The sequence below is a fragment of the Bombus vosnesenskii genome, unplaced genomic scaffold, assembly GCF_011952255.1.
Source record: "Bombus vosnesenskii isolate JDL3184/JDL3185 unplaced genomic scaffold, Bvos_JDL3184-5_v1.1 scf7180000013295, whole genome shotgun sequence".
Taxonomy (NCBI): Eukaryota; Metazoa; Arthropoda; class Insecta; order Hymenoptera; family Apidae; genus Bombus; species Bombus vosnesenskii.
Window position 1 is genome coordinate 948,542 of NW_022882946.1, and position 287,599 is coordinate 1,236,140.

The window sequence follows — 287,599 nt, forward strand, 5'->3', positions numbered from 1 at the left end:
GTAGTGATGTAACGTAGTAATAGATAGCGAGACAGTTAAACATTTACCGATGTGCAAAGTAACATCGCTCGTAAGTACCAAACACGAATATGTTTCTACGTATTTTTAATCTTGTTAACGTTGCGCGCACATTGCTTCGTAATGAAACCTGATCATTTATCGTTTGCAAATGTACGGAATGTTTAACGTGGTAAACATCGTAACGCAATAGTAATTTGTAAAAGGAGCGTTGGAATTAAAAACGTTTCTGAACTACGAAGAAAGAAATACGAACTTGCAACTTTTCGTTGCGCGAACGTATATTCTGCGGATGTAGGTAGGTCAGAAAGAGGTTTTAGACGTTCCTGCGGGATCGTGTAACAAGACCGGCTCCATAAAACGATCGATGTAATCGGTCCCAGGGGATGGGAAAGCCGAGCTAAGGCGGCTAAGGGCGCGATGCACCCTGCCAAAGACCGAGCTAAGCCAAAAGATTCGCTGCAATGGAGAATAGGCACCATAGCTTTTCATGACTGCACCCACCACTCCCCGGATGCCACTTTCCTTGAAATATCGCCGTGACTAGACGCAAATTCGTCTACCATAAATAACAAGCCTGAAATCTCTACGACGCGACGTCATACTCCGTTGCGCTAGTTGTCCCCCTCCCGCCCTCCCCTATCTTTTAACCAAGAGATACGTTCGACGACAGCTTTTGTTGGTAAACGTTTATAACAAATTTTTAATATCGCGAAATACCTTTAAACGCTATTTACTATGTTCGATAGAAAAAGACCTCGTGCTTGTTGGAAATACGCGATACGCGATATAGGATAATCGCACAACTGTGTTCCATTAACATCTCCTATTATTTACCGATAGCAATATAAGTACTTTTATAAATACAACTCGAGTTCTATGACTTGACTTATACGTTAACGACGAGTCATTCTGCGGGGCTATACATTTCTGTTCGCAATGTTGCCCCTTCTTTCGGTTCTAGACGAGGAAACAAGCGTTGACGAGCCTCGGAAAATTACCTGAAATCGATTAGCAACGTGAGATGGTACATCAATCATAGAGGCAAGGCAGTTCCCGTGGAATACGCATCACGAAAATGAGAGAATACAGCCAGACTGATGAAAGTAGCATAGCGATACTTGGTACTGCCTGGTTCGAACAACGTCCTTTTAGCGTTTATTAACGATTATTAACGAGATCTTCCCACACAGCCGTAAATCGGTTTATTCGTTCGTTTACGTAAAATCGCCGTTCTAGTTCTATCGCGAAGGTGCACGACATTCATCGGAGATAACGTTTTGCCAAATGTACTATTTTTGATGGTTGATCGATCCATTTTGTATCTGCAATAAATTCGAAAAAGTAAGAAACGCGTTTAAATTTTCGTAATTTCAATCAAGAATAAATACAGGAAAAATGTTAATACACGTATCCCGTTATATTTCCGCGAAGGAAGTTCTAGCCGATTAATCCTGCGACTTCCACGTACAATCTCCTCCTATCCTGCGTCATTTCTTACTTGCTGGAAGGAAATTCATAAATTCAACTCGTTCGTTTCGCTACTATAAATCCACTAACTACGGATCCCTCACGGTCGGCTGGCCATTGATCGGACGTAGAACAAAAATTTCGGAAATTTACTACAATTCGGTTATCTTTCACAGGCGAAACTTGAAAATTACATTATAAACGTTATCGATGAAAAGTAATCGGAAAAATTCAAAGATCGAAAAGTGGGACATCGTGGGACATTGTAGCGTTCATAAATACTAACATAATTAGAAATATGTACGCAAAATAAAAGATAAGAGGTACATATGTATATCCGTTAGGTTTTTTAACGAATGTCAATCTTCTCATATATACATATATTTATCGTTACACGATGAACACACGTTCGATAGTATGAAAACGTAGATTCGGCTATCGAATCCATCATCTCAAAATTTCAATCTGTCAACCTTTCAGCCGTCTGCCGTTCGTCAAATTTTTGCCCGTGCTCTACCGTTTTTGTTTCACTATATTTCCTGTCCAAATGGGCTGCCACCGGTGTTTATCTTTATCTATTTGTTTAACAATCGAAGGGTATACGACAGAAATGAAACACATTCTCTATTCCTATTTTTTCCAACAAGTTAACAGGGAAAATTCGAAAACCACTCGAAACTTCACCAAAACGAGATATTTCCCTTGTTCCTAATTATATACATATAACCGATTAATGCAAACCAATGCTCTTTCGTCAATAACGTAACCGTACATATGGGGAAATACATCGAACCTATACACATATATATATTTATAAAGTGTGCACAATTATCGTGGATATTCCATTTTTTAAATAATTTATTAAGAAGTTTGCGACCGATCGATTTCAATTAAATAAATCGTTTAACGATCATTTTTTCCATCATTTTTTAGCCATCGGATAATCTTCGAAGAAAAATGAATACACGTTCTTGTCTCATCTGGCATCTTCCCTTTTTTCTTACGGCACGATAGGACGAGTATTATTGTTTTGGCATTTTCGTGCCTTCGTTCCACCGTTGCTGACGGACGTACTATTCATTTACATTATTCCCGATCGTAAATCTACTGTTATGTACGAAGCGCTGTCATTAATTTGCGAGAGTGGATTAATTTTTTCTATCGAAATTCCGGGGTTTGCCATTTTTTTCCCCAATCGATCAAGTCTATGTACGCTACGAGATGTAGAACGAAAGTTGGATTTAAAAATACGTTTCTAAATACGAAGTTTGAAAATCTTATATATTTTATAAATACCCACGGCAATAAGCAAAAGTTACAATAATTACGTTATTCGTAATTAATCATTACTTGGAGGGGCTTTATGAAAGTAAAATAGCCGCGCTGTCGAAGGAATTTTAAATTTTATAACTTTCAAAGAGCTTCCAAGATTTATTAATACAATTATGCCACTCAAGATTTATCAATCCTTCGGAAACTCTTTGTAACTTGGATCGTCCTTTTAAAAATCCCGTCATAGGTCGTCGTGCATCCAGGAATACGCACACAATTGCTTTAATCGATAAAATTAAATACGCGAAAAGATTTTTCATGCCTATCTTATATCAAATATGTGACTAATAACGTAATTATCTTGAACCGGTACGTTTCTAAGTGCGAACAAATACCAAAGTGTTACTTTCCTTGATTTTACGATAATCTTTACGATACGTAGGATCGATAGTTTACGCAGTCTACATTTTGAACTTCCTTGTCTCGGAGAACGCTCAAAAACTCGCTCGTGAAAGATTCATAAATGTTCTTCCGTCTCGCACTGTCTTTCCCCATCCGCCAACCTGGGACGATACATTCTTCGAAAGCCAAAGCAGTAGCCTTCGAAACGATAAATGAAGCGTACGTGGTAACATATTATAAGTCATATGGGAGACGATATTTCTACAAAATCGAGTTTATGGGGCAACTGGTAAGATCGATGAACGTAAAAAGCAAAAGCAAAAGCAAAAACGAATAAAGTACAAAAATGAAAAGGTAAGACATACGTACCGAGGGTTTGGCAATTGGCCTGCGTAGAGAGAACAGAGTTATACAGAGTTATAGTATATGGGAAACTCGTCTTTTGTCGATTACGTGAAAAGCTGACACGTTGGTTGCAAAACGTAGGAACCGTTCTAGCGAACGATCATGCTTGGATAACCCTTTTCTCGCAATCGTGTACGATCCTTCGACATTTTGATAATCCTATTTAATGAAACGGTTCCTAAAATTGCTCGGCGTTCCGTTCAGAAAGTACAACGTAATAATTTATAGCAAGCGATTTGCTTCGATTGAAAATGAAAATCTTATCGCTGACTTTTCACAAAATTCTCTTGGAATATTGGATTTTTTCGGAACATAATATCCCGATCGGTCGTTCGCTCCTCTGCGTTTTCAGCTTCGAGTAAGATGAATGGGAAGTCTCCTGGTACCATCTTATTGTTAGAAAAAAGAGCATTATGCCGGTGATTACTTAAGAAAAACATTATCTCGAATGACGCGAAAAGATGCTGAAACCTTGAATACTAATAGCGATCTATATTCCCCTTTCATTTTACTTTCCTCCATCTCATCCGACTCATCTGCGTTTCTCATCTTTGGTGAAACGTTTCCTCTTATGAGAAAAATCTGATGTTTCACCGAGATCCTGCAATTTCTTCGTCCGCGCTTTCCCGTTCGCCTAATCGGATAATTCGTGTGTAGAGTAATTGCTTCTATCGGTTAAGGGATCCGAAGGGATTCGTTTTACCAAAACCATTGCACAGTTAACAAAAAAGAATAGAAAATAATATTCTCGACAGGCTACGGCTTTTATTTTACATTTTGGGTTACGCATAAATTGGAAAGCCACTTTTTTCCCTGGCCTTATCAAAAACCCTTAAAGCACACGCATGCTCGAAAACATACAGAGCTCGAAATGTCATTAAAATTCAACCGGAGATAGAAAGAGCGTTCTATTATGTACGTATGTACCTCGTTGATTTACAGGAAAACAAATATTTCAAATAAAAATTGTATTTCGCGCAGCAGCTCGGTACAATTGAAAAATATTCGTACAAAAGGTAAAAAGTCTATATACAGTTGAGAAAAAATCTTAAACATAAAACATTTTGGAGAAAATAAGATTGTAAAAAAAAGATAGCATAGATAACTTTCTATTCGTCCTCTTTTAACAAACCGTTCAAACGAACACGTACATATAAAACAAACGAATGCAATTTGGGATTTAGCTACATACATTGCCGTCGTTGCGTTAATGCTCGCGCTGGAAATGTGCACAAAAAAGTTTTTTTTTTACGAACAAACGAACGCTAAAAAACATTCGTTGATTTTCAAATGTTTGTTCAGTTCTACGTCAAACTATTTTGACGAACAAGTTGATTTCACTGAATGAATTTTCATCAGATATTATGGATACATAGGTCGACAACGGGTTAACAAAGTATGGTTGCGACGGTTAAAAAAATGCTATGAAATTAACTTGCAATTTACGGCTACGTCTCTCTTGTCGCTGTAATCGGTTATTTGACAAGCGTGTTTAATTATTCCGTGGAAATACGGTTGCCACAAAGCGACGATTTCTTAGTACAAATTAGACGAGTCACTGCTTCGCTTGGAACCACTATCAACCGTACTATATCGATCGTCGATATCGATTTTCCATTTGGTTACGTATCAAAGGTTTTTGCACAAACCGAGCGTCGCAAACGTAAAATGAACGGAAAGAAAAGTCCTCTGTTTGCAGTTAATTAAACGCTCGAGCTTCCCAAAAATGAGAAACCCGAAGGGTCCGACCGTGACAACGAAACGCGAGAAATCCCGAGGGCGATAAAGCAACGAATGCGACGAGAAATTTCGGGAGACGCGACGTGACACGCATAAAGTGTGGGCGAACGGTTTAGACTTTAGACCGGTGACGGGACAACGGTGTTGACGACTCGACGATGCGCGGCATCCTCTCGTACGGTCCGTTGTATGTATTTATTTGGAGGGAACGCAGCGAAGCAGCCAGCTAAATTACAAAGTCAACGGGCCACAAGCGAAAATCCGTAGCCCGTGGTCGTAGGTAGCCCATGGAAGATGGTTTTTCCCTCTTTTTTCGGGCCAGTTCACATTCACCGGAATAGCAGCGGCTAGGCGACTACCGAAAGCACATCGAGCAGCCACTGCGTGCTGACGTGGTTGCAAATAAAACCTACCTGTCCACGTACGTAAATACATTGGACCGTAATAGCACCTCTTATCGCGGTTTTACCGCTCTTTCCGACGGCCACCGAGATTTCCCTGTAAAAATAAAATTACGGGGAAACTGTAAAATCGACCGTAGCCGAGCTTTCGCTGGTCGAACGTATCTCTGACACTTTATTAACGTCGCTATCTTGAGAAAATGCCTTTAATTTATGCTTTACGAACCACGCTCGTATATTCAACGAGCAATCAAACATCCGACTCGAGTATCTGCGCAACTGGATATTGTTTTTACTTTTGCCCACTCTGACGATAGTTTGACGAACAGAACGTTTAAATTGAAATATATGTATAGTTGTTAGCGCGCTTCGATAATGCAAAGTGCAAGCCGTAAGCGAATTTGTCGTACAGTTCGGAGGCCTGACGCGACGCACCTAAACGTGTATGTATATCTATTTTGTTTTTGTCTCGACTCGTCAAAGCTGTTTGACGATGGACGTCGCACCACGATGTAAATTTTCATCGGAACACGCGCGTGTGTACCGATGGAAGATAGCGGAGCAATAATTGCTTTTTTTGACACGATTCGATGTTAAATCGAAATTCAGCGTGTAGTGGTGCTCGCGTGAGTCGACGAGTCGGGATGAAAGGACCACACTTTTTGATTTTACATAGCCTCTCGCAATTACTGATGAGTTGGCGGGAATCCAGTTGGTCGAATGCTTTCTAGAACATCTTCTGTCTATTGTGCGAACCTGGAAGTCATCTCAACAGTTTTAAATCATTTCTTACGCGATCTCGGGGTTCGCTAGTCTTTGATCCTTCTCCTCGGAAAATTTTCAAGACCCGTTTAAACCACGCTTTCGCGATACTCGCGATTAAAAAAGGATGGACGCCATAGGCGAAATATAGTCTAGTTTCGTTTATAAAGTAAAAGCAGAACGATATATCGATAATTAGAAAATAGATTCGGAGCAAATGTTTAATTTGCTTTGTCTCGTCCGTTCGTCGATGCCAAGTTACGTGTTTTTATGTTTAAAACTCTAATCATAACTCGTATGGTAAAACTCTGTTCGATATGTCGCTTTGGCGCATTGTTTTAATTCCTCAAACTGTCGTCCGTGTAATTAAAAAAGGTTCCCAAGTGACACCCTCGTTGCAGCGTGAAAAGGTTTTAAAGGAACGAACGCGATTTACTTTTCATTCGATGTTTTAACTCTCATTCGATGAAAATTCGGTGCGAGTTTAGCGCGTGTGCAACATGATCGGTTTTAAAAATCTTTGAACATGTACATAAAAACAAATAGCTACATATAACCGCGATGAATTCGATCGACCTACGTAGTAATATCTTTTCCGTGCAGTTTGTAATTTCGACTGCGCAAACAATTTTTATACGAACCGTGATGATTTAACCGTTGTACAACTTTGATCGAATTAGAAGTTTACAGATACGGTTTCTTCGAGAAGCAAAATTAAAAATCGAAGCACCGAACAAAGGACAAAATTTCCTATTTGTAATCAAGTTATAACTTACGAACGATCGTAAAAACTCTTCAAACTCGAGATTGTACGTATTATTTGGTATAAAATAATTATTTGCTGGGATTCGATTTAACGGAACGTGTCAGCACGATTAATGTCTGTCACCGATTTATTAATGCGACGAGGAACGCTTGACGGTATATAACCACACATGTAGATCATCCTAAACATCGAAATTAAGCTAGTCTCAACCACTTGCCTTATTCGGTCGTATTGAAAATGGAATTTCAAAGATTGGAATTCCTGGCCCAGTTTCAACGCGATTCTCGCTGTGTCTTGCGTCCTTCATCACGCTTGCATTATACAAACATCGTCAATGCGGTAGCAATTGGAACAAAGCGCGAGTATAGACAAATACGAATAGACAGAAACCAAGAAGCTTCCTATACTTTTAGAACCGAGAGGAACCGAATCGAATATGAATAATGTTTTGCCTACTTTATAGAAACACATTAGGGTAGAAAGCATTTTTCACGTTGCTTCCGTTGCTTCCAGCGATTATTTATACGACACGGGCGCACGTAAAAGACTGCAACTTTGACCTCAAAGAATGTATTTGATCGCATAAATGCGTACAGGAATAGTTTTCGTTTTCAGAAACTATCTTGGGGAGGGAGAGGGCTGACGATGATAAACGACGTCCTAATGTTCCACACATGCCACTTAGCATATCTTTCAGACAACTCTACCGGCTCATCTAATTCACTTTAACCTCGCCTCGATCTTTAAATTCTTTTTTGATCTATACCTTTCGCGAAAATTAGCTGTTCACGCTTGCGTAATGTTTAATTCGACGTGAGGTAGAGGGGAAGAGAAAAGAAAACGCGAACATATTGCCAAGTTTTCGACAATGATCTTTCATAGGAAAGTTATTCTGAGCGAATTCTGTCTTTGCGATAGTATCATCGAAAACTCCATGGATGCAAGAAACCTTCTATCCGATATAATAAACACACGCAAGCTATATTCGTGTAATCAACGATACAATCCCAGTTCTAAGGTCTATTATAGCCAGGTTATTACGGAACGATAGCGTTCGCAGTGGAATTCAATTTTAGCCAGTAGTATAATAGATGGATAGTGATCTAGTACGGACTGCAATTTATAGACAAGATTTCGTGCTGTAATTAAAACTGTACTGTTTCGCGGCGATCTCCGTTTCGAATCACGTACGTCGTAGGAATTTGGGAATTCGTCTGTTTTAAACTCCGAGGAAATCAAAAGCAAACGAATGTCTCACGAGACACGACAAATTTTCACGAAGACTATAACGTTGTGCCCGTTCAATATCGTGTCGCAAATTTAAGAATAACCAACACCACCGAATGAAAAATTCGTTATACGATAAAGGTATAACGTCTATTTTCGAATTGAAGGTAAAACGAGATGCAAATGTAGCGAGTTGCGTTAATTCCAAAATATTACCGGCAAATTGACGAGCTATGCTTTACCACGTGCCACAGACGATCGGCAATCGTATAAAATGTTGTCAAAATTGGGAATCTCGAGATTAGATCTATCGGTAACTTATTTGTATTGGCGTTCGATCGAATACCGAATGTTGAGGGAATTCGATGCGAAAAGTAAAATTACGAAGGGAAACTGAGAAGAACTGGCGAGAAGTAACACACTGGCCCGACTAGAACGTAACGAGCATGAATATTCGCGATTATTCTGTAAATCGGAATTGGACAATTTGTAAATTGTAATTCGAAAGGAAGAAAGGCGCCGCCGCGATTCGAGAGGTCATTCGGATAGCGATGTCTCTCGTTAACGTCGCATCGATATCTCTCACAGGGTCCTTATCCGATCCCGACGTCGAAATCCGATAACAAAGGACAAGTCAATTCGTGGAGCATCGTCGCTTATAATACGTTCCTCGCGCCATTGTCTCGATGAAATAAAGAGCGGAGGAGACTTTTTCTATCAGGCCAGCGACAAACGTATCTCAGCAGCGTCTCATCAACGAGCATGCTCGGTCTCTCTCTCGTTGCTTCTCCGTTGGTCAGTCGATTTCTCTTCGTCTCGATGGAATGTTTGCAGAAGCCTGTGGGCTTGTGCTGGTCCCGCCCGCGCCACAGCGTGCGACATACCACGGAGACGAGACGAGTCGAGCCGGGCCGAGAGTCCTCGTCTAGCGGAGTCGCCTTCTCCACTCCTGGCGTAGTCTACCTCTCTCTATTTCACGGCTACCTTGGAGATAAGAGCGCCACGGAATAACGGCTCTTTATTATATACGGTAATAGGCGAACTTCAAGCCTGGAACTTAACCGTGCCGCCCATTTTCCGCTGGATAAGATGCTTCCTTTTCCTCGACGTTGCGAGCTTCATACTGTCTCCTCCTGTATACCGACTTTCGGCCCCTCTATACTTTGCTTTCAGACGGTCTCCTCCTCGCCATCGTGCCAGCTATGTAAGCACCTATGTACATACATACTTTGAAAATTCAAACCGCATCACCGTTATTTATTATACGCGTCGCGTGTGTTAACACGTACGTCCGATGGAAATTTTTTCTAATTTCCAACGGATATTTCCGATATTCCAGAAGCCGTCTCGTAATTAGCGCTCATTCGTAAAACGTTCAGAGGGGAGCGACGTCCGAACATTTGTCTAATATGATTCCGTGTATGATTTTTACAACACCATATACATAACAGAGTAACGGAAATGAATAAAATATGTAGATACTTCATGTATATACATAAGCGTGTACGAAAGATAACGTATTCGAAGGATCTACGGCTTTCGTACTAGCCAAGCATCGACTCGGCCCGAAGTCGGTTTTCATGTAGATTGGAATCGCCTGACCCTTACGATGCCTTGGCGTAAAATGGTCCGCTCGAATCGAACCGCAGGAAATAAATAATAATTCGCTCGTTCTTTTCTGCTATCTTTACGCCGCGCCGTTAAAATACGCAACGAGCAATTAAGATTGCACGCTCTTCTATTATTCTACGTAACTTTTCTAATCCATTTTTCTGTGACTTACCATCGTTTACCTGATATCTCTGTTTGCTGGAGAAAGAAACGTACATCCGCGTATCGAGCTTATTAAAATACATAGCAAAGTGAAATCGCTTTTCCGAAATTGATGCAACGAGAAGCATATTCCGTGTAAATGCTACTTTGATGGCGACTAGGCTGCTACGTGCGTATGCTCCTGTGTGATTACGTTTGTTTCTACATACAGTTCTGCGTTTCAGTGGCAAGACAAAGGTAAGACCGAGTCGTCTGTCGTGACTCGTGCTAGCAAAGCAAATTGAAGCGTAAAATCGGTAGATGCACTGAATCAAACTGCTTTAGGAAACTATTACCAAAATGCAATCACGGATGACCAAACCCGTGCGTTATCGTATACGAAATCGAAGCTGCGCGTATACCGGTAGATTAGATTTCCATTTGAAAATCGATCTCTTCATTCGCTGTCTCATCGATAGTTATCTTTCCATGAAATGATAGCGAGAAAATTTTTAACTTAGTAGTTTGCGTTTTACTTTCTTTATCAACTTTTGTCGAATCGTTGTCTTTTTCCGAAATTTTATCTCGAACGAGATACGATCAAATTGTTTCATCGCGAATGTTTTCTTTCTTGAATTACGCCTGCAACTAAACTTTTCTATCTAAACAGTCGTATCGTTTGTCGCTTATTCGTAAAAAAATATCTGCCAACGAAATATACGACAAAGTTTTAATCGCTTGAACTATAAGTTTGCCAACTTTAATGTGATTATCGGTAAGTACAATACGACATACAGTCCGACTTCGCTATAGTTTTACATAGTACTTCTTGCTTCTTTATCCTCGCACTACTCTCAACCACGTATTCTCCGAATACATATGTCGATATGAAAAGAATTATTTGCACGAAGATAACGTTATTATACGGTGAGCCGTACGTGGCACGCTTCCCTACAAAACGAACGAAAAGAAACGAATTTTCTCTTTATTTGCGTATTCTCACATTTCATTCGATCGCTATGAAAGTAGGAAAGTAGGAAAGAAAGAAAGAACTGAAAAATCTTTGCACTTTGACTAAAAGTGATATTACTACGATACCGTACCGTTCGAACGGAGCAGCTGATTTTTCAAACTGATATTCCGATCGTATCGTACGATGTCAACCACGAACCTCGGATCGACCATTAGGTCAAACGCAGTTACAGTTAAATACGACGCGATGTTGGCGATCCTAAAATCACGCCGCACGCATTTCGAAACACGTACCACTCTGCTGTCGTAACGAAAATGCGCGAAGCAGATAATTCCTTCTTTGAAAACATTGCACAGAGATCGAAAACGAAAACAAGGGCAACAGACAGAGGCGGAAGCGTTTGGTGACACGCTTGCTGAACCCCCGGAGAGACTCCTTCAACTTCTCTTTCGTCAGGTAAATTAGGCTTACTGTCTAGAATGGGACAAGACTCGTGCAATGAATTAATTAACTGATACGAACTTAAGCACACCCGCGAGCTATACAGACAGATATTGTTAACCGACCGGAGAGTGCGAGGAGAAGGATAAGATTAGATGGGGAAGATTAAAACGGGAGGTACACCAATTTCGTCCTGCGCGCTACGACCCTCGTAATTAAAGCGTAGAAAATCCCGTGCATGTTATCGTTAATAATTCAATTTGTTAATATCTCGAGTGTCGCATACGTCCGTGATAACTCGAGGAATTTTAAAATATATCGTTTGACTATAGCGGAGCGTGAAACTGTACAGATTCGACTCTACGTTTTACGATGTTCGTTACAAGTAACGTAAGTTATCTTTTGCGAAAACTTCGAAGCGAAGTTGAAAATAAGAAAGATTCTTCCGCTCGACGTTAATGGATGCCGTTCTGACGGACATTCGAGCAATCCATCTTTAAGTAAGAATAAGGAACCGGCTACTTTAGCAGACGGAACGAATGAATTCAATTAACTTTGAGAAAAGCCGGAAGAAAATAACGACGTCCGTCGTATGACCGTGGAAGAGTAACGCAACGACGAGAAATGAAAATTGTCCAAATGGAAGAGAAAACGTAAGGCCGGACGAAGATAAAACGAAGAAAGGAAGGGAAAAGGATTTTTACACGTTTAGGGGAAAAAATCCATCGCGTGTACAATTGTTTTTAAAGCGCGGAGGAAATCTGGCCCATATTTCCTTCCTAAAGCGGTTCAGTGTGCCAGCTTGGCATAACCCCTGCCCTGATATCGAAAATATCGGGTCGATCCTAACCTCGGTGCGTATATACATCGCATACATACTTCGCGCAACGTTCTCGCTGCTTCGATGCTACTTGGAACGCGTTACAAGTTTCTCCTTTAGGAATTAACGTTCAACCATCCCGAGATTGTTCTCGCTTTCATCTCTCCGGATTTATTTTAGTTAAAAAATAGCCTGTCGTCGAAACACTGGCACTTGTGGTATCGTTTAGCTGAAAAATTGTAGATTTATTTTCGTTGGTTGGTTATCCGATTATTCTAACAGCGGACACGCGTCTTGCTTTCACGAAAACCATCGGATGACATTACGTAACGAATGAACGTTATATAGCTGCTGGAAATTAGATCGAATTAATTTGAATTTCATTCGGCCAAAGTGATTTATCAGAGGTTATTTAGCGTCGCACCGTTGCGTATCAGAATTTCGTACGAAGGGACCGACGGAGATAAAACAAAGCATCGGCCGCGAGTGAACGCGCCGTTTGTCAGGTCTATACGAGACTGAAACATTGGTGCAAGTAAAATAACGTCTTCGACTCGTTCTGGACTCGAATTTTGACGATTTCTGACGAAGCAGCACTCTCGATCTGTTAAACTTTCCCACCATTCTCTCTCGTGTAATTCGGCGAACGCTGCAAATACTTGGTCGGAATCTAGAACGCGAGAATTGTATCTATTGATCTCTTTCTTTCCCTCTTTAGGTCTCTCCGCTCTTCTTTCCTCTCTTTTTTTTTTTATTCATTCTCCCACGATGCGACGACAAATTATAAAATAGCAAAGTTCCTCGTCATCGCTATATCCTATTATCATCGAAATCTTTTCAATTTCAGAATTAACGATTCGTTTGCGAATTCGCGGGCTTCCCAAGAGGGTATATAATAGAAGAGCGTGCAAACGTAAGTGTGCAGCGCAAAATACGAGTCTCGGATGGTTCTATCTTTCGGCGAGCACGTTTTTCGTGGACTCGACGTTCTACGAGTAACGCGCGAAGTTCTCGAGACTGTTCTCGTAACTTGACGCAAACTCGACGAAAGTGTATCTTTTTTCAATAAGGAATCACCGATCGTTACACGAAGTAGTAGTTACGTATGTCGAGAAAATTGGATTCGCAAGCGACGTGTAAATGTTTTCTTTTACAAATGGACCGCGCTGTACCGGGCGAAGCTGACAAGCACCGATAGTCCTCTTAAATCTAGTCGAACGTACAGATTTCATGAAAATCGATGCGTTTGTTCGTACAATTGCATAGAATTGTAAATGCGCGATGAAAACACGATCTTATTTTAAGTTGCACGAGCGACATCGTCACGTAAATTAAGGCCAGTTTCACACGGAGATATTCGTATCGCGATACACGTATCGCAAGCCGCGTACCGTGTGAATATCGCCATTTGTTTTAATGTTTCGTCTGTCGTCTTTATACGAAAAATACCGCGATGCTGCGTCTTGCGAGGATCATCGTGTGAACACTTCCATTCACATGTACATGTACGTTTTATACATATTTCAGATCTTTCGTTGTTTATTTTCAAATTTATTTGGGCACCCGTTAAATTTAATCCTCGCGTTATACTTATAATAACAGATGCTACTATCGTCGATAGTGGTTTTCGGTAAGATAGGTCAGTTAGATATCACGCGATAAATTCGACTGGCATAAAGGCCAACGAGAAAATGCTCGCCAGTCGGCTTCCTCCGTGCTGGCACACAGCCGTGAGTGAAATTCACGAGCGTATCGACTATTCGTCGATGTTTTGTTCTAGCATGAACAAACGTAAAAATTGCGTAGGAACTCGGAGCAACGGTTTTACATCGAATGGAAAATTATGCTGGTCGGTTTCTAGACTCTAGACGAACCGTGCTAGACCAAACTCGCCACTGTTGCGGCGAATGCATGTTTTACATGTTTCCATGTAAGTATGTGCCTACAACACGAACAAATACACGTTTCTATATAGTTCCGTAACAGTTGTCACGCGTTTTGATCCATCGACTACCACGTAGCACAAGCGCAAGTAATACCGTATGCCACGTACGAAACACGCTTTCAAGTACGAGCAGTTCGCCGCACGAATTTTCCGTTCGACGTAAAAAGCTATTTTTTGAAGTTTCTAAACGCGTACAAGACGTTACCACTTTCTGCCGCGAAGAAACGATTCGTTGGAGAAAATGAAAAGTTGTGGCGTTTGTCGATAGTACGAGTTAGAAGTCGAAGGAAGTTGGTCGAATTAACAGCCAATGTTTGATAAACGATGAATTTCTTTTGGGGAAGAAACGCGCAGACTATTCGGCACTTTTGAAATATACAGGTGGATCTGGCATAGACGGATCCGCACATTCGCATCTTCTGTCCGGTGAAACTCTGATGGAACGGCAGTCGCTGAACGAACATGTAAATAAAAGCGATCTTGCGGTAGTTAACTTTGTTAACTTGGTAGTTAACTTGGAGAATATTTGTGGAATTTTTAGAACACGGCCGAAAATTCTTTGAAAACTGTCCTCGATACTTTTCATATTTTAATCGAATCGAATTGAAATCGGATAATAATCGTAGCGAAAATGCACGCGACGACAAATTTTCTGTTATCGCTTATAAATTGCAGATTATCTGGAAACGAAAATCAAGAACTCGTGGTAAAGTTTGCTCGAGCGAGATTTTTCTAGCGGCAGCTCAGGGCTTCGCGTTCTCGCGATTTCGTTGAACTATATTCCTTCTAATTTATAAGCGGTTTCATACTTTTTTACACGTCCATCGAGCCATACCACTATACTCTTCCCTACAACTGTTGTCGCCATTACAATTGCGAGCTGAGGAACCTAAGTTCGCGAGAAACAGGACCGAAAGCGTTCCTTAACTGCTGCGAAAGGACGAAGAAGAAAAGGCGGAAGAAGGATAACCGGACGTCGCAGAAACGAGAGAAACGGAGAAAAGGGGAAAAAAAGAAAGGAAAGCAGAGAAAAGAAGAAAAAAGGAGAAAGAAAAAGAGAAAAAGAAAAAAGAGAAGAAGAAAAAGGAAAAGAAGAAGAAGAAGAAGAAGAAGAAGAGGAAGAAGAGGCGGAGTAGGAGGAAGAAGCAAGGTTGAATGCACAATACCGGAGGAAAAGTAAGAGAGATGGCGAGAAAGAGAAGAAGCATGGAGGAAGAAGAGAAAGAAAGGAGCGAAGGAGGAAAAAGGGTGGTGGCTGGGTGGGCAAACGGGGTGATATATAAGCAAGCTATAGACACGCGACACAGGTAAGCGCGCACGCGCGCTCACGCATACTTGGCCAGGAAGGAAACACGTACAGGTATCGTGTAACGGTGTTGGCGGTGGCATAGAGGAGTTCGGTGAGGCTGCACGGGGCGGCTGCGTGCTTGAAGCTCAAGCGGCGCTCGCGCAATGTAGTCCCTCGGCTATCCTTGACGCGGGAGCATCGTCGTTTCGAAACAACCGCGACCTTCTGCCGTCGCGCGCGTTCCGTGAAAACGTCAAACATCCGACACGCTGTTCGTCGCAAGATCTTATCCGAAACGTCGAAATTCCGATAGACAGACGCGCAGAATCGGTGGTTTCCGTCGCACCGCTGTGATCGCGATCGCGTCGTCCTTGCTCGTCCGTTACTCGTATCGCAGGACTTTTAACGCGTACCGCATCGCTCGACAGGGATACATCCGCGCGATTCCGGAATACGTTTGCGAACCGCCGATACAAATCGATCCACGAGATGTGTTGTGGTGACGTAACCGGTGACTTGTGATCCCCCTTCTTCGGTGTGACCAGTCAATGGGACATGGATGCAGTCCTGACGAGGACACAGTGGTTTATGCGACGCGCGTTTAGCCTTGGATGCATTGCGTTCGAAACGCTCGTCTCTACCGTTTCCATACGCGCCCAATTTTTGAACGAACAAACGTCGCTCGGACTGTGACTCTCAAGGATGGAACATCGTCGAACCGTTTCGAGCAACACGAGTTGAAATAAAAATATTCGACTCGTTACAGAGTTTAGAGTTTAGAACGTCACAGGCAACCGGATTAAGGCATTTACCGTTAGATACTTGTAAACCGGTAGAAGATTTCGATACTTTGAACGTCGAAGATGTTCGAAACGCGCTGAAAATCTATCGTGGCTTGCCGTGGCATACTGCAAGTCGGTCACGAATTTCTGGCTCGGAGGTCGAGACCGAACTTCTGGCGAACAATCGGCTGGTCTGCATAAAAGACTCGTAACACTGCCGGAGCTTCGTGAACGAAACTGGGTGACGTACGGTTATCGTTGGTGGGCCGATCGAACTTGGCACGAACGTCGTTCCGTCACGTTTCACGCTGAATGGAGCGACCAGGATCTCGACGTGCAGCACGTACGTCTCGTCACGACTAAATTTTCTCTGCCCCCGCGGTAGAAAAATTCCTTGGATCTTCGAATCGAAGCTGCGACGGTACTTCCGACCAAGCATCTAGCAAGAGCGAACATTGCCGATCTATTATGAAAGCGATAAATCTTGAGAAGGCTCGACAGCTGTTCCAGCTGAACTTATCGCCCCAAAGATTCTTCGATTTTTAATCGTTGAAAATCCGTCGCGTCGAAGCGAAGCGAAACGGAACGAAGCGGTAATTCACGCGCGTACTCCACACAACGAAACGTTCGAGTGATTTTTACGCGTAGTCGATTAAAAAGGGTGTCGTTTCGCCTATCGCGCGGAACCATTTTTTTTCTTCTTGCAATCTCATAGCACGGCATCGAAGTTGCAAAGGTGTTGGTGAATCGGAAACAGTCTTCGCCGCTTGTTTATCCGAGCGTTTCTGTGACACAGTTTCTCGTTCGGTATCTGTTCGCTCGCGCTATGTGACGGCGTGAGAAATCTGTGGTCAGATTTTTCTCCTTCGCGCGTTTCGTGTCTCTGGAAAATGTTCGCGTCGAACAAACAGGATAATTAAATTTCGATTAAGAGGCGAACAAATTGACGGAAAAGAAGCGATAGGCGATTTGGGAGAATGCAGCGGTACGGCGGTGCACTGGGTGAAATCGCGAGAAAGAATGATCGATGGAATGTCTAACGCGTCAGGGAAATTACTTTAACGAGTGCCGCCTAATGCATCGCGAACGACTTTGCGGTGGTGAATGCGGTGAGAGGCATAAAGGCGTCCGATCTGAGACGAGTACAAACTAATGCTACACCAGCCTCGAACGAGACGAAATACTCCAGCCGTTAATTACATTCATTAGCGGTTCGCGCGCTATAACGCTGTAACGTTCGCGTAGCGTTACATTTTCTGCCGCAGCTCTGCCGCGGAGAATAACTTGCTCGTGAATTCCTACGTATCCGAAGCAGCACCGTGGTGCGGAGCTTTTTGTTCTCCAAAAGAGGAGGAGAGAAACACCGAACCAACGAGCCAAGAAAAAAACGAGTAAATTCGGTCAAGTTGCAGCAGCACCGAAAACATACAGTTGCAGCACTGCAGAAAGCGACTGTGTGATTTCGTCGAGCCGTGTTCGGCATTGTTCGTAACGAAAAGATAAATCGAACGCGTCAGTGACGTTTGAAAGATCGCAGGGGTCATCGACGTTATCGAAGATCATGCCACTGTAGAAGAATAACGCGTGGCGGGAGAAAAAAAGGATCTTGAGAAGCGATCGTGCACGGACAACGATTGATCGGTCCTCGAGGAAAGGCCGCGTAAAATGTCACCGCGATCGAAAAACTATCAGTGCTAGCAAACTATCGCCGGTAAGGATGCGCTATTCGGTGAAACGATTGAAATGCGTGTGAGATAGTATATCAATATGTGAAAGAACCTCGCCGAGGAAAAGCGATGTCTACTTCTCTTCCCATACTCGTCTGTTTTATCATTTCTTTTGGTAAGTAGAAACTCGAACGACCCTGTCGTCGCGCGATTCTTTCGTAACGCGGTTCTCTCGTAACACAGTTTCGGAACAGTCGCGAAAGACGGGCAACTTCGCGATCGAGCACGCGGCATAATTGGCGAAATTTATTATTGTACGAATCGACGTCCCCGGTAATCAAGATTTTAATAACGTCGCGAGAACGTTCGTCGCGTAACGAAGTTCTGCTTGTTGGCCGGTATCTTGCTGGGAATATTTGCATTTCAAATTTCGGCCGAATCGAGCGATTTAAAATTGATACGAAACCAGAGGAACGGCTTCCTTCCATCCCGCATATCCGTTCCTTCCATTCTTCTTACCAAGTGCTAATAATTTGAACGCGTTAGAACGAATAAGCAATTCTTTCCATTTAATGTAAGACGAACGCTTGCCGTTTGAATTGCAAATCGATCGTTTTTCTACCGACTGACCCAGTATCTTGTATTATTCATGATATTCCTTTCCATCCCTGCCACACTTTGACACAACGATTCAGGCCGCGCGAGCTCGCGCGCGTCAGGGTGGAGCTCTCCTATATCTTTCGGTTCGATTGGATTTGATGAACTCCAGCCTGACTGATAGGGAGATGAGATTGTACTTCCGTACCAGAGCCACAGCTACACCTAACCCTCTATTCAACCATCTATTTAATTTCGAACGTACTTACCAACGAGTATTTCCATTTCTCGCGTTTCTAAGCGTCTCCGACCGAACCCCATCTTCTACTATGTTCGGTTTACGCACTTTCAACGACGAGTACGCGTTTCGTCGATTACTTTATTCCACCGCGAAGAATATTCCCACGTTGAATATCCTTTTAATTGGCGAATAATATATCTGTCATAGCGAAATTATTCCTCTACTACCGCTTTAAAATCACTTTTCAAATCAATTTTAATCGCCCAATCTTCTACTTTGTATCCGTGATCGTTTAAAACTGTATCGCAGCTTCGTTTCGTTGCGTTTTCACTCGAGAGAGGAAGAGAATAACAGTCGTGGTTCCTCTCTCGGCTTATTTCTTTTTAATTGCTTTAAAAGTTAAGAACGTCGTCTGTAATAAGTAATAAGCTACTTTGTAGTACGCTTCGTAGTAAACGTTTCGCGTTCCTTCTTGGAATTTGTCATCGGGTTAGGTTATACAATCGTCCAAGGCGTCGTGCGGAAGAAAGTTTATACGTATTCCGTGTTAAGAAGAGAAAGAAACGCTTGAGCGATTTAACGCGCAAATAACAACTTCTCGTATATCTTTGACCGCATTCTCTTTTCTTCTCGAACCTCGCGTCGTGATTCTCACTGTAGAGTTAGTTTCGTGGAAAGCTGCAACGGTTTTTCTTCGCCAACTAACATCGCCGTGAACGTAAAAAACCCGCAATAATCGCTACAATTGTACCAAGAGAACGCTCGATCGTTCTCTGTTAACTTTTCGCTATTCGACATGTGAACTATCCTTTGACGAGCGAAGCAAAACGTACTACGTACTACAAACCTACTACGCACGATGTTCGAAGATTACAAAAATTTGCGGCATTCATCCATAGTCATAACGTAACTCGTCTTACGATAATACCGGACCATGATCGACGCTTTCTCGGTATAAATATCAGTTCTACTCTCGCAATGTCGACCAACTTCGCGCGTACGAAATCTCTTTAATTTCTACCGTATGTTTTTAAGGACGCGAGCAATTTTTGTCGACGACGAAAACGAAAAATTACCGAGTAACACGGAGATATATAGTTTAGAATCGAAAGAAATCGTAGTTAGTCGAGTCCGTAAATCTTCGACGGTTTGACTTTTCCATTATCCGCCACACGGATGTAAAAAAAACACCATATCCTGAAAAAATATGCCGGATAAATAGCGGTATACATAATTGTTGAAACTAAACCAACTCGGCCGACCGAATAAACGACCAATGCGAGATTTCAAGCGCACGAAATGGTTGGCCAGAGCGCGAAACACGCATTTGTTTGTCTTTCTGTGTGTCGCAAGCTAACCAAAGAATGCCAAATTAGTTGGCAGCGAGCGATCGATCGCTCGCAACAGTCGCAACGCGTTTCCAGGTAAACGGTTTATATCGTATCAGTTCCGGTGTTGATGGGAATTCGTTAGAATCTGACCGGACACGATTTGGCTTCCTCGCGGCCATCGAACCGAAAGCCGTGATTCCAACTTTCCTCGATACCGCCCCTGTTTTCCCGATAAAGCGATTCCAATTATTCCAAGTAAAATTCTTGATTCGATGTCTGGCTCGGTGGCGCTACTTAAGCAGAACGATCGCGCAGCTATCCGATCTCGTGGCGCACCGTGATTTAATCGTAATTGAATTCATTCCTAAAAGGACAATCTTCAGGTTTTCGAATGCTGTTTTTCACCGTTTTATCTCCGTGCTTCCTTCCAGTTGAAAATCGACCAGCCATTGCCGTGCTTGTTTTCCTGCTTTCGGTCTTGTTTGTTATCGTTTGTTTATCCGCTACCGCACGACCGCGTGCCGTATCTCGAAAACGAAAAATCGACCATTGAACTCGTCGCGGTTAAAAATCTCGTCTCTCAGTCAGATTCCGTTGCTTTCGCGGACATTATATACATGTGGAAAAAGAATCGAAGTTACCAACGTTTTCCTGATGTTCGAGCGAAAGACGATGCGCTAGTGCAACGATAAAACGCGTTGCTGGAAAGATATCGGAAGAAAGAGACGGATACGTGAATAAATCGGTCGGTCGACCGATCCGCTGAGGATAGGGGAAAAAGCCGGAAAGACGAAAGATCGCTGGCTCGATCCGGGCGATATCGCGCGATTCGTTCGGAGTCATTTTGTTTAATCTAGGCGGATTATGAGGACGATGAAACCGAGCTGTCGGATTCGCTTTGATCGTTCATCCATAGAACGAATCGGAGGCAGTGAATCGACGATACAAGCTAGACTACGAGGCGTTTATAGGGCGATCGGTACCGTAGAACCATCCCACTCGCATTTATGACGTGACGCTACGAAACGTAAAACGACGCGCGTAATTCCGGCCGTACCGTGCCGCCGTGCCGGCTCGACGCAGCCTCGGTTTACCGTCGGATTTTGCCAGCATGGTTCGCCACTTAACCTAACCGGTTCAAGATTCGTCCGGACAAAGTGGCGCGTTAACGAAAATAATGATTCTCCGTATCGTCCCTGCTCGACGCAAACGCTGCTGGATTAAAGTAGCCGGCGAGCCGTACACGATCGATAGAAAATAGCGATTTGTAGAGGATCAAGCCAGATACGAACGTGCTTTCTCCTTCGAATACGCTTCCTCGCTATACGTGTAGTTGTCGTCCGTATGGACGTGTGTTTCGCGTTGATACCGAGTCGGTTAATCGATTCTCTCCAGAAGCTTCGTAAGTTGCTCCATTGGTAAAAGAGAACGCTCGATAATGTTTGATTCGAGCGCGTTCCTCGTTCGATATATCTACATATTGTACGTGTGTAATCGCCGTAACGATCGATCGTTTCATCTGCGATATTTTATTCGACGAGAAAACGAAACCTTGGACGATTCTCACGCAAGAGTAGCGTCAACAGACCGATTTTGTCTACTCTGACAGCTCCTACACCGTTCATCTCCGTATTAGTATTTTTCGACGAGAATTCCAGTCGATACGTTCGTTCGTTCGCTTCCCATTACCCGTCTCGGTGTCGGTCGTTCAACGTCGACGAGCGAAAAGGCTTGATCGGCATTTTGGCTAATTTTTGCTTTCCCCTAATCCGCTTCAACGGTTACACGCATAGAAACGAAGTAACGTCAAACCTGGCAAAATCCAGGACGCGTTATCGTAGCTGCGCAAATTATACGCTCTTATCTTGTCATCGATTAAATTCTATTCCTTATTAGCCCAGCTAGAATCAGCTATCGTTACCGATAATATCGACGCGTGGCACGATGTCTTTCGATATTATTGACATGTCGCGTATCGATCGTTCGTACCTTCTTCGAACTTGTTACATACTTGTTACGTGTTGCCAAATATTGGACGATCGGTTACAACAGGTAGATTGCAACGTACAGCCCGGATAAGTCGAGGTTAAAGTAGTTTATTTCGTGAAGATAGTTCGTAATGATTGACGTTCGTGTTTGGCGAATAAACGCAAAATACGTGGAACACTGACTTTCTCTAGGAAAATGTAAAAACCAATTTGCCAAATAATAAAATATCGATAAAGAGTATCATTGCAGCGCGTAGTAAGGTAAAAGCATGGTTGACTCGCGATGTAAGAAGACGCGAGAACCTCTCAGGAAAATGCGACACACATTTTCTTTCGAGGTACAAGAAATTCGATTTATATATGCCTTGACTGAGGTAAAACGAGCTTTGCAAAATGGATCTTAGTCGAGATAGGTGCTTTTCAGTGGTCCTTACGCCATAACTTTACGTAGGCAATTTGAACCACGAACGAGTCAAGTGGCGTTTTATCTTGTTTTATCGATTAGAAACGCCAGATCGTTTAAAACTACGCGTCCTCTCTTGTCAGTTTGAAAAAAGTATCGCACTTCGGCCAAATCTATGGGGCGAACCTTCGTTTTTAAATTAATTAAACGCCGAAAGGAACGGCGAAATAAACAGAAACGGGTTGTACCGGATAAGATCGAAAGTTGGACGAGATAAAAGTTGACTGGAACGGTGATAAAGCGTACATTCGGATGGAAGGGATAATAGAAACGGTGGGACGGAGTAGGACCGAACGAAATAAGATCCTACGGTGAGCGACCAGACTATCCGATGTCCCTCATCGTCGAGAAAGAACTCCGTGGTAGTTAGCCGTGATGGGCCAGCGCCATCCAACGAGATTCAAATAATTTTATTACGAAGCCAGAGCAAAGTCATCCGCTGGGTCTCTTAGTCTTTTAGAACGATCCCGATGTTCTTCGAAAGTTCCAGCTCGAGAATGACAGAGACGCGACATCTTATGTGGTGACCGAGAGAAAATTCGCGTCTCGAAGTGCCTGTTTTCTCGGAAACTTGCCTGGCTCTGTACCAGTTACTTATTCGACCATCTTGCGATATCAGATTTTTTTCGTTTCGGATGACGTTCGAGCGGAAAATCGGTCGTTCTGTTTGTCGTATCCGGTCGTGATTGGGGTTTTACGACTGTCGGTTACGTTCGAGTCGCATCTGTCCATATTTCTTGGCTTCTTCCAGACGATATAAATTAGAAGAAGCGAAACTGTAAACAACGCATTGAAATATAACAAATTTGGCGATCGATGATCAGTGTGCAAATGTCACGCCACCAACGATGTTAACGAAATACATTGATTTTATTTTGTATACTTGCAAATTTGAGGGAGGCAGTTATTTTTCGCGCAAGATATTCTTCTTCTTACGAAAGTATTTTCGGCAGAGTCGCGAAAGAAAGAAGAAACGTCGGTTGGAAAAAAAGGACATGGACCAAAGAGAGGAACAAAGATGGATTAGTAGATTCGAGAGCAAAATTAATTTCCGGGAGAGCCTCCGGGATATAGATTATCCGATACTGGCTGTGAACTTATTTGACCCCTTTTCGGCGGAAAGACCGTAGAATACAACCTACGCTGCTCGAACGTACGGCTTTTCCGCTCAAGAAAAATCTTTCGAAATGAATGCATTTGCCCGTTACGCGAGAACCCCGTGTAAATGATGCTTTTAACGGGGAAAAAGTGGGGAAAATTTAATGCAACCAAAATGTTCCATGCTAGGTTGGCTACTTTGGCATTTCCGAATTTGGCATTACCGAGAGTGCAGCGGAAATATCGTTTTTCACTTGGAAAATTTGAATTAACGGAATATCGAAATGGACAGTTACGAAAACAATTTAACGTTAAAATCGGTTTAAGTAAGCGAAAACGTTTTGTGTTGTGTTGGTAGGCGGAAAGGTGAAAGAGCGAGAAGAGATCGAATCCTCTGAGAATGCCGGTTAATGTAGCTCATTTTCTGTTTATCGGAACACGACCGAAAATGCAAACGAGCGGAGGAAGGTTCGTTACAGCGAAGTCCGACGTGAAATAAATTCACGGGGTCGCGGATACCTGGATTTTCCAGTCTCTCGGTGTTTCTACTTTATTCTATTCGCCATTGAGAAGCTGCAGAAATAAAATTTACCAAGAATCTGGATAAATTGGCCGAAGAAAGAGAAGCGAAGTGAAGCAGTAGCCCGGCAGTTGGCCGGCGATATTTTCGAGACAACGGTCGTACAATTTCGTCACTTGTCTAGAGTCAATGGGAATTTCGAGGAAAGTCGAGACACGTCGTCGAGAAAATTCAACTATGTACATATAACGTTCCGAGACAAAATTAATTTTCGTGGAAATAAGTGGAGTAACGAATCGGTGGTTCGCGTTACACGCTACGCGGCTACTGTAGCCGGTTGCGCATCTTCGCTCGTGCATCGCTGGAAACTTTAAACAGACCACGCTACCTGGGACCTTTTAAATTTCCTCTGGAGGAACGAGAACGTTCCGTGAAGGTTTCGTCCTCGGGAGAGAACGACGCGTACTTTGCAAAATGCGGATCAGAAATTCACTCGATACGCGCTGAAATACGCGCTGAATATGCCACATTCGCGACCGACCGATTCTCCATCGTAATTACGGCGTGTCGCACAGACGAACGGCTCGGTTTTAATCGAATGACGCACGATTTTACTACCGGAAAGCTATTCATTTGACGATCGACGAAGCGCTGAACTTTGAAAAGCTGTTAGAGTTACATATACATATATATACAAGATTCATTCACCGTGCGTTACAACTTTTCAATGGAATGTGATGGAATAGAATAGAATGGAAGTTAGCTATGCCGAAGAAACTAACTTTCGTCTATCGATTCTCATCGTAACGAGAACCAGCGAGCGTTTCGGTAAGCATGTTAAATCGTTCAGTGCTATTATAAAAGCACGGTCGATTCGATTCAACGTTGCCAATACGAACTCTGATAAATCAAACAGCGTTTGCCAATCGAAATAAATAGGAAACGCGTGAGAAACAGACGAGCCTAGAAACCTCGAAGGTAAAATAATATTTTTGAATATCGATAGCCGGAACGTTTTATAGGGAAACGAAGGAAAGGCGAAAGAAATATCACAGGATTGTTCTTTGCAGCTCGATGTGTAGAAACGTGGAAAGTAAGAGTGAACGTGTATCTTGGACGACGCTTAACGCGAACTCGTCTTAACCGCCTCTAGGGCGGAAAGCTCCGAAGCGTAGTCTACGAGCTACACGGTCTAGTAAACTAACGAAAGAGAAGTTCCCGCTGCGAAAGTACTGCTCTACACGCGAGTCATTCCGAAGAGTGAAGAGCAATCGCAAAGAAAAGCTCACCGACGTACTTGTCCACGTTTCAACTTTGCCCGTTGATCCCGGGCTTTCAATACGGCTCTCGATTTCCGCTTGGAACCTTTGATCGGATTTTCGGCATCGAATCTGCGATTACGCGACCGATTCTTTTCTAGAAAAACAAACGGATCTCGGTGGTATTCGCGTGTTACCAAAATCCCGATGTTTATTTAAATTTCTCTTTATCCCTCTCTATCGATTTACTACCTTCGACGTTCGCCGGCCGATTTTACTGCCTCGCAATTTTGCAAGATCGTAACACGATTCCAAGCTTTCGGGTGTATTCCGATTTCACTTTGCGATCTGTTTCGTGCTCGGTCGAGGACGCTTCGATGTTTAACGTTGTTTATTTTGCTGTCGATTAACGAATTTACGATATAAATTGGAAACACGATTTTCTGGAAATTTCAGTTGTTGATACAACTCGATAGGTGCGAATAAATACAACCACGAACTGGAGATAATGGAATAGGAAATTAATAGAACAGAAATAATAACGCGTAGAAGAAGAAACGATCGTTCACGATTGTGAATTGTCATTGTATAATTCAAAGAGTACAATTTAGGCGTGGGAAATGGCGCGAAGAGAGCAGGCATGTCGATCATTCGCGAACAGTGTCGCTCTATGGATGTTATTTCGCTCGAATGGCAGCAAAATAGTTGGACGCTGGATGCGATCCGTTGGTCGCGTTACACGCAGTTACCCTCGCAACTACTCGTTCTCCATTCACCGGCAATGTGTATCTCCGGCCAGGCCAGTCACGGTTGCCCGTAAACTTTTCCATTGTGCTCGAGTTTTCCATGTTTTAAACTACTAAACGATTTATTCGAAACCAATCCCCTTCTTCTAAAACTGATTTTTTACCGTTCGTTTTATCGCCCTTGTATTCGATTATGTTCCGAGTACTGAATATTTATAGAAAATAAAGGAACGCTCTTGCGAACGATACTTACGCGAGTCAACCTTTCCTCGTGATACGTATCAAACTATGTTGGAAAGAAACTTGTTTCCAAAGATTCGTTTACGGTGATATCGAATAAAGGCGATCGCAATTCGTGGATATTCCAGAAACAAATCTACAATGCGTGTTGCTGTGGACTCGCTTATATCGTGCACCGTGTTGATGCGTGATTTCGATGAAATGGATTATGCGTGTTTGCATCAGTCGAAAAGCAACAAAAAAAAAAAGTTCCGAACGAATGCGGTTGATACTCGTTACAGGTGTATTGAGTATTCTGTGCACGGAATTCAAGCTCTTTCATCTCGTCGCAGACTCCATCGAAAGAGAAAATTGTATCCGATGGAAGCCGTTGGTATTGCGAGAACTAACGAAATCAAAAATAAACGAGAAACGCGATTTCGAAATCTCTTGAAAAACAAATAGATTTGACGTTTTCGAAGAAAAAAGAAAAAAGATCGACCTTCCCCTGTTACTCAAACAATACGTATCATCGATTTGCTTGTTATTTCCCCATTTCCCGATTCCTCCAAACGTAACCATTTTACGTTTATCGCAAGTAGATACCGTATCGCTCGAGACTTAAGAAACGTTTCCCTCTTAAAACGATGTTTACGCGAAAAAGGAAAAGAAAGAACGCACAGCCGAAAGACCACGGTTTTTCAAAGTGCCTTCTGTCTCATAGGTGCAGTCACCTTCGCGTAAGCCAGTTAGCGTTTACGTATTCACTACCAAACCTTCGTTCCTACCTGTTTTCTCGTGTCAATTAGTTTTCTTCGGAAAACAAAATTAAAGTACGTCGCGCGAAATTCGAACGCTTGTTTCATTTGGTTCAAACAAATGTAAATATCTTATTAATAAGTGTGTAAATGTTAACTAATTACGAAGTTTGCTAATGTTTGTAATTTGTTTCTTCTTCTTGTCGAATGTTTCGATCGTCGTTCGTCCGAAGTATGCTTGAAATTAATCGGTAAATTATCGTATTTCAGGTGGTATAGCGTCATGTGTAAGAAATTTTCGAACCGACTTTCTGGAAGAATGGCCAACTCCTGGTACGGGACCCCATTTCGACACCTCGATGCAGTCAAACTTTACCGGACTGGTGGGCAAAACCGTGCATCTAGTATGCAAAGTGAAAAATCTCGGAAATCGGACTGTGAGTTTGTTATAATTTATGCTTGTTTCGAACAACGAAAAGCCAAACGCCTCGTTGACGGAACCGATCGTTACAGATACTTTGCAAGGAAACAATGATAACGCTGTTTGCGAAACTAGAAATTAGCTATTTACCTCTCAACTAGCTACGACTAACGAGTAACTAGCTTAATCGTATTTTGATTCGATCAAAGATATAAGCTTCGTTTAAGTTGGCGAAAAGTGATATTTTAAGAAATTTTCGTCCGAAGGAAATCTTACGAAATGGATAAACGTTGTGCAAAAACTTTTTACTTTGGAAATAACAGACACGAACGTGCGACGAAAAAGCGGAAACGGAGCTAGCGGTCCCGATTTGCCCATAGATTTCTATCGATTACAGGACACGATTGATCCTCTGATCGAGTCGTGCCGATTATAACAGGAGATATCACGATCGTGAATGCTCGTTCGAAAGAGAAACAGTCGCCAGCTTCCAAAGACGGAGGGTTATATCGACGATATGTTTGGCCAAAGCAGCTAAGAACCCGTTGTTGTTAATACGCCGCCAACGATAACGGCGGTGGTCTTCATTAATAGGCATATAGAGACCGCAAGCTAATCAATGGCAGTTTGACTTTGGCTTAGAGCTCCCCGATGGAAGCAATTACAATGGCGTGGACTCGGGTCTTACCTGATTCTGTTCACCGACCGTTCGAACATAGTTTAAGATGCATCGATTGACTTACATTGTATTTATGAACAAAAGCAACCGATGGAAATCCTCTCATTGAAAGCCGGCCCTTCTGTCCTCTCTAGTGCATAATCAATCCAATCGCGGATCGAATACGTAAGATTAAAATTAAGAACGAGTTAAGTCGTAATCGATCGTGATTTACTTGAAAGTCACTCGTCGCTTTTTATCGTGTCGTTGCATAAGTATCCGTAAAGACTTAAACAAAGTAATTTATCTTTATCGACTGCTCGTTACAAGCTCAAGACGTGTTTTCCTTTCACTGAATAATCTAGTTGAGAGACTCGTAAGATAAAAGTTGCGTATCGAAGAAAACAGAGAAACGAAGAAATTTGAAATGTCGAACCGTAAGTTGGATTGTTCGTTATTGTTAAAACTGCGCTCGGATCACGACATTGAGGAACAAAGCGCTCGAGATCGTTACATCGGTCCATGTTCCTTCTCGAACAGCAGGATATCGTACATACACGTGACAGAGCATACGTACACGTGCGGAGTGTATATCCGTGTAGGCGCGTGCTATGTGCACGTGCAGATGTAACACGAAGGGATAGTCGCCTAGGTACGCGTCCGGTGTAGGCTTCGCTCGGTCTCTTTTATCCGGACAAAGATCAGCGAGTCCCTATTTTCTTGAGATCTATTCTCCGTCTCCCTAGCCGATCCCATTTTCCCTGCTGTCTACTTTCACAGTAAGAGCCTGTAATCCCTACGATCGTCAATGGAAGCGGAAGTCGTGAGACGAGCATCTAATGGCGGCATTCTTCGCGCAAACAACGGTGAAAAATACTGAAAATGGTCGTGTTAAAGCTATCCGCGTGCGGCTGTACGTGCTTCCTTTTAGCGTATCGGAATAATTGCGCGGTTACGCAGAAACAAGAATGAAAAAATTGATCAAGCTCTTTCGAAAATTTACAAACGGTAATAATCACCAACGTTTCAAAATTTAATTTTATTTCGTTTCTTTTCTTTTAATTTCTAATCTTTTAATTTCCAAACTTCACTTATCGTAGATCTCTTTGTTCTGTTTAACCAAAGATAGCGAAGCGCATTAAATCGTTGAAACGTGCGTGGAACGACGCGATATCGCGCAGTTGCGACCAGATGGGAAAGAAATTCCGCGCGATTCGATCGACACCGCACAGAGTTTCATTGGCTTCAGCCCCATCGTTCGGAATGCAACAGTTGCCAATTCTTGACCGAAGTAAGTTTCGGTGGTAAGTCGCAGGGTATTCGATTCGTCGACTCGCCGTTGCTCGAAAGCTGGAAACTTTCGCAAATGAATATCACTTTACGAGGTACATATCAGGTCTGTAAGTATGAAACCGGAATTTGAGTATAGATGGCCCTAGCTGATAACGTAGTTATCACTAAACTGCGTCATTGATGCCAAAAGTCTTTGTTGACATCTCACAAACATTTTCGACTCAGAACAATATAAGTTTCATACAACAGCATAGTTTGTAATAGCGTTGAACATGTCAAATTTTGTGCCTGGAAACTACGATTTGCTGACAGCATTGATTTTCTGTTACCATTTGAAGAAAACTACTGCAGAATCGCATCGAATGCTTGTCGAAGCTTACGGTGAGCATGCTCTTGATAAATCACAGTACTTTGAGTGGTTTAAAACATTCGGAAGCGGCAATTTTGACGCGAGGAACGAAGAACGTGGAAGACCACCGAAAAAGTTTCGAGACAGCGAATTGCAAGCATCGTTGGATGAGGATGACGCTCAAACGCAACAACAACTCGCTGATCGATTAAACGTGACACGAGAAGCCGTCTCCATACGTTTGAAAGCCATGGGAAAGATTCAGAAGGTGGGAAAATGGGTTCCACATGAACTGAATGAAAGACAGCAGGAAAACCGAAAAACCACTTGCGAAATGCTGCTCGCCAGATACAAAAGAAAGTCATTTCTCCACCGAATTGTGACTATTTGACGCATTCGCTGTACGTAAGGTTCGATTAAAGGCCAATAAAGTTCCTTTACGGCACGGCACGGTAAATGTGGACGCTTGGTTCAGCGATACGACACGCTACGCGTATGCTTGCGACTCGCGAGACTCGGTTTAGTCGATTTGTTCGTTCGATAGCGCGTGTGTGCACGCGCGCAATTACAGCTCGCATGGGACGCGCGACGTGCAAGGCACACGATCGCGCGAGCTGCATAGATTTCGGTTGGATCTCAACAAACAATAGCTCGGCTAATGCCGATGACACACCGATGTCACCTCGAGAACTCGTAGGCTCCCACAGCTGCCAGGTTTGCGGCCGACGTAGGACAATACCGAATCTCCATGGTGACGTCATACTCGCCTCGAGTGCCGGTGTCGTTATGGGAAATTGGTTTATGCGCCCGTGACGGAGCACACCTAGAACGAAATACCCTCGAAAGGATCCTCAACGCTCCACGTCGTGACACGCCGCGCCGCGACGAACCACCACGCCACCGCCAGCTTCTTCGTACCCCTGTTGCTTTCCTTTAATTCCAAATTACAAGACTCCTCTTGATCCGTCGACGTCCGTTCAAGAGTAATCCGAGTTTATCCGATTCCATTTGTCAGGATCTCCCGAAACTCCACCGCACAATCGAATCAACGACTCTTTCTTTCCCTGCTTCGATACCTCAAACTCGATCAGTGTCTAAAAATTATTGAAACAACTAGAACAGCTTAAAAAATCACATTGATAGTATCTCACGCCATCGATTTCGTTCATCGTTGCATTTCCTACCTACGGTTTCAGGCACGTTTGTGCAAAAAACGTTTCTTTGATGCAGCGCGTTGCTACAGGCTCTAGGGAAGCATCCAGTTAGAATCATAGACTGGCCGAATGTTTAACGAACGTTTGTTTTCGAGTTCACGATCTTTATTCTCGCATTCGGAGAATGGATAAAGTCGTTGCGACGTCTCGATCGATTTTTAACAGACGCATTACCTAAAGAACGCGCTGCACGAAATTACATCTACGACTCGTTGATATCGTTGGTCGTAGTTTGAAACGCGTCGATTGAATTACCTACAAACGTGGAACTCGTACAACTGATTTCCGATGTAGCGCGACACACGCGTGACCGCAATCTACATAACAAGTTTTTTTTTATCGATTCTATGGAGAGATGCATCTGCTCGATCGAGTAATCGCAAAAATTTCCACGTTCGACCAACCTGGCCTAGTTTATCTTCGATTTTTACGTCTTCTGAAAATCGTTCTCGAGCGATTCATCGCGATAGAACGTCATCGTGACATTCTGTTACAGGTTTCGTGGGTAAGGCATCGGGATATACACCTGCTAACGGTTGGCCGTTATACGTATACGAGCGATCAACGTTTCGAAGCGCTACACCTGCCTCACGCCGAAGAATGGACGTTAAGGATACGATATCCACAGCAGAAAGACTCCGGGATTTACGAGTGCCAAATATCAACGACACCTCCTATCGGTCATCCCGTTTATCTAACGATAGTCGGTAAGCTCGAGGAAACGCGGTATAGTCTCCGTGCAACAGTGAATTTTGATCTTTAGCTCGTTTATTTTTGCTTTTCATACACAGGCCGGCCGCGTTGCGTCACGTTGACTCGGGTCAGGTCGGATCGGGTCGAACGATACTCGTACAAACGCAAACACGCGAAAGAAATATTAAGCCGTTTCAAAGCATTTGTAGTATACTCGTTTTGTTATAGGTAGATGGACGGTACACGCTTTAACCAAGGTATACATACCTTTGTGTAATTGCCAGGTAATCTCGTTACGTTTGGACGCGAGTTATTCCATTCAAAGATTATTCCATAGATTTCCAAGTTTCGATCGATACGACGCAAAATTGTAGAATAAACTGCAACAGAATTCGTTTTAATAGGATTAGGATCGTTATTCAGTTTGAAAGTTGACGCATGCCTTGGGGGCATCATAAATACGAGAGCATCGCAATATGTATTCGCATTTGCGGTTAACGCCAATATCTCACCAATTTAATGAACTGCGCGATATAGGGATCAGTTATTTCATCAATCGCGATATGTTATTCCGTTATTAAAATAAACCGCTAACGTTACGCGATAGCGAACAACCAGTCACAGCAAATATCTTCGTAATTCGTATCTTATTCCGAGAAGAATTTCAAATTCACCGTTTTATAATTTACAGTATCCTTGGAGTTATACAGGGTGGTTGGTAACTGGTGGTACAAGGGGATGATTCTACGCGAAAAAAGAATAAAAACTTATAAATTTAAAAATTTAAAAATTTAAAAATTTAAAAATTTAAAAATTTAAAAATTTAAAAATTTAAAAATTTAAAAATTTAAAATTTTAAAATTTTAAAAATTTAAAAATTTAAATATTTAAAAATTTAAAAATTTTTAAAATTAAAAAAATAACGTCAATCGAGACAACGATCTACAGTGAGATCCGTTATAACAAGACGCGATAAAGTGCACGCGTACCGAGCGAAAATTCAAAGTCGATTTTCTCGAAAACAAAGCCTCGAACGAAAAATTGTTATTCTATATTTTCGACTTCTTTTTTCGCGTAGAATCACCCCCTTTCCGCTTGGAGCACCAGTTACCAACCACCCTGTATATTTCCCTGAAACTTGAGAAATTTTTAGAACACGCTAGTCTAGAGAAATTTGAAAAAGATATGGACGCTTGAAAAGATCAGAGATAGTCTTCGCCTGGAAGATCGAAGAGACACCGTTATCGAAAGAGAAAGAAAATGTGAACGAGGCGTAAGCTGGTGTACATCTATGATCGGTGTGCTTGAAATTGAATTTAACGTAGATGCGGCCGTGTGTAGCGGAGGTGCGAAAGGGGCTAATCGAGGATACGTACGAAATTCATGGAAAGATTTTACACGGGCGTACAAAGCAGGTGAAACCAGGCCGTCTGCGAGCTCGTATATCCTCGCAGGTACACCGTTAATGACTGGCCTGATATCCTAACCGCGCCGTACTATTAAATGAGAGGATCTTATCACACAGACTTGACCCGAAAACGTTACCCAACACTTCCGTTTCTACGTTTCGCGCAACGATAAAAATATCGAACGTTTTATTTTGTCGCGCTAACTTTGATCACCCGTGCTATTGTTTTTTTTTCAATTTCTTTCTACTAGTCGTTCTACGTAATCGTTCTAATATCTTTTTAATTGTTCGAATTAGAAGAAACTTCGTATAGTTTGCCAGGATTTCTGTTTGTAATTTACTGCGAATGGATGGAAATTTAACTCGATCGTCGTTACAATCGTGCAACGTGACGTTTAAGTAACGTTCCGAACCGCAATTAATTTAAATCTCGAAACAAATTTAGATTCTTTGTTTGAAAGTACGTTTTTTCTCGTATAAATTCCGTCTATGAAAATATCGACATTTGCATTTACGTTCGTATCTATCTACCTGCCGCCAATAACCGTTCCAAATCGGACGAAAAATTCTAAAGCTAAAAATTTGGTTTCAGAGCCGATTACCATCATCATCGGAGCTCCCGACCTATTCGTGAATAAGGGTAGCACCATCAATCTAACTTGCGTCGTAAAATATGCTCCGGAACCACCGCCCATGATGATCTGGAGTCACAACACCGAGGTGGGTATTACCAGAATAATTATCAATTATCGCCAATTTAACGATTCCAAATTTAACTATGTGGCAAATTCACCTGTCAGATGCGAATAAGACGTACGCGCAACGCGATAATATTATGTGCGACGTATAGTTAATGTCGGGTTCGGAGTACGGTGAGCCGGGTATTCGCCGTTCATTTTACGTGCTCGCAAAGTTCTTTGTAGCGGCTCAAAGGGAATACGTCGAGGGAAACGCAGCTCACATACATCCATGTACCTATCTTTTTACCATTCTTCTTGCAAACCTTGGAGCAGAATACCTTTTGTCTTCGTACGAGGCAACGGTATTACACGACAGTGTGAGAATCCACTGGGAGGGGATAGTTTCCACGGGAATATGAGAAAGCAGCTACGGCAGCTTTGAGAAAATGATTGCGAACCAAAAGTCGGATATACCTTGGGATCCAATATTGTTCCTTTTTAACTGTATGCACGCCGCCCACCGACTGTAATCCGAATCCATAGTTATCGCGCAGAGTATCGCGACGACGCGTTTTGTCTCGAATACGGGATCGTGCAAAGTTACTCGACTAAATCTTTGCTACGCTCTCTTTTCGTATGTCGCGAAACTTCCTCTATTGACAGTAATTTGCCAGTTTGCCGGTGTTTCGATCGAACTCGACGTAGAAACGAACGTCGTCGCTTTGTTTTTAAAGGAACGTTAGTCGACGGTTCGAAGATTTTTCGTGCCGTCAAGTTTAAAAAGCTACGTAGGAATATACATAGTTTTCGTTCAATATTGTTCGAGCGTTGCTCCAAAGCTAGCAAAATACGACGATACAATATACGAATGTATATGCTGGAAGAAAAATTCCAATAAATATTCGAAAACGCAAGTGTCTCGATACGATAAAGGCCACTCGGTACGTGCTGGCATGCTGCAGCACGTTGAAATATTTACGCAGAACCGACGGTATTATAATTTTCGTTTTACGCTGTTATTTCTTCGTGGCTCACCGACAAGGCGAATTGATTCCTTGCATAGACGAAGCATGCGTGAACTACCGTATCCAACTCGCAGCTTTACCTTCTGCTCGTCAGATACGGACACAACATTTGGAAATCACTTCTACGCTGAAGTCTATCGCTGTTCATTGTATCATTGTAGCCGTAAATATCTTCCCTCGCCATCTCGTATCCTTTTTCATCGTTCAAGATGTTCTGTTCGCTGCTGCAGTCAGTGTCGCACGTCGTACTCGTTTCTGCGGTTGCCATGAATCTTTCAAAGTTCTTCTTTTCACCGTGCTGATTTAATTCGTACCTTAATTTAATACGCGAAGATATCGATCCTTAAAAACGAATTCGGTGGATTCTTTGTTGAGACGACCATTGTCTGCGCGACTTTTTAAAGAAAAGATTCAAATTAAAACACTGGAAACGTTTACTCCTGATTCGACTATCGTTCGGACAACCAAGGGAAAAAAAGCTGCTCCATACACAACACCAGGCATGTTATTGGCATGTTCGCAACCAAAAATATCGTCGAGCCGATTTAATAATTTCAGACTGTTTATGATTACACGTGCGTGTGGCACGCAACATGCTAAGTACGAAATCCGTAAGCCGCCACTGGTCTAAGATAATCTAACAATAGGGCTCCGCTCTCCCCTTGATACTGTCGAATCACTGACGACGGTGATGTCGAAATGTCGTCGTAGCCATGCGTTGCGGCGTCGCCCAACCCCTTCGTGTTCTGTTTATTCCGATGGTGGTGTCCTTTTCTTATCTCGAGTAGCCATAGCGTAAAAATCGACACGAGGCAGGAAGTGTGTGTATGTATGTATGTATACAAATTCTCTTTAATAATAATAATAGCACCAAAATAGGTCAAAATTGGCGAGTATATCGCGATCAAGGAGCCAACGCATATACATTACCGATTTAGATGTTCAAGCTGTAATTCGAATCGTTTGAATAGTTTTCGTTCGATTCGTGCTGCTTAATATGCTCTTATTAATTATTTTAATTCAACTTCATTGTAATCGCATTATGCAAAAGTTACATAATAGAGAAACGTTACACACGGAACTCGATATAGGAGAGATGATATTTTATTAAAAGAGTAATCTAACTTGCTACTACAATGTTTTTCTTTCTTTAACGGAACGTGGTATGTTTTAATTAGTAGCATAGCAAATTTTTCGGTCGATAAATCTTCTTCGCGCGTAAGCTGTGTAGCATACTGTCTTTTTTTTATTTGTCGACGACGTTAATTCTGAAACTCCGAAAGTATCGTAATCGCCGTGGCTTAAGTAAACGAACACATTAATATTTAGTCGTTACGTTCTGTAAATAAAGTTAACACAGTTGACGCATATTTTTATAAAACTCTCGTATTTCTTTCCCTTTAAACGAATTCTGTTGTGCATTCTATTAAATCTACTGATTGAAGAGTAAATACAATTCAGTGAAACGTTTCCCTCCAATGCAAACCTACGTTCAAACCTTTTCGCGTTAAATAATATTTTTCCAACGTTGGCAAACGCGCACGTCAAACCGGACAAAAAAGAACGATACCTTTCCGTAATGCGCTTCCATTCAGCTTACGCGAATGCATTGCGACTTTATCTTATTTTCGGTTTACAAGTGTCTTTTTACAAAATCCAGTACGCTTTCTGTACAACGAACGAATGCAATTTTTCCTACGTAGCAGAGTAATCCAGACCTAATCCGGAAAAGAAACAAGACACCATTCGATTTCACTCGCTTTAGTGATTTAAATTTTTCATTTTTCCAAATAGCTGTGAAGTGGTTCGGGATAGCCGCGTTACGGAACGAATAAACGCGAGTCTCCGTATTAAAGCCGAACATGTTTTTATTTTAACCAATCGTAGGACGCGACCTATGTACTGCAACAACGACGCGAATCACTTAAACCGTAATAGTCGCGGCTAACTCGTTGACGCGTTGCGAATAGCGGGCCCGAAGATCGTGACAGTCGATCGGTGACTGCTCAATACTCTTTTATCTTCTGCTCTGATTTGCGGCTATATTTATGATGAGATATACGCGAGGCTTTGTCACTGGGCGTGGTGACATCGTTGTTTGTTGCGAATGGCCGCGCGCTTAGAGACAGCGCGTGCAGGAACATCCGCCACGTTGCAAGGTATTCCCAGAATCCATAGTTCGTATTGACCCGCGTATTTTTATACCTTGGCAAACACGTAGGGCAACGATAGGTTTTCGTTTTATAATTTGCTAGAACTAGGAGCGAACGAGTATTCCCTCGCTCGGTGTAAATCCACCATTGCACAAACATTCTCCTTAAAGCGAATAACACGCTGTTGTTAAATTTTACTTTCGGACGTTTCGCTTTGAATAAGATTATGCGCGCTCTAGCGAAGACTAAAGGACGAAAAATAAATAAATATGCGTTTATCTTTTGGTCCAGGTAATTAACTTTGACTCACCGCGCGGAGGCATTAGCCTGGTGACGGAGAAGGGTCCTGAAACGACGAGTCGTTTAATGATCCAGAAAGCGGTGCTGAGCGACTCCGGCATCTATACCTGTGAACCGAGCAACGCGAATCCCAGCAGCATTAAGGTGCACGTTGTTAACGGTAAGTTTCACGAAATATTTGAGAATCGTTGGCTCGTTTTAGGACTTATTTCCACTTGCGACTAGTTGCGACGACGCCGTAGTTTCCGGCAGACCATCGGTATCATCATGGACGTGAAAAATGTGCCCCATGCTTAAAAGAACATTTCCCGTCTGCTTCAGGAAGTTAGCATCTATATTTATGCCGTTGCTGGTGCAGAATCATCGATATATTTTACTTTGTTTATTCGTATGTATAAATAAATCATCGAGGAATATATAAACGATGAGTATATTCAGTTACGTACAATTACAAAATTATTGGAAGTATGAAAATGTTGAAATAATCGCTACATCACGACCCGAACGTGTAATCGTTCATCCGCAAACAATTTTTTGATCGCGGGTATACTTTTGCAAAGGGATTTGTAGTACTGCGTTTCAGGCGCAGCGACACCACCGCACGTCGCGGTGACCAGATTTATGGCACGTAAAGCGAAAAGCAGAAAATTTGAAAATACATGCTGTATGTTGAAATTACTGCGAAATCGTATACCATACGAGCGTCGCTACACACATGGTAGAAAATTAAATCTTTCTTTCGAGAACAGTCAATCGTCCCTGAGCGTGTCGTAAATCTTGCGTTGATTCGAATCTTCGTGAATGTGTTGCGAAAATTGTTCGAACCTCTCAAACGAAGATCAACTTTATTCGTTCGCATTGAACTATACATTTTTTAACGCGTTAATCGATCTGTCGTGGTATATTTTATAAAAAGTTACTAACCTATTTAACGTGAAAAAGCTATAGCCAATAAAAGAGTTGGCAGATCCGAAGAACATAAATAAAATCATTAATTTGTCTAGCATATTACGGTAGAAAATGTTTCATAAGATTATTTATTTGTATCAAAGGTATTATAACTCGTAGTATTGTACGTATTACAGCATTACTACTGTCATCGCTATATCGTATTATATAGCATTACAAGTTAATAGTATCATATACTAAAACATACTCCTCGCGCGTTCTAGCAGCAAAATGACATTCAGTAGCGCTCGATTGTTCCAGGTATAGTACGTATTGTATATGTATTCCATATTGTACGTCTGCCTCTTTGTAGTCGCACGCGTGACACGACTGATCTGTGACGGTGTATCGCACCTTGACTTTGCGGAGGCGCACGTTCCTCAGTCGCGACAGCGTGAATGGAAACTCTGCCTTATCCGACAATGGATTTTATAGCGACTAATCGCAAGTGAAAATAAGGCCTTACCCTGCCACGTTAATTGATCTCTCGTTAAATATCCCGTTGTTCTTGGAAGACGGGACGCGTGCACATTTGCCCTAGAATCGACGTTGTCGAGATCGATCTGACCGTGCCTAGCGTTTAAATTCGCCGAAAGCCATGCATTTCGCACGACGTCGCGACGTCGCGACGTCGCGATGCATCGAGTGAATTCGAGTCGCAAAGTTGACACGGTTTATTACTTTAACAGCAAGGGAATGAAGTCGCGTTGCTAAGCAAAGCGTGTCCTATACAATATCGATACTAAGCTAAGACTAAGACTAGTACCGGTGCCAATACCCACGCCGATACTAATAGTACCAAGACATCGAGTCAGAGCGATACGGTTTTGGACGAAAAATACATATGAAATTTCAAATAGTCTGGATGGAAAGTAGATTCGAGAAACTAATTTGCTCCGATAAATATACGTAACTGCTTCGTTTACACTTCGGTAAATTATTAGGGTGAGCCTTATGATAGGATGAAAGCGGACGCGTGGATTTAACGATAATTCGAAATAAGTTAAGCCAAGTTTCCGGTATGTTATTTATCAACTTCAAGCGTTAATTGCTTGGCACAATGGCCTGCATAGCCTTACCTGACGCGAATGCAGATCGATGCGACACGTCGTGCACGACGGTGATTTATCACCGTCATCGTTCCGACTGATCCGCTCGCAAACGTCTGTTTGCGTTCTTTCTCTCGATTGTTCGAATCGTTCGTTGCGTTTGTGCTATTATCGCGACGGTAGCGAGACGCTCTTCTGACGGTCGAACGAAACACGATCGATAAATTTTAAACGAGAGGAAAGGACAAGACAAAACAATGGCCGATTGGATAAGCACGTTAGCTAGTACGAAACCGAAAGAATTTCATACGATTCGAGTAAAATTTTTGTTACAGAAGAACGACCGGCTGCGATGCATCACGGTGATGGAAGTTCGTCGTACACCGGGACACGGCCAATGTGTTTTATAATTTTAATAGTAGCTAACGTAATATTTGTATAAGAGGAAAGAAAGGATAATCGTCGAAAGGGAGAAGAAATACGAAACACGATGATACAGCGCGGTTTCACTTGCAAATCGCATTGCCTATGATCGGTAACGTTCTTTGGGTGAATATTTGCGCAGGGTAAAATCGAATATTACCTACATTTTCATTAAATTTCCGTGACCAAAGAGTTTTCGAATATCAGCACGGCACAATAATCGGTAAAAACGTAGTATTTTGTTAAGATATATCATCAAGAACGAATAACTTACGACGTCAAAATTTATTGTATTATTTGTAAATAAATTCATTGTATGTACATATCAATAAAACGATCGTCTTTATCTTTTGACTTTCTCTCTAGACCGGAATCTGTCGAAACGTGGCAAGAGGAACGGTATATTCTTTTTCCTTCGTACGCTGTATACCCAAATCAACAAGTAAAAGCACAGATTGTAATCCGCTTTGCTAGTTTATTTCAATGAAAAATGTGATTGAATCGTACAACGGAGTTTCCGTGTGGTGGTTCAAAGGTTTGAACTTGTTACTTAACTGTTATTGCTACCTTGTTATATCTGAAAAACAATCCGGGCATTGGTTTCGTTGCATGGCGAACTGCGAGGTATATGTTTAAGGTTACAAAAGCGACAGGTTAGATTCTCGCCGAAACGTATAATTGGTACGGATCGTGCATTTGGTCGCGCAAATCGAACGAAACCCGAGGAACCGTTTCATTCGTCTATACCGCGAGTAGCGATGAAAGAGTTTGACGAGGAAAGTGGATTCGTCTGTTTACTATTCGTCGACTACGATGGATCGATATTTCTTACAGGAAGCGACGTAAGAAACGACGATTCGTTAATGGCATAGTTGATTATTTCTTTTATCTTGTGTACGTTAATTACAGCTGGGTGTAGCTGACTTTTCTTGGAAAGCTGCGCGTGCACGCGGTCTCGAGCAAACCGGATAAACAAGGAAGAATCGTAAAATCGTAGCCAGCCCGAATATCCTAGGTTGCGACAAAACGTGTAACAGAATTTTCATCCATACGCCACCACCAGCGTGACGAAATCGCCAAGCTATATGAATATGACGCAACGTTCGTGGCGAGGAACTTCCTGCAAAAAGAGAGTAGACCTTTTTGTTGTTTTTTTTCAACTGGTCGCGATGGAGGACGAACGCGAGCATCTACCAAAATTGTTTCGATGTTCGGCTCTCTGTGAAAAAACTGGGTCGTCGCAACTTTAACGATTTTCCCGCGATTCTTCGCGTGTACCTGGCGTTTACGAGTTTTAACTAGAAGATACGCTTTGCCCCCTACATTTTGATTTATTAAATATCGTGCAACGATCAATCGAATATCGACCGAATGCACCGGCCTAATGTCGCGATAGCTACTTAACGGCGGGATATCAGTTGGCGGCTGTACAGCGGGCGGTGTTCAAGTAGTCGATAAAGTCGACTATTTTCGGCTCCCTCAATCGTGGAATCATCGGTGGGGCGGTCCACGCACGGGGTTGTTGTTGCTGCTGATGCTGCTGTTTCACCCAACCGGTTCCTCCTTTCTTTCTCTTCTCTCGTTTCCGCGGATGTTCTTGCAACGTTATCGACTTGCCAAACACGAACAGGCAAGGACCGAGATAAGGTCGGAAGTCGGGTATATTTTGCTTGTATACCAGACTGAAACCACCCGTGTCCGCTGCCGGATTCACCGGTACATCCATTACCACTGAAACAAGTTGAAAATGAACAACAGATTTACTCCGTTTATTTCATATCTTCGCGTTCCCTTATTTTATTCCACACCTCCCGTTACCTTTTCTCTCTCTCTCTCTCTCTCTCTTTCTCTCTCCCGTTCGAATAGTCCTTTCGAATCGACTATCGTATATTTAGATCGGATATCACGTTGCTGCAGTACAGCTCGGTACCTAAGCGCATCTATTTGTTTGTTTTAAATGAATTTGTACGAACGAAATTCAGCGCGTTCGAAAGCACGTAGAAGCTGCACCAGCTGCACGAGTATTAAATTAACCGACCTAAACAGATTTGCGCGTTTCGAGCAATTTTCTTTCATTTTTTACAAATGTATCACAGTTAGGTGCGCGCGCGCCTCGACACAAGATCCAACGAAAACTAATATTTCTCGTACCGGTAAAAAAGAAGTTTTATCGGATTACGAACAATCGCAAATACGTATAACGCGGACTCGGATCGAACGGAAATAAAAGTAACGGACGATAGAAAGAAATCCGATACCCGAAAGTACCCAGAGAATGCCGTTAATTCTTTCTTTGGGCATTTACCTACGATAAAAGACAAAAACCGCTGATTGTTTTCCGACAGATGCGACTACGATCGAGCCTGTATTTTGGCAAAAAGATATTTTCAATCGTGCGCAAAGAATTAGAAACAATAGGGGGGTTGTACTCTCGACCCGTAGACCCGACAAGCAGAATTGTTTAATCGAAATCTGGAAACTTGAACACAGTGTAGTCGATACTAAACGATTTGAAAAGCTCGTTCGTGCATTCGCGAGGAAATCAGAATACGTATACCGTCTCGTTGACTTGTCCCGGCCACTATCCTCGGAAACTTTCACCCGCAGTCTCGGTTTGTGACAACTTGCTTCTCTCTACGTTACCCTATAGATCGTAGTTTGCTAACCTTTCACCAAGCTTTCGAGAACATTGGAATAGAGGCGTTTGGTAATTCTCGAGCTAGGAGGATGCATCCGGGGATTCGTGTTGATCTCGATCAACCAAACCGAAAGGTCCTCCATCACGACGAAATCGGCCCCGTATAGCTCGAAACTACACCGTCGTCTGTCCATGTGCTCCTGGGAGGCCAGCATCGTCAGAACTATGGCTTCCGACATTTTCGTATAGATCTTGTCGTAATACGGTTCGCCGTCGAGCCCCGTTTGCCTGACAATTATGACCTTTGCGTTAGCCACTGAATAGATATCTCTATCGATGAAAATTAACGGATATCTTTTCCAAAAGATACGGCTAACGTCAAACTTATCGATTACGTTCTACGCTAGATCGCTGCAAATTCGAATATCCTTCGAACAGCGATAGCGAGAAAGTAGAAAATAATACAAGTAAGCAAAGTATTATGCTCGTGGAAATAATGGCGAAGGGAAGGACAGACGGGCAGAGACGATTACCCGAGAAGAAAATACACAGATTCTAAGCATATTTGGACGACGTTTGATCAAACCTATCGATCTCGCTGTCATCAAACGCTATCGACCGTAACGAACGGATAACCGAAACTGCTACTCGCAACGAATAGACCGGTCGAGAGATTACTTTAAATATTCGTTCAGCTTCTCGCAGTCCCATCCTTGATCGCGAATCGATTTTACGACTTCCTCCGAATTTCCACGTTTTCTCCGTCTCCTCCTCTCCTCGTCGTATTTCTCCTGAATGGCGGTATTGCAGATATGAATCGCTTCGTGATAAGTTGAGAAAGTGTAGGGTTTCGAGCTGAATCGTAAGAGTCCTTCCCTGCAAAAGGATAGAAAAGGATCGAGAAAATTCTTTGATGGAATCTCCATCGAGAAGATTCTTTCGGAATAATTTTCAAGGCTCTTTTCTCTAACAAAATCCTTTTCCGAGATTTCTCCGTAGACCTGTAACGTACGTATAACGTATTGCGTGTCCTTTTATTTGCGCACACGAGATTCGCCGATAGGTGTGCGAGCATACGTTTCACGAGATAGAAAATTATTTTCCGATGGTTCGATTAAAAAATGTAATACAAACTTCGCTACAAATATCGTTTAGACGTTCGAAATACAGCGGAACTGTAAAGTCGGAAATTTAGTTACTTGAACACCCATATTGTCATGGGAAATGTATTTGTAACCAAATACCACTGCCTTATGTCGAATTTCGTATCGTGAATCAACAACGGACGTTCTGAAATTAAGAGGAAAAAGATGAGATCGCGAAAAGGTATAAAATTTAAACGATTAAACGTTTTACGTACCAATGTACTTCTGAACAATGAAGTAATCCTTTGGTCTGCTTTTTATCTTTCGAAATATATCCTTTAAACTGTGAGATATGCTGATTCCCGTACCGCAACAAAGTTCGCTCGGTTTTAATATCCATATATTTCTCATTCCGTTTAATTCGTATTGCGGGTCTATCTCCTTCAATCTTGCCAGTATCGGATTCGTCGCCTCTAGATATTTCTAAACGATGTAATGGAAAATTCAGGGTAGCGAGATCCAAAATTTGTCGCGTCGAATCGAGATTACCAGCGTTTTTAATTTAAACGCGAGAAATCGCTTGGAAACGGATCGTCTATTCTTTAAGATGGTACTACGCAAGCGAAAGCAAAGAAAAGAAAAGAAAAGAAAAGAAAAGAAAGTACACGAGTATCGTACTTGTAGCTGATCTCGACTTTTTTCCGAGGTGGTCTCGATTCCAGCTCCCTCGTGCACGGCTGCGGTATAATCGTCCAAAAAGGAATTCCATTCCTCTTCGGAAAACTCGGTCACAAAGTCTTTGTCTATGTTTTGGTGGATTTCACGGGCGATAAATTCCTCGCAGCGTTTTATGGCAAACTCCAGTCGACTCATTAGAATCGGCCGATGTCCCGACTCCGAGAAACCCTGGCCATCGTGCATTCTTCCGACGAACCATTTCAACAGACCAGCGGCGGCGGTCAAACGAAAATCATCGAGAAAGGCTTTCGGCTCTCTGCTCAGGTTGTAACTTCGAGGGAATAATACCGACGACACGTCCTTCTCGTACAGCCAGTGAGCTTCCTCCAACAAACGAGCCATTCCTAGCTACATTATTTCGTGATCGTCAATATTTCGTCGAGTTCCCAGCGAACTAAAGTTCGATCGAGCTTAAACAATATATTTCACATCTTGTACGATGTATCGAAGATTCTCGCGTATCTAATTATCGATGTTAACCTTTGAAGTGTAGACGAAGGGTTTTTGATATCTGTTGAGAATGATATTGTTACTCAAGCCACGATGCCAATCGACAAAGTCGTTCCGACAGTCCCATATAAAGTCTGGCGATTTGTGACGTAATAAAGCGAAAATTACCGCCTTCTCGTTTAAGGTACCGTCCGATTGGGTCAAATCGCCCAACGATCTTGCTTCTAAGCTGGCTACGCTACCTAAAAATCGAAGAAGGGATTTCAGACGAAAATGAAAGTTCGTTTGGTTTTTAGTAAAAAGTTTGCGGCTAGTTCAATTTTGACGATATTACTCGGATCGGAAAGACGATAGCTGCTTATATAACAATAGACACTTTGTCAGAGTTTACGTGGTCGATTTTTAATTAAAGGAAGTAGAATGTAAAGAAAAGGATTTGATTAGAAAAGGCAAGGAAACTAACCATAAGGTACGGCTCTTGTTTTCGTAGCTTCGTATTTTTGCACCCAACCCCTTTTCTCCAGAGCTTCTTTCAATTTCGGTAACTCACCGCGTATCAGAAATATTTTGTGCCTCTGAAACACGGTAGCACGTGCTTCAAAGTATCCTAAAGCTACTGTATTACGCGAATTTCTGTGTAAAACTATTCGAATCTGGATAATCTATCGAATAGTTATAACGAATACGTATATGTTCGTTTATGAACGTTTGAACGTTATCGGACAATCCGATAACATCCGATCGGAATTTCAAAATTTTGGAACATTTTCCTTGTAAAGGGATCTGATGTCTACCTTAACAGCTCTGTCGACTTTCGCTTTAATTTTCTGATAACGCTCTTTCCTCGTCCAGTGGGTCTTGCAGCAATCGTCGTCCTTGAGCACGATATTCCTGTAATTGTTGATGGTGTCGGTATCGTGCTTGTCAAAGATCCCCCGTGGGCAACAAGAACACGTGTCCATGTAGGATTTCGGGAACGCACCGCAGTCGAGTTGTGGCAGGCTGTTAACAGCATTGATCTCATTGTCGTCCGTGTCCGGAAGTGGCCATTTTGAGTTCATTTTCGTCCAGTCCACCCGATTGTACGGATTCACTGGACTTTCCTTCTTTTCCAGACAGATCAAAGAAGTCAATTTGCAGTAGGAGTGGCTCGCTTTATCCTCGTTCGTGGAATCCGTAGTCGCTAAATCTTTCGCGGTCCTAATGTCCCTTGACCGGTGAAACGTTCTAATTTATTACACCATATCTACTGAATTTTATACCTTCTTCCATCCAGTGATCGATTTAATCATCGCGTTCGACTTTGATCAACCGGATCACCCAACTTGGTCGCTCGTTAAACATAGAGACATCGAAAACTTTTACGCTTTTCGAAACCAGATACGTACCTTAAATCAGGCGGTAAATCCATAGTTTCGTCGCGAATCGAGACAGCTATTTTAGGTCAATTCCTAGATAAATGGCAAAAGTGGCGTTAATCACGGAAACTAAATAAATTATCTAGTTGAAGCGAACGCTAGAAATATTCGGCGTGTACAGAAAGAAAAATCGACTCGAGAGGAACGTTTAGGAACAATGCAAATATTCGTCGATGGGCGTACGCTTTGAACGCTAAAGCGAATGAAACGAGAAAGGCTAAATCGATCAATCTGCTTGTTTAACCCGGCCGCCTTATTGTCTGGCAAGCTTAATCGCCTAAGTAATTAACCTCTCATGCAACGAACTTTGGAGAAACTGGTTTTTGCCCTTATTAAAGGCCCATATTAATTTAACACTAACATTATGTATCCTTCTTTCGACCGGTGAAGTAAATTCATGACTAAATTATTACGAAGAAGTTGCGTCGTTATCTTTGCAGAATTTCGTGCCAATTTATGTTACAATGCTCGTTTCAATCGAATTTGAAGATAATAAATAACGAAACCAATCGATATTTAATAACACGCGGTCACCGAAATATATTCTTCGCATACTACACAAATGTCGTTATAATTTTCATACGTGTAACAACTGTTATGAAAATAACGATGTAATTTACGGCACAAAGGTAAATTTATAGATTTATGGATTTAATAATACATAATACTGTTTAGTATTTTATGTTATATCACACTCTGTTTCCCTGCCTTTGTCGCGTATTATCGATAAATTATCGATATCGACTATAATTTTAAATTAACGTACATCATACATCACGTATCGTGTACAAGGCTGATACAAGTATATCCGATATAAAGGTATTTGATAGTCGAGGCTTGTTTACACTGCAAAGGGAAAGTAAATGAAATATAACGCAACCTTGCGTTTGCATACTATGCGATTAATATACTTCGTCTACTTATAGAAAACGATCATTTTCTTTCGTTCTTGTGTAAACGTTGCGAGTATATGAAACATGTCGATTTCTTTTTCCGTAACTTTTACCATGTCACATGTACGATGTACACGCGCTATACTTGCCATATTTATTCTCGTTTGCCGTAATTGTGACGAAAATTTTCGAAATTATAAACTTCATTTCATCGTTTAAAAACTGACATCTATGTTCTTTCTATAGTAAAAATACTTTGCGATACTTGATGGAAATTTTCTGCTCGTACACTGCGTGAGTTCGTGTAGTGAACGTTTTGACAAAGTTTTATGGATCCGCGATATTTCATTAAACGTTTCCTCATTGATGTTTTATGTATCGTTATGTATCTTGACTTCGAACTGGAGAAATTTTTGCGATAGATCGAAACGTAAAGTTAAACTCAAAAATTTATTTCACGGTTCTCCTATTCCGAACGGTTTGGTTTCTGCTATCTATGGATTTCTGTTGATGTGTCAAATGTCAGACATGTTGCATTTATCCGATCTTCTACTTTTTCTCCATTTTCCCAACGACTATATACACAATGTTAATTGCTAGCTAACAGTCGTTATATCGTTTGTTTGCAATTTTTTAACCAGTAATTCTATGAATCGCGGTATAAAGACAAAAATGTGAAAAAAAAGCAGAAATTCGTACGATGCATAGCAGGCACAAAATTTGCATTAAACGCAAAATATGCTCTTGTGTAAATACGTATGTATGTTTATTTCTAGGAGCGTAAAACATATATGTAGAAAAAAACGATATCTGTGAATACCAATTTTCTCGATACACTGAAATATTTTCTATATCGACATCGTTCATAACTGCAACGAAATTCAGTGTATTAGTACTGTCAACGCTACGTTCCATGTGTTTAGCGAAACTCACATGTACTCTTTCATATCGTATCGGTGTGTCGACGATTATTTTAAAACAACGTATCTTTTTACAGCGGTAGCGATTAAAATGATTCATTTTTCAACGTAATTTCATGCCGTTCGAATATTTTACTTCACACGCGATACGTTAAAGTATTCGAAAAAAATAATACATATAGTTGGTCGCGTTCGCGCGTGTCTAAATTACTATTATTCTATGAAAGATTATTAAAGATATTTCTGAATTTATTGCTGGAACATGAAAAGTCTTTTTACATGCTATGTATTTGTCTTGATCGAGTATCGGTACATTCGATTGGTAAGTGCTCGTAAATTCCACACATCTATTATATCTAACATTTTACTGTGGTCCTATTAAAATTCAGTCGAATTCACACTACCGAACAATTTCATCCGCAATATATCGCATCATACGGCTGAACATTCCTGTCATGGGCAATTTAAAACGTTAAAATACTTCCACCTTTGAGCTCGTATTTGCCACTAGTATTAAAAATATTATCCACACACACACACATACACACACACACACATATAAATATTATAGAAGATTATAGAATTATGACACAATTATTTGCAAAATTCTGACGCAACGACCGATTTTAATATTATTAATTCAGATCATAATATATTAACCAAAAAATTCTGATACTCACGCGCATCTGGTAGACTACGCGAGACATTGTTCGCCACAAATATCTGAATTCTGGTCAAACTCTCACAGCGAACTTGTACAGTGAGCAACTAGGAACACTACATGACAAACTTAAGAAAAGAAGAAAAAAAAACAGTCATTTATAGCGAATCGTCGACAAATTTTATTTTTGCAAGATACTGGGATGGGAACTTCTATCGCCTCTTTCGATCTTTGGATAATTATATGCTGGGAAAGCAATTTATAAACGATACGACTATAAATAAGAAGGTGTGTCAATTTTTCGAAGATAAAAATTCTGAATTTTAGAGAGGCGATATTTTTTAATTACCTTCCCATTGCCCTTCCCGTTGTGAGAGAGTAACTCGACTAAAGGTGAATATTTTTTTAACGAATAAAATTACTTTATTATACGTTTCACACTCCGAAAAACGACAGAACTTTCTTCGTTACCATAAAATCTACATTTTTACGTTATCTTTTCACTTTTCTCCATCTCTCGATAAATAAAATCATTATTTCGAATTAATCTATAATTTTAAATTTTAAAAATAGATAATTTTCAGTATAATTAGCATCTTTTTACATTGTTTTAACATTAATTCGTATAATATGCCAATGCGTCAAGACGAAAGCGCGCTTGTTCGAAACACGTAAGTAACCGATTCGCGAGTATACAGGGTGGTTGGTAACTGGTGGTACAAGCGGAAAGGGGGTGATTCTACGCGAAAAAAAAAGTCGAAAATATAGAATAAAAATTTTTTTTTTTTATTTTTCCATCGAGACAACGATCTACAGTAAGATCCGTTATAACGTACCGCACGCGTACCGAGCGAAAATTCAAAGTCGATTTTCTCGAAAACAAAGCCCCGAACGAAAAATTTTTATTCTATATCTTCGACTTCTTTTTTCGCGTAGAATCGCCCCCTTTCCGCTTGTACCACCAGTTACCAACCACCCTGTATATGTACATATCTATGATAAAAAATGAAATTTTGTTTGTTCGAAATACATGTTGCCATGATATACATATACATGAACATGCATATAATGGGGTATAGACATCCGACAATAATATTTGGAAATCCGTTACGTTTGACTATAAATGACTGTCTGGTAGCCAAGAGGGTGGAAATCGTGCCAGCGAAACGTGCTTTCGATTCGACTTGCTGCACGAGCGAACGAGTTAACTAGCTAAGTAACCGCGCCCACTGCACTCTCTAATCACCAAAGGCACCAGGAATGCTTTTAAACTTTCCATCCACAATTACGTCCTTATTCGCATAGAAACCTCTATTAGACCTTCCATTATTCTAATTATGGAAGACCCGTCTGAAATATATTGATTAAAGTTAAGAAGGTTAAGTGGTCAGGATCAAGAATTGGACCGACTATTTCTTGTTCGCTCCTCCCGCTACTTCCTCTTGTTATTTCGATATTTATCGAAAGCATCGCGTCTATTACCGTTGTAAGTAACACGTATCGTTTTGTTATTTTCTATCTCTTACGTCGTCAATTGAATTATTCCGATTATTCGTTCTCGTTTCACCCTTTTCTTAGCCTGTTATTACGAAAAGTTCAGAGTTATCACGCTGGAACGATAGAAATTTTTCGAAATAATCTAGAAGCTTGCGATCGTTTCCGCGATATAATAGCAACGCTCTTAAGCGATATAGATACCACAAAACTTCACAAACGTCAAACCACGTACATGAAAAATCCTTTTGACATAATACGCAACAATATACGAGAAGTACAACCAGCTTTCCGATCCGATGAAGTTATTTTGCATGACCAATGGTTTTCGAACGAAAGAACGAATAGAATTCTATTCGAAATAACATCTATGATTTTGAAAAGATAACGCGTCTCCGATCGACGAGCTATTTTCCGAAGTAGAGCGATCTACGAATAATTTCGTATAAATGAAAACCCTGTACCTATATATTCTATCTTCGAGTCAAGTTACACGTATAATTTCGCATTGTATATATTTATTTCATCTGTTATAAAGTTTCTTCGCAATCATGCACTCCCGAGGAAGAAACGAGTCACAAAGTTTACTTAAAAGTTTACTTTATAAACTAGTTTTGGTTTTCCATGGTTGGAACTTAAAGCGGTCTAACTACTTATCGTATGGTATAGCGTGTAAGCGGCAAACAGCGGCTCATGGAGCGACTCGCGCGAACCACAAGAATTCGTCAAGTCGATGCAATTAACATTTACGAGAAAAAGCAACGCGGCATACCGTGCCTGGGAAAATCGCTTGTTTGCCGGCGGATTCTCGCGATGCGACGCAACTTGCAAAATAAGAATTTTCTATAGCACATTGCAGAGCACGAAAATAGACTCGCTAAACAGTTACGTAAATCTTATTACAAGATTCAATCTTGTTTCAAAACGCTGCAGTACTTTCGTATTTGTATTCTGATGTCTGTAGATCTTACACGATGCATTTTCAACGAAGAAACAAGTTACGAAGTTTGTCGGTTAAGCTTGTGGCGCTGGTATAGTCGTTGCAGCTTCGTTTCTTCGCGTTTCACCTCGAACTTTCTCTCCTTTCTCTCTCTCTTCTCTATTCTTCTTTTCTCTCCTCTTTTTTTCCTCCTCGTTTCTTTTGTCATCGAAATGTGACCATCATCCTGGGAAAACACTCGTTCGCCATATCTTCGATGAAAAATTATCACACTACAACTTTCATAAGTCTTTCGTTTCATAAGTATCCAAACGTCCGATCGTACATCTTTGAAATTTGGAGATCGTAATTTTCGCTCGATCATTGTATCGACGCACGTTATACAGCCGCTATAAAAATCAGACCGAACTCCAAAGATAAACAACCAGTATGTACTTAGTTTGTGACTAGAAACTCTGCCGCTAGAAAAAATGTTGCAAAGAGAATAGTAGACTAGAATTGGGGCATTGAACGTTTAAAATACTTCTGCCACGAGAACATCTTTCGAGAAAGTTGTTTTGTATCGTAAACGATTAGCGATGTAAAAAGCCGAGATTCGTGTGAATACCAATATTCGAATGACACGAGCGTCCTCGGACGATGACGGTATAAGGAGAAGCTTTATACCGTTACTAGCCTGCGTAATGGAATTATCGGATCGTTCTATAGTCTATTTGAGGGAAATATACCATCGTTCGATAGAGAAGTCCACTAATCGCAATTGAATGGTAGGCTTTTCGTGCGCGTATCGCTGTTTAACAAGCAAACTGGATAGAGGTAATTTACAAACCGATTAATAAGCGCAAGCATTTCGAAATTTCTAGCCATATCGATACGAGAAATACCGTAATATTCCGTTTTTTGATTTCCAGCTGCAAACATTTTAGAGACGTATCCAACGAGAACTGCCGCTCTTTGTACGATCTCTCGTACAATTTTCCAAATTTTGTCTTTAGTTTCCACGTATTATATTGTTAAATTAAATTATTATTATATTAGTAAATTGCGGTTAAATCAGTTATTTACTATGCGCATTACATATATATCTTCTCTATATATACATAGGTATATTTTTATGTAGAATTTTGCATATGCGAATAACGTGTCATATACGTATGTACCTTTACCTAGAGACCTACTCTGTACATATTTTTCAAAGGGAAACATAGTGTATTAGAGATTGCAGTACCGAAGAGTACGCGTATTCGCACCAAATGTTATATCGCTAAAGGGGCCTTTGTACAATTTAAAGCAAAGTCATGTATTACATAGTAGATATTTCTTTGAGAACTATTTCTCTCCGGGAACTGCTCTACTTTGCCTTCCGTTGCTCTACTTCCGCCTAACATGAACGAATTCAAACTCTGCCGGTAAAGTTTCTATCTTCTACTATACTTGTATCGTTTCGGGTACCAATACTTTTCTCCTCTTTTCACGCGCCTACTTCCAGTCCGTGTAATTTCCACACTCTTTCCGAAAGAGACAACGTTTTTATGTATTTTTTTGCAATTTATCGTAATTTATCGTTTAAAATATATCGCTTCAACATCGTCAAGGGACAACGTCGAGCCTGTAACTTACGAAGATAGTTTAATCACACGAATACCGGGACGGTGATGCTCTAAATGTGATTACACGTAATATCTGATGAAACTGCAACGGTCTACGATTAAAATACTATCTCGAAATCCGGTTATCGATCGGAAACAACCACGGAGGGTATGAACAGGTGATCAAAGCCGAAGCCTGTAATCTCGTTTCCTTCTACAGTCATAGAGCGATATGTAGTTCTTGGATAAATTTCCCAAAATTTGTCCGACTCGATAAAGTTTCGGCATTGAGAAGTTTACATTGCAGTCACGTACTTGAAACACGTGATCAGTTCATTGCTGACGTGATAAAAAGATGGTGATAAATTCCGGCATCAACGTCCATACTTGAAAACTTGAAGGGTTTAGTAAAGTTTTCCGTTGGCTTCTAAAGTTATTCCCATTTCCATCGTGGTTTTAAAACATTTGGTCGAATAAACGTCGACTAGATTTTTTTAAAAAAGACGTCAGCGTTGTTTAAAACATCTCAACGCAAAGCGCCTCAATTATTCACCGTTAGGCCGGTTACGTGTTCGATGCTTTCTATATTCTTCAACTTCACCGAGACCAAGTTTATAAACCGACTCCTACGTCGGACTCGATAATTTCTTTGGGAAAACGCCCCGTACATTTTAGTTGCTTGTTTTATATTTACAATTTTTTTCTATTAGCTTAAAAGCGCAGAAGATACCACTTCGTTTCCTCAAGTTGAAATGTTTAAACCCCGGATAGAACTTTAAGAAATAAGAGGTGTTTATACGATGAAAAAAGTACGGTTAATTATTTTCCTTTTTTTTTTCAGCGAAAACGTTCCTTTCGTGTTCCCGACAGAACCATTTCCTTTCCTATCCAGAGTCGTTTCTTGCTCGAAGTGGCTAATTACGTGAGAAAAACATACTCTCCGCCTACTTGTCTCTTCGTTTCTCTTTCTCTGCCACGAAAGTAAGCAGTACTTTGTAATGATCCCATTTTAAGAACCGAGAAAACAAACGAGTCGGCAATTATTCTTGCAATTGTACCTTTTGCATTTCGCTTCGGATTGCCGGTGTCACGTGCTTCAGGCACAAATAATTCTCCTCCTCGTTGAAATGGCTTCTCACGAGATTTCCCCCGTTATTCTCGCAGACGACAAAAAGATACAAACAACTCTGACCCGCGTCTGTATTCCGCGTCCTGTACTCTATAAACGAAACGTAATCATTCCTGTTATTAGTACCGTTTTCAGTGAAAGTATTTAAGCGAAGCGTGCTCAGTTTTTTCCAGCTAATACGAAATACGTTGTTCCACCATAGCTAACGACATCATTTCTACGACATATTACAATTTTCACGAAATTTTTATTCCGTCCGATATTATTCATTTGTGCTCGAAGAAACAAATCGATAAAATTACCGGTAAAATCGAAGATGCATCGACGATTCTTCTGTATCTAACCCTTGATCGATTCGGATTATCCGTCCTAAATGTTTCAGCGATTTTCTTAATATATCAAACGCGCGTGGAGTTTTCACAAGGCTTTCAAAGACTGACGCTCCACAAGCAGAATGTAAAATTTTTCATAAAAAAATTGGAACGGTCGTAAGCAAGTTCGTATGCATCTATCGGGACGTTACTCGCATTGAGAGCATTGACGTATCTAATAGTGGACATATACACATGTACGTGTGAGTACAACCTTTCTGTAGATAAACGACCTCGTGGTAGTCCACTCTACGCAGTAGCGATGCTCATATTAAGATCGTGTACGATTAACGAACGCGTGAACGAACATCCGACAGAATTAAAGTAAATATTTCGATCATTGTAGCGCAACAATTTGGTGAACTTTCCATGAGTAACCTAATTAATATTATCTGGCAAATTAATATTATCGGAATAATTAGATCTCATAATAATATAATACAACAGCCCGTTAAAACGAACAAGCCGATGACTCAATGATGGATCGACGATTAAAATCTTGTTTTAGTCACGTTGTTACCTCGACGTCTAAGCTAGAGTAGAACAAATATAAATTAGATACAATATAAAATATAAAATATAAAATATAAATTGAGAATACGGCTCGCTACCCACGATTCGTGAAGTTAACGTGCTTGTGCTCGGATAAGTTCCATCGTACGTATTATTACTTCATAAAGAAGTCTGGCCCAAACTTAATCATCGTAAGAAAGAAACCAAGGTAAGAAATCGTAATATTTCGTTTATTGGGTGGTACTTGCTTGTTTTCTTGTCCTCTTTTTCGTTCTTTCGTCTTTTTATATTTCGCATAAAGTTTATCCATTGACTCGATAAGGAATATCACGATAACCGATATCGCAACGATACTAACGTAAGTATGTACACACTATCGTAGATTACTATACTTTCATAAATATTTTCTCTATTCTCACGCTAGTAGAGACAGGCTTATTTATAAAAACGAATGTACGTTGTGATAATCGCTCGTGACTTATTAAACGAACTATTCTAACTTTGAACGAACGCAGTCGATAATTTAAGTTGGAGGATAGACAAAATTTTATTCAGTGGAAGGCTGTTGCCCGGCTATTACTAAAGAAACTTCTGTTCTTAATCGCTAGTTAATGATTCCGACTAAATTCGCAAGGATTTGTTTCCGCTGAAACTATAAGGAAGAAAAATACATTTGCAGTAAAGGATGTGAAAAATCAGTAGGTATCTACAGGGTGGTTGGTAACTGGTGGTACACACGGAAAAGGGGTGATTCTACGCGAAAAAAGAAGTCGAAAATATAGAATAAAAATTTCTCGTTCGAGGCTTTGCTTTCGAGAAAATCGACTTTGAATTTTCGCTCGGTACGCGTGCGGTACGTTATAACGGATCTCACTGTAGATCGTTGTCTCGATGGAAAAATTAAAAAAAAATTAAAAAAATTTTTTATTCTATATTTTCGACTTCTTTTTTCGCGTAGAATCATCCCCTTTCCGCTTGTACCGCCAGTTACCAACCACCCTGTATATGTACAGTGCGTGGAAACGATGACACGGTCGCGTCTCCGTTTTCAAGTGTGACATATTACATGCCCGCTGGCCATGACATCGGACTTGATAAGTGTATTCCTCGCTAAAAAGAGCATCCGCAGTTCAATAACCTATGAACGAGAAAAAGAGACATTTAGTATACTTAGATGCGTGATCTATCGACCATGAGCCTCGAAGCATCGACGAGCCGAATACTCCATTCTCTTTCATCGTCTTAACCCATTTCCCATGATCTATTAGCTTTCTTCGAAAATACCTTCTTCGTAATGGACTTCGTGACATGGAACGCAGCATCGCGCATCGTTTCTCCATTCTGCATGGAACGTTCTTGGTTAACTATTGAATTACGACGATTCAATTCACGAATCAGCGATTTCTTTCCTTTTTCGTTTCGTTACGTTCGATGATAATTGCACCAATTGCGATGCATTTCTTATCGACGATAAAAACGCACTTGTTTAAAACTTCCACTTTTGGAAAAGAGCGTTCATCGTCGAGTGATTTCAATGTACGAAATACGTTTGTTCGTAATGTTAGCCGATGCTTGAAGCAAATATTATGTAGTCGGGCAATCACTTACAATCAAGTGTTTAACTATGGCCATATCGTTGTTTTTGATTATGATTTCCATCAGATTGTTGAACTTGTTATCGTAATAATTAGTTAAATAGTTTACGGCGATCCCTTCTGATTTTCTAACTCAGACACTCGGTTGAAAATACATGCAAAAATAACAAAATTGCACGTTACAACAGCGAATAATTTCTCGATTCGATGCAAGTTGTATATCGACGAACGAAGTTTAAATTTCGGAGTTTGAAATTGAAAAAGCTGTATGTCAAATGTAAATGTTTGCTTAATAGATTGGCTACAAATTTTTTAGCCTTGCTCTTACCATGCGTTAGTTGTATTATTTTCGGGACCTCGTGTATCAATGCATTTCGCTTTGCGCAGTAAGATAAGTTGAACAAGATAAACGTTGGAAATAAATTTCAACAAACTCTGTAAATTCATTTTGAACTCTTCTAGTTTCCTGTCATGTCACAAAGATAAATTATTTTTCTCATCTAAACTTCGAGTTTTAACATTTACCGTATCACCTGTTACCGTAACTTAACCGTTGAACTACGTATTTCTAACTGTTTGAAGTTCTCTTCCACATCTCTAATACTTCTATACTACAATACAAACAAAGTTTTCCCTTTTCTCCTCACAGATACGTTTACAGAACGTTAGGCATCGGAATTTTTCGCAAACGTTACTGAATCGTTTAATTTAGTCGATATATATCGATATATGTTCTTAACAAATTAAAGCTGGCGAGTAAAGCAACTGCGAGTTTTAAGGCGATGCAACGTCTCGATTACAATTCGAGGAAAACTTCCGATGGAATAGAGCAACGTCGTTCGCTTAAGTCCATGATAAATTTCATCAAAGGACTTATCGCAGCAAGCTAAAGGATTCTCGATAAACTCTTTTCTTTGCGACCATTAAGAAGCTCGTGAAACACGAAAAAGACATAACCAACTTTCTTCTTGATAGCTTTATTCGGATATTTTCCATCATAGCAAACTTACGAACAATCGGTTGTAATTACTTCTTGTTTCCGAGTGCTGATAAGCATGGTAACATACGTTTATGTCTGAGACACGATAATTTTAATCTACAAAATGAATATGAAATGTGAAAAAATATTTAATTTTAATAAAATATCTGTAGTTTGTAATTATTAAAAAAACGAAACATTCCCTAAAGTTTAAAGGCAGAGAGAATCGTTCTAAGGGAAAAATATTTTATTTTATTGAAAATCCATTCCTCCTGTGGCCATCAACCATCCACACTGCCAACTAACGCGCCAAATAAGGATGTATTTCAACGTGACACAAATTTCGTATTGACGTTGTTGCTGGTATTCTTTACTCTTAAGAAGTTCTGTTATTGTTGGAACAGACTATGTATTATACTTACGTTCATTGTGAAAAATGTATAAAGAATGAACAATCAGAAAAGTGTTAACAGTCGGAAATATATAGAAAGCCTAGACGACGTTCGGTTATAAGTGTCAATCTATTTTTGACAAAGTAGATTTGAAGCTAAAAATCGAAAGGTAGAATGTAGAAACCCTACTCGTTGTTAGCCAGGTAGAGTTCGTTCCTGCCAGCATTCTGGAATCAGCAGGAGCAAAGATTGGTACTAACGTCCTCCTCTTTCTCTTCTCTCTCCCTCTCTCTCTCTCTCTCTCTCTTTCTTCTCTTCTTTCTTCGAAGAAAATCATGTTCAAAGCAACTTGTAAAAGCACTTCCTAAGACAAGAGATAGCAAAAAGTAGACGGTGGTATATATTAAAGACGCTAGCACAACTTTGATGGTACAGAGAGAATGTGGGGAGAAGATGGCAAGTACGTTTCACAAGACCACGAAAGTCAAACCAAAAGACAGAGCCAAGGTACCGAGAGTGAAATAAGTGTAAGAGGATGGAGAATAGAGAAAGGAGAAGAGCAGTTCGTAATGATTGGCACACGGATATACGTGCATGTTCATCGTGAGGGGTGAGAAGTTTGAATAGGTTGCCGAGGGCGTAACAACGTCGTAGGCCTTGTATACCTTGCTTCGCTTCACCTCGCATCGCTATATACGACCAAGTACAATATAACTCTCTCCTTTCCCTTGTCGCTACCGTCTGACATAGCGGCCCTGAGCAATGGACGAGTTTAGAACTAGCGACCTAAGCTTTATCTACGAACCGCCGTTCAGGTTAACGAAACAAAGAGCTAGCACGCTGCGAAGTGTGCTCTTTCGTCCGTTAACAACGGTATTCTCGATGCTTTTCCCTACTGTTTTCGGCGACCTCTTGAAAATTTCAATTTTTCCTATCCTCTTCTCGTGTTTCTGCCCCTACCTCGCATTCTCCTCGTATGTACTCTCGTTTCTTTGTGATTTTCGTGTCTTCTTTGTGAACTTTGAAAACCGCGCCAATGTAGAATTGGACTTATCGTATCAAGTTGCGCGCTTCCATATACCACGGTCTACAAGCTTGACGCGTTTCACGATATTTTATCTTAATGGCAATGGCAATAATATTAACATAATAGCGTGTAATGGAATAGTCACTTTCCTCGCATAGAACGTTTCCTGTACACAATTTTTAAACTATAGCTTAGATCTAAGTGCACTTTTATAACCGGCGACTTATCACTTCCATAAATTCTTTAACCCTCCATTACTTACTTCTAACCGCTTTCTTGCGTTTTATGAGTTTACGACATTTTACGATTAATCGAATTTTTGTCGCGCACTCACCTTCGCTTACGAGGCTCCCAAGAGCGAGACGGATAAGAACTTGGGAATTGCACAAAAGTGACATACGACGAACCTGTCCTTTCGCTGTGTTTAATCGTTCGTTAATCAAACTTTTTAAACTATTTTCTATAAGTAAACTTCTCCGCTACGTATTCTTCGATCCGGTGTTATTATCGTAGAAGGCAAAATTGCGAATACTTTTACTACGCCTTTAACTATAGAAAATAACGCTTTAGCCGTTCAACTAAGATCTCGGATACCGAAAGTCGCGAAAGTTTGAATACGGGTCGAAGACGTGGCTGTCGATTGATTCGGACATTCGTCTTCTAATTTAATTTCGACAGCAACGATATGCAGTTCGTAGTTACCGCTGCTGCTGCTACTGCCGGTATATTGGAGTAAACATTACACAGTTCGCATCGTTCGATGTACAGTTAGCCGGACATTGTGCTCGGTAAGTTTGCTCGCATAGTTGTGTCCAGATACGGCATCTCTGCGCATGCATCTTCCTTCGAGTTTGCTGCTCTAATCTTCTGCGAAACAGCTGCGCGATATTGGAACGGCATGCAAGGTGTATACTGCGCAAGGACAAAATTCACGGAGTAATTAACGAGCAAACAATCTCTGAAAAAGCCACGATCGCGATACAAGAAAAAGATATCGATGAATTTTTGCTGTAGAATTAGTCGAATCTTATTTATCTCTCGACTTCGCTGACAAAGACAGGACCACGGGAAAGAGCATACGAGTGTTCCTGCTGTTACAGCAGAGTAGAAATCCTCAATATCACGCCTCACTTACCGAACGGCAGTAGTTTTCCTATCGTAACTCTATGCATTCAAAGAAGTTTGATGGGAAAGTAATATGCTCTTTCTTTCGGAGTTACTTTTTTTCTTTGTTTCTTCGCTAAGTTACTCGGACGTTGTTACGGATCAAAATAATTATATTTCGTTCCATTCGTTGTTTTTTTTTTTTTTTTTACCTTTCTCTCGACGACATCGACTATATAATATATTACCTTTTTATTTTGTAATCTTTTGCGCATCTTTTGTGCTTAATCTATAATCAGATCAGAATGCATCATCGAGTTTCATTTTCTTCAACGTTTCTCGTTCGTTCTTCGTTATAAAATATTCCGAAGTGTTGGAATTCCTAATAAATTTGAAGGATTTAAATTTTTCTTCGCCAAGCTACCCCTTAATCCTGCAAGTTATTAACTTTCCAACTGACCTGACGTTCGAGGCATTCCTCCTTCTAGAAGAAAGCTACTTCTAGCTCCATAAATAATCGAGACTGTAGTAGAAGCTACGCAGTTGCGAAGTTTACAACTAATACTACCGTTCGGTTCTCACTTTTGCAACAAAGAATAAATTAACTCGCTAGGAGTCTTACTCCCGATCTTATTCGCGTCCATAAATGGCAAATTCCTAAATTTATAAATGGATCTTGAGAAAAAATTGCCATACTTTTCCGAATCGAATTACATTCAGTTTAAAAGCGATATTATCTACGTATTGACGTATACGTACTTTTTTTCAAACGACATAAGTTTAAAATGAAATAAACCAAGTATGGACTAACGTTTAAGCACGAACGAACAGAGTGACAGTTTCTGGAAATACTGCGATCAACTTTGGTTAGAATCGCAATTACCAGCAACGACGTCGACAGACTAATTGTAATAGCACGTTTGCGGAGATCAATGGCAACCTAGAAATCCTATGTCTAGACAGCTTTATATTTAGCACTGCGTCGAAGCAAGTTCGTCCGTTTTAATTGGCGTGTCTTGAGAATAACTTGAAAGTGGAAAAATAGCTATCCATACAGCTAGAACGTTCGCACTGAAACGACATGATCCGAGTACCTATATTCGCCTGAGTACTTTTACGAGTATGCATCGTGCTGGATACGATATCTCTGTAGAATATTGTAAATCGTGCAGAACGTAACAGGATGGTCAAAAGGTGGAAAGGCTGATGAATCCGAAACGAAGTATAAACTTCCAAAGGAAGTAATCTTGAGATCCCATACGGTTCGTGTCAAGGGTGTAATTGGAGCCTGAAGGCAATCACGAGATTATCTCGGACATCGTTCGCTTGTCATGTCTCTCGACACCCCTTACACGCTACTGCCTTCCGGTAGAAACAAAGGTACCCAGAGGAAGCTTCATTAAGCCGTCGCTCTACCAACAAAGCGCCGATAGTTTCGGTTAAATTGTTAAATGAAATGCAGGTCAGCTATAAATACAGCGATCTATCGATGGAAACTTTGACATCGGCCATTTGCGTTTACAGCGCTCGACTTCCTCGGATAAACCCGGACAATATACGCTCAAATGGTTAATCTTTATCGTTCGAACTCTCTGAACTCTAAACTTTAGAATATTTTGTTGGTATTGGTCATCGTAAGACTGACGGAGATCGAATATACGTTAAACATTTATTAGACCGTAGATTGCCATAAAGTTATCATCGATTGCCAGAGCAATGGCATTCGAGCAGAGTGAAGTTAAAAAAGCAGCGGCCGTCATATGTAACGTTTAAAATGAATTTTATAGCGCGTAATCGTTCGGGACGGTTGAATTCTCGCAAGTAAATTTGATTTTCCGCTCGGCGTTACTGACGTGCGGGTAATGGCCAATATGGACCTCGAAAGTGACCCGCTCCCTACAACGTTAACACCCTAATAGCTTTCTCGTAATAATCGGCATAAAGCAACGAATCTGCCTTTCTCTCGTTAGCGCCACTAGTGTCGCGTATCTCTATTTAAAGTACTTCCTCGAACCTCTTATTTCTTTCTTTGAAGATCAAATGGAACGAAATGACTCGTACGTTGGAATTCGTAGCGAAATATTTTCGACGTCGAAAAATAGGTCAGTTACCGATTATAAGCATGTACATGTACACGACTAAAGAGACATCGTATAAAGCCGAATAGCTTTCGGTTCAAGCGATTTTCAAAGTCCTATTCCGCTTTTTCGCTGTCTGTTCTTTCTATGGAAGGAATACGGAAGAAAGCGACAACGAACAACTGGAAATCCATTTAGCTGTAAATTGCTACTCGTTCGCTTCAACCGCGAGCGAGGCAGGACAAGAAAATGCTCCACTGTTTCTACATGCTCGTATATTTAGAACACGCAAAAAGTCGCTGTTGCTTTGAACGAAAATACGGAGGATAATACACGTACCGCGTATATCTGATTTAATTGTAACGATTATTATTTAATCTTTATCCGTGATTTAAACAATGTACATACACGTATACGTACGTGAAATGGAAAATTTATGAGCCGACGAATAACATTTCGGTACAGCGTAGTAAAACACTTCGCAATCGAACTATACACGTTGATCGTCCAGTTTCTTCGGCGAGTGATCGAGTCATACGGTCGCGTGAAACGAAACGAGCAGTTAATCACTTTAAATGGAATGAAATATAAAATTTCGATGAGCTTACGTGCGTGAATACACGAAGGATTTTCCGACAGTATATTGACATTTTACATACATTTTCACTCGATGGAAAAAGCGTCGTATGTATTCGACATAGCATAAGCTACGAAACCCTCTTTTACGACTCGTTTTTATGCGACTACGCGAACAAGACACTTACACGCCACATTTTTCACGCAAATTCTTCCGTTAAACGTTGAAAGATGCCATTCGCGTAAAAGTATTTTTGTGTAAGTAGGTAATATTTTTAATTTCAGTCTCTGCTAGAACCGAATTTTAGATAAACGCATTACGTTTGAAATAAATCTTCGTTTTACGTTGCCCGGATCACCGAGATGTACATTGTACGTACATCTATCGTTTATGGATTACAGAAACTACGAAAAGATCCATAGAGCGTAGGTTAAAAGACGGTTTAGATGGCAAACGATAGCAGACACAGCAAAACCGCATCATTTCCGATTTACCGTAGCATCAAAGACCTTCTGTTGTTTCCGTGACTCGGTCAGAGAAGAAAGCCAGCTGTTCGTGTCATATCGAGGTAATTCGATGTGTATGGTTAAAGAATGTTTCTTTCGTCGTCTGATCATTCGCTCTTTCAAAGCGCTGTCGAGACTGTCATTCAAAAAACGCGCAACACGCGAAGGAAATGTTACAATCTTCAGTTTAGTATACTCTATGACATATTCTTCTTCCTATTTGCCTCTGTTTGCAATGTAAATTCAGCGTATGGCGCATCGAGAGATAAAATAATATAGAAACTAGAGACTCGAAAAACAAAAGTCCTGTCTCGACAATTATTAAATATCTTTGTTTCGTTTTCCGTTTCGTCAGCTGGAATCATACGGAAAAGACGAGCGTAGACTGCGGAACACGGAGGCTATCCAACTGATGTCGTTGCGATTGTCTTTCTTTCGAGTTATTGCGTTCTCCGAGCGACCTATTTCGTTATTCGCGTTTGTCACTTTACCGTAAAGGTGAAGTATGAAAATTGATAAAAAAATCAGCCGTCGGACAGAAGTCGCAACAATCTAAATTGGTCTGGACGAACCGAGGCTTTCCCAATTGCATAGATCCTGCGTCGTTGATGGCGCCAGGCGACACTCGTTTATTTCGTTAGAAAATTGAGACGTATATTATTATAATGAGGGAAATAGGAAGCAGAGAAACGGTATATCGTGGAAAGAGAAACAGAGGCGAAGGGACGGGAAGGGGAGCAAAGGAGGGAAGAAGGAGCGAGACGGAGAATCAAGATAAAGGTGAAAACGACGATGTCCGGAACTTCAACGTCAACAATTTCCGTCTACGTTTCTACTTTTTAATTACAGAGTCGCGTGAGCCTCTGGCATTCGCAGCGGACGACGACAGTCGCGCTTGACGAGGCTGCCTCCGCTTGAATCTCCCATTCACGCCATTTTTTGCGGTCTTCCCATTACCGAGATTGTGTGTCTTTCGCTTATTCTCCCTTCGTTATGTCTTCTACTCTTCGGCCTCGGCAACTTAACGATCTACTCCCATCCTCCCCTCTAAACCACCAACGAGAACCGAAACGCCTGCATCTCTCTTATAACTGTTTTTATACATATACGTGTACGTACGTAAGTCCAGTTCCAAGCTCGCAGTATTTTCGCCGAGTCTTTCTTCGATGCTTGTCCTTTCGTATACGTATACGTAAGAAGACGTCGACAAGTATGGCAATTTTTTCTTTTTTTTTTTTTTTTTTGAAAAATCAATCTCGAACCTCGCGCATTTCTTTCGAAAAATAAATAACGCGGTTTCGGAGGAATTGCCGAATTACGTAGATTTTTCTGATCCAGATTCCGGAACTTTTGCAAGGGGAACGAAATTCTAGAAACAATCATTAAAAATGTACTGAAAAAATCGGTAAGGAAACGTACGATGCATCCGAATGAGATCTTTTTGAGTATGTACATTTGATTCGATTTGGATCAGCGTTCTACAGAAGAGCGATTCTTTACAGGTGTAAAATGCGGCCGCTAGTTTGATGGTAACTCGTCTTTCGTCTGAACGTTATCGGAAAATTAAAATGTCAGTATAAAGGTAATTCTTCCCTCTCGGGAAGAGACCAGGATAAAACTTCGTCTTATTCTTTCTATTCTAGAAAGACGATATATTAAACTTGTCTTAAGATCTCTCTATTTGTTCGAAACTTTATGATTCCAGTTTGCAATTATAGCCAACGTAGGAATATGTTTCCTGTTATCTGTTATCTCAGGGTCTGTCATTTTATGCGGCGTAGCTGTGAGACGCAGTAGTTTCTTTACTTGAAACCTTTCCGCTTGTTCCGCTGTATCTTGTAAATAGATTGTTTATCTATAAATAAGAATAACGTTAGTAGCGATTAAAGAAAGGTTGAAGGTAAAACTATCGATTTATTCTACTATTTTTAGCTCTTTTTCATTCTGATTCTCCATTCTTCTTTCGTCCGACGAATTCACAGATTTTTCTCAGAAAGTAATGGGTATGCAACGTTATCTAAAGAAAGGTCGTTAAAATATCTCCGCGGAATAACTCTTACTAGTACGTATTTCTTGGGTCGGCAATGTCGGCATGCGTTTCCAATTAAGGTTTACACAAAAGTATAGAGACACTCGGAAACCGGCATCCGAGTGTCCTTAGAACCTCGACAGAGGAACCTTTCAATAATGTCTCCGTATGCACAGAAGAGGATAGAAATCCTTTCTAAATGAATTTTTCTATCTATTATTCACGAGTTAGGCGTCATTCGTGTGTCGTTTTCAGAACGACAGTATCTATTATTAAGAATTTCTTTCAAATTCCTTACGCGTGTTGTCAACGTAATAACTAAATATAAGACAAATTCGCACAATTGGTTACAATGAGTTAAGGGGTTCTATCAGAGACTTTGCCAGCGTTACGTTGGAACAAGGCATCAAATGCGACAACAAGCGCACTTGCTGGATGTTGGTAGCTGTGCTTCTACGCGCGCAACAGCATACTCGAAAGGGTGGCTACGGTAAATTTTAGGGGGAATTCGAATACACAATAGGGACACCAGCCCTCGTCCTTAAAGTTACATAATACGAGATCCTTGTAAGTACGCAGTAACGAATAGCTAGGTCCTTTGCTTGCTTCGTTTAAATGGTCCTTTTAAACACCGAAGTTGAATAATTCTATTGCATTCTGTATTGTTGTTATTTTATAATGTGTTGTTATTTTATAATGTGTTCGAGCGATAGAACGTTTAAACCTTCCAGACTGGCATATCTCGTCGAATCGCGTTGGAAGTGGCTTCGTTAAACATCGGCTAAAATTCAAGTAGTTGGCCGAAATTCCGTATTAAAAGCCACGCGCGTACGATGCACGGACATAGTGTTGCACTTTCGAAACATCCTTGGCACGAAATAAACAGAAATGCTTCGTTCCGCGACTCCCTTCGGAGCAGGTTTTTGTGTGTAAGAAAGTTTTTTCATTAGTCTCGAGCAACCTGAGATACACGAATACGTCGAAATACATGGACAGCATCGCAATTTCTCTGTGACTGTATTATTTGATCGTATTAGTTTTCGTTCGTTTCGAAACATCATCGCTTTCGCGCACGTAATAGATAGAAGAAGATAACATAATTATTTTGAAATTCCTTGATAACCGGTTGATTTAATGCGATATGAACGATAACACACTTAGTAGCTGATCGCATATTCGCAAATAATTAGTTCAGGTTTCAATTTTCCTAAATAACAAAGGTATTTGACATCGGCCGCTCTCGCGGCAGGAAATAGACTGCAGTTTTAACTTTCTGATTATCCGTATAATTCGATTTGAGCTGCGAGGGAGTTTGGTGTTCGACCGGTTCTTTAGTTACGTTCACGGAGGTTTCCACATTACGGAATCGCGAACACGTACCGAATGCGGTCGGCCGTAATTCACGATCGAAATTGAAAGAGTTTTTTTCCAGCTGCGAACAAATGAGATCAGGGAAACGAACCGACTGACAATGGATCGCGAGTTCTTACATCTTTCTTGGATAGCTATCGATCATGCACCGTAAAAACTTTTGATTAACTTGACTATTTCGCAACGAGCGTTACATAGTAAACACATACGTTTCGTCTAGGTATTCTCTCGTACGCATACGTATAAACGTACAGCTATAAACGTCGCAACTTTCTAAGAAATTTCCTAACAAGGGTTGAAGCAACTTTTAAGGACGAATAGACGGAGCTCGTTTAAAATATCTGGTTAACTGCACTCGCGATAACAATGCCGCCGGGTGAAACGGATATTCGATACCACTCGTTAAATTTTATTTGTGGAACTAAATTTTCAAAAATATAATTACTTAACGTTGTACGTTAATATTCGTATTAACGAATTTTCAAACTATTCTTTAGTTTAAAAGTAAAAAATGCTCGAGCCTTTCTCTCGTATAAATCGATAATTCAACCATCTAGGTGTGCTGAGCGTTTTTACTAAAATAGAAATGGGGAGAATCGACACTAAAAATTACACAAATTACCTACTTCTCTTACAAATATTGACATTTAGCGTAATAACAGAAGGAGTAATTGGAAATTGTCATTCTCTAATTAAAAACGTAGTAGCTTGAATCCACAGAGGTTTATAGCTAAAACAAGCAAAGTGTCAAGTAGAGGTTGTGTCGGCTTCGCTCGAGGCTGTCATCGACCATGTTTGAATTACATCATAGCTAATTAATATCGATGTTTTCTAAAATATTCTGCTTCTTATACGGAAACCAGCGATCGATATAACCTTTTGAAATGTAAACGCCTGAAAGACGAAACAAGGGCAATTAGAAAAAGGTCGTCGGAACCAGGAAGCTTCGAAGAAATATACTTTTTCTACGGTTTCAAACAGAACGATAAATTGGCTGATACCAGCTTGATAAAACTTGCCATTGATCTCTTTGTAAGGAGAGATCAAACGTTACATATTTGTAGAAATCCTTGCTACGTATACTGTTAGATCGTTGAGATATAATTACGTACAGAAACGTGGACAGTCAATCGAATCGTTCAAAAAATAGTAAAACGGTGCAGTGGTGGCAGTCAAAGTATCTGTCTCTTAAACAATTCTTAATTTTGTATGGATCGGTATTTCAATTGCTACGGTGTTTATACGTATAATACATTACATTATGGACACTTATATCCTAGGAAAGGTAAAGTTAATCGTATAACTTTGTTGTTATTGTTACATATTTGAACAAAATATTATCGTTGTCATCATTGTGAACTTGGAACGTATCAATTACCAATTGATCGTTGAAATTTCATTGAACCACGAATGAGAATGTCTCGAACGATACTGTATAGAGCATAATACGACAATACAAACTATATTATAAACAGACGATCGGTATCACGTTTGTCACCCGTTTATAGTTACCTACGATCGACAAATATACATGTACATGTACAGCAACTCTGTACCAACCCGTCCTATGCACCAAGGATAAGCCTGTGCAAATAGTGACATTAATTGCCTACGCGTCGTCCTATTTGCATGCCATTATTCAGAATAATTGATGACTATTGGTAGCCTATGCGTTGAAACTCATTACCATATTTAACGTACCGATGCGTTGTTTCACACATACTTGTCACTTTCGAAAATTCTTTAATCCGTTCTTTGATGATCATTTGATCGCGTTTGGAAACCTTTCTCTCATCCGATGAGTATTTTTTCTCAGTTGATCCTCCTCTATCGGTCAACGATCGATATCGTCGTATTTGATCAAACTTATATTCAAAAATACACATTTATGAAAATACAAGTAATATAAAAGTAAAGAAAGAACAAATTTTTTCGATGAAATTAAAAAATGAGCATTAATATAATTTAGTTATATCGTTTGTCGAAATAACTGCAAGATCGAGTACATGTATGTAATATCAAAAAAAAGGGGGGGGGGCATACGCTTGATACATCATATATTTAAGTTCGAATTTCCCGGGATAGTACAATGCAGTGCCGCAGACAGAATGTAGCGACGAAATGCACACAATGTAGCGACCAGTGTATAGTTGCAGAAACATCGATTCGCCTTCGGTCCGTTTTTTCACATACACAAGGAAGGTGCGTACGCGATCATAGGCGCGAACGGTGGCGTGACTCGAATGTAGTGGGGGGTCGTCTCCGAGAGAAGACAAAAAAGATCGAAGGGCGGGCAGTACCATATTGAGGAGTCGGAGAGTGCATATCAAGAAGTGAGAGTGTTGCCAGCGTGTCGTGAGAGTGTGGTTCGCGTGAGAGAGAGAGAGAGAGAGAGAGCGTTGGATCTATTGCGACGAGAATTACAAGTTAACTATTGCGTTGTCTAGACCATGATAGATTATTGCGATAAATCAACATCTGAACAATCCATTCATCGTAAATAAATCATCATTATAAAATTATATTTACGATACTAAATGTGCATATGTATATATGTATATATGTACATACATTATCTATATATTTAAAGTTCGACGAGCAGTGGATTACACTAGAGTAGACAATATTGACGTAAGATTTTAAAATACGATATAAAATTTTCTTAACACAGTATTCGGCGATGCTTCTTTTTAATTTTCGTTGATTCCGTTTCAACGAGCGGCATATTGAAATTAAACGAAAAGAAGTCAATGATTAAAATATAGCATCAAAGAACGGTGAACAATGGTGATTCGAATGGCGCAACTAGAGCATTGTATGACCCAATTTTGATGAGATTGCGATCAGGTGACCGTAAAAGCTGTGCAGGGAGAATGTCAAAGAGAATTGCTTGGAATTCGAACGCCTGTTCAACTTGGTATCGTATTTACGATACTGCTGCTTCGCCCAGTAAATGCTTTGTTGTACGACGTCGTTTGCCGTGGGTAGAGGAAATAACTGTAACCCTGTAGCCAAGTTCAAAACTCGCTTCGCCGCGCTGCGGGCAAAACCTTATTCTCTCTCTCTCTTCCTCTCTCTCTCTTTCTCTCTCTTCCTTGCTTTTTTCTTATGCGACCTAAAATTTAAGGCACCTATACCTTTGTTGCTATCGTTGGTATTTTTCATTTTGAAGAAGGTAAAATTTCAATTTTATTTCGTCATTTCGTTCGTGTATGCCGTCGACGTAATTTTAAGGTGCAGTTACACAAAATAAGCTGAGAAAGATTTTTAGAATTTTCGTAGAACTCAGCGTGCGCTTGTAAGCAGAAAGCGAGCATTACACGTATGATATTTAACGAGAGAGATAATACGTAACGAGTAAAAGAGCAGAAAGCCTGAGGTGCCGAAAGACGCTCATATCGTTCATACGGTAAAGGCTGGAGCAAGATGACGAAGGAACTAAAAAATCTCGACCGTTGGAAATTTGGTGCAACAGATTCAAAACTGTCAATCGGAAATCCCATTGGCGAGCAGAGAAGTGCGGCAGGGAAATGTTTTGGTGCTTCGTCGAAGCGTCGAATGACGCGACGATGGGTATTTTCTAGCTGGTTTCTGCATTCCATGCAGTTTGTGTTGTAGAGATCACGTAGAACCGAGTAAATAGAGAAAGAGACTAACGGAAAAGAGAAGAAGGACCGACAATGGTTGCACGATGCACAAACCATCAGGATTCGGACAATTGCCTTCACCATCTCATTTGTCGACCATTGTTTCACGCGTGATAGATTTCGTTCATCGAACTTCCACCAATCGCTTTTTGATTATCCTAATTCGAATAAAACGACCATACGTACATATTTAATCGATCGCGATAAACGATACCGTACTACCTACCGATATATGCATTTAATTTTATCGTATACTATAAAAATGCTTCAAATAGTATTAAAATCTTTTTGATAAAAAATATTTGAAAAACAATGTTTTCATAAAAAATGAACGCAAAATCTCAAGTAGTTCCTTTTTAAAAGCAAAATGAAAACAACGCAAAAATTGATCAAACGCTATAAAATAACGGACGATTGTTCGCGAGACGAGAATAGATAATGAAACCTAAATACCAACAAATTCGGAATAAGTGGTAGATTTACGACGACGATGCGCTCCGAAAATTTTGAATATTTATGTCTAGCCATCTTCGGACTTTCTGGAAGCGAATCGTGTCTCTGCAGACAGTCAGCTCTGATATCAGAAGCCAATATATCACCCCCTTCAAGAATAAAACTCGTCCTCCTCGACTTGCAAGATCAAGGAACTCTTCCATCTAAAAACGAAGGAAATTTATGACGTACGTTACTCCGGTTAAATCTGTAAGTCGACTATACATATATTTGTACACTTGTTACGAATTAAACATCAATCAATTTTCGTTTGCTCTTTACTTTGGGGACAAGAAGAAGAACAAGGGTACTAAATCCGAAGCACTCAGATGCTCGCCTCTTTTTAAACCTTTGTCTAAAATCTGTATAGAACTTCGAATAAAAAGCTTCTCCTATTAATTTCGAACAGTTACGTAAAGCAGAAAGCTTCAGTTTCTAGATGAATTTCAAAGAACCTGCATTAGTATTTCGTGGAAATTGTCGTTACCGTGGAGAAAGGAACCGTGTTTCATCGGAAAGTACCTAAATACATATATGATATATCTTATTACGTCGATATTTCATAAGTTACCAGTTTTTTTTTTAGTGGATCTCGCTAATTTGTTTTAGCAAAACCTACCGATGCATGGGTAAGCGATTCACATGGAAAGTAGCGTATCTCGCACAATCAGATTGATCGTTGCCAAACTTTATATAAGTTTTTGCTTTATTGGAATATCTGTTGAATATTTCAATATAAAATTTGCTCGGAAAGCCCAGTTCTTTCTGAAATAAATGAAAAATGAAATGATTCGATCGATTCCTGTCACTTTTACTCAATATCCCCACTATAAACAATCTCCGTGAAAACATGAAATATTAGAATCGATGTTACCTGAAAATACATTCATTGTGCAATAAGAAGCAATGTAAAACACGGCGAATTCTCCTGCTGCTGTCTCGACGTGAATTCCGCGGAAGCTTCGCAGAGATGCTTTCGCTAATGGCAGCTAAAAACACGTTGAAAAGCTGGCTATACGACACGTTAACGAACATTACGCGCTACTATATTACTACTACTAAGCATACCGTAATATCTAGCTCGGTATAACGCGAAAGCATCGTTGTACGCTAGTTCTAATCGAATAACAAGAATTTCTAACGCTAAATTCACCGATAGCGATAGATAATTTTTGATGGGTGTCTTATTCCCTACATGATTTGGATATTAGCGACTCTACTGTGCGCTCGATGAATACACCTAAGGCCGAACAGAGCACATTTCTGACGGATAAATTTGTATTTGTACGGAAACGTAAGGACAGTTTTGTCGGTGACCAAATGTTGAACCTTCTCGGCTAGCTGCATGAATATTTCACGGGAAGAGACCGCAGTGATGCGTTAGAGGTGACATAGATCTTCGCCGGCCCGACTTTGTCGCTTTTGTCACCAGTCTGGAGATTGTAAAAATCGTCGGATAGTCTATTCAGCTGTATTAGATGTCGCTGAAAGCTGTTTCGTTTCGCCAGCGAAACAAAGGAATCGAAACTATGGACACAAACGCTATTCGCAAGAATTAGCGTAGTAGCTGCGGTCTCGTTTCGAGCAAAAATGTTCGCGATCACCTCCCGCGAACTATTCCTTTGGCAAATCTTTCACGAATAATTTAATACGAATCGCGAATCTTTCTTGCAATTCTCTACATCATTGACGAATTTGATTAGTTTCGAGGAAACAATGATTTATTTTTTCAATCTATTCTTTTTTATCTTTGCCCAACCTAATTGAAACCGAAAATGTCAGGCATAGCGTCAAAATTCACGGGTTCTCGGTTATATTTTTCACCGATAACAAATGGATATGGAGAATAAAGCAAAGATGAATGCTGCGATAAAAAATTACTGCAACGACCAATCGCATGTCGCGAGATACTCGTACGATATACTTACATACGTTGCGGTATCGTTATATCAACTTTCATGTAGATATTACAACTTTGTCTTTTACCTTTATTTTTAATATATTATAACTTAATCTAGATGGACGAAAACAAAATGCGCGAAAAACTATCGTTAATTAACGAATGAGATTGAAAGGTAACTAGAAGAGAACCATGCCAAATAGATAAAAATGCAATAGAAGCCGTTTTATGACCGCAGAAAGTACAAAAGAGCGCAGCAGTGGCTAGATATATGTAATTCCGCAACATTTGTAGTATCATTTTTTAAGATACGTCAGAGATTTTTAGAAAGAAAAGAAGCTATAAAACCAGTGAACAATTTCTATCTTTCGACTAATCGTTCGTAGTCGCGCGATCTGAATTTCACACTTACATACAATTACCATTTCGACAATTACCATATGTATGTTCTTAAATACTAGGCAATCGTCTTGCGCGACGCTTTCGTTAACTTTGAAATTTATGATCGATCTATTACCTACATACATAGATATGCGAAGTAAGTCAGGAGTGGCGTCTTAAAGTCTCAAAGTAATAGCACATCAAACTAAAGTTGAGAACATTAAAAGATTTATTTTCACTTTCTTTACGCAAACGGATTTTAAACATCGTCGTGTATTCGACCTTGTGACACATTTATCGAAGACGGAAACTATGACAACTAAGATTATAGTTATTAGAGGTAACCGGCCAAGATTCTCATAAATATCCGTTACAGAATTTCGAGATGAGATTGTCGGACAATTCATTTTCCTCATAAATTTTTATGAATTGGACTACTTCGAATCCGCGAAACTTACTTTCGTTTCTAGAAGGAGAAGCACGTGCTCGGCGTACAAACGACCTCCGACGAGTCGGTGACGAGATTTTTTTTCCTTCGATAACGCACAGACCACCATGTTCCTTGGTTCACAAAGCAGAATCAACGACAATTGTCCTCGAGCGAGTCAAAGATCTCACCAATCGGAACCAACAGGACCGCTCATTTTTATGTCGTATAACGCGTTAAATAAATGTTCATTCGAGAGAAACGCGCGGTGCAATCATACAAGTCGCGACACTCCATTTGGAATTGTAGTTTCCGAAAAAATAGAAACGTAGGACAAGAACGAAAGACGAATGTGTCGATGTGTGAAACGGCGATAACGTACAGTTCCGCCCACGAATCTTTTTCACTATTCGACATCACCGATTCCTCGTTAGTCCGACTCGATTCTTTTTCCTTTCACACGCTTCTACTACCGCGGTCATTTCAATTTCAAGATCGCGATCCTACTTTTACGTCAACAGGGGAATAGATGACATTGATATAAAATCGATTTTCCAGCGTGTGCAGGCCCTGTCATTATCGTAGTTTGACAAATTGACATATGATAATCGCTAGGTTTGTCCTCATTTTTTCCTTAACGCAATAATTTTTGTTCGACTCTTAGTGTCAAAATACATTTTATTCAAATTTACGTATCGTTTCCTTTTTTAATGTCGCCGTAACGATGTGGCAAAATTACAAAATTTCGCCTACAGAGATTCTATCGAAATCTTAAGATGCTGTTTTGTAAAAACAAAAACGTGTAGTTTTACGTTCGTGAACCGCGTCGCTTTCACTGTTATTGTTGCAATTCGAAAATAAATTGAGATCACACGTGGCTTTATATCAGGATTATTCTATAGAGATATTTCGCATGTGTAAAATTTAAAAAATCACCAACGAGTAACAAAAATCGAATAATACCTTTACGATACAAAAGATTCAAAGAACGTATCGACGTTTCTTCCGTTTATTTTGTCGTTTGCTTCTACGCTATACTAGTTTTACGAACGTCTCCAATACGATAAATGCAACAGCTAAAACGTTTTTAACACTATCGTTGTTGCATTTGTTGGTCGCGTTTCGTTCAAACCGGTAGATGCTTACGTGGTTTGCATAGAGTCTTCCTTCGTCGCGAACGACAACCGTTTACATTTTTACATTCAACGTCAAGACAAAGTACCGTACAAACATAAATAATTATAATAATAATAATAAATAAAAATTGATCAAAGACTGACTTTTTGATTCTACTAAGCGTGTACGCACCTGAACGATTTTAATCGCAATTTCGTCGCAAAGCTTTTCCACGAGCTCGTGTTTCCTTCTACTTAAATGCATAATTTGTCACAGCATTAGTGACAGTTAACTAATTTGCGTACATACCTTGCCTCGCTAATCGCGAGCTTTGTTTTTCTTTACTATTGGAAAACTTCCAATGAAACGCGTATTCGTCTATTCAAAATTTTCGTCGATACAACGAAAATATATACTTTAGAAGAGAATGAGTATAATATAAGAATAGGATAACAAAGAAATTAATCGCGTGGCAGATATGAAGTTGAGGAAACGAGCGAGTCGTTAATGTCGATATTATCGGAAATTAGTAAAAAGGTGTTCCAATTTTCAATGTTCAAATATTCGACAAATGACAAATGGTAGATGACAAATTACAAATGACAAATGGTAAATGACAAATAACAAATGACAAATGAATTCGACAAATATTCAACAATATTAATTAAAATGCAAAGTAACAATTTATTTGGTTATCTTCCATATAAAATGTCCATTTAAATCCGTGATAATCGCGAAATAGATTATTAATCTATCGCGAAAATCGAGTCAACTAATTTTATCTGCTTATATAGGAATTAAGTAGATAGGAAGGTTGTAACGCCAACTGAAAACAGGATTAAATCAAAAGTTAGAAATAAAAGCGTAGCTCGGCAGAGGATCGATCGGTATTCGTTCGTAGTAGGTTGGTGGAAGATCCGCGGGTGAGGAAAATTTTCATCGATTTTCGTCGTTCGCGTAGTTCTTTCGTAAGTAACCGAGAGAGGAAGATGGCACCATCGCGAACAGAATTTGTAATATTTGCATCGTTCGAGGACTGCCGAATAGTTTGGCACACACGGCACGACATCTCGTGCGTACAACCGAAGAAAATAAAGAAACTGTTTGAACGCGATAACCCCAGCGACGATATGTTTCAAGGTGTCGGTGAAGCGGCTATTACGAACGAAACGAGCAAACTTTGAATCCCTCGATGCCGATTGTTACAAGCTTATAAACTGTACGACCGAGGATCGAATCTTTCAACGGAAAAACGTTCTTTCGATCTGTTTGGACTCCGTGCACGACATAGAAACGACGAAACTGCTGCAACCTGGTTAACGTTAACGTTACCTTACCTTTACCTCGGTCCATTTGTTATCCACCTACCTACCGAGGAGAGCTTTGCCCATTCTACGAAAGCACGCTGTGCTATCGCGCCATCCCAACCTTCGTCCCTACGATTCGACGCCACGTCCGTTTCTCTTCACTGGAAACTGCAAATAAACCAGCCACCAATGCCGATAATAAAGACCTGGCACTCTGCTCGTCCTTATCACTCGTTATGCAGGACCTTCTATTTCTCCTCGCCGACAAAATTATTCAACGAGCACGCGATCTTACCGTCGCGCAAAATGCTTCCAATTAAACTTCCGCTCTTATCATATTTTACCCTTTGTTATTTTACAAATTCGAAACGAGTATCTTCTACGCTCGATTTCCTTCGTTGCCTTTCTAATTAACGTCGACGCTAAAAACGCCGAAACGCAACGATACTTGCTTTAAATTAGCGACGCAGATCGATTTTTTGAAATCGATTTCAAATCGTTCGAAGATCGTTAAGGCCGTCAAAGTTCGTTCCGAAACGAACGTTACTTGGTTGATTTTCGGTGGCAGTTTGCGACTAACTTGCAGCAAAGTTAGGTAAAATTTGCGTTTCTTTCGTAGGAGAAGAACCAAAAGGGGGAGAGCGATTTGCTCGACGCGGCATAGCGACGACGATTAATTAGTTCTAGGTGAAAAAAAGCGGAGCACCGGAACGCGTGAAATTCGATCGATTCGAAGAGACGAGTCGCTACACGCATGCCAGTCAGCTCTCGAAAAGAACTCGCATACAGCAAACACGGAGCGATCAATCAAGCGCCATTCAACGACCATAATAAAATAACATGCGACAAGCTGGAGCTTTTTTACCAGCAATCGGACAACGTTACATACGCCGGCGATTTAGTTAACTGAATGGCTATTGAATGACTTTTAACGAACAATAGAGCGAAGAGAAATGCAAATTCCTCGAAAGCAACGAGTCTCTCTTTACCACGTTTGTCGGTTCGCGTATTGTCGCATCGAGGTGGATCATCGGAAGTGGCCACGTTCAGCCGAGTGGTCTCGAAAATACTATTGCGATTAAAGTAATTACGGATAGAGTCGAAATCTCGAGATTCGAATTCCACAATGAGAATCACGTTGAAACTGTGGAGACGATTTATCACGAAATTTTGGAAAGACAAATAGGCTTTTCTCGAATGAAAATAACCGGTAGAATGGAAAAAGCATCGAGGGACAGAGTGTATCGATGCAAGAATGTGCAAAGAATCCATTGAAAGAGAAAGCTGGGGAGGAACGAAGGAAAACGAGCAGAAGCGAAAGGCAACGACTCCGAACGCGTTGTTAAAACACGCGTTCAACGGCAGAGTAATATGTGGGATTGCACGGTAGCGAAAATGCGAATAAAAAGGGACGACAAGGAATGAAAAAAATGTTTGAAGGTACAGTAGAATAGGTGTGGCACGCCCGGTGGTGCTTCTTTATTTTTACCTCGAAACGGCCCGGAAGTGTGCGTATACCATGTACGTACGTATATACCGGAAGTATATTCTTAGGAAGAACGGAGGGAGCATAGAAATGGCAGAAAAACTTGCTCTATTTAACTGCAACTTTCATGGTACTCGGATTCATATGAAAATTAGTTCTCATTACAGTCAGCGACCATGAAAAAATAAACAATAAAACGTTTCATTGGCAAGTACTTGCATACTCGCGGCTACTACCTGCATACGATAAACCATCTCGCGTTTCCAGTCGAGATAGTACTCGCTCGTCCTATCTCAAATCGTAAACTTCCGGCCTTAACTTAAAAACCGCGTCAACCCAGTATACCCGACTAATGAGAGTTTAATTAACATGCTACGTGTATCCGACATGTAACGTGTTTCCTGCTCGTCGCTCGGTCTGTCCTTTCGCACGGATTCTCCTCCTCCCTTCCCATCCTTTTTAACGCATTTTCCAACATCGCCTTTGCCAACAACGTTATTTTCGCTTAACAATTTATTCGCGCAATTTCCGAAAATATGGTAAACATAATCGTCACAAGCGCTCTACTTTGAACAAATAGCTTCGCTTCGATCGAATTAAACTCGATTACTAGAAATCATATCGATAAATTTTCCTGAAGTTGAAAACCGACAGAATTTGCAACTTGGTTGTCGTTGCGTTAAATTCTCATTGAGTTCGCTTCGAGCGAATAGTTACGGACAAAGCGAGTACGAAGAACGAGTATTCAAGGATGCGATAAATCTGCATTTTCTATACAAACTTTTCTCTCAGCTAAATACTTTTTCCGAGTAGTCCTGCTTGCTTTGTTTCTCAAGCAGTCGACCCGTGCGTTCCGGATTAAAGTCGTGTAAAGCATTTTTTCCACTAAATGTACGGCCAGTTTGATTTTGATAAGTTACGCAGAAAGCGGACGAGAGTTTTCACGTTGGTCTTGCGAGACGGTAACAAAGCGATACAACGACCAACTCTATAATCACGGCACATTACTCTTATTATCTGTACTCGCGGCAACAAAGGCAAATTAAGCCGTAAACCTCTCCAGTAAAATATAAGTTTCTTGTAAAATATGTTCATCCCGTACGTTCCTATCCATTAAGCATTATTCGTCCATCGATCGTTTTTAGCCGCCTAAGCAATTTCGTCCAGCTTGGATAATCGTTCTTTCTTTATGTAACGTACACGACGTTATTAGACTAGCGAATTTAACGAAACAAATAACTCCATAAAAAATTCTTATTCCGATAGAGTTCTCTTTGCCTTGAATTAGTGACTCTAAGGACTGGATTATGAAACAACGGATAAATATAAAGTATGAAACGACCTTACTGCAATGCATTAGCTTCCGAGGGACGCTATAAATATAGAATACCTGCAAATATAGCGGACTCAGGTGACACAGGGAAATAAAACTTTACGCTTTAAAGCACGGAAACCGTATTAAAATTCTTAAAATATTGCCTTATCACGTTGAATGCACTTAGCGTTGCATACGAATCCATTTCGATGCAATTTCCTCTTCTTCTATCGAGTTTGCTCGTTCGCCGAACAAATTACCGTTCAATTTTTCCCGATGGAAAATTTATCTACATCAGAATGTGTGCTTTGGAGAGAAGCTTTGATAAAAAAAAAAAAAGCGTCTACGCTTGTATTCGACAAATTTAGATTTGCGAGTGCGATTTGAAGTAACAGCCAGAAATAATTCGGCTCGTTTCCAAGGACGTTTTCATTCGACAGTTCACAGAATGATAGATCATGACGAAATTAGGAAAATTATTCGACAAGGGAATTGGGCCAGAAGTTAAGGTGGAAACAATCAAGAAACTCAAAGGATATTCCACTTTCATCGAAGGCTGGAAGCAAGTTCAAATGGGCGAACGTCGTATTTGCTCCAACAATTTGCTTTCTATACCGTTCGGATTGCGATGTAATCCAGCGGGTCGCCGAGTGTTTGACCACGCGCTCGTCTAACCTCTCGCTATTATCTCAAACCGCTCCGTGACAAACTTAGGTCATTACTGGTGGTTCGTTTTCAGGCTGAGCGCAGCGCTCCCTCCACTTTGATATTCCTTATTCTTATTATCAGAATTACGAGATTTCGGTTCGTTTTCGTTAAGACTTCGCACACCTTGAGCGATAATCTCTTTGACGGAGGAAATGGAACGATCTTTCTGCAAAGGCATCGACTTTTTGCTACGAGTAACGTTAACAGGAGAGTAATTGCTATTCCGATTTAAAGCCACCGAAACCACAGAGAGCGTATAGTCAGAAAAGAGAAATACAAATCGAACGCAAAATGAGCAAAAAATATTCGTATTTCGCTTTATTAGTCTAAAAGTAGCTCTGCCAAAATGCTAAGATTTTACGCGAAGAAAATTTATTTTCTTTTGTCGAATGCGTTACTCAGTCGTTGCTCGTGCCGAGGTATCGTTTAGGTTGTCAAGGTTTTCAAAAAATACGTACAGTGTGTAAGAGATGATCTACCTGCACAAAAATTCGATCGATTTTCAAACTATCCCCGAAAGAACGAAAGCCCATCCAGGGAGGCTGTGCAGCTTAAACGTTAAATCTTCCCTGCTGCATACTGTGCGAATTCGATACTTTAAAACGAATAATATTCCAGATGTTGCTAATCGTACGCCATGCGTACAAAATTAAACCTAAACTGAAGCTAAATGGATGGACGAAAGGCAAGGTATGGTTAACAATGATAGCATTCCATTGGAAGAAGAAAGTCGGTCGAAAGAATTCATTGGATGATATTAGAAGAGCTCGCACGAGTTAGAAAACCGAAGCCGAGGCTGAAATTTAATCAAATTGAAAGTTTTCTGAAAAAGGAACGTTGCTTGTATTTATTTCCTGCGCAGCGTTTCGACAATTGGAGCATAGAATGCAGAACGTAGCAACGATTTCATGCATCGCGCATGGACGTTGAAAATTCGTGAAAATTCGTTGAACGATGCTTCCTATCGAAAAACTGTGCTTCAAACTGTTATCAAGTACTTCTTCTGTGGAGTATAGAGCAAAATGAAACAAAGAAACGCGTATCGTCGGACGAACGAATTGTTCCGAGGAACATCGTTGAACTCGGCTATATCGTTGAACGTGTACGAGACGCATTTTCCGCTTCTGCTAAGTGTCTCCTTTCGATAATAAAAGTAGATTCGATTCGTCGTTTTGACCTACCACTGTACGTTATTATGCAGCGATAGTCGAATCAGCGTCTTTGGTCGCAGATGCTGGCACGGTTGGTTAGAATTCTGAAATAAGAATATCTCGGAATAACGAGTAGTTTTGGGTAACGAGCGCGCGTGTGTAGACCAATAGACGGAACGCGTTCAGACGGAAGAAGCTAGAAAGTAGCTGAACGTACTATCTGCTATTCGTTGGTTGCTCTTTTGTATTCGGTAGTCGGTATTCAGTGGCGGGCCGATGGCTGCCGTGTTTGGCCAGGATTTTGACGTTGATGACGAGGGATGATAGATGCGTCCTGCATCCATTACGAAAAGTTGGACTCGAGGGATCGAGAGGCAGGCTAGCGCATGACTGCTGATACCGCCTCCCGCATCCGCATTACCGAGGATACGTTACGTTGCTCTTTCTCCGACTTCGGGATTATATAACACAGTAGAGATCGCTAAAAGTTCCACGTTATACGTATTTGCCTCGGTCGCGTTTCTCTTAGTAACGTTCAGCAGCAATATGTTCGTTCTTTAAATTTACTGTCTCGTACGATCGCACCGGATCAACGTTACGGTAGTTTCGGATTAGTTTATTTATTTATGTTATTTATTTATTTTATCGACGAACGCTTCTCACTTTGCAAGTAAGTTTTTTTCTCTCTTCTATTAAAGATTATTACGTCAAACGAATAACACGAAAAGTCAATGGGTGACTATATTTCCTATTTTTCACTAAAGTCAAAATCATATTGCCGTTATATCTTTACATACTTGCCAATGAATCAATCGAACCACGTATTTCGATCGTATATTTCGATGAAACTATACCGTATGTTCGCATAAACGAATAACGTATAAATGCATGCAACGCGATATAGCTAACCTGTGTAAGAATAACTCTTTGGCCAAACCGACGCTCTGCGTGGAAAAGGCTGACGGCCGTTATTCTTTTAACACCCTGTAGCCGGTAAGTTAGATCACGTTCCATGTAATTGATGCGATTCATATTCATAGGCCGGAATCAGAAGTAGCGAAGTAGAATAGCCGGCAATGAATCCGAACATCGGAAGTAGCGAAATAGCGTCGTCTTACGTTGAATACGCAAACGAACAGAAAGGAACGATAATTTCAAAACGAAAAGAAAAAGGACTGTGCGTTATTACGTGTCTACAGTAGGTATCTACTCGCTGGTAAATATGAATGGCTTTAATATTCCGTAAGCACAAAGGCGCCACTTTTTAAAGTTCATGCATATCCCGGACGTGACCAGAAATTATTATAAAATCCTACGAAAATCTACCGCAGGGAGCTAGCAGAGTTAGATGCTACGAATAAAAAGCTGCACGCGTGTAAGAACCCTTTCTTTAATCATCTCTCGCGTTCTTTATCGTTACATTTCGAACGTGTTACCATTCGAATTTTCTTCGACGTTCGACTGTTCTCCGATTAGACGTTAAAGAGAGAGACGATAGTCCGACAAATGGCAATACCATATTAAGGAGTCTGCGGAATAATCCAATGACAGTGTACGAATATTTAAAAGAAATTAATCGTTCGTGATAGTATTGGTGCAGTTTCAAAAAGATCGCGTGACAAAAGTACATATTTCAAATGGTTTGATCAAATAGCTCAAAGTTTTTCGGATATCGACTGTTCTCGTCGAACTTGAGAAATTATCACGACAGTTTTATTTCGCTCGAGTCTTCGACTTTTGCTTTTGTTTCTTTATCGCATATTTCCGAGTGAAAAAGAAAAATACCAAACTTTTCGCGAATAAAAGAACTGTCCTTACTTGAGTCCAAGAGAATCGCTAAGGATAAAGTAACGTTATGTATCTGCTGATATTTTTTATCTTAAACTCAAGCACGAAATTACACGGTACACTTTCAACGATATTGACGACCATTTGTTCGTGTAAGCTTTAAATTATTTACAACAATACGTATAAAGGCCAGTTGCAATGTGAAGATACGTACACGTGTACAGAAGTAAATTGTAATTTTTAAGTGTATTTACTACTTTAAAATGATAATTAACTTATGTAAATCGCAGAGAATGTTTCTTAGCACTGTGATTATATTTTATCAGTACCAGTTGCCAATTAGATACAAACAACGACTGACGAAATAGATAGCATAATTAATATCCACTTACAAACATGCATTCTACTACGTACGAGTAAAGAGATATTTTTTATCCGGTTGAACGATCTTAGTTACGACTACGAAATATGGAAGAGACGGACGCTATTCGCGCTAGTATCGTGCAATTATATCGTTATCGTTCGATATGACGAAAATTAATCGAATCGTTTTGCACATTGACTACGATCGAAAGCACGAAAGAACTACGAATTTGTTAAAAACGTTAAAAAACGTTAACGACGATTCGTTAAAAAAAGGTGTCGTTTAATGAAAAACAGCATCGCGACCGGTATGGCGACGCGGAACACGAATCGCTGGCGCTGAAAATCGTCCGCGAGTATTTATACGTATATTCTATAGGAGTGTGACCGATGGCCTTAGCCACCTTAATTCGAACTAACATATTTCACATGTTCGCAGGAGCGAAGCACGTTTAGCGCTTTCGTTTGTCTCTTCCTTTAATTTAATCTCAGCCTAAGAAAGTAAAGTGCCATCTATCCTTACAAACGCTGTCAACATCGAGCCCTTCGCTACTTTCCAGGATTAGTTGGGAACAGTTGCGTTCTTCCTAGCCAAATACGCGTTTCTATGTTTTCAAAACCAAGAGCCATCGTTAAAACGAAGGGACGGAAAGGGAAAGACGCGTTTAAATGCAAACGACAGATCGACAACGTAGAACGTTTCACTGAGACATCGAAACACCATTTGATTAACATTTTCATCGCATCTGGAAAGTTTAGAGTTCTTAGAAAATTCAAAATTACAAATTTTCATTAAAAACTTTCGCTACCGATTTGCATAATTATACCGTTCTACTGCTTCGTACCGTACCACCGACGCAAGATTAAACTTCCTTATATGTTTCGATCTACTTTTCTTGACATTTATCCAGTAAATTTAACTTCGCACGCGTTTATTTACATCGATAGAGTAGCAATTAATTAAAACTTTTATGTCACGATCGATCGTTAAGATCACAAGCGAAGGTATCGCACCTATGAATTTGATCTATACCGTGGAATTTGAACTTTAGATTGCATTTTTGTGCCTTGTATAAGCTATTGGAACTTGTCTTGTGCCTGCACACTGTACAGTGCACACTCGATAGCGATAGTCATCGTGGATAAATGTCGTAGACAGTGAACCTGCGGAACGGATGTGGGTGCAGGATCCCCTTGAGCCTAAATCCTTCGCTCGTCCACACAAGGACTTACTTGCGTACTCTTATCGCCGTCTTTCGTCGATTCGTTAGTCGGGTTATCGTCTATTTCTCCTAATTTACACTTCACGTAATTGACACAAACGAACACTACTTACGATTCGTAAGGTACTAAAAATCTATCAAGCCTGAAAATATTTCGGACACTAATGATACTCCTAATTTATAAACGCGATGTCAAGGCGAAAGCAACGATGTCCCGCACAATGTTTCCAAGGACGTTTATTTTAAAATTCACGTTTCCTTCGCGTTCGTATCTTATCCACTTATCAAGCTATCTTGCGACTCGATTCACTTATCGACGTATGCGCGAAAATTATTTTTTTTCCTGTTACCTGAATTCTCTGTTCTCGAGAGCGATTAATTTCAAAGGGAATTTCGCACCGCTCTGTCTTCGCGACCTTATTTCTCAATGTATGTATCTATCATAGTTATGATATACGGCTAGAGTCACTGATGATTACCAAACGAGGAAGAAACACCGAGTGATAAGCATTCTCATTACTAAACAGTTTGGGAAGGTTAAACCGATAATACAAAATGTTTTTAGAAGATAGTCACGTATCTGCATTGTCAAGGAAATAATCGGGTATCGTTGGCATTGAAATCTAAATATTCAAAGACTTGCAAACGTAATTTATGATCGTACCATTAAAGTTACGATAAATAAAATACAAATACATGTACATATAGAAATCTGGATATACGACATCAATTTTAAATCAAACTGCATTTTTAAAAGTAATGCGGCTGAATAAAAGCTAATTAACGAGAGAATGAAAGACGGACGAAGCGAGACGACTTCGATTCGAAATGTCTCGTTGCGCGCAACTTTATTCCAGAAATTCGTTCGATTCGAGAAATTCGTTCAAATGTAATTTTCGACCGAAATATCAATTTTATTCCGCTATTAAAATTGATCGCGTCGTTGAGCGCGACTCGATCCTATTCCTACGTTTGTACCACGTGTTGTCTTTACGAAGTACCTTTTCGAACGATTCCACGTAATAATATACACAACACGATCATTTATTGTTATGTTCGCAATATTCTATTTAATGGATTCTCTCAGGTTGAATTTTGTTCGACTATTTTAGGTTTAACGTTGGTTGTGATCTATTTTTGCTTCGCTACTAATACGATCTACTGTCAATGATGACACACATCCGCTAATTCGCCACCTCTTGATTCAAGATACACGATGCTGGCGAATCGCAAGGCGTCATCGTTTCCAGACTACAATGATATCGTTCGTCAACACCGAATCTGTGGTCTGAAACTACACATCGCGATTATCTCGCTTCGATAAATATTTAACTGATATATGGAGTATAAAAATGAAATATACTGCATTTCACCGCATTGTTATTGTTGTACAAAAGATTCTCACCAAGTATTGTTCTCGCTATAGTAAGATTTCACGAAAATCGCTCAAGTCGCTTCTGGAGCAAAACTTCGGCGCATTCTCTTTTTATCCAAAGTTTGTCGCCCGTTGATTTTCACGAGACAGAAACGATTAACTTCGTTAAAGCTGACTGAATGCCGGCACGCGAGCAATGAATTTACAAAGACTTCGTCTTTCATACTTTTGTTTAATCGACATGCTGACGTGAATATCGTTTAAGTTGAACTTTCGATGTTAAACGGCGCTACGTAGTTCGAATAAAAATCCGAAATATTTCGAAGATTCTATCGTATTTGTAAGATTCAACGTTGCATTCAAATAAGCGAATAATCAAGATTTTATTGAAAATGTTAGATGGGAGCAACGCTTTCTCGAAAAGAGAATATATGGAACAAAATGTTACCGCTAGTAACGTACCTTGCACAAAGCGAAAACGCGTATGTTTAGTCTGGTGTATCTCTTTCTGGGATAGAGTCATATGCGATTGTGTCGTACGCGAGCGCATCGTGCTAAATCAGTGATTCCCAAAAGGTGCGTCTCGGAATAAGATTAGGTGCATCGCCGCGAAAAAGCGAGATACTTTTTTTCTTCTTTTTTTTTATCAATGTTCGTGTGTACAAATGCCTCTTTGGAATAAATTGTAAAACTTATATACCACGTACGTCGCGTTATCTCTACATTTTTAAAAATGCGCCGTGACTAAAAAAAGTTTGGGAACCACTGTGCTATATCGCCAAGTCTCGCGTGCCCCACCATCAAAATTATACCATTTTAGAATATATATAAAGAACTGAATTTCACTTCTTGGCCAGTTTCGACCTTAAATTCAGCACATCGCAGTAACATTTTACGAGATCGGGTTCAAACACATTTTTCCAAACATATTTACAGATCGTTGTATTCGTTTATTCGGTGAGTTTTTCAAGAACATCCCGTGCCACTCGCGAATTTTACTTGCATTGGTCATCGCACATCGGTTCATACATAAACGCGAGACCCATGTTCATGCCTACGGTCTATGTCCTGCGCCTCGTAATCCTAACAAAGATACGTATAAAGCAGTTTACGATCTATTCGGTTAAACGCTTTGATCATTCGTTACAATCCGCTTAGAAAATTCCTACGCTTTTTATAAGCTCTAAGTATCGATACAACTAGAAAATAATGGCAATAATGAGCAAACTTGTCCCTCTTCTTTCTGTTCTCGCGTTGTTCGATTATCGTATTCTCTAAACATAGGTAACAAGTGCATGACACTGCAAAAAAAAAGCAAGGAATATATTCTTGATAAAAAAAAATCACAAAAGTGCAGGTAAAATGGTAAATAATTCACGGTCTATTTATAAAGCATGAGAAATAATATCTTATAAGACGTATACATATAATATACTCGCATGCATATTTATTGTTTCAAATAACATTCCGTCTCGCTAATACTCGCTATATATCTCATATATATTTTCTTTCGTAACATAGCCAATTAAAATTTTCTTTGTCGTTCCGATATACTTGTAATATCGCTATGTATATTACCAATTAGATAGCTATAATTCGAACGAAATTACAAGATCTTTCACTTGCCTGAATAGTTTGCAGAGCAAAATGAAAGAAATTTGCATTCTCGGGTATCACGAGAAACGATAACGTACGAGTGCATAAATAAGTAATCGATATAGCGTGGTCAGAAATGTGCATAAAATGCGGCGATTCATTGCACGATACAGTAGATGACATCCACGATTCGAACTATACGGAGAGCCTTAGACGAACGGTAAAGCCAAATCGAAATTCTACGTGTCAACGTTTTCATTTCACCGGCGTCATGGTCGTACTTTGGGACATTTTCGGTTTATAAACGCTTTATACGTCAATAGCAATTTCCTTTCTGTTGTTTCGTCGAGGCGAGGGATTCGACACTCGACTTGTTAAAATATATTTTCTCTAGGCAATCGTTATAACGTGAAATATACAGCTATGATCGATAACTATATTGTTCGACGTCCGAAAGTTCGTTGGAATGTGTGTTTCAATCCGAAAGCAACCGTCTACAGATCATTGTTGCAACTAACCTGTATTTCTCAGAAAGAAGGAAAAATAGTGAAAAAGAAGAGAGAAAGATACGAGGTATTCGTAGATATAGGTAACGCGAGCAGCGAAGCAACGACGCGACAGGTGACGCAACGTACAGACTGCCGAGAACAATACGTTTTATGAAAAAGAACCGAACACATAGGAAACATCCGATCGTTCAAATGTTATATTCAACCGCACCTATCGAAGAACGGAATCTTTCTAATATAATAGATTCTTTCGCTTTCGCGCAAATCAAATGGGAAGTCGCTAAAACACGTAATTCTTTAAAATACAAACCTATGTATATGTATGTGAATGTTCTGTTTCAGTAATCATCGATAATTATGTGGGACAAATGCAAAGCGCCGCTTCTGCTTGTAATATTGGTCATCGTTGCAAGTAAGGATAAATCTTGATAAATTTAACAACGATGTTCGCAAAATAAAAAATACCCGAATCCAAAGTATTTTTCTTCCTCTAATTATATGCTATACGTTTTAACGTTAGCTCGCGCAATTGCATCTTACCGATTGTAAAATATTTAACAACAGATATCTTTAATCATAGGCGATGCGAATGACTGCGTGCCTCGAAATTTTGGCCAGGGCAGTGTCGTTTGCGTTTGTAATGCAACCTACTGTGACGAGCTACCGGACAGCAACCCCAAAGTCCCAGAGAACGGAACGTTCTACTGGTACGTTTCGAGCAAAGAGGGTCTGAGGCTGAGCATGCTACAGGCGCGGATGGGTTCTTGTCAAAATTCCAGCGCCGATACAGTTCTAGATATAGATACATCGAGAAAATATCAAACCGTCTTAGGCTTTGGCGGTGCTTTTACGGACTCGGCGGGAATAAATATCAGAAATCTCAGCGAGGCTACTCAGGACCAATTGATGCGGTAATTAAACCTCGATAAATACACAATTATGCAACGAACATATTACATCTCTACGGTTACGTAAAATTTTCAAACAGCGCCTTAATATCTCACAAAATATTTCCAAGATCTACAATTTATGAGTAAATGTGAAAACGATCGAAATTTGTTTTATCTTTTTATTTTTAAAGTTACGAATTATAAAACATCGTTGAAAAATTCCGAAAAGCGAATATGAACAATGATGGACTTGTAATTCCTAAAGAAATTGATAACGCGATAACGTTTGCTTCTTGAATGTGCGACATGATTTGATGTAATTATTTGAACATGATATTACCTCGATCTAATTACGTACGTTGCTATACGTACAACTGAGGGTGTTTAATCGCTTGCAGGGCGTACTACGGTTCAAACGGGAGCAGGTATTCGTTAGGTCGAATACCAATCGCTGGAACTGACTTCTCTACGAGACCTTACACGTACGATGACGTCGCTGGTGATGTGTCACTGCAAAACTTTAGCCTCACTGAGGAAGATTACGATTATAAGATACCATATCTAAGAAAAGCCATTGAATTAAACCCGGATGTGAAATTCTTCAGTGCTGCATGGTCAGCTCCGCCATGGATGAAAACTAATGATCGAATCAATGGATTTGGTAAGTGTGTTGATACGATATCGAGAAGGAGAAAATATCGAAGAAAAAACGATAGAAAAATGTATCCTTTTTATTTGAAAACGAACCGTTTCAAATAATTCCTTAAGCGTGTTTCGTAATATATTATAATACTAATTTACAATTTATGTCTAGGGTTTTTAAGGAAGGATTATTATCAGACATATGCCAATTACATAGTAAAATTTTTGGACGCGTATAAAAGCAATGGCATCGATGTATGGGCCGTTTCGACAGGAAACGAGCCATTAAACGCTTATGTACCTTTTGATCGCCTCAACACTATGGGCTGGACACCAGACACTCTCGCTAATTGGGTCGCTAACTATGCGGGTCCAACTTTGGCAGCGTCCGCCCACAATGGCACGCAAATTCTTGTTCTAGATGATCAGAGAATCGAATTACCTTGGTTCGTAAATAAAGTCTTCGAAGATAAAACCGCGAAAAAATACATCGTTGGTACAGCCGTACATTGGTATACGGATAGTTTCGCTCCGCCAATATTATTGGATTTAACACACAATGGTTCTCCGGATAAATTTATTCTCATGACCGAAGCATGTACAGGTAAACTATTCAAATACTATATCTCTGTAACAATTACGGAACAGTTTAACACAACGCTTGTTTTCTCTAACAACTGTTACAAAGCATCGCTACACACAAAGAGCAAAAGTTTGCTTTTTAAATATACATATACCTATATCGAGTTTTTCATCCAGAAAAAAGTATCTAGTGATTTTAATTGAATTTTAAGATCAACTTAAATAATATGTTTCCTTCGTGAAACGTCAGTTCCATGGACGTTCTGTAGTAACATTTCCTTTTTGAACTATTATATATTACACGTGATCAACAACTATATATAACGGTAACATCATTTTATACGCAGGTGCCGGAACTTTGGATTATCCAAAAGTTTCCTTAGGTTCGTGGAGCAGAGGACAGGAATATATCTTAAGCATAATACAGGTATGGTAAATGGTTACAGTTATAATCGTGTACGAGACGTAAGGTTTTTTAATTGAAAACATTATACATTAAACACGTACAAAAATTACTTCTACTTATAAGAAAAATATTCTCTTTGAAGTACATGAATCATTGGTCGGTTGGATGGGTAGACTGGAATATAGCTTTAGACACAACCGGTGGGCCAAACTGGATTCAAAATTACGTCGACTCGCCCATTATTGTAAATGCAGACGCCGATGAATTTTATAAACAGCCAATGTACTATGCTCTTAAGCACTTTAGCAGATTCGTCGATAGAGGCTCCGTTAGGATTGCTATCACCGAAACGCACAATGTTAAAGCTACAGCCTTCGTAACACCTTCGGATCAAGTCGTAGTTGTTCTATATAACAAGTAATCACAGTTTATTTTACAGAAAATTACGAAATAATTTACCAATTACTCAGTTTTCAACATTGCTGGGATTGAGTTTAATAATTTGTTCACGAAATTTATTTTCTTTTACAGCAATACCCGGAAAAAGAACATCGTTATCAATGATCCGAAAAAGGATCCTATTTGCTTGGAATTACCTGCATACTCCATGAATACCGTAATTTATGCACAATAACTTGTAACAACTTGTAAGTTACAACTTGTAACTCGTTGATTATTAAATATAATTTGTAATATCGTCATATTGTATGTACCGATAAATGGCAACGCTATAACGCTATAAATTATAAATAAATTATAACGCTAATATATAACATAATAAAACGTGCATCTCGAAATTGAAATTCTCTCCATGCTATTCCAGACGAAGACTTACATTTTGCGACAATAATCGATACACCTGATAAGAATAACGAATCATCGAGTAACAGTCTATTATCTATTGACACGATAAAACGAAATTGAAAAATCTGAAATGTTCATATCTTCGTCTACTAACTGAACTTTCCCTTTCAAATTTATCTAATCCTTATTTCACTTTGGCTGTGTACATATTGTATATCAATACCATATACAGGGTGGTTGGTAACTGGTGGTGCAAGCGGAAAGGGGATGATTCTACGCGAAGAAAGAAGTCGAAAATATACAATAAAAATTTCTTTTTTAATTTTTTTTTTTAATTTTTCTACAGTGAGATCCGTTATAACGAGACGCGATAAAGTGCACGCGTACCGAGCGAAAATTCAAAGTCGATTTTCTCGAAAACGAAGCCTCGAACGAAAAATTTTCCGCTTCTACCACCAGTTACCAACCACCCTGTATATGTATCGCATCTATTAGGTCATCCCATAAGTTCCTGCCGTTTTTCGAGCGGTTACATATGTTAAGATTGTTCACATACCTTTCAGTCTCATGAAAAAATGTAATCCCCCTCTCGTTGTACAACTTCTTCTCATTTTTCTGGTAGGGCCATTATTCCGTCTCGATAAAAGTTCTCTTGTTTTTCTTTAAAATAATTTTCTAAGCTATTTTTGAGAATGTCAATATTTTCAAATTTTTTACCTACTAAAAAGTGTCGTGATGCTCTGAACAGGTGGTAATCAGATGGGGCAATGTCTGGGGAATATGGGGGATATGGTAAAATTTCCCAATTAAATTCAGACAATTTTTTCGTAACGCTTTTCGCGACATGCGGTCTAGCGTTGTCGTGATGGAAGATAAGGTTGTTCCTATTCGCTAAACCTGGTCGTTTTTCAGCTAGTGCTTCCCTTAATTTTTCTAACTGAGCGCAATATTTGTCTGAATTAATGGTATCACCACTAGATAAAAGTTCAAAATAGAGTATTTCTTTATATTCCCACCATACACGCGAAAGAACTCTACGTGGATGTAACCCTGGTTTTGCACAGCGTTGAGGTGGCTGATTTCGTTGGGACCAGCTACGTTTCCGTTCAGGGTTTTCGTAAAGTATCCGCTTTTCATCACCAGTTACCAGGCGTTTAAGGAATGGCTCGTGTTTATTACGCGCAAGTAATGACATGCACGCTGTAGTTCGTTCAAGACGGTTCCGTTCCGTAAGTTCATGGGGCATCCAAACGTTCAACTATGACACCATCCCCATTTTTTTAAACACCTATGAATCGTTGTCTTAGGTATTTTCAGAACATTGACATCTCTTGAACTGTCAAACTTCGTGATTTTTCAACAAGATCCCGAATTTTATCTTCGTCTGTCTGAGGAGGACGTCCGGAGCGTTCCTCGTCTCCTCAACAGAAATTCCCGGCTATAAAACGTTGGAACCACTTCCTACAGGTGCGAGATGAAAGCGCATTTTCTCCGTAAACACCACATATGTTTCTCGTGGCAATTGTTACAGAACTTCCTTTCCGAAATTCATATAACACGAGATGTCGAAAATGGATACGCATTTCACTCGTGATTTTTTACCGTTAGAAGTCACTGTCTTCGCTATATTACGATTTTATACCCACGAAAATCTGCTCTAGCCTGTTCTCGATCAGCTAAGCTCAAGTGCATTGGTCCTTTATCGCCATATGTTCATAGATCGACACATGAAAATGTATACACAAAAGTCGACACGAACTTATAGGATGACCTAATATGTATACGTAATATATTTATATGTATATATACAAAAATTAATATATATAATAATGTATAAAAATACATTCATTTAAATACAATGTACGTATATTAGGTTGTCCGAAAAGTTTTTCTTTCGTTTTATGAGGAAATAATGGACGCACAACGTTTTTTGTTTTATATTATTTTGTCGAATTACGTACGATCCATTTTGTTATGTCGAGATAAACACCGCGACATTTCACAAACTTGGTTTCGCGTTTGTAAAGTGCACTGTTGTAAAAAACCCGTTTACGAAAGAAAGACATTTTTCGGACAACCTAATTACATTGTATAGGAATTTATAGAAGTCGATATGTAAACAAGCAGTAAAGTTATTATTATTATCAGCACAAGACAATTATTTACTCGGATGATACCGCCAAAAATTAGAAAAGAATCATTTAGAAAACAAACAGATAATATATTAACTATAAGCGACAGGTAGGTGAAGATTAGATAGCTTACTATTTTTGTGTGCATGACAATATATATACTTATATAAATTCGAGTGCCGGTCAGCTACTATTCATATTTCTGCTTTAGTTTTCCACAAACACCATGAGACACGCGTGGAAGACACTTCTGCTAGTTACTTTCTTCTTCAGCAAAGGTAAGCTCTCGTTATTGCCGGTGAAGGTAAATTTCATTTCTGGCGAACTTAGTGGAAATATTCTCATTCATCATAGGTATCGCGAATGAGTGCGTGCCGTACCGTATAGACAACGACGTAATCGCATGTGTTTGCAATGCAACATATTGCGATGGACTACCAGATGGTAGACCGGAAGTTCCAGAGGAAGGTAATTCTTATTGGTATGTGTCGAATAAACAGGGGCTGAGAATGAAGATGTCAGAACTAAAATTCGATAGCTGCGAAAATTTCCCTGTGGACGTAACGCTCACCATAGATAATACGAAAAAGTATCAAACGATTTTTGGCTTCGGTGGCGCATTTACCGATTCTACTGGTATAAACATAGCAAAGCTCAGCCCAGCTACTCAACTTCAATTGATTCGGTAATCATTGATATCTACAGAGATAATGTGATCAATATTTTAAATATCCACGATACTGTGATATCTCTTTTCGGTAAAAGTTGCGCCATACAAAGAATCTACCCTATGCTTGTATATAATTTTATTTTTCCATAAACCTCGTCGCATATCTCTTTCAAATTTATCGAATTTATAGAATTGAATTGTCAATCGAAGTGTACGATCCTTTTTATTTTACATATATAATTATAGCGTTGAATTATTTTTAGAGCATATTATGATCCAAAGGAAGGAAGCAGATACACACTGGGTCGTATACCTATTGGGGCGAGCGATTTTTCAGAAAGATCGTATACGTATGACGATACGCCCAATGACACCATGCTTAAACACTTTTCACTTGCGAACGAGGATTTCGATTACAAACTACTATATGCGAGGAAAGCGCTTGAATTCAATTCCGAAATTAAATTCTTCAGTGCTGCATGGACTGCTCCATTATGGATGAAAAGCAACGACAACGGACTCAGTACGTATGATAGAAGTGTGCTAAAACAAATTAGAAAATAAAAAAAAAACGGTAATTAATCTAATAATCGTTGATTAGCTTTCTTAAAAGAAGAGTATTACCAAGTCTACGCTGACTATCTGCTAAAGTTCCTCGATGAATATAAAAAAAACGGTATTGACATATGGGCTATTACGACTGGTAACGAGCCACTAATTGCCTTTATTTTTAAATTGCCAAATATCTCTATGGGATGGGAACCCGAAGCAATGTCTAATTGGATCGCTAACAACTTGGGTCCGACATTAGCATCGTCGCCGCACAATAAAACACTGATTTTCGCCTTTGATGAAAATAGACAGGCATTACCCAAATTCGTCGAACCAACGTTCCGAAATCAAAACGCAAAGAAATACGTTGCCGGGACAGCTGTACATTGGTATCAAGATTCCAAAACTCCCGCAGATGTATTAGATCAAACCCACGATGAGTTCCCAGACAAATTAATTTTCATGACCGAAGCATCTGTAATAGGTAAGCCTTTTATGCGCACACTCGCGCATACGTAGTATCCTATGAACGAAAAATGCACACTTTTTACTTGCGAAGGATTGTAAAAAGTCGAATTTGCAAAATAATTAGTTTACGAACTTATATCGACATGGTACTCCTCGCCATAGGACCTCCAATATGGAACACTTCGAAAGTTAAATTGGAATCGTGGCATCGAGGTGAAAGATATATTTTAAGCATAATAGAGGTAAAAGAACCTACATGATTTTATGGTCGTTTTACTTGAAGAATATTTATCCTATTTTCAAATATAAAAGTTAATCGTTAACGAAACGTGTTTTGCATCAAGTACATGAACCATTGGTCAATTGGTTGGGTGGATTGGAATTTAGCTTTGGACGAAACTGGTGGACCAAACAATGTTAATAATAATATCGACGCAGCTATTATCGTCAACCCGAAAACCGATGAATTTTATAAACAACCTATGTATTATGCTATCAAACATTTTAGCAGATTCGTTGACAGAGGTTCTGTTAGAATTTCTATTACCGATACCGATACTATCAAATCTGCAGCCTTCGTTACACCTTCAGCGGAAAACGTCGTTGTCCTATACAATAGGTGAAAAAAATTGTTATTATTACTATTATTGCGTAATTATTTGACATAAAATGATGAAATGTTTATTTTTATCCTAAACAAACTTTTATCTTAAATTTCTATTTCAGGGCTACTTCCCCAAGACACGTAGTTTTGAAGGATGTACAGAAAGGTACACTTTGTTTAGAATTATCTCCGCAATCTATGAATACTCTGAAATACAAATAGTATGACTTCCTTACTATATTATATCATTATATTATATATTATATTAGTTCTAATTATAAATCGTTATTGTAAGAGATAAATCGAATAAAAACCCATCAGTGCAAATAAAAATATTCATGTATATAGTTCAACGTCGTGTTCAATTGATGTAATCAAACTGTTATCGGAAATGTAGACCATTTTCAAAGGTTAATATCATATCACGAAAAATTTCATTCCAATAGTAAGATTACTTTATCGATGCGATCGAGACATCTTCGACTTATACAGATACCAGCTCTTTTATATTGTATGTTAAACTTGTTTATATTGTATGTTAAGAACGCGAAAAATAGTTGTTTAAAGACGTATAATTATTGCTGTACGGATTGATATTGAAAGGAAAACTATTGAAATAACGTTTTAATTGAAATTTAACTGATAACTGTTCTCTTTATTTTTTATTAATACAACATTTATATTCAAGATACATAAGTCTAGTGGTTTATGCATTTGGATAATATGTTTTCGCCCAACGGCCTATTTTTCTCTTTTTCGGATTTTCTCTTAAACATCTTGGTATATAAGCCGGCTGATGCTGATTTAATCTTCGTTTCGCAGCCGAGAAACCAAACTGCCACGGGTCACGTTTCTTATCAACAGGGCGAGTAGCGTTATCAATCATATATATTTTCTGCCAATGATATATTTCAGGCCGTAACCTATAAAGCAAAGAGAAATTAATGTTTTTATATGATGATAATTAATCGTTTCTTAGTATACAATAGTATATAAATAGATTATTTATACATATATGTACGTACTGATGTCTTGGTCTATTAGACATAAGGTGCTTAAATCTTGTTTCTAACCATGCTCTTCGTTCGGGATCAGTAATGTCAGCAACATATTTCACAGATTCGCCCAAGTATGGTTTCATATTTTCATTACTTCGTGCTGCAGGCATATTGATATAAAACGTGATCAATTTTTTTAAAACATCTTCGTTGAACCCTTGAATTTTTCCATCCTCTATTTTATCGAACAACATCATTGGTTCTGTTATCCAACATATATTACGCGCAGGATTGTTATCTGCATATTCCCAATGTAATAAAGTGGTGTTCAACTGGTAAACACAGAAGGACCAATATTGACCGTTTGTCAAAATTGTTTGCGACACTAATGGATATGTTATATCGTTGAACGTAGAAAAGCCTGAAATTAAAAAATGTAAGAGGAAATAAAAAAACATGTATAGCAAGAAACATTGAAGTAACTTCGTTAAAAGAAATATTTATCGCGTAATGTATTACCTTGATAACAAGCCTGCGATAACAACCAACTATAAGATGCAAAAATAGCTTGCACGGTAATTGCTTCTTCATCCTTAATCTTTGAATTAAAAAATACATTATTTATATTGTGATAAGATAACAAACCAAATTCAGCAGGATCACCGGGCCAGAAACCAGGTATATTAGTTGCATGTTTGTACGAAAACTTATAAGCTAGTACCCTAGGATCAAATTTGAACTCAGGAATACTTAATTCTGGATTAGTAGAGTATATTGGAGAAACAATCTCCTTTAAAGGAAATTGATGTCTTAATTGTAGAATTGGAGAACCAACATATTGAACAGGCATATTTATTGGATCATTTGCATATTCTTTCAAATGTTCTATCCCCTCTCTTGCTTTTCTCTGTAGAGTCGGCCGTTGTATGTCACCTGCAAACCAAAATGTTTCTATTCTTGGTTTAAAATCTACTTCAGTTTCCAATAAATGTGGTGTCGTCGAAGATAAAGCTGACAGCATTATTCGATTGATTTGAAAAACAAGTGCATTTGTAACAGCATCGTTTAGCAATTTCTCTTTAATATTTTCTATTTCCTCTGTTATTTCTTGCTTCTTTCTGTAATATATTTTTATGATATTAATTCTATAAATTATTTCTGTAAATGTAAATTTATTAATACTTTTATCGCTTAAGGGAAAATTATTATTATTATTTTTATACTTCTAACACAAGGCAATTATACTCACAATCTATGATTATATTCAAAAATAATAACATTTTCTATATGTTTTGTAATAGTTTGTACCAGAGCATCTAATTTTTCAGTTGTGATAATTGAATCGTAAAAGTCCGGTAATTTATTAGAATTTGTAACATGAGTACGTGTAATGTATTGAGCATGTTTCAATGAATTGTATGGAATTTTTCCTTCTTCTAAACATAACGATTTCCAACCATAGTAATGTGGCATATTCATACCAATTAATTTTTCCTCCACAGTTTCTAATTTTTTAATTTTATTATGCCACTTTTCATGTTTCCTCTTAAGCCTACCATGATAGGATAAATCCAAAATAGAAGGATATATTACATTTTCCGTATTATCCAGCGCGATACTCGCACATTTTCTTATAACAGTTTTTAGAATACTTGTAGAATAGTTTGGTAAGGATTTCTGTAGCCCTGTATACATGTTGAAAACCGCTGGATATATTTCAATTATTATTAGAGATACAGAGGTTATGTGTAAGTCTTTAACTATATTGTACACGATTTCCTGGTTATCGTTCACACATCTTTCTACGAATCTTATATTTCAATTAATAAATTACGTAGAATACTTTGTAGAAAAAGTAGATACTACATATAATAAAAATAATAAATTACAGGAGATATACACACTTGTGTATATATATATACATATGTATATGTGAACTTATATCCATCAATCTCTAACCCTCTCGCTTCGGGTGCCCCTTATAGGTGGCGCCCGCGAGATGACCTGTATGAGTGCACTTATAGGTGGCGACCACACGATGAATCCTGGGTTCGGCACCCCGTATATCGGGCATACACCAATGCCATCTGTAGTCAATAATATATTTTTTCGTTAGCGGCGGAACATTTTCTGTTGATTTTATTGATATATTGGATTAATCGCTTCTTAAAAGTTACTCATTGTTGAAACAACATCAAAACGTTTTTCAATTACCCCAGGGACCCACCATAAACCTAAACTTTCCAAATTCATTATTTCTGTTATCTGTTTATGGATGGTCCTCGAAACAGCCCTTAGGTTGTTATACGTCCTTACTAATTACGGGGAAAGCAGGTAGCTAATGGGAAAAACCCAATACTTGACTAACGAAAAAGCTGGTTTTTCTCATAAACAATATTACCTACTACCTACCTACTTCATTTATTAACATGACCTATAACCAATTGGCATCGTGGATCGTTACCCCCACTTTTCCTAACGGAAGGTGCGAACAGCGAATCAGCGTTGTTAATTAAAAAGGGCACACCCGTACCGAGCTTTCCTCCGTAATGAGACGAGACACCTGGGGAGAAATAGACAAAACCATCGAACAGTGAACATCTATCCGATCAGTTTACCCCTAAGTTTACGTGACCACATACTGTGTGCATTTCTGGTGCGCTCTTCAGTTCAGTGACAGTGCTTCAGCGGACCGGACTGCCGAAGCGTAAGTTAAAGTTGATTAGTAAACAAACTCCTTCGGTCATTTACGAGTCAAAAATATATAAAATCTTATATATTGATATAATTAATTTTGTAACCATAGAATCTTAATCTTGTTAAAAGTAATTGTTAAATTCTTAAAATGTTAATTTAAATATACATATTGATTAAAGTAGTAATTTTTAATCTTATATACGATATAGGCATCCCGCTAGTCAAAGGATTCACTTACTGTGTACTTAATGTGTCATACCTTAACGTCAAAATAAAGAAGTTAGTGAAGTTTCTGAGGTTAAGTTAATTGAAAAATTGAGTTAATTGAAAAATGAAACCAAGAAGAAAGAAACCGTTTAGCGGTAAAGCAAAGAAACAGCAGTTGCAAATTAAGAAGCAACGGCAAAATTTGGCTTTACTTAGTATGTATGCACAATATAACAATGAACGATACGTTTTATATATTACATATTCGAATAATTAATTTTATGTTATAATTAGCAGGTGAAAGTCACAGCGGATACAAGGAAGATGACATAAATTACTCTAGTGATCTTGAATATAATGCTATACAAAAAATTAATAAACAGCCAAAAAATGATAATTCTCTTAGAAACAGATATACTTTACAATTCTTTCAAGACAGTGAAGAAGAAATACTGAAACGAAAGAAACAATCCAGAAGTGCTATTGTACCTTTATCTCTTGAAGATCAAGAAGTTTCAAATAATTATTTTCCACCTGGAATTGATATGCCAAAAAGGCCACCATGGGACTTTAATATGTCAAAAAAACAATTAGAATTGGCAGAACATAAGTATTTTACTGTAAGTAATTGTAATACACATTTATGTTTGTTGATATAAATTTAATATTGGCTTATACTTTTAGGAATATCTAAAAAACATGGAAAAGTTAAATACCATCAGTTACTTTGAATTAAATTTAGAAACTTGGAGGCAGTTATGGAGAGTTCTTGAGATGTCTGATATTTTATTAATCATTGTTGATATTAGATATACCGTTTTAATGTTTCCTCCATATTTATACGAGTATATAACGAATGAACTTAAAAAAGACATGATTTTAGTATTGAATAAGGTTGATTTAGCACCTCCAGCTTTAGTAATAGCATGGAAAGAATATTTTCGTACCATATACCCAAAGTTACATATTTTGATGTTCACTTCGTATCCCACTTATAATTTATGTGGAAATAAAAGGGATACAAAGGGAATGAAACACAGGCGGAGAAAGGGAAAACTTAAAATGGCTGCAGAAGGAGCCCAGAAATTGTTGGATATTTGTAAAGAAATTGTTGGAGATAACGTGGATTTAACTTCTTGGCAAGAAAAGATTCAAGAAGAAATGCAAATGGAATTTGATTTAGATGACGCCGATCATAAAAGCAATATTACTATAGAAAAAGGAGATACAAGTTATATCAAGCATGAACGTTATAAAAATGGAGTTTTATCCATAGGATGTATCGGAACTCCAAATGTTGGAAAATCGTCCTTAATGAATGCATTAATGGGTAAGCAGTATTTTTTATAAAAAAAATTGAAATTTAGAAAATGACAATGTTTAAATATTTAAATGTCATTTGTTAAATATCTTTCATAGGCAAAAAAGTTGTTAGCGTGTCACGTACACCAGGACATACTAAACATTTTCAAACTATATTTCTTACAAAAACCGTTTGCCTCTGTGACTGTCCAGGATTAGTATTTCCATCTACAGTACCTAAACAACTACAAATATTAATGGGATCTTTCCCAATAGCTCAAGTCAGCGAACCATATACAACAATTAAATTTCTAGCTGAGAGAATAGATTTACCAAAGATACTTAAGTTGCAACATCAAGATAACGATGATACATGGAGCGCTATGGATATTTGTGATAGTTGGGCTTCTAAACGAAATTTCTTCACTGCACGAACTGCTAGATACGATTCTTACAGGGCAGCTAATTCGTTATTAAGGATGGCCCTTGAAGGGAAAATTTGTATATACGTATATCCCCAAGACTGGAGTCTTAATAAAGGTAATTGTCGTTAGACGTTGGCATAAATAATTTACTAATTTTTAAAATAATCTCTTTCTATCTTATAACAGGAAAGTTGGAGAATCATCCAGAAATTGAACTAGTTAAATGGATTCAAGCTAAAAATAAAGGCGAAGATGTAAGTGATATGAGAGGAATATACATTTCGTCCGAAGATGAAAATGACGAACAGAAACTCTCAGGAAATCGAGAACATGAAGAGAAAACATCGCAAGAAACATCCGATACTTCTGACCATTCTAATGAGACAACAAGCGAAGACTCAGAAATATCGCCCGTAGTTAACAAATTTGAAGCACTGTGTACAGATATATCAGAAATAAATCCTTAGTTAGTCAGTGTTTAATTAGTATTTTATTTATTCCTTTGAATACATGTTATATATGTATATATATGTATATGTCGGAGATGAAAGGACATCGGGGCTTCCCTTTTGGAATGTTTGCAATACCCTAGTCCAAACTTTTAATATAGCTACACTTAAGTAATAAAACTAACAAATAGTTTTAATGTTCTAATCCGATTTTATGACGATGGGCTTGGGCTCGAAGTGACATAACGGGTCACTGAACGTAGCCACGGTCACGGGAGGGACGTGTACCTGACACAGGTATGGAATAATTATATAGCTCTCCTTAAAAACAAAGATTGACCCAAGAGGTGGAGAGAAGAATATATAAGGGCAGCTTCACTTGGACTGCGGGTTAGTTCATTCGCATAAGTTTTATTTGTACGTTGAGTCATACGTGTATCACATCGCATTCGTCATCCCGTTGACCGTGGATTCGTTATCGAACCATTGTCATCAACATCTCGACCATCCGATCGCCGCTATTACTTGTAGCTTCTTGTAATAATCACATTTGTACCAATAAATATCAGCTATAACCGCGATGGCAAATTCGAGTGAAAGTTCGTCAAACGCCCAAAATTCCAACCTTAACCCGACATATATATATATATATATATATATATATATATATGTCGGAGACGAAAGGACACCGGGGCCTTCCCCTGGTACTTCGGGAAAATCAGTAAAATCGTAATTAAAGTTTACAGTTGTAATTAAATAATTTGCCGTCATTCTGCCCAATTGTGCTTGTTTGCGATTTGTGATAATAAACTTGGGCCCAAGGCGACCATCAGCCGCCGAACGTAGCCGCGGTCAATGGGACGGGCGCTCCGCCTAACAAAGGTGCGGGGTGATGTTATGACCCTCATTAAAGGAAATACCCATAGAGGTATTTGACAGTAAAACATCCTAACGGTTTCTTCGGACAATGAATACCTAACATATACATGTACATTGTACATAGCACAAGTCCAGTTAGCCCGAGGACCCGCTATAAAACCTGGGTTTTCCGGCAATTAAGATTTGGGCAAACGGACAGGCAGCTTTTGTCTCAAATCGACCAAGAGATCTTTCTCGAGATCTCATCGGCGAAGGGAGTTATACACGTTTGAGTTAGAGCAAGTATACCTATCCTTCCGTTGACCGTGGATTCGTTATCGAACCTAAGACCATTATCACTAGTGTCGCTAGTGCCTAATCGCCGCTGTTGATTGTCGAATCGGTAGTGTTCATACTCGTAGTATCAGGCCGTATCTTCGTTATAACACAACGCTGGCCAACTCCAAGGGAGGTCTATCAAAAGCCCACTACCCTGTTCCTGACTCTTCTCCGACATATATATATTAACACGTTCATGCCGGCGCTGCTATTTGTATTTCTCGCCGTGGAGTAGCGCTCGTATTCATGTTTATAATAAGTTTATGATATCGAATTGTCTTGTTTTTAAATAAATCTTACTTTTTTCAACTAATATACGTTAAATTTTCAACTATATGGCAATATTTTCTAATTACTAAACGAACTATATTTTTGGTGTACGCACCGGTTGGTGGAACGTTCAAGTATGAGCAACCGGTAGTATGCGCCGACGTGAACGTGTTAAATTATCTATTTACAACGAAATAGAATACAATATTTTTAACGAAATATTTGATAAGTAAAAACAGTATATACTATATATATATACACGCATTATTGTTCTGCATCTAATAATTTCTAATTATTTATTGTATTGCTCTTTATATATACATTAGCTTTTATTACTGTTTCGTTGGTCCATTATACAGCAATTATTTATTAAAAAGAGCTCTTTCATCTAGAAGCATAATCAGCTTTTACTTTGCTATTTAAAACTGTTGGCAAAAGGAAGAAATATTTAAGTCGTTAAAAATTCATAGATTTTTAGATAGCTTAAATTTTGAGGCCTATCAAATTTATGTGATAAAATGAGCACGAGATATGCAAATATGAAATGAAAAAGTAGGCTTTATATAATATATCGATACAACGTGCTTAGTATGGTCAACAAAACTAACTTTGAGAAATTTAAAGTTACATCTATAAAGTATTAAACAATAGTGTATCTGCAAAGTTAGTCCTCTATTACTTTCTTATCAAAATATCGTTTTCCGTGTTTCAGCTATCATGAGCATACGAAGCAATAAAATCTGCAAGCGACATTTTTAAGCTCCCAATAACTTTTTAACGGAATAACCAGGTATCGAGTAAAAGAACAATAATACGACTATTATTAATGCAATTGCTACTATAGCTTTCAGAATTGCCCATTTGTAGTTGTGCCATACTATATATTTAACAGATTTCAAAGGATTCAAAAACCACATGAAAGATGCATCGGGCCTGCTGAAAGAAAAGACAAACTAATTAACGATATAGTTTTTTAAACGAACTAATCGAGGTACTGATTAATCATCAAATGTATATATATATATATATATATATATATCAAAAAACGATAATTGGATAAATAAATTGTACAAATCAAGTAGTAACAAAGCAAGCTCGCGTTGAATGTTAAAACATTGTATGATCGTCTTTATATTTACTTGGGTTTGTCAAGCGGATCAGGTTCGTTCCTTCCAAATCCTGCAGGATTTTTCTCAGCCTCTTCTTTGGTTAACAAATGAATTTCAGCTTCTACTTTACCCTACGGATATTTTCGATGTAAAATACTTTCAAGTTTGTACGAAACACATTAGAGCGAATATGAATTGATATTTACCGTTAATTCCATATCCTCGTTTTCTTTTTTGACGTAGAAAGGCCACCAACCTTTTATTCGTTTCTGTTTGAAAATATTTACGGTTGGCACAGATCCATCGGTCTTTAGCATACTTAACGTACAAAGCTTGCTATTCTTTGCACCGCGTGGAAATCGATTTAAATCGAGAGTAATAGCACCCAGAAAATCGTCAGCTGAAAAGTGATCTGCATCCCAGACCTGTGTACGGTGGATTCGAATGATAACGGAAATATAAATTAAAAGTACGATTAAAACGATTTTTTTTTTTTTTTACTTGTAATTCCAAACGAGCAGGAATCTTGCATTCAGTTTCGTCCCAGCTAAACAGACTTTCTTTCCGATTGATAACGATCTTCTCTTCTGCTACGAGATAATCGAATGGAAATATAAAACGCCAATTGAAATTCCCTTCTCCTGTTAACGATCTATAATGAATGTCCGTAGATTGGCAATCTTCGGGGCCTTTCAGCCATCTAATAAACAAATCCAAGCAAAATTCACCGTTCTAACGAATCTCCAAACTATGCGCGAATTTCTTATATAAATACGCGGAATACCCTTTCACGTAAATATCGCTCATCTTTTCGCCAGTAAAGAACGCATCGTCTTCCAGTATAACGTCGTCGGTGTTCCATACGATGATCCGAAGCTCGTAACTTTTGGGTTTCCTCGGTGAAATATCGATCGACGGTCCTGGCGAAGGCATGTCCATAGGAAACATGTCAACCCACATTTCCAACTTTCCTTGCTCGATCCCGGGTTTTTCAGGATTGTAAAGTGGACGTGTTTCCACATGCTCGGGGACCAGAGCGCAACCGATTCTTGGAAAAGCATGCCATTGGTGAAGAACTGCCAGTGCAAGATGTTCTTCTATGCCTGGTAAGATGAACGTTATTTTTAGGAAAAGCACCGCGGTATTCGACACGGTAGCTTTTCTAATCGTTAGGAAATCGACGTTCGGTCGATATTTACCTTTCGTATGAACGTAACATTCCATTTCCTCGTCCGACAAAGAAAACGTTTTTCTTCCTATCGTTACTTTTCCGTGGGAATACGCCGGTCCGTCGATCTTTCCCTCTTTGCAAAGCTTCGACAAGATCTGCGTCGGTTTCATCGCGTCTCTCCATTTGTTGTAACCGGATCTGGCGATAAAATACGCCGACTTGAGCACGTCGTTTCATTTTACAAGAAAATAATCGAAATGTTCTCGTTCGGAAACTTACTCGTCGTATTTTTTGGCTAGACCGCAAGTAGCACGATGCCGGCTATAAAATCGATTTTCCAGATCGATCTTTGTTTCACCGATCATATCGTCCGTGCCGACCAAGTCCCAATCCAACACTTGAACGGTCAACAACGAATCTTGCGGGAAGGTTGCTTCTATTTCGAAACACCTTGCAAATAAAAGACACGAAGATGTAACGATAGGTCGTAACGAATAGTACGCGATCGTATCGGTACATACTTGCCGAATACGGGATTCAGTTGTTTCGACACGTAATTCTCTTTGTCACTGATTCTTTTACCGCCTAGTTGCAAAACGACGTAAGGATCTGCTTTTCCGTTTAGATCGCAAGGATGAAGATCGTTCGCCTTGACGATATAAACACGTACCAATACGTGAATCGGTTCGTTGGAAGGTACACCTTGAAAAAAGCCATATTGCGGGTCGAATCCCATCACCGTATGATCTATCAAATCCCTAGGGAGAGGCCACTTGTAAACTTTTAAGGCCCCTTTAAAGCTTCCCACTATTCTGGATTCGTCTTCGGGCTCGTCCCCCGTTTTCTTTCCTCTGTAAAGTTCGAACGTGTGCAGCCATTCCTTGAACTGTTCAAATTCTGGCTGAGCTTCCAATTCGTTCGGATAAATTTTCAACAGCGCCGTTTTCGGGAAATTCCGATAGGTGTGCTTAGGGCTCAGTTTCGAGACAAACCTAGCTGCGTTCGCCGTCGACTTTAGGCCAAACAATCTTTTCGCTGCAACGCCAGGACTCTTCTCGTTCGACGGATTCGCTTGATTTTGATTGTAATTTTCCTCCATGTACGCCGGAACGGTACCGTTTGCCTGCGTTTGAAACATTGGTTTCTCTCTACGCAGTTCCTTGTTTTCTTCTATCATGGCTTCGACGGAAGCGAAGTATTTGGTCCACCAATCTTGACAACCATCTTCGTTCTCCAACGTGTAGAAATCGCCTAACGGAATTCGTTCGATTCAATTTCTCGACGTTGCTCCTTTTACGCTTCGATACTTTGTGCGCAACTTGCGTAACTTACCCATGCTTCCGTCGTTGATCAGACTTTGCTTTTTTTTAATATTCTGTTCCGTTTTGTCTTTCTTCGTTGGCCAACCTTGTTCCAAACCTAAAGTAATAATCGCATCTCCGATACCAAACTCGAGATCGGTCAAAGACTCTGGCAAAGACGGGTATTGCATTTTAATCTTCGATGTATCGAAGCCTAAAGCGAAAGAGGATAATTATCGAAAGTATGGTGTACATGCATACCGATCGACGGTAACGCTACGAAATATCGGTAAAATCTATTCCATCTACAACCAACTTGGATTACAGATTTCCGAAGAGTCCGAACTCGACGTTATTTTACCTGTGTATTGCTGTAATTGATACAGATTCTTCTTTCTTTCTTCCACATCCTTCGCTTTCTTCGTTTGCGGATGGTACATATATTTATGGATCGAATTTATCGTGTGCGTTCCAACGAGAGTGTAACGACCGAAACTTCTGCAATCTACAGCCCTGATGGTCAAAGGTGGCCGATAGAGCTCCTGTTCGGGCAACTCCAACTCCAAAAATTTCACCGGTGTATTGAAATTCGGATTTTTCTTTGCGTTTGTGATAACCGAAGAGTAAAGAATATGACCGGCGCATTCGACGTCTACTCGAGGCTTGTCCACAGTCATTAGATGGATCCTCTTCAAATCCCTTAGACCCCAAAACAGTACCTCGATTCTGCGATAGAAGGCGATAGCGCGCGTGTGAGAGAGCGAACTAACGTTCAGCGAAATTCCGATGACGTTTGAAACTTGTGCAAACTAAAAGTAGTTTTACCGGTACTTGGAGAGAGTCGGTCGAATTCCAACGGGAACCGGAAGAATCGGTCCCCGATCCTGAGCTGCGACGGGAGTTTGACTCGGTATTTCCTTCGGGTCTGGTAAAGTGGGAAAGCTGTAATCTTTCGTCTGCGAATATTCGAGTAGCTCGAAAACGGCGAGAAGTTCGCCCGCTCTTGCAGCGCCTCTCGTTACGTCGTACCATTCTAACGAAGGTGGGAATTTGGGTGGCGTGTAAGATTCCGAGGCGAGTTTCACGTGAGGTCGCGCGACCGCTCGACCTATGTATTCCGATTTCCCCTGAAACCATCGTACGTTTATCTCGTACAATCATCTCCGGTACAAGTTTTCGATTTTAGATTATTTATCGCGGAAAATAACTTTCGTTTCTCTCTTTGTCAAATATTCTTTGAAAAATTATCTTTCAAAAAGCTATCGTCCGAGTTTTATCGTAGTTTACTACTTATCTCTATGAGTCGCGTATTACGATACTCTTATTCGATCGACGAATTTGATTTCTAAAACCTTACGGCGGCAGCATACAGCCGTGACAATTGCGAATCAGTTTGATCGGAAAACCGACTTTAGAACGTTGTTACCTAGAGATCGATGCTGAAAAAATAAAATGTGGAAGCGTATGTGTTGCGTATGAATGTCGTATATCGTATACAAACTGTCAAAGCAGAGCCCCCATGCAGTGTTATATGTCCGTAGATAGAAAATGACTCTGTAAAAAAAGAATCGGAAAAGAATGAGAAAAGAACTATAGTCGCTTGTACGAAGATTTTCTTTGCGTGTTTAATCGAAAAATGTATAGCAACAAAAAATAAAGCAAAAACTTATGTACATCGGAGAAATTCTCCATCGTGACATACCACTTTGTCTTGATCGAAGAGTTCGACGACGATCGACGGTGGATCCTTCTTAATTTCTTCGTCGGTTCCGTAAATCAGTATGTCGTCGAAAAGAAGGAGTTCGTCCCACGTAGGACTCAAAGTTTCGTCGATCACTTGAGTAGAGTTGGAAAATTCGCCGCAAATTACTCTGGCGAAGGGATCGGAAAGACCCGACGCATCGCTGCCGATCAGAGACCGGGCTTGATACATGTGTGCTCTTAACTGGAACTTCTACTCAGATAATTCAGATATTTTCATAATAAAATTGGACGATAGCGTAAGGATCGATAGCGTAAGAATAGCACGATTGTCAAATACATACGTGTTTTTCGACGTAATGAATAACAGTGGGTGGTAAAGCGCGCGGCCTGTCCACGTTTCTCAACTCGTGACTGAGTTCGTAACCCTTTGGCAGACCTTGGATAAAGTACTTTTTATGCTTCAAGATACCCAGCCACATGTAGATTTGTAATTTCGTTTGTATCGCCCAACCCGAAGGTCCGAATCGTTTTTTCCCTGGAAGCTATCGATCGATCGATCGACGTTATTGTTCGATCGAAAATGATAGACGCGAAACTAGTCGAACATGCTGCGCGCGAGTTATTTCCTTTCGTCGATTTATTCACAAGCTACGAAAAGTAAATTAGACGTAAGAAAATAGACGAACATACTTTGAGAAACATGGTTTGAACTTTGCCGCAGTATCTGCCACATTCTTCATCGACGATCGAATATATCAAATCTCTTCCGAGTATTCTGTGATACGCGACTCGACGTCCGGAACTAATTACCCAAATAAAAACATCCGGTAGAGAATCTTGAGGCTGAAAGTCGTGTTTTCCTTTTAACGATAAAATACCCGTTTTAAGGAGGCAGCAACTTCGACGAAGGATACTCACGTCCTCGACGAGAAATTTTAATTTCTGCAAATAGCTCTGTGCAGTCTTCAGTCTTTCCTTAAAACTACTCTTAGTGATCACGGCTTTAAGATTGCGCGACATAATTCCAATACTTTCTAATTCTCTTTGACAAAGTTTCGTTCTCTCTTTATCGAGTTTCGTCTTCCCAACTCCCGGCCCGGTGATACTCGATTTACTGATGCTGACGTATCGATTACAGTTGCTGCTTAATTCGTCTAACGCAGACTTTAAGATTTTCTCGCCTGTACAGTCGTCAGCGTGCGACTGAGCCTCCGACAATCCCTCCTCCTACCCCAAATAAAAAATGCCCGTTAATTAAAGCAGATCACCTCGACTATACACTACGATGGAAACGTCTATCGACTTACCAGCTTATCGGAAATTTTGCTGATTATATTGCTATTGTACATTCTACGCCTATAGTCGGGCCAGATGCTCCTAACGTGAAGGCAAGGTTTGTCATCCCAGTACGGCAAAAAATAATACATTTTATCGTGCGTCATCGGTTTACAGGCTGGAGTGGTACTCTGCCAAGATCCGCTCAACACTTCCTGCAGCTCCTCTTGATCGCTACTCGTTCCACTTTTTGGTCCCATTTCGCATATCTGACAGCGACCGATTAAAACCGATTTTACCAACTTGTTTATCCGTTCAACGTAGTCGAACGTCGACGAACGACACGAAGCGACACGGTACAGAAGAAGATAATAAACGGAAATTGCCTCACCTTGGAGCTTTCGTTGTGACCGTCTAAAGCGTTTCCCGCATTCCCTATCGATAATTCGAAATACATTGGTTTGTCGCCGAGTTTCTTGTCGACCATCGTGGCGTCCATTATGGTGGCGAAAAGAAAAAATTCTTCGTTCCTGGCATAAACGGATTCGTTGATGGGTATCGTGGGTTCGACTTCCACCTCCGATGGAGCCATTTCCACGTTATCGCTTATCTCTGTCCTAATGCCTATTAATAATCTAAAGATACAGGACGATAACACGTTTAATATTTCCATGTTTCGTTCTCGGCAAAGGAATGGAACGCGATACGATTTTCAATCGAGAGAAAATAAACGAAATCGAGCCGTAACCTTGCTCTGTAAGAGATTCCTTCACCCAATCCAGCGTTCAACGTGGAATGCTTATCTATGATACTGTAATCCCTGATGCTTCCGTAAAAATGGATAAAAGCTGGTCCAAAAGTTGGTAGAAATCCCTTTTCACCGTCGTTGCTGATCTTCTTCAAGTCGACGAAATGCGTGCCGATGACGGTCGCGTGAACCGGGTCGTTGTCGCATAGCTGAATTTTAATCCTTTGACAGAGAGGTGGAAACATTTCCGTGAAGACGATCTGTTCGTTCCAAACTGGCGCGTAACTGTGCCTTTTAACGCTCGTCTTACCCTGAATCGCGTGGAAAAACTTACTTGAAGGATGTTTGCCTCTTTCCCGCCTCTTTGATCGATTGTACGCATAGAACGTAGCGAAAACTATCGTGCATAGATAAGAAATTTGATCGATCTTACGGTTAGTCCGGCGAAGGACACTTGAACGTACGGATCGACGAGATCCTTGATTTCACCGGTAAACGCCTTCTTCACGTTCGCCATGATGCTGCTGTTCATCTTCGGTAGCCCGTCCGCTCTGTACACCTTCACGATGAACTTGGCTCTTTGTCTCTCGATAGGCACACCGTCCGGTAGCAAAAGATTACCCTCGATATCGTCCTCGTCCTTCTCGCTTTTTGGAGGAATTTTCACGGTGTCGCCTTTCCCGATCACGCTTATGTCGCACTTCAAGTAACCCTTGGGGCCACCAGCCACGTCGTCCGGATCCGTCAACAATGCCCATTTATGGTAAAATTGATGATCTACAGGGTGAACGGGAATTACTTTCATCAAAATAGAACGCGATCCATCTTTAAACGTGTACGTCGTACATACATCGTAACACGAACAGAGAAAGGTTTTAAAGTCGATCGTAAACACCGATTAAGCGAATATGTACATGATTTATGAATAAATGATAGAAGATACAACTTTTGACAGTCATTCGCTTCCGATGCATCTTTACAACTTTTCAGAATCTCAACTCGCCGATAAGTTCCAGGAAATTGAAACTGTCATACGTATCGACGATACTTTGACCGACTAAAGCGTTTAATTAACCGTTAACGGTATTACTCGAACGTTAATAAATTAGCGTCGCGTTCGTGTCGAGAGACGATCGTTATTCGTAGAAACGAATAATTATACGCTCGATTAGCGATTATCTCATGTGCGTACTTACGTAACGATTTCCAATGTACTTACTACTGTTACTACTTTCTATTTATTTGCACCGTTGTAATATTTCAATCGGTTCTAACGCGTTCATTTTCACATTGTAAAATAAATATGTATCATCGATAAAGCGGATTGCATATTTCTTCGCATAATACGCAACGTATTATGTACAAATATAGTAAGAAGTATTTCTACGCTACAGAAGCGGCATGACTTAGAAACTATCGTACTACAAGCCAAGTGTGACAAATGTTATACAAGCTGTGAATTTAAACGATACTCTGATGCATGATGAAAATATGATATGATACGAAATAGCTGTTTCGCTTCCTTTCGCTTCTGTCGCTTTTACTTCGATCCTTTTCCACTAAAACGTTTCATTTATATCGTCTTGGTAATTTTGTTATTCTACCCTTTTAGTTTATGTTTCATACACATGCGTTTGTAAGCGATTTCCAATTCATTCGTTTTTAATCGATGAAATTTATTCGCGATACTTTTATCGTTTACGCGTCGGTAAACGAAACTGCTCAAATACGTAGAAAACGCGTACGATTGATCAACGTGATTAATTTCGTTGCGACTCGAATGAAAATATAGTAAATTCGTTACTTTGCAATCAGAATATGGGTTAGAATGATAAACGTGTAATTTAATGGAATATGTTTCAGTTTGATCGAAAATGTACATCGATTAAAATTTTCGTCTATGGAAATATCATTTTACTTTCAATGGAACGACAAAGAAAATCGTTTGCTCAGCTTCCTCGTCGGCACTGGCTCGATAAAGGATGAAAGACAGTCGGTAATGATTAACAGTAACCTTTAGGATCCTTTTCGAAGGACTAAAAAAATATACCTGGTTGTGCCCATACAGTCGCGATGTCTAACTTAAAGATGCCCAGTGTTAGATTAGCGCGTAAGAGATTCCGCGATTGCTGCACCTGCGTATCAATACAAGGTATTCACTACAAGTAATGTTAATTCACCTTCTCCTCGATTATCATTCATCGCGTAAAGTTGCCTTTCGCATACGTGTATCTAAAGCGACCTGTTCGACCGAGTAATTCTAAATCCGCAAATATTTCGATTTACGAATCAAGAACGATTACTCTCGTTAATTCGTCTCTTTTTCGTTTCTCGAATCCCCTTCGCTTTTATTGCGTTTGCGTCTCTTACATACAAAATCGATAAATTTAACGGTAGGAACGATCGAGTCGTGCGCCGTTTCAACTGTTCTCTAGAGAACAGATCAAATCCATCGTGCAAAATATACGAACTCTTTGAATTTTCATATTTATTTCCAGTACACTGAAATACGATATTCTATTTGCAATACGTCATGACGATCATTGTCAATCACCTCAGGTTCTCGTTCAGTCAGATGGGAAATGAAAACAACTGATTATCGAAATACAACGTTGTCGGCAGTCGATTTCTATCGATCGAAAATTCACATAAATTCCAACAAACGGTCGATAAACGACCGATGATTACGCGACTAATCCTTTTATCCGGAAAGCGAGAAACCCATTCGTCCTCCTGTTTCGAAACTTTTTTCCTATTTTCGTGTTCTTTTCGTGATATCATGCATCGTATATGCGTATTTACCGATTTATTGCCGAAAACGTTTTATTCAAAGCGCGATCAGCGGATTCGTTGCTTGCGCGTTATCGTATTTATTACAGAGTATCGGGGGCCAATTAAGAGCTCTAGTTATTAACAATCTAACGAAGCAAATAACTCCCTAACTTCTATAAACAGCAATCTGACGGAGCGAGATTGAAGGAAATTCGACGAGCGACTTACCGATAGCGTGATAATTTTATCGAACAGCATGACAGGAGGCATGTGGAAATCGAAGACAAAATACTGAAAAACAGAACGATATTAAAAGCGTTATTTCACCAAAATAATTTCGTAGCGTTCTATACGCTTTCAAATTGAACGAACACGCGCTCACACACGCAGACTCGATGTCAAACGAGAAGAACAAAATGCGAGATCAAGAAATTCGATATTGTATTTTAATGATAACAAACGCGAGAACGAACGAGAAATCTGAAATGAACAGAGCTACTTGCTAAATGGTAAAAAAAAAAAAAAAAAAAATACCGAAACGTAGGTATGTACATTATGTCGGTGCAACGGAGTTTATATCGACTAAATAGTTTATAGGACAACTCGTAGGAAAAAAATAATATTATCGTAAATACACCGTTCTGCTCTTTCCTCCTTTCTACACCCGTTGCTCAGTTCGATTTTACAAACTTTCCGATAATTTCCCTTCAGTTTCCTTCGAACTTTGTTTTAAAGAAAATTCATTCCAAGTAGGACATATAGGTATACGATATGTATGTATGTACCTCGTTGTAATACGGACAATTCGTAGATTCTTTGACGCTGGTGTATTTTCGTTGGTCTCCGATTTGTACGCAAACGACCGGATCCATGTTCAGACCGGCCAACTGTCTCGCTTCGATGATGGTGACGCAAACTTGATAGTCCTGTGCCTTTAACGCGGTTTGTCCAGTGTCGACGGTCTGTAAAAATAGGATAGAAACGAATTTCACGATACGGTGAAATTTCCTTGCAAGCTGCGTCGTTTCCGACTCGAAAGAAACCGTTTATTCTCAAGACGAAGACGGGTCATCGAATTCTTATGCAAATGCTGTTACGCAATTTATCGCGCCATTTACTTATTTCTTTCCAGTCGGGCTACACTCGACAATGCCAATCTCTCGAACGATCTCCGTTTTATTTGGAATTTCGGTACTTGAGACACGCCGACGCGGAATACATTAGCGAGCTTTCTACGTGTTTCCGTACAATCCGTATCGATGTCCAATGCCATTGATCGTTTCGTTACGCGCAATGGACAGAAAAACGAAAAGCTAAATATTACGCGCAATTATAGCTTTGATCGTTCGAAGGATCGATCGAACCTTTGGCTTTGATTTCTTCGTTGGTTTCACGATCGCCTCCTGAGTTTTCACCGTATTCGTTCCACCCTGGCTGTCATAATCGGACACGTTCGTTTCCAAAGAAGTCATCGAGTTCGTTCTCGAAGGTTCGTTGGATGTGGTGCAACTCGAATCCCTTCTATCGAGTAATTCGCTGGTATCCGAGCCGCTGTCGCAGGATCGAGCTCTGGGTGGTCTTTGCTTGCCCAACTTTATAAGAGATCTCATGCTTTTCAACGTCGAACTCCTGCTACAAAGAACGCATTTTCCCCATCTTGCCTATGTTATCGGCAGCATCTCTTTCGAGAAATGTAAACCAAAGCGTATAGAAGTCGATTTGCCATATTTCGAAAAAGATTTCATCTCGTGTTAACCCCGATACTCGAACGATATGAAACATAAAAATCGTTAGATTTTTCACGAATGTTGAAATGATCAACAACGAACTAAACGGTCTGGCGGCCTCGCCCATTTAATTCCAAAAAAACAGATACCGAGACGCGATATTTTGCAACAAGTGCTTTCGAGTTCCCATAAATTGTCATCGGAGCGTGAAACACCTATGGCGCGCAAATTTCGAAGACGATAAGATCAACGTAAAGCGTGTCTCACTAACACGCGTATTCTCACACGCGTCGTCTAAAAAGGAGATATCATTCCCTCTTTGAAGCTAAGACAATGATAAAACGTTAAACAAGAAATGCACATTTTTCTACGTTGTTCCATCCCGAGCTTCTTTTCTCTATGTATTTATGACAATAAGACCTGCAGAAATACGTCATATATAACCAGCCATTGTTTAAAAAATTCTTTATGTACATATGTAGGTATATTCGCCGTTTATAAAATAAAGTCTGTACCAGAGGAAAACGTTCCGTGGCTGTTGGAAGCTTCGAGAGAAGAAACGATAAATATCTTTCGCTCGGCAGTTTCAGATTTCTTTTGAGAAAAGCAAAAAATAACGGAAGAGACAAACGGAGAAGAAAAGAAGACGGATATTACGAAAATGGAAGAGAAAGAGAAGATCTCGAGATATCTACTGGCAATTTCTCACCTCTTGCGATCCGGTGACTTGTCAGCCGTTAGCAGCGAACTACCCCTTTGTAGAAACCCCCGTTTCGAACTTTTTTGAGGACTATGCCAAGAACCCTTTTTTTTGGCGGCATCGCTGCCGCTGTTAGCTTGCTCGAGGCTTCTTTCAAGGTTCGCGATGTTTTGCTCGATGTCGATCAACATTTGTTGTTCATCCTCCATTATTTCCGAGGCCGCGTACGAGCTGCAACTTCCGTCAGGAGGGTTGTATCGAATTTCAAAGCAGACGACAGCCTACGCATATTAAACGTGTTTTGTCATATCTCGGTAATGACCATCGATCTCCGATCAAAAGTTTAGTCCAAATTTCGTTTAAAACGTCTCGTGCGTAATTTATCTTTGCCCCGATGCGGATCGTCTATCGTACGCGATTATTCCTCGGAGCGCGGCAATTCAACGCCGCCGCTTGATATGGAATTGAACGCGGAAACTGTTATCGCAAGCATAGGTATGCATGTGTTTGAACGTACCGGAAGCGGCTTGTTATTGAGGTCTACCAAGGAATCCGTGACAATGATTCGACCTTCTCGTATCACCGTCTGCAAAACCAAACCGTATTTCGCGAGCACTTTTTCATTTTTCAAAACGCCCCGCGATACCACTGACAATTGCAGTACTTCTACTTCATCCACCGGTCTTCCCAAGTTCCAAGTGAAGCTCTGAAAAATGTTAAATCACGCTGAGCTTTTCGTTAACCATGCTTTATAAATCATGCTTTGGTTTAGCGATTTTTTCATTTTTTTTTTACGCTCGAAGGAAACAAATAAAACAAAGACAAAAAGAGTAGTCTACCAGCCTCGATTAACCTTGATTATGATATGTTCTTTTGATATTTAAATGTCAACATTATTTATATTTTTCATGCAAGCAATTGCATTTTTTGTATAGAAATAAAAATAATTAAAACAAAGATGCAAGCAACAGCACAGCGTTGACTAATCGATACACGAACTGTGTAACGTATGAACTAACGCGAATGAAATATTTTTTTCCTTTCCTGCTTGTGTACCTCGCATCGCTTAAATAAAAACGACAAAATATGTCTTTAGTCGAAAAAACAAAAATCCACTCGTCGATATAACAAAATATCGAGCTACAGTAATACTTTTAGTACGAATTGAAAGTCTTAAATTGCAAAAGCGTTTTGGTAAACTTTGTTTTAATGGAGTAAAAAAGTGGGTCGCGATGAGTACTTGATATACAAAATATGTATACCGGCTGCACGCTCGTTTACTGCGCGTCAAGCAAGTTAGTCAAGTGCGCACAATCGTAAACTACGTACGAAAATTCGATAGTTGCGTGATTCGTATTCCTTCGAAATTTCTTGAAATTATGTAAAACTGTTCCTAACGAGAATCGATGTGTACACTGAAACAACGCTTTGAACAAGTTCGAGAAAAATAAAACGTTTTAACTAAGCTACACTCGTTCAAACTTTAAATGTAACGTTCTCCGTGTATTAAACGAAAAATTTACCAAAATAGTGTTATATATCTGATTAATAGTAATTAACAATAGATTAATAGAATAGCTACAAATTAAACATTTGTCTTCTACGTTACCTCATCTACCGTAATATGGTCTCCGCTTTCTTCGAGGCATTTTGAGTAATGAGGGACACCTGTAAAAGATTTTTCTGAAGAATCTCGATATCATAGCATTAAACGTAATTTCGATATCCACGACAAGTTTCATAAACCAATAAACGAATTACGTGATCGTAATTAACGATGGTTCCTTTTTAAGTGCAATAGCAGGTTAGCGTAGTTTTACGGGAAAGCTTTCATCCGTTATCAAAATTTTTCCAACTCTTATAGCATCACATTGTCGATCGAAGAACAAAACGACGATAATTCGATGCTCATTTATCGTTAGTTATATTTACGAGTGCGACGAATTGCACACTTTTTCCAAGTTCTTAGATATCAAAATGTAAGATGTTACAACAAAAATACCGTTAAGTTATTCCGTGTCCTATCATGTACCGATTGAATATTTCCAACATTTTGTTTCTCGTTATTCGATTTGCTTGCCTTTTACCGAGTTTAAATCGTAGTTTCATTCTAAACGAGATGCAACAGCTTACGCGTAGTTTCTCTCGCGACTAACAACGGTATTTAAAATGTGCAGGCAGTTATTTCTACTATGTACGTTAAAGTAGAGAATCGTGCTAAGTCTCGAAAATTTATACTTCGTCCCTCTCTCCTATAGAACACGTTACAAGGAAGAAAAATATAAGCCAACTATGTACATACTTTCCTGAACGCAAAAGAAGGGATAACTACTCATCTAGAATCGTATTTAACAATAAGTAACATTGTTGTAGCGTTGTTCCGAAGATGAGAAAAGAATATGATAAAATTGGAATAACGAGTAAAATTTATACGATAATTGTGAATGATAAACATGCATATCTATATCGCTGCCTTATAAAACAGTCCGATTATACGATTTTAATAACTGCGTATAAATTTCGAGTTATATTATGTCTGACATCTCACAGTCTTCTAGCAAACAAACTATTTCGTTCGAAGCGTACTGGAAAGCAAAAAGTTCTCCGCCGTAACTGTATTTTTATAATAGTTACTCTTCCGCGTAAACGTTAAATATCTAATCTAGATGGCTCCTTTGAAAAATATAACGCGGTAAATAAGTGGGTTAAGAGGTAACCGCGCGAGAAATTAAGACGTCGACAGCGGATTACGGGAGAAAGGAAAAGGAAGTAAAATTGTTCCTGCGATACGTATCAAAATCGTATCACGATCGTACGTGTATACACTTACGTATATTAATTAAGTAACTCTGAATAACATTGGAACGTTTAAAGAGGTCGAGGATAAAATCTTGACGTTCAACTTTGTATCACGCGAGCTGTAGATCGTCGGTGAACTGGGGCAAACGTGATTAAATAAAAGTTTAATATCCAGAAGCCAGGTTAACCTCCGGTTAACAATTCGTCGTTGTCCTGTCTTGCCTTTGAATTTTCCTTTCCTTTCGTACACGACCCTGCAAGATGACCGACTAAACCTACGACTGGTTGGTTTAACGTTTAACCTAACGCTAACCTTTGCATTTGATCCCCTAAGTCCTCACGCTTCGATAAATATTGCAAATCGCGCGTCCACACTCGGTTGAACTGGCCTTCGCTCGACAGTTTATTAACATTTAGCTACATATCCAGCGTTAAACAAACGAGTGACGTGTATTTTTAAACATTGACATTTTCCAAACATTAATTTCAATATTTACGACTTGAGCGATACGTCGAGATTTAAAAGATTTCAAAGATCTGGCTATTCTAAAGAAATATCGAATTTTGTATAAATTTAAAAAGATTCCGCTTTTAATGATATTCCTGATCTTGGATATCCTCTTCGTAATTAGAGCGATGCTCGAAGAAGCAAAAAGAAGAATGGTTAACATCCTAGCGTTATTATTTAATCCTGCTATTTTTTTAATAGAAGTGGATATATCCACGCGCTACGCGATCCCAAGTATAATCAAATTTGCCAACATAGAAAGGTTGCGTCAATTTTCCATCACCGTTGAAACTAACTTTATACGATAAGTATACAGAGAAACAAGAGTAGATACGTGTAATTCGTTTTTTCAAAGTTGCTTTCGTCGTTTTATCCTAAGAGCTTTTTTTCGTCGTTCCACGAACATAATTGTTTGAATTGGAAACACAAATAGTATCTGCTTCTGATTAATCCAGCCAATATCTGTCACCACTTTAACGGTACTGTTCCACGGTTTGCGGTTTGTTACACAGTTGTATATATTAAGATACATATATACGTATTTGTTCAGAGTTAGTTACACGAAGAGAACAAATCGATGGACACGAGACAGTAAGATAATGCGTTTCTTCTAAATATTTCTATAAGAAGAATTACATGTAAGGAGCACGAAGCATCGTATTTTACGTAACAATTTTTGTATTTTATGCGAGAACTTATGCTTGTTTCTTGAAACAAATTGAAATTTTGTAAAAGATTTCTTTTAAAAGATTAGATACACAAGATAGATATCGTAAAAATCACGTGTCGATTAAACGCGATAAATCTGCGTGTGGTAGCTGCTCTAGATAGAAATATTTATTTATAGATGAACTAATTTTAATCAATATCACCGATTAACCTTATGAAAACGGTGACCGTATGAAAACAGCGGGGTTAGTTACATTGCACAATCGAAAAACGAGAAGCGCTACTTTCTAATCGACGAAAACCTTTGCCAAGCGAATAACAGGTTCGAATAGCGTAGTATCCAAAGAAACTCGTGAAAGAGATTGCAAAGAAAGTCATTATCCTACGCGCAGTCATAGAACTCTGCGCTCGTATCGTTAATCAGTCGATCTTGCAATTGATTCGAACTTGCAACGTCTCGCAACACGATATTATTATCTCGACAAATATCTATTACGTTTCCCGTTCGCTTTAATTAACTCTGAATTATTTACTTTCCTATTTATCCTTAAATAGCAAACAGATATAGCGAATTTTGTCAAAAATCACGTGGCATAAATTTGATAATTCTTTCGAGTCATTCATTGATTAACGTTCGTAAAGAAGATGTATTCGTTCGATTTGCGTGTAACAGAGAAGGAGAATCTAAAAGCGACTATATTTGTAATAGCAGCGTAAATATTTGTACGCGAAAATTACATTATTCAGATTTCGCAGAATCGCAAATTAAATGGAACGCGAGCCACCCACCGCGTGTTACGAGAAAACGAAGGGAAAAGATGACTAAAACGACGTAACGAAATTCTGATCGATTGTCAATTATATTTACTCGGCGTCGATCGCCGTTCTCGTTCATCGCCCAAGTTCACGCCTTCAAAGTTCAATTGCCTTCGTAAATGTTGAGAAAAGCTTAACGATGCTTTTCTATGGGAAACCGAATGGATAAATGGTCGTTACGGTTGACGCAAAGTGTGGATTTTATCGGTATTTTTATCGTCGATCGTCGAGCAATATCGCTCGAAACTTACCCCGGAACTCGACCTTGACAACCTTGTCTCCTTTGAATTTCAGTCCTTGAAAATTCTTGACGATAACGACGAGCGCCATTCTATGTCGAACGTTCCGCAAATTTCACTCGCGACGTAAATTTAGCTTTCGTTAAAGGCCGTACGTATCAGGAGAGCCGAGCAAACGGATTACACCGCATGTTCCGTTCCTGCGTTCGTACGTTCTTCGATCATCCCCAGTTAGACGAAAGCAAAGGGAAGGGCCACGACCAACTGTACGAATCGAATGTCCGACTTCCGCGCTAATTCGACGATGAAAACGACAAAGACCTCGTGTTTAAGCGAATGGCGATAACATCGTAAGATGTTTCCGGTAAACGGATATTTTCAAACCGGTGCGGTGTCGCGATTAAGGAAGCGAGTGCGAGCGAGCGAGCAAGCACGTATCCGAATCGAACGACAGACAAATTCGGACTAGCTGATGTTCGCGCCTCGTACAACCCCCGAGTCCTGTCCGTCCTACCGGACCTACCCGTTCTGCTATCCTGGAGAACCAGCGCACGCGCCACTTGCTACTACTCTGCCTACTACAAACACGCAAACACACACACACACACAGATTGACCATGTTACGCGTCATCGACGCAGCTATTCATCGCGACGTGGGCGACGCGCCGCTTCGCTCACCCTGCGCCCTTCCATTCCCGTTACTCGCTATTCGCTTGCCGCGTTCTTTCCCCTAGTTTCGCCAGCATATCCTCGTGAACATAGCAAATTGCCGAAATACCTGACATACGTATCAACCGGAGCATCGATTCTTCATCGACCCAATCTCTCTTTCTCTACGCGTTTATCGACATCTCGTGTCTCTCTCTTTCGTCCTTGTTTGATACAGATGTCTATAGATACCATCGAAGATCATACATACATTTTATTTTCGTACGTACTCGACTAATATCGTATATTATGTTTTACCACGTACGTACCAGACGCTGTGAAACCGTATGAAACGATGCGATTGTGACAGACGCAGAATTATGTTACTTCTGAAAGCGTTGCATATCGACAGGCGTATGAAATGGCCGTTATTCGTGCATATGAAAACGATATATAATATAGGATAGGATATAGCATATAATATAAACATTTTCTCTTTAAATAGATGTCGCGTATTTTGCCCAAAAGTATATGGAACGCGATGCTTACCCACGGTAGTTAACGCATGTTTACGGAATATCTGTTGCTAAATCAATTAACACGTTGGCTTTCCTTAGATGTGAAATGTTAAAAGTCATTTAGCGAAAGAATAACGTTGCGTTTTCGTCGAAAGATACTTACTATTTGCATAAAACGACGACGATGACGAGAAAACGGCATGCGAAGAAAATTATATTATTTTTAATGAGAAAGAAATAGAACGAGGGAATCTTGTTCTAGAAATACCCGAAACTAAAGAACCTAGATTTCTAGGTAGTTCAATAACAGAATTTCAAATCGGATTTGAAATTACTCGGTGCCAATCTATTATGAGATTTGGTACTAGTAAATGGCAAATTTCGTTTATTAACTTACTATTATTTATCTCGGACGTAAAAGAAGAACGAGCATACACATATGTAGCTTCGTATAGTCTGATTCGATGAAAAGTCGTGTGTGGTTCGTTATGACATAGTAAAGTAGCTTAAGAAAAAGTTCTTGACGGAGCTTGTTGCGTTTTGTTATAGAATACAAGCTGGTTTCAAGCAAAAATATAAAACAAAGCTCTTTTAAAACAAAAGAATACGCTAAATCGTTTGTATACAAATACATAATATACGTTATGCCATTACTGGTGGACCTTTCGCATAACTCCGCCCAAAATTGACAAAGATTTCACGTGCTCCGTGACAGAATCCAAACCAGATCTTGCTATTTCGAAGTTCTTGTAAATAAGATATAACATTCCGAAGTAAAATAGATAGACAGCAATTATGTGAATGACGTATAATCTGAAAATACAATACGCGAATTATATCGCGATAATAGAAGAATCGAAATCGTTTAAAAAACATTTACGTGTGCTTATGTTACGATATTCTCCAAAAAGATGAAACGTAATAGCATTTTAAAAGTGACAACGTGAATACATACATCGCTTGGTGTCTTCTAGCGCTCGGCAATGTGGACAAATTCTCTTTCATGCAATATTGTCGTGCACCTAGAACGCAAGTTTTTATATACTCGGCATGATCGATAGACGAGAAATCTATTGGGAAAATCTCCTTGTCTTTCGCACTCATTTCTTGCCGCATTATTAGCAAGTTTGAGTTATGGAAGGTCCATTCCCTCATAGTGAAGTATTGTAAAACTTCGAGTCCGACGGAAATACGTCTTTGGATACGAACCATACTAAAAAGGAACATCCTATATAGAATCCGAAAGTGACAAGATAGAAAAGAAGTAATTAATTCGAAAAACTTGGCTTACAATCTCTTTTGCCGAAATATCAACATAAGAAAATCGATGAAATAAGCCGGTATAATGTGAAACAAGAAGACGATCAGATTATGTACGAATTTGCTGCTATGTATGTCACCGGTTGGATACCAAATTTGTCCTTCGAAGGGATATTCATACGCGATCTTTTTGCCTTTACCCAATACTTCTCCCCACGTAATGGGTAATATGCCACTTTGCGTCATATTGTATACCGGTATACTTGTATCTCTAACAAAGAAAAAGTGAGAAATATGTAAACCAAAGGGCAGAGACTGGATGGTTCTAATTACTATTTCACCTACAAACAGATAACGGAAAGGCTGATGGAATAGCTTACTTGGTCGTCGTAGCCGTTCTATGTGCGGTTGCGATTAACGCATTGATAGCAAGGTCGACGGGTATTACTTCGGCGTGATAGCTTCCATTACAGAGCATCGACCTTATCACACCTTTGCCTGCACCCACCATAAGGCCCACAGGTCCGTTTAGGTTATCCACCCAACCTGGTAACGGTTCTGCCAAAGCTGGAGTTACTGTACATACGACAATGTAATATTTGCTTTCACACGAAATCCGTATTCTATCAATTCGTTTAACGATAGTCTATATAAATACGTATATCACGAATTAAAACACTATCGCGCGTTAACAACGAAACGTTTAAGTAAGCGATCGGCTGAAAATAAAAATATATATTATAATCGTATCGAACATTTCCCTTCCTTTCGACTTTTTACGAAAACGATGAAAAGAAGAGCGTCCTTTACCGTAGTACATGTATATCTCTATAGCTTTTTATTTTTCTGCAAGTTGTTTTTGAAAAAGTATTATCTATCGGCAAAATTATTTTTACCTATCGATGGTCTGGCAATGCAACAAGGTAAATCCGGGTATTCGTCTGCTACCAGTTTTTCGGCCAATCTCTTTGAATACGTATAAGTATTCGGATGAAGACCCAACACCCTGTATTCGACGAAATCGATACGAATTATTAGTATTTAAATAGCCAAATAAATTAACTTGATACGCTAATTTTAAACAATTTGTCATTCTTCCCATAATGTATAATATAATATTTTAGAAAAATTATCGAGATCGTAATTTTATAAGCTATTAAGAGATACGAATGTAATATCATTTCTCTACGATAAAATCCCATAAAGACATTAATTACTTGGGTGTAATAAGATCGATGGCACTTTCATCTAGCCATTGAACCAGCCTCATAACGTCGTGAGGATCAGCGGATGATTCGTACACTTTTTCGTCGAGTTCCTCTTTGTCGGCGTAACAGAAGGCTGTGCTCAGATGCACAAATGCCTTCAGCTTTTTCATCTTTCTACCTAATTCTATAACCCTTTTCGTTCCGACCTTAAACGATAGTATTAACAAGATCAAAGAAAGAAAATTTAAAAAGAATAACGCAAATATCACAATGGAAACGTATAATTGAATGTATACGTTTGAAACTACAAAATGTTTGTTACGTGATTTAATTAATAAATTTACCGTATTCATGTCAATAGCGTCCTTCAACTTAGATTCTAATTTAAGGGTTGCGGCAAAATGGAATACTACGTCAGTTTCGTTTATCAATATTTCGAGTTGCTCGTTAGTTAATCCTAAATTCTTCATACCCACATCCCCGCTTAAAGGTATAACTTTCTTCATTGCTTCAGGCTTTTGCTTTTGTATTCTTTGAAACATCTGTTCAAAATTATTTCAAATTTCATTAAATCGCGCATAGTAATCACTTGTCGGTTCGATATTTTTACTCGAAGGTTAGTTGCTCTTCATTCAGTTTCAATATGTTGCTTCGTAATTGGTATACATACAATCGATAAATAAGAAATTGGGCACATACGATACACTGTAGACGATACTCATGATTCGTAATCACCTTCTATATGATAACACAAGTACACTATACTAGATACAGCTCCGATTAATCGAAAATAATTAATAGCAAGAGTTTAAAAAAAAAGAAAAAGAGTTCTAAAGTATAAAGTACAAAGGAGGGTTCATACTTACGAGTAATTTAAACATTTCGTCGACACGCATCTCGGGAGTACGACCTCTTTTTGGTCGTATCAAAATATAAATCTTATTTAAATCGCTACAACTATAAAGTAGCTTCTCAATTAGGACTTTTCCCATCAAACCGGTCCCTCCGGTTACAAAAATGACTTTTCCTTTGTAAAAGGATTGTATCTCGCTTAATTCGCTCATTTTTTTCTTTTAAATCTGAAACAAACTGTCGTGAAAGTTCAGTACGTCCAGTACATAGCGTCTCCGAAAAAGATTAGTTTCTTTATTACTCATTCGCTCATTCTACTTGGTTTAACAGTAAAAAAAAAAAAAAAGGAAAAATATGGAAGATCCACTGAAAGTAACGATTCTACGAATAATATTTAAATTTATATTTTATATCAAACTCGAAACAGCTGAAACACATAGGTACGTAGACATATGCGCACGTACATCGTGTACGTAGGGAATTAAATTTATAAATGTAATATTTTTCTAAATTAACGGTACATTTGTAAAAAAAGCTTAACAATACATTTTGCTGGAATCTGTCCATTCTATGAATTAAGCACATATTGTTATAATAAAATACCAGCACATATACCTACATATGCATATATTCTACGATAGATGGAATATTTTTAACGAGTTTTACGACTGTTATTCTTTTTTATCGTCTTCTCCACTTTTCCATTTTTCATTCGGTCGGTTTCTTTCCCGAACTTCCTCGATTCTCCTTTTCCGCGAACATTTCATAATCGCGCGTTCGCTTGTGCCTGAATCTTGGCAAAAGTCAGTCACTATCTGTCATTTGAACAAAGTCCAAGGAGAAAACAAAGTTAAACCAGTCCTTTTCGTATGTAGGTATTGGCGTAATCCAATACATTCCACGTATCGTTACCACTATACAGTTAATTTTCATCAGGTCGCGCCTCGATAGACAGACATTAGTGCATCCGTGTATCGGAAGTACAGTTCATAATTTTTAAGCAAACGAATTTTAACCCACTGTATAGTTAACTAGCATTAATTGCAAAAGTCGTCGTTTCATCTCGCAATTACGTTAATAAAAGAATGTGTCGTGTACTTGACAGTGAAAGTATTCTTGAGATACAGTCACCGCAACTTACCGTATTTGTACATTTAACTGTTTCTATAAACATATAATTTCTCGCATTATGGTAATATTTTGCCATGACGTAATAAAACGATCGCACGTATTATACGAGAATTTTAAAGTAACGACAAGGATCAAATCATAAATCGCTATACGTTTTATACATTATTCCTTGCATTCGAAGTAGCATGTATTTTCGTTATACGACTAAAACATTAACATATTCAATTGTGATATTTTAATCAATTTTTGTCGAAAATGTCACGATATATTCTATAACATTACGATATTTAATAAAGTGTGAAAAGATGCAAGCAATGAAAAAATCTACGAAAACTGAAAAAATTGTGTTATTTTTATGATACACGCGTATAAGTAGATAGAAGATCATAGAAATTGAAGTAAAATTATGTAGTTTCATTAGAAAGTGAATGGTCCGGTCATTCGATAGTATTAAATGTGGCAACAGTGAATGAGTTTCACTTTTCCAGAACCTTTCGACAGCAATAATATAAAATTTCGATTACAAAACTAGAACAATCTTCGCGTATCGTGATTTGCCGCAAAACCTTTTAAAATACTTTTCCTTCCATACGTTACAAATTGTTTCAATCAAGATTAATTTGTAAAATGACAACTATCGTGCAAGAATAAGTTGCTCATTGTTATGTGACATGTTTTTGAAACTTTATTCATAGAATAATCCTCTATAAGATATTTTAAAACCTGTTTACAGTTCAGCCGACATCTACTTGAAGCATCCCGGTGAACAGAAAAATTTAATATATACATAGCTGCAACAAAGTCTTTTTTTAGAAAACGGAAGTGTACAGAGTAAATCATGTAATTTAATAGTGTCCTCTATTAAATGTTATCTAAGAAAGCTATATAATTTTAAATCTTATGAGTATTTATGTTTCAAAATAAGTAAAGTGTATAACTTTTCCTATTATTCTACATACATGTCCAATAACTACTACACGGTATTCAATAATTAGCGCCATTATTGATTTAAAAAACGCCTCATAAAAACGTTTTACAAAAATAACTGCGAACAATTAATTCATTCAACGAAAAAAGAAACAATTATATCATTGGCAAAACAAATTCGTATGAATTCGAAATGTCTTAATGATGAGTGATGAAACTGGACAACCGTGTAAAATTCGTTTCGAGGTGTATCGTTTCAGATTAAAATATTTATAATCAAGGATTTATTACCCTAAATAAATCACGATTTCGAACGAATGCTTCCGATAGTATCTATCGATCGCGTATACCGATACATTTAATTTAACAGACTTATGAAAGATCTTCGTAGAATAGTTTATGAACATATATTACGTTGATTTAATTTAAAAAATTATTTACGCATCCTTAAAACATTTAATCCCAGATAAGATAACATTTCCGCTTAAACTAATAATTACGTCGACGAGAAATACACTCAACTAAATAAATAGAAAATCATTCTGTTTTTCGACGATCGAACAAAAAAACCTTTGATGAAAAGTCATTGTATATTGTATATTGTACCATTGTATATTGTATATTCCATCTTATTATTTTCTTTCTCTTTCTTCCCATTTATCTGTATCGTTTATCATCTAGTTAATCTTATCCTTCATTCCATCTCCGTAATATGTATTTGTTAAATTTATTTAAATAATAACTACAACTAAAATTTTATATACGAATCGGTAGGGAAGTTAAAAGTGACAGCAGAGGGTTAAAAACAAAAACAACTATATCGATAGCTGCTTGACTTGTTCCTTAGTCCAATCACTTTTCACATGAATAAAAGGAGCCAAATAATTGAATGAATATAATACTTGCGAAATAGTAATAGCTACTTGCAATAATGACAACTTTTATTATTATTATTGTTATATGACCAACCTTAATATGTATTTATTTATTTCCAATTTATTATTCACTCTTCCCTAAAGTCACCTACTATCAACGTTAAGGAGTACCCGATTGATTTCATTGACCGATTTCATTACACAACAAAACGAGAAAAATATCACCGGTACCTAATATCAAAAAATTGATATGAAAATAATACTAAACAAAAATATACTTACCCAATAGACTACGGGAATAGACTGATAAAAGTGAAACAAGTCTCTTCTAAGATATTTCACAGTACGCGAAATCGGCAGGAGAGTTGGAAATACAACACGAAATCGCTCAAACTAAATAAGAACAGGAAAAACAGTCGTGAACCACGGTGTTCGAACCTACTGAGCTTCAACGCAGATCGAGCTGAAAGTCGTAGCAGAACTAATGTCGTCTCCCCACCTGAACGCAGGTGCGTTCAATTTGACGAAATGTAAGCCTTTTCCTTCTATTTGAAAAGTTTTTCTTGTGGTATCTTCGTCACTCGATGCATTCAGTTACAAAGAAACGCGTATTTCCTTTTGCTTCTGTCGAAATATTTTTTATTATAAAATTCGTTCATACTATTTCATGTAGCTTCAATGTAAAGCGATACTTTTGACTGAAACAAATTACACTGCGTACGAGATGCGACGAATTTGAAATCAACATGAAATTGTTATATTTCTGTTAAATCAACATTTACGTTTAGATCACTACAGTCAAACTGTAACACTAAAGTAACTTAAAATTACGAGCAACTTTATTCTTCTGTTACATTATGAATATTATAAACATATGTCCACATATAGATACCCATGCATGTATACTATCATATTGAGTACTATTTAAATGTACTTCTTAAAAAGAAAAAGAAAATTAAACTTAAATTTCTTCTCTACCTTGGAAAAGTTAAATCTAAGTTTTCTTGATTCGTGCATTGTTATAATCCACAGGTAACTGTCAAACGACATATAACGAAATTTTATAATTTGGTATTATCGTATAAACTCATATAACATATTTTCTAAATTTAATCATGTGTGCAAAAGTAATGGTATGGACGATATAATTTTGATATAATTAGGTGCAATAAGTTGCACTTGCTCCTTTCACTGAAAAGTTAGTTGTATCGCCTTAATGTTCTTACAACAAGTATGTTTTTCGTTACGCAAAGATGTTGTGTAAACTCAATGCACATTTGTAGTTCATCGACATTTACATTACTCTCCTAGAAAATATCTCTTCCTTTCTCTCCTTGCTATCGCTCATTAAACATTTTACCTTACCTAATAAGTAATAGTATTATTGTATTTATAAGTTTAATGTAGTAAAATTTTACGCCGATAAAGAAGTAATTTAAATATAATAACAAAAGACAGAACCAAGTAAAATAATATTAAACTTTGATGTAATATTGAATTAATTCTATATATTTTATATAACATACATTTTTTTGCAGCTTTCATATATTTTGCAAAGTCAAAAACTAGCTTGACGAAAACAAAGATCTTTATATATATCTTATCATATCACAGACGTGTGGTATCAAGAAGTGGCGTTTTAGTAACAAACAATGTAAACAATTGAATATCATTTCAATAAATTGTTATTAAAAAAATGTCTTCGCACACTATACCGATAGTCGAAGAATTAGCTAAGGACTACGCAAATTATTTAAAACTAGATTTATCCAGTCAAGTATGTACCATCCTATACATAACCTCAATGAATGAACCTGAAGTGTTACATATATCAAAGAATATTTTCTTATATCCTATAATTGTAAAATAAAACGTACGATATAATGTAATGTTACATTCCAGATGAAGAATTTTCATGATGCAATCGAAGATGTAATGATGCGTTTAGAAGAGTTTCAGTCAATTATTGAAATGGTTAGAGATAATAATTTAAATTAATAAATTTTTAATAAACATAATTTATATATATATATTATCTACATTATACTTTGTGTTAAAAGGTTCAGTCTGAAAATAGTCAATGTACCGATCAATATATCCCAAAACTACAAGACATGCAACAAGAGGTCATAAATCTTAGTAGACGAATAGATGCTTTAGAACATGTTATTGCGATGATTAATGTAAATCTAACAACATTAGAAGCTGCCGTTGATAATGCAGAAGCTGAATTAGGAATCTCTGATAGATTATTTGGAATGTTAAATCGTTTATCTTTCTTTGTAAGTCATTGTTACTTTCATAATGTTGATAACACGATTACCTGATTCGTAATACATATATTTCATGATATGTATTTCAGAAAAAAACCCAAGAACCTGTGGTACCTAATAAATTATCAATGTACGAGCCTCCAACAATTTATAGAACCAATGACTATTTTAAGAGTGAATGAATAAAATACTTTATTTTATAGAGATATATAATAGATTTATCAATTATTTTCATACATTAATATATGCTACATTTTGAAGAAAATCTTCAATATTTAAGAGGTGTGTATTATTAAATGAATTTCGCATGTTTCTGTTATAGATATGAAATAAAAATTATTTTAGTACGTATTGTGTTATGATTGTTTTCAGATATAAAATGTTTTCTGACATAAAATGTTACAGATAAATGTTCATTAATGAATCAAATAAAATTATACCTTGAATTTACTGGCTGAATAGTATTTAATAAATAGAGAGCATTCAACCCTGGAATAATTACCATTATTCAAATTTAACATATTTTGCCAATTTTATCCCTAAAATACTAAAAAAACTACCATAATTCATAGTCTGACCATTAACATGCTGCAAGAGTACAAGTTTTTAATTGTGCTTTCTTTTCACCTAATAAACAACTTCCACCTATACAATGCCTCCATCTTGTTAATTTTCCTATACCACAAGTAACACTACAGCTTGACCAGTTTCCCCATTGATCCCATATTTTTGGTCCTTGACGAGTGATCCTACCTATCGTTAAAATATTTCATTTTCAAATAAAAATATTCATATAAGATTACTGCTAAAACAGTGCCATAAATATAACATTCATATTTGCCACATATTTTGAAAAATGCACAATAAATTTAAGATTCATATAATAATAATAAAGAATAATTCTTCCATTAAATTACTATTTAATACAATTATCACCATTAATAAAATGATGTATTGAATAATTGTCAAGTCTGTTATTATATTTACCTAAATTTTAAATAATTGCAATATATTAAGTTTGAAGACATGTACAAACATGACATTCTTGAAAAAAAATAAAAACATTTTTACAATTAAAAAGTTTGAAATTACTACAAATATATTGGTGAAAAATTAAATAAAGTAATTTACATATTCTTTTATCAAGATACAAAATATGTACTAGAATAATAAATGTTTTACAGAAATCGATTCAAAGTCAGAGACACAAGAAAGATTATGATTTACAAAAGCATAGCTTACCACGATGCTACAAATATTACAATTTGTACAAACTCTATAAAAACGTAGAATATAGTTGACAGAAGAAATAATAAAAAAGAAAGCAAGAATATTAGGCAAGTCCTCAGAATTCTTTTTCATAGCCATAATAGTAGAAAGCAAACATCAACAAAGTAAAGTAATCGAAGATAACTACAAATGAAATACAGCGTTAACATAATTCCTGGTCCTTAATAGGCTAATATTGGATCGTCCGGAAAGTTTGTTCCGATTTTGAATTAAATTGGTTGACATGAAAGATCTTATTGAAAAGTTTCTCACTGAAAAACTTGAGAGGTTCTGGAAGGATGCAATATTCAAGTTGCTTAAAGGATAGAGAAAGGTTGTGGAATAAAATAGCACCTATATAATTCAATAATCTATCGAATCTAAATATCTAAATATAAATATAATATAAATCTAAATATAAATCGGAATGAACTTTCCGGGCGATCCAATATATTCTCCTTTAATAATATTTTCTATAATTATAATAAAGTATTTATCAAATAATAATTAAAATAGTAAATCAATTGCTTATTGGTTATACCTTTTTTTCCACTTTGTCCATCTGTATTAACTTCGTTATTTGTAATAGCGTATGTTTCCATGGTACGATGCAAATTTTCCTTTTGTCTGGGAGATGATTGTTTATAAGGAGTTAATATAATATTATTTAAATGACTTTCGGACTGAAAAATTGATAAACACTCTATAAGAATAAATATAATGATAAATGTTTTAACAAACGATTTTACCAAATCATATAGCATAATTTGCATTACTGATTTATTAATTTCGCGTTATACTTTTTATTGACTGAAATTATCTATCAACGAAAGAAATGCTCTAATAATTTTTTTAAAGCTATAGCAATAATAAAATTACATATAAGAGGATTAAGCAATGTTATTATTTAATAGAAATGATTAATTGAGGATAAAGTAAAATTATGTAGTTTTGGTAATGCTATATGCACATAGCAAAAAAAAAAATAAACAAAATTAAAAGTCTGTATCACAGCAAAGTAAATGTTTAATGGTTTTTTACCATCATTTACATATATATCGTCCCCAACGTTACCGAAAGTTTAATTTAGAACAATATGCATATGGTACAAATGTGCTATAATAATTTCGTAAGGTATCGCAGATATATGTACGTAAACTGTACTAAAATGTGTAATATCTTTCACTTTTTTAATAGAGCGGAAATACCAAAGCAAAGAATGGAAAAATAGAAATTTATCGATAAATAGCAGCAAATAATACAGACAGAAATACCACTGATTATTACATCTATTAAATATAATGTGTAAAATTTAGTTAAAGTTAAATACAATTTCATTGAAGAAAAAGGTTCATTTCAATTGAATATAGAATTAAAGTCAAAATCTTATGTTCGTATTTCTGTATAAACTTAAAATATAACAATGTATTCTCTATTTTTAATAAAACTATTTGGATTTAATGCCAAGCCACTGAAGAATATCTTTAGAATCACAATTTTTTAAACGGCATGTTTTTATTTGTGCTCTCTTTAATCCTTTTATGCAATGTTCTGCTGAACAATGACGCCAACGAACTTGACGACCACTTCCGCATGTTACACTGCATATACTCCAATTGCTCCAGTCATCCCACAATTCACTATCTATAATATTTGAAAAATAATTTATTTTGTTAATAAAAAAATTTTATCTTTAAAATAGATTAATAATAGATTTATATATACATATATATAATAAATTGATATATAATAAATTGATTGATTAAAAATAATAGATATTAAGTACATTCTAGGTACGTTTGGAAGTGCATAAATCTAACTGAATAACTTCCTTGTTTACTTACTATTTTCAGTAGGATGTCCAATATACTTCAATAAGTTAGTTTGTTCCTTTTCATGTAACTCCACACTCATTGTAGGATTTTCATAAAGCATTTTATTTAAATAACTAAGTAATTTGCGCCGACGGTTTGTTAGAGTTTTACAGTAAAATGGACTATGATAACATCCTTTATCATTTCGCTGTGGTATTATTTGACCAAACTGCATCCAACGTATATTAAATGAATATCTATTTCAAATTATATGAATTGCATACTCATTTAAGTAACTGACTTTTACATATCTGAACTTTTTGTTATTAAACCCAAGAACATACAGATTAATTTTCTTTTTAGTATCTGCCTGAACTTTTTGTAAGACATTTAATTCAGCAGAGAAAAGGCTGACCTCTTGATTATCGTACATACTAATTTCATAAACTTAATGTTAAGTCTCATAATTAGTATAACAACGTAATCAGTAGACAATAAACAATTGTAAAACATACGTGGGTTGATATAATTTTTGCAATATAAAAGAAATATTATTACCATTCATGAATTGCATTAGCATTCAAAGAATTTGAATTAAACGTTAGAGTATTTTCCTTTGATTTAAAGGTATACAACTCTCCAAATTTAATACCGTTATCAGACTTCTCTAAAATAATGCATACTAATAACAACATAGGTAATAAATACATATTACATTAATCGCTCACAATGCTTCATCAGTTAAATGAAATTATGCATTAATAAGTCAAATTGATTAAAAGTAATATCAATGATAAAATAAATCACATTTTATCTGACAGTTTCACCTATATATGCAGGATATGTGATAGTTGTATATACATATAGTATATTTAGTTAGTTAAAATAAAACAATTGACTGTGTTCATCAATTACTACTACTAAGAAGTATTAAAAGCCAGAAAATAGCAATATGAAAGATGCTATCACATATCAATATTATAAATACTAATTAATATTTAAAAGAGGTATAATATAATGCAACTATTATTTTACTTATTGAAATATGTTTGCATAATAAAAATATTTTGTGATTAAATTGCTATAAAAATATAAAAATAATATGTTCATTGATGAATTTGATTTCTCCTAATTTAGCAAATGAGACAATATAAATGTGAAATATTTTATCTTTAATTTCTTTAATAATTCGTATCTAATTAAAAAAAAAATACATAAAATTGTACGTTATCTTTACATAATTATTAATTTATCCATTTCACGTTGTTATATTTGGATATTTTTTTGTGATTATTTATTCTCTTCATAACTTGAAACTAGTTTAAACATAAATATATCAATCCTGGCACGCTACTGTAAAATTTCGTTTGATAATACCAAACGATGGTAGAAGATAGAGAAACGTGAGAAAGCCATTTTGACAGAAATAATACTAATAATATAAAACAATTATAAAATTATATAATCAATAGCAAAAATTTATTTTATGTTGTTAACTGTATGTCTCACTCTGTGTGTGCATGTATGAGAAGCTGTATTTGTTCTCATTCGAATAACTTTCTGTATAGATATTAATACATCGTGTATATATCACACCTTTTTATACAAAAATATTTACTCAACTTTTTAACCTATTAAAGACATTTGTTTTAAATCACAGTTTTAAATAATTATGCTAAAAAATACTTATAATCGGAAGAATGTTTTATTAGCACGACCATTTGGAATTTGTCCTTGAAGTCTTAATCTTCTAACTGCTTCTCTTAAATGTTTCGGTTGTAAAGGACCTGATTCTTGATGAGCTTCCATAACGTCAAGAGCTAATTTAATAATCATATTTGAATTAAAGGAAATAGTTTAACTCATTAGAGATGTTAACAGAAGATTTAAGTATCACCTTCTTCTACTATTTCTCCAACAAACACTTTTGCAATACCAGACATAGCAATGACCACATTCTGTGACACTGAACAACCCGTTATAGTTTGCATGATCTGGAATATGGCATATAATTTATGAAATACATTTAAAAAAACATAGTATAAAAAATGTAAGAGAAAAATAATTACTCTTTTTATCGCAGCTTTTGGAAAAGCTGCTCTTCTATACATTTCATATCTGTCCAATTGATCCTCCGTAAAATTTGACACTAGTACTCTTTGAAGAAAAAGAAATATTTTATCTATGTATAAAATAATATATATTCTGCAGAATATACATATTCAAAAACTGCAAAAAATTTAAGTACATACTGCATCCTTTCTCTTTCTTCTTCTTCTAATTCTTTTTTACTTTTCTCTTTACTTTCTCTTCTTTCCTTAACGCTTGTTGGATTTGCATGAGGCAATACTATGTCATTTTCAAATATATCTTCCCTAGCTTGTTCTTCTTCTTTACTTTCAATTTCATGTTTAACAATTTCCAATTGATCTTCCAATTCTGTGACTTCGTCGCATAACAAATTACTTTCTATTTCTTCTCCATCCGACTGTGACTGTGAACTCATTGCATCAAATTCCACCTAATATTATGTATAAATAAACGAACAAATGAAAATATTAGCTTAGCGATATAGCATCCTACTGACATACCTTAACTTGTATATTATCAACATCCACCGTTTCTACATCTTTGATTACAGAATCTTGCGAAGAACTAACTTTTTCTTCCTTTTCCTCAACATCTACATGCTCGCTTTCATTTCCAGAGTCTTCTTTTCCAAATATATTATCCATGATGTAATAAGATATATAGAATTATAAATATTATAAATTTAGGGCTTCTCAATCATTCTAAAAATTAAAAATTTCTTGTATTTGTCTTTGGTTTAGGAGTAGGTTTTGTATTTGTTTAGGTTTTTTATAACTAATTCTCCTATATCCTATAAAAATATATTATTTTAGGTTAGATTAAATATTATAATAATCACCTTATGAAAAGTTTAATCTAAGTATTTAATTAACAAGCATAACTTAATAAATAGCTTATAAAAAACTTTGTAAATCTATGCACGTTTTGCAACAAAGGTGTTTAATACCCTAATGTGATGTATAAAAAACGTTACCTTGTATAAGCACTATTTATGGTTTAATTCAAACAAACCCGCCATACTTTTCAATAGATAGGACGTAGAATATCAAAAAATTACATATTAATTTAATAGTATAGATCATGGAATACGCAATAAACTCGAGAACGTAACCTTTTTTCTTATTAAATAATTTTATACAATTTTTGCTAATCTTTTATTATTTCAATCTGTAACAAAAATATTTGTCTACAGAAAAATATAATTAAATATTATAATAATAAGTTGTGTAAGATTTAGCACGAATATAGAATAAATGTTTTCTCTCCGAATTATTGAATTATCAACTCTAATAATATAAATTGCATTATAACGATGAAAATATCGCGTTTATTCTTATACACGAAAAATAAAATAATTGAACTAAAAGTTTTGATTTTTCGTTAAATCTATAAATATATATTTGTATAAAAAGATTTCAATTATTTGAAATGTATCGAAGCGAGTCAAAGTATAAGAAAGTCTAAATCAAATTGATCCAGGCATATTGAGCCACACGTGTTTCTCATTTTTCAAACATAAACGAATTTATACCATTGAAAAATGTAAAACTGGAGAAAAGTAAAATTTTAGAAAAGTAACATCTATGTGATATATCGCTATGAAAATTCTATAGAAAAAAGCTCAGATGCGAAATGCATATATATTTCATTGTTCAATGGGAATATTTTTAGGAATTAAAAGATGCGAGGCATCGCAACGTGGCGCCAGCTGGTGGCTAAGTAAAATTTAGTCGACAGTGTCGCGACGCCGCGACGTATTTGTCAATACCAGATCGTATTCACGATTTTCATAGTTTGTTGGTGTTCACAAAAAGGTATCGCGCGATTTTATCAAGGCAAGTGACTTGAGTGATTGAAGTAAAAAGAAATTTAATATTGGATACGAATCAATAGATAATTGAACTGAAAAGTAAAGGGTATTCGGCGCGGGGAAAAGGGATATCGAGAACTGGCCGGAACTCGGGACGATAGCTGGTGGCTCGGTAGGTCTGTAGTCTGTAACTCGGCCGAGTATATTGTCTATCTTATTCGAGGGCCGAAGGGAGAGCGGTGGTGAGTGAGTGGAATACAGTGAAATATCAAAGATCGAGAGTAACATCGTCGGCAAAGAGTTGACTCGATTCTAACGTCGAAGCATCGAATACCGGGCCTACGAATGCAGTTTCAAGACGGAGTCGCGTATTAAGATGTGAGTACGGTGTGTCTTGGAAAATACACGGCGTTCGTTGCGTACCGGATTTCACGAGAAAATTATGGCGAAAGGAGAAGAAAGGGTTTCGTTGCCAGCGAGCATTGCATCCGTCGCGACAGCTCTTCATCGAGCATAAGACAGTGGAAAAGATTGTCCTCGTAGACGGTATGAAAAACTGCCGATACAAGCAGAAAATATTGTAAATTTACATTGAATTTTGCACAATACATAACCCTTTGTGTATGTTCGCGCTTAATCCGCACACACGTCTCTTCATACGCATACTATCATGCGCTTTATCAACAATGTCATTCTAAACTTTTGTGCTAACACATCTATATATATATATAGGATAATACATCTATGTATATATGTGATAGGAACGCCAGTGAAAAACCGGTCTCGTCTTTTCAAAAGCTCCGCGACTTCTCGTTCCTTGATCTCGTTCTTCCACGGAAACGTCATTCTCGTCGTTTCGGCTTCAAATTTTATTTTATCAACCTTCATTTTTCAATCGTCTGTACCATTGCTAAAAATACATTCGATTGCCAACAGACGTTTCTTGTTTTATTTTTTTCTTTTTTTTATTTTTTATTTACAAAAGCTACGCTATAACACACAAACCTCGTTATCCGTAAGATGAATTGCCCTCTCCATATCTTCTTCGTAATTTCCATATTTGAACGTATTCATTTTCATACCATTTTTACGTTGCAGAGAATCTGTTGCAAAAATGTTAATCTGCCTTTCTGTTACTTTGATGAAATCTCATTGATCGTAAAATTATTTTAGTGAAAGGAATTTCATTCTTGTTGATCTATTTTACGATATAAACATTCTTACTATGTCCTACTACTATTCTTACTAAGTACAAACAAATTGCCGTTGTTGTCATATAGAAATTAAGGTGCCATCTAGATTATCGCAGATACCAGTCAGTTTTCATTCTATTCGTATCACCATATCTATTCAATCGTATAAATTCGACATTGAATACTATTCAAATATTTCTGATACGATATATTTTCAAGGAGAATTTTTTGAAGCGACATCGCTCGTTTCGGAGCGATGCTCGCCATTCCGAAGGGATGTGCGATTTGAACGTACGGATTTAGTTCGAAGGTATTACATTTACGTAGAGGCACGCGTAAAGGGAGCGGCTGAAACTAAAGGTAGAGACGTAGAGAGACGGTCGTTGGCCGAAGGAGAAACGACCCGGCGAGTCTTGCTCGAATCAACGGAGAAGAGCCTGTTTCGCTACATAGAGAACACGTATCTTTGTCGCGGTTGCCTCTGTTCAACCTGCTAGCCTTTCGAACCAAGCTTCGCGAGCAAACGATAACGTTGCTTTACCACGCGAACCAACCTATATACATATCTACTTTTTTCAATTTGTTCGTAGTTGATTGAATTTTCGCTAATTCCGTGGCGTACGGTTTCCGTCGAGACGACGATGTACACGAAATAACGCGCAATTTTTCTTCGATTGGGATTGCAACCACGCCATCAGCCCGTGCACAAATTGTGTAAAAGTATTAAGTTACAAATGAATTTCGGATCTCGTTGAGAAACGGCGTTTGCATATTGGAACTGCGTATGTACGTATATACGAAGTAATGCCGTAGATGTGAAAGAAGCATTGCGATTTGCGACATGAAAACTCGACGAGCAAAGCACATAGTCACGTGCGAGATATAGAATATGTGTTTACGGCGATCGGCATTGCAGAGGTCAATATACCGTTAGAGACACCGCGATATTCTCCTCTCTTTCTTATTTCGTTGAACGCGTCATATCGCGCCAACTTACCAATCCACGTCTTTCACTTTTTTTTTTTTTTTTTTTAGCGCAAATTTGTCTTATCGTACGAATGCGTTATTAGATAGTACATGATACGATACGATCGTTAGCACTCGGACTTCCTTTTCTCTTCCTCTTCAACCGAAAGTTTTCCAGGACAAACTTCCTTTTCAACCGATACATCGTTATTTGCATCTACCTGACTTTCGATTTTATCCTCTGTTTACAAAGATCAGAGGTTGTTACCTTGAAAGACTATAGAAACAAAATTTTAAGGAAATGGATATTTTTAATTAGAAATTATACGCGTCGAAACAGGATCGTGCCGGCGATAAATTAAGTCGTGTCGCGACAGATAAATGATAAATGGTCGATACCCGATACTTTACAACGACTCCTTACAAGTCTCGATGTATTTGCATTGTATTAACATTTCGACGTTAAATCAGTGACGTTACACAATGTTTATATACATATTGTTTTCTAAAATTAACACGATAGAGCTTGGTTACTTAAATGTGACATCGTGTCACGGGTGCCATCGATCGAGGACAATATTTACTCGATGTTTACAAAGTCTCTTATTATGCACAGTTCTGTCATCAAACACCTGAGATTATATCGGAATTAGCAACGAAAATAGAGGATCGTACAACGCGCTAACGACAAAGACACGTTTACGCGCATCTCTCTTCCTTACGTTGTTCGATATCAATGAGTTTCAAGTTACACGCGACGCTACGATTAAACGTGAATGTTGGTTTACGCGAATTCGCGCTCGTAACGCTTTACAGTTTGACTAACATCGGGTCCTTGACTCTGCCGCTCCAAGTAAAACCAAGTTTTACGTAAGCACTTTCCATCTGCAAAGGTACGAAAGCGATTGGTGAAAAATGCTGTCTCGGCTGGAAATTCGATTGCTTAGAAATGTCGCTCTATTTCGAGGAATATATACATATATATATGTGTGGAGGATTGACGCAAATATTCCCCAGCTTTTTCTTCATTCGTGTGCAAAGATCAAGGGAAAGGTATATATTAGCCAACACATATCGTGTGATTGATATTGAACTTTTTTCCCATAAAATTGTACTTTATTTATGCACCGGATAACAATAACGGATTTTGCGTAGTTTGATCGTTAACATTCAAATTGCAATTGCTGTACATAAACAGCGACTATTTGCAAGTACTCGTAGGAAAAGCACACTGACGGGAAGAACGATAAAGTTCTGAATGTCTTTATTCTGCAGGTGCGAAGAGGCTACAGAAGTGGAGACGCATCATCAGCAAACGGCAGCAACAACGATGGGCGTCGCCGAGGATGAGACACCGTCCTCTTTGACTTCTCATCCTAACCCTAACGTTAACAACTCCAACCAAGAAGGTACGTGTCAGAATTGCGAGGTTTGTGGAAATAAGAAGGATTTACCGCGCCTATGTGCATATACCGAGATATAGATAAATGCCAAATATAAACGCTACGTATAAATGAAATTCGTGAAATACGGTGCTATTCGCACGATCGGATTATTTTTGAGTCGTACAGCATCGAAGATATAAGTCGGTAGAAGTATAACGATAGAAGGATAATTACGTTTAAGAAGTTTTATATCTTTCTTCATCGCAATCGACATTGGCCACGCTTCGTGTTAATCTTGCACGTTCTCGCCTTTTAAGTTGAAACAAAGCTAAGAAGCAAAACGCGCGCTCGTTAATTCGTTTAATTATGATAACACGGAAGCACCGTGGAAAGTCTCGATGCGACAGAACTGTACGCTGCCATTTCTCAGCCAACCATCGCCGTATTAAATTTAAAGATCTTTATCCTTTCCTTGTCTCTTCTCTATTATTAACGTACGTTTCGGTTTCGGTTTCGGTTTCGCCTTTGGTTACTCTGAACGCACAGAAACACATTGTTTCGCCTTTATAAAATATCGTTTGCGTATAAATAAAAAGCCTTTCTCGAATCATCGCGATTATTTTCTTAATTCCAACATATTTGTAACAATAGACAAACGTTTACGGGTGTTGTTGCATCGACTCGCCTTCTGAAAGAACAAGGCTTCGAAGGTCGACGAGTCTCGAATAAATAAAACCTCTTTTACGGCGTAGCTACGTCCAAATAGTATTATCGTTTTTACTTAGGATTCGTGGTTCTTACGAAAACAGCTACGTACGTATGTAGATGAGCGTAAAGGTAATCTTTGTGGCTATTGTGTGTGCTACTTTACGTCGAACGGACGGTGCGTTACAATGGATACAAGTTCTACGCAGAATAGTCAGAACAGAACAGAATGATTCATCGGCGAATTTTTTTACAGCAATCGCCTAAACGATTTCCATGTCATGTTAAAATGTTTTCTACGATGTTTTTATAATTCCAAACGGTTTGCATTCTCATTGGCTATTATCTTTTTCGTCTGATATCGAAATTGTAAAACGTAGAGGTAGAGATTATAAAATTGTAGCGATTATAAAGTATTAAGATAAGCTATAAAGATTTAAAAAAGTAATTCGTTATGATCTTTTTCTGTACACACACGTACGTATACCGTTCAATACGATAAACGGTAGTACGTACGAGGATAACTAAATCAAAGGTACAACTATTATAGCGTTTTTTCTATTTCTTATCTTGTGTTCTAGAAGAAAAGGTAGGTAGATAAGTAAATTATTCTTATCGTTATTTAGCCGAACACTACAACCATGACTAACGAAATGATCGTTACCAGACTACTACATTTTTTCGACAAACCAGTTGAAAATTGCTTCGTATCGCGTGACCATTCTGCTTGGTTCGTTCATCGATCGCTGTGTTCTATACATTGGTAGAGCCGTTTCTAAACTGACACGAACAGACGCATGAGAATTTCCAGGCATATATGTAGGTATATACGTACGCGCCATGTGAATTTTATGCGACGAAAGACATTTATTATCTAAATTGATTTACTAACTATAGGTTTCAATTTCAAATTCTATTTCTATTGTTTTACGAATCCGGGCGACCGATCTTTCGAGCGAAATTCAAGCTGGTCATACGATATGTGAGAAAGTTGGACGCACTCGGTCCAATAAAACCTAGGAACGAATTTTTATTTATTTACACGCTTCTACTACTTTATCATCGTAATAATTCCTTTCTTTAAACGAAAATACTTTTTCAGCATCTCCGCGACAGATCGACACTGTCGCTAACATAGCATCTGTTTCGTTAAAGCAAATATCATTAAGGAAAAGGGTATTTCGGTTAAATCTTTTCGTTCATATCGATTGCTTAAATACAAGAAGGTTGAAATTCGTAACGTTGAGATAAAGTTATCGATATGTATGTATATTTACGTTTACGCTTCTTTAGAAGGACAAAGAAAATCCATTATACGACGATGCCAACTTTATCTCTTTGTCGCTATTTTTCTTTACTGTAAGCAGATTTTACTCCATTTAATTCCGGGCATATATATTTTGTATATTTAATTATATGTATGTATACGTGTTTATTCTCTATTGTAAAATTTATCTTGTAATGTATTCTTTCAAAAGAAGACAGGGAGAAAACAATCGCAAGAAACAAGTATTCTTTGTGCCGTGCGACGTATAATTTGTTGTGTAAGGACTATTGTTTTCACAATTTCTATGGTAAAAAAGGAAAGTGTGTAGCTTCCCGTAAATCTTCCCTATAATACGCGGAAATGATTTCATTGCTAGGAGTTTCCGTCGTAGACGAGTCATGATTTTCTTCGACAATCCACAGAATTTAAGGAAGGGAAGCGGGAAAAAATCTCCCTATCATGCTTTTCTATACATGTGTTATATTATTTTTTATCTTCAAAAATTTTGCGTTCCAACGGAATATCATATTTTTCAATTTTCGCGAGATAAAATAAAGGACGAAAGAAATGTTTCGATCGTAAATACCAGATTTGAAAAGCATTATCCGTCGGGCACGATCGTTCGCTGTCGCTGGTTAATGGTTGGTAACGTAGGTACCTTCGAATGGCGAGCAACAAGGTACGCTTGTTCGCGTAGTGCCTGGTTGCACGAAAATTACTAAAATCTTTGACGTAGTCTAGCATTGTTGATTCCTACTACTGTTGTTACTACGCGCACCTTCCAACTACTGTGTTAACGTTATTAGAGTGGAAATCCTGCTTGGATGTATTTACATGATCGCTCTACCGATTCAGCTTTTTCATAAAAATTACCCACCTCTGTCTATGCATTGTTGTAACTACGTCATTTTCAAAATTTCAAAGTAGACAATATAGTTATATTCTATTTACAAATATTTTCAAATCTCGAAGTCTTTATTTTTACGGTATGATACGATCGGATCTGACGATATAAATTTTTAAATCGCCGAAATTTGAATTGGCGATCGTTATCTGACTAGTTCGGTAAATCCCTAACAGTTGCGAGTAATTGACAAATTTGTGAGTTGGTATTCGATTTGGCGGAGAAAGTACGACGATAATCGCGTTATACCGTCGATTACACGATATATATATTCTTAATTCGTAAGCTAGCAGTTCCGCAATATTTTCACCTGGTATGCGACACGTAGTGGAGCACTGCAGTATTTTAGTTAGGTCGAACTGCGCTTTGAACCGTTGCCAACAACGTCTTTCTCTTTGTCATCCTGGTTTTTCCTCCTCGTCGTTCGAACCTTCTGTAACCTCGCCTTTGTATTCGTTTCACCTATGGGTATTCTAGGTCAAGTGTGTATTTTAATGATCACCAGTATTAACGAAGATATTTTTCCAAGTTACACGATACACGGGAATCGAATAGAAGTCATGTACCCTATGCTGACGATCTTCGCAACATATTACGCTGCGACATTTCTGCTTACAAAGGTAGGGACACTTACGCAATGAAATGAATTTTTTACGTATCTCGTCTGTGACAAATAATCCAGAATATCAATATGTTACTTTCTTCCACGAGAACAAACGATACGGAGGATCGGACGGTTCGACGATCTCATCGGTGTATATACATAATTCCTTTCCTCGCCTTTGCTCAAAGTTAGCCATTGTCGAGCGATCAAAGGGAAGTGGAAAGATTTCAAGTTAGAGCAGTAGAATTCGGACGAGGTAAAGTTGTTGAAAGAAACTACAAGACTAAACAAAATACATTAGCGACGCGTTAGAACAAGTATCGCCCTCTTTATGAAGTTTACTCGTACGTACAGAAACGGAAATTCCCGAAGTTATCCGCATACGGAGGGCACTGTCCTTATTGCGTTGCATAACTTACGCTCATTACGGAATCCTCGGTGGCGCCTCTATTTTTATGCAGAGTATACCGTACCCGTACCGGCAACCGTTTTACGATTTATTACTGGGATCTCTGTGTCAGTCGCACCTCATGACTGACGATGCCAATCAACATCCGCGCTAGACATCTAGATTTTCCTCTCTCTTTAAACGTAAATGCATATTCGATAATAGATGTTTATCGACATCTCTCAGGATTTTTGGTAGAAAATCGTATAAATTAATTTCATTGGCGCGAAGCAATCTCCATGACCGATCTCGAAATACACACATACACGATCGGCCTATCGATTTAACGATAATTGCGTATTTCTACTGGTACATATTCGACCATATTTTCAGTCACTGGCAATACAAAATCTAAATAAAAATTCTGCGTAATGATAATATAAATTAAACAACGTCGACTCATTCGTTATAATCTTGAAAAACAGAAGAGAGTTAATGTTTTTAATCATCTTCGATTTAACGATACAATGTTTTGGTTTTTTACTTTGAATGTTTGTACAGCGTTTTACGATATCGAACGTATTTGAAAAATTTGACGCATTTACATTGCTATTGATAGGTGCTTCAAATGTCATTAATCAACGTGTATTACGTAATATTTCTTACTCCTCTTTCGTGTATATTTCTCGATTAGGGTTTCGGCAAAAGCGACGAATTAAATGGAATTAAAATAATTAGTTCCCCTCTTAAATTATATCTGTGCCCATTGTGTTCGAGAGCTTTTGCAACTTACGAAAAATATAAACGAATAAAGAGGAAAGGAAAGAGGCGTGAAGTCTCAGTGAACTCGATCGGACACGCTTTCTGTTTTTACTTCGTCTCTAGAACGGGCGGTTACGCTCTTCGCCCGAATAATAAAGACGACTTTCCATTTTCAACGTAAACGATGTTCTGTTGAACGCAAAAAGAAATCGTTGGAAGACCCTTATGAAATCGCGTAGGTGGTTACATTGCATTTTTTCTGACTAATTGTTCGCCAAGTTGCCTTTAAATAAAGGTTTTTAACGCGTAACGCACCAATCTTGAAAATCATTAGCGCTATCTTTGCCGCGAGTCCGATAATTTTCCAATACCTGAACTCTGGACATTTCGCTATTTGGTATAAGCTTTTAATAAGCTCGTTAGAATACGTGGAATATGTACGCTGGCGAGTATGAGTTAAACAAAAAGAACGATGAAGAATAAACACGTATGATAGATTTTCTGACGCGTTGTGGACGATTACGCGGCAATATATATATATGTATCTACAAGTAAACAAGGGGGAACAGTTTGAGGGTGAGCGGCGAAAAGTCACGTTATGGAGATTACACACTTACAGAAGATCGTGGTTCTGTCCGACAGTCGCATTGCATCAGCTGAGTATCACGCGCTTATCCCTTTTACTCCAATTTTCCGTGTTTTTCGCGTCTACCTTCGTTCGTCCATTCGTGCGTGGCTAGCCTACGAATCGCGTCCACGCTCGTAAGTACTTCTGTACACACGCGCGTCACATCCATCGTATCGCAATGTGGAAACACGTTCAACGTAAACGTCAGCACGGTGGAACACGACGACAACGTGTTGCTGTGCCAGAGAGCGGCAAGTTGTCGCAAATATACCTCCAGCTGTATTCGTTTCGACATTTCTGAACTGTATTCGTTAACAAAAGTGCAGTAAGAGTAACGAAGCTACGCGAGTAACGAAGAAGGAAGGAAAGAGAAGATAAAGAAACAGTTACGAAGTAGCGAGTGCGAGAGGGAGTTGACTGAAGAAAAAGTAGCGGTGTGGTGGGGCAGTTAGCGACAGTGTACCGGTAGTGGTAACGCGGGTGTCGCGGTGTTATGCCGTGGTGAAGGTATACGCGTGCATGGATACACGAACACGCACGCGGATCGAAAAGAGAAAGAAAATAAGAGGGAGGTAGAAGGAAGAAGGCCGGCAGTAGACAAGAGGAGTGGTAGAGGAGCACGAAGAAGCAAGTTGGCAGAGACAGCGTCGAGAGAAGTGGTGGTCGTGGTCGGTCGGTTGGTCGGTGGCAGTTCGAGTCTGTCGTCAGGTCGAGAGACGTGTGGTTAGAATCGACTCGTTGGCAACGTTCTCTCCGCGCTTCTACGTTTTCCTCCTTATCGCCGCTGAATTTCTCGCCAGCCGGATGAAATTGTGCAATCGAGGCCTACGTTCACGACGTCTCTCAATATGGGTTAAATGGTGTTTTTCGGACGTGACTCGACAAGATCGACGATCCGATTCTACCTGTTGTGCGCAAACTTCGATCGCCTGTGCATTTCCAAGTGAAAATTAGTGCGCGTATCGCGTAAGTTTTTGTCGGAACGCATCCTACCGATCGAACGACATTCGTTTATTCGTGTACTCGTTTCTCTTGCTCCACGTCCGGTACATAGCTCTGGGAGGGAATCGAAAGGAATATTGCTCGTTGCGAGTAAAGAAGGAAAGAATAGGAGTGGCGGCAAGTTAGCTTATCGGAATCGAGTGAACCGTATGCGTCGACGACGACGTCGAAGACGAGAACGACGGTAATACGTAGTCGCTGATGATAGCGCAACGAAACACGGATAATGCGGCAACTACGTGACCGACCGAGCAACGTTCGCCAGTGCGAGAGATCAACCTCGACCTCCAAACGCTTTGCCGACAGTGTAGTCTCCAAGAGTTTACGCTTCGGAGGGACAAGAAATATTCAGGAATGCCATCCTTTTCCCTATACATACTTGGAACGTACTGTGATGCCGCGATCGTAGGAAACTTTGTTCGTTCGATTCCTGCAAACGTCTACGAAAAGATTCTTACGTAGGTCCGCGAGAAACCGTTAATCGAGACTAGATTGGATCGAGCGAAGTAGGACAAAGTGCAATAATCCTACTTAAGGACAAATTCGTGCCGTGTATTTCTTCTATCTTTCCGATGCGCGGGAGATCAAGGATCTTCGGAAAGCGTTGCTTCGGATCGGGAACAAAAGTCGTTGCTTCGATCGATCGAGCGTTCGATTTGAAATACGCGTAGACTATTTTTCCTATCCGCATAATTTACCTGGATACTACCATTCCGCGGTAGCATAGTATTACTCAGAAAGGCTGCAATGAAAACTAAGTACCTTATAACGTACCAAATAAATCCAATAGGTCGTTCGTTTTGATAAGAATTTTAAGAAAACGTACATATTACGCGGGAGACGTCGGGAGAATTTACAAAGAACTAGTTAATCCGATGTGATTCGTCCTTTCCATTCCTCCGTATTCTCCGTATTACGTTTGCAGAAAAAATAAGAAAATTCGACGAAGATACGAATTCCGTTTGTCGTTCGACGGTAATCGACTGCATCGAACAGCAGAGAGGATCAGCAGCGAAGGAACAGCCATGACTTTGGATCGATCGGACGAGCAAGGGCGCATTTAGAATACAGAAAGAGTCGTCGAGGTATGTGCAACAAGTTAAGGGGAAGCACGTGACTGTTAGCTGCTAAAGCAAACATCCGAGCAACATAGATAAAGTTGGAAGCGACGACCGCGAAACTTGAGGTACGCGCGCGCACAAGAAAATATGTACCTATACTTGTACGTTCTCTTGCTGACGACTCGTGAGAAAAAACTCGCTGGCCGAGTTTAAAGGAAACGTCGAACATCGAAATCGGCCGGTTGGTTATGAATTACACAAGTAAGAAAAAACTAGGAAAAACAAAAGGTGTACATTGAATTTCGTGATCGTACGTTGCCGAACTTATCGTCGATACACGCCTATGCCACGTCCTCCGAAACCATATAGGAAATTTGCTCGAGTTTCCTAAATAATCTTATCTTCGCGGAAGGGTGTAAAACCTTGAATGACTTTTCCATTCTGCGGGTTTGTCTTTCACTCGTCCGACGAGAGGACGAGACAAATGCCCGTCGCTTCGGAAGATTGGGTGCTGCACCCGGCTAAAATAACCAGTTCCATTACTACCGTCAAAGGTACCACTATCCAAAGCACTACCACAGCTTGGATGTCGCCGTACAGCAGAGCATCTCCGTCCGAACGTCCAACTTCCAACAACAACAACAATAATGGAGTTGTTATACTCGAAGGATGTAGACCACCTGCTGCCACCACCGCTAGAAGGTTTCTCAGGTGGTTCAGCAGACTTGGTCAACCGCCAATCGGAAAATCAGGTAAATTGGAAAGTGATCGTCAACCTTTCTTTTCTATCGCGTCAACGAATTAACAAACCTGTAACGAACTTTGCAATTTGCGATTTGGTTTTCATATTTCCTATTCTCTTGGTATTTTATCGTACGTATCTCGTCGTATGACGCGCGTTCGTTCTATTCTTGCTTCCTTGTTCCTACTTTCTATTTCATTCGTTCGAGGTACAATCGTGTAAAGGTAAACGATTGTAAAACGGTGTAAAAGAGACGAACTGGTCGAGAATTGGTATCGTCGATTTCTCGAAATGGTGAATTCAACGCGATTAACAACTCGATGATTGAAATGCCATCGGCAAATGATATTTTTTATTAAAAATTCTACACTTTTACGCATCGATATCTGTTTGCGTGGAGCAACGGTTAGTTCGATTCCACTGCAGTCAGACTAGCCGCGTTTGTACGTACGAGTACCTACTCGTAAAGAGCAAGATCGATGTTACTGCGTAATAACGTAAGTGTTTGAGTATAGTCGCGTCTTATTATAGTTAGCTGCGTGGTACTGTTAGTCATCGCAGGTGTTCCGTACACACGGCAATGGCCATTAATAAAAAGATCCTACTTACCAAGCAAATGTACACTTCACGACGGTAGCGGATAATTGAATAGGAATCGTACATGTACGATTATTAATACAAAAGCATTTCCATTAACTGTGATTTTCTACGACTCGTAACTCTCGATCTTTGTTTAAGGAAGGACCACACGAATTTTCTTTGTTCTTTCAATCTTTTCCTTCGTAACTCATAGCTACGTACTTACGACGATCGCTCGGAAAGTGATACCCGTTTACCCATAAAAGCCGTATAAAACGATGAAACGTGCTTGCAGAAGGTCGCACGATATTCCTATTTAAAATAAAAATTTCATCTATAAGTACTTAACTAGAGTCGTCGTAGTTCGATACGTTTAAAACGGCCATGCAAATTGAAAATCCCGCCGATAACGATTTACGTTTTCCCAATACTTAATACGCTCGTTCAAAAGCAATTCACCTTTTGAATCATCGAATTACGGCAGTTTACCGTAATAAGGTTATATTCGAATTATTCGTAAGACGACGGGTGCGAGAGTTCAATACGTGTGGAGAAACTGTATGTGATCGTAAGTGTTTCGATCGTCCGTCTGTCATTACGAAAGACCCGAAGAAACGTGTCTGAGAATTCATTACGAGTGATGATCAGCGTATCAAACGATCCAACGATCCAGATTACCATCGTTTTTGCAAAATTGAAAGAGTTTCTGGACGAATAAGGCATGGCGGGAAAACAAGTGTTTGTCGAAGGTATACAGAAATTCGTCTCACGTTGCGACAAGTGTTGGAATACGAGTGGTAGTTGTATTGGAAAATATTCAATTATATATAATAAAACTACGCTCGTGTCGTTGTTATTTCAAAACGGGCATTACTTTCAGGACGATGCTTGTGTTGTTGAAACTATATTTCAGGAATCAACTTAATCGATTAACGGCAACGAAAGCGTTACGATATTTACAATAATATTAGAGATTGGAAAAGGAGTAGCCAACCCGGTGAATCGATTTCATCAATTAACGTCTTTCATCATCATTTTGAATTAGTTAATCGGCGTCGAATAAAATAACTTTTTTCAACCATACGTTTCTGCCAAGTATACGTACAATCTCTGCAACGATCAGTGTCAAGTTCCTGGTATTTAACGATGCGTCGAGTATTTGGTGCAATGTACTCGAGCTACCATGACGAACGCAGAATCGTATTAACGGGGCTTCCATTGTTTCCACGATCTTTCAACAGTCCATCTATACGTTTCTACAGCGTTTTTCTCTTATACGTAAGAGAAGCACCCTCGCTGTGTTCGCGCAGTGTTTACTCGAAGAACGTCACATCTCCTTCGTTCGTCTCGAAGTCGTTTTTGTCCGTTCCGATTAATCGTTGTTGGAAACTGAACCAAATTCAACGAAATTTGTATTAGAGTCAGACGAGCATCTTGATCTTCGTACAAATTTCTAATTCAAACCGTCGAGCTATGTGTATTAATCGATTACACAGAGTAGACGTATCGTCGAATTTAACTGTGACGATGTTTCCTTGAAACAAATGTGCATAACGCTGCCTAAAATAACGAGTGTTTCGTGAACAAAAGAAGATTATTCTTGAGATTCAAACTCCCCGGCAAACGTGGCACGACACGATAACTAGGCCGGAAAGAGGACGAACAGTAAACTTGATAAATAAACATTAGACTTGGTGTGCAAACCAGGTCGCGATCGTTGCTGGCAACGGCGTGTCGTAGAATTCGTAATAACCGCGTTCTCTGTTATGTCCTTTCTCTTTATAATCATGCACAATTAACAGGAAGCAAATAAGCAGTACGGTTCTGTCAGGTGTTGCCCGACTGTTTTACGCTATTTAAGAAATACTGCGTTCAAAGGTGGAAAAATCATAAAATTCGCGCCTTCTAACGTATCCGTCAAGTACACGAAATTATTAATGCAAACGAATTTCGAATCTAGAACGAGTTATGGATAAGGAACGACGATGTCGAACGATAACAGAGTCGTACCATAGTCCGAGTTTCTAATTAGACTAATAAGCGAAAAACAAGTTACGTAAGATTGCCATTTATAATCGTCTTGATTGTTACATCTTATTTACTGGTAATGTATGCAGCAGTTTTATATCTATTTATTTACGTATTTCAACCGACCCGTTAGATATTTATCGATATCTATGGATATCCGCTATTTCAGACTAAACGTCGGTTAATAAGTCTTTAATTTATTTCACATTTTCTTTCGGTTTTTCATTTTTATCTATTTATAAATCGGTGTCAACGACTTATTCATACTCGTTGTAAGTTTAAAACTTATTTTCAAGTTTCAGATTCTTTATATATACGTGTTATTTTTTTCTCGCGATCGGCGACGTTTAATTCAATTATCATCGAATATTCTGAAGCTTATAATCTTAGTCTATGGATTAGCCTAAGATATTCCAAGGAAAGTCTTGAGAAACGCAATTTTTTCGGTTAACGACGAAACAGAACATCGAACCAAATAGCTCTACTAGAAATTTACGACATTACCGTCTTCGTCGTCTGCAGCCTCGCGATACATACGTCGTTTGAGCATCTTACCGGTTTTAATCACATTGCACGAAATATCAATCGATAAATCGATAAACATCCATCTGTCGATAAATTTTCTCAAACTTGCCGAGAAATTAACAACTTTCCGTACTTTGTACTTTGTTTCAATTCGTAATTGAATCGTAACTTACGATACTCAACGTAATGTTACATATTCTATACGAGATTCGTTACCATAGTCGGTTCATACGAGAAAGCCTAGAAGAGATTTTTCAACGATGTCGCGTTTACGCGTTGTGTAATTCTTAGCTTGTTTGCGCGTGGGTGAAACCGAGTATGTATGATGTATCACCTGGCAACGTTGCGAGCAAAAGTGGAAGTTGGGATTCGAATCACGATCGGTTTCTCTTCGTAGCAAGACAATGCTTGCTTCCGGGAAATTCATAAGCCACGAGTATTAGTTTTTTCAAAGTTTATATCAAAGAGACGCCAATTTTTCCTTGCAAATGTTTATTGTCGCACATCGTACGAGATACATATCGTCTATGATTTACATGTTACTCGAAGCAACGCAAAATCGTGATAACGTTGGTAATTCTTAACGAGCTACGCGTTCTCCATTTCCATAATTTTTCAATATTTCTTTTTTTTTTTTATTTAATATTTCACATTCACAATTTGTCCAATTTGGACATTTGGTAGAATTTTTTAGCTGTTTGATTATCATGTGGGTGGCTACCCCCAATGGGGTACCATCATCGTGTTTGTTAGGATATATCATTTGTGAGATCTGCTAGGTGTTTCCTTTTTAGTCTTCTATAATTTTTCAATATGTCGTAGAAATCAACGTTTCGAACGACTGCTTTCCATATACGTTACCGCCAGACTGTCTTAGTTTCGAGAAGAATCATCGAAATCGAGAACGCGTCGTTTTTCTAAATAATTACCATAAAACTGTCTTCTTTATATGTACATATAACATATATATCTGGCTAGTTTTAGTTTAGTTTAACGGTAGTCAAAATCGACGGTCAAGTTTTCGTAAAACGTTTCGTTTTAACAGCGGGTGAAAAGGAAAGAACGTTTTCTTCCGCGAAGAAACGTTCGTTTGCGTCGAATACTCGTTGTCACGCAATACGCTATCAGATACGAGGTCATTGGCTTGTAATCTCTCAAGGAGGTTACATACACATAGGTGCTCGAGCAAGAATAACGTCGAGTTTGTCACCTGCTTTAAATTGTTTTTCTACGCGAACACGAACATTCTCACGTCTATCTCCGTTTTGAAGGTACATCGTACTTTTCTCAAGGTATTTTTTCCCCGATTTTATTAAATCGCGCAAGAGCAACTAAGACGATATATTTCATCGAATGGAAACATATATCTCATCGTACGATATAGCGTATTTAATCGCGTGGTATAACGTATAATATGATAAAAATTAGTATTTGATTTATCGCGTCTCGTCAGATTCGAAAATGCTGTGTAATTTCTTTCACGAATTTCGATGTGTCAAGAAATCGAAAGTACGGTTAAGTTTCAAAGCACGCTCGCGTGTAACGGTATTTCGAAATTTGAAATAAGATCGTTAAATAGAGGAACAAAGTTCTTTGGAAAAATTAACGAATTTAATATTTTATTCTATACAATATCCACATACATACACCGCTGTAGAACGCGTCTTTATGTCTGTTTAATATTACGAAACCAAAGAGAAATTTTGTTAACATCGTCATATTTATTTTATTACATCTTGTTTCTTCGACTTAAGGAATTTTTCTTACGATGGAATTAGGAAATAACGACTTAAGTCTCTAGTTGCTGAATACTTACTTCGTTCATTTCAATAAATGCCAATTATTATTTTTAACTTTCTATGTCATAGTTATATTACGTGCAAATATATAGCTATAAGTAAGTATATTACGTATTAAGAAAGATTAAAATTAAAGGAATTGAAAAGACAAAAAAAATATTAAAAATTTAAGGCTGATCAATCGGCTATTTTTGCCGCCTACTCGTCGATTATAAAAGTGTCCGGATGATCGGCTCACCCGACTATACATCTTTTTCTAGTATTTTCTAAGTAATTGGTGAAAATATCGTTCAAGCTTTCCGTCATCGACATCTGAGAAACGACAGCGTTTACACGGTCCCTTTCCATTTGCGCTGTTTTGCTTTGATTTTCTTCGTGCGGTCTATCCTCTTCGATGTAACTGTAGATATAACATGCTTTTTCTTCTCTGGCAATTGGTGTCACGCAAAAACAAAATATATACGTATAATCTTACAAGCGAAGTCGAGGATTACTTGACCTGTTCGGCATATTATTATACATACGCTCTCGTTCATAAGATATAAATCCGTAAATACGTAAATATTCGGATACTTATGGACGGGGATGTTGTATGTAAGTACAATGTACATGGACGATGTATCTGCTACGTGTGTACGCCCAAGCGTTCGTTCGCGAACAAAGCGACCATTGTGATGCGTGTACAGCAGTGTTCGCATCGCTCGCACGAAATTATGTTTTATACTTTCTCGTTCTTATTTACGGAACGTATCCGTTAGCGAATAAGATTTAAAAATCTTGTTATTTTCGGGACAGAGATGAACAGGATGCGATAACGCGTATACGTTGTCGCTAAAAGCAACTGCTTATCGAATGATATTCAATTTTGAAATATCGTTATAATTATATTTCTAAGTACGAGCATTTATTTGTGCGGTGTATCACGATGGTGCAAATCGCTGCATCGCTGCATCGCTCCATCGATAAATTTTCTTGGGAAATTAAATTTCTACGCGATTCGTTTATCGTTGCGTCGTTTTATAATCTCGGAGGAGGTTCCGTCGTCGAAGGGAAACGCGATCGAGCTTACCTAATCTGTCAGTTTTGTAACTTTGCAAAATTGCTTGTTCCACGCATTCTTTCTTCACTCGCGCTCGAGTAATAGATTGGAAGCAAATTTTTAAATCGACATCGATCTCGTGGCACAGTTTTTTCTTCCTCGAAACTCGAGCGACCATGGAATATGAAAAACTCAGTAAGGTCGATAGAACGAAAAACAAATATATCGATATACTATATTTCGTTACTGGGATATTGTACGGAAAAAACAAACAGCGTGTCCGCAATCTCACCGAACGATTATCCCGAATTCTACGCGATACACATCGACATTTAAAGAGCATTACCATTTTACCGAGAGCTTGCTGTTGTCAAAAAGTCACGCATACCGGAGATGGGATCGGATTCAGCCGTAGACAATCGTAATGACATAATTTAACTCGTCTCGTATATCGAAATCGTCGAAGCATCTAAAGTGGTTTGATCGATATTTAAAAATGTTGCGAACAGGTGTTTTCAATTTTCAGATATTAGATTTGCATTTTGATATTACATACACATAAAGATATAAGACAGAGCAGGATAGAAGGAAACGCGAAATATATGCTCGGCGTTATCCGGCAGCATGTACATGGGTACGATCAATCGTCGTGCATATCACGAGAACTACTTGTTTTCATTGTTATCTGCTCGCTCTAGTGTCGATAAGGGTAACACGAAAACACTTTGTTAATCACTATGTTGTGCGAACATCGTAAAAATATGGGAATCATCGGCGAGGATTTAAATTAAAAATCGATGAACACTCGACGCATATGCTTTAAAAACGAGTGTTCTCAGTTGGGTGGGTAGCTTTCTATTTCTCATTCGATTCTCTCTGTTCTGTTCTCACTTCTACTCTGAATTAACGACGCGGAAACTTCAAGGCTTCTCGCGTTATATGTAATATATTTCGCAACGAGCCTTAAATTCTCTTGCCGGTTAAAATGCAGTCGATTGCGTTGCCACTTAGTTAGCGTTGCTCCTTTCGCCTTGCTCGCTGTTTTACCTATTCACCCCTTGCTGCGCGTTCCTGTTATACGTACTTAGCGTATAACAGTCGATGTTGCGACAGAGATCGTATACTCGTTAGATTCTCGCAAGTAATCCTACGAATACTTTATTTATTCGTTATCGATCTATCAGCGATATGAAGTCGAATATTTTTATTGTACGTATAGTAATTACGATATTTCGTATACTTTATTTTGTTCGATAAATAGAGTGAAAATCGAGCAAAAGTCGTTGCGACGAAGGCGACGAAGGCGACGAGTATGGCGCAAGATCGTAATTGTTGGACCGTAAGCGTAATTAAAAACATCTATAGTAATTGGTCGAGTCAGGCCTTATCCGGTATTCAAGTCAGGCAAAGTTGCCACTTTGCGATACGAATTTTGACAAAAGACGAACAGTACTCTTTTGTCCACGATTTGTCCACGTCTGTCCACTCAGAATTTTCGTTTGTTCGCTATTGAATGAACGAATCCCGTTTGTTTCTTTCTTTTCCTTCTTTTTTTTTTGTAAAAATTCGCATTTAAAGGTGCCAATTTCACACAACTCCGTATCCAAGTATAGGTACACCTCACATTTCAGGAAGTTAATGCGTTTTCCATGACTTTGTTGAAGTTGCCCCGTGAAAAGGCAGTAACGTAACATTCTCTAAGTAATTACTTTGTGAGAAGAAAAGGAACATTGCGAGCAAGTCAGCTTTTCTAACAACTTTATACGTTCGTTTCTACGTTTTCTCTTGTACAAAATATCACTCTATAGCGTAAACTGTAGCGTAAGAATGGATAAATGGCATAATACGACTGTTTAGGGTACTTTGTAATATCGTGTCCTTGACACGCGCGCACGTTAACTAAAATTAAGCCAAGGAATTCGGAACCATAGCCAAAAACCAATGCTATGACTTTGGCAAAAGTTCTTCAAACTTGCTAAAGCATGTCCAACTTGATCGTACTTCGTACTAGATACTGCATGTACTCTGCTACGTGTTACGTTTGCTTGAAATTTCGTTTAAAGTAACGTTCTCTCAAAGTCCACGCTATCGATCATTTACGTTTATTCGACTGTACGTTATTGTGATTTTTATATCGTTTCTCGATAACCACGTATGTACAGCCTTTGTTCCTCTCTCCGAGCGTTATTAGTATCACGATAAATATACGATAAAAAAGAAGAGAGAAATAAAAGGGTATTTGTTATTCGAATGGGATACTATGAAACGGGAGCAAATAACGGATAAAAGTAGGATGCGAGCAAGCAACCTAACGATTATGTATTACGATGCGCGTTCGATCGTTCGCGAAGCAGGCTCGGACTTTACTCGATCGATCGTACTAAAACGAGTTATGCGTCTAGTTTGTCATTCGTCTGTCGACGCGAACAGTCTAATTGTGAATATGCTTTCACGTTTGGAAGAAACGTTCGGTGAAACATGGAATACCGCGTACGACTAGTATAGTCGGTGGAAACGGTATAGCGAGGTTGTAAATTAAAATATTAAGCGTCGACATCAATTGGCCTAGCTGTTATACTCAGGGTCGTGCGCGTTTTATGGAAGCACCTTGAATCTCAAGCTGCAAAAATCACTTCTGAATCGATATTTCAAATTCCCAATTAGGATTTCAAATTACGATTGCTGTACATTGCGTAAAACGTATACGGTATAGATCCCTCCTGTTCAAATATTTAATAATCCAAACTCTTCTATCGTCCGTACATAATATTTCCCGGTAATAGATGCCTTTTTCCGTTTCAGATATGTACATATTTTATTAATGTTCGTGTACAATGTATTCTTTGGTTTATCCGGTCGAGAGAATTCTAATTAGAAGAGTTTAGTACGAAAGTAACGGCGTTCTAACTACCGAAACGAAATACGACGTAATCGAAGAACAGGAAAGTGGCGTAAATGCGATAGAATTAACAGAAATACATGGTGTTGGAAAAGCCACGATCACAGACACGAAAAAACAAAAACATTGGATTGAAAATTATCCAAAGAACGTAGATTCCTACGATGCTAGCAACGGTGGAAAAAAATGTTGATGTACCGATGTAGTAGTTTCGTTGCGATAAAGACGATAATAACGACGATTTTATACAAATGGAAAGAGCAAACGAAAGTGCTAATGAAAAGGTGCCTTCTTGTACCATAGCGAAGGTGGTATTCGAAAAAATGCTTCGACAATTCGAAGTACAAAAAGAATAACTCTGCGCAATTACGTATTTGTATCGAGACAATTATGTGACTTAGCAGACAAACAAATATGGGAATCATAAATATTTAAAGAAATTATCAATTAACCTTAACCTGTATTTGCATAAACGAAACTTCGTATGATCGATTGTTTTATTATCCGAACAGTTTCTTTTGTCTCCCAGTTAGTTCGGATAAAGGAGACACTGGTGTATTTTCGATAGGTAATGTTCTCCAAATTTTACTTTGTACGAACTTTTCTTAAATCTACCGCGAGAAAAATATCAGGAAAAAAGAATAATTTTGAAACGAAGTGTTGTGTTTTCGTGTTCGTTCGTTCGTTCGTACGTTTATTCGATTTTATAACAGCTTTACGCTCGCTCGTACGAATTCCGCTCGAGTTTTGATCCAAAGTACAGTTAACCGAGGACCGCGTGCACCTTCACGCCGATCACGTCACTGGTAAAACTGCCGTCACCGGAGTAACAATTGGGGCCGCGAAACAACCGGTAACTTCTGATTCTCTACCGTGGTACCTCGCTACGCTCCAACGTCGTCTTCGTTTCATCGTCTTTCCATAAACCAATCGTTGATACGATTGATACGATTCCATGCCATATCGACTTACATGTATACGTTATTATCCATTTACACGTATAGCGTACATGCAAAATAACGTACATAATGTAACGATGTTTATAAGAGACACGATTACGCGATGCGATTCACGAGCGATTGTTCGTATCGCGTTGACGAACATAACGGTAAAATTTGTCGATATTCGATCGAGCTTTTTTGTCAAATTTGCAACTTAAATCTCGACAACGTTATAGTTCCGTTATCGAAGTAGCGTAATCGTGAACGGTGGCTCGATAAACGATGATCGATGACCCATTCACCGAATGTTCAGAAGAGGTGTGCGCGAAAATGCTCATGATTTTAATTTGGAACACTCTCGAACGTGAAACGAATATGTAACTAATTGGAGTGTCGATGCACGTTCTGCGAATACGCAAGAAACGTGCGTGAGCATACGTTGACGCGTGGACACAAGTGGGCATAGTGGGCACTTGGGCAGTGTGGGCACACATCGAGTCCCCCTATTTTCATCGTATCATCCACTCGGACTCGCTTGTGTCCGATCGCGTTCGTTCGACCACGGTTAGTCGATCGTTCAGTCACTCGGTTAGACGGTCACCAAGTTACGTTCGCGTACGTGCGCTCCAGTCGTTCGAATATTCGATTCGAGTATTCCTGTTCGATTTCGGTGGGTTCCGTGCACCTTTTTCCGAAAGCGTATCGCGTCACGCAGTTGACTCGTAGCTTCTCTTTCGATTCTCTGGATCGTTTCGCCGCCGCGTCGCAGTCGTGTTCGCGTCCGCGTGTCAGTGACACACAGCTCTGCGCTTTTGCTTTCTTCTCGATGCTCGATCATTTTTGCCACTCGTACTATCGCGACCAAATTTTTCTTCTCGAGCGAATCTTTTTTTTTTGTGTGAAGTAACTCCGCGACGTTACTCTTCTCCTTATAAGTTCGATCTTACGATTGTCCTGAAATTTTTCACAGAAAACTTTACTTACGGATTTAAGAATTTACGACTCGTGCGTAAAAGTGAACATTTATATGACAGTTCGTCGTAGAAGTTTTAAATGGCTTTCGATAATAAGGAAAAGACGAGCGACACTGGCAAAATTTATACGTGTAATCGAAGGAACAAAGCGGCAAATATTTCTTAATCGCGAAATCAGCTGATCGGTTGCAGTTACATCGTTTTTGCTGAATTTTTTCACAAAAGGAAATAAGCTACTTGCGCGACGAATGCTACTTCGCAATAGATGCTAATTAACGACTAAATGTTTAATATAATGTATATATAAATATACAACGTGAAACAAGCGTTAAAAGAATCGGCTGCGTAATTTGGTATTTTAACATTTTCGCTGCTGATCTATGCATATTTGCGAGAAATATTATCGTGCTGTTAAGGTTGAACAACGATAATTTTGGCGTGCTCGATAACGTTCGAATTAGCCGTCGATTATCGATATTGCATCGAAGCAGGAAGTTTCCGTTGGTTTAGCTTTTATCTTTAACAACGTAACCTTGGCGGATACGGAAATAGTGGTTTTTAGTTCGCACTACGATGCCTATATCCGCGTAAAGCTCTTTTAAAGCGAACAGTTAACGCGAATACGAGTAAGTTGCGAGAAAAAGGATTTCGTTAACTTCGATATACGCATCCGTGTACTCGAATAAAAAGACGTTCTTCTTTCAATCTCTCGTGCGTAAGAAATTGATGTAACTTGATGGATAGAGATACGACTGACATACTCTGCTATACGATGCGACTCGTCTTTACCTTTCTTTTTCTTCCACGTTTGAGGATGGAAAGATCGAACGGAACGCGCAAATAAACACGTTGGCGTTGGTAAAGGGAAGTATGTAAGTATCGTGTGCGCGATCGTACATTTTCTGTGACGTAATCAATCGCGGGTGCGAAGGTCGTGTCGATGAGCAGAAGCTAATAAAGAGTCAAGGATAATAATTACTTATTTATAGGAATCGACTGCAACGTTACAAGTATCGTTACAACGTTGTTCGAGCAAGATCTGTAACGTTTGCGCTTTCTTTTAACGTCGTTCGATAACTCGACCGACGATCTCTCGATAAAGTAGTTTGAGATTTATTATTATATACGCTGCAATTACATCGTCGACAAACGTTTATCGGGCTTTTTTATTCGTTGAAATTAGAGAAAAAGAGGAATTTGTCGATATCCAACCCTCGGTAGGTTTGATTTCTATTCGACGTTTTTGCGTTATGGAGGCTTTCCTCGATAACGCGTAAACGTTACGTAAATCAGGTAAGGAGCTTACACAACTGTTGCTAGAAAGAAATTATGCAGTCGAAAAGAACAAATATCGCCAAGTAAAAGATCAAGTGTTGTGCGAGGCGACACGGTACGCTCGAAAGGTTGCGCATGTGTTTGAATCGCGGGAAACGGTGACCAAGTGAAACGATCGAGAAGGAATCTACGATTTGTTACCAATTATCAATGTACAATTCGGAATTGTTCAAGACTGTGTGGACGAAGATAGGACAAATGTGCAGCTACATTACCTGTGCCAAGTCTTATCTTTCGGGTCAGTTTAACCAACGAGTATGAATCATATCATTATCCTATGCGTAACGAGTCCGATACTTTTAACGGTTATCGTGCCGTGTTTGAAAATACGCGAGTTACCTATAGCTTTGCCGCGTATTTTCGATAACGGCTTTTAATAATCGGTTTTTAACGGTACCAACTACGATAAATTCTAGAAATCGTTAGACATACGAGTTTTAAACTGTTTGTAACTGTTCGTTGTTACCTCTTGCTAGATCGTCTGCTTTAACCGAGCAAGTGTTTCGCGTAACGATATTATTACGTATAATACAAAGATACGTTGTATCATAGCAGGTCGAATAAAGTACATGGAAACGAAACGTTGGTCGCTAGACGGAGGTACTTTCACTTTCCATCGCTGTAGCTATCCATTGCTTGCTAATCTACTGAAATGCGTTCTACGCGTGTCATATGCATACGCCCGAATCAATTAAAATCGTTGGAAATTTAGTTTCTTATTTGTCCGCGTTTTCGTTTCATTTCGATCTTGCTATCGTACCTATATATTCGAATCTCTCCTAATTTCAAATTGTTTCTCTCGAGTCTCGATTTCATATCAACGAAATCCTCTAAATAGTACAAAGTAAATATCGATAATCTTTCAAATAAAATATCTCTTACGTACGTTTCATGATTTTCTGATCAATTTCATTTCGTAATATTTTCTTCGATCATTCGTTCTTTGCCGTATTATAGGCAGATAATTTTATTGTAGTGCGCGCGCGCGCGCGCGTGTGTATTATATAAACTACTGTATCGATTTTACAACCTTCCAATGAGTCACATCCTGCAGTTTGAAAAACACTGCCCTAGCTAGAGGGAGCTGGTTTGCTGAATTCTCGAAAGGCTCAGGAGCAATGAAATTTAGGACAAGGTCGGGTCACGCTCGAAATTCTTGCGATAATCCCACTTTTTTCGTTGGTCAAGCATCAGTGAAAATATCAATATGTATATCAGTTTCAAGGTTAAGTATTCAAAATATGAGAACGATAAAGAAAGGAGTAGAAATTTAACAAATTTCGAATATTTCATATTTACTGTTTAGGTACTGTTACGATTGTATTCGTATTTTATTTACATTAGACGATATCAAGTATCCATTCCCTTCTTTCGTTTATTCTCGCCTCTTCTCGTTTCGTATCGTACGTAATGTAGAATTAAAAGTGAAATCTTCTTTCGAAATCTTACAATAGTCGCCTTTCACTAATCTTGCGATAATTTCTCGAAATTCCTACGTGCACTTTTCGAATGCTTTTCGAGAAAATACGTTTGCAAAATCTGGAAAAATATGTATCTAGAAGAATCGGCGTTAACTGACGCGAAACCGACTAGTTCTTGTTTTACGGTATTTTATCAAGTAATCAAACTTTCTATCCGTTGAACGATATACAAGTAATACCTGGAGAAACGTTGCACGATCAGCGAGGTTACAATATTTTGCGCAAGGAATTACACGTGGTACGATCTTTGAACTTTGAATTCTCTTTACATTAAGCACGACATGCGCCGTAATATATTTTCCAAAGTCTCTTGTTTAAAGTAATATGTGTTGCGAATATATCGCGTCGATTATGCGATAAATATGCAAGCGGTCGTTTAAATTTGTTAATGTTGGCTATTTAAAGTAAAACGTTAGCAAGATTGTTCGTGCGTGATTACGAGGACGAATGGCCTCGTTTGACTTTACCTGTCTTCTTGATACGAGGAAAAGCGTGACCTGGTTTTCATCGATCGCAGTAGGCAACAAATGTTCGAAAAGCGATCCGATACGAGGACGCGGAAATTATTAGCCGAACACAAATTGAAGATGAATAGTCGCGCGACAAGTATGTTTTCAGGGAAAGGAAATTGGTCGAGTGTTCGTCGACTTTGTTAAATCGGAACTGGTCGGCTATACGCGTGTACAAAGACGGGAACATTCCCGTATATTTCAATGGATTGTTTACGTCCGTTGTAAGCCCTGCTACCGGAAATATGTAACAAAAGGACACGATCGAGCGACAATGGTTCTCTTCTTCTTTCTCTTCTGTTCTTCTTCTGGACAGATTTTACCAGTATCCGTGTACGTGTATAAGCGTGTAGATGTACAAATATGTAGGCGGACCAACGAATGAGCGCACGCGCTACCCTTTGTCTCTGCTCTGTGGGTTCGCATCTCCCAACCTCTCGAATCTAGGCTGTTACCGTGGCAACACAGCTACCGAATAGAGAAAAGAGAATTTTACCGTACGAGCAAACTTTTCTATCGATAAATAAGACAAAATTCGACGTCATTTTTCATTTCTTTAAACAACGATTACGATCGTAAATCGTTATCTTTAAAAATGTCAAAATTGATCATACTCACGAATGGACAGTGTGAAAGAATGGTCCGACGAAATAACACTATGCTACTTCTTATAATATATTCATATCGGAAATATAGGACGAGCTACTAGCGGTAGCCAAAACACTTCCTCTCGCTATGTAACGTTTCCTTCATTGCCTATGTCACCTAACTTCTCATTTTCTAACCTCTCCCTCTTTCCATTTTGTGCGTCTATATTTGTGCGTCTGACCCTATAAGTATGTCAAAAAGGAATCGAGGAAAACTCGGGACACGCCGCAATAAACTCGATATGTCAAATTTTGATTTTGTACCGATTTAAAATATGCCGAGATGCCGATATGCACACGCACAGACACATACATATATACGTAAATAAAGTTATCATTACGTATGATCTTTTTTTATGTTTCAGGTTAGTATCGTTATTCGTGTAAATTTGGAGCGGGAGAATGGCCGGTAAATTACAAAATTTAGAAAATTTACCAATGTCGGAATCTTGTTCTTCGATTATACGGTAAGAGAAATCGTCGAAGGAACGCATAATTTCTTCGTTATATTGTCTCTGTATTTATTATTCCGACAAAATTATCGAGAAAAGTTGGAAACTACGATCGAAGGACTTCTTGGAGAATGTCGCGATTAAGAACAAGAATTACGACACATGCTATAACATCGCGTTACTTTAACACGATTTCGATGAAATTAAAAGATAAAATCTTTCTCTCGTTGATCGTTTTCCTTATTCTTTGCATTCATTCAAATTAATCTCCAAAAAATATGTTGAAAAAAAGGAATAACTCTGGAATTAAAGGAGAAAGTGTTTTCACCGTCGTTGACATGCAGTTAATGCGCTAGTAATGTTATATAACCTTGTATAAATCGTTATTAAAATTAATTGGTTCTACGTGATGGCGATTACCAATAATTTTTCATTTTACTCGTTGAATCACGAAAGATGATTCACGCTTGACCTCGGACCAGGGCTCCACGCGTGTTTTACAGGTTATTTTCCACAATGTATTTGAAAATCAATCTGTTTTCTCCATAGGAAAATATAAGTTAAGTTTAGGTAACGTCGATGATCCCTAAAATTAAATACGAAGAATCGCCACGTTAAAAATGTAAATCAACGATACATTTTAGAACGTTTCGTACGGTTGAAATATTCGCATGTACGGTAAATATTAAAAAAAGTGAAAATCCTATTTTTTGTAAAAGGTAATAATTGATCGTGACATAGAAACAGGCTCGTTAAACGAACGATAATCGCGTGACGTTTGCGAGGTGGGAAACACGTGGTAGATGAGCAATGCAAATTAACGTATAAAGTGGTAGAACAAGTGTACGAATTAGATCGGGCAAGCGGCGAGTAAACGCGCGCGCGTTCGCGGCGAACAACGGAGGACGAACGGTCGACGAATAGGCAAGCAAAGTCGAGCAACTGAGCGAGCAGCTGACGCGGCGAAATCAATATTCCCACGTGAAGAGGTGGACGATGTATTATATGTACTTAGATAGAGGGCAATGTGAGCGCCGCGTCGCGCTGTACCGTCCCGCTATATCTTTTGTTAATCTGCCTACCATTACTCGCGTAAACTCTTCATCTGCAAAACAGATTTACAAGATTAAACGAAGAAATAAGTTTTTAACAAATGTCTTCGTATAACGTTTGTAGCATTCGCTAGAGTACTCGCATACCACCGACGTATTGTTTTGCGTTGAATTTTCTTACGGAAAGTGCCGCGTGAACAAAGATGTGGACGTTTCAGAGGACATTCCCCCCCCCACCCACCCTTAGAAACCGATATCAGCGGAAGGTTCGTCGATCAACGCGTTAATCGATAATCCTATCGGTGCCGTTAACCAAGAAATTAAATTGGAAAGATTGGTTGGACGGTGAACGTTTGGGTTTGATTATACTTGTATAGAGAGCGGAAGGAAAGAGACAAAGAAATAATGAGTACGCGACGACGACGGGGTTGAAAATACCGAGACGTCGGTAGCGCACAAGTGGGTAACTGTGATCAGGTGACGAGGGTAGGCTGGCTAGATCGTCGCGTCACGGTCCGTGGTCCGTAATCCGCAGTCCGTGGTCCGTGATCCGTGATCCGTGATTCGCAGTCCGTAGTCCGTGGTTCGTTGTTCGTAGTCCGTGGTTCGTGGTTCGCAGTCCGTGGTTCGTGGTTCGTAGTTCGTAGTTCGTGGTCGGGGTAGTCACGCGCACTTTCGGTCTTCTCCTCCTACTTCGATTCCCCTCCCCTCCGATCGTGCTAGTGTTTTCTGGACGAAGTTTCTCTTGGGTTGTACGTTGTGTATAGTGTACGTATAGGATCTCGGCGGGCATAGAGAGAAGGAGACGAGAGAAAGAGATCGGGAGTCGCCGGTTGGCACTTGTGTGACGCGTTTCATTGCGTTTGTCTCGTACGGTTCGAACCGTCGCGCTCTTCTTTCTGCCGTGTTTTTGGAGAGAAGCTCGAATGACGAGCAGGTCGCGTGGTCGTGGTATAGTCGGAGTTGGAAGTGGGCATCCGTCGTTCGGTGGTTCCTTGTCGTCACCGTCGTCGCCGCCGTCGTCGTCGTTGTCGTCGTCGTTTCGTCGATCCTTGGGGACGAGAACACGAAGAAAAGTGCATTCTTTTGTTCGATGCGTTTTCGTAGCCGTTCCAACGTCTACGTGTTCCACGGTCTTGACGAAACCCGCTAAAATTGGATACCACGTCGACCACGCGATATTCGTAGCTGACCAACACCAAAGACGAGTCGAATGATGCGCAGTCGCGTGAAACCGCTTCGCCAACGATAACAAGGAAAGTACGAATTTCTTTTAACTTCCTTTACGATCTACCTCGTTCTAACTTGCGTCAAAGTGCACGCGTTGCTTCGTTGTTTCCTACTTTTTTCTCCTGATCGCGACGTGCATTGTTTAAGCTCGACACTAGCGTACTCTTTTACGTAATGTTACAATATTTCTACGATGGTAAGTCGTCGAGTTAGTCGATGAGTCGTCGTCGTGTCGAGAATCGTGAATCGTGACTGACTGACAGACACCGTCTTCCAGGAACTCTCGACAATCGTCTCGCAAAGTCCGCGTTCTTCGAGGCAACCGAGGAAAGAACCGAACGAAACGTTACGTATACATAATCATAGCCATCGAACAAAGTGGCACGCGATATATTTCGAGCATTCGCGAAACGTTTCGTAATTATAGAACTATTTGAAAGTTTGGTTATTCGTTGCTCTCCAACTATGCGCGATTATCGTTTCACGTGTCTTGGAATTCGGACGAACCGTTGTAGCCGACGACTCTTGGATACGGTATCTCGAACGATGGTTCGAACTGCGATTTATTTTGAGTGCGTAAAGTGACGGTTTTATTGCGCATCGACTAATACCGCGCATACCTAAAATAGCGACAACGCGTCCTCGTAAAACTCGTTGAACGCGCCTGCCGCTCTGACGTAAAACACGAACAAACGCCGAACTCGAAACTATAAACAAACGTCCACGAGTTTGGTAGAAGTTGCGCTTCGCAGCGACTCGTTCTTTCCGCGAGTCGACTCGATTTTCTGCATTTCCTTGCAAACGTCTTCCTCGAACCGGAAACATTCGTTTCGATTTGCACGAGTATCCCCGGCGGAGAAGAAGAACGATGGTCGGTTCGATCGGGCCTTTTGATGTGCAAGCGCGGCTCGTGTAGAGTGGTGCGTTCGGTAAGAGTCGAAGAACGGTAAACCAACCGTTAGTAGGTGAAAGAGCACGGGACGGGACCGGGGCATGGTACGAAGCCACGATGAGCAACGAACTCTCGAGCGAGCGAACGGGAGCGAATGACTCAGGCTCGGGCATCCGCGTGACACAGATATACATACATGTGATATATACAAGCGCTACGACCATTGTTGTTCTTTCAGCCATTCCACCATTCCTACGATTTATTATTCTACGAGTGGTCTCGTCGGTTTTGGTACGTTAGTATATACGTAGCTGATGCTTTTCGAAACCATCGTACAATAAAATCAAATTCTAGCCTGCGGAAAGTGAGTAACGTCAACTGTAACCTTCGATATTTTTCGTTTCTTTTTTCAACAAATAACAAGAGGCCGTAGCGCGTTGAGACGGTTTTTTTTTTTTTAAATTCTAACCAATGTTTATTCATGGAGAACGAAACACGCTTACACACCTGAGAGAAATCGCTTGTATCTCGCGACTATTCGGATCGAACGAAGATGTTATTTTTTTCAAAGGTCGTCTCCGCTGACTATCAAAGAGACGTTATTCGTAAAGAGACGTTCCTCAAAGTAAAAGCTTTTCCTCGAGCTACGCCTTTGCATGGAACCGATGCGGGACTGTTTTTACCCGGATAAAGCGATCGGATCGATATCGATCGTTTACGACTACTCGCGCTACAGATACAAGAGCAACGATCAAACCATTTCGGTCTGTCGGTAAAATTGGCAAATGTTGAAAAATGCAAACGCGAGAGTCACTGAAAAGAAGAAGAAAAGAAAAGACTCAAATTTTGTATATACATATTTGGCCGATACGTTCGGCAAGAATCGATCGCGTATAAACCGTTATAAATTGTGCGACATACGTGTTAAGTTTGAAAGAGCGCGGAACAGTGGAAATATTTATAAAAATATCTTACATCGCAAAACGACGAACTTCTTCGAACGAGCCTATTGCTCGTACAAGTACGACAGTTTTGACGTTCGTACGCGTGCACTTGTTGGCGATAGCTGAAAATAAGCACGGCTTTTTAAGAATATTTTTCGAAAGAAAGCGATCTTTCGATCGTGTTTCGCCTAGAGCTACGTTGACCTCTCGTTTCCAATCGAGCAAGGATATAGGCCGCGTCAGGAACGTAGATCAGGCTAGTCTTCTTTCACCGGTACGTTTGTTCGATATCGCGAAAATAAACGATGCTTCTAATCTAATTCACGTTTGAAAAGAAGCGGAATCAAGAATCGGGCTTCGGAAAGGGTCTCTTCTCAGAAAATCGTATGGTTGTTCGGCTTTGTAGGTGAATGTACCGTTTGTTTAATTCCGCTATACCACGCGATGAATTCTCGTTTGGCGTTGCTCGAAGAAAATCGATACATAGACGATAAAACTTATTAAACGATAAAAAATTGATTACTCAGGTTACTGACGAATACGTACTGTCTAATTGTTAATTGGTCAATTCCGGTCGATTCGCGACATCGTTCTGAATTATTTGCTCGATCGCGCGATAGCTTCAAGCGGAATAATAACGTTTTACCAAGTTCGTATAAAGCAACTGCATACGAAGAATGTATGTACATGCATATCGACCTAAACAATCGTATTTCGTATTTAATTCGATCGGTATATACCATGATCGAACATAGCCACTTAGAGTACATATACCTGCTCCGAAGCGAGCACAAAGTCGTCTTGCTTCGATTTTCCTTCGGTCAAGATTGTACAGGGTGGTTGTTAACCGGTGGTACAAGCGGAAAGAGGGTGATTCTACGCGAAAAAAAGAAGTCGAAAATATAGAATAAAAATTTTTCGTTCGAGGCTTTGTTTTCGAGAAAATCGACTTTGAATTTTCGCTCGGTACGCGTGCACTTTATCACGTCTCGTTCTAATTTATTCTAATTTATTCTATATTTTCCACTTCTTTTTTCCGCTTGTACCACCGGTTACCAACCACCCTGTATACATACGTACGTACGTATAACCGTATCGATCGCTGAACGATTCTATGTAGAAAATCGACGGAATCGTTACGAATAAACGTCGAATTAAATTTAATAACGACGTTTCTTGTTAATCTTTTTCTATGTTTCTACGTTAGTTGTATACGCGTTATATTCGGAGATATTTTTTTGGAGCGCATGGAGCGGTATCGAAAAAGAAATCTTCAACGAAATCTTGTCGAATTTAGTAGCAAAGTATCGATCAATGCTGCACCGAGCGGTCGCCGCGTGTATCCTCGAGATAAATTTAGGTACTGCTACTGCTTTTTAGATTCGTTGTATATAACTGTGACGTCGGTCGCGAACATTCCTTGGTCTTTCAAACCAATCATAGCGAATAAATTATAGCGGCGTTTTTATCTCTTAGCAGATATTCGTAATTGTATATTTACAGGGAATTATCGTTGGTTAAAATTATACGGCCTTTCCACGCAATTAACGCGCCTCGTTTTACGAAACTTCACATCGCGTAAATGCGTACGATGAGAAAGTACGATCAACCATCGTGAGAATGTTTTTCTTACTCCGAAGTTTCGTCTTTGAAGATAGCGGAAGAAAATAAAAAGGAAAGAAGTTTCAAACGAAAGGTATAAAGAGTAAAAGATAATTCGAATCGGGTCTTAGGAATCGAGAACAGAGAAAATGACGATGAATTATGAAGAAGGTTTGAATCGGCGAGTGTCGGTAGCGACGAAATGGAAAAAAAAATGAAAATGGATAGGAAGAAAATATCGGTAGAAAACATGGAGCGGCTAGTTCGGAGCAAATCGCGAAGATAAACGAGAGTTTGGAAGAAAGGAGAAGGAAAAACACGAGTTCTGACGGCGTTGAAAAGAAGAGACGAAAGTAAAGTATCGTACGCGTCAGTGATCAGCGTATAGAATCGCGCGTATCGACATAGATAATTTTCGTAGCATCTTGCAAACAGGAATGATCGGAATTGCAAGTGTCTCGAAGAATATCTACACAGGATTTTTATGGCGGGCATTACCCGTTCGTTCACCGTCGCGAAAACGTGAGGTGTTTGAAAATGCATGCCGTTTGAACGCCGTAACCGTCGATCACGTAAAAAGAAATCGGTTTTCCGCAATTACTCGCCATAGTAGCGTACGTGTGCGCTAAGGAAGAAGGTGCTCGATCGCCTTCGTTATTTACACGGTCGTCGAATGTAAATAATCTTTAAAAGTGCTGACGACGATAAGCACCATTACCATCGACGCCTACGCATACGTGACTCATGCTCTCGATAGTCGGTATGTTCGTAGCGTAACGCGTGATACGTATGTGCACGCGACACATACATACAGCTAATCTTTAGTCCTTCGCCGTTCCCCGACATAGCGCTTTTTTCTTGGTTGTCCCGTTTTCCCGTGTTTCCCTTTTTCCGCCGTAGTTTACGCGAATTATCGTCAGAACTGGATAAAAATATAATAAACGCTCCGAGTAATTATGGACGCGTAGCAATACAAAACGCGCATTCCTTTCCCCTTTCTCTTTTCTCTCTGCCTTTCTCGAGTTTGATCGCAGCGATCGATACATCTGCGATTCGCGAACAAAAGACGAACTTGATGTTCAAAGCAATTTCAGAGTAATTTCAAGTTAAATATTACGACATCGACGTTATCGAACGAATATTACAATAGCCCTTGAGGCTGAATAAACTTACGCTTATTCTTGCGTATTATCTCACCTGCGTTTCGCTTCTTACCTCTAAACGGTTTCTCTTTGTCCGCGATAGTCGATCAGCGTCGATCAGATTCAATCCTCGTCGTTAACGTTATAGTCGTTGTTACTTTCGAAGAATGAAAATAATTCGTTCGACGACATCGTTCGTTCGTCGATCAATTTCCGAAAATGGCGTTAAAAACAATCGTCACGGCTGTTAGAATTGTTTAAACCTATTCGTGAAAGCGTTATGCCTCAAAGGCAAAGTTACGAGGAAATTTTTAGATTTTTATCCGAAATGCTTTGGCAAGCGTTTCCGGTCGAAAAACCTCGATGCTCGCCCACTTACGCCAACTTGCGGTAATGCGGTAGACGGCTCGCAGCGTTACTCCATGTTCTTACTCGAACACGTCCAGTTTCTCGCATCACGCGCATACTCGTACGCTTGTTGCGAGATGTTTCGAGATGTTGCGTTCCGTCGTCGATACTTTCTATAAAAATACTCTCCAATTTGTGTTCTACGCGTAACATTTCGTTTTATCGAACTGTAAACGGAAGATCGATTCTAACCCAATTTCCAAAGAATGGAATTTCGATGGTGTATCGCGATACGGAAGAAATTCGAAAGGAAAGAAGACCAGGCGGAACATCTCGGATATTAGTGAGACAGCGTTTTGTTGATACGTGCACGCGCGTTTCCGAGAGTAAGTGGCACGGTCTAAACGTAAGAGCATCTGCGATGATACGTTAACTTTATTCGATAATGCCGGCGATATTTGTCGATAACTCGCCGTGTGCCACGTACACCACCACAATTTCTGCCTCGTAATTTCTTCGCGCGCGTGATATCAGGGGCTTTAGTCGTCGTAAGCCTTCGACTAGCAAAAATTCGAAAGCTTTGATTCCCTGATTAAACGTTGCTGTAAAGTAGAAGGCCGTTTCGACGATCGTTCAATTTGCAAAAGAATCATCGACGCACGAGATAGGGAAAGGACAGTTTAGCAAGGAAATAAGTAATTAATTCATATTTTTATCGGTTTCCTTATAGGATTACAACGTCACGCTTCCATACACGTTTCGCGCACAGTACTCGATACAATGTAAAGAAATATGGCAAAGTACATAGCTAAAAAGGTGAATGTATCTACATATATAGTTAGTGGCGTTGCTGATAGTTAAAACTACATTCGACTCGATCGAAGGTCGTTATAGCAAGATGCAATCAACGTTCTCGCTTTCACACGATTTCTAACCGAAGTTCAACGACGTTGTGCACGTAATATCCAAAGTTCCGATGGTTTTACTCTATGCTCTATTCTGTTTCTGTTACGATTCATTTTGGCAATGTGCCTGTTTATTCGTTACATCGCGGTTTCTCGTACGATAGTTTCTTAACGTTAACGAGTATTAAGTATCGTCCGTGCAGCGATCGAAACGGGAAACGCTTTCCCTCGAAAGTTTTTGAAACGTCGGCGTTTGTCCGCGAATCTATTGTATTATTTATCAGTGCACAGGTTATTTATCATCGTGCCGTTTGCCGTTTCCAATTTAGCGGTTCGAGTCAGTTCGATTCTCAATGATATCTACGTTGCTCGATCGCGATTTCGCAGCAGTAAGGTCGTCTCGATGTCACGAACGATTTTGGCGAAAGAAGGAAACGAAATTACCCTTATGAAAATAGTCGCGAACTCCTCGACCGCGCAACGCCGAAACAACAGAGAAGACCGGCTAGTAACGAAAACACTGACGGTACGCGTTTTACGCAACCAGTGTCGAAGAGAAGCCGTACGTACGATCAACGGCGTTGCGTATCTTTGATCCGCATCTTACAATCGATCGTAATCGTTCTCCGCATCGTATCGCGATAAATGTATCCAGTGATTTTCGAAATTGTTTCAAATATCATCGAAACGAGTCGTAATTCTATCGGATTTTAAAGAAGAATTATCGAAGATAAGACGAGTGAGTCAGTCTCGGCGATCGAAAGATTTTCTTAGTATTCCAAGCGGCGAGAGAACACGAGATTAATTACAAAAGTCGGAACGAAGAGTCGGGTAGCGTAGAGAACGGCGCAAGAAGAACGTTGTTCGCGTGTCTTATGTTACCCTTTATTTGCAGACTGAACGCAAGAGACGCGCAAAGTATGGCTTCTAGAATAGTTTAATGCGGCCTTGCAGACCGTAATGTAATCAGCGCGTGACGTCATTGTACCTACTCCCTAGTTGTGCGAGGATCGAATCGCGAAATATACCTTGAGGACGAGTGTACCGGAGACGTACGCGAAGCTGGCGAATCGTGCCGTTCGATCTCTTCGCTATATCTCGGCACGTATATTTCTTCGATTCGATTTCGTATTCGTATCTCCGCGTCTGTGTTCGTTCTCGTATCTCCGGTAAAATGGTCCTCGTATTCGCGGAATCGTAAGGGAGCAGCGACGTTGTTCTCCCAGTAAGTATAAACCACTTGGTCGAGTGAAACGAAGAACGAAAACGTATCAACGTTGTTTCAAGTACCGCGGCCAGTTCCCCCGACTCCACGTTCGAACCTTTTAACGCGCCAAGTTACTCGGCATTTCTCAGCTTCTTCGATATCGCTGTTAGAGTTAGGTGACATCATCGAAAGCATCCGATACGAAGGATATTAATCGATGTCGCGCTATCCGCTGAGAAACAGATTTTCGATTCCGTGACTGCAGTACGCAAACACTGTCTCGACCGAACGTTGCACGATCATTCACCGCAGCCATTATTTAATAAACTCCAAGGCTAGTCAACTTTTGCTCTACGCGAGAGAACGTTCGTGTTGCTTTCGAGACGGCCGATATTCGACGCACGGTGGACGAACCGATTATTCCTGCGTGTCTCTTTACCGATATCCGTCAATCGTATCGATTCCAGATTACAGCGCCTTTCGATGTAGCTCTATAAATAAACTTTTGGGAAGATATCTTACGAGACAACGACCGACGATCGTGCGATAAATGGAGGAAATTTTGAAGTTTCGGTCGTTGGTCCCTTCGCATTACCGTTTTTAACTAGATCGAAGGGTTTCGGTGCGAAAGGATTTGTGTCATTGTCACGGCACGAGACCTCGCTTCTGGAGATCGGTGTGCGGCACTCAGTGACCTCCTTTTGCATGTATTACAGGGGTGCTGGAGATGGCGGCCACAGAGAGCACGATCCGTTTCAGCGGCCATACATTGGACAAAGCTACAAAGGCCAAGGTAATTTCTTTCTTTCTCTCACTGACAATCTCGCTTTTCGTTTTTCATTCGTCGTATTTCTTATCCTTGCGTAGTAAATTTCAAACGGTTGTAAATTAACGTTTGAACGATGCGTACGGATATCTGTACGAAAAACGCGCACGCTAGCCGTGGCATTTTCATTTACATTGCCCTAGTAAGAGATTGTTTAACCCATTTTTCGGTACATGCGAACCATGTACGTACGTACGTGGATAGTTTGCTTTTCCTATCGACATTTATGTGTTTTTGGCTTTAGGTAACGTTGGAGAATTACTACAGTAATCTGATAGCTCAGCACATCGAGCGAAAGCAAAGGCTCGCGAAATTAGAGGAATCGTTGAAAGACGAGGGTCTGTCGGAACAACAGAAGCAGGAGAAACGGTTGCAGCATGCTCAGAAAGAAACTGAATTTCTTCGTTTGAAACGTTCCCGACTTGGCGTCGAAGATTTCGAGCCTCTCAAAGTTATCGGCAGAGGTGCTTTCGGAGAGGTAAATTTGCGTTGCAGAAAGCTGGTTGATAAATTAATTGAAATGTTACCGTGATCGAAAAACTGTTACTCTCTAAAAGAAACGCGTAGAATGCCAACGATTTTTAAAGATAATCTCTGTAATCTTGTTGTCGTTGTGTATCGAATAGGTACGACTCGTGCAAAAGAAGGATACCGGACACGTATATGCGATGAAAATTTTAAGAAAAGCCGACATGCTGGAAAAAGAGCAAGTGGCGCACGTCAGGGCGGAAAGAGACGTCCTGGTGGAAGCGGATCATCAATGGGTCGTAAAAATGTATTATAGCTTTCAAGATCCTATAAATTTGTATTTAATCATGGAGTTTCTTCCAGGCGGTAAGCTTTCATTTCAATTATAGCTTTCGCGCTAGTGTACACTTTTATTTGTTATTTGTTCGTTGCCTTCTCTTTCTTACAAATTATTGCTACAAAACGTACACGTACACGCTCCTTGATTTCATTACATAATTCGATTACCACAAATATTCGCAACCATTTCCTACTTTACGTTAAATTACAACTAGTGTCCCGATCGTTGCACCTTGTCACGTATATTTATATGAAAGGACAAAATCATCGAAATACGCGTGTTCTTGTAGGTGACATGATGACGTTGCTGATGAAGAAAGATACGCTTTCCGAAGAGTGCACGCAATTTTATATCTCGGAGACAGCGTTAGCGATCGACTCTATACATAAACTGGGATTTATTCATAGGTAAAATGCAGAGTTACGAAAACTAATGGAAGTAACGATTCGAAGCGATGTACCTGGAGACTTACCGGTATAATATCCCTTTTTACAGAGATATCAAACCGGACAATCTGTTATTGGACGCACGAGGTCATATAAAACTCTCTGATTTTGGATTATGTACGGGTCTGAAAAAGTCCCATAGAACCGATTTCTACAGAGATCTCAGTCAAGCAAAGCCTTCGGATTTCAGTACGCCTCTTTTTCTACCTTTTCCTTTCTTCTTATTCTCTTATTCTTCTTATTCAAAGTACCACCGTTTAACCATTTTGTTACAGTGACATCGTGCGGAAGCGGAAGCGGCGGCGCGATGGATAGTAAAAGGAGAGCAGAGAGCTGGAAAAGAAATAGGAGAGCTTTGGCTTATAGTACAGTAGGAACACCCGATTACATAGCTCCGGAAGTATTTTTACAAACAGGTTATGGACCTGCTTGTGACTGTTGGTCCTTGGGAGTTATCATGTACGAGATGCTCATAGGTACTGAAGTTTCTGCTCCAGTAAATGCACGATATTCCCGATTTTAGCCAGAAGAACGCGTATACCGCTTGTTTTCCATGTTTTCTGCAGAATTTTGTCGATAACTTTCATCTTTGCTTCAGGATATCCTCCATTCTGCAGTGAAAATCCCCAAGAAACTTACCGGAAGGTTATGAATTGGAGGGAAACCTTGGTTTTTCCGCCAGAAGTTCCCATTAGCGAGGAAGCTAAAGATACCATAATCAGGTTTTGTTGCGAAGCCGATAGAAGATTAGGTTAATATTTGATATACTATGTTCAAACGTCGATAAAATACTCTTCGCTATGTAGTAGTTGAACGACTCATACGATCCTTCTTCTAAAACGACCCATAGGTGCGCAAAGAGGTATAGAAGAACTTAAACTAGCCCCTTTCTTCCGTGGCGTCGATTGGGAACATATCAGAGAAAGGCCAGCAGCAATTCCAGTCGAAGTACGTTCTATCGACGATACTTCCAATTTCGACGAATTTCCCGACGTGAAATTGGAGATACGTAAGTATACTAAACATTTATGACGACGTACTATTGTTCCAATTCCAGGAGGAAGTAAAGAGCGGTACGATTACTTACCCGGTAACGTAAATTCGAATGTAATTTTCTCCATCTATTCTTTTTTTTTTCGCCGATTACAGCATCCGCGCCAATGCCTCAAGATGGGGAGGTAATATACAAGGACTGGGTATTCATTAATTACACGTTCAAACGATTCGAAGGTTTGACGCAACGGGGCACGCCAACCAAGAAATAGCAACACTCTATTTCTTGCTCGGTTTCGACCAGTCAGCAGCCTGACGCAACTGGAATTCCGGCCTTGGTACATAACCCGTACCCTCCGATGTCATCAACGGCATCTCGAACGGATGGTTGATTCGTTTTATCTTCTGAATACGGTCCAGTCAATCATCGGCAGTCAGACGCTTTTACATGTACATACGGGATGAGAAATAGTCACGACGTACGTACATAGATACACGTTATCGTATGAAAATGCGAAAGAAGAAGAAGAAGAAAAGAAAGAAGAGGTAGAAGGACAAGGAAGAACATGACAAAGACGATAAAAAAGGTCGTGTTGTTTTAGGACAAAGGACAAAAAAAAAAAAAAAGAACGGAGTGATAAATATTCCGGAGACGAGCAGGTGCAAAAATCGTTGCACATGTGATAAGGAAGAACCGAAATATTTTCATGCGCACTGTAACGTTTTTAGCGATGTCGCAATTATAAAACACGTTTGTTTTTCGTTCTATCGTGAATACTGTTTCCATCCGATCTTCGATGCGTAGCATAATAAGATCTCTTTCTCTCCCTTCCTCCCTCCTCTCTTTCTCTATCTTTCTTTTTATAGTAAAAACATTAATGGTAGGAGTAAAGATGGAGCCTCGGTCCCCCGTGATTCTCGCAGAATGTGTATAATCTTTGTATAGGGTTTCGGTCGATGTCTTTTCTCTGTCTAACGAAGCACTGCTTTAGCTCTCGTTTTCAGCTCTCTTTTAAACGTTGTATTTATAGCTAGTACTGTGATATAATATTGTTTAAAAGTTTTGTACAAAAATTGCCGTTTTGTCTGTTAATGATTACTGAACTTTACGAATGTTGTATTCTGTCCGATTATGCTTACGTTTCGTTCAAAAACTTTAAATATTCGTTGGTATAAAAAAGGTATTTTATATTTATATATTTTTTGAGAGCTTTTGTCTGGATAGTGTGCAGGAATTGCACGAAAAACAATTGGTGAAATATTCAACAGGATCGATCATGTGTTTAATCTCGTAGATTTTGTTAGATAGTTCAGATTTTATATCGATCAATAGCATCTCGCACGAATATTCGGAAATTTGTATCGGTGTACGACGAACATTTTTTAATTTGTTATTTACATGTAATTGTATATTTTCGCTATGAAATGCTGTAATTTGGAATAATCCAATTACGATGTGTAGGTATCGTGGCACAAGCTTTTGCGTAATTTTTGTGCTTTGTAGTTTTTTGTATCAACATATGATGTATCATTAAATAAAATGTATTGCAGTTAATTAACTAATTGGATAAGAGAAGAATTACGATGTATAGAGAATAAAGGGCATACAGAAGGAGAATCATACAAGGTACCGGGTCTCTTTCTTAGAGAAAATTAACAAACGGTTTTGTTCGTGCCTGAGCATTATGAAAATTGTAAAGCTTTAAAAGCAGCTTAAACAATGTAAAAACGGAAAATAACGGATACATTCGTAAAATTCAGGGCTCCTTCGTTGCCTTATTAAGGTTCCTAACACGTATACACACGCGCAGCCCAACCCAAAAACTACAGAAGGCGACGCTGGGTAAACCATAGTTAGTAATGGAACAAGAGAAAGGAAACGCTAATTGATGTAATTTAGTGATCGATGTACATACATATATCTTTTATAGTAATTTTACATTGATTGAAATGGAAACAATTACACAGGGATGTGCCAGGTTTCCGCGGTCATCCTTTTCTCTCTTTCTCTCTTTTTCTTTTTTGCCTATTTTTTTTTTTTTTTTTTTTGTTATCCATTTCCATTTTACATTGAATTTTAAACGAGAAATAACGTTTACTTCCGATTCGCTCGAGTAATCGTTAATTAATTTGCATTTGCTATCGAACTGGATCGTAATGTCGTTTGAGAGGTTGGTGCCCGAGTATGTAGCACTAGCGATTGGATTATGCAAAATCTATTGCACGCGGAGGGGAAAAGAACCACGTGCATGGTGCATAACACAATCTCAGTCGATGAATGTAGTTTCATTTCAGATATAGCTATATGCATATATTTAATTTATTTAGCTATATAAGTATAGCTATACATTATGTAGTTTACCGACAGCCAGGGCACCGCGTTAGTAATAGTACTAATGATAAATAAGATAGAAAACTTCTAAATAAATAACCTTAAGGTGGTAACGTACGAAAGTACGTACGTATGTGCGCACGCTCGAGACGTATCGCGTACCGGCTGATAGTACTTGTATCAAAGTTATCTGCTCCTTCCTAGTACGATCCGGCGTATATCCGTTAACGAAATTCACGCAACGCGATGTTGCTGCACGTATATGTATGTGTTTACGAGGCGTTAGTTTCGTGTGTCTTTGTCGGCGAACACCTCCAGCGTACGAGTGTGGAGCACGAAACGATCGTAACGCTTCGCGTCATGCGAAGCAAGTATTTCATTCGTGCGAGTGTCGTGTCTAGAAACGGATTACGAGCTAGAAAAAAGGTTGGGTAAAACGATCATCGTTGTATCTCAAAGGTGTTTTACCTTTGATTCTGTGAACGAGGATGCCACGATTCTCCGTACAATTGCTTCTTAACTGAATGTTGATAAGGTGCACGGTCGGTGCTCCACGCTCTGATGCTCGAAGCGCGAGTAGCCTTACGTCATACGAAACGAACACACTTCGATGTATAACTTTACGATACAGAGTGCTTAGATTTATGAAGTGCGACAGTTTTTAAATGCAGGAAACACCAAGTAAAAAGTATAATAGCAACACTATTTTTTGCACCGGTAGAAACGAAAACAAAGAACAGAAGGTGAAGAAGGTGTGCAAGTGTAATATAGAGGATGCGTCGTATTCGTGTGTATGCGCGCGCGCGCGATTCGTGTGAAAGAAACGGTGGCTAGGAACTTGGGAATCATCGGAGGATGGGAGAATCGAAGAACGAGTAGGGAAGGAAAACTGTAGGAGAAGAGTAAAGAATAGAACGAGATACAGAAGGGATGAGAGGAGGGAGAGAGACGGTTGTTGCTGTCGAGTTCAGATACTCTGACACCGATAGAGATACTCTGGCGTCCAATGCTACTGAGTAAACGAACCAAGTAATCGCGATTTATTTATTTTGAAAAGAGTGTTAAATAAAATAAAACAATAGCCACGAGATGCCTTCGATGCAGCAAATGTTTGATGCCCTGAGCAAACAAGAATACGTGCGCGTTAACGCCGTAAATAGGTTGGAAAATTGTGTAATCTGTGAAATTTAGATGAATATTATGAAAACACATCGACTCGAAAAAAGAAGCGTTTGCGATTGAAAGTTAACCGAAGGTGACGTCACGTATGCTTACATACTTGTGCGACGATTACTTGTAATAACGATTTTTTGTGAACGTACCTTAAAGGAAACTCCAATAGATTATATGATAATTTTCGTCGGTGAATGTTGTAAATATTACGAAGCATTCGAGTCGTAGCGTTGGTCGAATTGTGTGTCGAATAAAAAAATCAAGTAATATTTGATCAAAGTATATTACAACATTGCATTTCGACTTGGACAGATGATTTAATTAATTGTCTCTCGTATCGCTGTAGTTTGCGTGCAACGATTTTTAATAATAATAATAACAATAATACAATAACAATAATAATAATAATAATAATAATAATTACACGAAGGAACGCTAAATTAGCCGAGAAGTTTAAAGTTCGCAATTAGTCGATGCGTACAATTGGACGATCCGTTTGAAGCGATCTCGTAACGTCGATTAATTTGAAAAAATCGATACAAGCAACTACTTTGCCTTTTCTTTTCCGAACAAGAATATTACCGATACTATCGTACACGTATATTTGATACATGGTCGATTGGCCGTCGAGCGTATCGTATAAATATCATTGTACCTATTTGCTTAGGAACATGGCTTTTAAGCAACAGCAACACCGATTCTGTCGAGTGTTTTCAGACGCGTTCCACGTTAGTATCACGTGCGCGATTCATTTCGGTACAATAAGTTACGCATATAACGTTTCGCGTTAAACTTCTGTCGTTTTAAATGGAAAATGAGATAAGGAAATGGCTGTTTTCAAACGTTTGAGCGTAGATCGTACTTTGTCCAAACTAGAGCTATCTGTTACTCCGTTGCTGTTTTTATTTTCGTTTGATCGCACTCCATTGAATCGATAAGAAGTAAGTTTGCCAGGGTTCGCATAACGTTCCGATGCATCGACACTCGGCGTCCTATCGAAAAACGATTGACAGAGAATTCGTCGACGAAAGATTCGTCACGTGACAAATTACACGTATGATACGAAATGCAAGTAAATTAGCGAATTCAGCGATATTTGAAAACTGTCTGGTCTCGATCGAATGCCACGTTTGTGTAGCTTTCAAATTTTGTAATCGAACGATCCATATTTCCAGACGAATCCACTCTTCTCGTCGCAAATCTCTATTTCTCTTTACGCCGATGTATCCTCGTTTGTTTGATCGATCGAGTCAGCTTCGCGTGTGTCGATAATTGCCGTCTTATATTCCTAATAGGTTAGGTGTCAATAAATAAAGTAATCATTTTCACAATACTTCAAATCTCGTGAAATCTTTTCAGCGAAAGAATTATTCAGAATATTCGATTAGACGAAACGAACGATTACGCGAAATCCTTGGCGCTGTCACTTTCTCTTGGATGCGTTTTGCTTTATCGTTTCCGATTGTATGGTAATTTCGATCGTACGCGATATCTTACGGCTTGCGATCGATCATCGTCTTTTTCGTCTAACGATTTTGTTGAAATTCACGCGTGAAAAATTGAAAATCGCGTTGGAAGAGGTAGGTGTGTGTAAATCTAGTTGCAGCAGCCTTGTATCATAAAATTTATTTTCGAATGTCGTTGTCACCAAGTCGAATGAAAAATATTTCCAGTCGAATTTCTCAAAGTATACATACATATATATATATGCATATATACGGGAATGTGTTATGTCCGGTTAACGTAGAGGAAAGAAAGAAAGGACGTTGCAGTAGAGAAGAATATTTACATTTTTTCTGCTTCGGTAGTTTTACACGTTAAAATAAATAAGGGCTTGATATCGATAAGATAGCTTGAAAAGAAAAATATTAAAAGAGGTAAAATTCGTCTAAATAGAATGTTTATTATTTATATTACATACCTATATTACACATGACGTAATTTTACGTCAACGGCTGTGAACGCGTCAAATCACGCACTGCATCGTCGGAATCGCAACAATCGTTGCAACATTGTACTTTTCGCATCGGAACTTTTATTCGACTCGCTGTCTCTTTCCTGGCGACGTTCTCGCGTTAGAGACATCATCGCAGCTATCCGATTCGATATTCCAAACCACCGTGATGTATCGATACAGTTGATACGAAGTAAATCGCTCTATACTATTATTGCGCATGAAAAATAAATAATTAAATAAGACAGGACGCAAGGCGATGACCGAGGAGTGTTTCGTCCTATCGTTAGTTTTTACCGTGTGATTTCCATTCGCGTCCTCGTTTGCATTCACGATCGCCCCGATTGATTTTCCACGTCTGCGTTCGAACGAATAAGACGAACACGAACTCGAAGTCGCAGAGCCGGTCGAACGTTTTCGTTTGTTACAACGGTAAGTTTGCGCGATTTGATCGAGGGTTTGACACGGAGCAGTTTTGCAAACAGAGACGGGCAAATAGAGGCGACGTACGAAGTGGAATACCGCTTCTCATGCGCGATATATTACAGTGTAATTATAGATATTGTCGTTAATAAATTGTTTTTTATTTTAGCCATTGGTTATTTTATTGAATCGCGTGTACCGATTCGACCGAGCATTCGCGTTTTTCAGATCGTTTATCGTTGCTTTTCTAGATCCGTATCTTTGTTTCGACGTTCTTTCTTCTTCCGAATTGTCTCTCAAATTATCTTAGATCGATCCAACGTATTCCGATTGCTGATTTTTCACAGGCACCACCCAGTCTATCCGGTTCGCATACTAGAACAAACGTTTTTATTCCTTCGTCACGAGGAAAACGTTATCGTGGCGTTCATCCCTTCGAGGATTGTTCCATGGCGAGAAAGTTCGTACGGCTATGTGCGAAGGAAAGGAGAATGGAAGGAACCGCGAATGAGATCGATGTTCAAAAAAGTTGATCCTTGAATCCATAAGCGAGCGCTTAAACGGAACGGTAAAACCTTACGTATTTGCGTACTGTATACGGGAAAACGTAAAAAATACTTCAATTTAGTCCGTTAACGTCTCGTAAATGGTTGGCCTTCTGCTCGCAGGGATAATTAAATTTTTTATTCAACCAGCAACGCATTTACTTGCTTAACCGGGATTATTTATACGATTTTGCGCAAGACAAAACGGTAATAATTCGAACGGTAACGCAGCAGCGATCGAATTTGCTCGTGTGGAGGCTCGCGAGAAAGATTTCTATCCGATGTTTCGGAAGAGGCGGATTATTACGTGTCGCGTACCACGTTCGCGTCGTAGAGCAAAAAAGAAAAAGAGAAAAACGGTTAGGCTATATAAATAGAATCGCGTTATGGATAAATAACAAGCGTTCGTCCTTGGTTCGTTTATGCGTTAACGATTCGAACGGAAAAGTATTCTTTAAAAAAGATTTCTCGCTGCGTCGATTCTTCGACGACATCGATGTCGACATTTTCGTTCTATCGTAAGAGGATTTTCCAACAATAAATAACAGAATTGCGAAATCTCGATCACGCAAAGACGTAGATACATTATACATGAAAACTTAAACGTGCTTACACTACGGAATTTATACCGATATGTTATCCGCGGAAGCTTCGATCTGCTATCAACTGTGGTTAATTTTTAGTAAACGAAATGCGCGCAAAAATAACCCGAGAAACCAATAGAGAGATTCGATCGGTTACAACGATTCCACGAACACACGAGTTAGATGAGAGACCGTTACGCCGCTCGTCATACTTACATAAGTACACCGAACGATGGTTAAACGAGTCCAAGTACGAGTACTTGCTCGCTTACGAGTTTAAACACGGAGGCGAATCGAGGTAAACGAAATAAAGGAGATTCGACGGTGGAGTTTTCCGTCTTTACCACCTGCGTGGAAACGAAGGTCTTGCTAACGGTAAGTTTGAATCGTTCGGTTCTGCATCTGCGCCACATCCTGAAATCTATCGACGAGAAGACGATAGTCGATCGATGGCTTACGAGGTAAGCAAGAGATTCGAAGAGCTATCGATCGATGGCGCTAATGGGATAATCGCGGTTACGTTCGCAGTATGTACCGTGGTAATTTCTCGGTTCGTTCTCGACCGAAGGTATTCTCGCGACGACGCGACGCAACGACGAAAACGAGAAAGATCGTGACTTTTCAGACGCGATTACCATTTGTCGCGAGCGACAAAAGCACGAAGAAGACGATGGAGGGAGGAAAAGCGGTAGCGCGGCTCGAAGAAACTCGATCGATCGTTCGTTGCGAGTAGGGCGTTCGATTCGATTTCGATTACGTGGCCGAACAGTGGAAATGAGAAATTGAAATCGGGAGAATGACTAGTTAAAGGTAAATACGAGCGCGTGCGCGTGCGCGTGAAGAGCGGAAACGATGGAGCGGATGAAAAAAGGAGAAGCTATTTGTCTTGGTGTGAAACGGAGCCGATAAGGGAGAGTAGGAGAAAAGCGAAGGCGAACCTTTTAACGTCGGTCGGCGGCAATGGTCGCGAACGGAAGAGCGACGCGTATAAATCGAACGATTATGCGGATGCCGCGACACGTGTCGTTTATCGGAACGCACGAGGTCGGAAAATGTGATTGAATCGATTCCGGTGACGAATAGTTGTCGGACCGCTTGGATTTTTCGCGGGATCGAACGCCGATAGAACGGTGGAAAAGCGACGCGAAGAGGGCGGCGCTCGCGTATCCACGCATCGTTTGCAGCGCGTAGAAAGGAAAAAACTGACGGCCAGCGTATATCCGACGAGAGAGGAGTTACAGCGAGAAGAGTGGTTATCGGGAGATTGCGATTGGTAGTGGCCTCTGACCTCTTGCAAGCGGTTGCTCCGCCTCTCGTTTACGCGGCTCGGCGTGCACGGGGTAGACTCGCGAGCTCGTTAAGAACGGCCTCGTGGTCGCGTCCACGCACCCTGTCCGCGATCGAGCCGAGCTACGCTTCGTCCAACGAATCGCGAGTGACGCGTGGGCCGCAGCTACCGCTCTAAACGAAACGAACTCGCATTTACCCGAAACGACATACGCCAGAGGAACGCGGAAACGATTTCGATGGGTCGCGTCGTATACGACGAATTCGAGGTTCCTTTCGTTCGGAAAATCGTTCGTCATCGTCAGCTTCGGTGACGAGCAGGAGAAGGAGAAGGAGAAGGAGAAAGAGAAGGAGAAGGAGAAAAGGAGAAAGAGAAGGAGAAGGAGAAGGAGAGGGAGAGGAAGCAGAAACGGTTGCCTGTCTAGGGGGTTTACTCGAATCGACGATTGGAGTGGCGCGACCGCGAGCCATCGATATCGCGTAGCAGTGGCTGGCGGATGGTAATAGAAGATGACGCAATCGCGAGTCGAGCGATATCGCTGCTCTGGCCGATCTCGTAGCGCGGGTTCGACGTTCAGCCTAATCGAAACCGCGTGCCGCCCCGACTCGAGCGATCGACCGCTACAAGGCACGGTATGTAAGTACGTATCCAGCGTGGTAGCAGAAACGATCGAAAGAGATTCATCGATTCGAACGTTTCGTCGGTCTGGACTCGGTCCAAAATTCCTCTTAACAGCGAAGGACGAGGGACGGGCAACGATCCGCGCGATCAGCTTTCTCTTCCTCGGGCTCTCGTTTCGATCGAGCGCGATTTCGTTCGCGTTATTCCATCGTTTACCGCGCGCACAGCGGTCGGAGAACGAAAAAAGAAGCGAGATTTTTGAACGAGAGCCAAAAACCGCGACGGTACCTACTCGCACGGAAAAAAGTCTCCCCCTGAGCCGTTTGTTTCTCCTGCCAAGTTAGATTTATCGAAATTCTAAGCATCCGGCTGGTTCGAGGCTATCCGCGCGCCATGCCACACCGTCGCTCGCGATCTCTTCGTTTTTGCTCCTTCGCCCTAGCCGTGCTCGGCATCCTTCGCGTGATTTATCCCTGTTTTATGCGTTCGCCTCGCGATGCTCCCGATCTCGCAGCAACCAACACCTGCGAAACCTTTTTACATGGATGGATCGTCCTTCGTAGACACGTGGTTCGCACCGGTCGAAAACGAAAAATGCTTTTTCACTCCGACTACTAAAGAGAGAGAGAGAGAGAGAGAGAATGGGAGAAGAAAGCATGTGGAAGAAGGGCAACTAGGTAGTTGCTCGCGTAGGGGCGTACAGCCGTACGAAACGGAGGACGACCCGGAGTGGCAGGCAACCCAGCTGACAGAAGAGTGCGAACGGCACAGGAAAAGGAAAAGAGGTTAAAGAAGAACCGAAACGAGTCGCGTTCCTCGAGCGAGGGCACTCGGGGTCGCGTTCGCAGACAGATGCATCGTCGTCGCGTCGCGCCGACCAGAAATCACTGCCGTGCGTCAGGGAAGATGCGCTCGGCGATTGTTTGTATATGGAAAGACGATCGTGCGGGAATGTTCGGAAACGCACGCGGACGAGCAACGTGACGCGTCCCTCTCGCTAGAATTCGCTTCGTTCGTCGAGGCTTACCTGCACTCGTCGACGGCAAAGTCCTACGACGCAGCCTCGCTTCGCACGCTCTGCTCCTTTCTGCTGCATTGCATTGGTTGGGCGCGTTTCGATTGAACGTGCAAAACTCTGTAATTCTGACATATATATTTCTTTACATTTAGACGTATATTCGTGTTTATATTCGCGCTTACGTTCGTATTTATAATCGTATTTATATCTGTATTTTATATATTTTATATATATATATATATTATATATATGTATAATATATATGATATATATATAATATATATATATATGCATATATATTAATTATGTACACGTTTTATACAAAAATCTTCTCGCGCCTTTATACATAACGCTACATAAATGTCATTTCGGTCTACGTACACTCAACCACAACGTAATTCGTATCCGATATAATACATCCTTCAGCATTCTCGAAAAATTGCGTTCGACGAAGGGAACGCGTCTCGAGGACAGCGAACCCCGTTCGCATCGTCGATTCGGTTCTCGCCTCGGCCGCGTTTGCTTCGTGGATTTCTATCGAAACGCGCTGCTGTTTCGCTCTTTGTTTCTTTGTTTGTGTGTGTGTGTGTGTGTGTGTGTGTGTGTCTGTGTTTGTATGGGTGCGCGTGCGCATTTAAGAAACGATCGCTGCTTAAAAATATTAGAAATATCCCATATACCCTTAAATGGTTGTCTAAGTAACTAGAGTTCGACATCGCCACATACTTATCGTAGCGCGCTATTCGATAATTTCGCTCGTTTCGAACGATTTGTCGTTCGACGTCTCGGCAAACTCTGTACAGCGCATCGAGCCTGGCTACAGCGTACAGTATTCATAACGTAAAAAAGCACCGTGTGTCGAGAAATCGGATTTCAATTTCGACGTACGCGTATATCACATTGCGTTCGCCGAGTTTCCTCGCAATCGTTTCTTACCGTGTCCATCGTTGACGCTGTCGCGCTATCGGCGCTATCGCGAATTTAACAAACGACGGGCGACCAGCGATCGGTCGAACATATTCGCGGAAGAAAAATATATTTGTTCGTTCTCGGCTGGTCGCGTCGTTTCCGAACGCGTTCTTCGAGCGGGTCGCGACTCCTGCAAACTGCGAGACCGAATCGGAACGGACATCGGCCCGCCGATTCCTCGCCGAACGAGATGGTCGTTCGGCCAGCGAAAAAGCACGCGGTAGGGAATCCGCGAAAGCGAATACGATACGAATCGAGAGGTAGACGTCGACCGGAAGATAGGTACGCGACGCGATCACTCGCCTCGTCGTCTCGATGGAAGGTGGAAGGAAGAAACAGCCTGCGAACGGATCGCGTGCATTCGGCTCGATCTCGCGAATTTTATTCGTTCGAACGCCCGTTTCGCCGTACGAACTTCGCGAGAGTCGCGAGACGCAACGCGGAGGAAAGAAAACCTTTTGCACGGGAGAGTATCTCGACGAGGTAAAACGACGACCGATCGGACGATAATTCGCAAATTGCTTTCGGTGTTTGTGGAAAACGAGTTTCTCTCCGTTGGAGAAAACGATTGCTCGATCCGTGCACCGCGTTGCTCGTTACCGGCGTGTCTATCGGTAAGACGGTCCGCGACGTCGTAGACGGTCTTTAAGAAAGAGAAGAAATCGCGCGTTGGAAAACTCGTGGCACGGAATCGAGACGTTCCGAGGGAAAGACGCGGAGAGTGGTCCGTGTAATTGGGTGGCTTCGGTGAATTTCGATGGAGTAGCGCGAAACGTGGTCGCGAGGCGCGAGAGAGCGGATTAAGAAAGAAGAAACGCGAAAGACGGTGAAAGAAAGGTGGAACGAACGCGGACGACGAAACGTCGAAACGAGTGACTAAGGGTTTCGGCGTGACTCGACTAACGGCAATTACTCGACGCGAGATCGATGCAAGATAGCGGCCAGCGAAGGATCTACCAGATCCCCTGCCGTCGATTACAAATGCTAATTTATGATTTCTTCGCGCCGCGTTTCCCCCTTCCACGCCGCTCTTCGTCTCGATTCCGCTTTGCCTTTCGTCCTTTCCCCCGTTTCTTCTCTTTCCTGCGTTCGAGCTCGAACGCTTTCCCGGCTTCTCGAGCGCCGGGACGCCTGGATGCAATTCCAGAGAAAAAGGTCTGGCGAAACACGCGAGCTCGCGTCTTTCCTTTCGTCCGTAGCGCGATCGATCGCGTGCTTCGAAAAAGCTGGAACCGCGACCTTCGCGGCGTCTTTATCGCTGCCTCGCATCGTTCTCTTCGGCCTGTTGGACGTTCGCTCGTCCTCGTCCAGATTCGCCGACTCGTCGGACCGTCGCGCGCGGTTCGTTTCCTCGACACCGTTTCGGAGGCCAGGGGAGCCGCGAATGCTTGGCGAATCGTTGGAAAGTGGCGCGAAGCGAGCGACGGTGCTCGTACGACGGAGAGGCGAAGGGACGACGACGACGACGACGACGACGAAGAGGGACGAGGCGATGGGAAATGACGCGAGGGTATTACGCGGAAGCTAGCTGTCGCCAGACAGAATGTCACATCGTGGACATGTACGGCCAGTTGAAGCTGCTACCGCTGAGCAGCATATCCCTGATCAGCGTCTCGATCGGCGTTTTCCCGACCAGTCGAACGAAGAACAGCTGTTCGATCACCTGCGACGACACCGTTCTCAGCGAGGGTAATCGAAGAAGCAGCTTGCCGAATCTCGTCGGTTGATTCGGGTATTGAGTCCTGCAGTATTCTTCCAAGGCGCACTGCGACTTCTCCTGAAGGGACTCGATATGCGCCACGTCCGACAATCCACAAGCATCTGAAACAGAACCGGAACGACGTTTGGTCAGATGGTTCGAAGAAGAGGAGAAGAGGAACGGTCGATCGTTGGACGGCGTTGACGTAGGCGTCGGCGTTGGCGTTGGCGTTGACGTCGACGTCGACGCGGTGGTTCGGAGCGATTTAAAACGGGTGGACGAGTTCGTTGCGAAAGCCAGCCTCGGGCAAGCAGACACGCAGTCGAATGAGACCCAGCCGGCATTCGTTCGGTTGGAATGCGTGCCAACTAGAGAGACGTAGCCCGTGCGAACGTCGGACTAATCACGCGGCGGCGGCGGCGGCGACGACGACGACGACGACGACGACGACGACTACCGTGTCCCTCGATTTCACCCTTCCGCGCGAAACCAGCCGCGCTTTACGCGTCACCATTGTTTCGTTTTCCTCGCCGGCGCGAAAAATCCGGCCGGATGCGTCGCGCCTCTTCGTCCTCGATCCGAGTCTTTCACGCGATCGCACTCGCAGACACCGCGAGACTCTCGACGACGACTTTTATTCGACTGGGTCTTGGCGCGACCAGATCCTCTCGCCCCGTCCCTCGAGAACCTTCGTCTTCGTGCGAATCGTTGGTTCTCGAACGACGTCACGATCCCCGCGCTCACCCTCCTTGGTGCGCGGACGGCGAACTCTCTTTGGGCATGCAAATCGCATTATTTCCATACGTACGCGTAATGGGCTATTACGCGCACGTGGCGACCACCAAGGAATTCGACGATAGCTTCTATCCCGTGGCGGTGTGGTCGGTGACAGTTTGCGTGGCGTCGGTTCTCGAATTTCGCGATCCGATCATCGACGAGGGTTCAATTAAAGCATACGTCGTGTCGCGTCGCGAGGGATCCGCCAACGCGCGGCCAATAAACAAACGGTCGGATTGGCGCTCCGATGTCGTCAGCGCCAATTCACCGCATCAATTCGAATAATAGCGTCGAGTGGCGTCTCTCCGCGCCTTTCCTCTCCTCGCTGCCACGCTTCGCCACGCCGCGCCACGACCTCTTTCCTCTTCGCCGCTCGATCACGATTTCTCCTACCCCGCGTGCTCTGCGCTCGCGTTAACCGGTTAAATGCCCTGGCGCCTCGTTGACCAGCCTCGCCGTAAATTAACCGATTTTAAACTCCCAAGACTACGCCACCCTCTTTCAATTCTTCGTCGCGACGTTCCTTCGCTTTGTTCCCTCCGTCGTTCGCGGTTTCGACGACTCTCGCGCTCTTGCGAAATTTCTTTGCACCTTGTTGCGCGTCGATCGGTCCGTCGGCCGGCGAGCGAGCGGACGGACGAGTCGCGTTCGAAGAGAACGAGACCCGGTTCGAGGGAATGGACCCGAACCCGGCCAAGAGAATAGAACGCGAGTAGAAAGAAGAGGCGACGGTGGTCAGCGGTGCGATAGCGACAGCGATAGCGTGAGCGAGCGCGATAGACAGAGGCGGAGATTCTTTCATGCCCTTCGGAAACGTCATATAGCTGTCGGGTGCCGCGCAGGCAATATTTCACGCCGGTAGGCCCGCCTGTCCTCCCGCTCTCTCCTTCGTTCCTACACTTTTCAAGGAGTTTTTACGGAGTCTCTCGATCTTTAATCACAGCTCGACCTTCCATTGTCAGTGACGTCACCTCCGACTTGGAAAGGGTGTTCGGGGGATGCTTTGTGTCGAGCTGCGCCGATCCCTCTCCGCGTTCTTCGTCTCTTCGGCTGGCTTGGTCGTACGCGTGTAGGCACACACGCGAATCGGCGCGCGCGAGTCCGCGCGCACTCGCTTATCCAACCCGATAATCCGTGCAAGCGCGAATACGCGAATCGGCGTGTCTTCGCCGCGGAGAGAAAATGCGAAATTTTCGCACCGAGCGAATCGATCGGACATGGAGAAAGAGAGAGAGAGAGAGAAAGTAAAAGTACGAGACATCGACGGAGAGGCGACGGACAAAGTCGTTCCCTCGCTCGCGAGAAGAGTCGCGTCGCTGATTCGCAAAATCGTGGGATTATCACGAGTGCCACGGATAACGTAAGCCGAACGCAATACAGACCGGTCGGGTATATCGACGAAAGAGCCGAAGAAAGAAGCCGTATCGATCGCGTCTCGAAACGAATTTTTCTAAATATACCGTCGAGTTTTCGCAGTCCATGGAAACGCCGCAAAATTAAAGGAGGAGGCGAGATCGAAACGCGTCGGAGCAGCGTGGACGAACGAGTCGGTCGGAAAACAAGTCGGTTCGGTTATCGCGTATCGAGTGCCGTTTCGCGCCAGTTACACGCCGTTCTACCTTTCGATCGACCGTTTCGTCATCGCCGACGCCGATCCATCGAAAATTCGTTCGGACGACTCGTTGCTCGGAGAAAGCGGTCTCTCGCTGGTAATTACGAGTTTGATGGACGCGATGGCGCCTCGTACTTCCTCTCGCGCACGACGCTAAGGATAACGACCGCGGATGCGATTTATTCGTCGCAGACGGGAGATCGCGGTAGTTGGGACGATACGAGGAATTCCGTCTGGACGGACCGTCGGAGCGGAGTCGAACGGCCGCGGCCAGGAAAAATCGATTCCTCGTACGCGTGGTTCCGAGCGAATTCGTGCGAGACGAGCTCTCGTTTCGAAAACGTAAAGGTAACGGATGGTGGACGAAGGGACGCGGTCTCTGGCGCGGCGAGGGGAAATGCAAGGTATAACGGGGCGCGAGCACCGATTATCATAACAAGGCTCGTATTTGGAGACAAGATGCCTCGCGACCCTATCGGCCGTACGCATCGGCTCGACGCGACACGCATTTAATCGTCGTACGTGCCTTCTGGCTGCTACTTACAAAACGGTACACCTATAAGCGTACCGTTTAGCATCTATATTGTCATGTTAACGACTCGAATGCCGATCCCATTAGGGCGTTCGCGTTACCTGTTACGCGGAGAATCTTTGGGACCGGCGAAACCTCTCTTACCCCTCTCGGCGACACCTTCCCTTCGTTCTTTCCTTTCGTTCTTTGTACCGTGCGCGCCAGAGTTTCGATTTTCGCCCGAACAGACGTTGCGAATACGCGTGTAGAGTGCGCGTAGAAGTAGAGGATCGCGTCGCGAGCACGTGGATACGCACGCATCGGAAGAGAAGGATCGTAAGAAGAGAAGCCGCGAACCCTCTCAGACGGATTATAACACGCGGAAAGTTCACGACCTTTTGTCTGGCGTTACCCTCTGGCGATGGGCGAACACCGGGGGTAATCCTCTAACCGGGCCGTTATGCCGTTGTTGACATTTAGCCCCCGCGGCCGCTCTCGAAACCGGTCCGTGGTGTTACGTGCACGCCGCGCCGCACCGACAGACCGAGAAACCCACGACGGATCCGGACAAGGACCGACGACCGCAGCCTCGAGAGCAACGGAGACCGCTCGAGCCGTCGCGCCTGTTCTTTCGTCGCTCGGGTACGCTGCCGTCCGCTAGAAAAAACGGACAACAACACGGCCCGACAAAGAAGGGCGGGAAACAGGAGCAACGGGAACGAAAACCGGGAACAGGAAGAGGAGGTGCGCTACGGCGGGCGAAAAAAACTTGACCTTGACTGTACCTGTCTCGTGTGTACGGGGCAAAGGGAAGAGACGAGAGAAAAGAGCGGAATAGCGGGGAAAGTAAGACGCGCGACGTTTCGGCCAAAGGTACGTCGAGACCGGCCGTCGAAGACGAAAGATCGTCCATCGAGCGAACCACCGTTTCCCGTCTTCTATCGCTTCGCTTTGCGAAGGGCGTTCGTCGACCTTTTTGCTGGTCGCGTGGTTCGCACGCCCGTACCGTCGAGTTTTCGTGGCCGATACCCGCTCCGTCTCGCCGACCTTTTCCCGACGTCGTTTCCGCGCCGGCGACCGGAACGTCGCCTCGGAAAAATACCCGACGAAACGAAAATCGCTCGCTCTCTCGCTTCTCCGGCTATCGAGATCCAGGGGAAACGCGGGGAAAAAAAGGAATTGGCCCTGGCGAGGTAACCGACGAAACGGTCGACCGGTTATCGGTGGAGAGTGAGCGGTCGAGAGAGCAATGCCATGCCGTGCAACGTTACGCCTCCTTCCACCATCGATAAATTCACTGGCTACTGTAAACAATGCGGCAACAATGTCAATTATGCGGACGCCGATCGCGCGGTACCCGCGGTAATTAATCGAATACGAACAGCCCGCGACTTTACACCGTAATTAATTGCCGCGTTGGCCGGTCTGCTCGTATGTCTCGCCGCTCCACGCCACGCCACGCCACACCACACCGTGGCATGGCACACACCGTGCCACGCTACACCCCGTCGACCGCGACCGAACGCGTTTCTCCCTTTCCACGTGCCGTTTCGGTCGATCCTCCGATTCGGCGAGAGAAATTTCGAGACCAGAGAGAGAGAGAGAGAGAGAGAGAGAGAGAGAGAGATTGGATTCTCGAGGAAGCGGACGCGATATTCCGAATCGATACTCTTTCGCTCGTGTTCCGGTGGTTGTCGTCGAAACGCTGCCGAAGAATTCTCGGTAGCGGAGGTAGGGAAACGCGAAGCGGAGCGGTAGACGTGTCCCGGTACACGGCTTACGGCGTGGCGGCGTGGCGGTGCGAGGCGGTAGGTTCGCGATCGCGTGGGCGCGTAATATATTCTTGGGGATAGACAATGTGCCGAGCACGTGGGCTATAGAAGCCAAGTCGACCGGACCCGGGGCCCCATAATGAAGCGTTGACGCGAGCATAAAACGAGCGCCGCTCGAGACAATGGAGTGATTGAGCGCGGGTAACGCCAAAGGGTTGCCCGCCGTCAACCCCGGGGTGAAAATGTCAGTAACCAAATGTCAGGCCTCGCCTCCAGCGCGCTCTACGACCGTTCTCGTTCCCGCGCGACCTCTCCCTCCGAGTCCTCCTCTTCCCTCTATCGTCATCCCTCTTCCAACGCACGCTCTCTCTCTCTCTCTCTCTCTCTCTCTCCACGCTTTTTACGCCTGTCGTCTCTTCCTTCTGTGGAAAATTCGCGAGAGCTCGCGTCGCTCGATCTCGTGCCGTCGCGAACGATGGTCCGATTTCGCGGTGGTGAAACGCGAGGCGCATCCTGGCGCAGCCGGAAGAATCGCGTTTTGCCGCTCCAACCTTGGCGGAACTCGCATCTGCCGCTCGTCGGCCGAGATCGAGTTTATCGCCCCGCGGCGCGGAGACGGCCGGCTTTATAGGCTCCCTCGTCTCTTCCGGTCGTTGTTAAAGCGGATCGCGACGAGAACGTAATCGTCGCGAAGATACTTTGCCGCGGCGACAAAGGGTTGGTCACCCTCGTGCTCGAGCTCACCCTCGCGAGTCGTCTGCTCGCGAGAAAATAACCTGCCGGAATATTTTATAGTCAGGAAGCGTGTTTTTCTCGCGGCGCTCTTCCGAGATTGCTTTCTCCTCCGGAGTAATGCCATTTTCGGGGAAGGGGGCGACGCGTCGACGAATCGACGCGAGCAACACCGCCTCTTTGACGCGCGGCGTACAACGGGTTAAGTGGGTTTCGCTCGCGCTCTCGGCATCCCCTTTCCCCTTTCCTCTTTTTCTCTCGATTTCCTCCCGTCTCTTTGCGACGGTCGCTGCGAGTCGCCGGACACCCGCTTCGCCGGCCATCCTCTCGCGACGAACAAAAAGACACCGAGTCGTCGATTTCTATTCGCGTACTCGCCGGCGTTAACGAAATTTCACCGCGCCAACGAAAGTTCGCGCGTAACTGCGAAACACGGTCGTGGCCAGTCACCGGTAACCGACTAGAAAACCAGTTCCGTCGTGGCGAGATGTAGCGCGGCGAGATCGTAGCCGATCGAGAGCCGATCGTCGAGCGTTTCGATCTTCGCCGCCTCGAAACGTTTCGAAGTCGTTGACGATGATACGCTTCCGGCGAGGATGACAGAGCGACGACGGAATCGACGCTCCCGTCGAATCTGTTACGTCGACAGACTCGAGTGGCGATAAAGCGGCCGGTCGAGGCAGACCACCGGTGCAGACGTTGGCCGTGGTCGAGGATACTCGGCTCGTCCTACTTCCTAGAACCGGAACCAGTCTCGGCTGGAGATCGATCGGCCGGCTGAAATTGCCCGCGTTCTAATTGCTCGTGGGAAAAAGAGCCGGCGCAGCGTGTCGGTTTCTCCGGCGGTCCGTTCGGCCTGTCCGCCACACCGGCTCGCAACGACGTCTCGAGGAAACGACGACCGTGTCCTCCTGCTGCGACGAAGGAGGATTTCGCAGCGCGTAAATAGGGCGGGGGGGGGGGCGGGCGGAAGGGAAAGAAGACGATTATCGCGGGTGAAACGCGAGCATCTGGACGGAGAAGGGGAAAAGAAGGCGAATCTGTTTGCCCTTAGCCGGCGATAAATCGAAGGAGCCGGTGGTTCGCGAGACGGGTTTCCTTCCAACCTCTACGGTGTCTCTCCGTGTCGGTTCCGCCCATTGCTGATTTATACACGCGCGAGATATACGACCGAGCACCCAGCATACGCGCCTCCTACCCAGAACGTTGGAAACGCGTCGCGGCAGAGCGAAGGAGGAGGGCCGATCGCGCGTCGTCTAGCGTCTGCCGGAAATATTCGCGCGATCCGAACGAACGTTAAACGCGCTCGACGATCGGGAAATTCCTATCGAAGGTTGGGAACGTCCGGGCTGACGAATAGACGGGCGAATGGATAGATACGTAGACGAATAGGAGAAGGGGAGAAGGGGAAGCGAGTTTCCACGGACGCCTGGTAACGCGATAGATTGGACGTAATTAGGGGCTTAATAAGATTCGCTGGCAATCTAGGAGGAAGCGCGAGGCCCGAGGCGGATTCGTTGCGCGAAGAGAACGGAACGACCCTGGTTACTCGTAACAAACCGCAGACTCCCTGACCACCCTTGAGCGAAGCGTGCTCGCGTCATTCACGCAGACCGCGATATAACCTAATAGAATTATTTTCCAAGTACGAGGGGTCGTGGCTCCCCCAGGAAGCGACAGCAGCCGCAGCAGCAGGGGTCGCAACCTACCGGCACGAGGGATATCGCTGCCCCGTGCCTCGATATACCCTCTGCTCCCTCGCCACTTTGCTCGTTCCGTGGTTTCACGGTTCGGCGTAATAACGGCCGCCGACCAAATAAATAATCCGACGACCTATCCACGGATTTTTACCTCGCCGTTTGCGATCGCGTTCGCGTCGCGTTCGCGTCGCGTCGCGCCCACCGTTCCGTATTTTCCCTTCGTCCGGACTCGCGTTCGTCGACTCGCTCGCTCGAATCGAGGAATCGCGTCGTTGGTCGTCGTTCGCGCGCCACGCAATTTTGCAATTAGTCGAGAGTGGTTCGCTCCGAACGGATCGGCCAGTTAGCTCGAATGACCGTGCAGCTTCTCGACGACGTCGATTCGCGTTGCCCCGCGTTCCGTCTCCGGATCTCCGTATCTCCGACCGCCAGCTGCTTCGCGTCACCTGCGATCGACCGTCTTCCGTCTGTCGATTCTCTTTGATAACCACGCTGGCTATTCCCGGTCACGGACCGATCGGCACCTACCCGGTTGCGTTAGCTTCCAACAGCTTCGCAATTTCGAACGCGAACGCGTCTCCGAGATTCGTAGTTTCGTTTCGTTTCGTTGGAAAACGGTAGCCGCGTGCGAACGTTGCGAAAGGTCATCGACGCGCGGTAACGGTATCGACCGTGGTCAGCGCGCGTCTTTAAGCGCGTCTTTAAGCGCGTCTTTAAGCGCGCTGCACTCGCGAAAGCGATCGTTCGTCGACGCGGCTCGTTTCGCTCGCGCTGCTGATATTTTCACGGAAAGAGGAAACGAAAGACGAGGCGATCGCGAAGAGACCACCGAGCGATAGGAGCGAGCGCATCGGCTTCCGCGTCGCGCGAACAGCTCGAACAGAACAACAAGGCGAGAAACGGCAAAGAGCGTGGAGAGAACAGGAAGCGCGGGACTTGCACGCGCTCGTGCTCTTTTTTCTCTGCCTCTTGTTCGGTTGGTAATTACGCGCGAATTTTTCCAAACGCCCGTGCTCCGTGTATCTCGTTTCTTCTACCCGTCCGCGTTTATCTCCGTTTCTATCCCTCTCGCCGAGCGTTCTCCTTCTTCCTCGACTATTATTAGCGGTAATGCATGCCATTAGCGTCAAGGTTCGTGCGCGAGAACGAGTCTCTCGATATACTCGAGGGAATCCGTCGTTTTATAAGCTACGCGTGCATCAGCCTGCCTACTCGGTTGCTCGAAGGCTGCCTGACCAGCTAGCTAGCTGGCCCTCGCCGCGTCTCTGCACCGGCCAGTCAGTCGACCGACCGTCGATCGGTCGTTCGGTCGCACGGTCGTCGGAACGGTCGGTCGGTCGGTCGGTCGGTCGGTCGCTCGCTCGCGCGCTGGCTCGTTCGCTCGTCCGCCCGTTTGCCCTGCCGCGACTCCGTTTAGTCCACCCGTAGACCAAACTGCGAAAAGAGAGAAAAAGAGAGAAAAGCCCTGCCGACTTCTCCTCTCGTGCCTCGCGCATCGAGTACGCGCGAAGCGAAGCGAACCGTGTCGCGGTTGCATCGCGTCAAGCTGCAACTACCGCGCTCATCCACAGGACGAGCCTGCATTCTCGCTCTCGGCTACTCGAAGAATGCGGAACCTACGAGCGCGCCTCGCCTCCCTTCGCCTCTACTCGCCTCTATCCGCCTCTACTCGCCTCTACTCGCCTCTACTCGCCTCTACTCGTCTCTATTCGCCGCGTCACACGCGCCACCTTCCGCCGTTCGGTCTCGGCCACTTACTCGCGCACCGATCCACCGATCGTCGTGTCGTCGACGTTCGAGTTTCGCTCTCGCGTCGCTTCGAAAGTCGCCGATCGCAGACACCCTCGATGCTTGCGTTACGACAGACAGGAGAGAGAAAGAGAGAGACAGAGAGAGAGAGAGAGAGAGAGAGAGACGGCGAGCCGTCGGTCGCGATAGTCGTTCTCGTTCGTCGAAGCGAGCGGCCGGAGAACGACGACGAACCGCGAGGAGGGAAATTTATCGCGGCGAGTTATCCCGAGGGTCGGTCGCTTGCTCGGAAAAAAGCCGACTAGCTAGGAGGCGCGCAACGGCGTGGCGCGGTCCGAGCAGAAGAAGAGGAACGAGTCTGGAAACTGGGGAGACGTACTTACTCCGGGCCATATTCCGTAGCCGCGTCGTTAAGCAGCAAAAAATAATAAATCACCGCGATTTTTAGTCTGGCTGGAGGAGATAAATTTAATAACTTAACTACCGCGGATCGTTCCTGCGGCGCGGAGCGGCGGCCACCGGCGGCAAACGGCGAGTCAACCGTTATTTCGCCGTCGCGCCGACAAGGAGTGGGAGACGGCCGTTCCGCCGGCCCGACAGCGAAAGCCGGAAAACCACGCGCTTCTTTTCGACCGCGTTTCTTCCTCGAGTCCAGGCGATTCTCGAAACGCGCCACTTCGCGCTGGACTTTGCTTCGTACGATCGTCGCGACTCTTGCCCTCCGTGCCGTTCGTAACGGTCGGCCTCGACCGTACGATAAATCGCGCCACGATAAAGAATACAAGCGGTCGCTGGTCGTTCGATTTTTATGCGCCGTGTTGGGTGTCCGCGTTCCAGGAGGAACGTTGGCGCGAGATATACACGCGGAGAGGCACTGTAGGGTTGGGCAGGCGCTGTAAAGCTCGCGAAAGAAAGCCGGAGAAACATCGGGGTCTAATACCTTCCGGAAGAGGAGCGACCGTCGCTCGTCCGTTTCCAGATACGATCCCGAAATCCTTTCTTTTTCGTCGACGGCGAACCGGCCGGCGATGGCCCACGGAGTCAGGCGACAGCTAAATCGCCGGGTAAACGCGGCAGCCCCCGCGTCCCTCGCGCGATTCACGACGCCGTCGTCCCCCCGGCTACTTACCGGCCGTGAAATATGAAATTAAATTCATTAGGCGGTTCTCGCGGTCATAATAAATCGAACGATCGTGCCAGGATAGAGGACGTAGCGGGCTTATAACTCAGACCTTCTGAATGGAAAATGATGAGAAATGTCTCTCATTGAACGGTGGGGGGTCTCGGACCCTGTGTCCTTTCCTCCCGTCTTCTCCTTCTTCCTCCCTCCTTCTCCGTTCACTTGCTCGACGACGATCCGTGCCGCGCCGTGCCACGCCATGCGACGCGTACTCGCTTTATCGCGCCGTCCTCGACAACGCGCCCGAACCTCGACGATTGCGACGGAACGGTGGCCGCGCGCGGGCCAGCTCGATCTTCGCTTAAACTCGAAATTCCTCCTCGCGAGCGAGCAACTACGCGATCGACAACGAAAGCGCGTATCCGACGTCCGACAGACATCTCGTCGTGCCGTTCCCTTAGCTCGGTCGCGCGTCGCGAGTATCCAGTCGGCGGTTCTCGCCGTTGATTTACACGGACGGCGACGCGGCCGCTTCACCGCGAATATCGCCCGATAGAAAGGACACGGTCCGACCGATTTGCGTCGACGCGTTTCAATGGAAAAAAGTAACCGGTCCGTGGAGTGCCGCGCCTGGTGGTCACACCTCGGTGCCCCAGCTCGCCGGGATCGGCGAGTCCGAGAAAAGATAGTTTACGCGCGACTCGGCGCGACCAGGCGTCGCCGATTAGTCGGCCGAAGATACTCGAATTGGATCGAGTACCAGTTCCATCAACGCGGGGTTTATCCGAACCGCGCGATAAATTACGTCCATTGGTCGTCGTCCATCGAAACCACGTCGACTATTACCGACGGTTTATCGTAAATTGCGGTTTGCGCGGCGATTAAACGAACGGGTTTCGAGCGGCGAAGCCGATGGTGTAGCGGAGAAGTTGGTCGCGTTCGAGAAGAAGGCGAATCGTTGGATTCAGCGATCTGCCTCGGCTTCGACTTATCGGCTCGGATCGGCTCGGATCGGCTCGACTCGTCCGGCGCCCGGGCGATCGTCGTTTTCCCTCGACTCTCTTTGCCTCGAGTCTCGTTCGGTCATCGGGTGACTCGTTGGCATCCAAATCGCCGAACGTTTCGGTTTTCGCGCGCGCTTTTCGTTCTTTCTCGCTGCTTTCGTTGGCGTTCCATCTTTTTCCAACGATCGTGACGCGTTGTTCCGCCCAGGTAACGGTTACGTCGCGAATTAAACTTGGTCGTCGCGATAATCCAATCTCCGGCGCGCACCCGATCGAATTTCCTGCAATTACGATCCGTACGAACGCACCTTTAAACGGGAATTTCACCGGGTTTCGTGGAAAAAATGTAATTCAATTTCCATCGAGTCGAAATTAATTCCGCGCAACGCGCCACTCGTTCCGCTGGTGTTCGTTATCTCTTTGCTACACCTATTGTACGCGGGTATCGACGCATCGATGTCGGCGTACTCGTTACACGTTGTAACGTCTAGTATCGCGAGTCGCGTTTTCGAACGACATCCGATTAATCGCGGAATCGTTCGTCGCGATCGCCGGAAATTGCGCGGAATTATTTCGCGTATTAGCGGCGGCGAAAACGAAAACCGATCGAACGCGAGGCATCGGCGAAAAAAAAAAGAAAAAAAGACGAGCGACGTAGAAAAACGAAGAGACGGTCAAGTAACTCTCGCGCGGCATTTTCTCGTCCGCTCGATTAGCAACCTGTTTTTATCGCGGCGAGGATACGGTTGGTGCGTGCAGAGGAGAGTGACACTCCGCTAGCGTCGGGAGTTCGAAGCGCGCAATTATACCCAGATGAGACGAGGCGGGATCGGGACGAAGACTCGTGGCAGCGTCGGAGATTTCCACGCGCTTCGCGTAAGCGATATTCGCGCGTTTTGCCAACGATCCGAACGTTTCTCTCGGTGAACCGAGTTTGTTCGCAGGGCGAACGAGCAGAGACGACGGCGAGAGAGAGAGAGACAGAGAAAAGAAAGAGAGATTCCTCCGTGAAAATTTACGACCCAACCTCCTGTCCAAGTGTCGTTAAACGAGCGCAGCTTTCAATGGAGTAAATGGGCTGTGATTTGTACATTGACAGGCGCGTAATGCCACGACATCGGAGGCATCGTAGCGGTTCTTCGTCGAAGCAGAGATCGTCGAAGCGTGCGAGCGTGCCCGGCCCGAAGAATGGGCCGTGTTTTCGTCGAATCGTTCGCTTTCCGCGCCCTATGAAAGAGATAACGACCTCTCGACCGTTCGCTCGTCTATCCATTCTACGCTGTTTTCCTCTTCAAACCCGAATCCTCGTAGGCGTGTCGATTTCTGGCAGCTGCGCGTTCCTTCCGGCCGTCCGGTCCGTCTCTTCTTTCTTTCTTCCTTCTTCCTCTCGCTGTTACTCTCCGCTCCTCTCCGCTCCTCTCCGTTCCACGGACACTCTGCCGTCGGTCGCGTCGACGCGCACCGACTGTCGCGATTCCAGGCGAAAGTCGGCGAAACGTGGATCGCGATAACCTCTACCGACGAACCCGACCCTCGTCCGAGATGGAAATATTTTAATTAGCCGGACGATAGCGTTCGAAGGGCGACGTTCTTAACCGATTTTAAATATCCGTGGAATCGTCGGGACGAAGAGCCGCGCGATTCGACGCGGCTCGTTCTCGGCTGCTCGCAGTGAAAAGACAGCTGGTGGCTGTCCGTCTCTTTCGGCCGAGTGGTTTCACCGGACAAACGTGGATGGGTGCAAAGAGCCTGGAACGAGGCGACGCGACCTACCGAGATAAAGATCGTTCTTGCGACCGTTCGACCGACCTCGCCGTCCAAGAATATATACGGTTTGTTGTCGATTGTGTGTACACTCGTCGGTTGATTAGCCTCATTGTGGCCGATTCGGGCGTGCACTTGGCCCGCTTGCGACTCGTGCCATCCGGGCCACCGAGCTTTCGTGCGCGCCTTCTTTTCGCCGAAAATCGCCTCTTCCTTCCCTTCCCTTCCCTTCCCTTCCCTCCCCTTCCCTCCGTACCGTCGCGCCGCCTCGCAACCTCCATAGGAATAGGTAACGACCCTCTAGGCTTCTTTCTTCCGGACCAGTCGCCTTTCTCTCGCTCTTTCTCCCTCTGCGGCCTTTTTTCCTTCCGCTCGAACCACGAAAAGCGCTCTCGCAGGCCCCATTGTCGCGCGAACGCGTCTTCGAGAGAAGAGCAAACACGCTTAACCTGCCGACCTATTGTCGCCCGGATTATCCGATTTGCCGTATGCGAGCGTTTCGCCCCGTCGCTCCGCCGCGTCCATTGCGACAGAGACGAGGCCACGAGGCCGCAGGTTGCGTGCTGTACGCGCCACGGCCGCCGCTAATAATCCGTAATCCTACCTGTTTGTTCGATGTCGCGCGTGCTCCCAACATCGCTCGACTATCCTCGTTAACGAGATACCGTCGCCGTTTACCTTAATATCTCGTTATTACAAAACGTCGAGTACAGAAACCGGCCGAGCTTTCCATAACCGGTTATCCTCGAGCGCGTTATCGCGATTCGCTTGGCCGATCCGATCGTCGCTCGATTTGGAAGGCGACGCGATGCGACGCGCCACGCGCACTTTCGCGTCGTGCAGCGTCGCGTCGCGTTGCTCCGAAACGGCCAGTCATCCCGGCAATCGTTCATCTTCCCGTGTCCGGTGGCCGTGTTGCGAGTCAAACGCTTTCCAGCATCTCTTCCACTCTACTCGACTCGACTTACGTTGGTCGGGCTGCAGCGGTCGAGGGTCGGCCGTTATTGGATTACGCGACCGCATTGTCCCCGCGTGCAAGCGGACAGCTGTTCGTCCCAAAAAGGCGACGCAACGTGCACACCGAATATGAAAATAATATTTCCTTTTGGCATCGGTATGATCGATATTTATTCGAGCGACAGTCGCGCGTCCGTCCGGCCGGTATTGTGTCGCGATCCTGAGATCTCGTTCGGTTCGCATTGTGCTCGAAACTCTTCGACGTGCTCAAAGACGCGCTCTCTCATAATACCTAGCTGGAAATCGGCACGACGGATCTTTCATCCTCGCGCGTTTATTCCCAGAAGAGTTTGCTGCGTTTCGCGAGTCGTCCGAAAACGCGATGATCCGAATTTTTCAGCGACGATCCCGGTTTTCGACTTTCGATCCAGCCACTCTCTCTCTCTCTCTCTCTCTCTCTCTCTCTCTCTCTCCGACAGAGTTGACTTTCGTTCGAAAGCAAACTCGTCCCTAGGCACGAGATGTTTCTTCGTCTCGGCGACGAAAGCACCCAAGAACGACGAAACTTGGATCCGCGACGGAATTAGATTGGCGGCGCGGTTGAGTTTTAAACTTCGTTTCGAGTCGAACAAACGCCGGCCGGCGCCGCTACTCCGCAACTTTGCGATTCCCTTCGCGGCCCAAAAGGGGTTTTCGTCCTGCCGGCTAAGTGACAAGTTTCATCGGGTTCTCTTTGCTGCTGATCGCGCTGCCGGAACGAGAAAGCGTTCTCGCTGGAAAAATTACACCGTCGAAAAGACGGGCGTAACGAAAAGTTGTCTCTCGATCGAAACGAGCGAAAAAACGAACCGGTTTATCGTCTCGCGACACCGCCGGTACCGCGAAATCGGCCGCAACTCGTGACGAATACTAGGCGATAAAAATAGCGACGCGTGCGAATTCGCGTTGCGAAATCACGCGACGTTTTGCGTCAGAGGAACGGCGGACGTCGAACGATCGGCTTCGTAAGCAAAGTGGAGCGTGTGTCGCTGTCGTTTCCACGGCTCTCGCAACTGCCGTTTCGAAGGCCTCTGCGTTTCTTCCCTCGCAAGGAAAGACCTTTCCGCTCCTCTCCGCTTCTTTCTTACTCATCGAAGATAAAGTTACCTCGCAACTGTCCCCGTCTATTCGTTTATTTATTTAAATACGGGAAATGTCCCATTATGGATCGCAGCGACGATGCTCGAGAAATTTCGTTCGACACGGAACAGCGTCAAATATTGGGAATTCGTTGTACTTGGTACAGGGGTCGTTGGATTATTTAGTCGAGTCGATGTGACTCGAAAAGCGCTTTAACTTCTCCGTAAGTGATTACAGCATAGTTGGTTCCAGTCGGATTTTTGTAACGGGAACTCGGATGTGACAAAGCGAGATATAGTTTGAATATCGACGAGATCTTTGACATTTTCAGCAGCGCGACATTTTTCATTCTGATCGGATAACAAAGTTGAAGAGATACCCCTTCGGGAAACGTCGGTTGATTTCGATAAATTCTAGGCATAGGAGAAATTATTATGCGAAGCCTTCGTGCTCGTTATCCCAATCGATACGAGTCGATTACTTCACCAGCGCGTATCGTTCGGACGAAATTTCCAAAGTATCGTAACTCTGATCCGTGACGGGACATTTTCACGTATGCAAATAACTGTATATAACAAACAACATAACAAATAACGGAGGAGAAGTTGTCTCTGCGAAAGGCAATTCCTGGCAATTCGGCGGCATCGATGCCAGCGATAATAGTATCGGCGTTTTCTCGAAAGCGAAGGAAACGCGACTTTTCGATGATCCGACTCTCGAAAAGACGACGACGTCGATACGTTTCTAATTCTCATACGGTAGAGGATTTTCGTGCGGCGATCGTGATTTTCGAGCGTGCGATACGCGGGCGAAGCGACAGAGGACGACGAACGGGAGGCAGAGCGACGCGATGGAACCGGATGTATCTGGCCGAGCAGCGTGAAACGCGCGGCGATCGAGAACATCGAAAAGAGGAGAATACGGCTAAACGACGTAAGAGCCGCGCTAGCTAGTCCTATCCGGTCGATCTTCCTCTTTCTCTCGCCCTCGCTCTCTACCCTCTTTGTTTCACCGGTTCTCCGGCTTCGTCCTTTTTCCTCGGCATTTCGCCGCGCGTTCCTTTTCTCTCCTCGCGTTCGACTCGACGTCGTCTCCTTCGTCTTTCCTCGTCCAGGTCGAACGGCCGATAGATAATTGGCGTTGCGTGCTTTGAGATAAACGGCCGTGATTGGCGAAAATAACGATTAATAATTATCCACTCGCGGGATCCGAGTCGGCCTGCCCTCTCATCTCGGATCTCTCGAGAGATCCGAGCGAACGCTCCGAGAGAAGGACGGACCGACCAACGAAGCAGCTACGATATTCGACTGCCCGGGACCTCGTTTCTACCTTCCGTACTCTCCTTCCTTCTTCGTCCGTCGCTCCTTCTTCGCTCCACCACTCGTCCAGTCTTTCCCGAACGACGATTTACCGGTTCCGAACCTATTCGAACTCGTAGTCCCGCGCGATGAATCTTCGCCGTACCGATACGATTCCCCGAGTCGTTCGATTCGAAGGAACTCGACTTGGGGGAAAGTCGCGCAAGACCGAAAAATTTTGGTCGTCGGGCCGGTTTCCAGCCAGGCATCGTTATCGTTTCACCCGTCCGCCCGTTTTTCCCGAGACGGGCGATACTTTTCGCGTAACGGCAAAAAAGGAGGAGACGTTAGAAAAATCGTAAACGATCGAACGTCGCTCTCGTTTTTCGGCTTTCGCTAACCGGAGAGAGAAAGAGAGAGAGAGGGAGAGAGAGAGACGGTCGATAGCTGGTTTCGAATTTGGCGGAATCTCGCGACTGGGAAAACGGGCCGACGAAAGAGCGCGCTACTCTGCGAAAAAGAAGGGTGCTTTTAGATTAACTTTGGAAACGGCCGATTCGAAAGTGGAAAATACCGTTTCGTCGCTGCCGGGACGACCGCGAAACTCGATAAACGGCGAGTGCCGAGTGCCGCGTGCCACGCGTTACGATTAACCGTCATTCTCGCTCTGCCTTTGACTCTCGCGCTTTCATTCAAGTCCACCTACGTACGCGCTACGGTACCTCCGCGACACGCGCGTCTCTCTTTTTCCTCCGTCTTCGCTCTTTTTCGCGTTTCTTGCCTTTCCTTCGCACGAGTCCGTACGTTTCTCCACGAGAACCTTGGCGCGTTCGCGGCCGTTCCGGCGAATACTCAAAAAGTCAAACAGAAGCGCGAACGGTTGGTCGAACGAACGAGTCGAGTTTTCGCCAAACGGCCAAAGTAAACGAGAGCGTTTCGCGCTAGTGGAAAAGGGAAAGGAAAAGGGAAAAACGAGCAGAGGCTCGTGGCAAGCGAGAAACGAAGAGGCGAATAGCGCGAGAAGCGAGTAGCGAGAAACAGCGACGAAAAGAGAACCAGTTTATCGAACCGCATGGGAAAAGAAGCCGGGTAACGGGTGCCGATGGCCAGCGATGCGTGTTTCGAGCGCACGGCTGATTATGGAATTGCGTGCATCCACGGTAAAATCCCGAGACGTTGCACGCCCGTAACATCGCCGCCGTGTTTCGCCGTTGCGTCGGTCCTCGCCTCTCGTTGCAGGCGTGACACGAGCACGGCTCCGTCGTGGCCAAGCTCGTCCTCGTAACCGCGGATCGGACGTTCCTTCGCGTGGCGATCGAAAGAGGCGCGTACGCGACGAAAAAACCGGGTCCCGGTGGACCAAGCGAACAACACGGTCGCGCCGCGCCACTGGTGGCGTCGACGTTGGTTTCGTGACGCGATACGATTTGATAAGTTGTGTCAACTGCTCGTTAGTTAATTGTCGCGAGTCTACCGGCCCGTGTACGCCTCGGTGTACGCAGTCGCAACGAGCCCCCGGCTAACTTTGTCACCCTTTTCGGACACCCTCCTGCGATGCTCGCAACGCGATCCCCGCAAACGTCGATGTACTAGCCGCTGTCCAATGAATGCCCTTCATTTCCATACTTCGCTCGACGGTCAGTGAGACCAGCTAATCAGATTATTTAACCCTCGCTCGACCCGCTTGTCCTCTCTGCCTTCTCTCCTCTTTCTCCTCCAACCCCTTCTGCGCGCTCGCTCTCTTTTTCTCCCTCGCCCTCGACTCTCTTGGCGTGATTTTCGCGGCGATCGAGAGACCGTATCTCTGGCCGACGCGAGCGAAACCGCGCCACGGCTAACGAACGCGCGCGAAAAAGGTGACCGTGTAATTGGACGCGTACGGAGCATCGAGCGGTGCTTTTCGCGTTTCTCCGTGCAACATCGTCTCGCGTCAACGCCGATAAAAACGAACGCGATTCTTTCTCCCGGCTCGAACGACACCGTCTCGTCCGCCGCGTAATCCCGTTCAAGACCGCAGGACTCGACACGGTTCGTCCCGCGGAATCTCATCCGGGAATTAGTCGTAAGCTCGTTTAGCATACGCTCGTTCCGTAACGCGATAGCAAAAACTCCGTAGACCGTCCGTCCTCGTGGCGCGACTCGACCGCGAGAAAAAGCGTCGTAGCGAGCGCGCGAGATCGGCCCGCCGTCTTTCCACCGAGATCGCGATCGAGTTTTCGATCGTCGACCGCGTGACCGTTTCGCAAAGCAAATTTTGCGGCGTAGAAAATCGAGGACGAACGAGGGCGCGTTCGAGCCGAGCGACCGGAAGGGGGCGAAAAGAAGGAGCGTGAGAGAGAGAGAGAGAGAGAGAGAGACGACGACGACGACGTCGGGGCTGTGGAGGATCGACTCGGCACGGGGTTATAACGTAATTGTATTAGTTGGATAGGGAGCATGGCACGAGCAAAGGGGTCCGCCCGTAAAATTAATGCCTTTGGCTTATCAGTGGCCTGACACTTCAGCGCCGCCGAAAGCCTCGCGTTCCGAGCACTGGCGCGGAACTCGAGGGATATCCCGGTCGCGGATGGTGGCCTCCGCTCGCTCGACCGATCGTCGAAATAGTTACACGCTGCCCGCGGACGAATTCCAATTTCCCCGGCTGGTACTCGTTCGTCGCGGTCATCGCCAATTACCCGCTCGTTTTCGCGCGTTTTAATTACATTACGCTTTTCGACCGGTCGCGCCCCCCCCCCCCCTCCCTCTCTCTTTTCCTTTCGTCCTTTCGTCCTCGGGGCGTAACAGACGCGCGCGGTCCGTGTAATTCTCAGCAGCATGGACGTTTTCGGTAGGCTATTTCCCTCCTAATGAGTGCCCCATTAGGAAGTAACGGAAGGTATGCGCACCGGGTTCTGTCACGGTCGTGGAGGGCCGATGCGGCTCGATGTAAATCGGATTAATTAAAGTCCAGCATCGAGGAACGGGAAGTGAATGGTGGGAGGGGGGGGGAGGGGGCGGAGGGACGAGCAACGGCAGAAGAAGGAGAAGAAGAAGAAGAAGAAGAAGCGGCGAAAGAGAAAGAAGGAGACGCGGCGGTCGCTCTCTGGGGTTTCTACGCGATTTCTACGCGGACGACGTTTGGCGAAAGATCGTCGATGGAGAGAACAACTCGCGTATCGAGACGACGCGACGCTTACGCGGAATAGATAGGTTCGGTCGGAAGGAGTTGCGAGAGACGGTACAAAGACGACACACGGTATAAAGGTTGAAAGCGCGTGGAGCGTGACGAATCTCGTTGGCAAAGGCAATACCGAGTTCGAGATGTTCCTGATTGAGACGAGAACGCGGGCGCCTGCTCGCAACAGCGTGGGCATGGTATGCGTGCGAGCCAGTATCCGTGTATCGAAGCGTGGAGAAAAAAAATTGGATCGGTCACGGACACGTGGTACCGTAGCACGAGATTTCGTTCGTTCCCGATTCGAACCGAAAAAGAACCCCGATGCGCTTCGTCTCTCCCTCCCTCGCTGTTTTCCCTTTTCCTCCGATTCCCCTCTGACTCCTCGCCGCGTCTCACTCACCCTCGATCTTTCTTTTTGTCGCTCCCTTTCTTGCCTCGGTTTCTTCGCCACCGACGACCCCCCTTACAGTGCCAGCCCGGAGCGGTGTGGCGCGGTGTGGCGCGGTGCGGAGCGACGCGGCGTGGCAGCGTTGGCGCGGTTAGGGGATGCTGACTCATACAGGCCAGTCGGCGTACCGCATAGCGGATACATGGCGTGTCACCCCGAATATTATTCGACCGCCTGACAGCGCAATCTGTGAATGCGCGATATTGTCTGGTGGTGGAAGCGGTGGCGGTTCCACTACGTTCCGACGGTTACGCTCGGCATGTGGGACTAGGAATGCCACGCGTGCACCCGCCAACGGCTTCTCTCCCACACGCCGCGCCGCTATCTTAGCCGCCACTCGATTCACTCGTCCTTTCGCCCCTCCGCGACTGTGGATGCGACTCGATCCACTTTTTACTCGTCCCGCGTTTACTCGTGTCGCGTTAAATTCCAGCCTCGCCGCGTCCCACCTTTGCCGATGCTGCATTCCGTTGCGAATTCCGGTCGTGCGCCAAACGGCCGACTCTCGCCGAATTTCTCGAGGCCTCCGCTTCGTTCGATCGGCCAAACAAACGAACGTGCAAATTGGCACGCGCAACAAATTCGGACCGCGTTCGTTCTTAATTTAGAGCCGTTTCGACGACGCTAACGACCTCGGGAATCCGTGGAAAAAAGAACCGCGACTCGCGGCTTCGAGGCGCCTTTATTCTTTCGTTCGCTTTTCTTCTTTCGCCTTTCGTCTTTCGCCTCGCGCCTCGCGGTACGCGCTGCGTCGAAGAAAGAGCGTCGCACGCGAACCAAAGTGGAAGAAACGCGCCAACGAGTCTTTCGAAATTCCTGCGTGTTTGGCCTCGGCGGCGCGGTCTCGTTAATAGAAGGATCCTCGAAACGATAACAGAGACATCGGCGAGAATAGGAAGCGAAGGGGAAGAACGGCAGGGGGTGTGCCGGCAGGCTGGCCGACGGGACGGGGAGAAACGCGCACGGTCTGTCGCATATTTAACGGCATCCCGTGTCAAACGGGGCCATAAAACACGCTTGCGCCTAAATAAAATCCCGTCTTCTTCTGTTCGCGTTGCGTCGACCGTTCGACGAAACCGGGCAACGTGTCCCGCCACCGACGGACGTCGACGAACGTTCCCTTCTTCGCTCTTCCTCCACTTTTTTCTCCAATTTCTCGCACGTACTCGCCTGCCGATTCCGGCGCAAAGAACGCGCGCTCCATCTCCGCGTCCTTTCGACGGCTCGCTCGTTTCGCGCGACTCGCGAGGCGGATCGAACGAACGCCGCGTTACCACGGATAGACCGAGAAAACGAAACGAAATAAAACTGGGTTTAAAGGTGGAAGAGGAGCGTTTGGATGGCGGCGTCGGTCGGAGCGGACGAAAGTCGGCGTTCGCTCGTCGAGATATCGGCGGACTGACAGAGATCGAGGGTAAGAGGACGCGAAAGGACGTGAAATTCCGGCGCAGCCTCGCGGATTCACCCTTTGGTCGACGCGCTAGCCCGCAATCGGTGAAAAGGATGGACGCTTTGTTTCGCGGACGGCGTCGCCGGCCGATATCACGGTCGAACGAGTTTTCGGGGCAGTGGAAGGACGGAAATACGGACGGAAAAGCGAGGTGTCGGCCGAGCAGCGGCCTGGTAATACCGCGGTACGAGGTTAAGCGTGGCTGGCTCGGTGATCGCGCGGCACTCGGGGCTTAGGGTCGGGGGGTCGGTAACCGAGGAGGGGTACGTACGAGCGAGGAGGAGCCGCGAGGGTTCGTTTCGGCCGAGGACGTCGATAAGCGGCTCGCATTGTCCGCCGGTCACGTGGCCACCCTCGCCATCCCGAAACGACGCCTTGTCCCAGCTACCGTCGTCGTTTATATTAAACTCCGAGGTTAATACCGTGGCTTACTCTAATACCGGGGCAACCCTTTGCCCTGCGATACGCCGATAAGGGTTACGCGACCGACCACGAAGATCGTACGGCCGGTCAACTTCTTCCTCCGTTTCTCGCTTCTGTTCCAGCGATTCCCTCCGTTCCACGACCAGCGAGATCTCGCGATTTTCCTCCCCTTTTCTCCGCGACTCGGCGGAGAAGCGCAAAGAACCGATGGAAATTCGGAAAACGGCTGCATCGTCGAACGGACGGGACGACGAGTAATTAAAAGGCGGCGTGGCGTTTCGTTTCGCGTGGAAAATCGAAGGAACGAAGGTTTCGCGAACGAGATGCGTTTCGAGCGATAGCGAGCGTGCGCGATGCGGAACGTCGACGCGCGGATGCAAAGAGGGCAGATAATAAAAGGAAAATGGGTAACGCTCGAAGTCAAGGGTTGGGGGACGCGACCCCGACTCGACACCGAGCAACAATGCGCCCGATAGAGAACCGACCGCGACTCGGTACTCGTGGTCCCGGGTTCGCAGATAACGCGCCCTCTCTTTCCACGACTCATCCCTTTGCGCTTCGATTCTCGTTTCCTCGTTTCGTTCTCTCCGTTCTTTCGCGCCCGCTATACCTACGGCGCGTTCGTTCGTGATTTTCTTCCGCTCTGGCAAATCCAGCAGCGTCTCTGTCCAAATTCCGATCGCCGAACCGGTTAAAATATATACGTCGGATCGAGAGGATTGCGGCAGAGTTTTCTTAGGTTCGTCGTACGTTTGCAAATTGCCTCGGACCGTGTCTGTTACCGACCGCGATTACGGCCCATCCTCGTTAAATCTGCCGGATTTGTTATTCTTTTCAGATTCGCACGACCACTACTCCCCCATCCCGCTACTCATCCTCGCTGGTTAATTCGCAGCCTGCGAATCGGACACGTAATACCGCCAACTCGCGTCGTTTCAGACAATTCCGATCAAAAAATCTTGCAAAGCGTTTACGCTTATGTACGCTAACGGGGACATGGCCTCGACTATTACCATATCATCCGTCATAAATATATACATATACGATATATATATATGTGTATATATATATAGATTTTCGCAATCGCTAGAGTCGTTTCGCAATTTTCGATGAATTTATCACGCCTTCTCGATGGGGAATCGACCGGCTCCCAAGTTGAATCGAACGGTTCTCGCGAAGCCCGGTCGGCGCAGTGACAGAGGCTGATTAGACCGTGACGCGGAGAATGCGAAGAACGCGGAATCGCATCGAGTCGAGTCGCGTCCCTTCCATTTCCAGCCCGTTTCTCTCTCTCTCTCTCTCTCTCTCTCTCTCTCGACGGATTCGCCGCGTCGATAAATTATCCGAGGTTAACAGGTGAGCGCGAACGACAGACGGCGATAATAACGACAACGATAAACGCGTCAATAATACGCCAGGAGGATCGGGGACGCGGCTACAGTGACGGAAACGCGGCTAGGCGATCATCGGCGCTCTCGCGTTCCGACGACGCGGGCGCTATTCCCGTCGCTGCTGGATTTCCCTTCGATTTGGGTTACCGGTCTCTCTCTCCTCGCTTCCACTTTGATCCGCCGCCGACCGACATTCCGACCGGGTCCACCTCCGTTTCCTTTTCGTCCGAGCCTTTCGTTTCGGCGATCCGCTTCCGAGCGTTTTCGACGTTTCGCAGCCGCGCCGATCTATGTTCCAGCTTTCGGCGTGATTAACGCCGTCGTGCGTCTCTATCCCAGGTCGCTGGAACGGCTTCGACGAGAGAGACTAACCGCTCGAAATCCGGTTACCCCCCGCCGACCGTCTCGTCCAACGAGAACGTACTCGTACTTAGTCGCTCGCTTATATCGGTTCGCCGAGTCGCAGCGAGCCACGATCCTTCTTACTTTCTCCTCGCGTCGTCTCCGCGGTGTCCCCGTTTGCGAGTCCGCTTCGCGGTGCTCTTTAGCCTCCTGGTCGTCGCGCGCGCCTTCGCGCCGCGCGAAAATCCATTCGCGATTTCCATCGGTTCGAACGTTTCTAGAACGCGAGACGATGGCACCAACGGCCGACGTATCGCGGCGTCTCTCGCCCGCTATTCCACGGATATCGCGAGACCTGGTCGAAGCAACTTACGCTCGCGTACTTGCGACAACGTCCGGCAGATTTCTCGCGGTCGAAAGTTATATACCGTTGGTTAATTATGTCGTTGATAGGGTGGTAAAGCTTCGCGGTGATCGCGAGAGACGCCGCCGAGTAGAAGCGTAAAGCGCGTAGTAGCGAATACGTGGGTCGCCGATTGCTCACCGGTTCGCCCAGGCAAAGGCGAAATTGCATCGTACGCCACATAATCGTGGGAGTGTTTCCCATCGAGATACACGTAGGTATCGTAGCTCGCCGCAATGCCCTGCCGCATAAATATATCTGCGCCGCGACTTTGCATGTCTCTACGGGGTGGTCTGGAACGAGAGGAGATCCGGTGCGAAGCGTGCCGAAGCCGCGTTTTTCGTTCGAGCGCCGCTTTTTTTTTTCGCCGCAACGTGCCATTCGGCTCGCCGTCGAGGAACGTCTGCCGGGAATGACCGTTGGAACGCGTCGAGACCGGGACCAGATCGATGCGACCGTTACGCGTTTTCGCGTCACCGAGTATGCACGGGAGAAAGCCGAACCGCTGGAACGTAGTCGATCTAGCCGACTAAACGTACTTTATGTAGCGTGCCCCCGTTCCACCGTTTTATTCGAACAATTAGACGCGTGATTCGCGGTTACGAGGCATAAAAAAGACACTGGCTGCTGCTCGAAATAGTCATCGATCCCGACGATATTTCGACGAACGAGCCACGTGGAAATGGCAACTGATGGCGAGAATATACGCGTACCGCCTGGCGAAGACAGGAACGCCGCGTTGGAGAATGGAAACGGAACTAATCGCGAATCGCGATAAGAATTCCGGCACGGTCCGGATGAGATTTCGCCTGAGTTACGCAACGGTATGCATCGAGCGTGGAGCGTGCAGCGTCGGAGTCTGGGGTAGATATCTCGCTGAATCTCGTGGCGGGAGGAGAGCTCGGACACCGGACGATGGCAGAGAGAAGTGGGTCCCGCGTGCCACGAACCGCAAAGGGATCCACGCTGGGTCCGTCGTACGAGAGAAACAAGAGTCGTTGGGGAAGGGAAAGGGGGAAGAAGAAGAAGAAGAAGAAGAAGAAGAAGAAGAAGAAGAAGCGGGTCCTTCGTCGTGGCGAAGGAAAAGAAGAAAAAGAGGGCAGCACGAGCACGCAGGGGTGGAAGGGGAAAGCTCGAGAAACGGGACATTAGCATAAGCTAAACCGAGGTAAGCGCGGCCATATAGCACGATAATAAATAGTCGGTTGTCCCGTATCTACAACGAGACGGTTTAGCATGGGCCGACCTCGTGCTCCCCCTAAAACCCGAACGCGTGTGCGTTCGTTCCGCTCGTCCTTCTGCTCGATCGTTCGCGGACACACGCGTTCGGCCACCCAACGCAGATCTATCGGTCCATCGAACCGCTCCCGCGCGCGCGATCGCGTTTCCGTCCGCAAGGAATCGTTCGGCCTTGATTTTTTCGATGATTTTTCGACGAACCACTGCTGTGGAAATCGAGAGAATACCGCGCGTTGCAACGAAGCTACGGTATCCGGAGAATCGCGTGAACGGCGAAAACGATAAGTAAACCGACGCGACGATAATTACGAAGCGACAATGGGAAACGCGGTGACGTGCAACGCGTCCGGCGGCGAAACTTAACGGCGACGGATTCTTTACTCGCGTGTCGTAAGCGACACTGACGATCGATGCGCGATTTTCCGGCTAATCGCGGACGAGAGCGGACGAAGACGTATCGCGAGAAAGAGACGGGACGATCGAAGGGACGGCGCGGAGGTACGAGCGAGCATTGTCTCTCGGTTGTTGGACGAGGATCGCGCGACGCAACGTGGACGAGCGAGCGGGTATTGTGTCGGCGGTTCGCGTCGGCGAATCTCGTCCGGGGCTAGAACGGGAATCGCGGTTCGGATGACAGCCGTAGCCGTAGAGTCGCGATAACATCTGTTGCCGGTCGATTAGACGAAGCTACGAACGAGCGGCGCGCGTCAAGAGACCGTCGCGATCGGACTTCTTCCGGCGGCCCTGCCATCGGCCGCGGGAACCACGCCGCGTCGAGCATTGTCCCCTTTCTCTGAGCTTCTCTAAGCTCGTCGAGGATCGGGCAGCACGAGCCGCGCGTGATACGTCGCGACAGGGCCGTCCTCCGCGTCGCGCCGATGGTATCGTGGCGCGCGGACGCCACGCCAGTTACGACGAAGACGGCCTATCCGGTATCGTTGGATCCGGCGCCGTCAACTCCGGCGGGACGACCGTCTCCGCGTCGAAACCTCCGCGAATCGAGGCTACGTCGATATCGAAAAGAGTTAGGGCGGTTGCTTTACCTGTGGTGAAGAGGACGATGGCCTTGAGGCAACTGTACTCCGCGGAGTCGACGTGCAGCGCCTTCAACTTTTCCACTTGTTCCTGAAAGATCCTGATGTGATCCATGAAGGCGACGACGCGATCCGCCGCCATGGGGGAAGCGTGAAGACCGGCCGCGGCGAGCAGCGGCGCCACGTGCAGAGGCATTGAGCACTGACTCGCGTTTAGCACGAACAACTCGCTCCAAACTAGCCTGAGCAGGGCAACCTGGTCGGTGACTTGTAGGTCCGGGAAGAACGGGATGTTTCTGGCCCACTCGACCGCCGAGAACAGCAATCTCGCCGCGAGCTCGCAGATGTTGTCGATTCCCATGATGTTGTTTTGTTGCATGCACTGGCCGTATCGCGAGGTCGGATACGGTTCTGCCCTCAGCAGCAAACTTATGTACGAGGAGAGGTAAGAATGACCGTTCAAGTTGGCACACGCGACCGCGTCACCGTTCGTCAGGGCGAACTGTCCCGGCAAACCTGGTAGCGATGGCTGCGACGGTGGCACTCGACCCCTTTGTACGGCTGCAACAAACGAACCAACTACGTCAATCGTTCGATCCTCTTCTTCGTTTTCGCGCGAGCTTTCTCCGTCGCCGATTTTCCCCGTATCCCGTTACGATTTCGCGCGATCACAGCATCGCCGCTGTCGCTGGACGGACCCTGGTTGGAAAGTCGAAGGCGAGTAACGCGGCGCGAGCGCGTTCCTCTCTAGGAGCCTGCGAATATCGTGCAAAGACGAACGCGCGAGTCCAGATACGCGTAGCCAGGCGTAAACAAGGAAACGAAAAGGACGGAATCGGCGCGGCAGGAATTTCGATCGAAGCCTCGTTGGCCGTACGCGACTCTAGGCAAACGAGGTCCGTGGAATACCGTTCGCTGCGAAAGGCATCGAAAGAGATGAAAAGAGAGAATCGACGAGGAAAGGCAGACAGATGGGAGGAAGATCGTCTTGCACGGTACGTACCTAAGTACGCGTGACTGTCTCTTCGTCGTTTTCTCTGCTTTTCTCTCTTCCTTTGGTAAGTGCGTACGCACGATCGCGCTCTCGCGCAACTTCCCCTTCCCCCCGCTACCCCCCTTCCACCTAGCCCCTCTCTTCCTCCGCCTCTCTGCCCCTTTGCATCCTTTCTCGGATACCGCGTCTTTATTTTTCCTTCGGGACTGTTCGAGCAACGACACCCCGCTGTGCAACGCCTGAATTCCAACGTCCGCCCCGCGGCTAACGAATACCGTCTCTCCTATCTTTTCCTCTTCAGCCGTTTCTCTCTTCTCCGGTTTCTCTCCTTTTCTCGCCACCGTGCTTCGCCGCCGACCAAAAAAACCTCAGGCTCGACCCTTTCGAGACATCGTTTACGAGTTCTAACAGCTCTGCCACTCGTACGGTACCGAATCACCGATTTCTACGATCGTTAAACCACCCGAAGGTTTCTTCCAGTTAGCGAAATGCCGGCTTAAATCGTTCCAGCGATTCGAACGAGCGAGACTCTGTTATTTCGTTTACCGATCCATCGCCGAGTGCACAGAGGGCTCGCGAGTTCAGCGTACAGTCCGCCGATGTTACGCCGACTCGATACCGTTAGCAGCCGGCCCGAACACGGATACTCGTTTCGTGGCTCGCTCGAGCGGAAAAGAATTTGCGGAAAATTCGCGGAGCGCGTCCAGCCGGTTAACCGGACGCCACGCCGGTTTTCGTTTATCGTCGGTACATCGAGAATCGACCGATCCTAATCCAGACGAGAAGCAACGGTAAAACCGTTGGCGACCACGATAGGTGGGACGACCGTATTCTAAAATTGATCCGATCGGTACCAATAGTACCAAGAGTAATCAATCGGTATGGCAAAGAGATTGGAAAACTCTACGGATAAGGACGAGAGATTCGCAACTACGTGTCGCAAACGTCGAATTAAACGCAAAGATAACGCCTACGGACTTAACGTCGCTAACGTTAAGTTAAGCATTGAGTTATACGTATACGAGTACGCGATTACTCCTCCTACGACTAAATCCGACAAACAGTCGTTCGCGAAGTCCGCGGAGATCGGAAAATTCTTCGTATCGTGGCAACGGCTCGTAATTTCCCGCAGCTAGTCCATAGGTCGAGCGACCGCCGCGAACAGTCGCGAATGCTCGTTCGCGTTATCGAGAGCGTGGATTTTTTGTTGGAAAATCGAGGAGAGCGGCAGAAACCACGGCGTTTAGACGACGGAGCACGCGTTGGATCGAACGTGGAATGCGGAGCGCTCGCGTCGCATCGGTCCAACGATATCGATGTAACGTTCGTTATCGTCGTTGAGAATTTCGCTGGTTTCGCCACGGTTTGAGAGAAGAATCGACGCGAATTCGCGGGGAAAAAACGGCTCGGCAACGATTCGATAAAGCTATCGTAAACGGGACGGTCGGTGCTCGTCACGTAGCAAAGTCCACGTCGATCGGACGATCGTGGAACGCGTTGGCGTTTAAAAGCCGCGATCGCGGCTCGAGAGCTGGAAAAAATTGTCGGTCGCGCGTCCTCGCGCTGCGTCTCGCCTCGCGAGAGCCGGCGATCTCCACGAAATCGAAGACGGTGCGCGAGAACGAAACGCGAGAAGCGGAGACGACCGCGCGGCCATAGAGAAATCGTCGGACGTGGATTGATGATGCTGACGCGCGCGGTTCGACGGAGAACGGTCAGCGCTTAGGCCCGTGACGGTCGAACGAGGAACGGGCACGGATAGGTTAGGAGAGCGAAATAGACGAGGACGGAGCGAAGAAGGCGAAGAAGGAAAGGGGCAACGGGGGGAAAGGAGGAGGATGCATCGGCTGGCTGGTTGAAAACGCGTACACGAGCACGCGCGTCCGTGTTTCAGAAGAATATCCGTCTGCGTTGCGACGCGCAACGAGCGTCGAGCACCGAGCATCGTTCAAAATAATTATAAACATCGAGAAACGACGATCAATCTTCCGTACGCGTTCGATGATAAACGAATTACAAAAACGACGTACAGTTGAAAACGAAAGGCCGAGAGGGATGGAAGGATGAAAGCGCGCGAGAGGAAACGGATGGAATGACAGGGGTAAGGGTTCGGAGGTGGACGTGGATGCGAACGCGAGGGGAGCGGGCCGCTTCGCAGAAAAAGGAGAGTAAGAGCACCCGCGGAGCGCGTGATTTAAAATGCTAATTCTTCTCGTTCGTAGCGACATGACAGCGCGTTGATTAAGACGATCGCGCGCACGGAACCGCGCGCAGAAAGGAATTTCATTACCTGCTATGACATACGGCTTAGAAATTTCACGCGATTCAACGATACGACCTATCCTTGGCGCGTCACGCTCGACCAGCTCGCCGACTCGGACGAGCGGACCGCCGCATTTCCAACTTTCCATTCATACGCGTGTAGCTTCGTTCGCGATGCGCCGACGAATCGCCGTTCCGAGTAAACTAGCCGCGATTCGGAACCAAGTTCATCGACGACGATCGCGGTAAAACCGTGTAAACGCGTGGAAACGTGGAAACGACGCGATCGCCCGTCCGATCGCTGGCGCGGTGACGGGAACGCTGGCGGTGACAGCCAGGATATCGACCTACATGAACGTCGCCGCGAGGTCATTGGGTCGTCGATTATATTTACTCGCCTATACACCGCTAAAATTCGAAACATTCCGCCGGCCTTTTCATCGCGCTCGTTGCTCTCAGCCGGACCACAATTTCTCTCGTGCACTCGTTTATCCGCCTTGGACGCGGCTGCATGAAACTCGCACACGGAATCGAAACGACCCGTCCTACGTTCCGACTCGATCGAGCGGAAGATCCATTAACGTTTGTAAGATAATTACTCCAAATAGAGATTATACGGACCGGTACTAATTCTCCGCGTGCAGCCCCCGACGATAAATAAACACCTACGTAAAAGCCTGCGGCGGTCCCGCAACCAAACGGCCTAATGATGGGAAGAGAGCTCCTTACCTCGGCTTCTTACCTACCTATTCGCCTGCCTACCTCTTTCTTTCCTGTTCCATCGCGCTCGCTCCCACTCTCGCTCCACCTTTCACCCGTTTTTCTCTTATTTTTTACGTTTTCACGCGATATCATTCGACGCGTCGTCTCGCCTGCTTGGCGATGCGGCGATTTTCGCGAACGAGGTTGCGCCGTCGGTTCTCTTCCTTGGAAAAGCGTTCACGATCGAACGGCGTGCAGGCGCTTACGAGGAAACGCGTGGAACGTGCCGAGCGAGTAAGCGGAAGGCGGAAGAAGAAGGAAACGGAAGGGTCGAAACGCGCAACATCCCGTGCAGTGATTTTTACGCGGTTAATAAGCGGGTGCTGGTCCCCGCGGGCAACAGTTCCGGCTCGAAGGTGGCAAGGCGAAGAGTAGGCGGCCGGTGAGAAGTGCCGCGAGTCGATGCTATTAAGATTTCCGTATCGTCGTCCCGTTACCGAGACCGGCCAACATACGGAGAGGTTACGCTCGCTGCCTGCTGCTCACCGCTCGCCTAACGTTCCATCGCATCGCCTCGTTCAATTTCGATCCTCCGCTTGTTCGCCGCTTCCTCTGTCTTTCCTCTTCGCGCACGCCACTGCACGCTATTCGCTCGCTCCAACGCGATGCCGCGCGAATCGCCGCTCTCCGATCTGCTCGAATCTCCAACTTGCTCGAAACCCTACCGATATTCCTCTGTTCGAGCGATCGTCTTTCCTTCACGAAGCGAACCGACGTTTTCGCGTTCCAAACTATCCCGTTAATAGCTACGATGGCCGCGTACTCTCCGTAGGAGGATAGGAACGCGTTGCCAAACAGGGCATCCGGGGAAGGACGAATTGGCGCTACAGGAAGGGAAAAAGGATCGAAGCCAGGCCGAGAGAAAGAAAAGAGGAAAAGGGACGAGGACGCGAAGAGAGAGAGGGAGAGAGAGAGAGAGAGAGAGAGAGAAGGACGCAAAGGTAGGCAGGAAAGAGAGAGATCCGAAATACACCTGCGGTTCGAGACGGGCAGAGAACCAGTCGACGCGGAATAACTGGTATTAATACGTCACGTAATTACCGTGCGAGAGGTATAGAAGTGTGTGTATAGTCGACGTTGGCCCGGCAGGGCAACGGCAACCGACTAACCGAGGTGGGTTCGAGTTGGAGCAAGCACACGAGCTTGTATTCGATGCTCTCGAGAGTCGTCTCTTAGATTCTCTCCCTCTCTTGGCGCTTCGCGTGTACGCGAGCGAGCGCGAGCGAGCGAGCGCGCGCGGAAGATGGCCAGAGAGCATGCATCGTCCGGGCAGTTTTCGAGCGAGCGGAGGTCGCTTCGGGCCATGCTTCTGTTCCGAGCCATTATGATAATTTCGCCGGAAAGAAGGTTACCGCCTTGCTCCGTCGGCGACTACCCTAGGCCTCGCGAGCGCCTCTCTTTCCCGTCGCAGCTCCGCGCCCCGCCATATCAACGGATAGCCACCCGCGCGAGACCAACGCGCTTACCATCTCGTCATTTCCCGATTCCCGATCCTCTTCGCGCAGCCTCGTCGAGACAAAGCCGCGTCGTAAAACGCAAAGTCGCTCGTTACCGAGAGTTTCGACGAACTCGCTAAACGGACCAACGACTGGCCGGACTAGAACGGAGAGAATCGGTGGCTACGGCAGAGCGTAGGTATTCGGCGACAACGCCGGAGGATAAACGTACGAATAAAAGGGTCGAGATTCCGACGCTGACGCGGACGTTGACGCTGACACGGACACGGACACGGATTCTGGCCACGAACGATTCGAAAGGGAAAGGATGGAACAAAGTTACAAAAGGGTTAGACGCATCCAGCAACGAAAGAAGGGGAAAGGAACGAAGGAGGAAAGAAGGAAAGAAATAGGAGAACGGATAGGAGAAAAGGTCGAGGTAGAAGCAAGGAAGAGAGGAGAGGAAAGAGAGGGGGCAGCGCGCGGGGCCAGTGGGCCCGCCTAACATTCCCACGGTGCCTGCTCGCGGCGAGGCCTCCGCTTGCATGCTATTCGACGGTACGATCTTACGTTATGCGAGCAACGTTAAGTTCGCGAGGATGGCATACAACGAGCGAGTGGCAGAGAAAACGGAAGAACGGCGAACGAGAACGGGATGAGAACGCGGAGCGAATCGAAACGGGTAACGTCCGGAGATCGGACCCGTTCGCGGAAGAAGAATCGCGTACTCGCCACGTTGTTCGTTAAATTCCTTCCTCTTTCCTCTTTCCTCGCTCGTGTTCGATCCGCGAAGCAACGAGCACCTAACGCGGTCCTTCTGACGCGATCGTCCGTTTCGCTGGTTCGCTCGGGAGGAAATCGACACCGATCGATCTTTCTCTCGCGAGAAACTCGCGTACGTTCCGGGACGTGCCGCTCTGTTTACGTTTCGAGACCGGAGACCGGCACTCGAATCGGCCCGTGGAAGAGGCGCGCGGTCGATCGCGTGGGAGTCTCCCGGCGTAAGAATTTCTTCGAGCGATGTCCTTCTTTCGTTCCGGCTCGCGGCCGACAGAACGCTCTTTTGACCTACTGTCTTTCAAATCGGCCCCTTTCCCCGTGCGGACGACCGGCTCTCGTCTTGTCTCGTGGCGACTACTTTCGGAACGTGATTCACTCCGATTCTCCTTCGTTCGTTCCCTTCGTGACCCTCGGAAATCCTTGATACCTGCGACTTTTATCCGGAACGAACGCGCGTCGTGCTACTTCGTTGCTTTTAACGAAGAGCAGCCTTTCGTTGTTCGCTCGTCGTCGTCGGACAAGCTTCTTCGGCAGAGAAACGATTTCGCAACTGCAACGTTACGATCAACCCGCGAAATTCGGCTGAAATTCCTCGTACGCGTCTGGACTAGGCGAGTATCCGCGCGCGTCTATCGAGGACTGGTTCGCGGCATAAGGCAGGTGAGTTTCACGAGTCAACGGCTCTTGATATTTGCATCGTGCTCCTTTTTCCGGCCATAATTGCCCGTACCGATCTCCCTTGCCAGGTTTTCTTCGATCGTTTCGCTCCGCTCTCGCTCCTTCTGTCTCCCCTTCTTTCCCCGGATTCCGCTTGCTAGCGACTCGCGATCGATCGTCGCTTACGCGCGTTCGTTCGAATAAAACGGCGCGTTGGCAAAAAGTATCTCGGTTGGTCGAAAATCTGTTATCGACGTTCCGTTCTGGCCACGGTCTTGTCGATCGTCGAGCTAACTATACCTTGTACGTTACGCGTTTCTTCGCGCCCGCCTATGAAAGAAAATGCGTCGCGCCGCAGCGGTGCTGGTTAGACGGTAGAAAAAGGAGGAGGTGAGAAGAAGGGGCGAGCGAGCGAGACGCAAAGCGGAGTAGGAAACGCGAATAGAGACGCGTCGATGTCTCCGTTCTGGCTGTCAAAGGTACGGAATATATGTATATACTTGTACATGGAGGGCGAAAGAGACGGAACGTAGAGAGCAGAGAGCCGAGCGTGTCGGTGGGTGTGCGCGAAGCTGACTAACGTAGCGCTGACCGCCTTTTCCGAGTGAACTTTCACATTCTGATCGCGCGAGAGCTCTGCCGGTCTCGAAGGTCGTTTCTCCTCGCTCGAAGCGGATCGCGGGCGCGTTTTTCTCCGCGAGAACGAGACGAAACGGACGATAGACGATGGTCGTGGAAATTCGACGAACGCGTCGAAACGCCACTGCAAACTGGTTAGGTCGCGCGACGATAAATAAAATAGGGGAGCCGCGCGAGACGCGGGACGAAAGGAAAATTTGCCCAACAGTGGAGCAGGCAGAAGGAACAAAGGGTAATAGGCGCAACGGTGTGGACCTTGCACCGTTCTGAATATGCATAACGAGCTCGAGTTCCGATCGCAATCCCCCACGAATGGTGTCAGGTACTCTTGACCCAACGATAGTTTTATCATGGTAATGCGCCTTCTTTGTATTTTAATGCTCGCAAAGAGATTATGCAGGTAGGCAAATACGACCAGGCGAACGGTTCGTTTCGTCTCTAGGTAACGGCTTCGTAACCGTTTTTCCTTGGTTTCGGATCGCGTAATCGCGTAATTCGCGCGTCGTTGCCGTACGTTCGCAAGCCTCGCACCCCACCGCCGTCGCGTCGCTAACGATTCGAACGGACGCGCGAACGAAGAGCGTAAAAAGGGAATTTGGCGTGGGAAACGAGGCGATGGTCGTGAATCGGAGGAACCGTCACCGGCTTGGAATCCCGAGTCGAAGTCGTTCGCGCCAACCAGAATCGCGTAGCTTCGCGGAATCTGGCGGATCGATCCGTTGGCGGAGGCGACGCCGCGGCCAAACGTTCTTTGGAAATGGAACGCGATAGGTACGAGGTACGAGGTGGAAGTTTCGGGAACAGTGTGATCGAGCGAGGTAAGCGGCGAGTAGCAGTTAACCGTAGATACAGCTATGGTTTATAGGCGAGCTCGCATCCGTTATCGCGGTTCGCTATTCCCGTGCGAGATATCGGCGCGGTTGATTCGTCGGAGAAAAATCTTACGAACGCTGGCATTTATCAAACTCGGCTCGATTGGCCGGCGAACCGACGATCTTTCGTTCGGACTCCCTAGGGACGAGGCTTTATATCCGACGTTATCGCGGTCCGAGGTTCGTACGCGAACTCGAGCACCGAAGATATCGCGCGGAGGGCGGTCGAAGAAGAATCTCCCTCTGCGTCGTGTGCGAAGGATCAAGAATCGACCGTCAGTCGGATTACTAATCATTTCCCGGGTCCGAGAAACCTCGCTAATTGATTAAAGTCACGATCCTGACCCTGCCGTAATATCGGCAATCTCTCCTCTCGGCGCACACTGGGGAGAAAGGTGGTGTACATGGAGGATAGGGACAGGGAGGAAAGCAGAGAGGCAGAGAAAGAGAGAAGGAGAGTGGAAGCGCAAGACGAAAAAGAAACGGCACGAGATAAAAGAGTAGACTTTGCACACGCTCTCTCCTCCCCGTATGTCGGCTTCGCGTAATTTTTTCCATCTCGCTCCGTCTCGCTCGCTCTCCGACCTTTTCGCATTCTCGTCCTTTCCTCCTTCTCGTCCATTTTCGTTTGCCCCGAACGTTCGTTCGAGCAGAGCCCGACCATCCGCCTTCGTCGTCCTCCCATTGTTGCATCGTTCCAACCCGGCAAGGGAAACAATGTCTAATTTCAGTTAATGCGGCTATAATGGGCATCGTCGTTGCATCGGCATACCGCGCGCGCGGCATGCTTCGACGCCGAGAGATAAGTGAAATCCACCTTGGCACACCGGCGTCTCTATACCTATACCCGACTCCGTATCTCCTGCTAGACGCGAGTCGTTCGCCAGATATATCGGCCTCTATCGAGAATTTCCTAACAACACCGATTCACCCGCGATCCTTGCGCGCAATTACCGCGTCGTTTAATCGATCGCTCGATCGACGATCCCGTACTCTCGCGTCGGACGTTTCCGGGACCGAGCTTTCTACCCGACTCTACCTGTACGGAGAGGTTCTACGCGAATCCTGGCGATCCGTCCGGCCACGGATAAATATTTGCCCGGCGAAAATTATCGCGAAAAGATCGTTCCGGCGGAGGATCTTGGCCGACGGTTAAGAGGCGATTCGCGATTCGCGCTCTTGTCCTACGTACGTCGTAAACGGCGTGAAACGCTCGACAGGAGTCGTTTCGTATTCCCACGGGTCGTCGCGTTTTACCAAACGCGATGCCGGTGGTAAACGAGCCGAGGCGATTACGTTTTCCGATTTTCGAGTTTCGCCGGAGAATTTTCCGCGGTACTATGATATCGAGCGAGTTAAGTACGCGCGAGACCAGGATCCCTTTTCCAAGCTACCGCGAGACCGAGGACGAAAGAATGGACGGACACAGTTCCACTAAACGTACCTTCTTCTCGGCCAGTCGCAATTAAGGGTTAATTAAATTGAGCGGCTTCCTAGATTTCTGTAATCATCGCGGACAGTATCTGCGGGGTAATCTTGAGCGCATCCTGTCTGCCTCGGGGGCCCCACGGAAGGAAGGGGCCCCCGAGGTAAGGTCATGCACCCCGCTGACCTCGGACCACCGACTCGCCCCCTCTTGCCCCGGTGAAGCCCCTTCTGCCCGCCAGCCCCCTCGGCCGCAACCTCTTCTAGCCCCCTACCTTGCCCCGTTTCACCGCGTCTTGCCTCGCGTCGCCTCCTCTCTCCTCGCCGAGCCTCTCCGAGCCTCTCCTAGCCTCTCCTCGCCGCATCGCGCCAAAGGCTCGCTGGGTCGCTTCGCTGCTCGAAACAGCCTCTGCCGCGCGCGTACTTTTTGCCTTCGACGCTTCTTCTCTGTGCTTCTTCTTCTTCTTCTTCCTCTTCTTCTTCTTCTTCTTCTTCTTCTTCTTCTTCTGCCTCGTCTCCTCCTCCTTCTTCTTCTTCTTCCTTTCGTCTTTCGGTTCTTTCTTCTGCCGCGTTTTCTTCTCGCCCTGGTCTTCGTCCACGTCGCTCTCGCCGACGATGTTCTTCGATTTTCGATTCGACGTCGCCGCATCGTCGTTGCTGTCGCCGTTGATATTTAACCGATCTATCGTCAACGTTCGGACGAGGTTCCTTTTTCGCGTCATGACCACGACGATCGCGTCACGGTGACGACGACGACCACGACGACGACGACGACCACGACGACCACGACGACGCCTTCGTTCATTTTTATCCTTTGGATACTCGCCTTAGCCGTTCTACTCTGTTCCCCCGTCCCATACCGTGCGCCACGATTGCCCCGTTTCCTCTCGGCCACCGCTCCTCCTCGCTCGTTTAACCTCTGCGTTCTCCCTCGCGTAGTTTTTTCCCTTTGCTCGCGAGAAATCACGAGGTAAAAGAAACGTCGGTGGAGTGGGTAGACGTAGACGGTTGCGTGCTTCGCGAGCGAACCGGCGAACGTCGTCTCGAATTATTATCAAAAGCCGAGGCATCATCCTGGATAATGAGCGGACGTTACCGCGACAGGGCAGAAAACTCGGGTCGCCGTCTCGTGGGAAAAACGCGACCAACACTCTCGGCCACTTACTCGCCACGTTACCGCGATCCCGCGTTCCAGGCTTTCAACGAACGTCGATCCAAAGGCTGAATTAAAATTGCGATCGATTCGAGATCGAGCGTCGGAACGCAGCGAGGTCCTGCACCGCGGATTCGTTCGACGGGCGTATTCGGTCTAGTCGCGGCCCGCTTTAGGCCGCGATATACAGCTACATGTACGTGTCCTAGGATCGGCCTGTTTCTTCGGACCGTGCTGCCTGACTCCGTTCGTGTCGACGACCGTTTCGCTCACGTACGTCTCGAACAAGGTCAGATGGTATCTACCACCGGCTAGAGGAGCCGGGATCGCGCGAACGCAAAAGTACCGCGGGGAACGTAGGAAACGTGGGATAATCGTTTGTCCGAATTATTCGGCGATAGATTCGACGGCCTGCGACGCGACGACTGGATGCGCCGGGTCGCGATGCCGTTGGGGTCGCGAAGGACGGTGGAATTGTCGCGGGCGGAAAGAGGAAGACGCTGGAACTCGGGACGGAAATAAGTACACCTGGTCCGTCCGTCTGTCCGTCCGTCCGTCCGTCCGTCCGTCCGCGTCGGTGACCAGCTCGTGCGTGCTCCAGCAAGGTCAGATGTTATCGCCACGTAAACGAACAAGTTGGAGAGAAGAAAAAAAGAAAAATCTCGGAAAGGGAAAGGCGTGGGAATCTTTCCGGGGTTTTCGTGATCGCGGCTGCGATCGGGCGAATCGTGCGATCCCGATCTACGCGTTTCTCTTTAATTCGCCGGATCGGACGGAAGGTGCGGAAGAGCGAGAGAGAAAAGAAAGGAGAGAAGAGGTGGAAAACGTGGAGTCGCGTCGACGAAACCGTCCGGTCCCGGCGTGCACTCGAGAGAAAGGGAGAGGGGAGGACGAAGAGATCGGTATCGACGCGCTGCCCGAAAGCAGAAGGTGAGGAACTCGAGCGCGACCGAATCGAGAACGCGTCCGGATATAAATACGCGCACTTGTCCCGCGTTAAAACGACGAGAGTTCCAAGGATGCTCGAGCGCTCGCACCCGCTGCCGCTCGTTCGATGCCTCGAGAATCCCCAGCAAATAAATAGAAACGTTTCCGCCTCGTTGAACTTTGATCTTACGGACGGACGGCGATGCGCAGCGGTGCGCGCGATTCGCAGCCGTTGCTCTATTTTAACGCGCGCGTCGCTTCGCTTCGACGGAATTCCCTCGATCGCTTCCAAAGGGAGCGAGCGACTCGATCGGACCGAGATGCGATCGAAATCATTCGGTACGTACCTTCCCGGCGCATGCCCATCTTCAGGCACTTTTTCAATCGACAATGCTGGCACTGATTCCTATGGTGTTGGTCGATGGGACAGTTCCTATTTCCTCGACACGAGTAATTTAGGTTTCTCCTGACGCTTCTCTTGAAGAAGCTTTTGCATCCTAAAAAGAGGCAAAGTTACAAATTAAAATCTCTCTTTTCTTTCCTTTTTCCTTCGTTCGTTTCCTCTCGTCGTACTCGCGACTACAGCTCGTTCGCGTTCCATCTACGCGGCCGATGACGCGCAACCGGAACGAGAAAGCGAGACAACGCCGACCACGGTAACGCCGACAGGGACACCGAAAATTACGGCCGAATATCGGCCGATCTCTGTCGGAGAAGCAACGTCGAAGCCGTTGATCGAATCACCCTTTTAACCTGTTTAGCGTACGCGCGACTACGGCCCTGTCCATCCGTCACGCGGCGGCACCTCTGCCCGTTGCTGCTCGTTAAATCGAACCGCGCTTGCCCGTGTCATCGGCCCTTCCGCGCAAAGTCATCGCAATTTCTCGGCAAATAGGTCTTTTACCTTTCCATCGAATTTCCTTCCTCTTTCGCGCTTTCTATCGCGTACCGAAAGCTATCGAAGCGTAGCTTTCGATCCTCGATGCACGCGTGCCATAGGAATCGCAGCGAATTTGAGCGAATAGCGCGAACAGAGGAAATCGACGCGACGCGACGCGACGAAACGGCCAGTCGGGCAAACGAACGAGCGGACGGACGCACCGCGAGTACTTGGAAGCAATCAAGAGGCAATTCATATCGTGACAACAAAGCGTTCTCTGTGTGAAAACGGCCGACCGCGCGATAAAGAGGCTACCCTTGCCGTTGCCGAGGATTCTCATCGGCGATCGCGACCTCGCGCTCCATCGTTTATCTACCTTGAATCTTCGATTTACTCCCGTCATGAAAAATCTGTTTCGCGACTATCGCAAGAAGACGAACGTTCTTCCTTTGCTCCGAGGTAAATCGGCTTTCACCGTGATCCGTTACGCGCACGCTCGAAACGAATCTCCGGGATCGACGTCTTCCTCGGCAGCGATTTTTCCGTACGCGCTGCTCGTTACAGCACCAACGAAAAGCAACGAAAATGGACGTCGCGCGATAGCAGCCACTTTGATTCTTCCTCGCCGGAGGAAAGGAGGTTGCAGCGATCGAGGCAACGCGTATCAACGAGGAAATTAATTAGCGAGGCATTCGCGCCTACTCGCAGAACCGGTTCCGCAATTTCGTCTAGCTTTAAAAAGTTCGTGGCTCGACGACGAGACGCTGCGATACTTTAAGGGGCAAGATCGCGGTTAACGCTCTCGTGTCACTGGGTCAAGGCGTTTTGCCGATCCGGCAAAATTCTTTCTACGGCCGGATCCCGCCGATTTCCCTTTGAAAAACGAAAACAAGGAAGAAAAACCTAACCGAGTAACTCGCGAGGTTCGTTCCGCCAGAGCGCAAGTACCGATCGTTTCGGTTTGTTAACGAAACGCGGTGACGACAGCTCGCGGCTACGTTTCAAAATTCGTCGATTTATCGAGCGATCGAATCGGCCCGCCTCTATCCCTCTGGTCTCCGTCTAAACGTAACGAGCACGGTATTGCGACGAACGCGTCGTCACGTTCTTATCGGAGAGAGATGCCTATTGAAAAAAAAAAAAAAAAAAAGAAAACAGCGGCTGCTACGAAAAAAACAACGATTAGATTATTCGTTTGGCGGATAAACGTTGAACGTGTTTGTTACAGCTTTATCGAGAAACAGGATTTTCCATACGCTGATCGAGGAGGAGAACGACGACAACGACGATTTGCCGCCGTGTCTCGCGGAATCTGGCCATTTCGCTCGAGTCGAACGAAAGAAGGTGGTTTTCGACGTTAGGACGCGCGATCGCGATCGTGCGAATCGCCGATGCCGATACCGCCGTCGCGGCTGCTACTCTCGTCTTTGTCGTAGCCCGTAATCGTTGTCGTCGACGACGTTGCGAAAGAGACTGTGGGGTCGCCGTAACTACAAATTGCATCGTTACACGCAAATTACGCGATTACGGTACGCGAGTCAACCACCGAGAGACATGGCACATGCGCACCGTGGTAGCGCGTGTGAGAGAAACGGGTTCGACGAAAGGGTGAAACTGAGCAGCTCTCGGAAAGGGAGGCCAACAAAGAGGGCAGGGGAGGAGATAGAGACGCGGAGGAAGAAAAAGAGGATGACAGAGGATGAAACAACCACTGTTTATACTTTCAGATTGTAGCTCGCCGCGGCCCTTGAGAGCTCAAATTGCTCGCGTCATTGAATTTTCATTGCTCCGACTCGTTTGCTGCCATTTCATTCCGTGTACCGGCTTCGGACGACGTTCCTTCGTACGATGCCTGGTAGAAAGTATCCTCGCGAACGGTCTTTAAGATCGCCGGTCTATCATCGATCGTTCGCGCGACTAACCGCTCGATTGCGAGCCGCGCAAAAATGGCGTACCTGCGTCCGGAAAGCGAGGGCCTCGCTGACGGCTGTTCGAAACGAATCGAGATTAGATGGAAACAGGAAGAAAACCAAAGAAGCGGAGAGCAGAGGAGAGGAGAGGGGAGAAGAGAAGGACGCAGAAGACGCATAAAGGCGGTATTAAAGCAAAGGAAGCGGATAGTGTGGAACGAAGAGAGTGACGGCAAGCGGCGCGGCGTGGCCGGACGATTCGGTCAGTAACGTTTCGAGTCGGCCGCGTAAAATTAACGACATTGTTATAATTAATTAGTCGTCGGACGGAGCGTTGTTCGGCGAGCAGAGTGGTGCGTAGATAGCGCGAGCTTCGTTAGCGAGATAATTGGTCACAGAGGATGCGTTCGGGATGCGTCGCGGTTCGTAATTCTACGCTCGATGCATGCGCTCTGCTCTGCTCCGCTTCGGTCCGCGCTGCGCGCGTACACGCGCATTCCAGCGCCGTGCACTCGCGTTACGCCAAATTCCAACTTTCGATGATCGTCGTAGCGCGTCTACCGTTCGGCACCAGCGAAAGAAAACGAAAAGCGGCGACGAGTTTCCTCGATCGGTCCACCGTCGCGTCTGCCAGGTGGGACGAGATCGCACACGCGTTCGTCGTCGTTGTTTCGGGAAACAATACGGTCGAGAAGTAAACGCGACTTGCAGGGAAATGAGATTAATAAAGATTAGCAAAGTCGGAATAATATAATATGATCTCGTTAGAGCGATTAGCTCGCGGAACGGGCTGCAGAATGTCTGGCTTCTTCCTGCACGCGGTGGGCTATGCCAAGCATAAGACCGTAAGTCTGTAAGTAACCGTAAGACTCGAAGGGAGAACCAGAGACCCCCAACATGAAGCCCCTTGCGGGTGTACACCTCAGACCGCGAAACCGGAATTAAATTTCCTTTCCGTCTTTCATCCGCGCTGTGCGGCGGGCTTTCCCTCCGAAATTCCCCCCCTCCCACCTCCTCTTCCCAACGTTCTTCGACCTCTTCGCGAACCGCGAAAAATGAGACGATCGTTTGCCAAGCGATCGCTTCTTAATCCGGAAACCGGCGACGGAAATGCTTCGCCAATTTCGTCGACTTTTCCATTAACGTTAGTCTACTACTACCGAGTCGCGTATCGAGTAGAAGAGTTTCGATCAAGTAAAATCGTTAATACCGGATTTTTTAACGAATCGCGAATATCGCGAAACGCTCGAAAAAGCCGGCGTGTCGCTCGAACGAACATCCAAGATCCATCGAAAGATCCAAGTTGTTTCACCGAAATCTTTGACGTTACAGCTTCTGTACGTATTAATCGTTCGTAGCAAAGAACGTAAAAAAGATGTGGCCTTTCGGTCTTCCAGCAGGACAAACGCCGAAAGAACGAACGTTGGTGCGTCGCGTCCCGCGCGAACAGCGCGATGATCTCTTTCCTTTTGTCGATCAAATAATTTTACTTTTTGCATACGAAGTTTACTTCGCGAAACGTTAAAAAGATATCATTCGGGTATTTTTTAAGTTTCTTTAACGACGCTAATGCGCCGTGTCAGCCGGCCGGAGGGATCAACGGCTCGGTTTTATATCGATTCAACTTATTCTTACGTTACAGTAACGAAACATTTACGCGTAAATTACAACAAGCGACGATAGTCTTATTCCCCTTCAGAACGATTATCGGACGGGTTCCCTCGGCTTTCTCGTCGTAATCATTCTCGACCTTATACCGGTCATCCTCGTCGTTATCGACATCGTCATTTGGAACTTTCATCGTTGTCGGAAATACGACCACGTTCGTGAAAATCGCATTCCTGTCGTTCATTCTCATTCCGCCAGCCACCTACGTTCGAAAGAATTCGAATGGCCAAGCTCCGTTTCTGTCACGATCGCTGTAACGTTACGGAACAATCGGAATTACGTATACGCCACTGCTACTCTGTATTTCCCACCAATTACAAATTGTTTAACTTTTCCCTCCATGTAAGTATCCTATTCCACCGTTATTTGTTACAATTTCCTTAACTCGCGTGGCGTGCAAACGAACGGCATTTCGCGAATATTAATCGGCTGAAACTGTACACGCCCGCAATAAGTTGTACTTCGTTACTGCGACGCAAGAATAAGTTGAACGAATCCAAGTGCAAGGCGTTAATCCCGCACGGCCGACACGGGACGTTAGGATCGTTAAAAAACTCGAAAGATACCTAACCGAAAATTTGTTAACATTGCACGAAGTAAACTTCGTACACGAGCCGTATCTAGTTGGAAACAGTCGGATCGTTTGGCGAGGAGAAGGAAAGAGATCACCGCGCACTTCCCAGTGGCTCGTGACGCGACGACGTTCGCTGCTTCGGGTGGCCGGCAGATCGCATTTGTTCCGCTGCAAAACCACGAAAAGACTACGTTTTGCTCGCGTCCTGTGCTACGATCGATTAATATAAGAAGCGTCAACGTTAACGATTTCAGACAAACCACTCGACCTTTCACGCGCGTTTCTTCAACCGGCGGACGCATTTTCATCCCGCGATATCCATATCTCGTTAAGAGAATTTCAACGTTAATGATCTTAATCTCATCGTTTGCCAATTACAGATATTTTACAAAACACCGCTTTACGAAGTTAATGAAACGAGTCAATGAAATCTGTCGCTGGCTCCCGCGCTGCTCCTACCGCGACAACGGGAACGCGGCACGCTCCTACGATAGTCTCAACTCGGAGTTTCCAACGAGTTAACATGGACTCGCTGAAACCGAGCACCGACCCAACGACGCGCGATCCGATTTTTTCGTCGATCGCTCGTTTCTCCCTCTTCCTGCTAAACCTAATCCCTCGCTGCTCTCGTCGAGCCTGTAACGCGACCCGTTTCAACGTTGCGTCCAATTCGCGACAAACGCTGGTTTACTCGCGTGTCGCGAGCAATTACCGCGATCCAGATAACAAGCGTCTTTCGGGAAACGCTCGGTCCGAGAAATCGCGACTTCGTTGACTCGAAATTACGACGTCGATCGCAAGACGAACGGCTTTTCGCGAAGTTCGGTGGCGTGAAACAGGCGACGCGTTTACGTTCTCTTTGCGATCTCGAATGATTCAAAAGCGAAACGATTCGCTGGAATCGCTCGGTTACGTAAAGGAAATGACTCGATCGAAACGAGCTCGAACTTCGGCCAACAAAAATCAACGTTATCATCGTGACGCGTGAAAAGCACGCGTTATATTCCGGCGTTTGTGTTTCACGGTCTGCAGTGACGCGGCGATTAGCGCCGTCATCGACGGGAAGTCAAAAAACCAAGGACGTTTAGAACGTTGTCGAGCGTGCGCTACCAAATTTATACGGCAGGAACGAAGATTGGTCCGCGTTCGAGCCGTTCGCTTCTCATTATCTCGACGATTACCACGACACGGACGAATTGATTTACCTGTTTTCGACCGCGCTTTCCTGCCTCTTTCGCCGGACTCGTCGAATTCGTCGGTTTTTCTGGATCGCCGTTGTCGTTACCGTTAGATATCTCGCGTTACCTATTGCTTAACTAGTGTATCTCCGTATAGGAAATCTCGCGTCGTTGTCCATTTCCTGCGATCTTCGGCACGTAAAACCCGTATCCTCTTCATTTTTGTTCGAGCTAACGTAACGCGGTAATATCGGCGTTGACCGGGACGAAAGTGACGTTTCCAGGGTAGAAGACGTTAAACGGTATCGTAATTGTCGTTCGCTACAGATGGAAACGCGCCTCGTTTCGATGCGTTTCGAATCGGCGCGATCGCGTCGCGTCGTTCTCGATTGCTCGACGAGAATCGTTCCTCGTCTCTCGTCCGATCGACCGACCGATCCAACTTTGTCCGATACCACGTGCTTCTCTTCCGTTCGCGCGACCGATCAGCCCGTCTCGAGTCCTCGATCGACGACAGGTCGCGATTCGTCGAGTCGAACAAACCGAAAGGTCCATCGATCGCGGTCGATTTTAGGAAGGATAGGGTTTTAACCCGGGTATATCGGATTCTTGATCTCTAGCGGAGCACCGATATATAGGCAAGTTTAACGGGCGTTGGTCGGTTAGCGAAATCCGAGATGTGACGGACGCGACGGACAAGGGTGGAACGCGAGCGTCGTAGATCGTGCGATCGCGGAAGAAAGAGCGGAAAGGGTGCGACGATCGCAGAGTTAGCCTCAGAGGTCGAACCGCGAACGACTATTGCGCAATAACCAAAGACGAAGAACCTTGTTCGAGACGCGGTACCGCGAATGGGAGGTTCCCGAGCCGCTGTAATCGGCAGATTAATGTCCGTTCCTCCGACTTAATCTCGGGAAATCCACAGGACGGATTCGTCCGAGGCAGCGAAACGTACGAACCGTTCGAACATCGTCCGTTGTCGAAATCGCCACGGAACACCACGGTCCATCGATTTACGCGTATCCGAACAAAGGGGAAACGTTCTGGCAGTGTTGGGCAGCGAGCGACCGTGCGGCACGACGATCGTTCTCGAAACCGTAGGTGCGGCGAACAGCGGAGGAGAGACGACGATCCGCCGTCGATCTTTCGATCGTTTCGATCGATCGCGTTCAGAGACAGACGCGACAAATTGACGATAATTCGCGACCGTTTGACATCGGTTGACATCGAAATCAATTCGTCGTAATAAAGCGATCGCCGACAATCACCGCGATTACGCCAATGAACGTCTAATGCGGAAGGCATTGCGTCGTGGCGTATCTCGGACCATCGATGTTTCTATGAATCTCAATAAACAGCGCGATAGTCGATGGCCGGGGCCAATCGCGTGGCCGTTAAATCGTCGCGCGATCGTCCCTCGATGCGTCGATATCTCGTTAATCGGCGGAATGGAATCGAGAGGAGACGAACGATCGACGAAAACTCGAGAAAAACGAGCTTCGAGCGTTCGTCGCGCTAACGGAACTCGCGATTAAACGTCGAAACACGTCGCGCTACGCTGCGTAAGGTTCGAAGGCAATCCCGTTCCACCAAAGATTTACGAAAGCTAGAAGCATGTAAAGTGAAAGCAGCGGCGGATCGCTAACGGTGCTCGTTGATATTACGATTGCTGCGCGATTTACGATTGCCGCTCGTAACGGTGCGGATACACTCGGCAGCGTTCGCGCGAATCGAGCGCGAATCGAGCGCGACCTTGCGACCGTCCAAGTCCCGGGCAGGATCGTTCGAGTCGTCCGAGTTGTGATCGAGCGAAACGATCGGCGGACGCTGTAATTAAACAGCGTGCGGTTGGCTCGTTACCGAAGAAGTACCGGATGCGAGTTACGAGTTTGAGAGGCCCACGTCAAGGCCGCGGCTGTTGGCGACCGTTTGCGGACGAATCGAGAGCGAGCACTTAGCTTGCACCGTACGGTCCGATCGACTTTGTAACGGTTTGGGAACAAAGGAGGACGCAGGGGGCGAAGCACCGCGAGACGGCGTGAAAATCGCGAAAGGTTGGCCGCGAGATCGACGCCACGGGGAAAATCAGAGGGTGGTAGTGGGTAATTAAGATTACCGCGAATAGAAATTATCGCCGGATTAAGCGCGTTATCGCGCCCCCGCTAACAGCGGCCGGCACCGACCGAGTGCCTAACAATGGTAAATATCGTTAGCGCGACTGTAATTGGAACACCAGGCAGAGGGAGAGGACTGGCCGCTGTAACTCGACCGTTCAATTAACAGACGGACTCTTAACCCGCTCGAATCCTACGTTTCCACGCGTCGAATCTTCGCGCAGCTCGAGCCGGCACAAATTGTTGGAAATTAACGAGCGCGGACAGCCAAAGGGCAGGAGAAAGGGGATAGCTACCAGATGCGCGACAGCTAATCCCCCGAGCATTATTTTTAGTAGCGTTTTAAACGCTAAACGCGTCATCGGGCCCTCCTTTCGCGGCAACCGAGCGACCAACACCGATCGCGCATGCCGAGCCAATTAACGGACCAGTCTTCGAGTCCGATTCGACCGTCGACGTGTGCGCGCCCTGCTTCCATCTCGTCTAGGCGCGATCGCCGGGGGATTGTAGCGCGCGCGCGCGCGCTCCTGTTAACGTCAACGTGCACGGCATTACGATATCCCGGAAGGCGAGAGCTCGTTCGACTCTTTAACCTCGCAATCGGTAGCCGATACGATGTTCGGATAGTCGTGCCGAGGATCGGACAAACGTCCGTAACGCTTTGACGCTTTACACCTGTCGCCGATAACTTTCCAACGATCCGATCGTTCGCAGAGGCACGACGTCGACGAAGAAGGCGAGCTGCCGCCGTGCCACCGGCAGCGGAGCGACGTCGCGTGACTGCGCTTTTCGTACTCGTCGCACGCGAAACACGCGACCTTCGGCGTTGCCAGCGATCGGCTTCGGTCGTTGTCTCTTTGCGTCGATCCGTCGTATCGATCGTTGGACGATCGTCGTCGTCGATGGGGCCGGTTCGATACGAGGAAACGATCTGGTGGAAGATTATTTCCAAACTGGTTCTCGGCCGTTCTCGGAACGATATTTTCCAAGAGACAGGCACCGCGTCACCGTAAAGAGACTCGTAAACGCGTCATCGTGACTAATTTTTTCCTCGGTTTACGATGTAAATAAGTTAAACTCGAACAGCTACGACGTTTCGTTGGCGGCGAGCGAACGAGATGCGGCACGACGTGGCGGTAGTGCTCGCGTTCCTAGAATACGAAAGCGCAAACTTACGTCCGTAGGAGCGAGAGAGACGCGAACGAATCGAGGGACGCGAATTTTAACGAGAGTTTGGTAGTCTCGTCGACGCGATCTCGCGTATCTCTGCTCGGTTCGTTCGTTTCCTCGTCCACGTTTACGTGTATTCGCGCGTAGGCCTTTCTCAGGCTCTGCGAACTTTGGCGCGATCCGTCGATCCTAAAACCCAACGAGGCGTGATAGTTTCGGTAACTGGTAAAAGGGATACCTACGCTCGCACCCTGATCATCCTGAGCCCTCGTACCTCGCAATCAGGTGTCACGCACTTGTTCCCCGAGTGCGTTGAGAAAACAGAGACGTCCATCTTCGCCAATCTTCGACTCGTAGGAACGCGTTAAATCACTCGCGCGAGTAGAAATTACCCCGATAGAGGTAATAGACAGAAATAGGGGCGAACGAGGGAAACGCGACGCGATCCGACGAGACGAGACGAGACGAGATGGTCGGTCGGAGCTAAACCCGTGGGGAGGAAGCGTAACTTCTGATTTCCGAGACAGTGCCATACATTTCGATTAACCCTCGTCCATCCGTTCCGTCGAATCGAACGCGATATCTCTCTTCGACGGACCTTTTTACAGGCGAAAGACCGACGCGCGCGATCGAAATCCGACGGTGGTCCGAAACAATCCGGATCGCGCGACGAACGTCGTAATCGAAGAGCGCGAAACGCTGATTCGGGAAACCATGCCGCAACCGATCGTCGAATTACCGAGAAAGAACGAAACGAACCTTCTGCCTATGCCTCTGTTTCGTCTCTCCCGTCGCAAGCTCTCGTTCCTTCTTCTCTCTCTCCCCCCACCCCCTCTCTGTCTCCTTCTCGTACTCCCTTGCGAGCCGAGGTCGGTTCCTCCTGCCGCGTTTCCTCGGCCCTATTACATCGTTATTAGGCTCGTAACATGCGCGTAAGCGTGTCCAGTGTCCAGGGAACACCCTACCGAGTTATTAATGGCGAGTCTTTGTTTTTTCGTAGTCGGTGGCTCGGGACACGGAACGGGCTGCGGGCCGCGCTCCACGACGCGAGCCAACCATCCGCACGAACGCGATGGAAAAAGCCGAACGAAAGGTGAAGGACGAGAGACGGTGGCGGGCGTGGCGCGACGACTTACCTTCGCAGGTGAACTGGCCGTAGTGTTTGCCGCTGCTCTTATCCCCGCAGACGACGCACTCGATGTTGGGCGATTTGTCGGTTTGCGAGCTGCCGGATTGCGAGCTGTTGGCTTGGCTTCCGGGGGTGGTGCTGGGCGGCAGGGGGTCCCTGGGCGTGAGAACCGCTCCGGCGGGCACGAGGCAGGTAATGTCCTCCGGCGTGGCGGAGGGCGTCAGGTGAGTCGGGGGCATCGGGGGCGGTGGAGCGATTTGTATGGGGCCTGGGCCCGCGGCGGACGCGGCCGCGGCTGCGGCACCGGCCGCGGCGGCGGCAGCGGCGGCGGCTGCACCGGTCGCGGCCAAGCTGGCCCCGGGGTCCCGCGAGGGCCACGAGGGCGGCGCGGCTACCAACGCCATAGAGGCGGTGGTGCCGCGCGCCGGGAACCCCACCTCCAACGTGGTGGTGAACTCGGGGTGGTGGTGTCCAGCTGACACCCGGCCAGGGAACAACGTCGCTGTCGCGGCCGGGTAAACCACCCCGGCAGTCGCCAGGGCGTCAGCGCCTCCTGTCCCGCCTCGAACCACCCTGCCGGTTTCCTCTTCTTGGCCGCGACCACCGCCGACCACCCCTCGTCGCCGCCGTTTCCTACTAGCTCTCCTCGCTGCTGCTGGTGCTGCTGCTGCTGCTGCTGCTGCCGATGCCGCTGACGATGCTGCTGCCGATGCTGCTGACGATGCTGCTGCCGATGCTGCTGCTGTCTCTTCCTCTTTCTCTTCCTCTTCTTCTTCTTCTTCTTCTTCTTCTTCTTCTTCTTCCTCTTCCTCTTCTACTTATTCTCCGCCTTCGCTCCCTTCTCGTTACGTCCCTTCTTCCGCTCTGCTTTCCTCCACCGATTTTCCTCGAACGAGAGTTTGCCGAATGCGCGGGCACCACCTCGACCACGTATCACGGTCCAACAAACAACTCACGACAACGCACTTTTGCTCACTCACACACGCGCACTGGTCAGAGTTCGCTCGAGAAGGTCGGGAATCTGAATCCCGAGCGTGACATCCTCGCTGGTTCACCGTCGCGACTGCGGCGCGATCGTCGTTGGTTCCGACGCGGCGACGGAACGGCACGGCGACGAACCGTGCGACGCGCGTCGATCGAACGATCACTACCGTCGCGTTGGCCCGATCGACCGCGATTCGATCTCGCAGGATCTCGCGTCACCGAGTCGCGATCCACAGCCCGGGCGATCGGCGAGATCTCGTGGCGATCCTGCGGCGGACGCTGGCGGCACTTGTCACTGTTTCTGGCGACGTTCGCGACAGCAACGGTATTCCGGAAGAAGAGAGAAAAACACGCAACTTGGACACCACCGAGCACCGACTCGTTCCGGGTGAGCGGGTCGCGCTTCTCAACGGCGCAGGGTCGAGTCGTGGAGACGAGGATCGGGGATCGGGATCGAGATCGAGATCGCGATCGCGCGCACGCGGTAGATCAGTCGCGTATCCTCGCGTCGTTGTATCCGCGGTATCGTGGTATATCGACGCTGGGTGGATGCGCGGTGGCACGAGCCACCGAGTCACAGGGCGGAGAGGGTGTGTGCTCCACGCACGCCACAGGGTGGGTGCTGGATGCCCGGAGAGGTGGAGGAAACACGCGGAGAGAACGGAGGCAGAGAGGCCAAAGGATCGCGGTATCGAGCACCGCGGTAGGACGAAGATCGCGAACCGCGCGAACCAGGGTGGGAGGATGAGGCGAAAAAGGAGGAGGTGGCGGTGGCGGTTGCGACGGAGGGCAGCCACGAGGTAACGCGGAACCGCGAGAGTACCACCGTGGAGGTAGAGAGGAACGGAGAACGAGCGTGCTGGCGTGTAAAGGCGTGCGACGAAGAGAGAAGAAGAGGATAGAACGAGAAGGAGGTAAAGAGAGAAAGAGGAGAAGGAACGCGCTCGCGCGCGCGCAACCCAGTCGATAAGCTGCGCGTGTGCCTGTAGGTCGACGAGTGCGCTCGTGCCGGCACAAGCAGGAGGAGGAGAAGAGAGGTGATACTCGACTACCGCCTCGATACGACTATTCTTGGGGCCGACCAGAGACCGACTGCCGACTAAGACGACCCCTGACACCGACCTGCCCCCCACCAGCGCGAACTCTCTCGCGGGTTTCTCGCGGGTTTCGCCGGTTGCCATGACTACCGAAGGTGGGGTCGAGTCCCGGGCGCGCCCCGATGCGCCTCTCATTGGCTGCGGACTTGCCCTACCCTCGCGCCCTCCGACCGCTCTCCTTCCCTCTTCACCCTGCCGGCGCGTCCTTCCGCGTACGCTCGCCACCGAAGAGGCTACGCAACCTCCTCTTCTTCCTCTCCGCCTCGCTCTCTCGCTCTCTCTCTCTCTCTCTCTCTCTCTCTCGTCGCTGCTTCCTCGAGGCTCCAACATACCGCGCGCGCGAGCGCCTTCCTTCCTTCTTCTTCCCTTTCACCGACCAGCTCGCTCTCTCGCTCTCTCCTCGCGACCTCGTTCTCGCTTTCTCCCTCGTCCGGCCAACCTCTGCTTCTCCTTCTTCCCTCTAACCGCGCTGTTCGCCGGTCATCGCGCGGTCCCGCGACTCTTTTCTCCGTCAGCCGGTACACCACCGTCGAATCTGCACGCCGATCTCTTCGTACGCGTCGCTGCGAGTCGAGCGTCTTCTCCCTCTCTCGTCCTCGCGATCCTGATCGATGCCACAGATCCGTTCTAACCGAAATCCAATCTCGGTCTCGGTTTGCGTATCCATTGGACGATTTCGATCGATTCGAGCGACGTTCTTCTTGTCTCGTCTCGCGATCCCTGGTAACTCGGATTTTGGCGAAAGTCGAAGCTTCTAGGTCGTCGCGTAACCTTCTAACGTCGAATTTCATCTCCGAGCGATTTCGATTTCGAGGTTGACCAAAACCAAGTGGAAGACCGGATAGAAGACGATCGGTTGATCGGTTGGTCGGTAAGTGGGGAAACGCGCCAACGTCCTAGGACAAACGGAGCCATCGAGCGTCGCGGTGGCGTATAACGCCGAGGCGATAAGCGAGCCGTTGGTCGTCTCTCGCCAATTTCCTTCGGTTTCCTTGGATACTTGTTTTACGGACGAGCATGTTGGATAGAACGCGCGGTACGAGCCGGCAAACGACGACGACGAAGACGACGACGACAACGACGACGACAACGACGACGACGACGACGACGACGAGGACGACAGCGAGGGATGAGAGGTCACGGGACAAGAGGGCGGCGACCAATGGGGACGAGGAGTCAAGTGGGGCGCGAAAAATGGGCCGGCCCGCTTCAATCCACCCCCGAGGCTAGAGGTGAGGGTAAGGGTGACGGCAGAGTAGGGTAGACCGACAGCCTCGAAGACGACCGGGCCTTCGACGCAGGGTCAGTCGGGTCGCGGACCTGCACCTTTGCGTTTTCGCGTCTCTGTCTCCTCGTGTTTCCGCCCTTGCCGTTCTTCCGCTTTTTGCCCTCTGCTCCTCCCTGCCTGCCCTTTCGCCTTCTTCCTTTCGCGCATCGTTGCTTTCGGCCTGACACACCTCGGTCATGACTCCTTCTTTCAACCCTTTTCGAACAAAAGTTCGTACGTCGGTTCCGTCCGATACCTTACGTACTTGCCTATCTACGATATTCCCGGATCGATTTAGCGATGCACCTTCGGTCGGGCCCATCGAACGAATAAAACTCGCCTTCGTCGTAGATAAACGACGTGGTATTTTTGCAGGCGCTGATTTCGAAGGAGGTTCGTCCTCGTCGTTCTTCGGGCCCGGCGAATTTACTTCGTTGCATCTAAATTCTACGACGTCCTCGAATTTACCGCTTCTTTCGGCCTCCGAATCGAGAAGAAACCGAAGAGATAGGGAAAAATCGCGCGGATAGGTCCTTTTTCTGCGAGGAACGCGAGCGTTTTCTGGTACCTGTCGCGCAAACCGTTCGATTACGCGCGTACATTTCCACGACAATCGCCGATTGAAATTCGAGGAAAGAAATTCGAATGGGAACGGAGCGCGCTGATACGGACGACCAGGTGTGCGTACGAGTTAGCCTAATGGTCGCGATTCGCGAGTCGGCGAGTCTGTATCGCGTGTATCGCGAGAAGGATTCGAGGGTGGTAAATCTGTGGTCGCACGAAGTCGGGTTGCGGAAGGGGGGGGGGGAGAGACGCAGGAGCGAACAGCTAGTAACGGGGAACGAGAGTCGCGCGAACAGAGAACAGAGAACAGAGAACAGAGAACGGGGAACGAGAACGTGAACGGGAACGGGGGGACGGGGTTGGATGGCTGGGTACTGGGAATAGGGGGCAGTGGAGGAGCGCGAGGGGGCGGGGGTTGGCGCCGCGTACAAGTGCATATCGGTGAAGGGGTGGCCGAACAATGCGCTCGTTCAATGCGCTCTAGATATGATTACCGGAAACCATCCCATAATTACTTTTTGTACGTCGAAAACGTACCGAGCCCCCTCGTTTCGTTTCTTCCCCCCCTTTTCCCTTCGCCCCTGCTTCTCTCCACCGTTAAAACCACCAGTCTCCTCTCTCCGTTGTTCCTTCTGTTGCCCCCTGTCGGCTCGTCTCCCCTCCTCGCGTCGCTGTCCTTAAAACAGTCGGAACGCGCGCGCGGCCTTCTCCGCGTTTCAACCTGACACGCGCGATGCTTTTAAAGTGCCAGCCAACGTTAACGCCGCCGCTCTCCGGATGATTTATCGAAATCGTTGCGTTCAACGCGACGCCGACCGACCACCGCGGCCTCCCTGCCACCCGAATCTCGCCGGCAAATTCTCGCGAACGCCAAACCTTCTTCGAAAGTTGCGATCCAAACGCCGAGCGAAAAGCCGCTCCTAACGTTCGTCTCGAATCGTAGATAACGATTCGGGCGAAGGTAGTCGCTTTCGACGAGACGAATCTACTCGCGAGTCTTCGTGTACGTTTTGGGGGATTCCAAGGTAACGGTGCGACCGCCGCGAGTTCCGTGTTTCGCGGTAAACGACGAACAAGCCGATGGTAGAAACGGCGGAGGAGCTCGCAGCTCGCGAAACTAGCGATTGGCCGTGGTTGTCGCTAGCCGAGCTACGGGTCTCGGTCGCGGCGGGGGCGAACTAGCGGCAGTTTGAAAATCGGATTAAAAAACACGGGAGCGAGGGCTCGGGTACGATTACGAGGTAACGGGAATGGGAAGGCGAGAACGCGACAAAGGGGAGAATCCCTGTTCGCTCGGAGCGGTGGTTATGGTCGCGGTCGCGCCGCTCGAGCCGGCTGCATTATGAGTGTGTTCATATTTCCTGCGTTGCCTCCTTCCTTCCCTTATCTGTCTTCCCTACCCTCCCCGAGCCCTTTTGTTCGCACTCTTTCGACTGTTAATGCCGCGAAATTAACTCCGGCAGGAGCGAGTTTAAGAACCGCTACAAGGTATATACGCGCTCCCGTTTCCGTCCAAAGAGCGCCCGAAGGCGATCTTCATTGTCCCGTCGGCGTATTATTTTAACATTATCTGTTAGTCGACTGCCGCTTAATTAATTTATTTATGAGCCGACGCGAACGAACCAGCCAGCCAAGGAACTCGGCACGACGAGCGGCAGAGCAATTCGTCCGGGAGAAACGAAGAATGCCGAGAGGGGAGGGTGGTCGAGGGTGTGCAACTGGCAGAGAAAACCGGAGAAAGAATAGAATCGTCCCGCTAGGAGATTCGTCTCCAGAGGTTCAACGATTCAACCCCTTGGTGGTCGAGTCGAGTCGAGTCGCGCGGAGTCGAGTCGAGTCGAGTCGAGTCGAGTCGACTCGGGTTGCTCGCGAGCTGCTTCTTCCTCGACCAAAGGACAGGGCTCTAATAACGCTTCCTCCTTTATTGCCTCTTCGCTTTATCGTCGTCGTCGTCGTCGTCGTCGTCGTCGTCGTCGTCGTCGTGGTTGTCGTCGTTGTCGTCGTTGTCCTCGTTGTCGGAGAAGGAGGGGGGAAACACCTCGCAAAGGATGACACAGACCGAGAGGGTACGTTTTCTCATAGCGCGATCGCGATTACGCGTAATACGCGAAGCAACGTAAAAGACGGGTTAAAGTCGGACGAGAGGAACGCATGAAACGAGAAAGACGAGCGTTTCGGGGATCTTTCGAAATCGGAAATTCCGATTGCGAGCGTAAGCGTCTACTGACGTACTTTTGGAAACGCGTTGTCTCGCTCGCACCGGCCGCACCGTGAGACGGTTGGACGAAGCCGATATCGGAAGCCGAGGTAGAGTCAGGATGGCGAGAGTCTTTGGAAAAGCGCGGAGATTATCGTGGAAAATCGGCCGATCGTTTCTATCGGAGATCGAGCGATATATCAAGCGATTCCCCCGAAGGGAGAAACCCCTCCGGAAAGGGAGTGAAGCATTTGCATAGGGGAAAGAGCGAAGCATCGCTTTGCAACTCGACCGGACACGCTGGTCAGTTGGCTGGTTCGGGATCACCTGTCCCACGATTATCCGGGGTCAAGATTGAGAGAGGGACTACCCCGGGAACGGCCCCCTGGCACCGATGTCTTCCGGACGTTCGAGTTTACGATAAATTAATGGTTTTTCGAGGGTCGACCTTCTTCGTAGCCGGTCTCACGCGAAAATTCAAATCGCCAACTGTCCTTTAATTATTTATGGTCGATCTCTCTTTCGTCGATCGCTCTCTGTTCGCATCGACGTTGTTCGTCGATCGTCGAGTAAACTCGTTGCCGAGCTTGTAACCGATAACGAAGGAGTTGACGGACGAGAAAGAGAACTCGCGCGACACGGTGAAAATCGAAAGCGAACGCGAACCGACGATCCTTCGAACGGACGGCGTGCGACGTCGAGTCGAGAGGACGACGAAATTCGTGGACCGTTGGATCGTTTGCAATGTATCGTCGCAGAGAATGTCTGAAATCGATCCATTAGACGATCATCCATTAAACACGCTGCAGCCTATTCTATTTTACCCGTAACCGTCGAACCTAGTCCGAGACGAACAATGTCCGTAGGATCGTTAACGATTCAAAGTCGGGCTGCGAGTTTCGTAATCCCGTCGGAAGAAGGAGGAAGCGATACGCTGAACGCAACGCAGGTGGGACGCTAATGGTCTCGTGTCAAACATCGACTGACCGTTTAAAGGCTCGCCAAACTTTTCTGTCGTTTCATTAATCTCCCGTGAAATTTTCTCGTGTGTAAACAGCTTTATTGACAGCTTGCTCGATTTTCGGATCGTGCGAGCTCACCGAGTCGCAAAATTTCACGGAAAACCCGCTTTCGCGTATCGATCGACGACCGTGTCAGTCGCAGATGCCGTCTGCTCGCCTACTCTCCCTTATTCCTTCCGATCTCCTCTTTACGCGGGTTTCGTCGTCGAACCTTCTTTCTTTCCCGATCCGAGACCTTTCTCGACGCGTATTTTTGCGAAAGAATGGGCGCTCGAGGCGAGAGAAGCGGCGCTCTTCGCCTTCGCGAGTAGACCTGGCAAATTGGGAAATGCCGATTTCGCTAGTCGATCGTACGTTTCACCGAGTCGCTTGTTTTTTCCAACAGACCGATAGCGACGGACGAAACTCGATTCTTTTGAAAGAAGCCGACTAGCGGGGAGAACGCGTTCCATCCCGCAATGGCATCGAACTATACAAAAGGAAACGAGCACCGTTTTCCCCTCGATCGCGCGCGCACACGCGCGTCAACCGCGTTACCCGCCTGACATATGGCCGATACCGATTGTTGGCGTTTTTACTCTCTCCACCGACGACGTCGTTGTCGTGAATTCGTCTCTATGACGACCGTATTAACGCCCCGTGATTCGTATCCGTTTTCGATCCGTGCTTTCTAGCCAGCGCAACGCGATGGGAATTGCAACGAAGCGGACCGCGGCTGCGAACGGAATAAGAATTCGAGATACGTAATTGGACGTCGCGGAGGATTCGTCGAACGGTGAGGCTACAAGGATATATAGGAAACGGTGGCCGGTGGAACGAGGTCGTCGTCGAGCAACAGCGAAGCAACGTCGGGTACGGCGAAATAGAAGACGCTTGGAAGGCGCGCGTTATAAAGCGCCGCTACGACGAATTAATTGCGCGGAAAGGAAATACCCGACACTAATGACATACGATGCGCTGGAGAATGAAAACGTATCCCGGAGGAAGGGTGATCGAAAGCACCTACGCGCAGCAACGGCAAAGAAAGGTACTACGAGGGTGGCGGGAGTCCCCTGGGGGACCTATTGTCCGGAATACCCTGATTAAAAACCCATTCCCTGGTTACGCGCTTTAGAAACTCGCTCGAACCTAAAATTTGAGTGTACCGCGCGATATCGTGTGTATACCGCGGTGCGATTCGTTTACGGACGATCGACCATCTATATATGTATATATAGATATATATATATAGATATATATGTTCTTCCTTTCCCCGTCTTACACGCTTTTTCGACTTCGTTTGCGGAATATTTCTATTTCTGCTTATACGCGAGATGAGAGATAGAGGGGACGACGTGGAAAAGACGACGCGAAAGAATGGAAAAGCGAAAGTCGAATTCGGTCGGACGACCGAGAAAGAGTTCGGTTGAAAGAACGGTTGAAAGGCGCGGCGTTAAAAGCCACTCGACGTGGTAATTAGCAACGGCAGCGATAACAGGGCCGCGCGTTACCCTTTGTCCGTGTTCGCTCCCCAAACGGGAGTCACGACTCGAACCCGAAGACGGACTACAAACCGTACCTGTACTCGAACACCGCTGTTTTTCTGGTCCATGAATCTTCTAACCGAGCACGGTTCGTTCGTCGAGGCGAGTCCCTCGCGTGGAAAACGGTAAGCGGATACGGTTGTTCGTCATCTACCTGTTCACCTGTGCGTTTTCTCGAGCACGCGAGTCGACGTCGACACCGAAAGGGGACAGCGACACCGGTGTCTAAAAAGAAGGCGACTATTACCGCGACCCGACGCACCAGCGCGTGTCGCGAATAACGATCGAACGAGTGTAGCCGGAAAATTCGATTGGAAAGGTGGAACGTTGAACGGTCGACGACGGTGTTTAGCGCTCGTGTTCGTCCGTTATTTGGCCGATACGTTTGGCCGCGTTGCGTTGATCAGAGAGTCGTTCGGGGGAGGTTCGCGGAGGCGGGCGAACCCATCGAATCGAGAGACTGCGGATAGAATGTACACCGGTGCATCGAGAGTCAGACTCGATAATCATCGGAGAGACTGACGGTCAGCAGTTCGGGGGCCTATTCACGCGGCGTTACGCGGCCTTTCACGGATATCAGGTTGCCCATTAGCGACTAGAGAGGCTGTCCAGTAATTACGGCTTAATTAATCCTCCGAGGCTCGTCTCCGACTCGACTGATTAACGTGCGCCACGCTCAAAGGAAGAGCCGGCAATACGATGACCTTCCACGCCGAAAATCCGCTACCGTGACCCGTGCTCGCTTCTACGTTTCTACGTTTCTACGCTTCTGCGATCCGCTCGTTCTCGTCGCCGCTCCTGCACCCGCCGCGTCTCGTTCTCGTCCACCTTCATCTACCGATCAATTTCTCCGCTCTTCGCTCTTGCTTGCTCCGTGCCGCCGATCACGGCAACCAAGAAGATACTCGTTCGTGAGCCTTTGACGCGACGCGACCGTCTTTTACGCCGCTACCGGTTAATTCTCGTGTTTCGAAGCACGGATCGGACAGACTCGGAATTTACGGTGGCGCGCGCTCAACCCGGCAATGCCGAAGGGAAGAAAAGCGGATCGGTCGAAGAGGAGGTAGGGGAGCGGCGGGCAACGGTGTAGAATAAAGGATGCCCCGGTGGTTCGACCGACCGCGAGAATACCGGCACGGCGACGATACGGAGAGCCGAGAACGACCGAGAAAAGATCCTGAAAGGTAATTACTCTGTGCTAGATGCAAACAATAGGTATCGTACCCTTTGCTTCGTGTGAGAAACAAAAACCGCCCCGTTAGCTGGTACGTGGCGTGGCGTGGCGTGGCGTCGGGCCTCGCCGGGCCAGCCTGTTTCGTATACCTGTTCCACGGTAACGGATGAAAAGCGAGGGTCACTGGAAACAGCGAGATCGTACCTTCAACGTCTTACCCAATGAATTACATAAGCATTAATCAACGGCGTTCCCCGAGGGTTCGTCGAAATCGGCCATAACCGTGACAGCTAGCTCGGCAGGAAAAGCTGTCTCGTCGAAAATCACCGTACCGTAGTTTCGTTACGATCGTTCGACGAACCAGGCATTCGGAATTTAGCCGGCAATCGCGACTTCTGTCTCGGGAAACGCGCGCAACGAGCGTCGTTAAATATTCACGGACCATCGGCGGCTTCCCATCCGACCAAGATTTTGTCCCGGCGATGAATGGGGACGGTGAAAACGGTTGCATACTAACCACCCACACGTTAATCGTCAATCCTGTTAGCGACACCGACAGGACGCCCTACCGCGGTAAAGGATCATCCCTTAATCTGTTCATTCGCATCCCTGCGGTTCTCTCGCGGTGCAACCGCGCGGAGAGAGGCGACGCGCTACGAACCAACGATTTCGAAACTCGCACCCCGTGCCAAAACTCCCCCACCTGCTGTCCTCACCTCGTCCCTTCCTCTTCTTCCGCGTCTCCTTCTTCGCTTCCTTCCGTGTCTCCTGCCTACGCTCAGTCTCCGGCCTTCCTACGTTTCCAATCTCCTTACCATCCTCCTTCCATCCTATTATATTTTCGTACCACGCGACGTTCTTCCTTGCGTGAAAGCGCGTAACTCGACGTGTCCTGTCGTATCGCGTCGTATCGTATCGTATCCTGTCGTATCATGTCGATCGTCCAACGTCGCGGTGGCGTTCGTTTCTCCCATCGTCCTGGTTCGTCGTTGGCTGGTTTGTCCTGTCGCGTTCGACGCTGAAGCAAGGATCGACCTTCGACCCAGCGTGATGCCACCGATCCGGCGAAAATGAAAGGCGGCAGGCGATGCCTTAATAGACGCGTTTTACAACACGGGCAGACTCCGAAAGCCGCACGAGCCGGCACGTCGCGTCGGCCACGCGAGATGGGACGAGGAACACGTAGTTGAAAAGAAACGGACAGGTAACGACGGAAAGGCAGGTAGATCTCCGTTCTTACCGCCTGTTCGTCTCTCGATTCTTCTCTGCTACTTTCCGTTCTCGCGCCACGACTAACGCCCTGCGCACAATGGATAAATGAGATTTTTTGCGAGCGATTGAGATCCGAGTGCGGTGGGTAGGGTGGCGAGGTAGACGGAGAAGCAAGCTCCGGAGTGCCGAGGGAGTAGGGGAGGAAACGAACGGGCATCGTTGTCTCCCCCGGGAAGGACAGAGAGTGTACCGATGATAGGGTGCATCCCCCGAGAGACCAAGGGCTCGAAGAAAGGGTTGACAGAGGAGGCTTTTAATACTTGCGGTATCGTTCTTCTATTGTCGATAAAACGCATCGACGGGATTACCATAAATACGACGTGGCGCGTATCGTGCAGCGAAATTGTCTGGAGCATCGCCGCGGCGTCGTTCGAGACGCCGAAAAACGCTTCCGTTTTTCTCTTCCTCGTCGGCGACGAGCGTTCGCGTTCGAACGCTCGCTCGATCGCGTTCCCGCGTTAACTTCGTCGACTTTGGCCACCTCTAACGTCTCCGACGACGCGACGAGCAACGGCGAGGGACGAGTCTCGCGCGCCACGAAATACACTTTGAAATTTTACCGTTATAAATGCGAGAGTCGCTCGGTCGGTGGTTTCGCGTTAGCAAATTGGCGAGCAGCTGACACCGTCCCACGAAACGAGCGCGAGCGGACAAGAAGCGACGAAACCGGTGCAAGGTTTCGACTCTGGAACGCGCGAGACTAGCGGACACGCCTAATTAGGGGTAGCCAAGCTCTTGCGTCACAGCGGGGTAATTAATTGAACGTGGATTAATACCGGTGGATTAATCTACATGCTGCCGCTCCCCTTTGCCATTTTCCCGTTGAAGCGAGGCGCGGCGCCTCGCTCGTTCGTCCCAGAAATGTCCTCGATCTCGCGACTATCCGCGCGACCAACGCGTCTGTTCATCGCTGGAGTCGCGATCTCCGGAGATCCCTCTCGAACGTACACGCTCGTCGTAGATGGAAATTCTTTCTTTGCCAGTCTCCGAAGAGAGCGTGCAGCGTGCGCGCTCGTCTGGAGGCAAGTGCCGTTGCCGTAACAAGGGCCACGAACGCGATCCTTGACACCGCTACGTCGCGTCGGTGCTATCGATGATGCCTGGCAACGCGGAAGCCATTAACCATATGGCATATACACCGTGCCACGCTACATCGCGACCTGCACTCCTGTCTGTCCGTTCTCCTCCGTCCATCCGACATCGCTGCAGCGGGCTCGCGCGATCCTGCCAGCAACGCTATGCCACGCCGCTCCTCCGTCCGACCGATCGGCTATCCTCCTTTCGATTCCATCCGATGCGACACGACGCGATGCACGCTGTGCTCGCCGTGGTATTAGAGGAAGCAGAATCGCAGCATCTATCGCGTAATTTTGGCGCAACGAAGCGACAGCTATCGCGAAACATTGCGTTTCGATATCGTTCGAAAAAATGCCGCGAATCTTTGTACTCGCAACGTATCCTTCGACGATATCGCGTCGTGTTTTACTCGATAATTCGAAGAATCGGCAGGCCATCGGATACATCGTCGTCGTCGTCGTCGTCGTTCGCGTACCTGTCGGCTCCGAATCAACGTCGCACGCGCGATGCTCTCGTCGGAGAGATTCGACACCTACCGAACGACGACGATGGTAGACGCGGAAACCGGTGAAACTGCAAAGAATAAAAGGGCGACTAAGAACGTACCTAGCCGGAAAGATACGAAGCCGTAGCGATCGTTTCCTCCGGCGTATAAATATGCAACGCGTCGCCCATGGGTCAGCTCGGATTCCTCGACGATGCGATGAGAGCGTTCGCGATCGGTCGGGCGCGCACATCCATATCGGCTCGACGTATGCGTACACGCGTGCATACGTTAATCCTCCACAATAGGATCCTCCACAATGGCCTTTGTCCGCCGTGCTCACGGAAAGAAATGAAAAACGAGGCCCTCCTTCTCTCCCCTCCCTCCCTCGTTCCTCTCTTTTCCCCTCTTTTCTCCTCTTTTCCCCTCTTTCCTCCTCGATTCTCCGACGCTTACCATTTTTCTCGCTTTATCCACTCCGCTTCTCCTTTTTCTTCCGACTTCTCCGCTTACGTTAGTTTCTTCCAGCATCCCTCTCGGCTCCGCGTGCAACCGCGTCGCGTATCGCGCGACTACGATCGCTCGTCGAGAGTCCGATACCGGTAAACGTATCGCGCGTAATTTCGTCGAGTCTCTGTACGCTACGATCGGACGATGCGTCGAGAAGATGACGGGGAGATCGAAGATTTCGAAGGTTAAAATCGACGACAGAACCGAGTTCGTCGACCCACCGTTTTTCGTCGCGCCGAGGAGCGCGGTTCCGAGTAACAAAGTCGTTACGGATCGTTGAGGCATCGAGTGGAAAATTGAACGGGACCGTGGTAGGACTCGACTCCGGCCTCGAGCGCGACAAAAACCAGCGTGGATCTCGTTTAGGTTCTGCAGTGTCACGCAACGAGACGCGCGGAGAAAAAAAAAAACGAATTTCCTCGTAGTTGCGAAGCGAAGGATGTCCGAGGGTCCCCCGGGCGATTTCACTGCCACGCGACTCGTCCGATCGCGAGCCGATCGATCGTCGACCGCTGTACAATTAGACGGTTTTCAGGCGCGATGCTGTGCGCCGAAAACTCACCGCCGAGTCGTGGTTCGGCAAGTCGACGGGGGCTGAACGGCCGCGCGAAGAATCGGTCGACGTCGTTCGCGAGGCAACGGTCGTACAGCTCGACGATCGTATTAGCCGTTAACGGTGCCTAATTCGGTGCAAAGCCGCTAATCCGGCAGAATTAATCCAGCTCGGTCGGTTGCTTTCCATCAATGTGTCGTCGTTCACGAAGCGCCGGGAGTACGGTGGGACAGGGCCAGCTTCGGCCCTTGATTCTCCACGGCCCCTGATTCTCGACCAACCCCTCTAACCTCCCTCCACCTCGACACCGATCCTGTTTCGCTTCGTCCCGACTCCTGACTCGGTCTTCGTCTCCGTCCCCGACCCCGTCATCCCCTTCGCCGCCGCCGTCGTGCCGTCTTCGTCTACGTTTCGTTCGCTCGCACGCTTGTCCCTTCGCCTCGTCCTCTCTTCGTTTCTCTCGGCTTCCCTGTCGCTCGCTCGCTCGCTCGCTCGCCCGCTCGTTCGCGTTCGCCATCCGCTCGTCTTCGTCCGACGTACGAACGCGGCAACTGTCTCGGTTTCTCCGTCGAAACATCGGCTCTCGACGACTCGGCTCGTTTACAGCGGGGCGTCAAGTTCGAAGCGAGTTTGCCGGAGCTCGGTCGGTCGCCTCTCGACAAGGATGCGAGCCACTCGAAACGTAGCGTATTCTGCGCGGGATGCCGCGGGATCTGACATAATGCCTGCCTCTCCCACCCCCGTATCCCACTCTGCCAGCAACCTCAACCCCGGATAAATTCTCTCTCCCCCTTGGTCTCCCGCTCCCTCGGCCGGCCCGTGCTGCTCGAGAGTACGCGGTGGTTGCTACGGCGATGAGAGGGCCGACACCACGAAAACCATTCGGTTCCATTCTCCGGTGATCGGCTCTCGTTCGAGATCTCCCAGCGTGCACGGAAGTGCATTATTAAAAGCCGAACGAGTACTTTGTAACGAGTTACCCCCTACCACGAATCGGCTTCCCGCCGTTTCGCGTTGCCTCGTGTCTCGCCCGTCTCCGATCGTCCCCCAACCGCCTATCGTCGCCGCTACGAACGCGAGTCGAAATCGCGACGCGAAATCTTCCGAATCCGAGAATTTCTCCGTCTTTGAGCAGCGATCGGGTGTACTAGTCTCGCGTTCGTCGTCGACGACGATCGAGTTCGACGGTCGACCGATCGAAACGCTTTCCACCGATTACGAAGAACGAGACTTCGAAAGCATTAACAATTTACACGCACAATTTACACGGTTTACACACTTGCACATATTTAATATATCGAACATAGATCTATTTGAAAATTAAATTTGTATTTTTAAATTACGTTAAAATTGTATTTTTACGCGCGACTGACTTCCGTCGTTGCGACGACGCTCGGGGTCGTATATTCTATTTTACCTCTTTCATTTAGCCAAATTTCCGCACACACGCGGATACCGACACCTCCCGATGCAAACATCGGTTTTTCTTCAAAAGCGTTTTCTCCGATCTCTATCGACGATTTGCTCATCGTTGGACTTGCCTAATTACTTTTTGCCTGGCCGCTGCCCTCCTCCCTTTCTTCCGTTTCTTCCGTTCTCAGCGGCAACTGCCGAGAAAGGAAGCTACGGACGACTTTCGTCGTTCCGATCGGATCGTTGCACGAGCACGGACGGTCTGGTCTGCTGACAAAAATCGGTCGATCGATTACGAACGCCTCGTTGTTCGTTGTCGACGTGTAGGGGGGAGGGGTAAGGTTAATTCGTACAAAATAAGGCATGTTTTTGTGAATTATTTGTGACGACACGGTTAAAATCTCTTTATCAAAACCAATAGTACGTTAAAGTATGACATTCGAAGAATATTGTATAAAATTTTCACGGGGAAATATTAAAAAGATACGGCAATGGCAACAATTATTCGGAAGTGTCTCGGAAAAAAGGTAGAATTGCGGTGCCCCTGATAACTTGGTGCTGGATCATCTGAAATCAAAAAATCAAAGTTCGTTCGTTAGGTAACAGTTTTCCCCAGGTAACGCTGGGAGGGTTTTTCGAAATTTCAATTTTTCACTTTTTTGGAACGCTTTGAAGGGAAAATTAGCCGCAAATTTTTCAACAAATTTTCGCAAAATCGGCAAAAAAGAAATTTTCCCTTCAAAGTGTTCCAAAAAAATGAAAAATTGAAATTTCGAAAAACCCTCGCAGCGTTACCTGGGGAAAACTGTTACCTAACGAACGAACTTTGATTTTTTGATTTCAGATGACCCAGCACCAAGTTACGAGCAATTCTACTTTTTTCCGAGACACGTCCGAATATTTGCTGCCATTGCCGTATTTTTTAATATTTCTCCGTGAAAATTTTATACAATATTCTTCGAATGTCATACTTTAACGTACCATTGGTTTTGATAAAGAGATTTTAACCGTGTCGTTACAAATAATTCACAAAAACATGCCTTACTTTTGTACGAATTAACCTTAGCCCCCCCTTAAATTAATTCGATCGCTACTCCGTCCATCGCTGTCGATGGATTATGCTTCCGTTGCGGTCCATTTATCCAAATACGTATATCTGTCGCAACGGTTTAGATAAGAACGGAGAAGGTTCCGAGGCAAAGAGGGTTACGCGTCGAGTTACGAGTTCGAGCGGATGACAAAAAATTAAGTCGACGCGCGCTACGGTTTAATCGTTCGGTTTCTTTAGGACGGTGCAACGTGGAAACCTCGGTCGCGAGAGAATCTCTGTTCGAAAAGAAACGAATACGCGCATTAACGAAATAGCGAGACGCTGGGGTGAGAGGGAAAATAATTCGATTTTTCGATTCGGCTGAATACCGCGATGATTGCCATTGCCAACGAAATGGAATTTAATCGAGCGACGAGCCACGAAAGATTTCTAGCGATTCGTCGAATTGATATTCCCGGTGCTCGTTCCGGAGACATGGCACGATAATGGCGTATTGTTTTACTAATTCTATTCGGAGGAGAGGAGACGTCTCAAACTGGCCGCCGAAAATCTACGATTTACTCGACGTCATATCCGTCGAACGATAGCACGATGCAACGACGAAACGACGAGATTCAAGGACATTTTCTTGTGCGAAATAAATGGCGGGCAAGGTTTGGAACGAAGAACCCCTAGAAACGTTCGCGATATATTTCGAAGAGAAAATTACGCGGACAACGATCGGAGCAGGACGTTCGATTGCAAATATTATACGAGTTTCGCTTCGTTTCGTCTCGCATCGATGAACGTCCGTATAAAGTGTATTCGATGGAATAGGGTCGAGCGCGGTCACCGAGCTTGGAATTAAAATCGGTGACTACCCCCGGTTGGTTCCGGTGGCGCGGTGCCGGTGCCGATGCCAGTGGATAACCGCAGGTTGCCTCTGTTCGTAGCTGACCGCGATTTCTTTTCCCCCTCTGTCTTTCGTTCTTCGATTCCACGAGACCCTCTTTCGTCGAATTTAAATTTTCCCGAATTTCGTTTAAAACGTTTATGATGCGTGTCCGAGGGTCGGTCGGTCGATCCCACGAGAGAGCGAGAGGTGTCTCAGCCCCAAGTTTGCGCAGCCGGACAACGAGTTCCAGCGCAAGACCGACGAGCCGGTGACCAGGCCGACTAGACACTCGATCGACCTTCCCATATCCGACCGCGTACCTAATAAATTTATTTCCGATGCAAATAAAATTCCTTCCCTGGTACGAACGAACGTCGCGTGACAGAGAACGCCTCCTTCCAACCGTTCTCTCCTTTCTTTGCCTCCTTCGTACTCGAATCGAACGTGGAGCCCGCGCTCAACCAAATTCCTCGTTTACCCGAGAGATATCGTTATCGCTAAAAAGAAGCCGTATCTAAGGCTTAAAGAACCTACGAGAGAAAGTTGGCGCGAACGAAAGCGCGGTGTCGCGGATGATCGTATCCGCCTTTGTCGTCGATATCGCACGATTGGGAATTCCCACTGCGTAATCGAAATCGATTAACGCTCGTTACATAAGCCTCGACGCAAAGGGAAGTGGCGCGGAAAGCCATCAATATCAAATACGCAGAAGCGCGTGTACCGACGTTTACGATGTAAATATTGGTAAGTAGGTTATGCTACGAGTACGATACTCGGCGTGCCTATTTACGGCAACGACGATACTTACGAATGTATCGTGAATCATGTAACAGGTGAAAACAAATGGCAGATACGCGGCGAAAACGAGAAGATTTCCCACGATGGAGACGCGATCGATCGACCGATCGAAGAAAAAGCGGTGCGTGTTTAATCGATCGAACGACAGCACCTTTTGTGCCGTAGAAATCGTAGCACGGGCCGTGCGACCACAAAGCTCGCAGATAGCTGGATCGCGTCCAGCAGGGATCCGCAGGTAATAGTATATATAATGGGCAGTTAGCACCCTACTGTGGTCTGTAGTGGGTGTGTTGTGACACCGAGACCGGAACAAACAAACATCGTGTCCATTTTAGAAGGGTCCAGGACAAACTGGCGTTGACCAGCGGCCAGACAACCGCAAGTTTGCGGGTCGCGCGAACCTCTTCGAAACATCCCCCGCCTATTCTAGTTGCGTTTCGTTCTCGAAAACTCGGAGCCGTCGTCGTGCCGATGTTGCTGGCCGAATGCTGTACGTGTGGAGAGCGAGCGAGAGAGAGAGAGAGAGAGAGAGATGGGGCGAGGGGGAGGGAGAGGGAGAGAGAGAGTAAAACGAATCCGAGGGCGCTACCCTCGAGAACTCGACCACGACGCTAAATAGGAGAACGATACACTGCCACGATCGACTCGATTCCATTTTTCTCCTCCTTTACCGCACTCCGCTCGACTTTCTTCCGCGACATTACCTCTGACTCGTCCGTTATGTTACCTCTTAACGGATCCAGAGTAAACGTAAATTCAAAGTCGTCCGTCTTTCCAATCGGGTATCGCGATTTTCGAGCTTTGCCGTTACTTCTATGCCGTTTAAATCGTCCTGCCGGTTCTTCTCCCGTCTCCGAGATAACGAAACGCGCGGAAATTCTCCGGACGAGTTTCGGCCTTTGACCGGGCCAACTGCGAAACTATCTTGACGTAATGGTAAGCTTAACAGCCGTGCCGGCCAGGACGAGCGTACGTACGTACGAGTTTGCCAACGACTTTCTCGAACCAGTGGCGATCGAATCGCGTGGTTGCGTCGCTGCGTGTTCTCAGCCGGAAATCGAATCTGGATGGGAATACGAGTTTTGCTCGGGGAACTAGCCACGAAATCAAGTTTGTTCGTAGCGCGCACAATCCCACGAAACGCGAAACGTCGGCAAACGAGTTGCCGCGTCCGGGACATCCCGACTCCAAGGCTAGAAGAACTCGTTCTCGTCTAGTCTTTCGACCGTCGTTGACAAAAAGTTTGATATTCCAGTTTAAGCGTCTCGCTTCGTTGCCCCCGATGCGACGGAACGAGTTGTTTCGAGTACGTGCGCGCTTTCCCTTTCGAGATTCACGCAGCGCCGGACGAGTGGGTCGCACGCGAAGAATCGCGGGCACAGCGGAAGGTAAACTAACAGGAGGAAGTAATCGAACACCTTGCGGTGGCGATAGCGGTGGCAGTGGTGGTGTCGATGCGTAGGAGGACAAGCTCGTGGTTAAGAGCGAACTAGCCGGCTGTAGGCGACGCGCACTTGGAGCACCGAAACCCCGACGGTGTCGATGGGTCCGAGTGCCACTTTACGAACCAGCATGTGTTCCTGTCTCGGGTTTCGGATTCCATCCCTCTCTTTTTCCTTTTCGGGGAAGTCGATACGCTTTTTGCCTCAATTTCTAATCGAATCCATCGTGAGCGGCTCGAATTAAAAACTCGCGATTTCATCCTTCGAACGTATTTAAATCACATTCGCAAAAACGTAAAAGCGCGGATGAAGCGTTAGTCCATTCCATGACCAGCCGAGGAGACGGCGAAAGGCGTCCGAAACTGAACAAATGGACGGGTGTGTGTTCCGCGCGAAGAATATTTACAAGCGTCGAAAGACGCGGTCTCACGGGTATTTCGGTTCTCCCCTCTTTCGGTGTCGTCTCGAATTCGGAAGAACGAGAATATAAATCATGAGACTACGTTAAACGAATAGCTGGTGGACAGCGAGTCGGCAGCGCAGATGGGAAACCTACGAATTACAAACAAATGTTTCACGATTTCATCAGCAAGAACGTCGCGCAAGGTCTCGCGGATTACGATTCGCTCGGCCGCAAAACGATCGAAGAAACGACGACTGTAGTCTGAATCGTAACTTACGATCACCGAGGCAATTATTTAACTTGTAGCGTATAATTATAATTTAACTTTCCTCGTCCATCTTTTTCCTTATACGCGTATTCGTATTTCCTCGTTCTCTTACATATCTGCATATTTTTCTGTTTTTTTTTTTTTTTTTCTTTCACATCCATCGTTCGTTGTCGCGACTTTTTTTTACTCTTCGTGCCATAGGGCACGTGTCGGTGATTAGCTAAATAAATAAATAGATGTATCAAATACACGTGGAAGAGCGGAAGAGAGCAAAGGTTCGATTTCCGCGTTAGCTTCCACGCGCACGCATATGCATACGCCGTAATAAATAATCATAAGCATAAACACAGAGAATAGGTAGAGCGAAAGAAGGAACGGTCTCACCCCCGTGGAAGCTTCCTCCGATTTAGAGTTTATACTTTAAAGGGACGGAGGAGTCTATGGTCACGCAGCTGTCCCATGCCCAGATGTCCGGTTTTCGGCCACGGGACCACGACTCACTGTGAGAAAACGAATCCTTAGGGTCCCTTCTTTCGTTGCCTTTCGCCTCTTTGTCTTCCTTCCTTCTGGCTAGTCCCGTCTTCCTCGTCGAATCCCCAATGCACATTAATTACCTCGCTCCAAGACTATCCTTCTGGATTATCCGAAATTTAATACACACGTCCGTACACCCGGTTACGTTCGTTCGCACACTATTGTATGTACGTACGTACATATATACAGGGTGCTCGGTAACTGGTGGTACAAGCGGAAAGGGGGTGATTCTACGCGAAAAAAGAATTTTTCGTTCGAGGCTTCGTTTTCGAGAAAATCGACTTTGAATTTTCGCTCGGTACGCGTGCACTTTATCGCGTCTCGTTCTAATTTATTCTAATTTATTCTATATTTTCGACTTTTTTTTCGCGTAGAATCACCCCCTTTGCGCTTGTACCACCGGTTACCAACCACCCTGTATACACATATTGTAATTGCAAAGAACGTTGCGACCTTCTCATCTTCCTTTTCAACATTCCTCCTCCGTTGGACTTCGTTTCACAGCGATTCGTAATCTCGTGGAGAATTTATTACGCGATCGATCGTCGGCCGATGACGAGCATCTCGATGAAGGAAATAATCGTATTCGTAGGAAACGCGCGCCAGCTCGCGCGGCTATGCTAATTGAGTAAATGCGATCAAAGAGAATTCGTTGCGAGCAACATGGCCATTACCTCGTTACCTCGTCTATCTTTCGTTTCCTTTATTTATTTCCAGCTGCCTATCGAACGCGTTTTTCGCTGGTAAACCACATGCGGCGCGTCGTTTGCCGACAAACTCTGTTCGTCAAACCGATCTCCATGATATTATTTTCAGTCGTCTTAACTTGAGCGAAGGAAAGGGCGCGCTCTTACGTTCCTTGCTTTCTAATTATTATCCATCTACGATCGGACTGTAGTCTTAAAAACGGTAAAGCCGGATTACCGGTTTACGAGCGCGTACGATATCGATTTTTATCGATGTCGTAATTTACTTTCTTATCTCGTCAGAGTCGTTCCACGACGAACGCCACCGAACAGGGGGCGTCGATAAAATCCCGGCTAGCGAGATACGAAACGCGTATGTAAAGTAGAAACCAAACTACCAATCGGCTAGAAGATTATCTTTCTCTTAGCAAATGAGCGCGATATACGTGTAGTATCCAGTTCGGAAGATTTTGGAGTCTCGATAAAAATTCGACGTTCCCGTCGACTTATCCGCTTCACGACTTTTTTCTTTAACCCCTTAAGTTTTACGAACGAGGCCATCCCGTCTCAAGTGCACCGTCCTATTTCCATTAATCGCTTATCGCTTATTCTCAAACGTCTATCTCTCCCGTTCTTCGCGTTATGAAATCCAAAATCAAGAAGGTTTCTACGAGATACGTATTTTTGTTTATTTATTTTATCGTGATTAGAGCTCGTAACACTCGTATTTTGTCCGTTGTTTATTATCACGAAATTAGTCCAAGTAGAACGAGCCCAACCGCAAATCGTAAGACGTTTCGATTCGATCGGTCAGCGAACAAGTATTGAAATAAGTTCCGACGCCTTCTTTGCCAATATCAAACGTAATTTTCCTTATTTTCTTACGAACTAACAACTAGGGTTAGCAATAACGAATGGGAATGAAAATTTAATAAATACACCTATCTTTTCACCGTGTTCCCGAAAAGAATGTACAGCTCGAGGGATCGAATTAAAGCGTCGATGCGAACCGAAACGGTAGTTTCGTAGTCGAATTTCGTGTAAAACCGTAACGCGTAACCTTCTTCCTTGGCGTTGCGTCGATAGCCGAACCCTCGGTGACTCGGAAAGCAAGACGTTCTCGCCATAGTCGACTATTAATTACGGTCCGCAACTCGGCGTAATTAGCCGACGCGTAATCAGATCAGCAAACGGAATTGATGCACGTCTAGTTACGCCTAACGATCCCCTTGGCAACAATACATTAAGATGTCACGAAACTGCTCTCGTATCTTTGCTCGTTTGCCGCGCCACGTTCCCGAGAAACGCAACTCTCGAATCGATAGCCTATCGAATCGACACCTGGTACACCGTTCTCGTTTTTACCGCGTTCGTCGGGTTATCGTTGCGAAGCGACGGAGGAACGTGGCCGAGGAAAGATCGCGCGAGTGGAAGAAACGAAGCGAATGCACCTGAAGCGAACGTTCCGAGTAGCAGCGTGAATTGGCAATCCGAAGGGCACTTATCCGCCCGGGCCAATTCTCGCGCTGATTAGTAATATTGTGGCCTGATGAACCGAGGGCTCGAGTCGTCGTCGGTCGAGTAGGAGATGAGTCCGTAACCTCGTTACCAACCCGCGGGCGATGCGACTACCCTAACTATAACGCGAGGATACGCTCTTCCTCTTCTCTGCCTCTCTGTCGACGCCGAATAGCGTAAGACGAAGACTCGAGAACCGAAGGAGCAACGAACTGGATAGAGACGAAAGGAGAAAGAGAGAACGAAAGGACGGCCAGCCGTCCGAGTGGCTAAATGGATGGACGAATGGATGGACAATGGACAAATAGAGACGAGAGTACGAGAGAGGAAAAAAAGAATGGGGGGAAGAACGCTTCGGAGAAATGGGTATATACCGCTCGACGAATAATTAGTCGAAAGTACGCGCTCCTTTAGAACTTTGGCGAACGATTTTTGGTAAACGTCGGTCGATTTTAACCTACTCCGTAAGTATTACGCGGGAAGGCGATTCGCGTTGGCAATGGGAGAGCGATTGGTCGCACCCTACTAGCTGCGGGGTATCGCGTCGGTGCGGTATGGCGTGACAGGATACGTTAGAAAGGGGTAGCGAACGGTAGCAGTGGGCGGTGCGTGATTTCGAGGCGAAAGGTTACGATGAAAATCTTCACGATCGGTGAATCGGAAAATAATAACCGGTGGTGGTCTATTGAACGAGCGAGAAGCGGAAGCCGATACAAGGGTTGCGATTGCGGTACGCCACCGCACGCTACCATGCCGCTCTGTCGCGCACCATGCCACTACTGCACCATCGGTTACAAAAGAGGTAGAAATCGACGGGAGTAACCGTGGGGTGAGTCGCGACAATGCTCTAATCAAATGTCACGAATCAGCGCCATTATGCGCATCTGCGGTATGAATTCGTAAATACGCCTGGAGGCGCTCGCCTTTGCTCCCCGATGAATATCCATCGAAAGTGAGAGGTTTCCGAGCGGTCGCGGTCGCCGAGAACCATTTCGGTTTCACCGGTGTTAGCCTCGTTCGAAACCTAACGCCTACAGCCTCGCACGAATATCAACGAACGCGTGATCGCGATACGCCGCGTAACCGACTTTTCCTCGTTCCTCGTTCCTCGTTCTTCCATCTTTCTCAACGTCCTTACGAAACAATTATCTCCAGCTCGATGAAACGCGGTATTCGTTCGCATTATCGTTCGCGTTCGACGAACGCCACAGACTCGGCAGAAACGAAGAGCTCGATTATACGGTGGTTTTCCAAGTACGGCGACGTCATTCTTTGGGCGATTACAGCGAACGATCGATAGAATCTCGGCGTATTCGTCGATCGTCCGACACCGGAGTTTATCGGCGTTTTTGGACGCGAGCGCGTAAATCCCGACGACAAAAGCTGCGAAGCCACCACGTTCCGGCACAGCGGAATCAAAAAGAAAAAAAGGACGTTCGAAAATACGGTCGTGAAACTTTTCGTCCTCGTAGAGACCGGTGGACTGTAAATAAAATAATACCACGTTCTAATCCGAAAACTGAAAATCCTATTCGCCAGCGAAACCGAGTTTTAGACGGCAAACGGCCGCCTTCGCGCGGCTCTCCCCCTTTTTCCTAGAGAGCTTGGCAAAAAAATTCCCAGGGATTAAGAGCCCGTGCGGCGACGCTAGGTAGCTTCTAAACGGAACGTGCCGGCTTCGTTCGGCTTCCGAACCCTACGTTCGTTCTCTCGTATTTCTCTTTACTTCGATCGCGTCGGTCGATCGTTGGATTAGAAATTTACGCGATCGCCGAACGTGCTTCGAGTACGATCTTTGCCGATAAACTATCCGCGCGATCGCAGCGTTATTTTCGTCGACGATAGCGTACGAGGATGCCGGCAATGGGTATTACACGTGGACAAAAGCCAAGTATCGAACGTACATACTTGGAGGAAACACGGTTGACAGGATCGTGTACGCGTGCGGGGAAACGCGCAGAAAATACGTACATCGCACGCTACGTAAATAAGCTTAATGCGCACAGACTAAAAGTGTTGTTTCCGATTTTTCGTTCCACTCTTCTAACCTATCGGTAGACCTTTCGACCTCTTTCGGCGATAACCTAAAAGTCAAGGGTACTCGCTCGCGCCAAAGTCCCGAGGATTCGATAATCTTTGGTAAAGGGGAGAGCGAAGGAAAAGAGGAAGCGGCAGCGGGGAGAGAAAGGGAAGAGAGAAAGAGAGAGAGAGAGAGAGAGAGAACGCAAAACTCGAGCTGCTCGACGAGCTCGAAGAGGATTCGAGACGATGTAGATATTTTTTCTCGCGGTAAATCGCGGTCGGCGTTTTAACCAGTCGTACGCCAAATGCTTTCGGCCGGGGCGTTTAAACGCGAACGAACGCGCCCGCCCGAAAACGAACCACCCGTTCCATTACCCGCTTTGTGGTCGCCATGCTCTTTTGATCTACCCCATAATTAATCCGCGGAGGTAACCGGAGACGCGTATGGGCGCACCGGGCGGACCGACGGCTCATTCATCGTCAAAACTCTGGACCGAGTCATTGAAAGGGTATCGGATCAGAGAGGGGAGCACCGAGAAAGAGACGCAAAGTTTGAGAGAGAGAGAAAGAGAGAGAGAGCGTAACGGAACAAAGAGGGGAACCGATGATTAACATTTTCATCAAGCCAAGTCACGTGCCGCGCGTTTCGTATCTTTTAAACGTAATGATCGCCACGACAATGCGGCAACCCGAACGACCGAATATCTGATCATCGTCAGAAATCGCTGTCTAAATCCGTTACGCTCGCTAAATCCATCCACGGAAAGCTTCGAATCGAAATCGATGTAATCGACGTGAGAGTACTCGGATGACATCTGGATTACGATTACTTGGAAATAAATCAACATGGAGCAAATTCACGCGGATTAAAGTAAAATCCAAGTAAATAAATTGAATCGAAAGGAAAAAGAAGAAAGAAATGCAGCGGATTTCCGCCATGGATCGGTGATCGCAATCCATTCGACGTTAATTTCGCGTTCGGCGAGCAACGTCGTTAACGCACAGCTGCGTGGCATCTCGTTTTCCCTCGCGGTTCCTCTCCCTCTCTTCCTCCAACGCGTCCGACCGCGTTCTTTCCAAATTGGCGAAAGAAATTTCCAAGCGATGATCATTTCGATGCCATCTGCCGAGCCGTAGCTCTATACGTGTCGGGATATTAACAAATCGGCCGTGTCTCGCGTCGCGTGTCGTCTCCCGACAACGATATCCATCGCTAAATCGCATCCAACGTGTTCTCATCGAGATATTTGCATCGGTCGCAGCTGCAACCGGTCGGTAACTCGAACGTTTTTACGAGGCGGGTCAAAGTGCTACGAGCGTTGCCTCTCGTCCGATTCCGCTTACTCGGACCTGTCGCGTCGGCCGGTCTCCTTCGTTTCTCTTTTCTTCGTTAGGAAACTCGCGATATTATAAACTCGCGTTCGGATATCCGGCGAAGAAAGCATCGCTTGGAGAACGAAGGAAACGAAACGCGCGGCAACCTAGTATAATCGTGGCGGACGAGAAAAACAGAGTAGCGCAGCGATTTGAAATCTCGCATAGAGACCACGCGGCTAATTGCGCAATCGAGGAGAAAAGGTCGCGGACGCGTTTGCCACGACGTCGCGACACGACGCGACGTGTGTCGAAGTAGCGCGAGATTAACGCAAAAACATCCATTTATGCGGTACTCGTTCGGATCACGCTCGCGACCTCGTAACGCTTATCGGCTTGACCTGTACGCGTCTTTTTCTTTTCGACTTTACTCACCATCCTCCGACACTTCGGAAACCAAAACTCGGCTTCGTCGTATGACGTAAGAATCGTACTACATATAACAGCGTTTATCTTGCCTCTATTCCCGACCATTTCTTAGTTTCCATCGTTATTTTTCCAACATATCCCGGTATCTTCGAAATATACGTAAGTACGTCCGACGTAAATGGTTTACAAAGACCGATCGATAAACAGCGATTATACAAAATTTTATTCCATCTTACGTAACAGATGTTTCTACGATGCGAAGCGTTTCTGTAATGATCTGTACGACACGTACGACGATGAACGCGAATTAATTTCGCGAATCGGTGCAATTTTTCAGTTTCGATTCCTCTCGTACATAGGTATACAACGACTGCTTGCAATTGCGCTGATATACAGGGTGGTTGGTAACTGATGGTACAAACGGAAAGGGGGTGATTCTACGCGAAAAAAGAAGACGAAAATATAGAATAAAAAATATAGAATAAAAATTTATAGAATAAAAAAAGAAACGTCAATCGAGACAACGATCTACAGTGAGATCCGTTATAACGAGACGCGATAAAGTGCACGCGTTCTTTTTTCGCGTAAAATCACCCCCTTTCCGCTTGTACCGCCAGTTACCAAGCACCCTGTATAAAGACAAATTATACACCCGTAAACGAAGGAACAGGCAAAGGCGAGGTAAAGTTTCTCGTATATTTCTCGAAGCATGCATCGGTCGTGAATGAAAAACCGAGTTCGATTCTTCTTCGTACGTACGTACGTACAGATACAACGAAAAAGGTAAGGGAAGAAAGAAAAAAAAGAGGAAAAAGAAATCGATAGGAGGAACTTTTAGTTTCCAATTCGGGAGTACTGGTATCGGATGGTGCACGTGTTTCTAGCGTTATCATTGGCTAGTAAATCTTGGCGAGACAGCTTAGAATCCCCTTGACCTGCGCTGCTCGATGAAAAACATCTGTCGTTCGTAGCGTACGGCAAAGGCAGGCCTTCGATTTCGTTCGGTCTTTTGCATGCTCCGTTAAGTCGAAGCACGAACGCGTACAAAGGTTCGCGTATAAACGAAACAAGTTTTCCAACGAGGTTTCCGCGCAAGGTGGAATGAACGGGAACGGAACGTAACGGAAGGGAGCGGAAGGGAACGGAAGGGAACGGAGTAGACGAGTAGGAAAAGGAGCGTCTAGGAGGCAAAAAGTGGTAAGCAGATCTCGGAAGGAAGGCGAGTCGCGAACGAAGAGGAAAGACGCTGAAACGGCGCGAGAGAGTGCGGCTGGCAGAGGAACGAGAGAAGCGGAAGGGAGGGGAAAGAGAAAGGGAGAGAGTACGCCTAAAATAGGGAGCAATAAATTGTCCACTATCTTCGCTGGGTTAAACACATTAAAGCGTCTTGAGATAAGGCTGGCTGGCGGCCCGTTTGTTCACGGGGTTCCTGCCGACCGGCATGAAGGACTGCAACGTGTTATCCGCGCCAGGAAAAGAGAGAAGAACAGGGTGCAAGAGCGACGCCACTCCTCGCGAAGGGGACAACCCGGTTCTCTCGTCGGGAGGTGGGAGCGAAGAAGCGGGCCGATGGAATTTTTCGTATTCGCGATCCACGAAAACATTGGGACACCATAGATCGCCTTGTCGTCGTATAGATTTCTCGCGACGCGAACGACGAAACGCCGACGAGTGAAAGCCGGTTCGCTTCGACGAATCGGCGTACGCGTACGTAAAAACCGTTCGCTTCGAGCGTAGATCGCGAGAGTTTTTACAGGTGGCGAGCAAAGCGAGGCGAAGCGAGACGAGAGGAGCGAGAGGAACGGCGCGTGGAAGGTAGTTTTTCCAACGTTCGAGAGGTTAAGCGTCCAAGTTCGTGAGAATAATGGAAGCGACAGACGGCGACAGTTTAAGAGAGCTTCGTGGAGAGGAAGCAGCGCGTTGGCTTCCCTCTCGAATTTGCAATTACTCTGCAATTAAGAAACGATTATTTTGCATAGACGAGAGCCTGCTCGAGGCTGGAAGCGCGAATCGTGCCGCGTGTCACCAAGAACTTACGCCTGACTAATATTTTAACGAGCCTCGTAAACCGATTCCAAGACCGAGCCGAGATCTCTCTCGCTTGCCGCTGCTCGCCCCTCCGCTCCCGTCGCGCTTCTTCCCTCCGACTCCTCGAGAAAGCTGTTCCAGGAAAAACGTACTTTGCATATTCACCCCGTTGCCTCGCCTAATATCTTCGGAACGATCGAGCCTTCGTCGTGGTTGCTACCCACTCGATCGTCCAACGATCCTACCAGTTTTCCACGTTCGCGAATTTCGGTGGCGTAACGCGACTCGCGCAGGCCTCCGAGCTTTCGCGTATCTTTCGCTCCGTAAACGGCTTTTCGTCGAAGGGACGAGGCTTCCGAGTTTCCTCGCAACTTTTCTCGTCCGGATATTAACGTCAGATTTTTTACTGCTTCCGCGAAAAGAGGGTGCTCGCGTCTCGTCGCGATCCGCTACGACGCGTTCCGTCGAGATACGCCGCGCGTCGCGAAAATATGACAAAGTCCGCGAATCGGCGTCAAACTCTCGCGCGACGACCATCCCGCTTCCCGGGATTTCCGCTACGACTTTTAACGGCCGTGCTCGATTCGTCGACGCGGACAAACCGACGGTAGAAGAGTCGGTCGACGTTCGACGAATCGAGTTTGACGGGACGACGAGTTCGCCGCTCGACAGAGTCGGACAGAGTATCATCGTTATTCTCGGAGAGCTCGTCGAGACCCAGAGGTTGCACCAAGACGAATCAATTACGCGGTGGGCACGTACAACCGTTACGACTGGCGGCCGTAAACGTGACTCGCGCAAAGCGCTCGTGACAGATATGGAGCAACTGGCACGTTCGAACGCGGATCCGGTGCGCGCCACGCTGCTTCGCCTTCTCTCCTACGCCAACCACCCTAACACCACCGTCCACTCCATTAATTAGCCGTAATAAACCGTGCAAACTGCGCGACCGACTCGCAAACTGTCTCGGCCCGACCCCTCTGCGACACCGCGGCCTTCGTTTTTACCTTTTCCCGTTATCCGTGCGTTCTCCGCTCGGATCTCGTTGAGAAAATTTCGGAGCAATTTGAAAAGGTCGATAACCGTGACGACGGATCGGAAAGCGGGAAAGGGAGGAAGGTGGCGAGCGAGAGACGTAGGTGGGCGAAAGGAAGAGAAGAAAGGAAGAAAAGAGAGCAGGGAAAGAAAGAAGCACTCGACGGAACGCGACGCGACGACGCGACGACGCGACGACGGTTCGTTGAAAACGCGGTCGGTCGGTACCGGGAGGCAGAGTCGGCCGGAGGGTTACCGCTAAACAGGCAATTACGAGACTCCTCGGTAGAAGATGCTCGTAAAAGTTAAAGCGAACGGACGAACGAGAAGAGAGGTCTTTGAGGAGCGAAAAGGGACGAGATGAGAATAGAACGGAAGAGCAGAGAGGAAAGTCGAGAGCGAGAAAAGGGAAAAAGGAAGAGAGGAGAGGAGAGGAGAGGAGAGGAGGAGAGAAGAGATAGAGAATAGAGAGGCAGAGCGAGCAAAGACGAGGCCGGCCGATCGAGCCTCTCGGAAATCTTCGCCCGAGGCGGCGTGTCATCGGTTCGCTCTTCTCTCGTTCTCCCTCGATCGAACCGTGTCGAATCCATGGACGCCTCCCCCCTCCCACCCGCTCGCCGTGTATCGAACGAATCGAGATCGCCTGTCAGCCGTTCGCATTCCCCGAACCTCCGACTTTCGAATTCTACGATACCGCGCACTCCTTCGACGTTCAGCCGACCCGATTCGATACAAACTTCCGAAACGTTTCGGTGTCTCTCGATTCCAGCGGCGCTCTCCGACATTCTCAGTTCCGTTCTAGACGAACGCGTTCCCGGATCTGCGTTTAAACCGTGGTCGAAGAAGGTTGCCAGGTGGGAGGTGGGGTGGGGGGGGGGGGTGACGCACGCTCGATATTCCGCCACGAAGTCGATAGCTACGTATAGATAATCTCGCAACGTACACCGACTTTTCGAGACGCGAGCCTCCTCCGAGGTTCTCGCAGAGAGACGAAGACGGAGGATAGTTGGAAGGGGAAGAGGGGATGTCACAGAAGATACCGAGCTCGGACCGAGGGTAGTGGACGACCAAGGGTGGATTGATCCGTGGTCATCGTGCGACTCTCTCGATACATCCCCACTCTCGCTCTTGCCGTCTCTCTTCAGCTCCCTCTTTCCCCTTTGCTCATTTTCCTTCCGTACCCTCGGTTTTCACGACCCTCTTGCCCGAACCTTGCTCGTTTCGCTTCCTTCGTCTCCGAGGCCAACGTCTCCGAAACCACGCACATATACATACATTACATATATAGGTATGTCGGTTAGAAGCACTCGGGGTTCTTCGGTTCGTGTTATACCAGCCAGTCACCGGTCCACCCACTTCATTACAACCACCCGAGGAGAACGACAATGACAACGAGGATGCTACCGCTACGTCTCTTATACGACCAACCGCTATCCGTCGAAACTTTCCCTTCGACTGCGCCCTTAAGTGAAATCCTGGCATCAATCTTGCTAACGACCTAGGATTAGCGCTAATTTGTCGACCGCGCGATATTGCCGAATCGCCGAGATATCTCTGTCGGCTCTCCCTCGGCTTCTCTTTTCCATCTTCCCTCCGTTCCGTTCCTTTCTTCTCGCTCTCCGTGTCTTCGCCGTCTCTTGGCTTTCAACGTTTTAACGCGCGATTCCCGATCTCCAGCCTAGGCGACCGCGACCGACGATCGAGAAAGAACGCCGAAGAATTCGCGATTCTCTCGTTCGTCGTCGCGACGGCGGGAATACACGTGGCTCGTTCTCGAAGGTCGGAGAAACAGCGTTTCCTCTCGTATCTCGAGAAGAGCACGTCCGAGCGAGGAGTTTGCGGTCGACGAGAATGTGGCCCGCATGCTCGATATCGTTGGAGATGGTACGTTCGGTTACGGTGACACGTACCCCCGAGAAGAGCGCCACTCGAACCCTGCTGATGGCGCGGATTACCACAACGAGCCATCGACGCTGCTCACCTGGCTCTTGCCACGAAAGCGTCGAACGTCGATCGTGACATCGGTTCCCCTATCTGAAAATCGTGCCAAAAAGCCGCCAAGCGGCAGGCGGACGTTGATCTTGTCGACGAGTCGACTATTTCGAGCCCGCGAAGTAACCACGATAGTAGCGACGTAACCGACAGATTTCACGGGGAAGTTGGATGGAATCGATTCGACGAAAGCCTCGCCACGTAACCACGCTCGAAATCCTATATCGGTGCTCACGATGTTAATGGAATCGCGCTCTTACGCCGGCCCCGCTTCGCCTCTCGACGTTTTCGCGCGCTCGCTTCCCATCCACGCGGCCGAAGATGAAATTTCTCCACTCGTTCCCGACCAACGACAGACAACAGAAACGGTATGCTTCGATTCCGATATACCTGTAAGAGCGATGAATAGTCAAGATCCGTTAGGCATTTCTACGCAAGAGATATCATTGATCGCGTATCGGTTTGACGCGTGACACAGATAGCAGCCAGTAATATCGTACCGCGCGTCCACTCGGTCCGCTATCGTCCGTGCGATTTCGTTCGGTTCGGTTTGGCTTGCTTCGGTTCGATCCGATTCGATTTCAATTCGACTCGACTTGGCTGCACTCGGCTCCGCTCGATACGGTGCGATACGATGCGCCGAGAGATTCCAGGTCCTTTCTCTTTCGGTCGTATCGGTGCTCCATCGAGAAACGAACGTTTCCACCGAATGCACCGACGCGCTACGCACCGTCGAGGTTCGTTGTCGCGTAACAAGTTCGATTTCTGCTCGAACCGAGACAATCCACCCTATTCTTTGCGCCATGCGACGCGACTGTCTCGTTTTCGATTTCCCAGCCCTTCGATCCACCCGACAACCTCGTACCTACGATCGCGTTAAATTTTTAACCTTCGGCAACGAGACGTTCGTTCCACGGACAGGAGATGCATCGATACGCGTAAATCGATCGTGTCCGCATAAATACGCGCCTGCTTGCGCCGAACGACAAATTATCGTGGCGCGACAAATAAGGCGAAATAACGCCGGCGGCAGTTACACCGCCGATGACATTGCCCCTCGCAACTCCGTCGTTTCCATCGTATTGCGCTACGTGAGTTACGGCAACGATCTCTCTGTCGGTGTCCGAGAGACGGATGTAAAGGAGGATGAAAAACCGTCGGTGGAAGAAGAGCTGTACGGCGCCGTGCGACGGTTATTTCTGTATCTTTAGTCGGTTTACAAGTAGCGGGGTCACGGGCCGGCCCATAAAGAAGCATGACTTACATTGCCGCTATGTGGGCGCGTACCGCGAAACTCTGCCATCTATCTCCGGAGCTCGGCCAACCCCGCTGTACATCCAGACACTACGCGCCACTCCGAACCTTGCCAACCGACCACCACGCTAGAATCAACGAACGAGAACACCGACCAAAGAAACGATCGAGCCAGCGCAACGGTTGAAACGCTCGAAACAAAGAAACAACGACAGGGGAAATAAGGGTAAGGCCCGCCGTCCACGAAGCATCGTGGAAGCTGCGTAGGAGCGACGCTTCGTCGTCGGTGGACCCGAAGGAACTCATCGACTTCGTTGCCTAACCTCCATCCGACGATCGTCGCGTTAAGGCGTTGGTGCCGCCAAGGGTTTCCGATGAAAGACGGGATCAATGTCGGTATCGCCAACCTTTCGACTCGACGAGACGAAAGGCGGATCGAGTCGAGGTTGCAGCGGCCGAAATAACGTCTGGACGTCACTGTCCTTGAAGCTAGCGGACGATACAGATTCTATTCGATAGGTGCATGTACGTACGTATTTATTCGTTTGTTATTGTTATTATTTCTAATATAAAAATTTACCGAACTTTAACATTTTCCACCTTGAAATTCGACGTCGCGGTCTACCGCAGATTAACGCGAATCGTTGGATGGGAGTAAAGAACCGCGACGAATAAAGCGAGAGATCGCGTTAGAGAGACGAATGCGATAAAGGGGTTAGAGTAAGGAGAACAGGGAGAGGCACGGAAGCCGAGGTCGGTGGCTACGAAGAAGCCGCGTTTCCTATCTCGAGTTTCGCAGCCACGCCGTCTACGGAGTAAAACTCGGAGGAGGAAACGAAGGAGAGAAAGAGGGAAGGAAAAAGAAGAGACGAAGCGAATCTCTTCTGGTTACGCGAACGGTACGACTATAAGGAAGAACCTCTTAATCGGGGACCCGGACCTCTACAGGGCACGGAGGTCTAACCCCCGGTGGCCCTCGGTCGAGCCGCGTCGCATCGTCGTCGGTGTATCTCGAGCGGACTGACCTCGGCACCCCACCATGCGTCGCGTCATCGACGATCGGTAGTAGTCTGGCGAGAGAATCTCTCGACCGCCACGCACAGCCGCCGCTCCGCGGCAACGCTTTTCCCCGATCGGGTTCGTCGCGCGTTCGCCTAGCCTGATCGACCGATCGATCGTCCTTCCTTCTCGCCGAAGCGAAACGCAGCTGCGAGCCGTGATTATTCGAAGAAAGAAACGGAATCAGCGATCGCCGCGATCGGACGACGAGAAGGCTGGCTACGCTGGAATCGGAAAGATGGTTGACCGACCAGCTGTGGGAACACAACGTGCAGGCTCGCGCGAATGCGAGAGGCGATAGGCGAGAGGCGAGAGACGAGAGACGAGAGACGAGAGGCGAGAGACGAGTAGCGCGAGGCGAGGGCCGATGGACGACGGCAGCGCAGGGTTGAGTAGCTGGCGGAGGTGGATGGAGGTTGCCGGGCAGCCATACGTATCGCGGTAAGCCAGAAAGGGGGTGCTGGTCGGGGTAGTCCGGGCCACCAGGGGCCGGGACCACAATTACACAGAGTGCGGTGCCGCAAAGCCCTTTCAGCCTCTACTCCTAGAGAGATGATGGATTCGCGTTGTCTTTCCGGGCTCCCCGGCACATTGTGCGTTCACCGGCCCGTGTCGTCCTCTGTTTACCACCGCGTCTACGCGTGTACGCTTTTCGAGAATTGCTCGTTTCAATGGAAAGGAAGAGACGCGAATTCCTACCCGTACGCGGATAGATGAACGCGTCGTAACCGCTGCGGTAACGCGAACGAGAACGTACGTATCTCTCCTTTTATTCTCCGTTCTTCACCGACCACCCTCCGATCCATTCGAAAGCAAGTTAAGACGCGCGTTTTTTCTCTATCTTCGCTACTCGTTAGATTACGGTGTCAGCGCTGATCGAGAGAAACGCGTCCAAAGAAGACGATTAGCAAGCGGACTCGCACCGTGTCGCCACGTTTCGTCGTTCGTTTGCCACGCGTACGCGACGATCGCTGCTTGCTCCCTTCTTCTTCGTCGCCGATCGCACCGCTCGCGTCGATCTTTCTCCACCGCACCGCTCCGTCCTTGCTCGACGATCGGCGCGCGTGACGAAACGCGCATTCGCACGATCGCCAACGGGCTTAATTCGCTCCTTTCAGTTCCCTCGCGGTTTTCTGCCGGTTTTCTTCGAGTCGCGAAAACGCCAAGTACGAAACGACGAGTCGTTACGACGTACAACCTGTTTCGACGAAATACGTTTAGGCAATTGGAGAGACGGTGCGCTGCTCGTACAAGGCAACGGTGTGTTACTCGTCGATGGATACACATCGCTGCGCCGTACCGTTCCGAAACAGAAAAGGCAAAGAAAAAACGAAAGGGAGAGGAGAAGGCGCGCGTGCGCGTATTCGTGCTTTCTCTTTCAGGATGAACAAACGCGGATGCAAAAGAAGTCTCTGAATGAGCGATGCCTACGGACAGTATGGAGCTTCTCCGTTATTAGCATCTACTCGGTTTCCTTGTGTCTGTATCCATGTGACGCACACTCCGACCGAAAGGGAACAGAGCGGTCATTATGGAGATTGAAACACCGTTCGGTAACACGTTCGCTTCGTTCTTTCTTTCGCTTCGTTTCGTTTCCTTTCCTCTCCTCTCCTTTCCTCTCCTTTCCTCTCCTTTCCTTCCCCTCTCCGCCCTTCTCCTCCCTCCCTTACCCCACCTCCAACCCCCCTCTCGCATTCCCCTGCTCACCGATTCGTTTCGTTTCGTTTCGTTTCGCGTGCTCGTTCATTCGCGCTCCGCGTAATCATCTCGCGAATAAAGAGAAACGACATTGGAGGTAGCGCGCACCTACCGCGACAACCGCACGATTTTCCCTTGTTTTTTAGTCCGATTCAAAGAGAATAGTCGGGGACGAATCGCGTTCTGCCGTTTATCGACCGACCGATTGCCGGACGTCTGTCGCCGATTAAACAGGACGTGGAATCGCGTCGCACGATTTCGGAGCGGAATCGCGGCACGCGAACGATCGGAAAAGAAGGGAAACGGGGGAAAAAGAGAAACGCCGTGCCTGTAAACCTTCGAAAACGACAACGGCGATCGGTTCGAGTTACGGGTTTGCGGGTTGCCAGTTGCGTGTTGCGGGTTGCGGGTTGCGGGTTATGGGTTACGGGTTATGGGTTATAGTGACCGGCAAAGAAGCCAAAGTGCACGGCATCCAATATGCAATAAACATACGAAGCTTTGACGTATTTAATAGTAACGTGGTCGTATAACGCTTGACACGCATGGAAGCTTTTATGGGGGATGGGTGGTATCTCTCGACCCGTCAGGCTCGGCCGTGTCTCTCCTTTCTTACGGATCGCTCTGTCGATCCTTTGCCGAGCAGGAATCGGACATGCTCCGCTCGGCCGGCCTGAGAATCGCTGCCCTTTTGGCCTGACCGTACTCGCGCCCGTCTCTTTTTCTCTCCCTCTCTTCGTATCCTTCTCTTCTTCGCCGAAGGAATATAGCCTGTAGTTAATTGCGTGTCTGCGCCCAAAGAAGGATCCTCGGGCTGTGTGACGGCCGTTCGATGCTCGCTACGAGCTTGACCGGCTTCTCGGTGCATCATCGAGCTGTTTCCAGCGTCGTGCCGCGTCGCTCCGTTTTTACCCACTTTTCCCACATGTCCCGCCTCGATTTCGTTTCTCTCCGTCGTTGCTTCCCCTTAGGAAAAAGAACCTTCCGATGACTGAATTTCTACTTGGAACTGGATAGGCCGAACGCGAGCCTCCGCACGCGGTTAGACTCGTAAACGTATCGTAATCTCCCGCCGATGAAGATAGCCGGCATCGATACCAGATCCCGATGAAATTGACACGTCCATCTATCATTCGACATATGCATGGTATGCATGGGAACGGACGACACGGGGACAACGGTGCGTCCCAGACCTGACCATGCATAATTCACGATATCTCGGCGGACCAGCTCGAAATCTCGAATAATAACCAGAACTCTCTTTCCCACCAAACTTTTTCTCCTTTCTATTTCTTCCGAGACGTTAGTTTCCCGCCTTTCTTCCGTTTAACGCGATATACATATGTATGTACGTCTCCTCGTATCGTGCCGCGTTACATACCTATCTTTCTTTTACCGTGTTTTTTAATTGGAAGATCCAGGCGAAAATTGCTTCCTTTAAAAATAATTTCATCTTTTCGTCGTCGCGTCGTAGATACGTAATCGTGGATCGCGCGTCGTTAACATCGTGACCCTGCATAGCGTTTTAAACGCGTTCGATTTTTTTAACGTACCGTCATGCATATTTATGCCGGAAATACTCGTATTTGGTAAACGATCGCCGCGTCCTGACTCGATCGCCGACACACTCGTAAACTACAATGTTTATTATTCGCGCGAAATTATTCTGCCAACAGCTATCTTTTTCCTTCGAATCCTAGATGAAAATCGTACGAATTACCGGTTCCCCATCTTTCTTTCTCGTTCCCGTTCACTCTGTTCGACCGATCGACTCGCACTTTCGAACTCGAGCAACAGAAACCGACGTTATGCGTGATATGTGTATATTAACCGTTGATACGGTTATCGTAACGCGAAGTATCCACTCAAGAGTAAAACTATCGCGAGTTATTCTCGAGAGCATTTTTCATCGCGTCCAGAGTGACTGTCCGAGAGCATCGCTGGATCGTCTGCGAGTGATACTCGCGCGATTTACTCTCCAATGGATACGAAGTCGTATTACTATCGGACAGTTACTTTCAGAACTCGCAACTCAACTTGCGAGCTGTCGCTCGTGCCGCAAACCCCCCTCGATCTCGAGGAAAGCAACGAAAATAGGCTGGCTCTTATTTTTGTCTGTTGAATTTTTTCCCTACTACTCTTCGGAATAGTTCCAACTGATAAAGAAAACTACGTAAAGTTCGAGCTTCGTTGGACGAAGGGAAACGGTGCCCCCTGGAGCAGTTAAAACAATTATTTAAACGCACATAATATCGTCGATTGTATTCGATTATATTCGAAATTATCAAGTGTGCTTTGATTAATAAATACTGTAAAACATGCGTATTTTTTATTTTCGATCCCAAAGGACTACTTCTTTAGAATGTAAACTTGAAAAATGTGAAAGGAGTTGCGCGACTTTTACGATTCGTTGTAACGATGGCTGATAAGCTTCGATGGAAAATAAATTGTTCATTCGTCCTTAAGTTTCTTTTTCTCGGGAAACTTAGGTTACTTAATTGTAAACTTAGTTTACGATTTAAAGAACATGCTCTTTGTTGCTCCACATTTTTCGTAAACGATTTACCGCAGTCTTGCGTTAATTTAACATCTCTGCCATTGACAGGCCTTGTCGGCCCTTTAATAAAATATCTATTTTCAGGCCAAGTATACCTCGCTCGTATTCTCGACGTTACTCTCGAGTGGACACACGAGTCGACGGTTCTCTCGAGAGAAACTATCGGAAGAAACTCTCGAATGGACACTTTGTTTAAGTACCTCGAATAATCGAGAACGCTTATCATTGCCTGTTTTCGTAATTCGGCATCGACAACGAACGATCGAGCTTTCGACGATTCGATTCGACCGATGATTTCATTCGTGTTCGAAGTCTCGTCCTTTTCAAACTCGGTCGAAAATTCAATCGGAAAGGCCCTTCCCTTGCTCCTCGACCCTTGGCCTAATTTCTTTTCTCATCGAATCGTCGAATATTCCGCACGGTGAACGCTTTGTATCCGAAAGTTCTCCGCAGCGGTGGAGCGACCCAACGATCGAGGACGAGACTAACCCGACCTCCTCGCGCCATGTCCCAGCCAACTTGTCCCTTTATTTTGGGCGTGACGAGTCACCGAACAACGCAACCAAATAAAGAGAATAAAAAAAAAAAAAGAAACCTCTGCCTTACTCGTTCGAATTAACTCGTGACTTTAAACCGTTCAAGAGCGAGAAAGATGGTTTAACACGTTCTCGAGCATCGTTCCTTCTCCAACCTCTTTTCGGCTAGTGGAACAGAGATCGTACGCGAATCCGAAAGAAATATGTACGTCATTGGTGACCGATGGTCCAAGTGTTTGACGAGTGGATAAATTCCGATCGGTATACCAGGATTGTTAGATAGACGAGCGACTAAACGACGAAGAGAGAAGAAAGCATAGACTAGGACAGATATTTTACCGTCGCTCTAGGGTAGAGAATCGAGCCACACTTGCATACGTAATAATGGCATAAAGCTGAGGGGTGTCCTGTCCTTTAGCCAGCCGGCCCTTTATGCAGGAATTTTGGTATAAAGCTGACGAAATCACAGGCTGCGTGTTTCCCTTCTCTTGCGGACCCCTCTCTACCCAGCCGAGAGAAAATCCAAATGGTCATCGTAAATAGAAAATCCGTTTTTTCCTCCGGTGCGCCTGCGAAATGCGACCGAGTTTATTCGTACAGAGTCTCTCTCGTTCTTTCTGCGCCACGCGTAAAGCTCTCCGGACTATAGTTAGGGTGACCGCGCGACCCCTGAGAACGCGAACGAATACGTTACCGTTCAAAAGTCGAGCCGGCTTTATGTTCGTATTATAGATTCTCGATATGTTCGAGCGTTACGAATCGACGCGTCGTTTTACCTCGCACTGACCGCCTTCTCCGTACCGACTACCGCGCGTATTTCGATTATTTTCCCCACGATCGGCGCTACTCCGTTGCATTAATTACACGTTCGCGTCCTCTAACGATCGCATTTTTATATAACGAGCGTCGGACAAAACAGAGGAGCGCGTCGACTCGCCGGATTCGCAATTAGATATCGTCTACGCAAAATGTCTTTTCGTTCGACGAATCGTCCGTTTGTACGTTCTCGCGTAGAACGGGTAGCTCGTAAATGCGATCCTTCGACGTCGGACTAGTGGACAATGTCCAGTTGCAAAAGGAAAAACAGTTGGGTCGATTGGAAATGGTGTATAGGCTGGCGATACGCGCATATTTTTATGCTGTTCTAGCAGCTCGGCGTTTCGTCGATCGATTAACGCGACGACGCCTGTTCGTCACCGCGCGAGCAAACTCGTGATCGGCCGCGACGACGTCGCAACATCGAGGTTACTCGATCCTCGTCTTAAGTTCACGGGTTCAGACAGATGCGAGTGGAGCGTTAACGAGAACAATTAGGAGTTCCACTTTACGCTAGCTCGGCTCCCTCTAAAAATAAACACGACCACTTAATGGCTCGGTCTGTCATAACTGGCGCAGATGCGAGCCGTTCTTAAATTATTCCCACGAACGACCGCTTGTTTCTCGGAATGCGTCGAACGTTTCGAAACAGGCTTGCAACCGCTACGCGACCACCTTACCCACCCGATGCATCGTTCGTACGCAACTCTTCCTTTTGCTCTTCCTTCCTTCCTTCCTTCCTTTCTTTCTTTCTGTCCTCTGCAACGACCTCTAAACGCTTTCTATGTCACTCCTGCTTCCTTAATATCGCTACTTGATCGACATCTAACATCTAATAGCTTCTTTCGTTCGAGCGTTCGAATTACGTTTTTTCGACCTTCCTGTTCTCCTCCTTCTTTGATCGATCGCTTTCGGAATCGCCAACGTAATCATCGCCTTAGAATTCGCACTACGATCGAGTGGTTTGCGAGATTCGATGGGCCAGCTCGTTGGGTTACGTTTACGCGTGTTCCATGTACTTAAATACAAGCGTAAAATAACGAGATCAAGGTGGAGGAGAAATTGGGAGAGACAGAGAGGAGAGGAAGAAGAAACTTACGGTAGGGTGTAGGTTTCGAACGGTGGCAAGAGGGAGGTTCGATTCGACACGCGTGCCTTCGCGAACGCTTCGCTATGCGCGGAATGTGTATTTAACTGTTCGTTTAATTGAGGCTAATCGAGCGATATTAAGCGCGTATACACGTACGAGTGTTAGATACGCGACGCGACGCGACGCAACCCGACGCAATGCGTTGATCAGACGCACGACCGGGTGTTCCGATCTTACAGCGTTCTTGCTTCAGCCTCTCGTTACGCGCTATTCTTCGCGTCATTTCGGACAACGCGAAACGCGAACTTTAAGAAAACTTCGATTCGAAGTGCTGCCTGCTCGGAGATCGAGAAGGGAAAAGGGAAAAGGATTAAGGGGAAGACTCGCGAGGAAAAAGGAAAAAGGTGCCAACACGGGAGGACCGTGTGGAACGAAGCGAGGCAAGCCCATAGGAAGAAGAAGTAAAAAAGAAGCGGAAGACGCGCGGGTGCGAAGAGAGTTATGGTTATCGTCGGATGCGAGGGTGCTTCGACGCGGTCGCGGTACCGAGCAGAGAAGTCGAGAATGCGACCGAGACAGGATACTCGACTGGTTAAAACGAAGAAAGATGAAGCAGACGCAAACAGAGGACAGACATTTACTTGGAAACGAATGTAACTTTATTGTGAACTTATCGCTGTCAGAAAGCAAACAATGGTACGATCTTTGCACCATCTGCCCTTGCAATCTTCTTTCGCCTCCACCCCGTCGCTCCTCTTCTCCTTCTTCTTCCTCTCTTTTTCTTTTTCTTCCTCTTCATCTTCCTCATCTTCCTCGTCTTCTTTCCCTCTTGTTCGCCTCCTCCTCTTCCACGTCTTCGTCCATTTCTGGCTGGCTTCTGGTTCGTCGGTCCAGCGTCTCTCCGTTTTCCTCCGCTGCTCTCCTCCGGTTTCTCGGCGCGCGGACGTTTTAGGAAAGAAGGATGCGGGTGCGATACGTGAACGGTGGTGGTTGGCGCCGCGATATCGCCACATCGCATCTATCGCGAGCGTATAGCTCGCCGATATGTAAAAGAGGGGCTGCCGCGAACCTCTCGACTCGCTCGATCGCCGACAGGTATCTGGTCCGCTACGTGCATTCCTTCCATTCTTTGTTCCACGTTTGCATACGTTTTTTCTTCCGCACCATTCGATACACCGCGCCACGCCGCGCTAACGATTCTCTGCGAACTTCCATTCTACGCGATTTTTCTTCTCAAGAGACGCTAGTCGATTTTACCGATCACCCTGCGCTTCCCCAACTATGACGTTCTCGTTACGTCCTGGAACCCGTATCGTTGGCTATTTTTGCTCGAAAACGATCTAACGCGGCTTTTTTCATCTCCGATCTATTAATTGACAAAAACTGCAAGGTCAACGAGAATACCGAGCACACGATCCTGTATCTTTTTTCTATCGTAAAAGAGATAGCCCGAACGCTCGATGTCGACACGGCTAACGACAAGTAGACGCGCAAAAAACTACTAATCATTGCTAATAGTCGCTCGCATGGAATGCAATTTTCTTTTTCTTCTTTTTTTAGAAACACGCGACACGCAATGATAACGGTGATGACAATTATCGATTTCGGAATGCTGCAAGTGCATGTTTCGAAATATCGTCGCGATATCGTCGTTCGAAACGTCAGCACGAGAAAAGAAAGGATCGATTTCTAGATATCGAGCGAATCGATGCGATCGACGAGTCGCAGCGAACCCATGGCACAGCGTTTACGAGGTGGTGCGAGTGCTCGCTACCGTGTCATTCCGCTCGATTCCTTTGATCGTCGAAGGCAAGCTGCTCTCAACTCCGAGCTCGGCTCTAATAACGATAATTACGCGATTGCATGATTCTTTCCAACTGTACCGGTAGTCACCTTTCGTTCGTAGTTTTATACGTAGATTCCGCGATCGTTGCAATTTCCCCGCTTGTTCGCCGTTTCGTACTGCCGTAGCGGTTCCAACTCGGTGTCGTTGCTCGCCTTTTCGTCGGCTAATCGACGTCGCGATTCGGCCGGTTGATCGCCCTCGCGATTATTCGCGCGTTCGTTTTCGGATTAGATTTCACGCGAATTGCAAAATAAATTCGTTGCGATCAAGGTGCGTAATCGTCGTTGTATTTTACACGAACCGTGCTTTACCTCGAATCGTTAAGCAGAGAAGGATAAGAAGGAAGATGGATGGAAACGAAGAGGAAAACGGAGACGGACAGGAGAGCGGCGTAGAAGATCCGAGGAAGGAGAAGCAAAGGGGAAGAAATGAAAGGGACGCGGCATGTGCGTTCTCGTTCAGCCGGTCGTTCGTTTCCTCATTACGTATGCGCGTTACGTAGAGAGTCGAGCCGAGAGATGCGATGTGATATCATTTTCTAGCGGCTGCCTTTTTCTTCCGTCTATACGATCACCGAGGCAACCATGGGTACGCGTTTACGCGACCGCAACGATTCGCAACTTTCTCGCTCGAATTTTACGTCGATTCTTGATCAAAACTAGCTAGGAATCTCTGGAACGAGAGATGTATTAAAATTTCGTTCGACCGTACGATAATGATACACGGGAAAGGTACGACGATACGACCGCTGGTGCGAACGGTTGTCGCAAAGTGAAGCCGAACACGGGCGCCCAACTGGACGAATGCCACGCGTTTGACAAAGCACGTGTCGTCGCGTCGTTAGAAAACAATTTCCAGCGAGTTAGAGTATCGTAGAGATACGTGGTTTCTCAAAGTCTCGCGCAGCGCTACGTTCATCTCCGTTTTTGTCTCGTTCTCCGAGTACGAAACGGAAATTCGACGACGATTTTCGCGATCGTTGATGATAAAGACAACCGTTTGAATGCATGGAGTACTTAAACGCGCGTTAAATTTCTCCCGGATAACGCGCGACGTTCTTTTCGAATATAAAACGTTGGAAAACTCTGATTGTCCGTGCTACTCCGTGGAGGCAAATTCAACGTCCGTGGTAACCAAATACGTATATACCGGAACAACGTTCGTTTGTCAGACAGCGTGCGACGAAGAAACGAAAGAAACAGATATACAGATAAAGAAACAGATAACAAGATATACGCGTTGTCACGAAGATCGATGCTGTGTACGCTAAAAGTATCGCGAAATAATTTTATCTCTCTCTCTCTCTCTCTCTCGCTTTCTATCTATCTATCTCTTTGCTCACCCTATTCCATTTCCTTCTGGTCTCCCTACACAAATTAGTCAGAAGGTTCGAAGGATGTTTTCCCATGCGCGATAATTAGTCTACCCTTCGAAACGAGCTGGTAAATTAGCGTAACGACACCTGCGCATTGCGAGCTCGATTTCGTTCGTCGCTCACGACGGTCGAGTTAGTTCGCGGTATTCGAACGCGTCGATCGTCGATTTTGATTTCTCGTGCACGCGTATCTTCGCAACGACGGAACAGCGATCGACTCCGTAAACTTCGTTCAATCGGCTACGTCCTACGGTGACACGACGCAGCTAGAGCGACCAGCGAAGGTTAACGAGTATCTTTCGTTTCACGAATCCGAGAAAAGACGAGGATAACGGAGGTTGGTATCACCGGTACAATACCACTTTTCCAAGGAAACGTCGCACGATCTCGCCACGATCGCGAGCAACACGGTCATTGTACTCGAAAAAATGCGAAGCACACTCTGTCTGTTGCTCGTTTTCGTCCACCTAACCATCTCCAGATCTTTATAGCGTCATTAAACCTCACCTCGGAAGATGACCCGTCCTTCTCCTGGATACTTTTCACCGGGTAACTCGCGTTGCCCCGATTACTTCACGCGCGACCAGATCTCGCGTGAGAACTAGAACGTAGTTGATCCTCGTTCCGTCTTACCGTTACCACGAATTTACCTTAATTACGAGCTGCGACTTTAACGTTCACTGGTCAAACGAGAATAACGAAATGTGCGAAGAAACGTCTCCCGCCTCGTTGCAAAATCGAACGGGAAATCTCCTTTAACAGACGCATAAAATATGCTAATCGTAGGCGACAGCTGCGGCGGCCGTTTGGTAATGAGATTTTAGTTCTAACGATTTTGTCAAAATACGTACACCGAGATATCGAGAAAGAAGAAAGAAAGCGAGAGACGCAGAGACGATCGAGCTTTCTCTCTGTTCGATCGTACGCTAGAGAAGCGAATATCGTAAATAGGTATCTATATATATATATATATATATATATAAACGATCGTTGATTCTGGTTTGCGAGCACAGGTAGAAAGGAGAGTGGAGATTCGCCGGTGGTAGGTCGAGAATCGTCCGGTGGTTCGGTGCCGCGATGCATCGTGTTCGTCGTCCCTCGAGTCCGAGTTCGGAGGTAGGAGACAGTGGATCGAGCGGCTCGGTGGTACCGGCGGGGCCAGGCCGGAGCACAGACCGGACAAAGGTCATCGGGGTCGTTGCACCCGTAGGCAGGGCATATCTCGACGATGCCCTGGCTCGGTTCTCTTCGACCGGCGTACCCGTGCCCCGTACCCGTGCCCCGTGCCCCGTGCCCCGTACCACGTACCCAGTGCCCCGTGCCTGTACCCGTACCCGTACCTGTACTCGTACCCGTACCCGTACTCGTACCCGTACCCGTACTCGTACTCGTACCCGCACTCGCGTCCATACCGAACCCCAGCCCTGCGCTACGTTGCAGTTCCGTTCCGTCCCGTCCGTTCTATCGCATGCGGCGTATCCTGTGCCGTTCCACGACTCGTCTGGCCTTGCCTAGTGCCTGCTCTCTCGCCTTCTGTCTCCTTTCGTCTCGCCTTGCCTCGCGTTACTTACCCTTTCTGCGCATCCCACTCTGTCTTACCTTTCCTCGCTACGCCCTGTTTCCATTCTCCGTTCTTTGCTCGACGCGGTCTAACCCTACTCGGCGTTGCTCCATGACGCTGACGTTTTTCTGCTAAAATCTGCTAAAAAAAAAAAAAAAAAAAACCAGGCCCTGGTAACGTTATCTTTCGACCGATTACATTATCGAGCGGAACTGTGTCGTTGCATCGAAACCATGTCGCATCGATTACGTAACAGCGACGATCACGTTCGATCCCTTAAATTGTTCGATCTGTAACAAAAAGACGTCCTTTTCGGCCAAGTTTTCGTCCTACCTACTCGCGTATTTCTGTAATTTTACTTCGATCGAAAAAAACGTTTGAAACGACTGCTTGCCCCCGCTTCGATATCGACGAGCCAATAACCAATCAAAGAACGGAGATAACCTTTGACTCGTGATTACATAAGTACGTTAAAACGGAAAACATTGAAATTTTATGCAAAACAAGCATGGTATCTTTGATTATTTAAATCGTATGTATAAACGCTAGATACGTTATTCTTTGTTGGTTTCTGCGAATCCTAAATGCGTAACACCGTTGACATCAAATTGTCGTTCAATTTAACCCGATAACCGACAATGACGGGTTAATTTGCCACTGAAAAACTTACTCCGATTCGATTCTTCTGGAACGTTCAACGAGACGATACATCGGTCGCGTTTCGCGCGATCGCCTCTGTATTACGTCGTCGTTTGTTCAAAGAGCAACATCGAAACCGACGAAACCGTTTCGATAGGAATCGACGATCACGCGCGTACAGCTCGTTGCCGATGAAAAGTTGGAAAAAATTATCCAGACAGATGCAAAACCGAGTGAAAAGTATTCGGCGAAACGAAAGAAAAGTGGTCTGACCGAAGCAACGTGCAACGCGACGAAAGTTTACGATGGTGCGCGATCTGAAAGTATTATGCTGCACCACGGGAGGTGCACGATTCGACAGAATCTAGCATGGTACCGCAGAAGAGGGTACGAAGGGAGAAGAAAGTAAGTAAGAGGGAGGAGGAAGGTAGGAGCGACCAAGACGAAGGAGGAAAAGAGAAACAAGTAGACACCGAAAAAAGAAAGATCGTAGGTAAAAAGCCGCGGTGGTGGTTCCTGGGTCTCGAAGACACGAGTCGTGGTAACAAAGGGCAACCTTATCTCGCGCACGCATCAAAACCGGAACACGAGTCGACATAGCAAGCATATTCAACATACCACGAACCACATAACGTACACATGCATATCTCTACGAGTTCCCCTTCCTTTTTCCCTAGGTTCCAATACGTTAAGTTAAGGCATAAACCCATTGTATGTACCTTTGACTCTGAGCTGCGCGCACTATCCGCGTGTTCGTCGGTCTCCGAAGAGGCGTTTTTTCATAGTATTTGGCGAAAATAGAACGCTCCGTTGTACTCGAATAAAGAGACAGATAATAAATAGACATTGTCCGAAGATTTTGAGAAGATCGGTAAAACGTAGGTATGTTTTTTTGTCAGTAGGCTAAGGATAGAGGTGCCGTAGAGGACGAGAGTTACGGCAAATTAGCGGAAAGCACTGGGTCACAGCTGGCCGAGCGCGCCCCAATCTACGTCCTGTGATTTAGTGGCGCGCGCTCGAACGACGCACAGACTTCATTACTAAATTACACAATAGCCCAGCCGTCGGTGGATCAATTTTTTCGTGGTTTCACCGAAGCCTCGTTCGATTACCGTGATCCGCGGTTAATCGCAGGGATGCACGTTCCAGCCGAACTGCCGATCGATTCGAAACCATCCGAATACGCCAACTTTCTTCGGTTAAATTATCGCTGCGAACGTTCAACGATCGCGTGTAACGTTGAAAAACGGACATTTATGTACACGTACCGGTGGTGGTATACGCTGCGATTAACATTTTTCTTACGCACGACCATAGGCGTTTGAAGATTTCGAACGATTTATCGTTATCTGTTGCATCGTTACATACTTTTTCTCCTTCGTACCATTTTTCGTTCCTTTGGATATATTATCGACGCAGTAGGCAGAGAAGAAACGAATAGGACAAGACAGAGAAAAAGCAACGTTGCGGTATTCGTTATTTCGATAAAACGGATGGAAGAACTCGAGTTGTTGTCGACTACGATTTAATACCGTTCTTAGAGAAGCTGTTAGCCGTTAATTGAAGCAAACGAGCGATAATTGCCGCGTTACTGGCCACTTTATATCTCGAACGTACGTAGGTACGCGTAAATCGTAGTAACGACGCGTCACGCGCAATCAACCCGATTAATCACGGTCCGAACGATTCCAACGATTCCACTGTTGGTAACTCGCGAATCGCCACGGATATCGCCACTTGGATTCGCGCGATTTTGCATCGTATTATTAGGACGGAACCGTGTAACTCGGTCGATTCGAGTAATCTGTAGGCGCGTGACGAGCGAAGAAGCGAGGACGCGACGTAAGATGAGAAAAAGCGATAGGTAGACGAACAGAGGGAGGCAGAGTATTGGGAATTAGCACGATCGAGAAACGAGCTCGTAAATGAGACAGTCCATACTCGTGTTTGCCGATCCGTTCCGGTTTAGGGGTTGGTTGTGGTGGACTGAAAACGCGGGAGTCGATGGTCGGGGATATCAGAGAGATGCGGAGAGTAGGGACGACAAGGTTGAGAGCTAGCGCTTCGGGGTGTACGGGGTTGAAGCAGAGGGAGCCACACGGGTATTAGCATATTAATTTCGCAGAGACTGCGACGCGCAGATAAAGCATCTTAGGTAGGCGAACTTCGGTGATGAATCAAGCTCATACCGCTGGTAATTATTCAGAAAGTTCATCGCCAACGGGCGATCCGCACGGGACGGAACGAAATAAAAATATTTTTCTTTCCAGGACCTCCAGGTAACATCGCTCATCGTTATCCTTCTTTTTCTTCGTGGCCGACGTTTCTTTCCTTCTTTCGTGAAAAATCTGCCGCAGCAAGGACGAAAAAAAACGAAGAAAAATGGCGAAGACGGGAAAGGTAGTTACACGCATTCGACGCGTTTACATCCCGAGAGGACGAGCGGGCTGGCGTGGATCGATCGGATGGTTGATAAACATCGCGATACGATACGACTATATATACGTATGTACCTACTTAGGCGGTTCTTTTTCGTCTTAGCGAGAACGTGGGTACGCGGCGTATTTACCACGCGGCGTAAACTTAGTTGTACGTTCCGTGGAACGACGTTAATCTATTTACCAGCTGACATACCCTTCTTTTCCCCACCTTCCAAAAACTCTGGTTTCAACCGTCTTTATCAAGCTCGTATTTCATCAGGGGCGTCCGATTATGAGCGAACAAGAAATTAACTTTTTCGCTAATTAACTCCCCAGAGTCACTAACGAACCACAATCAAAGTCAAGTATTGTCTCTTCCTTCCTTTTCGTTATCCGGACAACAGGCGCTCTTCTTTTCTCCACGCGGAAAATGCAGACAGAAAGGAAGAGCGACGAATTTTTCGGAGAACACCGATTCCTATCGTCTTTCGATTCGTTACGCGTATGGTTACGCGCGTATAACGTACGCTTGTACGCGTCCAAATAGAAACGTGGCAGGCGCGACCAAACGACTTGGATCTTTCCAACGACGAATAGCACTCGGTAATTCGAACGTTTCGAATTCGAGCAAGCTGAAATCTGTCGGCTGTGAATATTCGAGCGTTTCGCGGAACCGTCTGCCTCATAAATATAAATCGACTTTTTCTAATTAACCGCAACGTAACGCGTAAAAAATGCAAAACGAAAATTGCATAAAATCGGTCTGGCCGTAGCAAATGAAAGGATTTATACGCGTAACGAAAGAATCATCTTCGTTAACTCTGATTTAGCAAGATTTAGTAGGATATCGTCCAGTTTCCTATCCTATTAAGAATCGCCAGAGTTTTGCATCTGTTACGTATCGTCGTGCGAAGGGAAAATCGTACGGAGAAAACCGATGGAAAATATTGTACCTACGTATCGTATGTATGTATGTATATTGGTTTCGATAGCTGGCTGCATCTTTTTGGTTTTCCCTTCGAACGAACAACTAGGGTTAGATTTGGGTTAGGTTTGCTAGAATCGTAACACGAAACGTGCAAGAATCGAGAGGCAATCGATAAGCGAGCACCCACATTGACAGCGTCTACCCTTCTTTCATGCATATGCTGATGTCACCCATATATTTGCCAGGACATGGACGCTAGTGGTTAGACCACCGGTCGATCGAACCGATCGATTCCAAAGAAAAACATTCGAGTACTTGATCTTTTTATCGATCGATTTGGACGGCGTTCCGTTTTACGATCGCGTTCGTCGTTCGATGCATCGGCTTCGGCGAAAGTTATACGATGAACGGGCTGTGGCGGAACGCGAAAACACAGGACCGGCTTTTCATACAGCGATTCGGAAGCGAATCAAAGAGCGGTGCGGCACGTTCGAACGTGGACACGGAGTTCTTCTTTTCTGGCAGTACGCTAAGCGATAAACGCCGACGCTGACTCGAGTGGCAGTAAAAAAGGCAGAGATGTCACGAGAAGGAACAATAGGCCACGAAGAGATGCATTGTCGTGGTTGACTTCCAGAAGTCTGTCGCAAAGGAAAGGCTCGCCGCGAGGGAACAGCCAGCTCGTATGAATGCAGCTTTTAATTACGTTCTGAATAGACCAGTCTCGCGTATACGCCTTTATACGAGTCACGATGAACGAGAGTTTGCGATACGGCACACACCCGTAATAATGCGACTCCGCCGCGCCGGTGAACGTAAAAAAAGTTGCGTCTCCGAGCGAGACAAGCCGGTAGCCGCTACTACCCCGTAGTCCGTAGCCGGTGGTCGTACGCTCGTTGCTCCTATCTATGGCGCGAATATGCCCGGCTCTATTGCCTTCTGTCTCCTCTCCCCTCTTCGTCTTCCAGCTTTTCGTGGCGTCGAACGCTCCGTTTTTCTATCCGCCTTTCGACTTTCCCCTTTCGATCGTCGACATTGTGCGCGTCCGCGTAAATCCAATAATTACATTATTACGTCGGGTATTAAACAATCGTATTTCCCTTCTGCTTCCTGCGATGTTTTCTGCCATGACGCGAACATCTTTTCCTCGGTTCGAAGACAGGGACAACCCGAAGCAAGTTTTCCA

The 287,599-nt window shown here is 44.3% G+C and overlaps 14 protein-coding genes and 1 long non-coding RNA gene across 44 annotated transcripts; 6 read left to right on the forward strand and 9 right to left on the reverse strand.

The window, feature by feature from the left end:
- Positions 1 to 18,093: 18,093 nt before the first annotated feature.
- Positions 18,094 to 40,311, forward strand: LOC117233137 (zwei Ig domain protein zig-8-like). The gene is made up of 6 exons (XM_033493145.1): positions 18,094 to 18,306; positions 27,622 to 27,788; positions 31,783 to 31,993; positions 33,980 to 34,107; positions 37,537 to 37,705; positions 39,878 to 40,311. The coding sequence occupies exons 1-6, from the start codon at positions 18,261 to 18,263 to the stop codon at positions 39,982 to 39,984; spliced, it is 828 nt and encodes a 275-aa protein (XP_033349036.1). The 5' UTR covers positions 18,094 to 18,260; the 3' UTR covers positions 39,985 to 40,311.
- An 818-nt stretch (positions 40,312 to 41,129) lies between these two features.
- On the reverse strand, positions 41,130 to 73,977 carry LOC117233135 (tubulin glycylase 3A-like). Of its 4 annotated transcripts, none has more exons than XM_033493135.1 (11): positions 73,341 to 73,977; positions 46,265 to 46,327; positions 45,671 to 46,085; positions 45,340 to 45,451; positions 44,907 to 45,118; positions 44,367 to 44,774; positions 43,964 to 44,171; positions 43,803 to 43,893; positions 43,282 to 43,479; positions 42,632 to 42,891; positions 41,130 to 41,696 (listed from the first exon to the last, which is right to left on the reverse strand). In XM_033493135.1, exons 2-11 carry the CDS (start codon positions 46,285 to 46,287, stop codon positions 41,380 to 41,382), a joined length of 2,244 nt encoding a protein of 747 aa, XP_033349026.1. In that variant the 5' UTR covers positions 46,288 to 46,327; positions 73,341 to 73,977; the 3' UTR covers positions 41,130 to 41,379. The 4 variants fall into 4 exon arrangements, with proteins under 4 accessions (XP_033349026.1, XP_033349025.1, XP_033349027.1 ...); XM_033493134.1 differs by having other exon boundaries at positions 45,671 to 46,103; XM_033493136.1 differs by having other exon boundaries at positions 45,671 to 45,982; positions 73,341 to 73,976.
- LOC117233136 (lysosomal acid glucosylceramidase-like) lies at positions 54,847 to 90,515 on the forward strand. 6 transcript variants are annotated; one of them, XM_033493144.1, is made up of 8 exons: positions 54,847 to 55,012; positions 87,589 to 87,658; positions 87,827 to 88,157; positions 88,535 to 88,797; positions 88,951 to 89,382; positions 89,708 to 89,787; positions 89,909 to 90,183; positions 90,298 to 90,514. In XM_033493144.1, the coding sequence occupies exons 2-8, from the start codon at positions 87,604 to 87,606 to the stop codon at positions 90,398 to 90,400; spliced, it is 1,539 nt and encodes a 512-aa protein (XP_033349035.1). In that variant the 5' UTR covers positions 54,847 to 55,012; positions 87,589 to 87,603; the 3' UTR covers positions 90,401 to 90,514. The 6 variants fall into 6 exon arrangements, with proteins under 6 accessions (XP_033349035.1, XP_033349034.1, XP_033349031.1 ...); XM_033493143.1 differs by lacking the exon at positions 54,847 to 55,012 and adding an exon at positions 81,575 to 81,590; XM_033493140.1 differs by lacking the exon at positions 54,847 to 55,012 and adding an exon at positions 85,994 to 86,098.
- Positions 90,516 to 92,913: 2,398 nt separating this feature from the next.
- LOC117233260 (lysosomal acid glucosylceramidase-like) lies at positions 92,914 to 95,346 on the forward strand. Its single transcript, XM_033493386.1, has 7 exons — positions 92,914 to 92,980; positions 93,057 to 93,387; positions 93,636 to 93,895; positions 93,974 to 94,408; positions 94,555 to 94,634; positions 94,737 to 95,011; positions 95,119 to 95,346. The coding sequence occupies exons 1-7, from the start codon at positions 92,929 to 92,931 to the stop codon at positions 95,216 to 95,218; spliced, it is 1,533 nt and encodes a 510-aa protein (XP_033349277.1). The 5' UTR covers positions 92,914 to 92,928; the 3' UTR covers positions 95,219 to 95,346.
- A 284-nt stretch (positions 95,347 to 95,630) lies between these two features.
- LOC117233261 (39S ribosomal protein S30, mitochondrial) lies at positions 95,631 to 97,985 on the reverse strand. Its single transcript, XM_033493387.1, has 4 exons — positions 97,244 to 97,985; positions 96,514 to 97,112; positions 96,022 to 96,415; positions 95,631 to 95,919 (listed from the first exon to the last, which is right to left on the reverse strand). The coding sequence occupies exons 1-4, from the start codon at positions 97,687 to 97,689 to the stop codon at positions 95,703 to 95,705; spliced, it is 1,656 nt and encodes a 551-aa protein (XP_033349278.1). The 5' UTR covers positions 97,690 to 97,985; the 3' UTR covers positions 95,631 to 95,702.
- Positions 97,986 to 98,570: 585 nt separating this feature from the next.
- On the forward strand, positions 98,571 to 103,436 carry LOC117233181 (guanine nucleotide-binding protein-like 1). The gene is made up of 7 exons (XM_033493225.1): positions 98,571 to 98,701; positions 98,901 to 99,113; positions 99,193 to 99,518; positions 99,583 to 100,228; positions 100,318 to 100,740; positions 100,812 to 101,099; positions 103,254 to 103,436. Exons 2-6 carry the CDS (start codon positions 99,023 to 99,025, stop codon positions 101,090 to 101,092), a joined length of 1,767 nt encoding a protein of 588 aa, XP_033349116.1. The 5' UTR covers positions 98,571 to 98,701; positions 98,901 to 99,022; the 3' UTR covers positions 101,093 to 101,099; positions 103,254 to 103,436.
- Positions 102,824 to 120,603, reverse strand: LOC117233179 (otoferlin-like). 3 transcript variants are annotated; one of them, XM_033493224.1, is made up of 27 exons: positions 120,092 to 120,603; positions 116,658 to 116,716; positions 115,566 to 115,754; positions 115,058 to 115,329; positions 113,986 to 114,250; positions 113,407 to 113,583; positions 112,850 to 112,912; positions 111,900 to 111,984; positions 110,283 to 110,626; positions 109,850 to 110,160; positions 109,493 to 109,736; positions 109,134 to 109,370; positions 108,745 to 109,053; positions 108,517 to 108,669; positions 108,168 to 108,368; positions 107,825 to 108,076; positions 106,948 to 107,249; positions 106,484 to 106,848; positions 106,154 to 106,336; positions 105,343 to 106,072; positions 105,101 to 105,271; positions 104,850 to 105,019; positions 104,435 to 104,753; positions 104,152 to 104,350; positions 103,857 to 104,075; positions 103,681 to 103,781; positions 102,824 to 103,477 (listed from the first exon to the last, which is right to left on the reverse strand). In XM_033493224.1, the coding sequence occupies exons 1-27, from the start codon at positions 120,168 to 120,170 to the stop codon at positions 103,297 to 103,299; spliced, it is 6,180 nt and encodes a 2,059-aa protein (XP_033349115.1). In that variant the 5' UTR covers positions 120,171 to 120,603; the 3' UTR covers positions 102,824 to 103,296. The 3 variants fall into 3 exon arrangements, with proteins under 3 accessions (XP_033349115.1, XP_033349114.1, XP_033349113.1); XM_033493223.1 differs by having other exon boundaries at positions 107,828 to 108,076; positions 113,986 to 114,253; XM_033493222.1 differs by having other exon boundaries at positions 113,986 to 114,253.
- A 1,078-nt stretch (positions 120,604 to 121,681) lies between these two features.
- LOC117233308 (putative fatty acyl-CoA reductase CG5065) lies at positions 121,682 to 130,473 on the reverse strand. 4 transcript variants are annotated; one of them, XM_033493485.1, is made up of 9 exons: positions 130,399 to 130,473; positions 124,580 to 124,792; positions 124,058 to 124,255; positions 123,723 to 123,919; positions 123,402 to 123,511; positions 122,886 to 123,081; positions 122,537 to 122,776; positions 122,201 to 122,458; positions 121,896 to 122,058 (listed from the first exon to the last, which is right to left on the reverse strand). In XM_033493485.1, the coding sequence occupies exons 2-9, from the start codon at positions 124,775 to 124,777 to the stop codon at positions 121,896 to 121,898; spliced, it is 1,560 nt and encodes a 519-aa protein (XP_033349376.1). In that variant the 5' UTR covers positions 124,778 to 124,792; positions 130,399 to 130,473. The 4 variants fall into 4 exon arrangements, with proteins under 4 accessions (XP_033349378.1, XP_033349376.1, XP_033349375.1 ...); XM_033493484.1 differs by lacking the exon at positions 130,399 to 130,473 and adding an exon at positions 127,781 to 128,005; XM_033493486.1 differs by lacking the exon at positions 130,399 to 130,473 and adding an exon at positions 127,781 to 128,005 and having other exon boundaries at positions 124,580 to 124,802.
- LOC117233311 (biogenesis of lysosome-related organelles complex 1 subunit 4) lies at positions 129,090 to 130,246 on the forward strand. 2 transcript variants are annotated; one of them, XR_004493294.1, is made up of 5 exons: positions 129,090 to 129,275; positions 129,401 to 129,472; positions 129,559 to 129,780; positions 129,861 to 130,053; positions 130,144 to 130,246. XR_004493294.1 is itself a non-coding variant. In XM_033493493.1 (4 exons), the coding sequence occupies exons 1-4, from the start codon at positions 129,195 to 129,197 to the stop codon at positions 129,951 to 129,953; spliced, it is 468 nt and encodes a 155-aa protein (XP_033349384.1). In that variant the 5' UTR covers positions 129,090 to 129,194; the 3' UTR covers positions 129,954 to 130,055. The 2 variants fall into 2 exon arrangements, 1 of the variants encoding a protein (XP_033349384.1); XM_033493493.1 differs by lacking the exon at positions 130,144 to 130,246 and having other exon boundaries at positions 129,861 to 130,055.
- On the reverse strand, positions 130,330 to 131,730 carry LOC117233314 (zinc metalloproteinase nas-36-like). Its single transcript, XM_033493495.1, has 2 exons — positions 131,582 to 131,730; positions 130,330 to 130,524 (listed from the first exon to the last, which is right to left on the reverse strand). Exons 1-2 carry the CDS (start codon positions 131,640 to 131,642, stop codon positions 130,352 to 130,354), a joined length of 234 nt encoding a protein of 77 aa, XP_033349386.1. The 5' UTR covers positions 131,643 to 131,730; the 3' UTR covers positions 130,330 to 130,351.
- Positions 131,731 to 132,048: 318 nt separating this feature from the next.
- LOC117233313 (A disintegrin and metalloproteinase with thrombospondin motifs adt-2) lies at positions 132,049 to 133,889 on the reverse strand. Its single transcript, XM_033493494.1, has 3 exons — positions 133,230 to 133,889; positions 132,885 to 133,199; positions 132,049 to 132,684 (listed from the first exon to the last, which is right to left on the reverse strand). Exons 2-3 carry the CDS (start codon positions 133,087 to 133,089, stop codon positions 132,488 to 132,490), a joined length of 402 nt encoding a protein of 133 aa, XP_033349385.1. The 5' UTR covers positions 133,090 to 133,199; positions 133,230 to 133,889; the 3' UTR covers positions 132,049 to 132,487.
- Positions 133,890 to 134,460: 571 nt separating this feature from the next.
- On the reverse strand, positions 134,461 to 136,017 carry LOC117233310 (transcription initiation factor TFIID subunit 11). Of its 2 annotated transcripts, none has more exons than XM_033493491.1 (6): positions 135,919 to 136,017; positions 135,446 to 135,646; positions 135,107 to 135,375; positions 134,924 to 135,011; positions 134,752 to 134,848; positions 134,461 to 134,674 (listed from the first exon to the last, which is right to left on the reverse strand). In XM_033493491.1, exons 2-6 carry the CDS (start codon positions 135,587 to 135,589, stop codon positions 134,541 to 134,543), a joined length of 732 nt encoding a protein of 243 aa, XP_033349382.1. In that variant the 5' UTR covers positions 135,590 to 135,646; positions 135,919 to 136,017; the 3' UTR covers positions 134,461 to 134,540. The 2 variants fall into 2 exon arrangements, with proteins under 2 accessions (XP_033349382.1, XP_033349381.1); XM_033493490.1 differs by lacking the exon at positions 135,919 to 136,017 and adding an exon at positions 135,784 to 135,887.
- Positions 136,018 to 136,689: 672 nt separating this feature from the next.
- On the forward strand, positions 136,690 to 182,015 carry LOC117233306 (serine/threonine-protein kinase tricorner). 14 transcript variants are annotated; one of them, XM_033493482.1, is made up of 12 exons: positions 139,849 to 139,967; positions 140,190 to 140,323; positions 148,175 to 148,372; positions 173,609 to 173,685; positions 173,963 to 174,196; positions 174,345 to 174,552; positions 174,816 to 174,933; positions 175,022 to 175,161; positions 175,248 to 175,448; positions 175,571 to 175,723; positions 175,823 to 175,981; positions 176,122 to 182,015. In XM_033493482.1, exons 1-12 carry the CDS (start codon positions 139,864 to 139,866, stop codon positions 176,235 to 176,237), a joined length of 1,842 nt encoding a protein of 613 aa, XP_033349373.1. In that variant the 5' UTR covers positions 139,849 to 139,863; the 3' UTR covers positions 176,238 to 182,015. The 14 variants fall into 14 exon arrangements, with proteins under 14 accessions (XP_033349365.1, XP_033349362.1, XP_033349373.1 ...); XM_033493474.1 differs by lacking the exons at positions 139,849 to 139,967; positions 148,175 to 148,372 and adding an exon at positions 136,690 to 137,301; XM_033493471.1 differs by lacking the exons at positions 139,849 to 139,967; positions 148,175 to 148,372 and adding an exon at positions 136,690 to 137,133.
- Positions 161,781 to 165,141, reverse strand: LOC117233315. Its single transcript, XR_004493295.1, has 3 exons — positions 163,941 to 165,141; positions 163,090 to 163,837; positions 161,781 to 162,939 (listed from the first exon to the last, which is right to left on the reverse strand). It is a non-coding gene; the product is annotated as an uncharacterized LOC117233315 (long non-coding RNA).
- Positions 182,016 to 186,021: 4,006 nt separating the features above from the next.
- Positions 186,022 to 237,825, reverse strand: LOC117233309 (nuclear receptor subfamily 2 group F member 1-A). 2 transcript variants are annotated; one of them, XM_033493488.1, is made up of 4 exons: positions 237,111 to 237,795; positions 226,828 to 226,977; positions 214,583 to 215,134; positions 186,022 to 188,693 (listed from the first exon to the last, which is right to left on the reverse strand). In XM_033493488.1, the coding sequence occupies exons 1-4, from the start codon at positions 237,505 to 237,507 to the stop codon at positions 188,419 to 188,421; spliced, it is 1,374 nt and encodes a 457-aa protein (XP_033349379.1). In that variant the 5' UTR covers positions 237,508 to 237,795; the 3' UTR covers positions 186,022 to 188,418. The 2 variants fall into 2 exon arrangements, with proteins under 2 accessions (XP_033349379.1, XP_033349380.1); XM_033493489.1 differs by lacking the exon at positions 226,828 to 226,977 and having other exon boundaries at positions 237,111 to 237,825.
- Positions 237,826 to 287,599: the final 49,774 nt, after the last annotated feature.

Coding starts and splice junctions, on each gene's coding strand:
- LOC117233310 (XM_033493491.1), bottom strand. CDS start 135,589: ATGGATAATATATTTGGAAAAGAAGACTCTGGAAATGAAAGCGAGCAT. Junction 135,012..135,106: donor GAAGAAAGAGAAAGGATGCA/GTATGTACTTAA, acceptor TTTTCTTCAAAG/AGTACTAGTGTCAAATTTTA. Junction 134,675..134,751: donor TGGAGAAATAGTAGAAGAAG/GTGATACTTAAA, acceptor TTATTAAATTAG/CTCTTGACGTTATGGAAGCT.
- LOC117233313 (XM_033493494.1), bottom strand. CDS start 133,089: ATGCAGTTTGGTCAAATAATACCACAGCGAAATGATAAAGGATGTTAT. Junction 132,685..132,884: donor TGGACATCCTACTGAAAATA/GTAAGTAAACAA, acceptor CAAATATTATAG/ATAGTGAATTGTGGGATGAC.
- LOC117233179 (XM_033493222.1), bottom strand. CDS start 120,170: ATGGCGCTCGTCGTTATCGTCAAGAATTTTCAAGGACTGAAATTCAAA. Junction 109,371..109,492: donor GTCACAACGAAAGCTCCAAG/GTGAGGCAATTT, acceptor GGTCGCTGTCAG/ATATGCGAAATGGGACCAAA. Junction 105,272..105,342: donor CTGAATCCCGTATTCGGCAA/GTATGTACCGAT, acceptor TTTATTTGCAAG/GTGTTTCGAAATAGAAGCAA.
- LOC117233311 (XM_033493493.1), top strand. CDS start 129,195: ATGTCTTCGCACACTATACCGATAGTCGAAGAATTAGCTAAGGACTAC. Junction 129,473..129,558: donor TTCAGTCAATTATTGAAATG/GTTAGAGATAAT, acceptor TTGTGTTAAAAG/GTTCAGTCTGAAAATAGTCA. Junction 129,781..129,860: donor TAAATCGTTTATCTTTCTTT/GTAAGTCATTGT, acceptor TATGTATTTCAG/AAAAAAACCCAAGAACCTGT.
- LOC117233261 (XM_033493387.1), bottom strand. CDS start 97,689: ATGTATACAGGGCTACAGAAATCCTTACCAAACTATTCTACAAGTATT. Junction 97,113..97,243: donor TTTGAATATAATCATAGATT/GTGAGTATAATT, acceptor AATATATTACAG/AAAGAAGCAAGAAATAACAG. Junction 95,920..96,021: donor TCTAATAGACCAAGACATCA/GTACGTACATAT, acceptor TTTGCTTTATAG/GTTACGGCCTGAAATATATC.
- LOC117233137 (XM_033493145.1), top strand. CDS start 18,261: ATGTCTACTTCTCTTCCCATACTCGTCTGTTTTATCATTTCTTTTG. Junction 34,108..37,536: donor TCTGGAGTCACAACACCGAG/GTGGGTATTACC, acceptor CTTTTGGTCCAG/GTAATTAACTTTGACTCACC. Junction 37,706..39,877: donor TAAGGTGCACGTTGTTAACG/GTAAGTTTCACG, acceptor TTTTTGTTACAG/AAGAACGACCGGCTGCGATG.
- LOC117233260 (XM_033493386.1), top strand. CDS start 92,929: ATGAGACACGCGTGGAAGACACTTCTGCTAGTTACTTTCTTCTTCAGC. Junction 93,388..93,635: donor ACTCAACTTCAATTGATTCG/GTAATCATTGAT, acceptor AATTATTTTTAG/AGCATATTATGATCCAAAGG. Junction 94,635..94,736: donor ATATTTTAAGCATAATAGAG/GTAAAAGAACCT, acceptor TTTTGCATCAAG/TACATGAACCATTGGTCAAT.
- LOC117233181 (XM_033493225.1), top strand. CDS start 99,023: ATGAAACCAAGAAGAAAGAAACCGTTTAGCGGTAAAGCAAAGAAACAG. Junction 99,114..99,192: donor GCAAAATTTGGCTTTACTTA/GTATGTATGCAC, acceptor TGTTATAATTAG/CAGGTGAAAGTCACAGCGGA. Junction 100,741..100,811: donor AGACTGGAGTCTTAATAAAG/GTAATTGTCGTT, acceptor ATCTTATAACAG/GAAAGTTGGAGAATCATCCA.
- LOC117233136 (XM_033493139.1), top strand. CDS start 86,874: ATGTGCATAAAATGCGGCGATTCATTGCACGATACAGTAGATGACATC. Junction 86,958..87,591: donor CGGAGAGCCTTAGACGAACG/GTAAAGCCAAAT, acceptor CTGTTTCAGTAA/TCATCGATAATTATGTGGGA. Junction 89,788..89,908: donor ATATCTTAAGCATAATACAG/GTATGGTAAATG, acceptor TTCTCTTTGAAG/TACATGAATCATTGGTCGGT.
- LOC117233306 (XM_033493482.1), top strand. CDS start 139,864: ATGTCGCTCTATTTCGAGGAATATATACATATATATATGTGTGGAGGA. Junction 175,162..175,247: donor AGCAAAGCCTTCGGATTTCA/GTACGCCTCTTT, acceptor ATTTTGTTACAG/TGACATCGTGCGGAAGCGGA. Junction 175,724..175,822: donor CGAAGCCGATAGAAGATTAG/GTTAATATTTGA, acceptor AACGACCCATAG/GTGCGCAAAGAGGTATAGAA.
- LOC117233135 (XM_033493134.1), bottom strand. CDS start 46,287: ATGGATTTACCGCCTGATTTAAG. Junction 45,119..45,339: donor AACAAGAGCCGTACCTTATG/GTTAGTTTCCTT, acceptor TTCGATTTTTAG/GTAGCGTAGCCAGCTTAGAA. Junction 44,172..44,366: donor AAAGTCGAGATCAGCTACAA/GTACGATACTCG, acceptor TACATCGTTTAG/AAATATCTAGAGGCGACGAA.
- LOC117233308 (XM_033493487.1), bottom strand. CDS start 124,777: ATGAGCGAATTAAGCGAGATACAATCCTTTTACAAAGGAAAAGTCATT. Junction 123,920..124,057: donor ACGCTATTGACATGAATACG/GTAAATTTATTA, acceptor CTATCGTTTAAG/GTCGGAACGAAAAGGGTTAT. Junction 122,777..122,885: donor AGAACGGCTACGACGACCAA/GTAAGCTATTCC, acceptor TTTCTTTGTTAG/AGATACAAGTATACCGGTAT.
- LOC117233314 (XM_033493495.1), bottom strand. CDS start 131,642: ATGGAAACATACGCTATTACAAATAACGAAGTTAATACAGATGGACAA. Junction 130,525..131,581: donor TGGACAAAGTGGAAAAAAAG/GTATAACCAATA, acceptor TTTTAACGATAG/GTAGGATCACTCGTCAAGGA.
- LOC117233309 (XM_033493488.1), bottom strand. CDS start 237,507: ATGGCGTTGGTAGCCGCGCCGCCCTCGTGGCCCTCGCGGGACCCCGGG. Junction 226,978..237,110: donor CGGCCAGTTCACCTGCGAAG/GTAAGTCGTCGC, acceptor GCCTCTTTTTAG/GATGCAAAAGCTTCTTCAAG. Junction 188,694..214,582: donor CATCGTCCTCTTCACCACAG/GTAAAGCAACCG, acceptor GTTCTGTTTCAG/ATGCTTGTGGATTGTCGGAC.